Here is a 252,944-nt window from a genome sequence, read left to right on the forward strand (position 1 = left end):
GGAGATACACTGGGAAGAGAAAATGAGGCTAATTTAAATAGCTCACGTTACTGTATTGTGTGATCAGTTAACGACATTTAATATTGTATGTGGCATTTTCTTTTGCGGGGTGCAAATGTTCCACCAAAACAAGTTCCTTCCCCGAGACTATTTAGCAGAGCCACCGTCGCTGCGTCCGGAGCTCAGTGTTAGTTTCCTCATTTCCCACAATGTATGTGTGGTGTAGCCACAGCACTGTGAAGACAGGTCTGGCAATGCGAGACTACCTTATAACTAGGGCCAGTGTTGGGGAGTAACGGAATACATGTAACGGCGTTACGTATTCAGAATACAAATTATGAGTAACTGTATTCCGTTACAGTTACAATTTAAATAGTTGGTATTTAGAATACAGTTACATTGTTGAAATCAATGGATTACATGACGATACTGTTTCACGAGTTTATTCACTCTGACTAAATTAAGGCAACTCTATGCATTTTCCAGAAGCCCCGATATGAAATCGAAAAAAATAGCTATTTGCGTGATCAGTCACAATGGAGTCGGAACCGGCACGACAGAGCCAGGACAGGAATAAGTTTCTATCTTGGAAATTCAAACAGCATTTCACATTAAAGAACGAACAGGGAGAATGAAATATAACTGTGCATTGCAGCCTCTGCTTTCCAGCAACCAACCTCCTTTCAGCGTCCAAATTACTCCACCTCCAACCTGAAGAAGCATCTTAAAGTAAGCTATTTTTTTAATTAGCCAAGGGTCGTCTGCTGTAGTTTTACTGGTCACCTTGCTATTTTAACATTGACGTGCGACTTTACATTCTCCTACGTGCTGATTTACTACCTGCAGAGCCGTTTAAAGACTGACTAGCCCCGTTTGACATGCTAGCTAACGTTAGCTAAAATTAGCTCGTGGTAGCAAGACTGCGGTTAGATTTTTGTAGTATGCAGTTCGGGACTACCAATACAATAATCTATCTGCTTCTTCAGGTATACATTCAGCTATTTGGAATAAAAAGAACACACCATTATAGGCCTGTTTAGTAAGCTGGATGTGATAGCTGCATTCCTACACTTATAAAACGCAATTCAATGTGGAAGTAATCCTGAAGTAATCAAAGTATTCAGAATACGTTACTCAGATTGAGTAACGTAACGGAATACAAATTACATTTGTGGGCATGTATTCTGTATTCTGTAACGAAATACGTTTTGAAAGTATCCTTCCCAACACTGACTAGGGCTGGGCGATATGGAGAAAATCAAACATCACGATATTTTTGATCAAATACCTCGATATCGATACCGCAACGATATTGTAGTGTTGACTAATGGTGCATTCACAAAATATTTACACAATGAGATTTTTGATAAATAATCATCAGTAATGTGGATATAATGATTAAGTGGTTAAAGGCAAACAATAGAACAGTTACAACAGTCTGGTAAGTTCAGAAAATGACATCACTTTACTGTAATACAGCCTTTAAAACCAGGAAAAGACAACACTTATGCCATGTTACGATATTACGATATCTAAAATGTAAGATAATATCTAGTCTCATATCACGATATCGATATAATCAATATATTTCCCAGCTCTACTTATAACTAAATTCAATAACTTCAGCATTCAAAAAGATACAAAACAGCATCAGTTGAAGAAAAAAACAACAACAAAAGAGTGACATAAAACCTTAACATTGCAATGTGGTTTTCATTTTTGCATTTGAATTGGAAGCTCACAGTCGTTTATGCGTCCGGTTTTACTGTAATGGATAAGCATTTTCACTTTAGGCTTTTAGCTGGTGCTCTTATCCCGATCAACTTACAAGGAGCAGCAGGATTTTGTGACTTTGTTCAAAAAGGTACTTCAGAGATGGATCCATTAGCTGCTGCATAGATCCAACCTGTGACCTTTCCTTTATGGGTTCTTTGTTAACCGCTAGGCCACCCTGGCTGCCGAAAAAAAAAAAAAAAAACTCCCTTTTAGAGACATGAGGTTGTTGTTCAACAGCGATGAGCATGTCATACTTTAGGCATGTGGGCATGCTGCACGTTTAGAGCATGTAGGTCATCAGGGGATACTCTCAGTTCAATAGGGCGTCTCACTAGTGCAAATATCTTTAAATGATTCCCTTGAAAAAAAATATGAAAAGCTTTTGCCGAGTTCATAAAAACATTATGAAGAGATTTGTGTAAAAGAGACGTCTGGGGTCCTTCTTCCGCTGCTACCCAAAGCTTCCTCAAAGCTGTTTTCCCTTTTCAGACTGTACGAAAACGTTTTTCTCCAGTACGTAAAACTGCATCTTTGATCCGGTAATGAAGAGTGCAGTGAGTCAGTCAGTAAATCAGTTTTTAGTTTAGGAGAAAATAAGTCTTAATAAAGACATGACATCGCACATTAAAGTGGTTCGGAATAAAAGGGAATGGAGAGAAAGGGCAAACAGCGGAGGATAACACGCAACTAAGTGTGTGAGTCAAAGTCAAAGCCACAACACTGCGACCACATGGTGGCCGCTTTTGGCCTTTTGAGCTAATACACTGAAATATATATTATGTATGTATTAAAATATGAGTGTTTTATTTATCTTGCGTTTCATGCAACTTGATGAATGATCTGGTTAGATTGTTTAATTTATTTATTGTATTTTTAGTTGAAAGAGAGTCCTACAATTGCTATTGATGTTTTAGATGCAGTAGTTAAATGTGTATGTCGGGAATAGCTGGTAAAAGAAAACAAATACTGCAAATCATTTTCATAATGAGAATGCTTGCTTTCAAGTGATATAATTTACCCGACATAATGCTCCCACGAACAAATACTGCGACATGTACGTTCATGGGAGCATCATCTAGTGGGCGGACTCGATTTTTCCGTCTTTTACATGTTGTTCTTGTCCAGCACCTAGTATTTAATATAGCATCTATCACAGACAAAGTCACAAAGTGCTAAACGAGGAAAAAAATATTTATATGATTACGATATTCATCATCTGGATGTGCGTGCTTTTGTAAACTTTTTTATATATTTTAACCAACCCTGCCTCCTTGAAAATTATGATTATATACCACTAATTTGCAACAGCAAAAACATTTTGAAAGACACATAATGCCGCCTGGATTGTTTTTTTAAGTGGAAGAGGATGTATGTAATGTATGCATTTGCCAAGTCGCAAATTAGCAAAATGTTCACTATCAGTATATTTCATTTGCAATATCTGCTTTTGGAATACATTATCCACTCGTAGCAACTAAAGCACGCTACAACTTTTCTTATGGTTAAGTTTCGGCACTCGCAGCTCTCAAAGTGTAGTCTCGCATTGCCAGACCTTCCTCCACAGCGCTGCGGAGGAGGGTCTGGCTAGTCCACACAGCATTCCCGGATGGGAGAAAAACGTGCTCTGGTTTATTGGCATTTCTTTAAACCAGTCACAATCGTCTTGGGCGGTGCTAGGCGCCGTACGGAACAACGGTGCCGCTTCAAAATAGCAGCAACAGGAAACTCAGATTGGACAGATAGTCTAGCTAGCTGTCTGGATTTACCCTGCAGAGATCTGAGGAGCAGTTAACCATAGTCCTCAGAAATCCACCAGAGTTTAGAACGCTAACACAAAGAAAGAGGAAGGTGACGGACAGTGGAATTTCCGGCAGCAACGGAGCAATCCCAGAAGTGTAACGTCGTGGATATAGACTAGGGAAAGTGAAATAAGGCTGACAGGTAGCTATAAAATAAACCTACCAGAATCCTCAAGGGGAGAGGAACCATAGATTATCAGGCAGAACTAACATATGCGGAGAGTTTGGAGAAAGTAGATTCAGCCAATGTACTTCCTTTACAGTTACTGGCCTTACAGGAAGGTTTATGATCAACCAAAGAGGCTGAGTTGTCTCGTACTTTACGCACGTACTACACAACTGAGTCTGCCTTTAACACAACCTCTTCATCTCAGACTCGTAAATCGCAGACTTCCTACGTACCTGACTGCTTACCCACACAGGCACAACAAATCAATCGCAACAAACACGGCTAGCTTTAATCAAACTTTAAACTCTCAGCTATGCTGTTCTCCTGCTGCTTTTCTTCCACTCAGCGTGCTTGAATTAAGTTTACTGACTGCCCACATTTAATAGGGTTGCCACAGAAAACCACTTTGCCCAGCATACAGGCAAAGGAAACAAACAAGGATAATAAAAAGAAGAGACTGAACAACAATAGATAGAGCCAGGAGGAGGGGGCTAAAGATCAAGCTGGAAATATGGAACCACTTAGGCCCTGAGAGCGCACCCTATAAAGGGTTAAAGATGGCTACGGGATAAGTGGAGCTCGTTTATCGCAAATTTGACAGTGGTAGTTAAATGGTGAGTTTTCCCTCCGAGCTGCCAGTCTGGGAAAGCAGACAAGGCTCTCTGCTCTCCTCACCTCCGGTCTTTCCCCACTCTCCCGTGCTCTCCTTTTCTTGTTTATGGGCGCCTGTCTCCTCATCTTAGCCCTTAAATCCTCCTCGTGAAGCAGGACAAAAAGGAGAAGAGGATTTTCTCATCTCTGCTCTCTTCTCGCACCATTACACTCTTATTTTTCATCGCCGCTTTGGGCCTGCGAGACTATCCTCTCCACTTCATCTCCATCCATCCCATCCTCTTTTAAACCCCCCACCCTGTCTTTGCCCCTTTCCCCCCTCTTCTTGTCTCTTTCTGTCCCTCGCTGTGGAACTAAAATCTTCAACCTGCCACCCCTGGAGTGCTCGCAGATGTCCACAGCCTGGCGCTGAAGCGGGCGCTTGCCAGCAGCCCAGATGCATTTGCGACTCGTTGCCATTGTGATGTCCTTCCTATGCGAGGTGATCAAAATGGGGTCCGGCGTGGTGCAGAAGCAAAGCGGTGAGTACACTGGGGAAAACAAGCTCAAAGAGGAGTGTGGGCTTGAACCTATAAAATGAGAATTTCTGCCGTCACTTCAGATATATTTCACATGACAGAACTGACTGGATTCTGTACATAATACAAAATGTAAACCTGCAGAAATGGTCATTGTAAAATGGATATACTAAAATTCTTTAACAAGTGATATGTTTACAAAAAACTAAATAAGTGTAACTTTAACATGAGGGTACAGTATATGTTTCCTATTAAATAAAGTTTAAACTAGAATTATAAAATGTGTTACTATCATTTAAGATATTTGTACACTCGACAGCAGGTGTCGTTAAAAAAAAAAAAAAGCTGTTGAAGTTGATGTTCTTTGCCGTTTATTCAACTATTATTTGTATTTAATATTGGATTAAAGAAACAGTACAGGATGTCTCCTCACTATCATTAGGAGATGTAAAAATTAAAATAACAGGCTATCAAGGTTTTATTTCTCGGATATAATACAGGATATATGACGTTAAATGAAGGGGTTGATGCCTTGCTCAGTAGTCCTTTAACAAGAGACATTTGTCATTTTATAACAGCTTTTCCATCCAATTGCTCCAATTTCAGAAATCAAACCCTTTTATATTACTCTGTAGGACAAATTCAGTCTGGATTATTTAGAAATCTTTATCACAAATTTAGTCCCCCACTGTCTATCTATCTATCTATCTATCTATCTATCTATCTATAGCATGACTCAGTTATCAGAGGCTGAATTGTCACTCCTTGTTAGGTTCTGCACCAGCCGACACTCCACAGTGGTTGGAAATTATCCTGGAAACCAGATTTGTGGCTAATGAGTCCTTATACACCCCCCACACAGACACACAGACACTGAAAACAGTCACACAGGTATGTGGTAACCCGCACGCTCACCAGTGTCTGGCATTTCAATTCAACTCTAGTCTATTCATAGTATTAAATCATAACAAGGGTTATCTCAAGCCACTTTGCAGATAGAGTAGGTCTAGACCACACTATAATTTATAAAGACCTAACAATTCCAATAATTCCCCCAAGAGCAAGCATTTAGTGCGACAGTGGTGAGAAAAAAAAACTCCCTTTTAGGGAGAAACCTCAGACAGACCCAAGCTCTTGGTAGTCGGTGTCTGATGGTGCCGGTTGGGGGTGTGATGAACCAAGGCAATTATAGTCACAATAAAAGATAATGGAACTATGACTAGAAATAGCAGTTGTAGTAGATCATGGCGTAGCAGGGCACTGCAGGGCGTTACAGGGTGTCCTCAGGAATTTGGGACTAATAGAGGGGGATCCGGTCTCAATTACACCGTCATTTTGGCTTCTGATGTTTCCACACGGAAATAAAGAGACATCAATCAATTATTTCATATAATAGGAATAACCCATCGTAAAAATCTGAAAAAAAAAAAAAAAAAAAAGATATGACAATTGGTGAAAATTTGAGCAGTCGTAAAAAAATTACTGGTTTTAAAACTACAGAACTTTATGGAAATTCTATAACGAGACCTTTAATGTGCAATAAGTGATCGCACAAAAAACACTCCTTGAAAGATCTTGTATTTTTAGCATGGCAGTGTGCAAAGTTGAAATTAAAAATCATATTACTGTGGTCTAAAATTATACAAAATGACTTGTGAGTCTTGGGTGAAGGCATTTGATGCTAATGGATCAGAACAGCTTGAATCTAGAAATCATTTTTAGGTCTGAGGGGGTCAAATGCTTGTTGTGGGCACGACAGGTTGACCCGCTGTCAGAAACCATCACTTCACACTGGAGGGCTTTCCGTTGTCATTTTAACCTTCCCTCCCCCCTTTCTTCCGCCCCCAGTACCCCTTTTTCCCCCTCCTCACACCCCCTCTTCCCCAACTCTCCCTGCCGTTCGCCCTCTGTCACATCTGGACCTGGTTCCCTTAGCTGTTAAAACACACACACACACACACACACACACACACACACACACACACACACACACACACACACACACACACACACACACACACACACACACACACACACACACACACACAGGTTTGAAGTGTTTCAGAGCAGAACATTGAACTGTAGAGGTCAGGAGGCTGGACCCATTATTTTGCCCATTAATGTTTCTGTGAGGTTACTGTAGGCAATTGTGAGCACCTGTGAGAATTCAGAGGGAGTGAGACTTTACATTGTGGTCTAATACCTATATTGCACCACAATTAACCCAACCTAACATTCTGAAAAGTGAAGCCAGTGCTGAAGCTCCTTAAACCTGCATTCTATCTCATTTCCAGCATGGGGCGACTCCACTGGCTCCAAAAAGAAGTCTTTTTAACTATAGAAGTCTATGGGGAAATGAGCCTACTTCTCACTTGATTTATTACCTCAGTAAACATTTTAGTGTATGCTCTCAATCGCTAGTTTCTAGTAGTATTCTTCAATACAGTAGGATGTTCATTTAGTAAATTATGGTCCCATTTATTTTAAAATAGAAGATAAAACAGGACATGCTTTAGGGGCGTGGCTACACGCCGACCTGTCAATCAGGACAGAGGCTTAGCGATGCTAACCATGGCACGATGGGCATTAACATAGACCTGAACTTGTTTTTGGTGTTGTCACATTTAACTTTGACCCTCTCACTGTGTGTTTTCACTTCAAAGTTAGTAGTTAACCCTTTGTTCCCCCCAAAAAAGCGTTATGACAACCAAGCTTGCTAGCTACCGCTACCTGGTAACTTAAGGGAAAGTCTGCAGATTTTCTCTTCTGCCGTACATGCAGATGAACGGCGCCAGTACCCTGAGGTCCGTGTTTACCCGCCGGTAAATCTCCACTTGGATGACTCGCGTCTGAAGGGTTGAATATCGGCAACTTTCCCCCTTTAGCCATTTAGCTTAGCACAGCGCCATGAAACCATAAACAACACTGGCTTGGCCGCGTCTTCCACCCCAGCCCCACCCCCCGCGTCAAAAATCGCCACATCCAGTTACAAAAAAACAAAATGGTGACAAACTTGAGGCTTCAATACAGCAGTCCACAAACCAATAGGTGACCTAACTGATGCCCTGCCCACTCTTTTTACAGTCTAGGCTTTGTACCAACAATTACAAAACAGAATCTTCTCCACATTATGCCACTTAATAATCAAAAGTTGATCGTTTTTACATTTTGGACTTGGAAATAATGATGTCTTCTAGTTTAAAAGGCACATCAAAAGTTATTGATCCAGTGTTTGCAGTCTGTATTTTCTACCCACAAACAACAAAAGGACACGTTGTGTGAAGTGTGCGTTTGTGCAACAGCTCCGACCGATCGATGTCAAAACATCTGTAACTCTTATTCTTTTCCTCCAGGCCCTGTCCTGTTTGCCACCCTCTCTGCAAATATATGTAATAAGTTAAGATAAGGTAAAATCCCAAATAAACGGACTGGTTCACACAGCAACTAAAGTGATAGGGAAGGAGCATCCCTCCCTCCAAACGCTCTTTGAGAAGAGTAGTTAGTAGGCTAGGAAAATGATCGCGGACCCCTCCCATGTCCTGTATTCAGAATATGAACTGCTCCCATCAGGAAGACACTACAGGGTTCCAATTAAATACAGGAGAAGATGCCTGAATAGGTATAAAAACTCTATCATCCCTCTGTCAGTGAATCTCCTAACCTCATGGACATAGAATTGCACGTATTTGAATGCACTTTTAGGTCTGTTACTGCACTTTAAAAATTGGATGCATTTGTATGTGGCAGCCTGTATGTCCAAGACAAATGTCCCTAGGGACAAATAAAGTAATCTTGAATAGAGCTGCCCGATATGAGGAAAATATCAAATTGCGATTATTTTGACTGATATTGCGATATTATTCACGATGCTGTAGGCAATGATACATTTTGTATCATTAATTCTAATTTTCATTAAAAAAAAATTTAATTTAATTAAAATGATTATAGTGTGATTTTTGCGAGGTTCTGTACCAAACCGAGAGGTTTTCTTTACTCTGTAGGATAGGATTTGTAGACTAGGACGTCTCTGCAGCAACACAATACTTGTTTGTACTTGAACAGTTTGACACATATTTTTCCTTTAACAAATATTGCCCCCCTCCCCCCCCTGCAATTTGGATATTGCAGTAGTCTATAATGTGATTTTGATAAAATTGCGATTAATTGTACAGCCCTAATCTTGAGTACAATTCTTGATAATTGACCTAACTTGAAAAATTTGAAACTTAAAAACATAGCCCAACCGTGTGCATTTCCCAAAAGCAGAAGAATCACCTCGTGTGTTTTCTGAGGTTTTAGGTGAATTCTATTTCCAGTCAATAAGCTGACAAATCTGCTAAATGGTTTTGACATGAAGCCTTCATCAGTGCATGTGTGACAGCACTGAGCTCTCGCTTTTAAAAAAGGACACATCACCGATCTGCTGCTGTAAGAGACCTAACCTCATACCAGCCAAGCTGCATCGTAGTAGACGCGCAAGAATGAACGCTCATTATAGGCTCATCAATTCAGTTCAGTCACTTTATTATCCCAAATGGGAAACTAGATCTACAGTCGGGAGTGTGCAAGATAATAAAAAATAAATAAAAAAATAACACAAACAACGTACAAATAAACAAAAAGACAACAATACGAAGACATGAAATACAACGTTTCCTATACGCAATATATACAACACAATTTTACACAACACCACAGGAGCAATGCGCACTCAGCACATTGGAGAGACCCATCATTCAAAGTCTGGGGTGAGAATATAAAGATGCAACACAACTCCCCCGTTATTACGTGGTGAAAAATGTGTTAAATATCTTTAACCCAACTGCTATTAATTGTCCGGACATCCACACGTGTGTCATAAAGGACTGCACATCTTGTGTTATTTTAACACGTCACCCCACCTGGCACGTTTTTCTTGTTAATGTACACATTGTAGAGCATTGTGGGTATTTTGGCACCATCTACAGAAGCAGCGGCTGCTGTATGTTACTGGGAAATCGCACCCTAAAAACGGAATTCTTGCCATTTCTATAAGTGAGGCAACGTGGAGTTTAACCTTCACAAGTTGATATCCAATATAACAGCAAATCATGATGCATTACCATACAGATCCATGTACAAAATCTGAAGATTGGAATAAAAAAGGAATAAAAAAGAGAAGTAATAAATGGCCTTTTGGTCTGTTTATGTGAAAAATATTTTGTGATAAATAGGTCATTGATTTAGAAACAAGCAACATTTACAGCTGACATAAAAGGACACTCAATTCCATGAAATGCATATTTGAATAAACATTTTTAAAAATCTTATGATCATGAACATGAACAAGCCCGGTTTATCACTGGAGTACACACAAGATTAGTATTTTTTTTTTAAAGTTTTTTTTTTAAATGCTACATTACTAAAGCTCAAGATATTCACATACGACTTTCTGTCACGAGAGTACAACTGCTTTGGAGAAGCTGTAATGTGATTTGGTTATTTGTTTTGATTGTCTTTTGTTTTGCCCAAAAGGATTCTAACAGCACTTTGTCTTGGGAAAAAAAAAAACAATCTCACATTACGTATTTGGCTTTGTTTTGTTTTTTTTGCTGATGTTTCCCTGTCACAACTTGGTGGCGCGTCCATCAAACCATTAGAAAATATCATGAGACTTTATTGTTTCTATTCAAAACCATCTAAACGTTTCTCACCCTCACCACATCATGTGAATTCACTTTTAGGGTGGAATGCCCCGTTTTTTTAAATACTAGCATATTTCCCTGAAACCCCAGTGGAGCTTGTTACACCTGGTGCTTGTTAAAAACACAGTGCAATCCCATGCAAGGTCAAAGGTCACCATTTTACGCTACCTAAACCTGCCGCGCCTCTAAAAGTCCCTTAAGCCTGCAGATCGATAGCACATGTGTAGAGAAATGTTTTTCAGACAATGAGCCGAGACCGCAAAGTCAAGCCCCAAATCAGGGAAATGTGCTCCGTTCTTCTTCTCTTTACTTAGTCGTCATCTTCCCATCTCTGTTCTTAAAACTATTAATAACTCTGCCCAACTCTTCTAAACTGAGATTACTTGAAAACTTATCCTTAACATGTGTAGGGTCAAAGGTCAATGTTAAGTGCTACCTAAACCAGCACAAAACAATGACAGATTGACAAGAGAATCGCTAAAAGTTTAGGGTCTGGAGGCCCAGCAAGAGTCAAATGTCAAAGTGTGACAAAATGGGTCACTGAGTAATTGTGAAACAAAGTCTCCTTGACTTCTTATTACGTATTGTTTGTCGTTTTCTTTGGTGTTTTGGTGTTTCTGCTGTGCATCATTTCCCAGGTATCGCCTGTCATTCTAAAAACCAGTGGTGGAAGAAGTATTCAGATCCTTTACTTCAGTAAAAGTACTAATACCACACTGTAAAAATACAAGTAAAAGTCCTCCATTGAAAATGTTACTTGAGTAAAAGTATGTGAGTATCATCAGGAGAATGTACTTAAAGTATTAAAAGTAAAGAAAAATCCTCACATTTTACAAACTGGAAACGATCCAACCAGTTGTGTGATTAATGGTCTAATCATTTCAGCTGGACCTGTAGGCCGTTATATTGTTGGCTAGTTCCATTTATAATAAAACATCAAATTTTATAAACTACATGTGTTTTGTGTGCAAACATCTTAATATGTAAAGTAAGTAAAGCTGTCAGATTAATGTAGTGGAGTTAAAAGTACAATATTTCTCTCTGAAATGTAGCGCAGTAGAAGTAGAAAGTGGCATGAAAAGAAAAGACTCAAGTAAAGCACCTCAACATTTGTACTCAAGTACAGTACTGGAGTAAATGTACTTAGTTACATTCCACCACTGCTAATAGTGTAGTAGAATATACTGCTATGTCCTTTTCCATGTTTTTTTTTTTTTCTGTCAATTACATTTCTGAAAAGTTTCTGAAGGTGTGTCTGAAATCACAGGTCAGCTCCTTCATAGTTTACATTTCTTGACCGAATATGTCATAACTGGCCAACAGTGTCGGTCCAAGCTCAAAAGACTCCTCCAAATGTAGCGAGAGGTGCAGCTTGTTGTTGCCAGAAATTAGAAAATTCTTTGTTGCCCTCAGTTTCCTATGCATACTGGTCAGTGTTTAAGGTGTGTTCACGTCAACTCAACTGAAGTCCCTTTCCTACTGAACAAAAAAATATATATAAAAACTAACATCTGGCTTTTGTGTGCAGTGGGAAAGGTTACAATCGGCATTCATTCCTGGGACAAATGGCTGCGGAAGTCACGTGTTATTCATCGGCAGTAATGGAACCATGACACCCAGGTAGACGCGTTCATAACGGCGTTAAAGGCTCGTCGACGCCGTCGGTACCTTCTGAGACTCATCTCAGCCACTCCCGTCTGTCTTTGTGCAAGCAGTTCCAAATTAGTCGGCACCGAGTTTAAAAGAGAAACTAAATAGGTCACGGATGTAAAAAAGAAGCATCCACCGTAACATTTACACTGGCCTCCACGCTGCTTTCTACGGTTTACTAACCCTATATTCTAGAGTGTTTCTGGCACCAGAAAATAATGGCAATGGGAAAGGAGTCTATTTTTAGCGGGTTTTTACTGAATTTAAAAATATACACGCTAATTTTGGTGGGATTTAAAACAATGCTGTGTAGGCTACTAGTTGAACCAGATTTCTATCAGAACAAGCACATGTTCAACTAAACTTCAGCTTAAAGGAATACGCCACCGTTTGTTGAAATAGGGCTTATCACGGTCTACCCTGGCTGTAGATAGGTGGGCCGATGCATTTTTTGTCTCAGTGCAAGTAATTAGGTTGTTTTTTTTGTCTTTTGTTGGCTCACTTTTACTCACAACATGCTAACCGGCAACAGAGGATTCCATTCACTACGCTAAGCTAACTAGCGGTGGTGCTGCCGGTGTTACACCGGACTAAAACAATGCATGCACAAAAAATGCGTTGGCCCACCTATCTACAGCTAGGGGAGACTGTGATAAGCCCTATTTCAACAAACGGTGGCGTACCCTTTAACCATAGCCTTTACATTACTGGCAAACTGGCATGTCTTGCCTTCAGGGGAGGGGGGGGCAAGGGTGGCCAGCGCCCCCGTAATATTAAGCCTTGACCCCTCTTTGGCCCCCCTAACTGTGGCAAATATTTTTATACATTTTTAACCCCACCTTTATCCCCAAAGAGGGGACATTATTCATGTGGACTGATACATCAAATGTAGGTTAAGACTGATTGAGTATTCTTGTGTTTATTGTTATATGTGTATCGTTAGTCTTGTGTAGAACCAAACCTTTGGAGGGTTGGTGGTATGTAACGCTCATGCTTAACATATTTGGTACCCCTAAAATCGCATGTGGCCCCAGCCTGGCCCCTCCATTTGAAATGGTCTAGCTGTCTGACTGCTTCTACTGCTGCTTGTTGTGTTTGTCAGCTGTAGTCTCGCTTTGCCAGACCATCCACACGCTGCGGAGCGGAGGAGGGTCTGACTAGTCCACACAGCATTCTGGGATGGAAGAACAACTTGCTCTGGTTTATTGGCATTTCTTTAAACCAATCACAATGGTCCTGGGCGGTGCTAAGCTCCGCACGGAGCCGCTGCAAAATAGTTGTGCAACAGAAACCTCAGATTGGACAGATAGTCTAGCTAGCTGTCTGGATTTACCCTGCAGAGACCTGAGGAGCAGTCAAACATAGTCCTCGTGAATCCGCCGGAGTTTAAAATGAAAAAGGAAGGAGGAAGGAAATGGACATCAGCGAAAATACATGCATCCGGCGGAATTTCCTGCAGCGCCTGAGCAATCCCGGAAGTGGAACGTCAAGGATATAGACTAGATAATTAGTAACCCTGTCTCTGGCATCAAAAATGAATCGAGAAATAAGTGACATCTTCCCTCGCAATGACACAATGATATCATTTTGATTATAGTGTTGCCTTTAAAAGAACATACATGGTAAAATATATATAAGAAATGACCCTAAACCTCAGTTAAACCAGGTCTGCAGCAGGTTTAAGTTAAACCTCAGATACATTGAGCTCTACAGGAGTCTAGGTGATTTCAATAGGACACAGCAGATGGGTTCAGACTAAACCAGAGGTGCAGTTTAGCTGAAGAGTTAATCCACAATGTCAATAATGCCAGGAATAAACAGTCACATTCATTGTTTGACATTATGTAGAGTAGTTAGCTAATGCTGGAGGTACATGTAGGGAATTTAGTTCTCTTTCCCAGGGAAAATTTGACAGGACTCAAACTGCTGATGGACAAATTGGCTGTTAAGGATTTTTATCTTTCAATCAGACCTGGACAGTCTCTGTAACACCCGACTGCTCAATACTCAGTGGGAAAACCTGCAAAGATTTCTTGGAAATGAAGGAAAGCCCTACCCTTGTAGTCCATTATTTTCTGACCTAGCACGTAAAAATATGAAGCCTAAGCGATACTCAGAGCGTTGAAAAATGACACCAAGGGGTCACGACCAACTGTCAGCATTTGACGAGTTGGGAGTGACAATGTGTTGAATCTACAGCCCCGTTACGGACTTTTACTTCAACTCTTATTTCGCTCCAAATATTACTACAGTACATATTCTATATCTGCCTACATATTTCCCAAATTGTCAAAAAAAAAAAAACAGGGATAGAAATAGTACTTCTAGAATATTGTTCTCAAGTAAAATTATTTTACTCAAAAGTAAAATCATGGTAAAAAATGTAGTTTAGTAAAGTGAAAAGTAGGTCAGTTAAAATGTACTCCGAGTTAGAAATTTTTTTCATGATGATATGTAATACAACTGTTAAAGTGCTCCTATTATGCGGTTTGGCTTTTTCCCTTTCCTTTATTGTGTCATATGTTTTTTGTACATGTTATAGGTTTACAAAGTGAAAAAGCCCAAAGTCCCCCCCCAAAGGGACTTACCATCTCCGACAGAAAACACTGTTCACAAACTGCTCCAAACAGCTCTATTGTAGTCCAGCCTTTACTTCAGAGACAAACGTGCGTCACTTTGTAACACACGTTATAATGCTCGCCTAGCTGCTAGCATGGCGCGCCCTCAAACTCTGCATCTGACAAGCTAGCAGTACTTACTGCGCATGTGCGACTCCCAACAAAGATGGTACAGAAGTGAGATGTCTCACTCTGTAGCTAAAACAGAGAGCTCAACACACAGGGTGAAAAGAGGAGCTGCAGTTCAGTACAACAAATATATGGTGTTTTCTGAAAATTAAACCACATAAACCTATTCTTGTACAACATCTAAATACAATTATGAACCTGAAAATGAGCATAATATGAGCACTTTAAATTAAAGAACACCTTTAGGCTACGAAATAAATTGCATAAAATGTCGATGTACACACAAGTGGAACAACATGAGAACTTATGTCCAAACCAACCACACATTCCATTTCTATAGACGACTTTCTTCAGCCTGTTCATACAACTAACTGATCATCAGTTATAAATACACAGCCTCCTTCCTCAGTTCAGCCTCACTCGATTTAACCAGAAGGAGGCAAAACTCCTTCCTAAAAAAAGGGCTGTGGACAACGCAGCGGGTGCAACAAGCAATATTAAGCCACATAAAATAAATAGCTGGAAACTACCTCATATAGAATCAACAGCAGAATAAAACACAGAGATGTGTAACACTCCACAGCAGCTGCAGCCACAAACACACATATTACAGCAAAGGTGAGACAGCAGAGTTTTTATATTGCATAGCACGCACGCGCACACAAAAACACACACACACACCCACACACACACACACACGTTGATGTAGTCACCATGAGAGGGAGTTTAATGAGTTTGTTGTTGTACTCACCTGTCTAGACGTCATTCTGCAGGTCTTAAGCCACAAAGTCCTCCACAATCCACCCAGTCCACTCAGCCTCTCTGTCCCAGTATAACCAGCCCACTCAGCCTCTCTCTGTCCCAGTATAACCAGTCCACTCAGCCTCTCTGTCCCAGTATAACCAGTCCACTCAGCCTTCTCTGTCCCAGTATAACCAGTCCACTCAGCCTCTCTGTCCCAGTATAACCAGTCCACTCAGCCTCTCTGTCCCAGTATAACCAGTCCACTCAGCCTCTCTGTCCCAGTGCGCTCCTTAAAGCTTTCACAAACAGCAGAACGTCCTCACACTCCTGAAGGTAAAAGTGTAAGCAGGAGTCACTACTGGAGGATCCACCATGAGCATGTTAGCATTTAGCATGTTAGCCACACCCATCATGCACCTGTTGGTCAGGCACAGCCAGGTGTGTTTGATTTGGGTCAGTTAGCATGCTTGCTAGATGGTGCATTAAATCAGTGATTAATTAAGGTAAAACGCAATCTTTTTTCTTTTCTTTTTTTTTTTACTTTGCTACAGTAATGGCATAATTTCCATTGGGATAAAGGAAGTTTTATCTTTTAGCTTAAGACAGACAGGTGGAGAGACTCACCAGCAGCTTCTTCTCTGCTGCTGATGTATCACCTTTCATCCAACTACCTGAAGTAAAAGTAAAATTACTGATATTTCTTTTTAAATACTCAAAGTACAAGGACTACACAAAAAAACAACATTGTTACAGTGATGAGAGTAGATGTAATTCGTAATTCTACCCCAGTCAAAAGTGCAGGTTGGGAGGTAGTGATTACTTCAAGTTTGAATAAAACAATAATGTGGACTTCTCAATGGACAACATCTTGTGTTGTGGCTGCATTGTATTCTGGTCTATCAAGGCTTCTGTTGGTAGAGAAACTGCTATTGCTGCCTCTTCTATGATGGATTTCTCCCTGTATGAATGAATGAAGCAGTTACTCTTTGTTGACGCTCATATTTTCATTTGATGAATTATATTCACACCCAGGAGCTGCTGAGAAAAAAACATCTCTGTGCCAATGAGCTGCTAAACTGAAGTCACAGGGGTTAAAGGGCTCTTCAGCACCTGTTGTTGATAAAGTGCAGAGTATATTTTCGTCACGGTTCCCCTTGAGGAATCCTTTAAAATAGTTTTGATCCCTAAAAAACTAAAATGTCTACAATCAGACCCATGATGCATAAGATTCTTCCAAAGCCTGCAGTGGCAACACAGATACAATAAAGGATCAGTCTGTGTGTTGCTCTGTACCTATTTCATTTACACACAGCAGAACAGAATGGCAACAGATTCATGGTGTCCACATGGCGTTTTTTTGAGGGCAGGGACTGCCCCGCTTTTCCAGCATTGGACGCTTGATGGGCTCGCCACTAGCAGTTATCAGTTTCTCTTCACTGACCACTGAAAAGCAAAAAGAACAGAAAGAACCTCCTACAGCCGCGATGGCTGCACCTGATTGGACAAACGCTTCATTCGTGGGCTGTTTGCTCCCAGATTTTAAAACGTACCAACATGGTAGCTCGTTTGGAAACATTTGCTTATTTTACGAAAATAGTCCACCAAAACGTGTTTCTGAAGGCATTTTATGAGATCGTTTTAGACCGGCAACGGTCAGTTTAAAAGGACAATTCCAACGAACCTAGGGGTTAATAACAGATGTGTACCCACTCGATCGCTCTCTGGGACATGTTTTCATGCTAATCGAATGTGTTTGTAGCTTGAAACAAGCTAGCGCGGACCGCTGATTAGCTTACAACGCTAGTATTCGGGGCACAGGGAAAGTAAAAACAAATTGCTATTTATACCACTAAAAAGGCTCAAAATATCACCACAATTCAACGGTAGCATAATGAGGGTCCCTAAATGTTAACCGAAGCATTGAGAACTTTGTAGGTGTACAGACAGTTTATTTAAAAAGATAGTTTAGAAAGACAGTAGCTCTCAAGACGGCGGCCGCCTGTATACGAGAACACGACTGTCTATCTTTTGACTATGAGTTTCAGAGAGGCGGCGGGTCGAACTGGACCCCCCCTGATTTCTATGAAGTAGCCTGGATTCAACTTAATCCAAATGAATAGAAAGTTGCTGCGACGCTACCAGAATGCATTGCGCGGCTGCTTACTATGAATGGGAAGTGTGGAAATGACGCTCGGCAGTGGACACGTACCTTCAGGCTGCACACTGTCTAGTAAAGTGTAAACCTTTTCAGTGGCTCATGCACACACGCATGCACACGTACACACACACACACACACACACAGTGAACCAGATGGAATGTAGCTGGTATGTCATGAGTGTGAACCATCCCTCAGCCATCTTTACTGAATCAAGCGCTGAACGCGGAAAACAACTGCCCTGCTCATCGCATAACAACCTAACCACAGGCAGGCTACACACACACACACACACACACACACCAAGTACCCACAGACACAAGGACGCTGGCGCCGGCCACAGGTATTTAGTAAGGATCAGACTATGCGATTGTTCAGACTCATGCAGACCCACCGCCTGCCCTTCACCTCCTCAGATTCCGCCCATCTTTCCATCCCTCTTTACTTCGTTCCATCCATCTTTCCATCCCACCTTGCCTGTCTTTCTGTTCCCCCTATATCCCCGTCACATTGGAAGCATTCCTACTTAGTCTGTTGAGTCCTGTGTGAATCTGGGAGCAGACATTGACGCTTGCTGTTATAATATAATATAATAAGACTTACTTTGGCTTAGACGTAAGCCTAACTGTCATGCTACCAAGATGTGAAATCTAACGTCAGTGAGCTGCACAAATCAGTACTGTACTCACTTTGTGTGCCAGAGGACAAGAGTGTACTTTTAATTTTTTCTCAGTATGTTTGATGGGTTTGTATTCCATGAATTTGTTTAGAAACATGCAGCTGCATACTGTGCATATGCCTTCCTATATAATTTATACTTGGCAGCAGATTTTTTTTTCTCCAAATTATTGTGAAATTAAGCATTTGATCAAAAGAATTTTTTTCTCTCACAATGCGGCTAAACTGTCAATATTACTCTCTGTGACTGGGGCTTTTTTACATGAAGATGTCAACAGGATAGCTAAAATGTGTCAGTCAACATTAATGGTTCTGTAGTAATACCAGACTAATTTTGTAAGCGAGAATCTGGACATGAATCCAACTTTAAAAAGTCTCTCATATTTGAATTAATCATTATTTCAGTCATTATCATTTATTGCCAGACCTATCTCCACAGCGCTGTGGAGTAAGGTCTGGCTACACCACACATACATTCTGGGATAGGAGAAAAACAACACTCTGGGTTGTTTGCATTTCTTTAAACCAATCACAATCGTCTTGGGCGGCGCTAAACTCCGGACGCAGTGACGGACTCGGGGAAGGAACTTGTTTTGGTGGAACATTTTCACCCCGCAAGAGAAAATGCCACATACAATAAATTAAGTTAACTGTTCACACAACACAGTAACGTGAGCTATTTAAATTAGCTGGATACATGGTTACACCTCATTAGCTCTTACCAGTGTATCACCGTGTGTACTTCGTCCACAGCAATCCCACCAATCGGTCCCAAAACGTCCCAGTTAGAGAGGAAATGTTGTAAACATATTTTTCGTAAGTCTTTACAATCATTGCCTAAAAGAACCAAGCAGGTCTGCCTTGTTGCACCGTCCAAATTCTCTTCAAAATTTGCCATTTTCAGCGTGTAGCTTGCTAGCTCGAAGGTTGTTGACGTTTCCAGTGAGAGAGGAAGGTGAGGGGCAAAGCCTGACATTCGGAGCGTGTCAGGCTTCGTCCTGGAAATGTACTTCTGTTGATTCAGACTGTTATTTCAGTGACCTGATTTTTCCTTTACAACGCAGGAAATACTGTGGCTGACGGTCCTCAAATAAATAGATGTGTGCACACGGAGAACAAAGGTCTGAAAATAAACAGCAGATTCAACAGGGAGAAAAAAGTGGCACTTATTTGACAAAGAAAGAAGAAATGTATGTGCATTGCTTATATTTTGTTAGGATAGAAAAGGAACTCTATTCTTTCCGAAATATTAAAAATGAATGAAGATTCAAGTTGTTGTGTGGTCAGCATGTTTGAAGTGGTATCCATCTCATTTTGGAGAAAAAAATTATCACTTACCACCTACCAATCCTACCTTTCAGAACAGCCAATAAACTTCAAGAAAATGCATTAAATAAAATATTTACTGCATTAACATTTTGTTTTTCAAAAGCAACTATAGTTCCACGTTACACATTTTTAAAAGGTCCCATGGCATGAACATTTAACTTTATAAAGAAAATGAAAAGTGAAAAATGAAAGCTCAGATGGGCCGATCTGGAATCTTCTCCTTATGAGGTCATAAGGAGCAAGGTTACCTCCCCTTTCTCTGCTTTGCCCACCCAGAGAATATTACAGACACAGAAATGGCACATACTAAGGAAAGCTCAATGTGGGACTGGATCTAGTGGCTGTAATTCTGCACCAAGGCTGATTTTCGGGAAAGAGACTTCAGATACAGTATTAGGGGACCACTAAGGTCTATATAAAAGAGACTTCAGATACAGTATTAGGGGACCACTAAGGTCTATATAAAAGACACTTCAGATACAGTATTAGGGGACCACTAAGGACTATTTAAAAGAGACTTCAGATACAGTATTAGGGGGCCACTAAGGTCTATATAAAAGAGACTTCAGATACAGTATTAGGGGACCACTAACGCCTATATAAAAGCATCCAAAAAGCAGCATGTCATAGCACCTTTAAATAACGTGACACCGACTCCAACACTCCAAGACAGTTCTGAATACATCTTTTTAAATAATCACTTTTTTCTAGGAGTACAGAATAATTCATTTGTAATTTCAGATTTGCCTTTGATTTTCTTGTCCAGAGAAAGACTACTGTACAGTATTAGTAGTGTTAAAAGTGGGATAGATTGTGGCTACATGTGAATGTCTTCCTACCTGCACTATCTACTCATCAGTATTTTAAGGAGCCTAGTGGTGGATATTTTGATGGAGTCCAGAAATTCTCTCTATATCTTTGAGGATTTGTGTTGTCTCCTTTCCTTCCCCATCCTCTCCTCCTCCTCACCCTGTTTCTCTTTCCGTCTTTCCCTCATCTACTTTTCTTTTCATTTCTCCTCCTTTCTTTCTGCAATCCACTCTCCTGCAGCTCACAGAGAGACATCGGAGGAATGTCGGAGCTGCCTGGAGTGTTCCCGTGACAACGGCTGTGTGCGTTGCCCCGAGCGACTCTTCCTGTTCCTGCAGAGGGAGGGGATGTCTCACCATGGAACTTGTCTCCACGCCTGCCCCGCTGGACACTACGGACAGAGAGGGAAGGACATCAGCCGCTGCATGAGTACGTTTCTCTTTCCCCTGCACACATCTCTCCGACTAAAGAGTAGGGCTGCAACTAACCACTACTTTCATTATCGATTCATCTTCCAATTATTTTCTCCATTAATCGGCCTACAAAATGTCAGAAAAATAGTGCAAACATGTTCATCCAGGTTTCTCAAAGTCCAAGGTGATGTCTTTAAATGTCTTGTTTTGTCCAAAACCCAAAGATATTCAGTTTAATATGATATATAAAACAGAAAAGAGCTGAAAACTGCCATTTTTGCATGAAAAGTTACGTCAACGATTAATTGATCATCAAAACAGCTGCCAATTCTTTTTCTATGGATCGAATACTCAATTAGTCAACTAATCGTTGCTGATATTAACTCACATCAGCACACATGACTCCTCTGACCTGAGGCACTGAATAGTGAAGGAACTCATTGTTTTTTAAGTTCACTAACAACAGACAGTTTACACATTTGGACTAGCTCCGTTATTGAGATGCACCTCTCTTAATTCATTCCAGAAAAACACTGTGCCAATAAAAAGGAAAAAGAAACTTAAGTTCTTACCTAAGAAATGCATGGTTTTTGTCTCATTCACTCAGAAATGTATTTGACCCAAGAGATGCCTCAGAAAGAGCTTACCACGTTTCTTTATCCCAGACTGCAGCTGCAAACTAAACTCATCAATACTGCTACCTGAAAACAACATTTACAGTTAAAATAATAATAATGATAATAATAATGTATACTTTATTAATCCCACAAGGGGAAATTCCAATGTTTTCACTCTGTTGTTATTACACACAGGCCTGAATTGCACACTATGTGCTCAGTACCTATACATACACTAATGGAGAGATGTCAGAGTGAGGGGGCTGCCCATGGAAAGGTGCCCCGAGCGGTAGGATGCCTTGCTCAAGGGCACCTTGACAGTGACCAGGAGGTGAACTGGCACCTCTCCAGCTACCAGTCCAGCACCATAGTTTGGTCCGTATGGGGACTTGACCCAGCTGCCCAACCCAGCTACCCAACCCAACCCCCTACTGACTGAGCTACTGCCACCCTAAAATATGTTATGATCTGACCTGGTCTTTGAAATACACACTAACAGCATGAAGATTTTAAGACTTTGACACTAATATCAAATCATACTGCCTCCCATGAACCTGAAACTTATCTTTCACTCATTCTTTTTGACTCGTGGTTTTCTGCAGAATTTAACCATAACTTGTTTAAACAGCGCCATCCCTTCTTTCCATCCTGCCCACCTGGGTGTGGAGTGTGACATAGGTGAAAAAGAGACCGTAGTTTCCTCCTGAATTTACCCAAATTGTTTATTCTCCTATGTGTGATGGTCTCCCTCCTCTCAGAGTGTCGCTCTTCGGACTGTGAGCACTGTTTCAGCCGGGACTTCTGCACCAAGTGTAAGCCCAACTTCCAGCTGTACAAAGGCAAGTGTCTGACCCGCTGCCCAGGAGGAACCTTCGCCCACCAGACAGACTGCGTCGGTAAGTAAAGACGCGCTGCAATTACAGCACTAATATTTAAAAGGAACTTACATCAAACGAATAGAAGTAATCTGGGAGCTTTTTCAGCCTTGTCAGATAGCAACAGAAGGATGCATCTGAAGATATTCTATTTTTTTTTTTATCCTCAGTCAACATGAAATTGATCCTCCTAAGTATTATATGTATTATATATATTATGTAATATCAATGCCTGATATTATTCCTCTGTGCCATAGAGCTCCACTATTAAAAACACATCACTGAGCCACACTGTTGCACTAGGCGACATGTTCCTTCATCACCACGAACACACAGACTGTAGTTTATTTTGAATCAATGCTACACACAGCATCCTGCTGCCACAAATACTCAGTAGAGCACCAGATGTGGATTAATCCACCGCTGAAAATAGTCCCCAACAAATGCATGCTTTCCTCCTGTTTCTGTTTTAGTAATGTTTGCTAAAAACTACAGTGGCCAGCTGTTTTAGGAAATTACTGAGTCTTTAAAAAAAAAAAATGCAACAATATATTTGTGAGCGGTTGTTGAGCTGTAAAAATTTATTTCTTAAGTGGGAACCAATGGGCTTGAGGCTTGAGTGATTTGTTGACAATAGTAAAAATACATACAATACCATCTTTATCCATTAAACTGTATCTTACTCTGCGACTACAGGCACACTAGTGGCCAGTTTACAATAATTTTTTCAGCATCCTCATTTCAGACACCTGCATACGCCTTTATAGCAGTTTTGAGAAAGCTGAACATGCTAGTAAATGCAACAAAAACTGAAATACTACAGCATGTTAACGCCTTATCCGAGTTTCTGATCACTGTCTGCCATGTGTGTGTAGCCTAGATGCTTGCTAAATGTATGTCTCAGTTAGTCAAATTGAAATGATGCTGATAAATGATGTAATAGTGCTGAAAAAAGGTGAAAGTCTGACACGACTGATCACACGTAGAAGCTACAGTACAGACTCAAAACCAGAAGCACAGTGTGAATGCAAATAATATACTTATTGTTGAGAACGCTGAAACCCAAATAACCTACTTGCAGTACACCGTTTAACACCTGTGTGACCTTCAGTGACTTGTATCCTGTTATAAAGTGTGTGAACTAAAAGCGCATTGACCCCCAGCCAGCTATAAAATGCAGGTCCGCTCTGCAATGGACACACCAATGATACTAACCTGAGAGATTTATTGAACAGCAGACACTTTCTCGCAAAGTGCTTTTCCTTTTATCCATGGTCTGCCTCTCTGGCAACTTTTCTGCAGTATTTCATGTGTGAGCCTTTTATCAGTTTGTGGGTTTTCCAATCTTGCACGAAGCCAATTTTAGTCTAAAATCTGCAACTTTTAATATATTGCACCTGTTTCGGTGAACTACACTATGTGTCAGTGGTGACCATTAAACAAGAAAACAAAGAGAAACAAAGAAATCATTTTTAAAACATGTTCGCATAGATGAAATCACTGTTCACAAAGAAGTGCCATAATCAAAGTTAGCTAACTTCTAATCACATTGAATGCTGCCGACAGCTTAATGACGCATTCAAGCTACAAGTTCTGCCTTTGGGACATTTTGTCTGAAATATTTTTCTTCTTTTCTTCGTCTGGTTCTGTGGACACGCATGTACTCCATTTCTTTCTCATCTATTTCTGATACGTTTTTTTTTTTTTCCTTTTCTCATATGGAGCCAAGCTTTCAATGTAACACATGATTCACCTTAAAAGTCTTCAGAGAACTTTCAGAGTTTATCTTCATATCTCGTTGTGTCATCATCCATCCCTTCTAAGTGTGATAGATTGTTGAACTCACTCATCATTCGGTGCTGTTCGGGACTCCAGATTCCCCCTCTGCTGTCCACGTGCACCATCTGCAGCTACTGTTGTTCCTTGGCATTGTGACCACATCTGGTTTTCATGGCGATATTAAGGTTTCATGTCTCACTGTTGGTACACACCTCAAGCAACTCCAAAAAAAAAAAAAAAAAAGTCACTGGAAATCTATTTATTTTATACCCCAAATCTGACAACGATAATGAAAATTACCAAGAAATGTTGGCCCGTCTTGGCCGAGTCTGCTGCTTTTTCCGTTGTGGACCGCGTGGAAAAACTTGCGGCGACTGATTTTGTGGGTGACATCACTCATCAGCAACCAGTCACTCTGAGTTTAATGTCCCGTGATTAATGCTTCAGCTGGCATTCATCTATTTTAAATAATAGCAATGTGGTTGCCAGGGGTCTGAAGAAAATATTAGTCTGAATAAGTTGTTACTACTCAATGGGTTATGGTTGTAATTGATTTATCTTAATTATCTAAGTCCTTGCATTTCTCTAATCTATGTATTGAAAAGCACAATAAGACATTTTTTTTTTCAATTAAAAGTTAAGATCTTCTGGCACTCTTAGACCGAGAATGAAAAATGCATGTTAAAAGTCTTTATTTAGTCAGGCGTAAAAAGGCTGACCACTTTCAAACTCTCGAGGTCTTCACCTGTCAGAAACCTATGGGGGACATCACGGAGACTATGTCCATGTTTTATACAGTCTATGGTCCTCACCTAAAAGTGCCTGAAGAACTTTTCTTTTCTGTTACCATTTTCTTCATCTTTGAGAGCACCTTAAAAGGGTAACTTTGGGGTTTTTTCCAACCTATTTTCCTATGTTGTTGTGTCTAAGTAGACTGGGGTAAACCCAGCCCGATCTGCCGGCGATTTGATTTCGCCCCGCAGCTCAGGCTGGAAACCTGTACGTTTATCTATCCTGCTTCCGTTACAAATTTGCGGGAACCAATCCCAAACTGGCTTATCCACCTGGCGATCTATTGGCTGGTTTAACACGATGACGATAGAGAAGCGACCAAGCAGCTTCTTGTTTACATTCGACAAGCCGGCCACCGAAGCGCAGCAACCCGTTGATGCCGCTGCTACGTCACCCGGATCGTTGGTCTGATTGGTTGAAGGTCTATCCAATTGTGTACAGAGTCATTAGAACTATATGCCTGTTGATCACGCCTCTTGTGCAGAGAAAATTCACAGCAGACTCCCCAGACTAATGTTCAATCTTAAAAGATTGAGCTTGGTATGGTGATAGCCACACTAGTGTCTAAGTCAGTGGTTCCCAACCTGGGGTCCGGGCACCCCTCAGGGGGGCGGCAAAGATCACAGGGGGTGCGCAAGTCTTTATCTGGTTTGAGGTTGAGGTTAAAAAACAATATTTGCACATGTTAAACAAATTATGATAATACACTAGAATATATAATTTATACAAAAGTCAGTATAAAAACTATATATTTTTGTTCTCGCTTAAAATTGGAGGCAGGCCACTTAGTAGGCCAAACCTCCGGGACCTCTTAACCTGGGACCCTTGCTGTCATCAGGTCATCTGCTAGCTACTCTCATTCTCATCTTTCTCACTATTTTATGAATGAAACATGGCGGAGAAACGTAAAAGTCTTGATAACTGCTCTGTATCAAAAAAGAAAGTAAGGCTCTATCTCGAAAGTTACCTCAACTTCGGTTTCGGGGGGAGGGGGGGGCTCAGCTTTTCTTAGACATGAGTAGGGGGTGCGCCAAGGAAAAAAGGTTGGGAACCACTGGTCTAAGTGACTGATGGGAACAGTGGGCCACATTCACCAATATCTTCCTAAGTTTTTTCTTACATTTGCTCTTAAGAAAGTTCCTGAGAAAAGTCTACGTCTGATTCGTGACGTGTTCTCAAACAGCAGAATTGTTTGCAGGTGTGTTCTTAGAATGATGAATCCCAATGTCTTCGTAATCTGAAAGCTTGTGCCCGTTGCTCCTACTTAGCACAGGTAAACGCCCCGTTAATTCCCATAACAGGGCATGAGATGGCAGGGCCGTGTGCACACTTGGTAAAGACTGTGGAGGCCTCGACTCCAAAAGAAAGAAAAACTTTAATAATTCTGAAGTGGAGGTACTGCTGCAAGAAGTTAGCGAAAAACGAGACATCATACTGTATTTAGAAGTGTCAGCAGTGCATACAAAGCAGCAAATAAAACCGATGCATGAAATGCAATTACCATAGACCGTTATGGTATTTACTCATGCAGTGAAAGCTGTATCTGGAGAATTTTTCAATTTCAATTCAATTTTATTTATAGTATCAAATCATAACAAAAGTTATCTCGAGACACTTTACAGATAGAGTAGGTCTAGACCACACTCTATAATTTCCAAAACCCCAACAATTACAGTAATTCCATCAAGAGCAAGCATTAGCAGTGGCTATCGCGACAGTGGCAAGGAAAAACTCCCTTTTAGGAAGAAACCTCGGCAGACCCAGACTCTTGGTAGGCGGTGTCTGACGGGCCGGTTGGGGGTGTGATGAACAGTGCCAATAATAGTCACATTAAAGGTCACAGTGACTTCGAAGGTCATCGTGGAAGTTCATGTCATAGCAGGGCACATAGTGTCATACTGAGTAGTGCAGTCCCCTATACCGGATCCAGACTACTCTGTGCATAGGAACATCACAGCAGGACGTTGCGGGATGTAGCGTGGCGCTGCAGAGCATGGGTGGATGCGGCGGATGCAGCAGGACGCAGCAGGATGCAGCAGGACGCAGCAGGACGCAGCAGGATGCGGCCGGGAATTGCAGAGAATCGCAGAGCATAGCTCTGCGAAGAAGAAACATAAGGACTCCGGGGAGTAAACTCCCCAGAGCTAGATTAGTAACAAGCAATTCTGGGACAGGATGCATACAAAAGTAACAAGTAGAGATGAGAGAGCAGCTCAGTGTGTCATAGGAAGGAAACAGCCTCCCCTGCAGTCTAGAATTGTAATAGCATAACTAAGAGAGGCAGGTTAGAGAGAGGTGCCTGGTCGAAGCGGAGCCTGATAGCTGAAGGCCCTGGCCCCCAGTCTACTTCCAGAGACTCTAGGAACCACAAGTAGCCCCGCATTCCGGGAGCGCAGTGCTCTAGTGGGACAATAAGGTACTAAGAGCTCTTCTAGGTATGATGGTGCTTGACCATTTAGAGCTTTGTAAGTCAGGAGGAGGATTTTAAATTCGATCCTAGAATTCACAGGAAGCCAATGCAGAGAAGCTAATACAGGAGAAATATGATCTCTTCTCTTAGTTCTCGTCAGAACACGTGCTGCAGCATTCTGGATCAGCTGGAGCGTCTTAAGGGACTTATTTGGGCAACCTGATAATAAGGAATTGCAGTAATCTAGTCTAGAAGTAACGAATGCATGGACTAGTTTTTCAGCATCGTTTTGAGACAGGATATTCCTAATTTTGGCAATGTTACGGAGATGGAAAAAGGCTATTCTTGAGGTTTGTTTTAAGTGAGCGTTGAAGGATAAATCCTGATAAAAAATAACTCCCAAATTTCTGACAGCAGTGCTGGAGGCCGGGGCAATACCATCCAGACAATATGCTATATCTTTGAAAACGGTTCGTCGGTGCGTTGGTCCTATCACAATAACTTCCGTTTTGTCTGAGTTTAACATCAGGAAGTTGTGGGTCATCCAGGATTTTATATCCCTCAATACACGTTTGAAGTCTTGCTAACTGACCACTTTCATCTGGCTTAATTGACAGATATAATTGGGTATCGTCTGCGTAACAGTGATAGTTAATTGAGGTGTTTCCTAATAATATAGCCTAGAGGAAGCATATATAAGGAAAATAGAATTGGTCCAAGCACTGAGCCTTGAGGCACGCCATGGCTAACTTTGGCGTGCTTGGAGGGTTTATCGTTAATGTTAACAAATTTCTTCTTTCCATTTCCCCTTTCCACTCCACTTCCTTCCCACTTTCCATTCCTCCACCTTTCCATCCACTTTCCATCCATCCATCTACACTATTCTTTCCCATTATTTCCATCTATACTCCTCCCCTATTCCATCCTCATCACTATTTACCATCCACCTACTGTCTCTGCTTCTCCCATTCCTCCATCCATTTTTCCACTTCTTCTTTCCTTCTTTATATTCCACTGTCTTCCTTCTAACTATCCGTCCTTTCCATTCTTCACTAAGACTCTTCTTCTGTGTGTGGCGGCTCCACTTCCATATACTCCCCTTTATCCACCAGTCCCTATATTTCATTCCTTCCTGTCCTTCTCCTATTCTCCTTTTTTTTACCCTCCACTCCATTCTCATTCCTCCATGCATGTCTTCTACTCCATCCTTCTCCCTACCATTACTTAATTTATTCTCTATTTCTTCTTGTGTCTCTCTCTGTTCCAATTCTTTTTCCAACATCTTCATTCCATCCACGTTCTTTTTCATTCAAAGTTGTTTTTATTTCTATTTCCACCTTTCATCTTCTTTGTCCATCCATCCTTTCTTTTCTCCTCTCCTTTCCTCTATTTATTCTATTCATCTGTCTTCCTCCTCTTCCTTCTTTCTCCTGCGTGTCGTGTGCTCTGTCCTTCACTGTTTTGTCTTTTTCCAATGTATGTTGTGTCTCTTGTTCTCCTGTTGTGCTGTGTCTATTTGTCTCTGGTTTTTATTCTTGGTCTTCGGGTCTTCTCCGTGTGTTTCTCTGTCTCTTGTTCTCATGTGTGATGTGTGTCCATTTCCTCCTTTCTATTTCTGGTGGGGTTTTTTGTGTGGTCTTGTCTCTCCTGTATCTCCATGTGTCCATTTCTTCATCCACTTGTCTCTGTGTTTCACATTCTTCTTCTTTCTGGTCTGTGTGTCTCTCTATTCATCCTTCTCTTCTTTTTTTCTTTGTCTTTTTCTTCTTTCTCCATTTTATTGTCTTTGTTATCTCGTGATTGATGCCAACTTCCTGTGTGTTTTTCTTATTCCCGTTTTCCCTTGTTATTTTCCTCTTTTATTTCTTTTATTCGTGTGTGTGTCCACAATATCTTTCTGTATCTGTTCTTTTTCCTTATTCTCTCTCTCTCTCTCTTTCTCTTCTCTCTTCTCTCTCTCTCTCTCTCTCTCTCTCTCTTTCTCTCTTCTTCTCTCTCTCTTCTTCTTTCTTCTTGTGTTGTGTGTCTTTGTCTCTGTGTATGTGTATATGTATGTATATGTGTATGTATGTATGTGTGTATGTATTGGATCTATGGCTAGTTATTGTTTATTCATAAGGAGTCTGGTGAGTTTGGCGATGGCGATTTTGGGGCTGTTTCATGTTAAACTAAAAGGATCTTACTCTTTAACGAAAAGGTCGACCTCTGTAGGGATCCTTTCCATAATGTTGTCAGACACTTAGAACAATGATCTGAGCCTGTCAGAGGCAAAAACAGAACTTTTAGTGGATGCAACCTGATGATGCACATTTGTCCTATATGATTAAAATTCAAATTTTTCAGTCAAGGTTTTTGTTCACATTAGTCACTTACACATCAATGCATTGAAAAATAGGGTCCAGGTTGAAAATAACGAAATTACCCTTTAAGGGTCCATGGATTCATCACATGTGAAACTGGTTGAGTACTTGGCTTCTGCAATCCTGTTGTTTTCCACAATATTGTCTTCTTTTCAGATATGTGGTTTTGTAAAATGATATCTTTTGAGTAGGACCTTAAAAACGTCTTAATTCTCTCGTCTCTTAGAGGACTGTCTCCTGGCTCCGTTGGGAGAGTGGAGCGACTGGAGCGTCTGTCTCCGTGACGGCGTCCCCTGCGGCTTCAGGTGGGGCAAGCAGACCAGGACCCGGGGGAGCGGGCAGTCCGGGAGAGCGCTGGAAGAGAAAGCGGCATCATTTTGCCCATCCCACAGCGAGACACAGAGGTGCAGGATGAAGAAAAAGTGTCCTACAGGTGAGAAGGGAAGGAAGGAGGCAGATTACAGATGCAAACAGTTGCTGCAATAAATGGCTGCAATATTTTATTGTCATCATATATACATTTTAAATCTACCACAAACTAACTGCAGCAGAGACTGGCTGCTTCTTCTTTATTACGTTGGTTGCCAACATCTGTGAAATCCCTGCATTGTTTGGTCATGTACTGTATTATTTGATGTGTTGACACACTTGTGCAATTTATAATGCCAAGTGGGAGAGATTTTACCTTATATAAAAATTCCAACGTGTGCTACTTCAAATTAACACTTGCAGGCTGACGTTAACGGTTTTCCTTTCGGCAGCAGTGGCTTAGTGGTGTAGAAGGGGAGGGACGCTTCCTTAGATAATTTTAGGTGTTATGATGCATACAACATTTCAAAGTATCAGGGTTCTTTATTGGTGATGGAGGCCTAACGTAGCTGCAGAGCCAGAATACTCCGTATGGATAACGTCATGTTGTAATGTTGGCACTGCGAATGGTCTTTGTTGAAAGCTGATGTTACTGACATTTTGTAACTTTAGTGGCAACTTATGGACATGTTGTACTCAGCAACCATGAGCAAGCAACATTATGTTGTGGTTTCCAAGGGGTGTTTCATAAACTTCTGCCAGTTATGCCAGACTTGCTATTTTCAGGAAATTCTGTTTCATAAAGCAAGTTCTGGCCAACAGTAATTTGCTATGTCACTTAGTCACTATATAGTTAGTTTTCACAGTTAGCCTCTCTCTCTCTCTCTCTCCCTTTGTTATTGCTGTATTGTGAATATCACATTTAAACTGCAGCACCATTACTACTTCGTTAAGGTTGGGGGACGATCGTGGTCATGGTTAAAATTAGTCTCGCATTGCCAGCTCTATCTCCACAGCACTGCAGTGTATGGTCTACCTACACTACAGATACATTCTGGGATAGGAGGAAAAAATTCTGTGGGTTGTTGCATTTCTTTAAACCAATCAAAATCGTTTTGGGCGGCGCTAAGCTCCGGACGCAGCGACGGTGCCTCTGCAAAAGTCTCGGGAAGGAACTTGTTTTGATGGAACATTTGCACCCCGCAAAAGAAAACGCCACATACAATATTAAATGACGTTAACTGTTCACACAATACAGTAACGTGAGCTATTTAAATTAGCTGGATACATGGTTACACCCATTAGCTCTTTCCAGTGTATCTCTGTGTGTTCTTCGTCCACAGTAATCCCACCAATCGGTCCCAAAACGTCCCAGTCAGAGAGGAAATGCCGTTAACATATTCTTTGTAAATCTTTACAATCATTCCCCGAAAGAACCAAGCAGGCCTGCCTTGTTGCACCATCCAATTGTTTTTTCAAAATTCGCCATTTTCAGCGTGTAGCTTGCTAGCTCGAAGTTTCCCGAAGTGAAGGGATTTTGAGAACGACAACTTACAGAGAGAGGAAGCCCTGACCAAAACTGATTTGGGGTAGGAAACGGGAAAAAAACGCGGTCTCCCGTGTTGAAGTCTGTCTTTTTGCTGACTCATCCACCCGACATCACCCCTATGCAGACTTTGTCACACAAGAACAACATCCCCTGACTTCTTCCTTTGCTCTTGTCATAGTTACTACAGCTGCTAGAGGGCGTTGTCACAGGTATGTCATTTTGGGGCACTTGCTGAAACGACCAATTGTGTCCTTTTTCTCGGGTGGACAGTCTCGAGTCATCGCGTGGATCTTGTTGCAAGTGCTGTTAACAGACTCAGGGCAGTTCATCTGTTATGGTCAGTGGTTCACCAGTTTTTTTTGTGATTTTGTGAATCAAAACAACACAGTTTGGGAGATTTTGTTTATGGCAAATGAAATACGACACAAACATGGTACAAACCAAAGTTTCTGATGACAGAATGCGGTGGAACGAGTGGAAGGCTGTAGGGAGGAAAACACTTTCAAAATGTTTATCTATTTAAAAAATTGGAGAGATGTTTGTGACAGAATGTTATGGAAAAAGTGATAACTAGAAGGGCACTCAGAGAGTGCAGACCTCCGCCAAGGACATGCCCGACCTCGCTCTGTTAACGAAAGCAAAAAATTATTTGTATATCCACCACGTGAAATTGATTGGGTTCTTCCTTGGTCTATGCTACACCCTTCCACCAAGTTTCATGAAAATTGGGCCAGTTGTTTTTCTGTAACCCTGCTGACTAACGGACCAAACTGAAAACATAACCTCCTTGGCGGAGGCAACAATTTTGAAAAGTTGCGTCACTAATGAGAAGCTTTGTGAGTTCCGGAGGACACCACTATTTTCTTATTCCTTTAAAACCAAACCAGGAAACCTACTGCTATTGCTGTTTAATTGCATTGTTGGAGTGAGTTTAATCTAGCCTGACATCGTCATACTCAGATTCTAGTCAGAATATGAGTCTGATACTGCTAAATTGGGCTGTGATTATGGGGCGTTTCAACCGAACCAGGAAAGAAAATGCCTCTGCACTCAATTGGATAGACCTACAACCAATCAGAGCCAGCCCAGTCTCGTGGCAGTTTGTGAAATGGTCATGTTATTGAATCTATTGATTTGAGTACAGGACACGACAATGTCGTTATTTTCATGTGGTAATCACGAATTTTAAAGTAATGTATTTCAATGGGAAGCATATTTCGTAATCACAGAACGATGACGGTAGCGAGTAGTGTTGATAAGGCGAAAATCCGCGCAGGGAGGTTGGTCGGGGTGGTGGATGGGTCAAACAACACAGGACTTTCACCCCGGAGACCGGGGGTCACGTCCCGCGTGTTGCAGTTCTTTTCCGCGTTATTCTCTTCCTAACCACAACCGTCCCGTTGTTGTGGCCGGCGTGTGGCGTTTCATTTCCCGTTGTTGCGTGCCACAGAGACGGCGTGTGGCGGTCCGTCCCGTTGTTGTGGCCGTCGTGTGGCATTTCATTTCTCCGTTGTGGCATTTCATTTCCCTATTGTTGCGTCCCCCAGAGCAGCCCAGTGTCATGGCAGTTCGTGAAGTTCACGTTCACGTTCGAAAATCGTGACCTGTACACGTAATAAACGAGAAAATCGTGACCTGTAGACAAATCAATAAATTTAAATAACGTGACCATTTCACGAACTGGCGTGAGACCGGGTTGTCAGAGCAAAGGAGACAGACGTCACAGAAGCTGCAAGTCAAAGGCAGGCTTCAACAGAGCAAAGGGTTAGGGTTAGGTGCCTTGAAGGCAGCGGTCGCAGCACTGCCTGGAAGGAGCAGTTGGGGGCAAAAAACACCATTGAGCTGCTCATCATGTGTTCTGTGTTTGTGAGGGTCGGTGCCTGTGTGTTTTCCACTTCTTCCACAATGGAAGGCATGTCATTTGAGGTAATTATCATTATCATTGTCAGATCGTATGTCCAGTGGCATTAGCAGAGGAAGAAATCCGATCCAGCAGAGTCTGGCGCAGGGATCGGGCCCGTGGACCTACTGTAATAGCACACATATGGGATAAAAGGATGCTGTGGCATCTCCCCGACATTCCTCTGTTGTTCCAGATTAGACGGCTCTAGTCTTTTAATTCCCGTTCCCTTGTTGTCTTATTGTTTTCAGATGATGAGGAAGGACATGGGTCTCGTCTCCCATCCACTCTCTCTCCTCTGTTTTTCTCCCTTTGTCTCTTTACCGATGGTAGCAAACAGTCACGGGCAAACAGAGAGCTTTGTTGTTGTTCTCCTGGCAATTTAGCAACATCTGACTGTTGCGTTGTCTGGGAATGTCTTTTGGATTATGGCTGGACAATTAATAGAATATGAATTGCGATCAAGATTTTGGCTTGCCACAGTTAAATGAAAATGATAAACAGCAATACCGATGTTTAAAATGCATGCTCCGCTCATAGAAAACTTTGTTGCATATCAAATCAAGCGCTTCCAACAAACAGCAAACACTAATTTAAAGCTACTCCAAATAATTGGCTGATGCAGACATTCACAACTCTTGTCAAAGTAAATAAATTCAACAGTAATATACCTGGCCTTCCTTTGTTTTAAATGCATTGAGGATAAAGGAACATGTATGCACCGTGTCTGGGAGTGTGACAAAATTAAAAAATTCTAGAGGGAGGTGATCATTAAAACTATGTTCATCGTCTGTGAACATTCCACTTGACCCCAAGATGATATTGCTGCAGCTGTATCCAAAGAAATCTAAATCTGAAAGCCCAAGCAAATAAATGTATTGATTTCACTATACTACAGGCAAAAAGGACTATAGCTCTCATCTGGATGAAAATTGAGGCACCTACAATTGGTACTTGGATCAAGAATATGGGGCGATGTATGTCCATTGAGAGATTAACGTTTATATTAAAAAACAAATTGGGTGTGTATGAGAAAATCTGGAAACCATTTGACCAATATATTACAAAAAAGGAGACATAGGGGAGCTTCTACAGAGGGAAAATGCGGGACAAGATACCCATTATAAAGTAAATAAGTGGTGAACCCCAGTAGAGGAAAGGACAGAGGCATGTCTTGGAGGTGATAGCAGAGGTGCAATGTTAATAATAATGTTTTTGTATTTGTGCGTATCGTAGCTTTGCTGTAGGTGCCATTGTTCTGTGCATGTGATACTGTCATATAGTTTGCTTTTTGGCTCTTCTGGTGATGCAGATGTTGGGAGAGAGATTTTAAACTAACAGTATGACTCAAGTAGGACTCAGCCAGCCAGTCCCGCGCCAGTAGTGGCATTTTGCACGGCCGTTCAGTGTTAAAGAGGCGTAATGCAGCTTTGGCCATTTCTTCTTCATTTCTCGCATTCTCGCTTTTGTCGCAGGTTTCATTTTAGTTAGCAATAATTAGCCTGTGCCCATGTTATCTCCTAACATATACGTACGCTCTCCGTCTCTGTAAGATTGGGAATGATTGAGATTCAAGATCAGTTGGAGGCTGCACAGTAGAAGAAGAAGATTTATTTATTTATATTAGGACAATGCACATTAATCAACATTTCTGTAAATGCGCCAGTATTAGCCAGTCGGCTAATTTTCAACTGTAGTCCAGCAAGATGTCATTTTGTCTGAGGACATCTCACATTACTCAAAGTTGGCCAGGATGACATTTAATCATTCAATCAATTTTATTTGTCACATGAAATCATACAAAAAGGACATATACTTCCAGTGAAATGTTATCCCATCAGCTCCTTGAACTCGTGCATGATTCATCAAAAAGCAGAATGTGGCTGTCAGATCGGCACACAGAGAAAGAGTCACCCGATTGAATGTCACCGGCACTCCAGGATCCAGCTAAATCTCGGCGAAAGGACACCACAGCTTCCGACATCCTGCTGGACGCAGGCACATTTTAAAACTTAACCGTCCAGCTGGCTAGCTACCCAAGGCTAGCAGAGTCGGGAGGTTAGCAGAGTCGGCTGGACACTGGTGTTGATTTCCCGATCCTGATGAAAGACTCATAGCCACATGAAATCACCGTCCAACGTCAACCACAAAAAGCACAAGTAATGTTTGTAAAATAGACAATTCAGCGTATATTTTACAGAGCTGACGGAGAGGCGACTGGTAGGGATGGGCGATATGGCCTAAAATCCATATTGCGATATACACTGCAGCCTCTTGCGATAACGATATATATCACGATATATAAATTATAATAGAACCAGAAAGCCAAACTGCTAAATGTATTTTTTTAAAGATAAAGAAACATATGTAGTTTTGAGAACATTTATTGTGCAAACCTGTAATTATACAACATCCATCCATCCATCTTCGTCTGCTTATCCAGGGTTGGGTCGCGGGGGCAGCAGCTCCAGCAGGGGACCCCAAACTTCCCTTTCCTGAGCCACATTAACCAGCTCCGACTGGGGGATGGCGAGGCGTTCCCAGGCCAGGTTGGAGATATAATCCCTCCACCTAGTCCTGGGTCTTGCCCGAGGCCTCCTCCCAGCTGGACGTGCCTGTAACACCTCCCTAGGGAGGCGCCCAGGGGGCATTCTTACCAGAGGCCCAAACCACCTTAACTGGCTCCTTTCGACACAAAGGAGTAGCGGCTCAACTTCGAGCTCCTCACGGATGACTGAGCTTCTCACCCTATCTCTAAGGGACACGCCAGCCACCCTCCTGAGGAAACCCATTTCCCATTATCAACCCATTATGTGTATAGGACTTTCGGTCGGCACCAAGGTGCTTCTGGAAAACCGTTCGCCACCTCAGGAGGGGGAAGCGGGGAACCATCCAAGCTGTGTACAGTAAGGATGAGACTCTGTTGACCTCAACTGAGGAGGTAATAGGGTGGTGAAAGGAGCACTTTGAGGAACTCCTAAATCCAACTAATACGTGTCTATGTCAGAGGCAGAGCTGGAGGATGATGGGGGATTGTCGTCAATTTCCCTGGTGGAAGTCACTGAGGTATTCAAACAATTCCACAGTGGCAAAGCCCCAGGGATTGATGAGATCCGTCCAGAAATGCTGAAAGCTCTGGGTGTGGAGGGGCTGTCTTGGTTGACACGCCTCGTCAACATTGCGTGGAAGTTTGGGACAGTACCTAAGGAGTGACAGACAGGGGTGGTGGTTCCCCTGTTCAAAAAGGGGGACCAGAGGGTGTGTACCAATTACAGGGGTATCACACTTCTCAGCCTCCCTGGTAAAGTCTACTCCAAGGTGCTGGAAAGGAGGGTTCGGCCGATAGTCGGGTTGAAGAAGAACAATGCGGATTCCGTCCTGGTCGTGGAACAACGGACCAGCTCTTCACTCTCGCAAGGATCCTGGAGGGAGCCTGTGAGTATGCCCAACCGGTCTACATGTGTTTTGTGGATCTGGAAAAGGCATATGACCGGGTCCCCCAGGAGATACTGTGGGAGGTGCTGCGGGAATATGGGATGAGGGGGTCCCTTCTCAGGGCCATCCAATCTCTGTATGACCAAAGCAAGAGCTGTGTCCGGGTTCTCGGCAGTAAGTCGAGGGTTGGCCTCCACCAGGGCTGCGCTTTGTCACCAATCCTGTTTGTAATATTTATGGACAGGATATCAAGGCGTAGTCGGGGTGGGGAGGGGTTGCAGTTCGGTGGGCTGGGGATCTCATTGCTGCTCTTTGCAGATGATGTGGTCCTGATGGCATCATCGGCCTGTGACCTTCAGCACTCACTGGATCGGTTCGCAGCCGAGTGCGAAGCGGCTGGGATGAGGATCAGCGCCTCTAAATCTGAGGCCATGGTTCTCAGCAGGAAACCGATGGAATGCCTCCTCCAGGTAGGGGATGAGTCCATACCGCAAGTGAAGGAGTTCAAGTACCTTTGGGTCTTGTTCGTGAGTGAGGGGACAATGGAGCGGGAGATTGGTCGGAGAATCGGCACAGCAGGTGCGGTATTACATTCAATTTATCGCACCGTTGTGACAAAAAGATAGTTGAGCCAGAAGGCAAAGCTCTCAATCTACCGGACAATTTTCGTTCCTACCCTCACCTATGGTCATGAAGGCTGGGTCATGACCGAAAGAACGAGATCCAGGGTATAAGCGGCCAAAATTACAACATAATGTTGCAGATAAATAAAATTTGAGTAGACTAGTTGCAGAGACTTCAACAAAGAAAAGGCTTGAAGTATATATTCTTTCCTTTAGTGCAAACCATTCTAAAAGGCACTACACTTAGTTTAAGTCCTTGGTTCTTAAATGCCACCAGATGCAGAGAACAGGTGTCTTTTTAGTTAAGGAACAGACGCTGTACTGAAAATACTTTCAGTATTAGGCAAAGATGCACAGATACTTAAATAAAAACATATTTCAAACAAAGTTTCTTACCTGCAGCCTAATGTAACACATTTGGTTTTAAACATTTTGTTCTCTAAATGAAATTAAAACTGGTGTCTTGTTAATAAAGGAACGAATACTGTGAATTCAGGCTGATGAAAGGCTCCACGGTACGGCTTGACCACAGGTCCGTTGTAGCAGCTTAAATCCGAACCAAGTCCAAATAATGGATGTTGCACCGGTCTTTTTCACCAGCTCCTCTGTTTTGCTTTCAGCCATGTTTACTCAAGATGATGATCCGGCTGCAGCCCAGCTCATGGCTCTAAATTTCGCGGGTAGATTGCATCATCAACATGCATTATCGCGATAGGCCAATTTTGTATCATTTGTATTGCATATCGTTTCTATCGCCCATTACTAGCGACTGGAGAGGTCTGCACCTTCGAGAACAGTCCATGACCATTTCATTGCTCACACTAGAAGATTGCTGCTGACATACCAAGTATGTTTGATAATAGGAATGTTGCAGACAAGGCCACGGGTACAGGATGGTAATTAAACAGTGACATATTCACCCTCTCACAGTGGGGTATAAAGGCTCCGTACCTTGCAACGTGTGGATTCTGTGAGCTTTCAATCAACCAGGATTTAAAAGATTTAGAAGTCAAAAGAAGGCAGTTTTACGACTCTCTGTGGTAAGTATTCAGCTCATAAACAAAGCAACCAAAACACATGATGAGAGCCCAAAGTATTTTTTACCATTGGGGTTTAAAACACCACAAATCTATTGGAAGTACTGTAAATTTAGGCAGCATAACTGGGAAGGAAAAGCAAATCAGAAGCTGTGTAATTATATGTACTTGGTCCACATGTTGATAACTCAAACAGCCTTTTCTTAGGTTCTTTCTGCATATATATTTGTAAAATGACTTTTGCGGGTACAGACACATGTTTGGTGTTAGTGTGAAAGGTTAGAAGTTGTATTTATGGTGGTGATAGTCTCCCATAATCTGACGGATTTACTCGTTTCCCTTTTAAAGAAAGAGCGGCAGTGCAGTGCTTATTTAGGACATAATGCATTCCCCCTGCTTTAAAATTGAAAGAAGATGCAGCTAGTGTTTTATGATACAGTGCAACACAAATGTAAACTGGAGAAAAACTGTGGTAACCATGGTCAAAGTCCTTTGCATCCATATTACAACAGGCTAGAACAACTGTGGCTGAACTCTACTGTCAAACATCCATCCTTCATTATTAGTCCATTAGTGCTGAGGCATATTGTTTTTTAAATCCTGTAAAGTCAAAATGAATGGATATGTCATAATACAAAACTGAAGTCCCTCGTGGCTTGTTGCCTGGTCATTACTTATTTACTTTGAATGCTTAAAAAGAGAGCAAAGCTTAATTTGTACAAGTGGTTCCTCTTGGGAAGAGAATACTGCAGATGTACTTCAGTGTTTAATGTACTAAATGCAATAAAAAGCACATCAAGCACAGGCCTGGTACAGTCACACAGCACACTCATAGTTATGCACGCTACAGCTAGCTAGCCAAAAACATGTTTAAAACACAATGTGTAGACACGGAACAGGGCTGTCTACTGGGGTCATTAAGTCTTTGAGTGTGTGCTAAGTCCATACTAATATTCTATAATATTAACAGGAAATGAGTGCACTGACTTTTGACAAGTAAAAACAAACTCTATATTTATGAAATATAAATTCACATGGAGACTTATTTTTTTGTGAGGGCATCAATCAAACAGATGTATCAATTTGAAAAGCAACACATAAATCAATCCACCATCCACAATACTTCTGTGAGTAGCTGAGATGTTTAATGTCTGGAGTCCACTGGGCTAAAAAGGCCTTCTTCTGAAGCCTGACAGCTTCCATTACAGCTGGCATCCACCAACAGATGACCTAATGGCCACAAGTCTGAGCAACATTTTAGTTTTTTGTCCTGTGGGCCTGCGAGTGTGTGAACATTATGCACTGAGGGCGCACTCAAACTTGGCCAAGTTAAACCGTGTGTAGGAGCCAAGGTGTATTGTTTAGCGTTTTGGGTCATTTATTTTCATTGCAAAGGTAACTTGTTTAATGACATTTAAAATATATAGCCTAATATGCATAAGAATTTAGGTAATGTTGTAGAATGTGCTTTGATGTGTGTGTTTTGGCCTATTAAAACTCATTCTCCAGTAGTCTGTCCTAGGGCTGGGCAATATATCGTAATATCGTGATATGACATAAGTGTTGTCTTTTCCTGGTTTTAAAGGCTGCATTTCAGTAAAGTGATGTACTTTTCTTTCTTACCAGACTCTTCTAGCTGTTTTTTGCCTTTTCCCCACTTAGACATTATGTCCACATTACTGATGAGTATTTATCTAAAATCTAAGTGTGAAGATATTTTGTTAGAGCACCAATTGTCAACCCTAGAATATCGATATCGAGGTATTTGGTCAAAAATATTGTGATATCGGATTTTCTCCCTATTGCCCAGCCCTAGTCTGTCCTGCTATTGGACAATTTGGAGTTGGTTTCTGTAAGTTGAGTTAGTGTAAATTAGGCTTCAACAAAGCAACAATTTTTTGTCTGCTGATTGTAGATCACTGATTGTGTATTTTAGGAAAGTCAATTTCAGCACAAGGTCATTTTTTTGGTTAGCTTTGCTTGGTGAAGTTGGACATGGTGGTCTTCATGAGTCAGAACCCTTTACATCCTGCAATTAGTGGCGAGGAAGGTTTTTAACAAGTTGCCACTACACCGTGCCCAAGCACGTTCAACCCCAAAGTCTGGTATGTTTGACTAGTGTGCCCGGGCACGGTACGCCTAACCGTGCCATGGTCGGCTTGAAAGAGGTGGTCAGTGCATGGTTCATTTGGACTCGGGCATGGTACGCATCAGTGTGATCGCTTAACATGCCTGATGAAGGAACCGACGTGCGCTGCATAAGCAATAAACCTGTTAGGCATGCGAGAGGGCCATATGTCGTTGCGCCACGTTGCGAACAACTCCAAATAAGCTACAAACTCACAAAGTAAGTGATGGACTCCATTGTGCTGTACGAGAGCGCTTCACTTCCTGTTTTCTTCAAACAATAAAATTGGATCGTAATGATGTAAGCGTGCTCTGGCCCTGAACGTTTTATTGCAGTGTGAGTGCAGGTCAGCGGGGGAGTGGGGATGGGGGACAATCGTGTTCGTGCACAGTTCAAGGCAACTGGGCCAAGTTTGAATACGCCCTGAGACAATAACACTACAGAAGTACACTCCCAAAAATGACTATAGAATGGTATAAACTCTCCAATGGTTTTAAAAATGCCTAAACATGTTTGATTTATAAACATAGAATTCACTACAGGACAGTTGTACTATATTACATTGCATGGGATGTTCTATCTGCAGTATGTTATCTCTGTCATCATGCATACATTTAGTAAAATTTGTTTACAAGAGTTTCCCCCACAGCTAGAAACATGAGAACCATTTTTACGGTCTGTGATGTTAACAAGCGACACTTTCTGGAGCAGCATTACTGATGAAGAGAGACCATGCGTGACTTTAACAGGTTTACATTTGGAGGGACACTAATATTATACAGATAAAAAAAAAAAGCTACTTTTATTGTCACATACACATACATGTAGCGAAATTCATTCCCTGCATTTAACCCATCCCTCAAGGGAGCAGTGGGCATCCAATCACAGCGCCCGGGGACCAACTCCAGATCTGAGCCAGTGCCTTGATCAAGGGCACTGACTGGAGAACCTAGTACATGTTTTTGATGGTGGAGGAAACCGGAGCACCCGGAGGAAACCCACGCAAACATGGGGAGAACATGCAAACTCCACACAAAAAGGCCCTGGAACGACCTGGATTCGAACCCAGAACCTTCTTGCTGTGAAGCCACAGTGCTAACCATTGGGCCACCATGCTGCAAATGGGGATATGAACTAATTTTCTGGTCTGGCATTCTTACGAAAACATTGAGCTAATTTAGGTGTAAAGGCACAAACACAATTATAGCTTGGGGCGTCCTGGTGGCACAGCAAGGCAAGCATCTTGAACTGCGGTGACCGTGATGTTGAGTTCCAATCGGACTCTTATCATCACCCAGTGGTGGAAGAAGTATTCAGAGCCTTAACTTAAGTAATACTACTAATACCACACTGTAAAAAATATTCTGTTACAAGTAAAAGTCCTGAATTGAAAATGTTACTTAAAGATGCTCTAAGCGATGTTGGGTGACGTTCGAAGTATTTTCAAACAAAACGAGGCTAGCTCGCCCCTCCCTCCTCCTTATCCCATCCCCTCTCCCTCCCTTCCGTGCTTCTGTGCACTAACCCCCCAACCCCAACCCCCAAATCTTTCTTGTCGGTTATTGGCTGGAACGCTGGAAGACTGTTTGTTATGTTTGGTGGTGCAGGATGGCCAGTTTGTTTTTGTTGCCGTGTGTGGAGCCTGAGCTGTCTACAGAGACCGCGTTTTTTTACGGCGTGTTCAGGGGACAGGCAGATCGCGGATAGTGAGGAGATGTTTGCTGTATGTGACAAAAAATGTTGTAGCCTAAAAAACGTGTGACATCGCTTAGAGCACCTTTGTATCATCATGAAAATGAACTTAAAGTATTAAAAGTACTCACAGCAGAAAAATCCTCACATTTTAGAAATTGGAAATGATCCAAACAGTAGTCAATCAACTAAGTGTTTAATGGTCTGATCATTTCAGCCTGATTTTTAGGCGTATGTATTGTTGGGTAGTTTAATTTATTATAAAACATCAGATTTTAGAAACTACATGTGTTTTGTGTGCAGAAATCTTTGTAAAGTAACTAGTAACTAAAGCTGTCAGATTAATGTAGTGGAGTAAAAAGTAAAATATTTCCCTCTGAAATGTAGCAGAGTAGAAGTAGAAAGTGGCATGAAAAGACTCAAGTGAAGTACAAGTACTTAAAAGTAAATGCACTTAGTTACATTCGACCACTGTCATTACCCCATGTTTCCCTCCACTCTGTACGCTCAAATAAAGGCAAAATGTGATAATAACTACATTGAAGATAAGGTTGATCAATCATGGCTTTCAGTCTATGTGTGAGGATCATGGACATGATTTCAAAGACATTTTTCCGTTCTCTTACCCTGAAATACTGAAGCATCCATCTGTTTGATCTACACGGACTCTAAACGGTAATGGCGTTACTGTCTTCAGAACCAGCTGTACGGTCAGCTGCTGAAAGGACAAAATGTCTTTACCAGGCTGAGTAACTTCAGAACTCAATCGACAAAAAGTAGGCTCATGAGGATTATGCTAAAACAAAAAAATATGGACATTGTGGCAGTGGGCAGCTCAAAGTGAAACTGAGGGCCTTGATCAGTCATTATAGAAATATGATCACAACATAAAGACCAGAGATACAGTCAGAGATTTGTGTAATTTCAACAGCTGGCTGTGGAGATTAGGGTTGGGTATCATTTGTTTTTTTTCCGATACTGGTGTTAAAACAGAGCCGGTGCCTAAATGGTGCCTTAACTGTCGTTAAACGACAAAAAGAAGAACCCCTAGATGGCAGAAGGGTACTTTACAAGGTTGAATGCACAATGAGCTTAAAAAGTACAATTGAACGCACCATTAAGTCATGTCTGTGTTGTTTCTCCGGCAGTGTCCACGGTGTCTCAAAGTGCAGGTAGTCTCCTGTGTCTATATTATTTATTTTTGTTCAAATTGAAAATTGACATGTTTTTCGAGCATGAAAAAAATCCTGATGAAATTCCCTAAAAATCCTGCTGGTGTGGTTTGCACGCTATGATGTGTCGGTGGATACTGGACAGAGACAAATGTATTTCTTTGACTGCTAAACAGACAGGAATGGTGGGAATTGTTCTCGCTGAGCTGCAGGCCTTTGGATGATTCCAACATGAATGTATACACTTAAGCATGCTGTGCTGCCTATTCCTGCATTAGTCTGTCTGGCCAACACCACACAGGGGTGCTTGTGGCTCAGTTAGAAAGTCAAATGTTCATCGACAGAAAGCCTAGAAGTAACTGATGGCAACAATTGAGATGTATTTTACAGATGAATGTGATTAATGTAAAATGTACGTACACTGTATATAAAATCGGAACTTAAAAAAAAGGTTGTATACTGTTGTAAGTAAGCCATTCTGGCTTAAATTTCCACGGCCATTTTTTTTCTTTGAACGCAGTCCACCACTGAGAACATATGTGCATCAGACAAAGTGGGTACTTCTGGCAGCAAGCGAACTATCTAAACTATCCCTCAGTGAATTCAGACATGTGGAGCTAAATATTCAACAGTCAGTCCACAAAACATCTGGGGCCCGTTTCAAGAAGGAGGTTTAACAAACTCTGAGTCTAACCCTGAACTCTGAGTTGAAGGAACTTGTTTTGGTGGAACACGTGTACGTTCAAAGGTTGTTTTAGTCGTGCAACAGAAACCTCAGATTGGACAGATAGTCTAGCTAGCTGTCTGGATTTACCCTGCAGAGATCTGAGGAACAGTTAACCATAGTCCTCAGAAATCCACCGGAGGTTAGAACGGCAAGACAAAGAAACTGCAAGGTAACGGACATCCGGCCAAAATGAAAAGAAATCTGGCGGAATTTCCGGCGGCAACGAAGCAATCCCAGAAGTGGAACATGGTTGATATAGACAATGTAATTTTAAGCAAACTTTTGAAATGTGGCAAAAAAAGATCAAGTGGGTTGGAGCAAATAAACTAGGCTACAGTGTAGTTTGGTCAGAAGTTGGCGGTTTAATATAAGCTACGCATGGCTGTAATCCACCAATAAACAGAGTAGAAAAAGGACAGGCTGCTAACCGGAAACTAAACAAGTTGCCTTGGCCATCTAACCTGATTTCTCTAGTTCTCTCTCTCACACTCTCTCGCTATGAGAAAAATGGAGAGACGTCTTCAGGAAATTGGTTCAATTGGGTAATTTGTACTTGTTCTTTTCATGCTAGCTCGTATTGGCCATTGTTCCATGCTGTCTGGAGACAAAGACACGTTATGGGACTATTTGGGAAGATGCTGACAGGGGAAGCAGCTGATCAGTCCTCAGTCCTGTGAGTTAAATGTTACGCTACTTAGAACTTATTCTTAAAGGCGTTTCCATATCCATATCTACTTTGTTCTTTTTCTACAAAGGAAAAAAAAAATCACCTCAAGTAAGCGTAAAAAACTTTTTTGCTAAATTTGAGGACTTTTTTTTTTTATTCTGGAAACACGGCTTATGTAGTCTACAAACAAAAGATGAGAGCAGATCTTTGCAGCTAGGATTATATAAAGGAGACAAAATGGTGGGCCGATGTATTTACTTTGAAGTCTTGATTGTGTTGGTTCATTTCCCAAATTGTGCAAATAACATTACTATTTGTTTTACTATGTTTTGTCTTTTTAATACCCATTTAACCTTTTCAGGTTACAAACTGCTGAAGATGATCAGTTCATGTTACTGTCAGAACTGATCAAATCATGATGTCTTTATCATGTAATTGTAACATTCAATGTGTCCATGCTCGGGCACTTTTTGGTTAAGGTTCTATCAGAATACTCGTTTAAATACAAATATAAATAAATGATAATGTTTACAGTTAATTTAACGGTGTCAAACTACTACTTTGTAACGGAATATCATTTTAACCATTTTTTTTAGGTTAATTGAGCCGGCAAAAGGAAGCTGATACCGATGAATTAGCTGTGCGCTACCCTTGGCCATACTCAGACACCCTGCTGTAAAAACTCACTGGGCGCTTCTGTTTTTTTCGGGGGTATTAACCGTATTTACAAGTTGCCCAAATTAACATCAATACTGTCAACACATCCAGGACCTTACTTCTGTTCTTCACAATAAAACAGGATGCTTAAACAACTCCAAATGATGCAGTAAAAGCTCCTTAATTGACTTTGAATGAAACGATATACCACCACCTTTGGTGGTAGAGTTCAAGAGTTCTTACAGCTTTCTCTTATCAAAGTCACTTTTGTATACTAATTTGACATGTAGATGTCCATGTACATTTATAAAAAAATTCACACATAGATTCTTAGATGTGTAAAAATGACTTCTATTTGCACTTTGGGCTCGATCGCCCAGATAAAAGTGCCACGAAAGTCAGGGAACAGCATCAGACCGGATGTGTCCGGCTATGGCCAACAGCCGCAAACGGTGTCCGAAAATGGACACAGTTGCAATAAGCATCAGTACACATTTCCAAAAATGCAGTGAGATGGTTTTGTAGGTTACAAACAAATATAACCTTGTTAGAGACTCATTTCAAAGAAGTGTTTCTGAGGAATACTTGCTTTGATACCAGTTATCCAAATGCCATTGCAAATACAGCTTGAAGGCTTCGGGAGCTATTAGCCATGTAAATTTTACAACTTGATGTTTCTAAGTCATATTTGTTGAGGGCAGAGGGGGAAAAAATCATTGTTTTAATAAAAAGGGACTGGATTACATTGCAAAGAACAAGCTTTTATAAAATCCTGCCCGACAGAAAAGGATTTACTTAACATTTGACTGTTTGGGGCACTGCTACTTCAATATGCAGTCTGTACAGTGCATAACTCAGTGGCCATGTCGTCCTGCAACACATGGATCTGGGTAGAGCTTACAGTGTACTCTAACACAACACAGACAGAGAGCTAAAGTACATTTTCCCAAGTATCATATGCGAGTTAGTGCATAGCGGTGCAGACAGCCTCGGGGGGAACTAAAAACTCTGGACAACAGGTATTCATTAGAGAACAAGGAGATTGCTGCACACTAACTCTTTTCTCTCTCACTTTTACGCCTTGAATGTCCTTAATGTGCTTTGGAGGCAGGCCTGAGTGAAAGCCAGTAATGAGATTTTCTTTTTTTTCCCTTCTTCCTTTCCCAGTTGTGGGCAGAGATGAGAAAAGTATGTTTCTAGGTTGATTCCAGACATCTTTCATTTTTCATTTCATCGTTTCGTGTTAGTGTGACTGATTCAATTTGGCTGGATTCAGTCCATTTCAATGTACTTTAATACACTTTTTATCAGACCATAAAGATTTTAGAGATTCAGTATGCTCCATGGGCGGTCATGTATACACTGTTTGGAAGTACTGAATGTATCAAAGATGCCCCGTCGGTCTGCTTTCTGTGATTATTTAACCGCTCACAGGCATCCCTTTCCCCAGCTGTTATCTGTTGAAGCTGCCCAGTGATCCCTGAGAAGACCTCATTAAGGCTTATTTGACTTGCTCGTTAAATTAAATGAGTTTGGATGTACTTCTTAATGTAATAACAGAGACGTGCTCCTACTGCACCTGCTGTGGTACGTTTACACAAGCCTTTGGTATCTATTGGTACACCGTATGAGAGAACGTCTGAGTCGGTAAACATATGCATCACTGGATGTTGACATTCCTGTCAGTGCGTGATCATATTTGTTTTTTAGACCTTAATTCGACAGGACAGCTGAAGACATGAAAAGGGGAGAGAGGGGGGGGGAGGGGCACGCAGCAAAGGGCCGCAGGCCGGAGTCGAACCCACGGCCGCTGCGCCGAGGAGCAAATCCCCATACACGGGCGCCCGCTCCACCAACTGAGCTATCCGGGCACCCACGTGACCATATTTGTGTTATATACACAGCACGTTATCTTTATGAAATATTCCCATCTCTGGGATTAAAGGGAGGTTAGGTCCAGAGGATGGAGATCCAGAGCAATGTTTCCTCTAGAATTATGGGGGGGGGATTGGACGTCAGTGTACGGGCTTATCTGCTAATGTTAGCTGCCGACCGTTACCTTGAAACCATCCAGCAAATAGACGGTACCGTAGAGTGATTTAACGTTGGCACTCATTTTACACACAGTTTAACAACAAAACTAAACGCTAGCTACGTTTTTCATGTTGGTTTGGAGCGGTACGCACCCCCACTAACCTGGAAAACGCTTTTAAAACAGTAACGTTAATACAGCGTGTCGGAGGAATACAGCGTTCTCCTGCAACGGGAGTCAGAGGCAGAGGGCCCGTCACCGCAACATTAGCTAACATTAGCTAACATTAGCTTCTTGTCTCATCTGGGGTCTGATAAACAGTAAATTCATCAAAGTCAGTGTGCCCAACACTATTTTCCAATAAACTGTAGCTGTCAAATTTCACGGGACCCGCGTGAGTGCGGATATCATGTCGTAGAGCAGACGGCTCTACGAATTTATCACTTTTCATAAACAGCCGAAGGAACGGTGGTGCGTGGTGTACATAGCGGAAACCCTGTTGTGCGTCTGCCCTATTTCTGATACCGTGGCGCTGGAAATTTTACCGTGGCGCAGCACCACTATGCTATCAACATAGAGGAGACACTGCAGAGGACATACTACTGTTGGCTGCCCAGTACGACCACCACTGTTGTACACGGAGCAGGCCCAGTGGAGCATCTGAAGACAAATGTTGTGTACAACCTACTGTAGATAATTCCAGTCTGCATTCAGAGCTGCAAAAGTTAAATGTTGAAGGTGTTTGTGTAATCTTTCCGCCTCCTCTTGCTCTGCTGTCCCGTGTATTTGCTTGTGTATATGTGAGGGCGCATATTTGTATCTGACCCCGCAGTTGGTTTTACTGTTCTCAGTGTGAGCTGGCACCACAAGGCTCCATGCCGCTTATATCTTCATGTGGATTTATCGCCCGTTATACCGGTGTACAGCACATCCCCCCCCCCCACCGCAACATGTGGTTCTGAGTGTAACTCTGAGTCAGTACAAGCTCAAGAGGATAATACCAGCATTTTTGAAAAATCCTCTTGCTTTTCGTCTTTGTCTAGTCAATTTTAGCCCTCTGAGGCGTAGCCACATCTCAGTCAGATATTATCTTGATTTAAAGATTCATTCATATCACGAAAATACATGTTTCTCACTTAGCCCTGATGATATTGAGCCATACAGAATACAAGTGAAATAACCAGAATTGTGTTTGTGTTGCTCAAAGCACTGAAAAATGATTGAACCTTTTATACCTATTTCATACCTCATACCACTAGTGGCGCCAGGATTTTGATTGTAGGTGGGCCTCCAGAAAACTGGATGGGCCAGTTAAAATAAGCCAAAAAAACCCGTGTTCCCCCTGCATACAGACAGCCAGACACTAACGATAACGTTAGCCTAACTGTTAGCCTAACTGTTAGCCTACTTGCCTTGCTGGTGTGAGGGGGGGTGGCTACGGGAGGACTTGATGGGGAGAGGGCGGCCGAGCAGGATGGTAACTCGTCACTTGTAATCGCGTTACTTAAAATGTCCTCCTCCTGCTCCTCGGAGCGTTTCTTGCTGAATTTAAATGAAAACAAGCTGCTTTGCGTTTCATATTAGCTAATAGATACGGTCTGTGTCTGTCTCATTGAGCTAGCTTGAAAAGCTTGCGCGCAAACGTCATTCATTTCAATGGATCACATGCTGGTGACGATGCAGCCTGTGGGCGGGCTTAAGAGTCCATACGTGGGGTAGAAGCTGCTGATTGGCTGAGAAGTTTTCACTCACGGTACTACTATTATAACACGACCTCTGTTTTTGGCAAAATATGCGAAATTTTTACTTGACAATTTACAGACATGGCAGATCGGACAGGATAAAGATCACAGACGGCCTCCGCAGTTATTACAAATTACTAGATGTCCCTGGGTAACACTAGTCCTGTGAAAGTTTTTTTTTTTTTTTTTAAATAAGCTTGTCTGGCTCTAGTCACTTGAGGAAAGTGAAAACATGTTGTCTTACGTGTTTGACCATGTTACTGATGCCGCGGTTTATCTGTGGACAATAATATCAAAGATCTAAGCAGGAATGTTTCCAGAAACAATGTCCTGGATAGTGTATGTAGATAATCCACAGCACAGTTTTCCTCGTCTCCTAACACAGAAGTAGTCCCAACACAAAAGTTGCATTTACCTCCATTACTTTTGGTTGGTGATATCTTAAAACCATGACACATAAAGTATCTGCATGGCTAAACACCATTAGGTATCCTGACAAGCCAGACCCACATCAAGATGTTGGGTCTGGGAAATCACCATTGACAGGGCTCAATCCAAGGTGCGGGATAAACGCTTGTCTTTCAAATTCTCTCTGCACGCAATAGGATTGCGCTACAACCAGGCAGAGCAACGAAGAAGGTAGCGCAGCTAGTTGATAGATAAAAATTTTGCCGTATCCGGTCGGCAAAACTCCGAACACATCTTCCTTTTTTAAGAATGACTTCAGTGCCGTTCTTTGTTCTTTTCTCAAAGAAAAGCTTATCTCCAAGTCTTCCAGAGTCGTGGCCAAAACCGCTTCGAAAGACCGCTGTTCGCCAGCAGCGGCAGCCATAAGCCCGCCCACCGACTTCCAGCTCGCAAGAGAGAGAGTTGCTAGACCCCCTGGCTGCAAATTACATTTAAAAACTGACCATTTACATAACTGTGATTTAAAAAAAAGTCTAAATGAATTATTTGCTTTTACCGGGGCTTTTGAGAGTGTCCCATGGCCTTCTTCTTCTAAACAGGTGTTAACTCTTTAAAGAGTTATCTCAGTGGCCCATTCCTTCCTTCAAAGTTTCTCTGTTCTCATCTTCACTAACACATGCAATGTTCCCTTTCTCTCAGGAAATTCCATTCATTACAAAAACAACCAAACCTGCCCGCAAATTAGAATTTACTAAATTTATACGAAAATAAAAATACGAAATTCAACGGCAGTATTTAAAACAAGCATTAAGTTTTGCCGTTGGCGTATTCAGATCAATAGTATACTGGCAACACATAAGAGAAGAGTTTGCTGTCTCATTGTTTAACAGAAAAGCTGACCATCGGGACAATCCTCCAAAAACTGAGTGTATCCACTGAAGAGCTTGTGATGTGGTCGCACGGTTAGTGTTATGGTTTCAGATAATATATATGGAATTTCTGTGTGTGTGTGTGTGTGTGTGTGTGTGTGTGTGTGTGTGTGTGTGTGTGTGCGTAGCCTGCCTGTGGTTAGGTTGTTATGCGATGAGCAGGGCAGTTTTTTTTTTCCGCGTTCAGCGCTTGATTCAGTAAAGATGGCTGAGGGATGGTTCACTCTCATGACATACCAGCTACATCCCATCTGGTTCACTGTCTCCGTGTGTGTGTGTGTGTGTGTGTGTGTGTGTGTGTGTGTGTGTGTGTGTGTGTGTGTGTGTGTGTGTGTGTGTGTGTGTGTGTGTGTGTGTGTGTTAAAAGGTGAGCAGCTGCATGTAAAGATCTTCTGTTGGTTGGTTTAACAACAGGTTTGGACTCGTGTGGTCAGTGTGTATTTGGATGCACACATCAGAGGTGGGAAGTGGCCACAATTGTACTTCACTGCAGTACAACTTTACCTAAAATCAAGCAAGTATTCAGACTTTTTCGGAGGGAAAACATGTATTTTCTGTTACTTTTATCTAGCTTAGCTGACTAGGACTTTATATTCAGTATGTCAGCATAAGCAAAAAAGTGTTATTCTGTAAAAATGGTGTCAGTCATTGCCAAAAACTCACCCAAAACAGTCTTGTTTCAATGCATTTTCTAACAATGTGAAGATTTTTTAGAGCCTCTTTGAACTTGTAGAGAGGCATGTTATCATGCAACTGATATGAAAATAGACACCAACACCAATTTTTAACAATAACTTAATACTCTAACAGCAAAAGAACCAAACGCCAAGAGGCAGAAATGCGTTGTGAGTCGATAGTGGAGGTAAACCACTACACAGCACGAGAGGCTTTAAAATCTAGCAGCTAACAGCTTCCACTTTCAGCCCAGACTGTTTAATAGCCAACCACCTCAGACAACCTAAGAGATGTGAGGGAGACTTAAAAGGGTTAAGGGAGCTGAGATATACGGAGCGTCTAGCCGCTGCGGAGCCTTAAAAACAAAGCATAAGACCCTAAAATCAGCTCTGTGGACAGGAGGCCAGTGAGGAGAGGCCAGCACAGGGGTGATGTGCTCTCTCTTCTTGTGCCAGCAGGAGACCGCGCAGCAGCATGTTGGACCAATTGGACCAGATGCAGACGGTAAAGACCGGCTATAACCTTACAGGAGCTACAGTAGTCAAGATGGCAGGAAATTAGTCCGATCATCAGACTGAATTGCTGTTATGTCACGACTGCAAATGCACCGATTGCAATTGTCTTGGCCGATTCCGATTTCTGAAAAGTTTGACCTGCCAATTCAGAGTTATTAGCATGTAGTGTCGATGTGAACCGAGTTACCAACCGGAGTATGTCCAGTCTCTCTCTACTATATATATATATATTATATATATATATATATATATATATATATATATATATATATATATATATATATATATATATATAGAGTCCTAGCTCTATATTACCCTCCCCACTGTTACATGCACAGTGTATTTATTGTTTGTTTTAATTCATTTTTTCTATCACCCTGTTCTGATATCACTAAGTAGAAGGGGACGTTTTTGTGAGCCCTTATTTTCCTACATGAGGTTAAACGCAATGACATTGTTACATTACATTGTTACATTTAGCGTACTGGTAAAATGTGTCTGTTGCTGTAATGCACGAGCTCCATAGTTTTGTGTTGAGCTGCTGTTCAGTTTCACCTTTCCAATTGTAAAGTGGAACACTACATTGTGTTGGTGTTACCAAGTAATGTTCCATTCATGTGTGAATGCAGTGTTTCCTTTAGGATTTTTTTTTTAGCAGTGGGGGCAGGTCTGTCCGAACAACCCCCCCGCCGCCACCAAATGTTTTCGGTATGAAACGGAACTGACACTTCGCTGCAACACAAACAGATATATATTATTCACCTCTATTCACACACAATGAGGCATATTTTCAGTTGTGATTGAACTGTATTTTTTGAGGAACTATAGGGCACTTAACATCTACAACAGGTCTACACTTAGAACGGACCCACCGTGGTGACGTTTTTCGTGGAGCTGTTCGTTTAATTATCGACTCGGAAGAAAGCGAAAGTTTTGACAATAAACTACATCAAAAACTTAAACTAGAGGTTAAACTAACCTCTGAATAGTTCTACTTGTTGTTAAATTGCAATGTGAGCAGCAGCCAATTATGCATTATGTCGGCGGGATCATTTAAAAGGCAACCGCGACTACATTTTTTGTACAGCCCTATTTCTGATACCGTGGTGGCAGAAATTTTGCCATGGTGGGCCGCCACTACAAAATCAACATAGGGGAAAAACACTGGTGAATGTGCCCACCTGTTGTTGCTTGATGGACTTGATTTATATTATGCTTTCAGCAGATTCTTTGAGCATACAGTACAGTATTGGATTGTTGCAATAATAATAAACATTTGCATAAAGCAAGCATATCTGTGGGGGAAGGATTTTTGAACTAACCAGACATTTGTGACATATCCAGCTTCTTTCACCGGAATTGCAGTCAACGATGAGGTAGTGCTTTCCCCAACAATTTATACAACTTTTTACCCAGCAGCCCTTTATTTTTTGTTTATACCTGGAATCTTGGAGGAATTTTAAAACCTATAATAACTAGAAGGGGCACTCATAGAGCGCAGACCTCCGCCAAGGCCAATCCGTTCCAACATTTAATGGGTTCATCCTTGGCCCACGCTACACCCTTTCACTTAGCTTCATGAAAATTGGGCCAGTAGTTTTTCCATCATCCTGCTGACAAAAAGACAAAGAAACAAAACTGAAAACATAACCTCCTTGGCGGAGTTAATAATATCCTCCAATGACATTTTTCCACAACACAAAGTTAAAATGTTCCTTTTGTTGTGCCTCTGGGCAGTCCTGAGGCCAGGGACGGACTGGGGCTAAAAAAAACAGCCCTGGACTTTCTCCCAAATAGGCCCATCATCCGGCCATTCGCACCTAGCCGTGCGCGACAGACACTAGCCAGGATGTCCTGATACTATGCCACAATACTGTAGCCTATCAGACAAAGTATTCACAGCAAGTAACATCTCAAAACCAATGATAAGAATTGGGGTTGTTTTTATTAATGTACAATGCCATTAGATCTGCATTGAAAATAAAATATAAATAATGAAAAGTCACTGGCTACAGAAACCCCAAATTACACAAACATACTACAGAGTATTACTATTACTATAACACTTTCAGATATAAAGTAGGCTACTTGCTGTACCTGAACATGGCGATTAGATATTCTGTAGGCCTATACCAAAACTACACTGAGAGAGTTAGTTACTACCCTGTCATCTTTTGTGCTGCAACTATCTTCAACCTGAATAAACAAATTGTTTTAAAGATGGGTTATTAGCTATTATTGACATAATATGTGTTGCTTTGTGTTAATGAATTAGCATTGAATAACCTATTTAATATTTGCCAATGTCATATTACACTTTTGATTCATATTAAGGCTGTGAAATGCCCTATCACTTTTGTCTGTGAAACAACCACCAGGTCTTTGCCAGTTCCACAATAGTAAATGCAAATATGAAAGACAAGGAAAAACTGCACTCTGATGGAAGACAGACAGAAAGTGCAAGCTAGGATTTTTCCACGACGTTCCACATCCGTGATTGCTCTGGTGCAGATGTCCGCAACCTTCCGCTTCCTTTGTGTTGGCATTTTAAACTCCGGTGGATTTCTGAGGACTATGGTTAACTGCTCCTCAGATCTCTGCAGGGTAAATCCAGACAGCTAGCTAGACTATCTGTCCAATCTGAGTTTTCTGTTGCGACTAAAACAACTTTTGAATGTACACACGTTCCACCAAAACAAGTTCCTTCCCGAGACTATTTTGCAGCGGCACCGAGGCTCCATTCTGCGCTTAGCGCCGCCCCAAGACGATTGCGATTGGTTTAAAGAAATGCCAATAAACCAGAGCACGTTTTTCTCCCATCCTGGAATGCTGTGTGGACTAGCCAGACCCTCCTCCGCAGCGCTGTGGAGGAAGGTCTGACAATGCGAGACTACATACAGTAACTGTGACTTGACTTGTCCAAAAAAATTATAATTCGAGACTTGCTTGAGCCTTGGACCAAACGATTTGAGACTTACTTGGGACTTGAGCAAAGATGACTTGGTCACAACATTGCTGTACACCCATATATAGTCAGTTACGCAATAAGTATGAACTGCCTATACTGTATCTATGCATGTGCTAAGAGGAGCATATGTACGATCATGCTCATGTTTACAAGTTAACTGCTAACTCCTACAGTTCAGCGCTGAATGCAAATGTACCGACACAGAGAGAACATAGAGTCACTTCAGGACAGCCTTAATTCCCAATCATCAGCTCAGTGTCCAAAAACCATTGTGACAGCATCTCTAATGAAGGACAGATTACAGGAAGGAAGGGATGGCAGAGGAGGAAAGGAAGGGCGGAGTGCATCGAGAAAGATTTGGAAAAGGAGAGGAGGAGCTGATTGGTTTAAGGAAGAGGATGAGGAGAGGAGACAGGAGGGGATTTAAAAACCCAATCTGAAGATGGGCTCTCATTACTAATGGAGGGCAGATGGCTGGCGGGGCGTTACGGCGTGGCACTTCCTATAAATGAGGGGCAAAAAAAGAGACGCTCTGATGTAAACACACACAACTGAACTCTCTTCTCATCACTTTGGCCTCTGAGGCAAGAGATAAACAACAAAATATAATTCAAAGCGACTTGTGAGAAGTAATCTGCGGCCGACCTCCAGCGTGGAATTAAGTTTTCACTGCTCCCCCCCCCCCCAAGCGACTACCATGTCATGTGAGCAGCTGGCTCGGAATTAACATGTCAGTTTGAGACTTTTCTGGTAGGTTTGCGGGTGGAAAGCGGGAACTCCAGGCAAGTGATGGGCCCTCTTAGCACAGCAGTTACAACACCACAGCTCTACTGTGGAGCTGCCCAAAGGCAACCAGTAGTTCAGAGTGATGGATGTCAGCTAAAGTGCACGACATAGTGAAAGCACCATCTGTATTTTCTTTATGTAATCGTTTGTGTACAGCGCCCGTCCACATGTTTTGGATAGAACGAGAGAGGAAGAAAGCCAAAAGAGGGAAGGAAACCATAATTCTTTCTGAATCATTTGTGTTTGTCCCAACATTACTTTTGAAATTCCAGTTAGTCTTTATTTTTCAACCCAGCAGGAAACCTGTCATGCGGAGGTACACGCAGCAAAATACAGCCAAGTTGAGAATGAAGAAACAAGAAGAGAAGTCTTAGAGAAAAGCCAAAGGCTACGTTTACGGGATGAAGCGCTCTGGTGACTGTTGTCTCTCAGAGGCAGAAGCAGAATGACTGACGTTCTGATGGGAGGAGGTCGGGGGGAAGGGGGGGTCAAAAGGTTTGTGACTTTGACTTAGATAGATAAGCACCATTTACCTATGGTGTCTAGGAGCAGAGGACACCAACAATTAAATAAACCCGGGGGGGGGGGGTGAAACCAAGGGAAAGGAGCAAACAGTTCAAGGATAAATCAAATAATTTATTGTTAAAATAACAAAAAAGGGGAAACAGAGACAAATATTTCACAAAAAGTTGTTTAAAAATGTTTAACAGACAAAACAGCTGCGGCTCACAGAACCACAACCACTATGTTTCACAATGCACTTAGTCTATATCAACGACGTTTCCACTTCCGGGATTTGCCTCCGGTGCCGCGGGAAATTCCCTCATTTAGGCTGGATTTCATTTACCTTTCACTTCCTTTGTGTTGGCATTCTAAACTGCAGTGGCTTTCTGAGGACTATGGTTAACTGCTCCTCAGATCTCTGCAGGGTCAATCCATACAGCTAGCTAGACTATCTGTCCAATCTGAGTTTTCTGTTGCACAACTAAAACAACTTTTGAACGTACAGAACATTGGTTATATTATATTTTTCAGCGGCACTGTTACTCCGTCCGGCGATTAGCGCCGCCCAAGACGAATGTGATTGGTTGAAAGAAATGCCAATATACCAGAGCAACTTTTTCTCCCATGCCAGAAATGTGTGGACTCGAGGAAGCGAGACTGAAACGCACTAAATAGCAATAACACGCGGCTTCCACACAACCGTTAGGAACACGTTGGATCGCTGGCCCACTGGCTCTCACATTCATTAGGTGGACATTCGAATTCTACATCAATATTTGAATGTTGAGTTAGGGTTGGAAGTATATATCGTAATCAGTTGGTTTTGGGGGGCAATTTTTGTCAATTTATTTAGCTATCTCTTTGGTCTGCCTTCGAAGAACCAGTTGCGCTGAGCAGCGGCTCTCACAAAGAGGCCAACATCGGCAGAGAGAGAAACAGCGGGGAAAAACTGCGTGTAGAGCCAGCATATTTCCTTTCTTAACATTCTGTGAGTTTATTTAGTTTGTTTATTAAACTAAAAAAGCTAAGCGCGCTGCACATAATGAACTCACCGGTCAAACATATCTCCCTACTGAAACTATGGGGCGGGGGGTGTCAATAGAAGCTTTGAATAAAAAAAGATGGCACTGACAAACGATGCTGTTGGGCCGATATGGACCCCAGATCAGAAAACGTTGTTGAGGACCTAACTGGCTGCCTGTTACCGGTTACTGACGTTTGGATCGGATTCTCTGCTGTCTGCTGATAGTTGATATAGGAGATGTCAAAAAAGTTGAAAGAAGTGAGTTTTTACATTTCTAAATACTCTCTTGCAACTTGATGAGTCACAAACTCCACTGATATTATAAATGAGTGAGCACGTTTTAAATGAACACAGGAGAACTGAGTTATTCTTTTTCCTTCTTTTTTTTTAATCAAACTGTTTCGATATCCTGTTGTTTTAACAAGTTTTAAAAAGCGAAAAGTTTAAAGTGATGGTTCGGAGTAATTTCACCCTAGGGTCCTTTGCACCATGACCTCGAGCCAAACACTCCCCCAGAAGCTTTTTTCACCTGGGTCGAACATTGGGAGAGTTAGCGTAGAGTAGCGTTATCAGCTGAATAGCTTAGCACAGAGGCTAATGGATCCGAAGTGTCTCTTAACATTACCCCACTAATAATGCCCAAAATGATACCAAACGTCTACAGTAGTACAAATAGGTTATGCACTCATAAAACGATGGATTGTAAAGTTTGTAAGTACACCAGAAGTGTATGTAAATAACACTTGCCTGCTGGCTTCTGCTCTCTGCTGCTGCTGCTGTTACTACCGGGCAGTAAGAGTGCTTAGGGCCGTCTACAAATTACAACACCGAAAAGAGATGCAACAAAAATATTTATTAATTTAATGATTAAATAAGGTAATGTCTCCAAACTTACCTCAATTATATCTTGTCTCCTGCTAGTTATTCTACAGCACTTACTTTAAAAATTAAGTTAAATTAATAAATATTTTTGTTGCATCTCTTTTTTGTGTTGTAATTTGTAGATGTCCCTAAGCACTCGTCTCACAGCAGCAACAACAACAGCAGAGAGCAGAAGCCAGCAGGCAAGTGTTATTTACATAAACGTCTGGTGTACTTACAAACTTTACAATCCATCGTTTATGAGTGCATAACCTATTTGTACTACTACGTACTTTTTTGTATCATTCGGGCAATATTAGTGGGGTAATGTTAAGAGACACTCAGATCCATAGCGCTAAGCTATTCAACTGATACGCTACTCGCCGACAGGCTCTGGTAACTTCTGAATAGTACAATCTGAACCATCACTTTAACCGGCTGAAACTAACAACTAATATAGCTGAAGCAGTTTAGAGCTGTCAATACAACAGGATCCATTAGTGGTCACCAGTTAGATCTCATTAGGCCGAGTTCAGATAGACAACAACACAGCATGAAAACAATCAGGCTAAATTTACACTTCTACGTTTTGGTTTGAAAATGAATATCTTTTACATTTGGAAACACTGCTGTCCCCGTTTTGGTTTGAAAACAGCAGGGTTGTTTTGTAGTCTGGACGGACACAGACGGAGACCTTTGGAAACAACGGTGGTGACGCCACTTGATTGGGTCTTATGACTCATGACGGGTCCTTCACTGATTCGTCATCTATTCGCCATCTATCATGTGACCCTTTCCTAGAAAGAAAAAAAAAAAGAAGAAGAAAAGCTACAACATCCTGGACTGACTGTCGGCAGTTATTTCAACATGAAGAAGAAATTACGGGCATTTCTGACCTTGTAGTCATGTTTGCCTTTCAGGAACAGTTCCAGATCATCGTCTCTGCACACGCATGCCCTGTATACGTGAATGGTCATGTGATTTAGGCGTGTTAGAAAGGCTGAGGCAGAGATTGTTTTTGTCTCAAAACGCCACTTAAAAACTATTATGTACTAGTGTAGATGTAGCCTCAGTTGACAAAGCAAAAGGTACTGTAAATATTAAATATATATAGGGCAGATGAACCAAAAAGGTCATTTCTGGACTCTAATTTGAAGAGTTAGAGGTGAAGTTTTAGGTTGGCTTCTTTTATTCCTTCTTTCTTTCCTGCCTGCATTTGTTTTTACTCTGATGTCCAACCAACCTCTAAATCAATCTCAGTGCTGTATATTACAGAACATTATTCCACGTTTAAACCAGAGCCAAAAACACTGAAGCCCTCTTCTCCATCGCTGAACATCAAAACCACATTTCTATGTGGGCTAAACCCTGCTTTAATAACACGAGACAGCTAGATTAGACATCCAGATAAGTTTTAACCCGATATGTCATGATGAATTGTGAAAAGATATTTATTCGTCAAGTTCAAACACACTAAAGTAAAATCCTCTGGCTTTTAAAAACGACATTCAATATGATCTATTAGTGTGTTCACAGCAGAGAACACGCCAGATCTATTATTTTTTTATTTTTTATTTTTTTTTTTTTTTACCCTTTCTGTACACTTGTGGCCAAAATTCCACTTTGAAAAGCAGCGATACATCCCCGAGAATATTTCACTGTCAGATCTGGACTCCGCACTGACCATCAACTGGCAGGATTCTGCGCATCAGTTTGCATAATACTTCACAGTAATTATCCTGGATCAACATCTGAGGCTACCGAACACCTGAACAACATTTACACTGCGTGAAAAAAAATTATTTAGCCACCGTTAGCTTCTCTGCAGTTTTGCACATTTTCCCACAATCTTTTTGATCAAATATGAACACGCAGAGGAACCGACACCAGCGTTTGCCGGTCTTTCATTCTCGTCGTTACGTTTTGTTTTTCACGTGCCGTGCAGGCGGACACGAAATCTTGTGAAGTGAAAGGTAAGGTGCAGACCAGCTGTTTGAATCCTCAGCTCTGCTGTTGCACAGTGGAAGTCTGAAAGCCTCTGGTGCTTGAAGAACACACACACACACACACACACACACACACACACACACACACACACACACACACACACACACACACACACACACACACACACACACACACACACACACACACACACACACACACACACACACACACGTGTTTCTGTTCGACACAATTCAAGACAGTTTTATGGGGTTTTAAGGTGGACTCTGATCTAGTACAGCACAGTGTGAGATACCCCGTTTACTGAATGGATGGCTTTTCATTCTGGTTTGCAGGATTTTCATAACATAAAGGTTTATTCTCCCTATGAAAACTATATAAAATATAAAAGATACACCTACCGTGTCGTGTTATAAACCAGGGGTCTTCAACGTGTTTTTAAGCCCAGGACCCCTTAAGGGATAAGGGAGCCCCTACTACATATATTGTATAAAATGAAGTTGCATATTAATAAGGGCCTACAATAATTTGTAGGGCAGCGTAAGCCTTTATACACCTTATATACCTTTTTAGTGCAAATAATACTAAGCTATTGAAATCCTAATTGTTGGCATGATTTTATGAATCTTCTTTTAATGGTAAACATTTCCAGTGTAGGTTTCAGTTTGTGTCTGAATAAATGCTGCAGCTCCTCAAAACCCAAGTGAAGTTCCCGTGTCTTGTTTCTCAACAACGCGACAAAACAAAAGGAGCCGCGGTAGCAGAAGTCAGTTGGAAAAAAACTCGGGGAAGCCCGTCTACAAACCAATCAAATACAACTATCGGGAGATGCAGCTCACGTATGTGAAGACGACAGAACATAGTTGTGTCATGTAGAGTTCTTTAGTGCGCCTGCATAACTGCAGTTTAAAACAAAAACTGACCGGATCAAATACATTTCCATACAATGAAAAAAAGAAAAAAACAAAACATGAACCTTGGTACGGACCTTGGTTCGGACTTTCAGGTGTGAAAAGGCCCTTTAACTCTCTGGTAAAGGATAGATTCAGATTTTTTCAATTCTATCTGCAGGCCCTTTCACACCTACCTCATTTGGTCCGGACTTTCAGACTATTCCGTTTGATCCAAACCAAAATTACAGAGGGGAAAAAAATCTCCCCTGGACCATTGTCTAGAACAAACAGCTAAACCTCGGTCTCGGTCTGGATCAAACTGAACCATGGTTTGGTTAGTTTCTAGTTTGAAAGCATTTTTGGGATGGTACGCACTTTCGGACCAATTACAGGACGTTCTGGCAGGTTATCAACGTGTTTTAGTTTAGCTCCTTTAAGGAATATCTCAGTATGTAGTTTGTAAACCATTCTCAATTGGTTTGCCTACTAAAGGGCCCAAAGTGTGCCAAGAAAATATCCCCCCCCCACACCATCACTACACCAACAGCAGCCTGAACCGCTTCTGAAATACTCACACCCGCACATCTGGCACCAACAACCATGCCACATTCAAAGTCACTTAGCCAAGGCAGCTTCATTTCTATAGCACATTTCAGCAACAAGGCGATTCAAAGTGCTTTACATAAAACATTTAAGAGCAGTTTACAACATTAAAAATATAAAAGCAGCTAAAATACAATAAGACAGATGTGAAAATAGAGCTGGACGATGGGAGTAAGTCAAATATCCCAATATTTTTGACCAAATACATTCGATATTGCGGCGATATTGTAGGGTTGACTATTGGTTTCACAAAATATTAAAGTGCCTATATTATGCTCATTTTTCGGTTCATAATTGTATTTAGAGGTTGTACCAGAATAGGTTTACGTGGTTTAATTTTCAAAAAACACCATATTTTTGTTGTACTGCACATTGCTGCAGCTCCTCTTTTCACCCTGTGTGTTGAGCTCTCTGTTTTAGCTACAGAGTGAGACATCTCACTTCTGTTCCATCTTTGTTGGGAGTCGCACATGCGCAGTAGCTAGGTAAGGACTACTAGCCAGTCAGAAGCAGAGTATGAGGGCATGCCACGCTAGCAGTTAGGCAAGCATTAGCATTAGCGAGCATTTGCCAACTGTAGCAGGGACATTTCCTTCAAAAATTAACTCAACCCATGCCGCTCTTCTGTCCTCTGCGGCTGGGACACGATGGAGTGTTTTGTGCTCGTCTTTACAGCCAACAACAGAACACTTTCCGTAGTGCTTCGACATGGTGTCTCCTAAACCGGTGTTTGTACCTGGCGGGTGGAGACATAGACACTGTACACAAGCTCTGATGGGAGGGGGTAGTGGGTGGGAATATTTACGTTTCGGCCGATGACGTAGATGGTTGTGCCGATTTTGACCAGCTCACCCAGAGACTGAAGGCAGGATACATTCAGAAACCTGTATCTCACTCAAAACAGCATGGATGTTTTTTTTTCCAAGTTTATATGCGTGTGGAAGCACCAGAGACACAAAATAATCAATAATCAATCCTAGAAAAAGTGATTTTTTTCATAATATGGGCACTTAAACACAATGAGATTTTTGATAAATAATCACCAGTAATGTGGATACATTGACTAAGTGGGTAAAGGCAAATAATAGAACAGCTAAAACAGTCTGGTAAGTTCAGAGAGTTACATCACTTTACTGTAAGGCGGCCTCTAAAACCAGGAAAAGACAACACTTAAATGATATTGCAATATCCAAAATCTAAGACGATATCTAGCCTCATATTGATGTAGATCTGATATCGTTATATTGCCCAGCCCGTATATTAAATACAATAAAGTTACAGTGCAGTGTAAAAATTGAATTTAAAGAAAGGCAGTATCAAAACAGAAAAAGTGTTCAGCCTTGATTTAAAAGAACTGAGAGTTTCTGGCAGTTTGTTCCAGATATGGGGTGACAGAAAACAGAATCACCTTTCTGAGTGTACAGCTTAAGTCCACTGTGTGCAATATGTCCGCAGTGCTTTATAATTATTAATAAAACACGGCTGGGTCAAAGTGTCTCACTCAGTCAGGCTTAACCATTTGGGAATGATGTTAAAAGAGGGCGAGAGCAGCATCACTGGGCTTATTCAGCAGGAGCACTTTTTATAAATGATACAACAAAGTGCAGCTGTAACCAAATACAGATGTGCGACAGGCAAAAGCATAACAAAATAAACGGCAGACTGAAACAAAAACATTTGTACTATTCACTCTTTTAACCAGTGGTGGAATGTAACTAAGTACATTTACTCAAGTACTGTACTTAAGTACAAATGTTGAGGTACTTTCTACTTCTACTACGCTACATTTCAGAGAGAAATATTGGACTTTTTACTCCACTACATTCATCTGACAGCTTTAGTTACTTACACATTAAGATTTTTGCACACAAAACGCATGTAGTTTATAAAATACAATGTTTTATTAAAAATGTAACTACCCAACAATATAAAGGCCTACAGGTCCAGCTGAAATGATTAGCTGATAACACACAGTTGGTTAACAGAACTGTTTGGATCGTTTCCAGTTTCTAAAATGGGAGGATTTTTCTGCATTGACTACTTTTAGTTGTAATACTTAAAAGTAAATTTTCCTGCTGATACTTACATTACATACAACCATTTTCAATGCAGGACTTTTACTTGTACGTATTTTTACATTGTGGTATTGGTACTTTTACTTAAGTAAAGGATCTGAATATACCTTCCACTAGTGGTTTTAATGTTTGCTTTTCATCCGTCAGAAAGAAGAACGAATAAAAAAGGAGGATTTGGAAGGAAGGAGAGAAAACAACAGCCGCTCGCCAACGACAACGTCGGCAACTCGCCGAACGGAACCGCAGACGGCGCCGGCGAGCACGAGGGTCAATGGAGGGACGAGACGGACGCACAGCTCAACGCCACAGCTCAACGCCACACCTGACGCGTGTCGGCCGACGTCAGCGGGAGCTTTGTAACCTGAGGGCGCGTCAGTGTTTCTGTTCAGCCTGTACAATCTTTGTTAACACACACACTGCCACTCACCACAATCTTGTTGAGAACAAATAAGTCGATAATATGACTAAGAAATACTTAGGCTATGTTCACACTTGGCGTCTTTTTTGACACGAAAAAGTTGACTAGGGCGCTTTTGTAGTAAAAAAAAGCAGAGAGCATCTTTTGTTGCTATAACAACAGCTACTGTTACAGTATCCTAGAGTGCTATGTGGAGCGGTGCTACTAACATTAGATAAAACAAAGTGGTGGAGCGAGCTAGAGAAAGAAGAGAGAGAGAGAGAGGTGCTAACGTTAGATAAAACAAAGTGGTGGAGCGAGCTAGAGAAAGAACAGAGAGAGAGAGAGAGGTGCTAACGTTAGATAAAACAAAGTGGTGGAGCGAGCTAGAGAAAGGAGAGAGAGAGAGAGGTGCTAACGTTAGATAAAACAAAGTGGTGGAGCGAGCTAGAGAAAGAACAGAGAGAGAGAGAGAGAGCGGTGCTAACGTTAGAAAAAACAAAGTGGTGGAGCGAGCTAGAGAAAGAACAGAGAGCGAGCGAGCGAGAGAGACAGAGAGAGAGAGAGAGAGGGGGTGCTAACGTTAGAGAACAGAGAGAGAGAGCGGTGCTAACGTTAGATATAACAAAGTGGTGGAGCGAGCTAGAGAAAGAACAGAGAGAGAGAGAGAGAGAGAGGGGGGGGTGCTAACGTTAGATATAACAAAGCGCAGGAGCAAGCTAGAGAAAGAACACCGTTTTTTTCAGAAGTTAAACTTTTTTCAACTTCAAAAAAAGACGCTCTGAGCTGCAGAAAAAAAGTCGGCGGTGGCGTTTAAAAAAGCGCTCAGGACTTTTTTTAAAACACGGTGTACTCCATAGGATTATAATGTAAAACAGACGCTGGCAGCTTAAAAAAAGACGCCATGTGTGACCATAGCCTTACGTTGGGATGCATGTGACCAATAAGTCTAATTTCCCTTCCCAAGAAATGTTGCAACTTGGCGGTAGCCAATGAAATATCTGTCCCTTTGTGGATAAATCCAGCATTTGTATGGAATAACACAGTTTTATTCAATTAGCAAATGTCTCTCTGACAGAAATTGAACATTTCTTGTGAATACCAAAGGTCAGACTCGCAAAGTGAAATTTTTGCATTTGCTAAAAACTAAAACAAGGGACCAAAAACAATCCTCCAAATAGTCCCAGAAATTCCAGCAACTAGGAGATTAAAGGTGCCCTGTGGAATTTTCTTGTAAACAAAGTTTCTGTTTGCATTCAGTGTTTCTCACTTAGACACATCTGTGTGTCCTTAAGTCTAGGTCTAACAACAAGTCATTTCCCCTCTAGTGAAGACTTTGCAAAGCGGATATTTCTTAAAAGTTTGAAACCAGGGGCACGTTCAATCTCAAAACTGCGCGCACCTTTTTGCCATGGTTTCCGGGTTTAAGGTCATGTTTCCTCGGAACGGTGTGAAACGGTGCTTTTAGGAACGGTTTTCTCTCGTTTGGCGGGTGTGTCGGAGACGTTACCCAATCATCAGCGACGTGCAGTGGTTGGAATGTAACGGAGTACAAATTTAAAAGGATGGTTGGGAGTAATTTCACCCTAGGGTCCTTTGCACCATGACATCGAGCCAAATACCCCCCCATAAGCTTTTTTCCCTTGGTCTAACATTGGGCGAGTTACCGCTATCAGCCGAATGGCTTAGTGCAGGCGCTAATGGAACCAAAAGGTGTATATCGTAAATTACCCCACTAATAATGCCCGGAATGGTACCAAACTTTTACAGTAGTACAAATAGGTTCTATACTCATAAAACGAGGGATTGCAAAGTTTGTAAGTACACCAGGAGTTTATTTAAATAACACTTGCCTGCTGGCTTCTACTCTCTGCTGCTAGCGCTATCGCTACCGCTGCTAGCTAGCGCTCTGATTCTCCTCCATTAGTTGTAGCTCCTTGTCCGTGTATTCAGGCTCGAATAGGTACGGGCGACCTAAGAAACTGAACCACTCATCGTCGCGTTCGATGCTAATCTCAAACTCTGCCTCTGGTGTGGTGTCACCTGCAGATGACTATTAGGTGCAGCAAACGCAGGAAATATATATCCAATTCAAAAATAATGATTCAATAAAGAGGATAGGCTTCTGATTTGCAGTTAGTGAACCGTTTGTGTGTCCCTTTTGTTATATGTTACCTGTTGTGTCCTGGGAGTCTTTTCCAAATCAGAGAGGGGCCCGGGTAGAAAAGTAAACTCTGAGAAAAGAAAAAGAAAAAAAGGTGAAGAAAATAAGGAAAAATCACAACTTCATCACTCAGTAACTCTAAATACAGAGAAGCAGAGGCCTGTACTACGCATCAAGATCAACATGCCCTGGATTTATTTCAGTTACCCGGCTTCACCTAACCCTAACAACCGCGGTCCCGCATAACCTAAAATTGTCACGACGGTGGTTATCAACTATTTCAAATCAACCCAGGGCTTCTCAATCCAGGGACGAGCACGTTCACATAAAAGAGGCGGTGTTTGCACAGCACGACCAATCGCAAACATCTACCAGAGCCGCATATTTTACATAAGAAGAGCAAAGTCTATATGAATATGGAGAACACAGACACGGTTTTACAGGCAAAACGCAATACAGCTTCCTAAAACAGGAGGAAAGATAGCAAAGAAATACAACCCTGGCAGTGGATAGTGATCGTGAGAGAAAATCAAAAATATAAAAACATAATTCAAACAGATGTGCGCATTGAAAATATTGAAAAAATAGCCTATACGTAATTCTCTCCGCTAACATCTGGGACTGTTAACGGGGTTGTCGGTCTCTAAATGTTTTAACTTTTCTGAGCGCACCTCTCTCTCTCTCTCTGCGCACCGAGCTCCAACGGGTCTTCTAAGAACGGTGACGCCGTTATCAACCGAGTATTGATTGGTCGGTAGGCGGTGCTTTTACACCGGTTGGTCTCTAATCTCCAACACATAACCTGCTTGGGAGCAGGTTATGTGTCCATCGTAAATTACCACGGCGATTTAACCCGGTAACAAGTGATCCACCGTCGTGATACACAAAACCCTGGGTTGAACCTGAAGCTACCCCGGTAACCCCAAATCTTGCTTCGTAGAACAGGCCTCAGGTCAGTAAACTTTAAAAGTCATGTTTTTAAATCTGGTCTCTGATTCATCTCAATAAAATGTCACTTTTTTTCTGGATGCCTGTTTTTGAGGTAAAAATGCTGTAAATGCATTGTAAAAACATTGTTGCATATTGTTTTTCACAAACGTGTTGTATTTGTGAAAAGAAAGAAGAAAAAAAATTTTTTTAAAGAAAAGAAAAAGAAGGAATTCTCCCACAGTTAAACTTTTTTAGCAGGAAGTTCATCTTCACACTTTGCCTTTCAAATCACATTTCAAGTATTTAGTTGACATGTTTTTGACAATATAGACGGAGAAAATATATGCATTAAATGTTGTATTCACTAACTCGCCAGCCTTATATTCAGCCTGTCTTATCCGATATTGCACAAGTAAAGCACAAGTACAGCTCCAGGAAAGAGTAGCATGACTGAAGATGTGGGGATTCATTGGCTAGCTTCTGTCGGTTGTATGTATTTATCAATATTTCTATGACTAAATGGGATTTTATTCCATAACATGAATGTACTGTTCCAATAAATGTATATATTTTGATGCTGCAGACATGGGGCAGAGTTTAATTTGCATATTTCCACCGACTGCACTCTTCTATTTGCAGGCTTGTGTTCAGTACAGAAATTCTGCTTTCTGTAAATGTGTTGCATACATGAGACTACACTGCAGGTAAACAGGGAAGGCATTTTAACTAACAGATATCACCATTAAACTTCCCCCAGTTCATTACTTACATTAGGAAAAATTATTCTTCGTATTACAAGTTTTTTTTAAATTCTATGTTTAAATATGCAAACGATGCATTATCTTATTAAATATGCACTCGTTTCCAGAACAGAAACGTGAACATGGGATAAAAGCCAGGTTCAACATGCTCCGGTTGTTTCATTTTGTTGACATATTAGCGTCAAAAGGTTTTTACAGAGGGGATTTTGGTTATCGCTTTCCATCACTCCATAAATCAGAAAAAACTGTAAACAGCAAATCAATAGTCGCCTCGTTTGTAGGACAGAAATGTTGTATGAATCAGGCTATGAATGATATATGAACAAAGCCCTCGGTAAAAACCTTCAGAATATAGATTCTGGCAACACAACTCATCTTGAGAAAACGGCCTTTAAACATTTGCATTGTAAAATTCTACAATTCTTTATTGAAAACCACTATTTACAGACAGTATTTAATCAAATCCTTAGCATCCTGTACCTTGTATGTATGTATGTATGTATGTATGTATGTATGTATGTCTCTATGAGAATATACAGATAGGTTACATACACTAACTGTTGTTTCAACCACATTTAAATAAGTATATTATAATGTAAAGCAGGTCAAGTACACATTTAAATATCATAGAAAGGCTGTTTTACAACGGTTACACTCAACCTAAACGTCCTATCAAACGCAACCTAGAAACTATCAAAGAAACCCAGTTCCAAATGAATGCTTCTCCAGCAGATTCAGTCACTGCTGTTTTAACTTTCAAGACCGTAGAATATTTACAGGTTGTAACTTCAAATCCCTTTTTAAATGTTTAGAAACCAGAGCGGCAGCAGCATCCGAGCACAAGAGATCTGACAAAAATCAGATGTGGAAGATCATTCTGTGAAGAATGTGTGACCGGGCGTGTGGACATAAAGCTTCTAATAAATCTTTCATAGTAAATATTTATCTCATTGAGATCAAGGAAAACATTTCTGATGTATTATTATAGATTAAGACACCATACAGTATATAACTTAGTTCAAATTAGCCCCACCTGCTGTAACATTAAAGAGGAACTTCCTTTTTTTATTTTATTTTCTTTCTTTTTTTTTTTTAAACCGACCTGGACACTACTTTCTCATGTCTTTGTGTCTAAATTGGTCTAAGAAGATCGCTGCAGTTGGCAGTGGCAGAACAAGTTGTAATGTAAGTTAAAGGGCAATTGCGCATTTTTAATTTACATCCACTAAAAGTGCTGTTTTTGCCATTGAAAGGCTCACATTGTCACAAGTGTCTGACAATATTATGGAAAGGATCCCTACAGAGACGGACCTTTTAAAGTATTCAGAGTCCCCCCCCATTATAAGGTTTAGGTGTAGCACCCGAGCTGTTTGAGGCAGCACCTAAACCAAATTAATGTAACGAAAAGACTTTCCCCAGATCTAATGATTGTAGTTGGACTTCTTTAGATTTAAGTTGTGTCTTTAAGCCTTTTCAATGTTATTTATTGATTATCTGCTCTAGCTTTTCCAACGTTTTAGACACATATGGTGATAATAATGTTCCAAAATGATGTGACAAAGAGACGCAAAACTCCAACAAAGAGATGCCACATGACCACAGAGACCCCAAAACAACCCCAAAGAAAACACAAATGACCAAATAGAGACACAACACGACTACAAAGAGACACAAAAACCCACAAAGAGATACAAAAGGTACGGGGAAACGGTTTGTTTTTTCCAAATGAAAAACATTACATTTTCTTGAGGAAGGACGACTAAACCCTCCCGCCAAATGTCTTCCACAAACCCAGGGAAAACACTGGTATTATTTAAATGTCACGTTATTTAGTCTGGTGAGTTTGGCGATGATGATTTCGGGGACGTTTCTGGTTAGACAAAAAGGATCTTACTCTTTAACAAAAAACCTCTGAAGTGATCCTTTCCATAATGTTGTCGGACACTTACAATAATAATCTGAGCCCGTCGGAGGCAAAAACAGAACTTTTAGAGGACGATGCACATTTGCTCAATAAGGTTACATTGCAGCCCGGTTCACAGCTGCCGGTTACAGCGTTCTCACTCAATACTGGACCAGTTTCAAAGAGTTTTGATCACATTAGTCACTTAGACACCAATGCATGGGGGAGGTTGAAACCCCACCCGCCCCCTGAAATCATCCTTTAAAGTGATGCTTACACATGAATTAATTAATAATTATAATCCAATAATATTATTCTGAAATGGGCCTGCACTTTGACTTTTTCGATGCTCATACTTTTGTACTTTTGCTCAAGTAAAATGTTGAATGGAGAACTTTGAAGGAGAATTTCTACACGGGTGTAGTGGTAGATTATAGTTCAATTAGTCTCGCTTTGTCAGACCTTCCTCCACAGCGCTGCGGAGGAAGGTCTGGCTAGTCCACACAGCATTCCGGGATGGGAGAAAAACGTGCTCTGGTTTATTTCTTTAAACCAATCACAATCGTCTTGGGCGGGTGGTGGTAAGCTCCAGACTCAGAGACAGTGCCTCTACAAAATAGCCTCGGGAAGGAACTTGTTTTTTTGGTGGAACACGTGTACATTCAAAGGTTGTTTTAGTCGTGCAACAGACTGGATTGGACAGATAGTCTAGCTAGCTGTCTGGATTTACCCTGCAGAGATCTGAGGAGCAGTTAACCATAGTCCTCAGAAATCCACCGCAGTTTAGAATGCCAACACAAAGAAAGAGGAAGGTGATGGACATCCGGACGAAAATTAGGGTCATCCGGCGGAATTTCCGGCAGCACCAGAGCAATCCCGGAAGTGGAACGTCTTGGATATAGATTAGTTCAATAGCTGCACACACGATCAGTACAAGACATTGCAAATGTGGTTATGAAATGTCTTCATATGGTACTTTCCCCTAACTGGGAGACATGAAACAGGTTATGTGTTCACCGGTTGTGTAGGACAGTTTTCATTGCATCTTGGTTCTCTACCTGCTCAATCCTTCTCAGCGTTACAGGGCCACTGCAGTCTTTCCCAGCATGCAATGTGCAGAGAACAACACAGTGAACGGGCTGCCAGACCACACCAGGGTCACCACAGTCGACAAACCTGAAATTCGACACAAAATTAAGAAATTACAGCGACAGCGATTCATCAAAATGAAAAAAATAAAAAATAAATAAAAAATCTCCACAGAATGAAGGAATTACTCACCGGGGACAAAGGAAAGTTGAAAGTCATCTTTTATTGCACAATAAAAGATCACACATACCATGTCTCGACTCATGAGATTGGTCCACATGGGAATACAGAGAGCTATAGTTACAAATAAGAAAATAAAAACCCCACCGTATCACTTACGCAGTAATGACCAGGTTTCTGATGTCAGGAGCAGCCAGTTATTGTCTTTTCTCCGCTTTTTAGAACAACTTCCCTGTGGATTACATTGCACTTTGTTCAGTGATGCTAGTACTGTCAAATATGATTTACCTTGCCCTCTTTGTCATAGTAAGCCGGCTGGTTTCACAGACATAAATAAAGGAGGAAGATGTGAAGTTCCCATTCCTTGATCAACTGTCCAAACCCTGCAATCATCTGATTCAAATCTTTGCTTTCCAGCTCTCTTACACAGTGGGTCAAACATCGATTTTTTGAATGTTTTGGTATTATTTTAGGTTGCATGTTCGTGCTGCTGTTCTATAACAAATCAAGTGTTGAGAATGCTAGTTTCTCTTCTGCGTGCCTCTTAAAAACAAAATGGTTACAACAAGCTAAAAGCTAACTCAGGAAGAATTTATGAATGAAACAAGTGTTGCTATGGCATGACATGGTTTGATTGCATTTTAAGAAGCTAATTCTTGTTCATTTATCCAGGCAGCCACGCTCTCACGCTGCAGAAACGGAAGATAAAATGTTTGTCAGCTTAAGCGGGAAATACAAGAATTATTTCAGAATTGGAAAGCCTTTGAAGTGTGTTTGGATTTTCTCTGCGGTTACGAGAGTTCCAGACCCGGCTACATTCCCCTTTTTAGTTCTTTCAAATGATCTTCGTCCTATCACAAACCACAATTGGCCTCCTTCTACAGGGAAGTCAAAAGTCACAGTCTGCTACAAACAGGGTTCCAAATTAGCACCATTTACCAGCTAAATGCTGGTCAAATATGCAAGTGGCTGGTAGATTTGCTTCACTCACCGAAAAAGTTCATTTTTATCCTTGGCTACAAATCAGCGGACATGGATTCATGGATCCAAATAAATGGTCAGTCTTCAAATCGGAGACAACAGCAGCAGCATTAAAATGCAATCAAGAAGAGTGGGATGGCCGTGACGCAGGCGGCTGAAACCAAACGGCAGAACCAGCATGTGATAGTTTGGTTACCCACTAACTTGGAACCAGTCAGGCCAACAGCCAGCGAAAAGATGGTAATAAACATTAATTAGGCATGGTCATTTTAAAAGACCAAACTGTTTAGAACTGATTGAAAGGGAGAAAAAAAATATTCAACAGGCCACGAAATCCAGCACCTGTTCTCTCATTTAGTTTTTATGGATGTAAATATTTGAAATCTAACGGAGGATTCTCCACCTGGATCTGAAGGACTTACAATCCAGTATTAATGATTTGAAAAAGAATACAGAAAAAAGGAAAAGAAATAAATAAAGCACCTGGAGCTAAAATTGTGTAAATCTGGGCCTGCTTTCTTATTCAGATATTCAGTTTCTGAAGCGAGCAGATTAACTGCCATGTCTGCTGGAGACTCTGATAGTTTTCAGTCATCTCTGGAAATGTAGTCAGAAAATACGCAAATGTACATTTTATCATTTGGATCAGCTGCATCCTGGGTCCAGGGATTCAGCCCAATAACCCCAGAGAGGGATTTTAGATTATATTATTGGATTATTATCATATGGAAAATAAACAGGAGGTATTCTGGGGACCTTTTACCATGTCATTACATTTCAAACGCAGATTAGCAGGTTGACGAGTGCTGCAAAAAGAAAAGCAGAGGGTAAAGCCTCCATGTGAACCAAAATGCTTTCGTCTTTCAGGAGACGTTCAGGAGTAACAAAAAAACCCAGCCATTAATCAGTCATGAGACTACGATGTAAAGACGAGAACTATACAATAAATACATCATTTATGATAGGAGAGAAAAACGTTTACAACATTTTGAGGTGACCGTTTTGGAGAACATTTCAGTTTAGCAAAAAAAGGATTTCAATGAAAAGAAAGAACACTGTTAAAGAAGGCATGGTGTGACACGAACGGACAATACAACCTCCGACTGCTGTCACACACCACACCTACCAGTTTGTTTCAAGCTTTTACACAGGAACAAGCCAGTAACAGGAAATGGTGTGCATACATGGGCTGTGGAATTAAAAGTTGTTTTTTCAGATGCTCTAGCTGTGGTACGCGACAACTGGTTTCCGCTTCTGATTTTTTCCAAGGAATCTTAGCAAACACACAAGAACAATCAAAATACTTGAGTTGGACACATACTGTGTGTGCATTACCGTCCTAGATGGGCTGGATACCAAACAGAAGGCCTCGTTCATTGAGACAATGGTATGGGATTAAACAGCCATCCTTCAAGGGAAATTCCGGTATTGCACAAACTGCATCTCATTCCCAAAACATTTTTACTCTACAACTTTGTTGTAGAGATTTGAGAAACTGCAACCCATTCTCACTCCCAACTAGGGGTGTAACATACATCTAGATCGATATATCGATTCAATCCTCAGCGATCCAATACTATCGATACAAAGCGAAAATATTGATTTTCCAAATCTCTACAACAGAGTTGTTGAGTAAAATGTTATCATGACTCATAATGCTGGGAAATAATCCAGAATTCCCCTTCAACAAGCAGCACAGCATCATCTGCGTATAGTGAAATCAAACAAAGAGTTACATTTTCACTATCTTGAGGATGATGTCACTACGGAAATGTGATGTCAACATCGTATCCAAGTGAAGCCCACAAAAAGAGAAAGTATTTAAAGTCATGTTAGAGGCACTGGTAAGAAAACATGTCCCTTTTTTGTTAACTCTCCATTTGTGCTTTGAGGGATGACTGATTGACTTTTCGGGAATTAACGTAGTGATTTGGACAGCGGTACCTTTGCATTACTGTTGGCTTTTGAAGATAATGCACATCACCAATGGCCGTGTATGCATACAAGGCAAAGGACAAACTGAACACAAACACGATAACATGTCCCTATATGGAGATGTAACAGAAACATCTATACAAAACATACTTGCTAAATAAGGCATTTTTACTTTGAATAATACATAATGAAACTAAAAGAGAAAAGAATGTCATATTTGGTGAAAGTTTGGCAAAGCAAAATAAAAGTATAATAAATTATATGTAGCCACAAAGGTGTGACAAGGCAACAACTATGTTTTTGTTCCCCCCCCAGCCCCCCCAACAAGAAATGTGACCTGTAAGCACGAGACAGAAGTCGAAACACAGCTCCACGACAAAACGTGTGCGCATGCATGCACACAGACACGCGCTCTCTCCTGCCATCACGCACACTCCCAGACACACATGAAGGAAATACAAGACGGTACAGAAACAGGTTAACATTCACAAAAAGACATTGTGCAAAAATTATGTTTTCATGTATGAAAACAAAACAAAAGTGAAGTCCAACATCATTAACGGAAACATTTGACTTATAACCCCTCAAAATACAGACCCTGTTCTGAAAAGACTGAATAAAAACCAGCAACTTGCATCCATTTAATGTACAGTACAGTCTGTTTAATACCGAAAACACGGGGACTAAACTCAATGCAAAAATCCCCCTTGCATCTGTCAAGTATTTTTTTTTTTTCCAAATGGAGAACAAACGAAAGCCGGAAGAAATAAATGGTGCATTTAAAGAAAGAAAGAAAGAAAGAAAGAAAGAAAAAAAAAACAGCAATATACAGTGATAGATTTACATATTTAGAAACTCTTAGTATGAACTGCTATTAAAACTAATCCGAGGAAAAGAAATGAGACGAAGAGCAACGACGAGGCACTCAACCCTCCCCTTCCCGTTTTATCTGTAAGAACAGACTATTCCCTTTCGCTGGACAGATGATCAACGATGTGCGGATAATACCTCTCTGAACACAGAATAAAAACGTGAGGAGAAGACAGTAGGGCCACACAGAAAGGGCCATGATGCTACAAGGTACATGATTGGATCCATTTTGCAGCAGTCATTTAACACTACTCCTGATGAGCCACTGTATTGATTTGCTTTAAGTTAAATTCATCTGGGACTCCGATTTAAAAAACTAAAAAACAGCCTCTTCTCCTCTTTTCTCCCACAATCCCTCCACCCTTGTGTTTGCAGTACAGGATACAATCAAATCTGCCTCCTACCGCCCCCTGGTGGCCCCGAAAGAGCTCTTGAATTTCTGTCTTTCATTTCCTCTGATTAGGGCTGAACACTTGAGGGGCAATCTCTCAAAGTGACTTTGCTTCTGAGTTTAAACAAAACATCTTTAACATGATCTAAAAAGTAATGAAACAAATCAATCTCATGATTGTTCTCTGCTTTTATCAATAAAAGCAAAATGTGGAGTTCTTCTGGTTGTGAGTATCTGTTGCACTCAACGTTTTCCTGTTCTTGAAATCTGGACTGTTACTATAGTGTGAAGAGTAAAGGACCTTTTAACTCTCGGAACTTCTTTCAAAAAAGAAGTTATAGCAGCAATGGCATAGTATTGACATTAATAGTTTGTAATAGTAGAAAAAAAAACATGAATGACAGGATTTAAAATGTGGGGGGCTGGCAGACAATGCTATCTTACAATTAAGATACAACATTCATGCCTTGGATTTATTCACCTCACTTGTATTGTGACTTTTTGGACCTTCTAGTCAATATAACAGTCACAATTTTCTCAATTTTAGTAAAAAACGAACCAACAAATGTATTTATTTTTTCTGATTTGGCAGCTTTCTTAAATGTACTTTTATTCTCTGAGTCACATCAAGACGACTTAAGAGATATTCAAAAGGGCTACCCTTTGAAATAAATTTGGGCTGCTGTGCGTTTTTGTATAGCTCTCGCATGTTAGGTTTATGTGTATCAGTGTTTTCCCTTAGTATTGAGGAGAAAGAGGTGTTGTAGTGTCACATGTATCTGGAAATGTTGGTTACCAACATACACTTTCCCGGTTCATCTAGCCTGCAAGGTTTTTGAACATTGCACAGAGATAATCCCCCCCCCACCCCAAAAAAAAAAAAAAATATCACTCAGTTTAGTGGAGCGTGGCAAAAGTCAAACATAACAAGACAGTACTCTGGCTCGGGTTTGGACCTCAAACATAAACGTATATAAACTGGGGTGAGAAATTTGACCGACTTTAGAGAACCAAACTCGTGACAGCTGAGCTACACATCCTCTAGTCCGCGCAAAAACACACCAGTCCAGAACTTTGCAAACACACCACCTCGGATCACTTTTAGCTTATGACCGAATCATTACCGCCAACGCTGCTCCTTGGTTAGCAAAGCTTGCCTGCAGTGTGTGTGTGTGTGTGTGTGTGCGTGTGTGTCTGTGTGTGTTCCTATTGAGTGTCCCTCCCGACTCAGTCTCGATGCAGAATGAAGGGGGAGAATACACAGAAGATCATTTCTTACACTGGTTGTTTTTTTTTGTTTTTTTTTGTATACAAGGAGGGAGTGGACAGGGTGGGTGGGGTCTTGGTATAGAAACAGAACTAAGTTGAATATAATCATCATCATCGTTATCGTTAGTCATCATCATAATAAAAGTCTTTACATGGACATTGACTGACAGACACGGCACAAACTTTACACTGTTGCTCAGTCGAGAGAGGAGCGGCGAGGGAGGCCGGAGGAGGGGAGCGGGAAGTGGTCGTCTCTCCGCAGTTTTCTCCTCCTCTACGCATCCTCTCCCTCCGCCTGTCTCTGCTCCTCAGCGTCCCGCTTCTCCTCCTCTGTTGCCCCTCCCCCGTTGTCCTTCAATCTCTCCTCCCTCTCCTCCGCCGCCGCCGCTCCCTCGGGAGGGTTACGGGAGTCCGGTTCCTGGGGCTCCGCGGGACCGTCCTCTTCGGTCGCGCACGGGCCTGGGTCTGGAGCCGAGGTAGAGGGAGGGACGGAGGGAGACGAGGAGCTGGCGTTAGCCTTGACTGTACTTTCTCGCTCCTCTCCCTTTCCCGCCGCCGCCTTCTCCCTCTCCTCCTCTTTCTCCCTCTTCTTCCTCCTCTTGGGGCTGCCCGGGGAGCCGTCGCCTGGGCCGGGAGGCATGGCGGGCAGCGCCATGATGCCGCCGTGGGGCAGGAACATGTGCGGGTACAGCAGGCCGTGGGACATGCCCGGGATCAGGAAGGGGTTGAAGGTGAGATGGCTGCCGGTGCCGGCTCCGAGGTGCGCGGCGCCGACGTGGGCTCTGCTGGTGGAGGTAATGACGGCCGCCGCCTCCGCCGCTCTTTTGTTGGCTTCTGCTGCTCCTTTCTCCTCCAGGGCCTGCTCCTTTTCTCCTCTGCCAGAGCCGGAAAAGGCGGCGCTCTCTCTCTCAGCGGGCGTGGTGGACGAGGGGCTGGCTGCGTCGGATGTCGACGGCGCCGTCGTCGTGGTGACCTTTGCGGCGGACAATGATGAAGAAGAAGAGGAGGAGGAGCTGGGGTGAGGAGGAGGGGGCGGCGTGTGCGCCATCATTGCGCCAACGCTGAACAAGGCGTGTTGTGGGATCCCAGCCCCATGGGGGTGCGGGATGCCGTGCAGCATCATGGGTAACATACTCAACCCGTTCTTGGCGTCGTCCCCGGCGGCTCCGCCCGCTTGGACGGCTGCGGAGAAACCGTGTGGGAATCCAGCAGCCATGATGCCGGAGATGGGAATCCCAGGAATAGCACCCCGGAGGTTCTGCATGGCCACCATGGAGTCCATGCTGCCAATTAATCCGCCGTTCATGAAGAGCGGGGGGCCGAGGCCGGATGAGGCCGAGTCGGAGACGGACAGCAGGGGCTTAGGCATCTCGCTGCGAGGCCGGCGTCCGCGGCGGCGAGAGCCCGGGTCTCTGTTGACGGGTTCCGTCAGGATCCGAGAGAACTTCCCCTCGGGGAGGAAACCCTGCAGGGGGAGGAGAGGAAGAGGTTAACGCTCATGGAGCTAGTAGATTACAGTGACTCAAGAGTACAGAAAAGGGATGGACCTAACGTGAGTTTGAGGACATTTGAAGAAACATACGACAGTAGTAAAAATGGGAAGAAGAAAGTTAGAAATGGAGTCCAAAAATGCAATCATTTTTCAAAAAGGACGATTAAAACCACCATTTATTGTTCATGTTCACAATTCTGCATGTTATTAATGCCCGCAGCAGGAAGTACATTTGTTATACTCACAGAGTGTTTGACCACATCAGCCCAGTCTGGAGCTACATAGTACTCCGAGTTGGCATCCAGCCACCGGGATAGCTCCTTTATGGCCGGAGCCATAGCACCACCAAGCTGCAAGGCAGAAAAACCCGCACAATATTAGAACAATAACACTGATTCAGATTTTTCCTGCTTTCTCAACTCCATGGCAGCCTGTATTACTAGTGTTTACTTTTTCCCATAACTGAACTGTGTGTGTGTGTGTGGTGTGTGTTTTTTTTTTCTCTACCCTGCGTCCGGTGCCTCGGTGCACAACAGGAACCCTCTCCTCCCCCGTCAGAGAGTTGATATCCAGCTTGGTCGGGTCTTTACAGCGATGTCTCCTCTGCTTGGGACGCTCCACAAAACCATGTAACAGACCTGCTCCAGACTGCAGACAGGAAGGCAAGGGACAGGACGGAGGATGTAAGAGAGAAACAATCACATGCATGTCCCCAAAAAAGCAGCTCAAAACAAGTAATGTAGGAAATGGTAAACAGACACTATAAAAATAATAATAATAAAATAAAAAAATAAACATGGATTCTATTAAATCATACTCCGTAGCCAGGGCCTGGAGTTTACTTTTTTGGCCACCAGTCCAATAGCCACACAGGCTTTTTACCAGCTAATGTTTTCTTTTCACCTTATTAAAATGAAATACAGGAAATGCATGAGAATTGTTCATGAACTTGTTAAGAATACACATGCAAGTGCTGTCAAGTTATTAACGAAATCAACCTAATTAATGACAGTAAATATATATATATATATATATATATATATATATATATATATATATATATATATATATATATATATATATATATATATATTTTTTTTTTTTATTGATTGATTTGTTTAGCTCAAATCCAAGGAAATGGCAGACTTGGTTGAAATGTGAAAGACCAACAGTGTCAAAAAAAACAACAAACACATGGTGAAAGGCTGCGACATATCTCAAAAGACACTATCAGTAGAAAACTGCACTCTAAAATGTAACTGTCACTTTTTTTAAAGTGGTGCTTTTTTATATTCAATTCAATGTTTAATTTGTTTAAAAAAAATGAATGTCGGAAATGATTTGTTTTAAATTCAACAAGCAATTTGCGGTTTCTAAGCAGAATACTGAAAGTAGCAGAAATGCAGAACTGAGTACACTTTAATATGTTTATTTATCGCAAGCAGTACAGATATTCAACAACGTTATCACATATGGCACGCTTTCGTCATATCGTGCGGCACTACATCGGACTCACGTGGGCGAACGTGGGGAGATCCATGCTGTAGCCCGGATTCTGTCTCAGCCACTCGATCAGACCTTTGCTGGCCGCCTCTCGGTCGATGGCCACGATCTCTGGCTGAGGAGGCGTCTGGGTGGGGGTGGGGGTGGAGGAGGAGGACGGCGTGGGGGGGCCAGCGGGGCGCTCGGAGGGAGACGGGGACGGCGAGGAGGTGGAGGAGGAGACGGAGGAGTGGCTGATCACTTCCAATCGGCCCTGCATTTGGAAAGACACACACAGACACAGACACAGACACACACACACACACACACACGTACGTTTTAAAGTTTGGAAAACCCGATTAGGGCAAAGGACTTTCCTCTCTGATCCAATCTCTTTTATTTAACCTTTTCCCCCAAAATGCCCGAGCTGCGGATTCTACCTTTCACAGTGCAGCACACACAACAATCAGAACTTGCGCTACGCCTTTACTCCTCCCTACACCCACCTGTGTCTCTGGGAGGTGCAGTCCTCTGCTCTTGGTGAACTCAGAGTACAGTGCTTCCACGTTTCTCCTCCTCCCTCTCCTCCTCCTCAGTGAGTCATCTCCCCTCAGGCTTCCGTTAACTATTTGGCCCGTAACAGGATGGATGAGCCCTGCCTGCAGTATCCCCGCCATGTCCATTCCCACAGAGCCTTGCAGCGGCGCGGTGATGGGGGGCGGCGGCGGAGGCGGCAGCTTGTGACAGCTGCCGGCGCCGTGGTGGCCGACTGCTTCTCCCGTCCCGGCGCCACTGGTGGTGCTTATTTCTCCGGACGCCTTGGTCAGATCTATGGCCGTTTCTTGCCAGCCGTTGATCAACATGGCAGCTCCCGTGCGGTGAGAGGGCGGCGCCACCACCGGAGTAGCGCCGCCGGAGCTCGTGGTGGCGGCGGCATGGCATGCCGATTTCCCGGCTAAAACCTTGGCGGCGGCTGCAGCGGCAGCGGCTTCGTAGTCAAATGACCGCCGACCCCCCGCTCGTTTGAGCTCGGGGAGGTACGGAGGAGCCACGAGCCTCTCCTGTAAGAGAGGCAAGGAGTTGAGGCGCCAAGCTCCGCGCCCACATGCGCCGCCCCGCGACATGTACTGCCAAAGTGGACAGAGTGGGTGAGGGGTAGACAAGAATGGGGAGAGAGACGATGGCTTTGTTAAACATACATATGGACTGAGACACGACACAGTGGTGGCTGTCAACCAGACCTGGGTGTTAAAAAAAAATTAAACACACGAGCCCTACACTTCGACAGATGTTTCAAAATGTGTTTACGCTCTCCTCTCGGGAAAGCTGCTTCAGGCTTTCAAAGCTGATCTTGCCTGGTTTGTTTACCTCTGAGAGCATGAGATATGGAGTGAAAATAAATCGCTCTCAACCCATCTGTTCCCTGGTATCTACGGAGGGCAACATTTTGGGAACGATGCCCTACAGGTAATTAGTCAGACTACAAATTGGGTCAATTGATCCCCTTAATATTGGTACATGTGTCTTGTACATATATGCCTGTTAAACAAATTGTTTACAATATGACTACCTGCCCAAGTCTGATTTCAACATGTATAATATCAACAGTACACATTACAGCGACAGGGAACTGTACAAAGAAGCAACAAAGTAATGGTGTGGACTAGAGGTGCCCAGTGCTCCCTGAAAAACCTGCTCTACATTTGACACTAAAGTATTTTGTATTCGGACTGGGGATAGACCCGATTATCGGCCCTGGCGGATTATCTGCATCGGCATTTTATTTGCCTGATAACAGATAAAGTTAATGAATTAAAAAGTGCTCTACTTTGGCTCCTCTGCAGCTCTGTGTCTGTCCCCCTGAGTCTGACTTAATGTCCCGCCCACAACACCGTCACCGACTATCTGTTACTGGGTATTGATGTTCAAAGTTTTTACATTTATTAAATAATTGCTTAAAGCATTAAAACAAAGTTGTGTTGTTGAGTTTGTAACAATCCAATCTTAATTTGACAAATATCGGTTATCGGTTTTATGAACTACTAATAATCGGCATCGGCCTTGAAAAACCAGCATCAATCGATCCCTTATTCTGACTAAACAGAGATAGATAGTTCATGTGTTGAGCTATGAATCTTTTTTGACTTAAAAAAAACAATACTCTTTGGGAGCACAGAAAGGACAATTCAAAGCGATGATGCACTTTTTGCAGAGTCCTTGTAAGTCCGTTAGCTATCAGGAGTCTGTTAGCACTATTAGCATCGGTAGCCGAGCAAACTGGACACCACCTGAATGAACCATGGCATGAGATAGTGGAGATACATGTGGACGGATGATAGATGCAAAGATATGTACAACAAAAGGGAGTTTTTCATTCATACATTCGTTGGGTCATAGAGATGTTCTCACCTTAGGTAGTCTTGTGAGAGGGGGAGGGATGGAGAAGCCCAGGCCGAGGTTGGTCTGCTGAGCCCTGGCCTGGCCTGGGACCGAGCTGGAGGCCGTGGTGGGGAGAAAGCTGGCCCGGTGGTGCTGCTGCTGCTGCTGCTGCTGCTGGGCTAAACTGTTGGCCAGGCAAGAGTTGGCCACCAGGGAGCCGGGCGAGTCGTACTGCTCACTTGACGAAGGCCACTTCCCCTTCAGGATGGCGTGACAGATGCTGTCCAGGCGGTTGATGATAACCCGGTCCTACAGGGAGCCAGACAACAGCACAGGACTCAATTTATGGCAGGAAGATAAGGGAAATCAGTGTTTCCAATATATATGTACTGTATAGACATAAAAAAAAAATACTCCGTTACAAGTCAAAGTCCTGCAGTGAAAATGTTACTTAGTATGTTAGTATCATCAGGAAAATGTACTTAAAGTATTACAAGAAAAATCCTCCCATTTTAGAAACTGGAAACGATCCAACCAGTTGTGTGTTTAATGGTCTAATCATTTCAGCTGGACCTGTAGGCCATTATATTTTTGGGTAGTTTAATTTATAATAAAACATCAGAATGTATAAACTACATGTGTTTTGTGTGCAAAAGTCCTAATCTGTAAAGTAACTAGTAACTAGTAACTAATTATAATAATCTGATTAATGTATTGGAGTAAAAAAATCCAATATTTCTATATATATCTGGTCCAAAGACTGAAATAGAACTCTTTCTGTGAGAAAAAGGGCATAATATCCTGGAATGTAATTGTAAGAGATATGATGCGTTTGAGGCAACATTGCAAATAAAGCAAACTGTTGCTACAAAAAGGAACAACACGCTGCATTCACTAACGAAACGTTACTGTTGACAACTGTTTTCCAGCTGTTCCAGCATTGTCTGTTCATATGGGACCACGCTCACGACCCACAACACCTACTCTATATTTCATCACTGTTGCCGGCCGGCAGCGTAGCTACTAGTGCACCCCCAATAATGTTACACCCCCCTCCCCCCCAAACCCTTCTTTTTAACTCTGACACAATGAGAGCAAGTGTTCCACAAAAACACAAGCAAAGCATTTATATTGTTTTCTTTTATTTGAAAATGTTTATCTTTTTAGATACTTAAGGAATTAGTGAACATTAGATTAAAAGATAATAGTGATAATAGCACAAACATGCACTTAGGCTATGTTTAGACGGAAACGATCCGAAGAGAAAACGCAAAAGTGGCGTTGGGTTCTCACTTTTTATTCCGCGTTTAGACGAGCATTTGGGGGGGAGGAAATCTGCGTGCATATGGTGACGCAGAGTGTGTGAAATTCTATGTAGTATGCACATCAGCGGCTAGGTGGTAGTGTGAAGCACTGCCACACATCACCACCAAGTCTGCCTGCGTAGAGGTGGAGTTATTACTCCAAACAATGCACACACACACACACACGCACACACAGCACACACACGCACACACGCACACACACGCACGCACACACGCACACAGTGCGTTTTTTTCCCCGACGGTGGTGCGTTTTTAAGATTTCCACTCTGGAGGGTGGTTTCACTTTTTTGCGTTTTTAAGCCCCAAAAACGCCGTCGCCGTCTAAACGAAAGGCACATCTGATCAAATATTTTTACGTTTTCACCCGTGAGCGTATACGTGTAAACAGGGCCTTAGATGAAAGTAAAAAATTAATAATCAGCACCTCACTTGCATTTTCTACCCATTTTTATCGTACTATAGCAGGAGGACGTTCTGAACATTGCTCACTGTAAACGACAGTGGTCGTTGTCTTCTTACAGCAGAAAATACAACAACTTCTGGCTGCATGGTGACATGATATCAGGGGGGGAAATAATAGAACGTGACTATTTTTGGCTGAAAATCATTAAGAGCTGAAAGGAAAAAGAAGGACATTTAAAAAAAGAAAAAAAAAGAATTGCCTGTAGCTCATGGTATAGTACGTTTTGTTGCTGAAAAAAAAAAGGTTTTGTTGCATAGATTGGAGGATTACATTTAGTAGTTAACATCTGCAGCAAAAGACACATAATGACACATTTAGACACATAATGACATCACAGTACCTTGGGCCACTCAGAAAACGAGTACAGTGCTTTCTCCTGCAGCAACTGGGCGATGGTGGGCTCCCGGGTGTCATGGAGGCTGTCGGGGATCTCACACATGGAAATAGGAGCTGCAAACCTGGGGCTGCCCGCGTAACCTTCCACCACGGCCACTGGAGGGGAGGGGGACAGGTTGGAGCTCAACAATATGCCTTGTTTTTTTTTTTTAAATACCATTGCATTTTAATTCAATCCTAACAATCACAACAACATTGTGACAACAAGAATGCAAACGTCAGTACACTACGCTTCATGTGGTTTGCAAATAATGGTAGGGCTGCACGATATGAGGAAAATATCTAATTACGATTATTTTGATTGATATAATTTGCGATATTGGAGGGAATGCAAATTTTTTTATCATTATTCTCATTTTCATTGAAAAATATTAAAGTACTTTTTTTTTGCGAGGATCAGTCCCAAACAAAAGACTTTTTTTTTCTTCAGTCTGTAGGATAGGATTTGTAGGCTGCAACATGTAGCACCACAATATTAAATTCAGAATGGTTTGACACATATTTTGCCTTTAACAAATATTGAACGGTTCTAAAAAAAACGGTCTTTCGCCAGGTCTGAGTGTTCTCACCTGGTGTAGATGGCCTCTCCTCCTTCACGGGGCCTTTCCCCCCCAGACTCTCCGAGGCGTCCAGCAGCCCGTCTGCCTGCTCCAGCTTTGGGGTCAGGACGGTGCTGTCTGCCTCCAGCAGCTCTCGCTTGGCCTCGGCTTTGATCTGGGGTAGCGCTGTCAGCTCCAGGTGCTCCGGCTTGGCCTGGGGTTTGATCTCCGAGCTGTCTGGGTAGGTCGGGAACTCCAGAGCCTCTGGCTTGGCTTCGGGCTTGATGGCAGAGGTGTCAGGGAAGGCCGTTAACCTTAAATCCTCTGGCTCGGGCTCAGTCTTCAGCTTAGCTCCGTCTGTATACACAGCGAACTGGAGGGCTACTGGTTTCGCTTCAGATTTGATTTGGGCGCCCTCTGAGTAGGCGGCGAACTGCAGGATTTCGGGTTTACGGTCCAAGCTCTCAGGCTTCACGGGAAAGCTTAGATCTTCGGCTTTAGTCTCCGGCGTTTCTGGTTTGACAGGATAGTCTAACTGCTCAGCTTTGGTCACCACGTTTTCCGACTTCACGCAGTAGGAAAGGAATTTTCCATGTTTGAGTTCGGAGCTGTCGGGGTAGACATCGACAGCCGTCTTGGTCTCCTCTACCTTGACTGGCAGCTCCAGTTGCTGTGGTTTCTTCTCAACACCTCGGTCTGATAACAGAGAAAATTTAAGATCGGGCGGCTTCGTGTCAATACTGTTTGCAGGTAGAGTCGGGGCAATTCTGATTTCATTTTGCTCGAGCAGATCGTCTTTGCTCTCTGGATGAAGGGAGAATGTCAGGACTCGATTCTTACAGTCCCTGCTGTGGTCTGGCGAGTTCAGATCTTCAACTGTACCCTCGTAGTTCGCCTGATCCATGGAGACTTCCTTTTTGACTCCGGCGCCGCCGCTCGTTGCGGTGCTTTCATCAGACTTTGATGCGACTGTGGGGGATGAGACAGACGCAGTAGGGCAGGAGGGTTGGGCGTATTCCGAGTAAACGCTCTGCAGCACCATCTCGTCGGGTTTGACGTCGAATTGGCTCGCTGCCGTTTCATCGCCGGGTCCAACCACTGCGACATCCATAAGAGAAACGTGATCCATCTGCCCTTCAGAGATCTCGTCCACTTGATCTGCCAGATCTGCGCACTCCGCTGGTCCGTCCTCTCCAGCTGCGCTGCCCATCAACGTTTCGGTGTCAAGAGAGTTTTCCTCCACCGTCTGATACAGGATCAACCCGCCCACTTCCTCTCCAGGCTCTTCAATAGACTCAGGACACGCGAGGCTACCCTCCTGTCCCAGCTTCCCGAGATACGGATGCACGTCTCGCGGCAACTCCACTTCATGCTCGGCCTGGTCGAAGCTCTCCTGAAGGTCTTGTTCGTCCTGTTCTCCAAGGCCCGGCTCTGGCACGATCCCGTCCATGGGTGGATCCATGACTCCCAAACCTTGGTCTGCGCCTGTGAGGATAAGATTATGGAAATGTATTGATTTACATTCAATTTACATTATGTACAACAAAACGAAAATGATACAAACAAATTTGAAATCACACTAATTTTACAAAAGAAAATATGGAATTGCAATTATTTATTTTTTTTAAAGATTATTTTCTGGGGCTTTTTCATGGCCTTTAATCAACAGGAAAGCTTGAAGAGAGGAAAGGGGAGAGAGAGGGGGGACGACATGCAGCAAAGGGCCACGGACTCAGCCTACATGGGGCGCACACTCTACTGGGTGAGCCCGACCCTACCTGAGCCTGTGCACGTTGTGTCCGAGCCCGGCCCGACATATTAACTGTAATTATGAGCCCGAGCCCGATTTAAACCAGACTTTTTTTTAAATACGTGGGCTGTTATAACTGACGTTCTCAACTACAATTCAGAGTTGTTTGAAGTAGGGAAATCTGTTTAGAATTATCTTAATAAATACCGGTAATGCAACAAGGACGAAGCAAGTAAATTGCGCGGTTTGTTTATTCCGAATGGAATGGATCGCATATAGATGCAAATGAAGGAACATAAAAAAAAAAATTTTAAAACTCGCCCGTCGCTCTTAGCCGAATAGTGTGGGTAACAGATCAAGGCAGCAACCTAATCAAAGCCCTGGAACCATATAGGAGACTTTCTTGTCTCGATCACCTAATTAATACTGTCCTTCGCCACGGTCTGCATGCTGACGCACTGGCCGACAACAGCGCTGCAGAGGAGGGAGACACAATATCAGCACAGTTTACCTCACACTCAAGTCAGTGAAGGACATACACCCACAGCTACGCGAGAAGCTGGAGAAGCATAGCTTTCTCCCCACCGAATAAGGCTAATAAAGTAATGATTAAAAAAACACAAATGCTTGATCAAGGGCCCGGCCCGGCCCGATTATAGCGGTGTAAAACATTGGCCCGGCCCGTGGGTCGGGTCAGGTCCGGTTCAGGCTCGGGCAGAGAATCTAAACTCTACTAGAGGTCGCCCCTAATTGCGATTATTTTGACTGATACTGCGATATGATTCACGATATTGGAGAGAATGATCATTTTTGTATCATTACTCTCATTTTCATTGAAAATTAAAAGAAATTTAAAAAGATTATGGTGTGATTTGTGCGAGGATCTGTAACAAACAAATATTTTTTTTGACACGACTGTGATTAATTGTGCAGCCCTACTATCTGCCACCCCTTACAGCCACTTAAGGAAAAGGAACTAGTTTTGGGATCCATTGTAAAAACTAGCAGTATTTTTGACATACCTTGGTCTGCATCACACTCCTCTCCTCCCAGACAGTGATCGCTCTGTTTTTCCAAGTTGTGCTCCATGGCGGCCCTGGACAAGTCTTCCACTTCTTCCTCCTTGTCATCAAACTCGAACCCTACGCCTACTTCCTGGCCTTCTCCTCCTTCCACGGCATTGGCCAGGCTCTCGGCGACGTCAGAGTGGCCCAGCCTATCCTGCGGCTCGTGGCCAGTGATGCCAGACAGAGAGAGGGGAGGAGGGGGGACGTAGGGAGGAGGGGGGCTCGCTGACAGGTCCGTTTGATCTGCGCTGGGTTCCTCGCTCACGCCAATGTCCTGAATACAGAAAACAAAAGGGTCTTGAGTTATGGTTTTTAAAAAAATGCTAGTTACAAAGGTTTAACACATTGTAATAAAAAAAAAAAAAAATACATGTTTTCCTTTGTATGTACGAAGACTTTAGTTTGATGTAAATGATACCAGTGGAACGTGACTTATTGATCGTCAGTGTGATTATTTTACTTGTGATTTTGCATAAATTAAAAATATATACAGTATATCAGAAAAAATATTAGTCTTAAAATAACAGACTTGCTCAGTTCACCGTGGTCTTCTTTTAACAGCTGGTGTTTTCTCTCATTAGTTAAACATTTCCATAATGTTAACAGCCAGAGAGAGCCAAAGGCCTCAGTGTTCGGCACAAAGCCATTCAAATATGTTTATCACAGTTCTCTTCAAGCAGTCCTGGCCCAGACACACGTTAGTCTCAGTTGAAGTACGACCCATTCATTTCATTTCTTCACCGAAAGAATAGTTTGATCTGTTTTGAAAAGCTGCCTGAATATCCTGATACATTAGCTACCTTTGAAGACGAACCCGTTTTCTCAGTACACCCACTTTACTTTTTTATTATCAATTCAACACTTAAATAATGAATTTCATAGAACCACTGGCTTGTTTGTCCATTGCCTGTCCCACTGAAAACACCACTATACGGACGTTTATTTCAGATCTGATATGATTAACTCTGCAAGTTGCTAATGTTACCCTGATGGCACATGATACAAAAACCAACCTTAAAGTAGAGCTGTAACAATTCAAAATTTTACTGTACAATTTATTGTCTCAGAAATAATTGCGATTGACAATATAATTGTCTCTTTCAGTCAAAAAAAAAAAAAATGCATTAATGTATTTATTTTTCAAACAAATGATGTTTTGAATGACTCCCAGGATACATCTTTTGCTTATATCCCTGTTATGTGACCCAGATAATGTAAAAATTGGTTAATCAAAGAAACGGCGATTATGTAAACATATTGCGATTAGACAATTATGTAATAATTGTTACAGGCCTACCTTGAAGAGCATATAACTTGAGGACAGCGGCTCCACAGAATCTCCTGCAGACGGGTGGGAGGGGGAGGATGAGGGTGGAAGGCCCAGACACTCCTCCAGAGTTCCCCCTTCCTCCCCTCCCCGGTCTCCCCCCTGGGCCTCCTCGTCCTCCAGGAAGCCGGTCTCCAGAGTGGGAGGACCCAGGATGGGATCCGATTCATTGAACATGTGGTGAGCTGGACTGGAGTGGTCCGTGCCGTCCCAGGGAGCCTGCAGGGGCAAAGGGGATGGATGTATAAAAGATGATGATGACGCACACAAACGTGGATCTGTCATCATTTCCTCACATATCACAGACTAAACCAGGGGCAGGCCACCTGCAGCTCCACAGTTTACAGACTAAACCAGTGACTCCCTGTGGCTTTGACAACTTAAATGGAAATGTATAATGTTTATTTTAAATTTAAGGTTGCCCTGCCACACAAAACCGTTTTTACTTGTATTTTTTGGAAATATGTTAGGTCCATATGTGTTTGTGTTATGTGGTGAATGTGAAAATGAACTGCTCCCTCCTCTGTCAGCTCTAGCCAATGAAAAGAAAGAAACGGAGAAATAAGGCCAATTACAAAAGCTGGTCAGTCTGACGTGGTGTTGCCTGAGCTCCTTACTAGTCATAAGCATGCCCAGTCGCACTGGGTAAAGGATGCTGATAGCCAGGCGATCATTGGCCAGCTGTTAGCCAATCAGAGTCAAGCAGCTTAGCTTGTTGAATAGCAATGAGAACTGGCACAAATCTTCCTGCAGGCTTTCTATACCACGCTAGAATGGCTTGAAACAAGGTAATCAAGGCATTTTTTTCCACAAAAAGATGTTACAGAGTCCATGGTAGAACTTCAGACATTACCACAAAGTAATGAAATACATGTGGCAGGGTACCTTTAATTTATTATTGTTGACGGCCAGGCACCTTAACCTCTAAAAAATGTAGTTTCCATAGACTAGTTATGGGTAAACCCCCCCCCCCAAAAAAGAAAAGTCTTGAGAGAAAATGAAGAAATGAATAGTGCATTGACAGATTAATTTGCTTTAACCGCCAAAGCTGATGGCTTACCGCTCTGCATGATCTGCAGCAAAGAACTGGCAAACATCAAAAAAATGTGTTATAAAAGACATTTCCAGAACAAGCAGATCAAACACTGCATCTGCTGAAAGTACTCAGCTGGGTATGAGAGAAAGAGAGAATTTCAGAAGCGGACCAGAGCGAATGTACTTTTAAGAATTGGATCAAATCTCCAAACCCCACTACTGCTGCTGCTAGTTTGTAAATTGTGATTGTTCAGAGAATTAAAGAGATGCCTCTCATCAAAGACCGTCAAAGAACAAACATCACCATATTAATAAATGCTCATTTAGAACCATTAGTAATGTTGATAGGCTAATTGAAACTTACATCAGGACCAAAACTTCACGCCACAAAAACATCTTCCCCTCTGCAGTCAGCCTCACAAACAAGGCCCCAGACCCCCTCCCGACACTGTCACTGACCCACCCATCCCTAGTCACTACACATCTGCACTAACCTTCATCCTGGAATATACATCTGCCCATGCACCCATTCAGTCTCTTTTTTCCTTATGAAACAGTTATTTTGTATGTATATACTGTATTTATGTATGCATATTTGTGTCTGTATTTATTGTTTATTTCATATTCATGTTTAATACGTTTGTTTGTTTATGGATGCACCATTCACCAAGGCAAATTCCACATAAGTGTAACTTATTGTGGCAATAAAACCTTTTCTGATTCTGATTCTAAATTAACTGTGTTACCATTATTATAAGAATTGAATAGGTTTGCGGCTCCAGACAAATTTCTTTGGGTCAAAAAATGGCTCTTTTGACCGTAAAGGTGGCTGAGCCCTGGACTATACGAATAAGGAGAACACAGATTTTAAGCACAGTGTGTACCTGTAACTGATCCAGCTCCACTGATGGCGCCATCAGGCCCGTTTCCTCTGAGGAGCCCTGCTCACCTACAAGCACGTCACTCCTTAGTTTCAAATCGAGGTCCGTTCCCCCCACGCCGTACGAGTTGAGCATGCTCTGGCCCCCCGCCGCCGAATTGAACGGGAAACCGTTGAGGGCGTCTTTGGACGCCTTCCCTCCGTGTAAAGCATCTGCAGACAGGGGGTCATGCTGCAGCACACCCAGCTCCAGGGTTTCATCCAGAGGGGGACAGTCGAGGAAATCTCCCCGGGAGCCAGGAACTATTCCCAGACTTGGGGAGGCAGAATTTTGGGCGTCCAACGGCAGAGGTTGGAGGTGAGGGTGAGAGGAGGAGGAAGAGGAAGGAGAAGGAGCCGATGGAGGCACGGAGTGATGCTGGTGGTGGGCGTGGTGGTGGTGGTGAGAGGACTGGTGGGGATACTCGGGGGGCTGAGGGGAGTGGCGACCCAGACCCGAATCATACAGGCAGCAGTGAGGCAGAGGCAGCTGCGGATTAGACGAGGACGACGAAGAAGTGATGCTAGAGTGAGTCACCAAGCCCGGGTGGTGGTGGCTCTGGGGGTGAAGATGAGCTGGGTGCCCCCTGACGTAGTTCCTGTGAGCTTCCAGGAAGCTCAGCTGGGGGTCGTTCAGGATGTAGAAGTCGGTGCGGCTCAGGCCGTGGCGCGCCGCCCCGATCAGGAGGTCGCGGTCGTGTTTGCCAGACTCCCACCAGACTGGAAGGTAGAGGGAGGGGCGGCACAGCTGGAGGCGGGCCGAGAGCAACGGGTGACGGAGAACCTGAGGGAAGGAAGAAGTTCGGAGAGCGGAAAGGCACAAGGTGTGAGTGTAAAATATTAGAGATTTAAAGAATAAATGTAAAGTTCCATGACATCTATCAGCACAACACAGCCCGTAGAAGCTTCTTTCTGTTCGCTTTAACCCCTTGAACCTATTGAAGGAGGAGAGGGGAGTAGCGGTGTGGCCTTGACCAACTGCCACTTTGCTCGTTTGAAAGCCATGATGGCTCTTTCTCATGGGGGGCCAAATTCTCTGGGCGGGCAAAGCAGAGAAAGGGGAGGTAACCTTTCTCCTTATGACCTCATAAGGAGCAAAATTCCAGATCGGCCCATCTGAGCTTTCATTTTCTCAAAGGCAGAGCAGGATACCCAGGGCTCGGTTTACACCTATCACCATTTCTAGCCACTGGGGGAACATAGGCAGGCTGGGGGAACTCATATTAATGTTAAAAAAAACTCATAAAGTGAAATTTCCATGCCATGGGAACCCCCACCCCTACTCTACACAGTTGCTAGTAGCCAAGGAGGACAGGGAGGATTAAAAAAACATGATGGACTCTTTAGAAGAGGTAATTATCTTCACTCGAACTACACCATTTTGTAAACATAGCCATGCTGAGAAATCCAGAGAGAGTTGTGTGGAGCTGATAATCTTAATTAGCTTTGTAGCAACTCATTTGGCAATGGCTTGAACGTAACGGACGTTAATATCAAAAAGTTAGGCACTAAAGCTTTAAGACCTAGAACACTTCAGAACTTCAGCGACTTTATGACTTTTTAAGGCCCACAATTTAGATTTCGTAATTTAAGACTTTTTAGGACCCCACTGAAAACCAGCCTTGGTAAATGTCATGGCTAGGTTAGGCTATGCGAGTGGTATGTTCTAGTATAGGGGCAGTTTTATGACAAAGTGTTATGGACACTGAAAGTTTTGGTCTTTTTTTGCATGAATGTTCACAGGTTTCCAAGACACAGCAAATATCTGAATAAGAATAGATAAAGTGTCCATTAATATAGGAACCATGTTGATGGGATCCTAAATTAACCTACCCCCCCCCCACAAAAAATAAATCACAGATGGGGCACCCCGGTGGCCTCAAAGTTTAAGATGTCGACCATGAACCGTGTCCCTAGTTCCCCTCATTTCCTGGCATCTCTCTAGTGAAGACTGATAATAAAGGCATAACATAACATCTTATTGTTTTACTTACTCATTTGCTTTTAGGATGAATACATTTTGAGCACTGCCAGCACAGTTCCTATCATGCTTTGGGTGATGCAAACAGGATGCAACGAGTTAGCTGCACCTGAGCGCCAACTTTTAGCCTGACGCTGTTTACATTTTGGAGAATCTGAGGCATTGCACTGTACCTACGAATGTACAAACAACTGGATCACTGTTGTAGAAAACTAATCTTAAAAGATTATTATGAGGCAAAATATTAGGGTGTAGGAAGTTTTTTTTTTTTTTTTATATGAATTCTAGATAGATTTATGGATGTCTATCTTCACCAGACTTTGTAGTTTTATTTATGACACTAGAAGAAAGGAGCTACTTCTGACACAACACGCATCGGTCAGAAGCTACAGATAAAAAGCCGAGAGATAAATAAGGTCCATGTGCATCCATCAATGCACTCTGCTCTCTTGTGTTGAAGATGAACTTTGAAGTCAATTTTTCTGAGTCGCAACAGTGAAAAGTAGTATTAATGATGAAGCTTTGTTCCTGCAAAGAGCCCACCTGCTCTCTGATCTTCCGGAGCAGCTCGATGCGGTATAAAGTCCGGGCAGCTCTCTCTTCGGTCAGAGGCTCCACCAGCACAGCGGGATCCACCAGCCCTGGAGGAAACCAGAGGGAAGGCCAGAGGGGGAGAGAGAGAGAGAGAGAGAGAGAGAGAGAGAGTGTCAACATTGAGCAGCGGCAGTGAGATGCATGGAGAAGGTAGGTGAGATGCAGAGATGAAGGTAGTGAGAGAAAAAAAATTAAAATAACTTCAAGTGTGTTTGTATGTGCAGGAGTCAGCCCTGTCTTTGAGTGTGATGTACATCCTCCTGTCACCAATCAGAAAAATAGTTTCCAGATCCTGATGGGTTTTTTTAACATTAAAATGTGCAATTTGTGGCAAATAAAAACTCAGTTTAAAGTCATTTGACAGGTCACATTTATGATGATACACATTTCACATGTTGTAATATGTCCTTACACTCACACATTTTTCTAATTTGTTTATTGAGTTTGGGACTCAACTGAATGTACTGAACTGTAAATGAACTGTCAATAAAGATCACCTGAATCCTCCCACCAGCATGGGGCAGTAATGTTCCCCAGGAACGAGGTCCCCAGGAGGGACATGAGGGCTGCAGCTACACCCCAATGACAACATTAACTTGTAAATAATAATGCAGTGTTTGACTTGTATTTATTAAAAAAGACAGCTAAATGTGGCTATTAAAACAAAGCAGGAACCCTGAACTTCCTGTTTTAATAACCACATTAACAAGGTAAATTAAATTAGCAAAGTTTCTTCAAGTTCAGGCCATGCCGGTCATGTTTAAATAGCACATGTGACCACACACACACACACACACACACACACACACTTCTTGAGTCCTCAAAAGATACAAACATCTGTACTTTCCAACACACACACAACGCTGCAGAAACACTTCGATGTTCACGTTCATCTTCTTCTACTAAAGAAGCGCGTGCTGAAGGATTAATCGTTTTCAAATCGAAAGCGATTTGAAAGAATACGACTAGCTAATCGTAAAGACTGCGATTCGTCGAATGTGAATATTTAGGTGAATGTTTGGTGTAACATTTGGTTTAACATTATTTATTCCTCTTTTCATTATTATATTTACTGTTTTTTTAATGTTACATATCCCTTATTGCTGGAAATTCATTTCTATACGTATGTTCTTCGCATAACAATATAGAGCAGTTTTGATGGCGTCTCATGTTCTAATGTTCCATGACATGTTTTTATCGGTTACACAGACAATATTGAACTTAAATCAGTTACTTAAAATAAAAATCGCAAATCTAATCGTAATCGCAATATCTAATCGTAATTTCGCAATTAGATTGTTTCTTAAATCGTTCAGCCCTAACACTCAGACTCAATACCTTCTTCCTTCCTCGGAGGCAGTTTGCAGGCCGTCCTACACATGTTGACGAAGGAGTTGAAGTATTTCTCCAGACTCTCGTCCGTCTTCCTCTCCAGTCGGGCCAGCGCTCTGAACTGGGACCAGTCGAAGGACTTCCTCTCTGGGTCGTACACCACCCCGAATGATGACACGGTGCGGTAAAAATCTGCTTGCTCTCGACGAGTCCACCTAAAACATATCATATTGCAATCGCAATATCAGTCAAAAATAATCGCAGTTAGATATTAACCTCATATCGTGCAGCCCTAACACTGATACAATATTGATCTTCAAACAGCCGACACTGATAGTATGGAGTATGTCCAACATGGTTACCTTCTCTGCCACTCCAGGAACAAGGGGTCGGGTTCCGTGGCGACCACCGAGCACCGCCTGAGCTCCTCGCCCAGCTGCCACGCCAGCGGCCCGGCGGCGTGATGGCTGTGAGCGGCTCCGGCTGCGGCCCCTCCCATCCCCATGCCGACGAGGCCGTCGTGGAGCAGGAAGTCGTGCCGGAGCAGCGGCTCGCGGCGCAGCGTGAAGCGCTGGTAGGCGGTGATCAGGCGGCGTAAACGGGCCGTCAGGGCGGGGCCGGTGGGCCAGAGGGGCCGGGCTTGGACCACATGGAGAGACGCCACCCCAGTCCCTGTTCCCGTTGTCGTGGTGGTGGTGACCAATGTCGCATCCTGGGCGCACAAGTCACCTGACATCTGGGAGTCTGGGTGGGGAGAAATTATGTTTTCCATAAAAAATCCATTCTACAGAAGAGCTGGGTATTGTTCGAAATCCTTTAATACTGCTACCTATAAAATAATAGTTTTGGTACCTAAACAATACTTTTTCGGATGCCTTACATAAAAAAAAAAAAAAAAGACATGTTTTCCTCTCCTTTTATATATTTAACACAATAAGCCACAACCTTTGTCTTAACACAAAGCAGCCATACAAGGGCTTTTTACTCCTACATTTTGCAAACTAATCATTTAAATAAGGAAATATCTCGTCAAAAGTAGCGTAAGTAAACAGGACTAAGAATTTAGGTTTCTCTTTGTGAGACGTTTAACTCTAAAACATAGAATCCAGAATGTATTAAATATAAGATTTAATTCAGCTTGGATATGAACAGATCCTGAAATTCGCACTATAAACTACAGAACTAACGAGCTAGAAATTGCCAATAACAGATCAATCAAATAAGTAGATTGGGCTCTATAACCTACAGCTGGCCTGAGGTTTTAAAATGTGTAATGTGTCCATCTTTGAAAATATAAACGCATACTCAAAGTACGTTTGGTATGCTTTGAATACGAAAGAAAAGGTTGAAATAACACAGGTGACTTTTACAATATTACTGTATCGGTCATGTCGCCTCAATTACACCAGAACAATGGGTAATAAGGTATTTGTATCCAAGTGTTGATGTCTTTCCGTGTCATTCTCCAGAGTGCCATTTAGCAATTACAGTAGATGGCCATTAAATGTACCCACTGAGACAGGGAAACTCATTTCAACCGGCGAGCAACGGTGAAAAGAAGACTTCAGCTGAAAGGCGAAATGGGTTTAGATATGAACCGTCGTGGGGAAGCACCTCTTGGACTTAATGGAGGCGGAGATGGAGCCCAGTGGAGAGAAATCATATTATTTTCTAAAGGGATGTCGGACTCATTAGAGAAAAATAATGAGTTGAAATGATCGCTTCAAATTACTTTTAAGACCTGCAAATGCCAAGACATTATACAGTTATCGAGTGGGCATGTATTCATGTGTAGGGCTGGGTATCGTTCAAAAATATTCATTACCAATACCGTGAGGTCTATACCGGTTCCTAAACAATACTTTTTTTCGATACCAAATGTATATAAAAGGAAAAGAAATTACAACATTACGGCACAAATCTTTTTATTAATTTTTCAGCTCCTACTGTGTGAGCCCCGTCTCTGTGTAACGTAACAAGTTTTTCCCGCGTGTCTCTACGGCGTGTAACGTTAGACAGCCAATCAGCAGCTTTATTAGATCTCGGAAGAAGCATGCTGTATGCTAGAATGGAAATGTACTAATCTGCTATACTGATGCTTAGTCTTTCTTCTGAATCTGCCGTTTCTACTACTTTACTACTATACAAATGTTTCAGACAAAATGTGTAGACAGGATGTTCCGATGTATGTATGCACTTTTGACCTATGTATTACAATTTCTACCACAATGCTTACTGGCTCACTGTCTCTGATGAGATTTACTCCTCAGGTATTGAAATTGGGTATTGAATGATGAGGCACTTTTCGATAATCGATACTAAGGAGGATATTCGGTCTGTGCCTAAAAAGTATTGAATCCGGTACACAGCCCTATACATGTGTGTTTAGAGATCTGAAAGTGTTCATATTATGCTTTTTTCCCTTTTTGTATTGTGCTACATATCTTTTTTGTGCATGTATCGGTTTACAAAGTGAAAAAGCCCAAAGTCCGCCCCAAAGGGACTCACCATCTCCAACAGAAAACACTGTTCACAAACTGCTCCAAACAGCTCTATTGTAGTCCAGCCTTTACTTCAGAGACAGACGTGCGTCATTTTGTAACACACGTTAAAATGCTCGCCTAGCTGCTAGCGTGGCACGCCCTCATCCTCATGCTTCTGACTGGCTAGTAGTCCTTACCTAGCTACTGCGCATGTGCGACTCCCAACAAAGATGGAACAGAAGTTCTGTAGCTAAAACAGAGAGCTCAACACACAGGGTGAAAAGAGGAGCTGCAGCAATGTGCAGTACAACAAAAATATGGTGTTTTTTGAAAATCAAACCATGTAAACCTATTCTGGTACAATCTCTACATACAACTATGAACCTGAAAATGAGCATAATATGAGCACTTTAAGTGTTAAGGATGCTTCTCTGCGCTTGTGGAGGACGCATACTGTGTACTGACTTGACATTCTTGGTATTACCAAATGTGTTTATGTAAGAGCAGTAAGTGGGCGGTGTCTCTCACCTGGACCGGTGCTGTCAGGCTTGTCGGAGGTATCCGTGCTGGAGCAGGTTTCCTCTCCCTGGGAATTCAAAACGCACACAAATATTACCAAAGAGAAAACATCCATACTATAATAATACAATATCATGAGACGAAAAACAATGACATCAAAGTTATGGCCCAGCTCTAACATTTCCTGTCGAAAACAAAATCACATTCACATATTCTAAGTTATGGTGTCAAAACGAGAGGAAACGTAAAACCCATTATTATCTTAACATCAAACAACTTAAATCTGCAAATTACATATTGTTATTTCATTGTTTTCAACAATTTAAACGGTGATCAACTACAAAACATTTGTAAAAGTCATGATTAATATTACTTTTATATTTACAAGTTAAAGAAGAATGTTTGGTATTTGATATAAAGCAAAAGGATCATTAAGATATATGTGAAGCCATGTGGTTAACTGACAACAACAACAAAATTCTCACAAATGTATGACTTTATAATCTTTTTTTTTTTTCTCTCTAGTAAATTTACAACTTTAACCTCAGAAATTCTAGCCTGACGTCGTCATACTCAGATTCTAGTCAGAATATGAGTCTGATAATGCTCCATTGGGCTGTCATTATGGGGCGTGTTTCAACCGAACCAGGAAAGAAAATGCCTCTGCACTCAATTGGATAGACCTACAACCAATCAGAGCAACGGAGACCGACGTCACAGAAGCTGCAAGTCAAAGGCAGCCTTCGACAGAGCAAAGGCAGAGGCGGCAGTTTCCGTGTCGTGCGGACGGGTGTGGTAAAATTCATGCGCTGTCGATATCTTCTGTAACAGACGCGATGGCAGCCATCTTTGTTGTAAACGAATTCAACCAAAGCGCTCTTTGGTGACGTGGTTGATCACGTTACTGTTGATCATCTGTTCATCATTGTATAAAGCCCGTCCTGACAATTTGATTGGTTCGAGCATAGTTGCTCCACAACGGATCAACGGATCATCACCCGAACTTCACGACCTCAAATGCTGTGGGCGGGGCTAAGTTCGGCTGGCATCCAGGCTACAGAAATTCAGAGTTTTTTCCCCAAAAAACGTAAACCCCCTCCCCTTGCTTTGTCATTACATTGTTTTAACCTACGCCCTAATATGACGTCCTACATCAGTTACCTGAAACTAATTTTGTTTAGAGTTCTAACAGCGTTTACTGCAGCTTAAGAATACTTTGTTGCAGACAACCTGTAGTGCTCGGAAGTTTGAAAACCAGAAGAAAAGCAAAGATAAATGTAACCTAATTAAAAAAAAAAAAAAAAAGCAATAAAAAGATTCACAAAATCACCACATCATCATGTAATACAATCTGTTCTGGTATTAAAAGTGTTGTTTTGTATTAAAATGCATCATTAACTCTACACAATTGTTTTTACAGTACCCAGAGGCCACACGGGTCTGTTGCCCATCAACACGGAAAGATCCAAAACATTCGAAGGCAATTTGAACTATACAAGCACAAAAAAAAAATTGGACTTTTTATCTCAAGGGACTACGATTAGGTAAATATTGAACCCATAAAGGAATGAACAGAATCTTAGGTTGAGATAGAGAATAAAAGAAAGAGAGATAATGCTGCTCTTCACCTTGCTGCTCTCGTCTCTGTCCTCCCCTCCGTCAGCTTTGCTTTCACTCTCGTCCTTCGCCTCCTCCGTTTTGCACACGCTGACAGAAGAAACAAAAAAAGCTTTAATAGCTCAGACAATGTCCTACGGAGCAATGTCTTGTTTGACTGACGCCAACAAATGTAAGGACAAAATTAAATGGGATAGAAAACAGGAAGAGTCAACACACACACACACACACACACACACACACACACACACACACACACACACACACACTAGCAGTGTTCGAAAACTGTTCCCTATCACGGAAATAGTGCACTGTAACTTCATTAGTTTATAATGTCGTGGACAGTCCCCTTTAATTCACTGTACAGTAAAAGGAGCAGCTTTAGCCTCTACAGCTAATGTCCAGCTGTAGTCCACTGCCAGCTGACAATAGGCATCCTAAAATACAATGGTTAAAAAATAAAAAAAAATAAAAGATAAATAAATTACGTTACATCTTTAATGACAGCAGACCTAGGCAAATGGGATTAAGACAGACAAACAAGTGGCACACAAACAAGTAGGTACAGATGATGACAAAGGCATCAAAGCAGTCCATGCCGTAAAAACAATACAAAAAGGAGACAACAGAAAGGTGCGTTCGCCATTATGTAGCGGTGCTCGAATTTTCCGGGGTTCATTTCATTCACTATGTAGTCCACTATAAAAATTCCCCACAATGCACAGCTAATTTGAGCGTTCATACGATGTACCCTACATTTAGCTCCCGTGTACCACAATGCAACGCGGCCGTGTTTTCCTGGAGGAGAAGAAGAAGCAGAAGCAACCGCGGAAACGGAAAAACGGAGCGGGCTTTTGTGGTCGTTCTTAACAGTGGAAATGTAAAATGTATATAAGTGTGTGTATATATATTTTACACACACACATATATATATATACACACATATATATACATATATATATATATATACACACATATATATACATATATATATATATATACATATATACATATATATATATATATATATATATATATATATATATATATATATATATATATATATATATGTGATATCCATATATATATATATATACTCTATATATATATATATACAAAATATATATATACTATATATATATATATATATATATATATATATATATATATATATATATATATATATATATATATATATATATATATATATATATATATATATATATATATATATATATACACACACACACACACACACACACACACCCTTTTACTTTTACTCCTCCTGGGTGCTCGGTTTGTTTCAGGGACGTATTCAAAGTATTTTTGTTTCAGGGACGTATTCAAAGTATTTTTGTTTCAGTTTGTCTACATGATGCTGGCCGCGCCCGCCTCTGTCACACAAATGACCGCCGCATCTCCTGACGCAAGTCACACAACGATGCGTTTTCAGTGAGTGTCCGAAATCTAGTTTGGTCGTTCCCTATATAGTTCTCTATTTAATTAGTCTCGCTTTGCCACACCATCCACACTAGAGTCCGGATCGGGCCGAATTTTTCTGTCCGAGCCTGGCCCGCGTCCGACAAAGCCGTGTCCGAACCCGGCCCGAGCCCGACAGGCATTAAGAAATTTATGTCCGAGCCCGACACAGTTAAAATCTCATCTTTTTTCTTTTTTTGGTTGTGTGGAAGCCGCGTTATTGCTATTTAGTGCGTTTCAGTCTCGCTTCCTCGAGTCCACACATCTTTTCTGGGATGGGAGAAAAAGTTGCTCTGGTGTATTGCCATTTCTTTCAACCAATCACAATCGTCTTGGGCGGCGCTAAGCGCCAGACGGAGTAACAGTGCCGCTGAAAAATATAATATAACCAATGTTGTGTACGTTCAAAAGTTGTTTTAGTCGTGCAAGAGAAAACTCAGATAGGACAGATAGTCTAGCTAGCTGTCTGGATTTACCCTGCAGAGATCTGAGGAGCAGTTAACCATAGTCCTCAGAAAGCCACCGGAGGTTAGAATGACAACACAAAGAAAGAGGAAGGTGACGGACATCTGGCGAAAACACACGCATCCGGCGGAATTTCCTGCGGCACCGGAGCAATCCCAGATATAGACTATTTAATAAACACTATATAGGGAATAGTGAGTGATTGAATGAAGGAACTGTTTCCAACACAAGACAAACTGAGTTTTCTTGATGTCTGACTAAAGAAAAAAACGGAACAAGTCATGACTGTAGAACAAGAAAAAGCTGTTATGATGCAGAGATGCAACAAACGAGGCCCGTCAAAACACGACCCGTCAAAACGCGATAAGAGGTAAAGAAAACTGATGCAATTTGAGACAAGAGAGTGCACGGCGCAACTGCTGGGAGGAAGAATTTTCTGAGGCACCAAAAAAAAATGTGAAGAGGAAAAGTTTTCAAGCCAATGACGGAGCAGCTGAACGTGACAGCACATCTACATTTGGCTGATGGCAATGTATGAATGACAGGGCCAAAACGAAACAAACTGTTTTTCTGCCTCAATAACGGAACACAATATTAACTGAACAGGAGAAGAGAGGAGTTCAAACAATAACCACAAAGAAAATAATGCTACGTCAACGTATTAGTGAGGTATACAGGAAGCCCAATAAGACATTTCAGTCTCAGTTAAAGGTGCTCTAAGCTATGTCACGCGTTTTTTAGGCTACAACATCTCCTCACTATCCGCCAGCTGCCTGTCCCCTGAACACACTGTAAAAAATGCGGTCTCTGTAGACAGCCCAGGCTCCACACACGGCAACCTGCACCACCAAACATAACAAACAGTGTTGCAGCAAATAACCGACAAGAAGGATGTGGGGGTTGGGTTTAGTGCGCGGAAGGGAGGGGGAGGGGACGGGATGAGGAGGAGGGAGAGGCGAGCTTGTTTGACCATACTTCGAACGTCAACAAGAAGTGACGTCACCCAACATCGCTTAGAGCACCTTTAATGTCAAAATACAAAGATATTAATAAGATTAGAAGTTGAATTTGGATCACTTTCTGAAAATGCTTCTTTTATAAAATCGGTCATTGCTTTCCGAGCTGGACTCAAAGAATTCTTCAAACCACTTTCTTATGTACAGAGCAAATCTTCACATTTCACAAAGCCAAATTTAAGGTAATAAAAAGCTTGGATGTTCCTGGAACTGAACATATACAAAAATTTAATTGGCTAAAGCAGCTGATTTCTAAATAAACGTAGCAAATAAAAATTACATATATATATATATAATTGTTGTGCAATACTAAATCACTGGAGTGCCCCTTTAAAAGGCAAATATATTATAAAGCAGGCGGGAAGCATTGTGTACAACTACTTATTTTAACCTTGTTGTGGATATTTACATTTGACTTTTAGACCATTAAAAACAACTTCCAACCACCCTGTACCCAAACAACATTACCCAAAGAGGAATGAAAGTCACTCTACAACCCGAGTGTGCACACTTCTTTAAAGACTGACAGTTCTTTTGCATGGCTCCAGGTCCAAATTCTAAAACTTTTAAGCTACCAAATGTGTTCCCCACACCAATGCAATGAGGAAAAGTCTTAACACTGCTTGTGAACATTTTATTGCAGGTTTTGAGCAGCCACATTTACTGCACCGCGTCCTCTGTGTGCACAAATTCATCCGTCTGCCTATTCATTTATTTATTTATTTTCCCTTGTCCTGTTTCAAACCTGCGTTGGAAGCCTGCAGAGTTCAAATTTGGGTACTATAAGATCTTCCTGCCTCGGCGTCGCTGTGCTCGGCTGGGAACCGCTTCAGGTTGAACAGGTAATAAAGCCAAACGACAACTTCCCTTTCCTTCAGCGAGATGATCAAAGCTTCGCGTGCGTCTCATCTTCGCAGCTCCGCCGTCAGCCGGAGCAGCAGCAGCACCCGGAAAATACATTTACCGCACTATGCCGACGCTTTCCTCTTTTTTTTTTTTTGCTCGCTCTCTCTGCCAATTACTCCTCTCTGGCTTTTGTCAGTACACCGTAGGTTTCTTCTCGCAAGACTTCTAAGTACAGTGAAACGAGCCGGGAAAAAAATGACTTGTGAGGATGGAAAATGGGCCTTTTAGAGTTCAGTGGTAGCTTATGGCAAAAATCAAACACTTTACAGGAAAAACACCTGCGTGTACCTGTGTGTCAGTCTGTCATCTATATAAATGTACCTCTTTCCCCATTCATAGCTATCATTAAAACACAATCTAGTTGCCATCGACATAGCTAGCACTATGATGTCACCCTTTTTTCTAATAATATTGTTCCTCGCACTCAGTATGTCGAGCAGGCGTGTGGGCGGAGAAGTGGCAGCGCTGGTAAAAACAAACAGTTTACTGAAAGGTATGTAAAAAATGTTTTTAAATTAAAGCGGTTATTTAAGATGTTCAAATTTTACGGTCATGATTCATTTACTTTTACCATTATCTTTGATAGTCAACTATATGTTTCCACTGTAAAACATACTGCCTCACTACAACTCGCAACTTTGCATTGACAAACATTTTTATAATTATTTATGTAAAAAAAGGGAATATCATCTGATATTCTATATATATTTTTTTTTTTCCTGAAATATCACTTTTATTATCATCCTCAAAAATCTACGATAGAGGTGCTGAAGTCAAACCCTTTTGCTGTTCTTACTCTTATTCATTTTTTCTGTTATGGAGAAAACGTTATGTACGCATGTCTGTATACATAGGAGCAGTCTTTTAACACGTGTCAGTAAACAGTCCTACGTGGGCAGGTTTGTCCAACTTTAGGTTTATAAACCCGAATGCGTGTGTGTGTGTGTGTGTGTGTGTGTGTGTGTGTGTGTGTGTGTGCGTACTATACCTGTCGGCCATGTCGGGGGCCCCCTCCCCTCCTCCCTGCTCAGCAGACAGCGCGGTGACGTCTGGCATCCCCACTCTCTCCAGGAAACACAGGTCTGGATCTGCACGCATGGCGTTGTACCGCTCGTAGCCTGTCCAAGGAAACACACAGCCCATTAACACACAGAAGAAAAAAAACTACACACAGACACACACACACACACACAGACACACACAGACTCGAGTACCCACTTGCAAAGGATGGTGATGGATCATCCACTTCCTAATGAGCCGACAATAATTTGGGTTTTAGTGTCCCATGATGGTCTGGGGCACAACACACCACACACACATGAACTGCAGATGCCACATTAATGAATTAAATTAATATTTCCGGTTATTAACAAATGTATAAACTTAAATAAATAGTAAGGCTGCTGTCCCGAATACCAGTTTTTGTGCTTGGAAGCTTCGGTACTAATCAACAGCGAATATTCAAAGCGTCACTCAAATGGCTCATTTGTGCTTTGTGTGTCTGTGTACATAGGGGCAGTATTTTTCTAAACAGAAACATGTTCCCAGGATCAGGGTTGGGTACTGAAACGTGGTGCCAATAGGGCGTTAATGCCGACGTAAACGGTATTAACGAGACCGAATAAGAACGAAAATGTCGGTGCCTCATTTCGGTGCCTGACTTTACATTACACTCGACAGTAGGTAACGTTATCCTACCTTTAGCTAGCAGCTGGATTAAACTAAAAATGCTGACGGCTAACGTTAAACAGTGTAAAGTGTGAACGTATTTCACTGAGGATTCCAAAACCGGGACGTAACAGTCTTCTCTGCAGCTGCAACACAGACGGTGCGTTCACTGGAAACAGGTATCCTCGTGGGGCATTCAAAGTTATTGTAAAATACCCTTTTCCCATCTGTTTTTGTCGTTCAACAGCAATTTACTGGTGAAATAAATTATTGTTATAAGTTATAGTTATTACATTATTATTAAATCTTTAATTTTGACCATATGGCCTTAGCAATAAAAAAGCCATTTTTTTATGTCGCCGACTGTTGTTTAGTACCCTTCTTTTTTTTTTTACTTTATTAAAAAGTATCGGTTCAGGCACCGGCACAGTTTTAAAAGTCTCGCTTTAGCACCGGTATCAGGGGAAAAAAACAAACGATACCCAACCCTACCCAGGATAGATCTTTTGGTAATATCACTGTCATGTGACCCAGATAAGGTAGTAACACAAGTAAACAAAGCCTCGGTTATCATAAAACATTGTATTTCTTAGGATTATTTTTTGGGTATTTTTAGGCCTTTATTGACAGGACAGATGAAGACATGACAGGGGAGAGAGAAGGGGAACGACATGCAGCAAAGGGCCACAGGTCGGAGTCGAACCCGGGCCCGCTGCGTTGAGGAGTAAACCTCTAAATATGGGCGCCTGCTCTACCAACTGAGCTATCCGGGCGCCTGTATTTCTTTCTTAAATGAACATTAAATTGACTATTACCATCAACAGTTATATCCCTAAGGACTAACGTTAGCAATTAATAGCTGTTAAACAAAGAAACGGCGATTATGTAACAATTGTTACAGGCCTACGAACGAATATCCGAATAGTCGAATATTGGGATCCAGCCCTAGTGAACAGATGTGAAAACATGATCTAAGAGTAAGTTGAAACCAGTCCTCACCGTGTTTGTGGACTCCTATGAGGAGAGATTTGTCAGCTTCGGCATCCCACCACGTAGCTGGAATCTCTATGTAGTCGATGTCGGGTAGCGACACCTCCAGTTTACTGTCAACAAAAACAAAACGCGCACGCAAAACAATCAATCTGTGACACTGACACTCTGGCTTACTGAAAACACAAGCAAGCAAGCAAACACTCAGTGGCTCAATCAGAAATCTGTCCAACGCCATGTTGTCATGCCTGAGCACTGTGGGTGTCATCCCTGCGTTTTCATTTCACTGCTAAAACGAAGAAGCAGGAAGACAAAAGCATTCAAGGGATCAATACATATTCACGTCAGACTCCTGCCAGATTTTGCATCAACTGTCAGGACAGTTTATCAACAGATCGATCAAACGGTCTAAAGCCCCATTCGCATGGCATTAGTATTACCAGGAGACTTCATGTTATTTAGAAATGACCCCATCACGTCTCTGTTTCGTGCGGCGCCGCAGGATAAGTAAAGTCTGTATTTGACTAGAATGTACTGATACTATCCCACAGGTTAATCTATATTCTTGTAATTTATGTTATGCCTTTTGTTGTTTTATTTGGCCAACCTTATGATTGTTGTTTTTTTTTATTATTTTTTTTATTCAGTGCTTACTTGTGTTCAATTTGTAGATTTTAGGACTCTTCTAATTGTAATTGCTCATTATATATATATAATTGTTTTTCTCTTCCTTAGGTGAGATTCCTTCTATAAGCCCCTAGGGGTTTTCTTGTTTTCACCTGCACAATCATTTTTTTTTTACATTATTTTATTTTATTGTGTAAACTTGATTTTATTGTGCAAAATGAACAAATTCCCAAAAAATTCAGATATGATGTCAACACTTTCATTTATAATTGCCAACGCAGCCAATATGACCATAAATCACAGAGATGCAGATTCGCAATGGACTACTATTATCACACGACCTCTGCGTTTGGCAAAATATGGTAGGTCATTTGCGATGGAATTTTTACCATGACAAATTACAGACAAGGCAGAGAATTGCACGGGATTAAGATCACAACAACCTTCGCAGTTATTAATAATAACTAGAGGTCCCTGTGTAATACTAGTCCTGTGCGAATATTGCTTAATAAAGTTTAATTATACCTGGCTGGTATCCCCTCCTGGGCTTGATTGGTAGCGTCACCCAACACCTCCACCTTTAGGTAGTACAACATCCGCACCCTCAGTAGCACCCTGTGGAGAGAAAGGGGGGGGGGGGAGGGAGAGAGAGAGAGAGAGAGAGAGAGAGAGAGAGAGAGAGAGAGAGAGAGAGAGAGAGAGACGGAGGGGGGGGTTGGATTTTGCATCATTACTGTAATCAGATTACATTTGTCTGAAATGCATGTTGATAACTCAGTAATCACATTACAGTTACTTATCAAAAAAATGATCGTGTTACTGTTTCTTCAACTATCTGCATAACGGGAGGAGAGAAAAACAAATCAAATGTTTTCTTTTCATGTGTGTTTTCGTCTGAGGAGACGAAACAGAAATGTCAGAGCCACAGTTTAAGGCTTCAGTGCGTAACTTTTTGATATTAATGAACGTCAGTTACATTCAAGCCATTGCCAAATGAGTTGCTACAAAGCTAGTTAAGACAACTCTCTCTGGATTTCGCAGTATGGCTGTGTTCAGAAGATTGGTGTCGTCCGGTGACTTTCCCCGCGCAGAAGCTCAAGTGACGATAATAACCTCTTCTGAAGAGTCCATCATGTTTTTTTAATCCTCTGTGTCCTCCTTGGCTACTAGCAAATGCGTGAAGGAGGGGTAGGGTGGTGGAGGGGTGGGGTGTCATATATGTAACACTGTTGTTTTTTTTACATGTGCTAAATAAATCAAATCAAAGCATTACTTTAAAAAAGTGACTAATGTGTAATCCTTTACTTTTTTTGAGTAACTAACCCCAACACTGATCATGAATGCACCACAGTAAAGGATTACTCTCCCATACAAGCTGTATTCTTTCAAGTAGCTGTTGTTCTGCAGCTCTTACTTTACCAAACTAGTTCAGTTTGTACTTTAAGACTTTAAGAAAAGATCCAGCTGTGACATCGTCAGGGTTACACAATAGTAGACTTCATTCATTAGAGTTAGTACAGGTGTGTGCAAACTGACTTGTTGCAGTGTTGTTTGAGGTGCTTCTTGTAGCTCTCGTCCTGCAGCACCACCTCAGGGTTACAGTGGACCAGCCAGTCAGCGTTCTTCACCTCCGAAACATTCAGCTGGTTCTTCAGCTTCTTCCCCTTCCGACCGCGAGGAACCGGAGCCGATAAACCTGGGACAAACAGGGCATATCCACTTAGTTACTTGCTAGTCTCGCTTTGCCAGACCATCCACACGCTGCGGAGCGGAGGAGGGTCTGGCTAGTCCACACAGCATTCTGGGATGGGAGAAAAACATGCTCTGGTTTATTGGCATTTCTTTAAACCAATCACAATCATCATGGGCGGTGCTAAGCTCAGCACGGAGCCGCTGTAAATTAGTCGTGCGAGAGAAAACTCCGATTGGACAGATAGTCTAGCTAGCTGTCTGGATTTACCCTGCAGAGATCTGAGGAGCAGTTAACCATAGTCCTCAGAAATCCACCGGAGGTTAGAACGCCAACATAAAGAAAGAGGAAGGTAATGGACATTCGGCAGAAAATTAGGGACATCCGGCGGAATTTCCGGAGCAATCACGGAAGTGGAACGTCTTGATATAGACTACATTGTGGGTAATGTGGATGTGAATCACGGATGTATAAGAAAACCTGGATACAGCGTTGGAGGCGTGGCCCGTTCATTCCTATGAGAGTTGCTTTCGGGTTAGTGCTCCGCTAACTTGAATGGGGATTAAATATTTGAATTGTGCGTCTCTTCTAGACTTTCTAAATATTATCAAAACAAATGGATCAAATTCTCATAGTGAAACGAGTCATTCCTTGGGATATGACCTGAACAAATCGGGTTACGTTACCTTGCGCAAACATGGACGCCTGGCCAATAGTAGGTATGTGAATGCTATTAAAGCCTAGAAGTTGCGTGTGTTCCATAATAATGGCAATAAATATTATTATTATTATGGCATGTTGCAGTTTTTACCGTAAACAGCAATATTGCCATTATTATCTATAGTACAGGAAAAAAAAGAAACTGCATGGATAATCCATATACATTTTACTAGTATAACACGTAAACGGAACAACAAAAAAAGCTGCATGCACCACGATAGTGACATGACATGAGAATGATAATATTAGTGCAAAAATAAACCGTACACACTGTTATCTCTGGTTCTGCCCTATCGATTTGGATCCTTTTTTGTGTTTAATGTGTTATAGGAGATCAATGCTACATGTGTGGAGTACTCTTCCAATGCTAACTGAAAGGGGTGGAGTATGACATCATAGTTATGGGTGAAATGCTAACCGGAGTGATTGAGCAGCGCCTGGTCCTGGCCCTCCTTGGTGGGTGTGATCAGATCCCAGATGAAGCTCTTGATCTTGTCGTCGCCTTTGTAGTGTCTCAGGCAGTAGACCAGCAGAGCCCTGCATCACAAAAAAAAAAAATATATATTTATGTTTACATGTTTTTTTTTTTCACACTACTCTCATGAAACGATGGCTATGTTTGCAGGCGTAGTGTCCAGAGTTTCTGCAGGTTTCACCAAGTCAAATCTAAGACGTTTTTTAACCATTGTGAATCAAATTTTTATCACCACATCAACTAAGCCCTAAATTCTGTTTTTTCAAGCCAAGTAACACTAAACTTGCACTTCTGTCTCCACTGCGATTAGCGCATAAAACTCACCTAAACCGGCCACTGAATTGGACCACACACAACACACTCGCTGTAGGTCTCGGTTGGGTAAACGTATACAGAAAGTCTTGTGTTCCTTACCTACAGATCACCTCCATGTCTCTCTCTGCCAGGTGCCATTTAAACCGCCCGTGGTTCAGGATGTCCTTCCACCGACCCCATCTAAAAAGACAGTAAAGAATGGAGAGGGAGGTACAATGTAGAGTAGGGAACAAAGGAGAAAGAGAGAGAGCGAGAGAGAGAGAGAGGAATTATAGTAGCAATACATTTATATCTTTTCATCCGAAACATAAAACAACAAGTGTGTGATCACAAATTTATTTTCTTCACTTCAAGCCACGCTGAAGTTTGCTCTCTTGTATTCTGGCTCATTTATTGTTCACTGTTGAGGTTGTAACAGGCCAACCTTGTAAACTGAAAGACACACAAGCTCACAAGCAGCTGTTTAATGGACTGAGAATTAGCAAGCTGTCATCAGGCGATATGTAAGGCTCTGGCTGCAAGGTGTGAGGGATGTGCGTGTTCATGCTGAAAAAGAGTCACTTATAATGTGGTTTGTCATTTTTTTTTATGATGTTATTTTCTTATTATATTGTATGTTGTATTTTGTTATGCTAGACTGGTGTTATGCTCTCCGGGTTACTTTGAAAAATAGCTTGTTGGTCTGAGGTGTAAATGTGCAGCCATATGTGAATGGTTTCTGAACCGTCTCAGGTCGTACCCGAAGATAAGCAGGTTCTTTTCAACCCGGAAGCACTCGGCACGGAGGTACCGCCGGCTGCGCTCGCCCAGGCGGCGAGTCCTGCACGGCCGCTCCTCCGAGTCGCTGTCCAGCTCCGAGAACTCCATCAGCTCGTCGTCCTCGAAGGAGTTGTAGTGACGGGTCTGTTTCCTCACCCGAGGTGTGTCGATCACCAGGGACTCCTGGAGGAGAGACACAAGCAGAATGGTAGTGGAGTGTCAGGTTGTATTGATAACACAACTTCTGTTCACCAGGGGTGTCAATTAGTAGGCACACGCACACACACACACACACACACACACACACACACACACACACACACACACACACACACACACACACACACACACACACACAGAGAAGACCGTAGCAGTGCTTGGTGTGCAATCTGCTTCATTCATTAAGGCAGTCCATCTGTTACAAGGAAGAGGAGAGGAGACAATGAAAGGATAGAAGAAAGGGAGACAAAGAGAGGAGAGAAGAAAAGGAGAGGAGACAAGGATAGAAGAGAGAAGAAAAGGAGACAAGGATAGAAGAAAAGGAGATAAGGAGAGGAGACAAGGAGAGGAAACGAGGACAGAGACGAGAGGAGGAGAGGAGATGAGAGGAGATGAGAGGAGACAAGGAGAGGAAACGAGGACAGAGACGAGAGGATGAGAGTGGAGGAGACAGAGAGAGTAGAGAAGAAAAGGAGACAAGGATAGGAAATGAGGACAGAGACAAGATGATACAAGGAGAGGAGAGGAGAGGAGAAAGGAAAGGAGACAAGGTGAGAAGAAAGCGAGGAGAGGAGAGGAGAGGAGAGGAGAGGAGAGGAGAGGAGAGGGAGAGGAGAGGAGAGGAGAGGAGAAAGACCATGATTCCTTTACTCTCATTTCCATCCTGCCCTTGTTTACTCTTGTTTACTCTTTACCCAGTCTGGGAGATCAGCTTAACTTCCTCTTCCTCCCTCTAGCTTTGTGTTGACTAACTTGGATCAGAACCATTTTTCTTGAAAAGGCCTTATGTTGCTCTCACAGCCCATCCATTCCCCAGGTACTCCTCTTCTCACCTTTACCTTTGTTCAGCAGTTACAGTTCACTCTTTTTCCTGTTTACCCTTCAGCGTCCACCTTTCCTTGCTCGTTTCTCTGTCACTTTCTCCACTTTTGTCCATTTCCTTCACACAGTCTTTATTTTCTCTCCTTTCTCCTAGTGCAATCCTCTCATTTGCTGTCCCTTTTCTTGGAGACTCCTTTACTTCTTTTTGTTCCCTTCCTTCCTCTCCTGATTTCATTCCTAAATCCGGTCTTCCCTCCATCTCTCTGTACCTTCTCCGATTTGGAGTCGATCTCCACCTCAGCGATCTTGGCCCATTTCTGCCAGAAGTTGGGGTCGTCCAGAGAAATGTCCGTTCTGTTACCAGATGAGATGAAACTGGCCTGAGGGGAAAAAAACAAAACAAAAAAGTGTCAGCTTCTGGTTGATGTTATCCGGGTATTTGACAGATGCCATTCAACCAAATGTTTGGACTGAAGCTGAATTGTTCTCGACAAATATTAAGTATCTTCACATCTGATATTCATGCCAAAAATATTTCAAGTATTCCGTGTTTCCTACTAAAAGACTGAAAAAGCATACAGACAACATAAAACACCATTTAAAGCCAAGACAAAAACTACCCATCCAAATAAAGCCTTCACTACAACAACTGGTTCATATTGAACATGAGATATACGTCTACCATCTCATTCATAGATTCACCTTATTTAATTAGAATGTGATTAGCTAATCGTGAAGACGGCGATTAAAGGAAGACGCCGACTTATTGGGACTTTAGCTCATTCACCGTATCCCCCAGAGTTAGATAAGTCCATACATACCCTTCTCATCTCCGTGCGTTTCGTAACTGTCTGACGCACCCACCGCTAACCTAGCCTAGCTTAGCACAGATCCTGGAGGTAACCGGCTCCAACTAGCCTACTTCTCCCAATAAATGACAAAATAACGCCAACATGTTCCTATTTACATGTTGTGATTTGCATAGTCACAGTGTGTACAAATAACAAGGTCACATGAGACACAGCCATCTTCTAACTATATATAAACTGAGAACTATATTCTCAGAAAGGCGTAGCACTGCTACTTCTGCCCCTCACCATGGGCATTCTCAGGTGCTGTGAGCAAATCATTCCGCCCAAGTAGGACAAGTAGCTTAAACTGGGCAGCTTCCAGGTATGAATGTGGAACTGCGTGAATGTGAGAGGTCGTCGTCGTCAATGAAAATTTGTTCTTAATCGACTTAAATAAAGGTTAAATAAAAAATGTAAAAAAAATAAATAAAATGAAAATTGTGAGGTGCCTAGAGATTTCCTCCCCTACTCATAACACTACACGGTTACCTTGGATGGTTGGTTCCTTAACTGGATGGTATAGGTCATGAGACATTCTCGTCCATCAGTGCTCCGTATGCTCCTTTTTTCAACAGATCCTCCACCTCCAGCTTCGAAAGCTGCTGAACCTGCAGCAACAAGCAGCCACACGGGTTTAGAACGCACGCTCTTGTTTTATTCCCAATCTACACGACGGCTTGTTAATTGTGACAGCTGACCATGCCTGGAGAAAACATACAAAGACACACAGTGCTTCACATTCGGTCAGTATACAGACATGGCTTCTTAACTTCGTAGACATAGCAAATATGGAATACTGGGTTGCCAACCAGCATCAATGCGAAAATTGTAAACATATCACACTGGAAACAAGCCGTCACCACAATTAAATCCTTAATGTAATTGCTTTTAATGTTCCCCGGGTCCATGGTGGGAGGGTGGGTGGGAAGGGATTAGGGGTTTCCAAAGGGAGGGGTTCGAGGGATGGTGGAAGGGTGAGGCAGAAATTATTACTTTTATATTATTTATCTATTTTTATTTTTTTATTTGCTCAAATTTGTTTTGTTATTTGTTTTTTAAGTAGTTTTTTTTTCATTTAGTAGATTGCTAGTTTTATATTGATCAATGCATGTACATTTGTGGATATACTTTATTGGCGATCCATCAACTTGTAACCTCACCTTATATATTATGTACTAAATACCATTAGAAAATTGATCACATAAAAAAAAAAGACACACAGAGCGACATCCTAACAATCCTCCAATATGTAAGAATAGTGTCTCACCCCGTTGAGGCTTCCCTTGCGGTTGATGTCCTGGAGGACGGCTTTGTCCAATCCCAGCTTCAGACTGGCCTTGTCAAACATTTCCCTCTCGTACGAGTTCCTCGTGATCAGTCTGTATACTTTCACCGCTTTGCTCTGGCCAATCCGGTGGCAGCGTGCCTGGGCCTGACATGGAGCGGGTCCGAAAAAAAAGATATGGAATATAACAATAGTATAAGGCATTATTCTTATACATTATTACTGTGCTTGCAGTCAGACCTAAGATGAATTAAGGGTTTTGTGCACAAACTCATTACAATATACCTTATATTTACTAGGCTAGTAAGTAGAGCTGGGCAATATATCAATATTATATAGATATCGTGATAGGAGACTAGATATTGTCCTAGATTTTAGATATCATAAAAGTGTTGTCTTTTCCTGGTTTTAAAGGCTGCATGACAGTAAAGTGATGTCATTTTCTTACCAGACTGTTGTAACTGTTCTATTATTTGCCTTTACCCACTTAGTCATTATATCCAAATTACTGAGGATTATTTATCAAACATTTTGTGAAAGCGATCCAATAGTACAATATCGTTGCGGTATCGATATCGAGGTATTTGGTAAAGAATATTGTGATATTTGATTTTCTCCATATCGCCCAGCCCTACTAGTAAGTAGAACAAAAACCATACTTGTCTCTTACCTGAAATGTTCAAGTGTCAACAAAGAGCAGTGCCAACCATTAAATAGGAACAATTTTAATAAATGCCATTCAATTAACGAAATGGAAACATCAATTGCATCAAAACTGTGGCAAAGATTCACACCCACAGTGTGCGTGCTCACTTTAATCATTCGAGGCAGAGTCGTCCTTTGGAGCCACATTGTGTCAAATATTGCAGTCCCAAAAGGAATGATGAATGCCACCACATATTAAACGGCTAACAGAGCAGCAGCTTCACACAGTCAATAGAACGTGTGATTTAGATATCTCTCTAAATAACCCTCTTGGTATCCTGGTCTCTTCGGTAGAACTAGAGTAACATCCACCTATACGTAAACCTTTTCGGCCACGGCTCCCAGCTCTCCGCCCACCTGCAAGTCGTTCTGGGGGTTCCAGTCGGAGTCGAAGATGATGCAGGTGTCTGCAGCCGTCAGGTTGATTCCCAGCCCTCCGGCTCGGGTGCACAGCAGGAAAACAAAGCGGTCCGAGTCGGGCTTGCAGAACCTGTCGATGGCCGCCTGCCGCAGGTTCCCTCGCACGCGGCCGTCAATGCGTTCGTACGTGTAGCTGGAGAAAACATGCAAAAATGTTTTTTAATATTAGGCCTTTATTTGACAGGACAGTTTACGACTAGAAAGGGGAGAGCGAAGGGAAATGACACTGTTCAAAGGGCGGCAGGTCGGAACCGAACCCGCGGCCGATGCTCAACCAGGTGAAATGCTTTAAATTATTAAAAGTCCCATATTATGCGGATTTTCAGGTTCATACTTGTATTTTTGGGGTTTCTACTAGAGCATGTTTACTTGCTTCAATGTTCAAAGAACACATTTATTATTTTTCACATACTGTGTCTGAATTTACCTGTATTCACCCTCTGTCAGAAACACTCTGTTTTAGCGCCCGTCTCTTTAAGCCCCCCTCCTAAAAAAGTCCAGTCTGCTTTGATTGGCTAGTGTTTCCGGGTCTTTAGCATCTGCACTCTCTGGGTTTGTCATTGCAGCCAGGGAATGACTGTAACGGCACTTTCTAACTATATATAGTATAGTTGTTGTACTGACAGCTCGTTTAAAAGGCACAGTTTCTGAATACGGGTTGTGTGCATTTCTCTGTGGATTGAGAATATGGATACTTTTACAGTATTTATATAGCACCTAGACTACTTTATAATCAAAAAAGTAGTTAAAATCTCACTTTTTACAATACGGGACCCTGTCAAGGGTGATATCTCTCCTTTCTGCTAAATGTGGCTTCACATTCTTCGTTCATTTCTCCCAAATCTCCATTCTGCTTTTTCCAACCGCTCTCTGCTCTCTGCTCTCTCTCTCTCTCTCTCTCTCTCTCTCTCTCTCTCTCTCTCTGCTCTCTCACTCTCCTCACCGTCTCTGTATGAGGTAGTCCTCCATGATGTCCAGACAGCGGACCATCTGGGAGAAGACCAGGACTTTGTGTCCCCCGGCCAGCAGTTTGGGCAGCAGCTTGTCGATCAGCACCAGTTTACCAGCGGCCTGGATCATGGCCTGCAGCTGGAAGTCCAGCGCGTCCGGACTGTGGTACTTCCTGAAGCTTTCCAGAATCTTCTCCTCCGCTCCTGAAAGAAAGGAAGAGAAGGGCAGGAGAGAGAGGGAGAAGACTGTTGAGATGGAGGACTGCAGAATTTAGTTTTGACTGGCTCTTATCTTGAACACCATTTTCTTTGTTTATCCATTCCCTCCCATCAACATCAGTGGCTTACTTTCTTTGTTTTGACCTCCTGTTGGTTGAACATATGTTACCGCTGCAAAGTGCTGTGTAATTGTACAGCGTTAATGATTGCTCATTATAACTGCTGTGTCATTAAAGAGGCGCGCCTACCAGGGAAGAACAAGGTCAACGATTGTTGTTTGTGTGCATCACAGTAGGGCTGGATATCATTCAAAGACTTTGATACTGGTTCCTGAACCAATTTTTTTAAATCCAATTTAAGAAAAAAATATTACCACATCACACATTATTGCACAACTCTTTTTATGTATTTTTCAGCTCCTACTACCTGAGAATTGTCTCTGTGTAACGTAGAGCTTTTTCTCTGCGTGTCTCTACAACGTGTAGCGTTAGACAGCCAATCAGCAGCTTTATTAGATCTTGGTAGAAGCATGCTGCATGCTTATTGGCTCACTCGCTTTCAATTTCATGACTTTCTGCAGGTTCATCAACAAATTTTTTCCAAGGGCCAGAATTTTTCTAAGCAGACATTCCGGGGGCCGGACTTTCAAATAAAGAAAATAAAATGTATTTATACCTAATACGCCTATTCTTGTTACATATTTTCACCTTCTTACCGAATTATTGCTATATTTTTTACATGTATTAGTGTGAGCAAACCCCTAAAAAACATGGAAACTCCATAATGATAACTGGCTTTTTTTTACTAGAAAATGATCTGATCTGATGGTTGAAGTGTGTGATTATGGAAACGTAGCTGTAGTATGCAGTGTCCTGATTGGTGGAAAACGCTTGCAGAAAGAAACGGCTGTTGTCAGGTAAAAATGTCACTGTCAAAGAGCCTGAAGCCAAAAGTTGAAAAAGCTTTAATGATGAATGGACTGATAAGCAGGCTACGCACTCGTCCTGTATGCCTCTGCAATGAAACGATGCTGTTGCAAAATAATACAACCGTCATCATCGTCAAGAATGAAGAACGCAAACATAACGATTGCGTCATTCATGTTCGTATTTAAGTAGTCACATGCATATGTTTTGGTCTTATAATGCATCCATAGATTTAACGCTCCAGCAGAGAGGATTGTTCGTTTAGACAGCAGCTAAGTTTACAAGAATTCGTCCAAATTTCAACATTCGTGGCGAACTCAGATAAACAATTAGACTACAAACCGCCAGCTTTTGTTTTAGCTTGTTTGTAAAAAAATTCTATTTGCAGAGTAGAGCTGTGTTCGCGTAAAACAGCGGGCATCGCTGTACAGAATCCCGGCATGTGAATAGAGATGCAAATACAGGGGGCTGGGTTTGTGCTCTACCGGTGTAACGTTACCTGCTGTAAATGCTTGAAACTGAAAAATTCATGATTTGATTCTGCGGGCCGGACTGAAAGCTTTGGCGGGCCGGATGTGGCCCACGGGCCGCCAGTTGAGAATGGCTGGACTACTGCGTCAAATCAGAGCATTGCATACAGTTTTTGCCTGCGTGCGTGCATCACCTGTGATAAGGTAGGGGTGGTTGCAGCACTTGCGGAGCTCCATCATGGTGTTAATGAGGTTGGGCATGTTGTGCTGGTTTGCTCCTTTGGACAGGAAGGAGAAGTTCTTCTCTAAGATGGCTCGGTAATATTTCTTTTGAATGTTGGTCAGCTCCACCTGCAGGAACACCGGGAGGAAAAAAAGTTGTTTTTAGTATACAGGCTGGTAATACAGTACTTCTGTTGTGCGTTTTCTCCACTTAGTGTCTAGTAACTTAGCCAGCACAGTCAATCATACTGTGAATTACGTGTGATTTTAGTTTCCAAAGTAGAATATTGAACAATACTAAAACCATCTAATCACTCATCTATTGTATTTATATGTACCAACACAATCATATTTTGCGATATTTTGCGATTTTAAGAGACTCTTATTCACCTAAGCTGCATCGGTTTTAACTACAGCTGGGCAAAAATCTTCTAGCCCAATATATCATATCATGATCTAGCATGTTTTCTGCTAATAAATAGTCTATCAAAATAATCACATGATGAAGCCTATTTTTGTAATCTCCTGTTTGAATTAACCTTCAGACAAATGAAAAGTCTATATCGGAAGATTTATTTCTCATTTTATTAAGAGCTTTAGTGCAAAATGAACATAACGTGCAAGGACCACAGCGTTAAGTGTCGTCCAAATGATGTAAATATTGCCGTAACGTAGTTTGGCCGCTGGCTTTCTTGACATTGCGAATGGAAACGATATAGAAAAAAACTAAATTACGATACATTTATACCGTTTTGAGGACATATATCGTCATAGCTGTAGTTTGAACCGAGCATCCTCCTGCTCTGAGGTAACAGTGGAAACCACTGAGCTTGGTTTTATATTTTCATGTTAATTAATTAACCATTTCATTTCATCTAGATTTTAGGTGTGATTAAAAAAACATGTTAGATGAAAAAAAGATTCCCCAGTATTGAATGAAGACTAGTTATTCTGATTTCGATCGGTGGCTGGATCTTTTGTTTCACTTGTTGACCTTTTTTTTTTTTGTAATTTTGTCCTGAAATTACTGTGAATTACTTACTCATGAACACATGACACTGTCATGACACATGCACCCCCCCCCCCACTCTAACCCTAACTTGTCATGACAAAAACGTTTATGACTTGTTTATAATGTTTGTGACACGTTCATGACAGTGTCACGTCACTCTTATGTAGATACCTTCAAGTAAACCATAGTGTAAACATTTAAACATCGAAAACGTACCTCTATGATGGTCTCTTGTTTAGGCGCCAGGTTTTTTTCTACATCGTCCTTCAGTCTCCTCAACATCATGGGCTTCAGAATGGCCTGGAGCTTCTTCACCTGTCGCAGAGAACACAGGAGGGGGTGTGAATGTGATAGAAATGCAAGTGTTATGTACAGATTTTTTTTCTTGTCTGGAAAAAAAAAGCCACTTCATGTCCAAACTAAGGGTTTGTTTTGAGAAAAGAAAAAAAATGAGAGCTGATCCCAAGCAACAACAACACCACAGGGACAGTGAAAAAGGAAGCAAATGTCAGGATGTATTTTATACAACACATCTTCCTGTAGCTGCTTTTCACTTTGGCCCTTGCTGAAAAAAATAATAATGATGTACTGTAACTACCTGTATGTACATGAAAACACTTATCTTACCTGTTCATCGGTTTTGAGGTCTCCGAATTCTTCCAGGAAGGTGCTTTCGGAAGGAAACTGCAGCGGCTCCAGGAAATTCAACAGGCTGAACAACTCCTCCACTGAGTTCTGCAAAGGGGTCCCTGTCAGCAGAACCTTGTGTTCCTGTCAGAAACATGGGACACGGTTGGCTTTAGAAAACACCACACATCACATACAACCTGCTGATTATAATAACATTTATTCAAAAATGATTGAAAAACAATCCCATGGGGTTAATTAAAACAATGCTTCCTATGAGAAAAGAGAGGAAACAAGATTACATACAAAGATTGGCTACTTCCTACAGCTGCAATGCCAAAACATAAAAGGTACTGTGTACACACAAACACACACACACAGTCTGGGGCCTGCAGTATGTGGGTGTTTACTATATTATGGCTAAAAGCTAATGAAAAGACAGAGGAAGGCATACAGTTAACAATTTCTGAAAACTTACTAAAACTCAGACTTCTCTGACACAATGTGCTTGGTTACACTGGGACTAAATGAGTTTTCAAGCGTTAAATCTATATGAGGTTGAAGGTAGACGTATAGAGTGACTCACACAGATCTTGACATTTCAAACACACACAGGCAGGCTCGCGCACACGCACACACACACACACACACACACACACACACACACACACACACACACACACCAGGTTCATGAGCTTGAGTCCCTCCAGTAGTTTGCAGTTCCTGTTTTTCAGGCGGTGGGCTTCGTCGATCACCACGCAGCGCCAGTGGAGCTTCTTCAGCTCCGGAGAGTCAGCCATGATCATCTCGAAGGTGGTGATCACCCCGTGGAACTTCAGCACACCTGGGATAGTGTTACCCTAAGGAAGGAACATATAAATGATCAGGGTCTAGGGATGGATATCATGCAGCTGCGTTGCATGTCCCGCCTCACTCTGATATTCTTCACTGTCCCCTTTCCACTTCTAACTTCCTGCTGAATGGGTGAATTCATCAGGCATGACCAAAATTAATATCAATTCCCCTAGGATATCTGCAGAAGGCCAACGTCAGAACAAGTAGTTGCATACAGTAGTGGTTTGCAACCTTTTTTTAGTCTGAGGTACCCCCACAGCCCTGTGAGATGAACTTGTGTATAACACTATTTATTATTTAAAGTTGATATTGTTTATTTTTTGTATACAACAGAACTGGAGATATTTAGGTTGGTTTTAAATATCTGAACTGTTCATTTAGTAGTTTTAGCTAACTATTTGAACTGTTGGTCAGTAGTTTTAGCCAACTATTTAAACTGTTTAGCCAGTAGTTTGAGCTAACTATTTGAACAATTGGTCAGTAGTTTTAGCTAACTATTTAAACGGTTTGGTCAATAGTTTTAGCTAACTATTTAAACGGTTTGGTCAGTAGTTTTAGCTAACTATTTAAACTGTTTAGCCAGTAGTTTTAGCTAACTATTTAAACTGTTTAGCCAGTAGTTTGAGCTAACTATTTGAACAATTGGTCAGTAGTTTTAGCTAACTATTTAAACGGTTTGGTCAATAGTTTTAGCTAACTATTTAAACGGTTTGGTCAGTAGTTTTAGCTAACTATTTAAACTGTTTAGCCAGTAGTTTTAGCTAACTATTTAAACTGTTTAGCCAGTAGTTATATCTAACTATTTAAACTGTTTGGTCAGTAGTTTTAGCTAACTATTTCAACTGTCAATTCATGTATTCATTACTTTTAGCTACCTGTTTAAAATACCTGTGTCCAGGTGTTACAGCTGATAAATTCTTGTAATCAAATCATAATTTCTGTTTTTTCAAAATTAGTTGAGCTGCACTACAATCTTTCCAAGTACCCCCTGGCACTGGAAGAAGTACCCCCTGGGGAACTAGTACACCTGATTGGGAATCACTGGCATACAGTATTGTAATAAGGACTTCATCTGACACGGAACACGTGCAGCAATAAGAAACCTGTTACACTAGTGCATATGTATATGGGTTACATGCAAGGGGGTAAGCTTCGCTTCAGAACTCGAATCTCCTATGGCGCCATTTTGATGCTACAAAGGTATCACCTCCCGTTAGCATTCCACTGACTAGCATTCATTTTGCGCGAATAACTTTACATCTGAAGCGTTTAAAGACTCTATTTGTCCAGTTGTTTAGTTCTAAAGAAACACGACAATGTATAAAAGGATCCATTACCTTGTACCTCACGTTATGGCTCCGTAGCACATGTTTTTTAAAAATAGGCTAACGATTGTGTCACATAGTAGAGGAATTACCGTATAGTACAGGAGAAGCTCGCAGGCAGTTTCGATTTACATGAGCTGTTTAGGTTTAATTACTAATGTTAACTAGCATTTTAGTTAGCAATAATTAGCCTGTGCCTATGTTATCTCCTTACATATACCTACGCTCTCTGTCTCTGCAAGATTGGGAATGATTGAGATTTCTCTCGGCACAGCTACCAGAAGACTTACAACTTTCAGACACGTTGCTCATGTCACATTTACGTTGTCTCTCTCAGTTGGAGGCTGCGCAGTAAAGCTGGCCATCACCAGAAAAGTGCTTCTAATAGCCTTCACTGGTCTCCGTCCAGAGCAACGGGGTCCGTTGGTCCATTATATACTGTCTTGCTTCTATTCAGACATGCCGCTATTCTGACATGCTGCTATTCCCTAACCCCTAACGGGAAAAAATTGTCGGAGTAGTGGGACGTTTGAAAACAATGGAAGTGCCGCCACTCCAACAATTAGACGTAAATGTCGGAGTGGGGGTATGTCGGAATGAATGGCGGAACCCAGGTATATGTTAAAGATGATGATCCAGCATGGCCAGAGATGGAGCCACACTGCAATCCAAATGTTGTCAGGGTTTTCCCTACCATTTTAAGGCTTAGTCGCAGCACCTAAGCTGAATGAATGTAAAATCAATGTGAGCATTAAAACTAACTAAATGACTTGATTAAATGACTCAGTCCTAATGATTGTAGTTGGTCTTCAGTGGATGGTCTTGTCTTTAATTATCTGCTCTAGCTTTTCCAACAATCAGACACAGCTATGGCAAAAATACTAGTCCAAAATCATATGAAATTGCATATTTTTTTATTATTGAAAAATGTAATATTTTCTTGAGGAAGTATCCCTAAGCCCACCACTAAATATGTGCACCTATGTATACAGGAAATAAGAAAAAAAAAAAAAAAAAATCACACTAAAATAACATTCAGTGTGATCGCAAATTATCTAGTGTTTGAGCCATAATGGGAGACTAAGTTTGAAAGACAACTTCATTTAAAAGTGGTTACTAGCTATACATCATAGTGGCCATGTTAGCTTCATGTTAACATCTATTTCTACCAGAGGTAGGGTTTTCTTTTTTCTTGTACTTCTGTTTTTATGAATTCATGCAGAATTGGTGAGGCACAAATCTTACAAATTCAATCTACGCTCAGAATTAGTTTTCAGCTTTCTCAAATCTTTTGTCGTCGATATAATTTCATAACCTATACCTACAACATCCTCCCTGCACTCTGCAGACACAGACCTTCATCTATCTCTATTCTATCTTAATCAATAATCAGAAGACAAAAAATAAACCAATATGCAATGCAAGCCACAAAACATTTCAAGCTGAAGTCGCTTTTCAGCAAATAAAACCTTCTCTACTACGAATATATATTGCTCTCTTGACCGACCTGAACAACTCTACACTGAAGAGCAAAGAGTTTGCACTTGTTTCCCCTGAGTTTTGCTGGAAGGAATTTTCTCACTGTTACTCATAACAGAAACAGACAAGGCACGTTTGCGTGACAGAGAACAATTAAATCAGCTTAGGGGATGAGATTATTTTCACAATTGATTTATCTGTCAATTAATTTTCTGATAAGGTAATGAACTGCTTTCTCTATAAAATGAAAAATGTCCATCACCAACACTCTGAGTCGAAGGTAATCATATTCATATTGCATGTTCTGTCCTCCCAACAATACAAAGCTCTTCAATGGGCAGATATAAAAACAGACAAGCAACGAATCCTCCTATTTGAAAATGTCAAACAAATTACTTCAAGGATGTATCGATTTAAAAAAAATATAGTGCTGAATTAATTTCCAGAGATAAATTTTGACTAATATATGTAATGACTAACTGATAACACTTAATCAAAAATAACAGCTGGAACAACTTAAGACAGATGTTTCACAACAGAGTAACCGGATATGTGGGAAAGACTTCAACAGCAGTTAAACATCGGCGCTTTCAAGTTTCTCTTTTATATCCTTGTTTATCCTTGAGGGTCTGTGGTTCACGCCCGTACAGAAATAAAAAAAAACACCCATCCACACCTTCTACCTTTATCGATTTATTAACTCATTCCCCTGGTGATGAATGAGAGGCAATTACTACTATGGTATGCACAGAATTGTGAAAATCCATACATTGAAAGATTAGGGGTTGACGCAAACAGTTTTTTTTAGGGCCAATAATTATTAGTAGTTAATCGAAACGATAACCGATATTTGGAACCGATGCATTTACAGTGAAAATGAAAACCTTTTAAGTCAAAATTAAAAATTAACATTTTGGAAGTTTGTTTAAATGCTTTAAGCAATTTCTTTTCTTTTTTTACTGCATAATACACAGTCAAAAAAAATGAATAATTAAAAACAAAAATAGCTTCCCAACAGTTTGTTGGCAGGTTTTGCAGACTGCTTACCCCTACTCTCCACTAGGCGCGTCTGTGCTGCGTTCCAGAGGCGCCACGACCCCCGTGGAGCGTCTCTCGCTCCACTAACCAAAGGCTCCAGGTCTATTTTCACGTGAGCCGCAGGCCGTTCAGACAGCCAGGCAGGAAGTTAAACAGCGAGAGCATCCAGTCAATTTACCCCCCCCCCCAATATGGTATATGTCTCCTCTACAACACCATGGACAACGAGAGATTCATCTTGGAGGTTGAAAAAACATAATATGACATCACAGATTTTTTTTTGAGGAGAAAACCAGAAAAGAGAAGGGTTGGATTTTAACTGTAGGAGTGCTTGAAGTAGAGCTGTCAGTCTTCCTCTATAATACCAATCAAATTTATTTTGTTATTTTTTTAAATATTCGAATGTTTAATGCTCATATGCAGCCTGATATTAATATGTACTACACTACTCAGGCTTATGTATTGTCAATGCCACTTTAAGCATGTGGTTGTTGTTACACGTTCTGTCCACTAGAGGGACTTATAACATCAGCATGGATTTGTCGTAAACTAAGTAACAATAGTGGTAGCCACAATGCTAATGGCATTGATAACTAGCTAAGCCAAACGATGCTGTCACTACTATTTAAGTGATTTATAAGCAACATGTTTCTTGCAGATTGTCTCTGTACTGAGAATACAGCTGTAAGAAGGTAATATATGAAGTCGAAGCTAACTCTGACAGCTACAGGGCAGCTAACATTAACCTTAGCTGTCTCCATGAAGCTAAGCTCCTATAACTCCCCGACGCAGTTAGCAAACCAGAACGAGCTAACTAATGACAACATAAGCATTTTGGCTTGGTTACTCGGTACGTAACGGTACAATGCCTTGTGTTTCTCACTCCCGTATCTTTTTATTCATCAGACGTGACATGAGAAGAGGGAGATTAGCTAACGTTAGCCAACCTATTTATAAAAAAATAAATCACATTTGAATGGTAATTTCAGCATTCGAATAGTATGGAAGGTAGATACTAGCTTAATAAACGCTGATTGTTCTGGAAAGTACAGTACTGCGAGACGGGCAGCAAGATGCTCGGCTTCTGAGACGCTCCCGGCGCGGTATGGCGCGTGGCGGAGGATGCAGCCGGAACGCAGCACAGTTGTGCCCAGTGGAGAATCAGTGTTACAGAGCTGTAGCGGAGCCAAAGTGCCACACGTTTTTAATTGATTAACTTTATCGGTTAAAAAAAACACCAATACACATAATCTGCTAATTGCCAAACACCGGCCCCGTTAATTGGCCCGGCCGACAATTGGCCAATCCTTGTCAAAGATTACCTGTGGGTCCCTGTAAAACATCTCGTACTGCAGGATCATCTGCCGGCTGATCTGCGAGCCGTGGTACACGATGACGTTCATGTGCGTCCACGTGCGAAACTCCCTCTCCCAGTTGGTGATGGTGGACAGGGGGGCGATGATGAGGAAGGGCCCGCGGATCCCCATGCTGAAGATCTCGTACAGAAAGGTGATGGACTGGATGGTCTTTCCCAGCCCCATCTCATCGGCCAGTATGCAGTTTTTTCTAGGGAGACGAGCAAAGACAGTGTGAGAGAGCAAGAGAGGTCAGAGGGAGCACTATGTACTGCCATAATCCTAAAATACATCCATTGATTACAATCAAATCAATACAGAATTAACAATCAAACTAATTAATGCATTACTATTTCTGTAAACATACTTGTCTCCTCATAACACACTGGCTATATTCATATTAACCCTGTGTCTTCAGGCATGAATAAGTTGTAGAGGTTTCAAGAAAAACAGCAACATTTTATAAAATCCCTGATATACCAAGCATCCACCTTTCAAGAGAATTACCACTAGATATTTAATAGTGTTAAACACATCAATTAAACATTTAAATGTGTCAAATATACAACCTCAGATATATAAGCAACCTGTTATATTCATAATTCTTCATTTATTCCAGCACCATTTGCACTTTTGCATTGTCTTATTGTATTACTGTTACTGTTCTGCAGATATCTACATTGAATAAGAATGTGGCGTCAGGATGTTCTATGATGTGTTCACTCTGACACGCGTATAGTCAAGGATAATAATAATAATAATTTATACTGTTTATTGATTCCCAGTGGGGAAATTACAATTTACACGTTTTTTTTATTGTTAGAAATCACTACACACAGGCCTGAAATACACACAAACATGCTCAGGACCTATTCATGCACAAATGGAGAGATGTCAGAGTGAGTGGGCTGCCAGTGCTAGACCGGCGCCCTGAGCGGTTGGGGGTACAGTGCCTTGCTCAAGAGCACCTGGCAGTGCCCAGGAAGTGAACTGGCATCTCTCCAGCTACCAATCCACACTCTGTACTTTGGTCCGTACTGTGACTTGACCGACCCTACGGACTGAGCTACTGCCACCCCAAGGATGAGGGGAATAAAAACACACACAGTACATACATACAAATCTGATGGTATTTCTACTTTAATGGCCACAAAGACCCCATCTAATGCAGTTTCATTCTAAGTGATGAAGGAAAAAAAAAAAAATCCACAATCATCATTCTTTGCTAAATTACATTCCAAAAGTTAAATTGAAGCTAATATTCTGCTTCAGCAGTCCAAATTGGATAGAAATTACAGTAACAAAATATCATCTTTGTGTTACCATCCCTCAATATCCTTTGGGGCACTAGGAGAGAATTTCTTACTAACTTTGGAAGATACTTACAGTATATGACTAACTCAGACTCTACTTTAAAATGCATCTTTACACAGAACAACCACTGTAGATTTTTGAAACTGCTTTAAGAAGGGATCTCTTTGTGGCAAATATGGATAAGGGGGGGGGGGGGGGGGAATTACAGCAAGCAAGAATTCTAAGATACACCTAAAGGCAGAAGGAGGAGGATTTGTCGGTTGCGGTTTGTAAACACAACATTTACGGGGCTCGACAGCTGGAGAAAGCCAACCCAAGATTCAATCTGGTTTCGGAACAAGCTTTGTCCGCCTGGCGTTTTTGTGGCGCTATGTATGCGGTTTTTTCAGCGCTGTATCTTCCGTTTTCGCAGCTTCCTCTCGGATCGGTGCTTGTGATCTGGCACCTGGTAGCTACTTTTTTTTTTTTTTTTTTATGTAGGAGGTCGACGCCCAGAAACGTCCCAAACACAGCGAAATAAGAAAACACGGGCAGAGGGCGGGGCTTTGCACACAAGAGACACCACCACACACTTCTAGTGGGTCATACGTGATGATTGAGAGGGATTCCTTTGGTATGAGTCTACGAGACATGAGTCTTTGTGGGCCTGGTGTTGTTTTATTCAACCCCAACTTTTCATTTTCAATTTGATTTAACATAATAACTTTGGTCAGTGAATGTATACAAATGTGTTTGTTTCTTTGTTTAAAGCTACATTGTGTAAGAATTACTCCCATCTAGCGTTGAGATCATATATCGCAATCAACTCTCTTTCGCCACGCAGTATTGCAGCTACGGGGAGCCTGTGCAAAAGGCCGTCTATCAGCTGTCATTGTTGGAGTTCATGCGTTCTCTTAATACATTCATGAGTTCATGTCGGAGAGTGGCGCGGACAATACAAGTGGGCTCACGCGCCATCCGACGGAAAGGAGAGAGAAAGAAAAGGAGACCGCAGCGGTCCGGAGGATAATTAACTAGTTGGGATTTGCTGTGTGCCTCCAAAGCAGCTCCAATGTTCTCACTCTTTTTCCGGTCTCTTGCTCTTTTCAATATCCGTTTTCTTTTTCTGGGTGAAGAAGAAGACTCCTGTTCCTGAAATTTGGATTTTGAATACGTTTCCTTCTTCAAACTTGCCGGGGGCCGGGAAGCGGCGATATCCATTAGCAGCAGCTGTGAGTCGAAAACGCAACAGGCGGAGCAGTATGTCCTGTATGTCCCTTACCGGCTAACGTATTTCAAGATGGCGCATCATTATGGAGCGTCTACCCCCCAGTTCATGCAAGCGCAAATGTAAAATTCCAAGCTAATGGGAATACTTGAAATTGATGGTGGTGGTCAATATTCATGAACAAGGACAAGTTTGTGAAGGGCAATACAGATTTTGATAATGAACAACTAAACATGTTACACACACAGGGGCTTTAACCACTATTAATAAACCAGAGCACGTTTTTCTCCCATCCCAGATTGCTGTGTGGACATTTGTGTGTTACAGCTCTAGTGTGCAGTACTCACCTGTTGTACCAGTTGAACAGTAACCAGTTCATCCCCTCTAACTGGTATTCTCTGAGCATGTTTCCATTCCGGTAATCTCTGGAGTGGTCCAACTTCTGCCATTTCTCCGGAGGAGGACGCTCCTGCAATATGAACACACATTAGTCCGTATTAATATTATTATTCCATTGACAAGTGATTTCACAACTTACTTTCAGTTTCAATTTCAGTGATAATTATCAAACAAAATGTGCCGCACAACTTTTGCTGGTTTAAGCGGAATTATTTTAACACTATGATAACCAATATTAAAGATAGGTTTCCTCCACACAACACAACTTTTATCCAACATAAGAGCTAAGAGAATATCAGATATGAAAACTATTTGGTTCCCCAGATGAATCCGAAAGGAGATAAATGAAATGACATTTTTTTAAAGATGAGAAAGGACTCTGTTTGTAATTTCGGAGATGGAATGGACAAATAATAAAATAAGTAGTGCAACAGATTGTTGCTTGCCAGGGACTTTAATAAGACTATTATGGACTCATGGTCCCGTAAAATGACAGCACAATACATACAACACTTAATAAATAAATAAACCCAGAGGCATAATACAATTTCATAATATAAAATATTCATATGATAACACTAGTTTTGAAATGAATAACCGCTAAAGAGCAAGAATCATTTGCTTAGGCTTCTTTCTGGAGTGGAGAGAGACTCCAGAAAATTGCAATTATGTAAGCAGTCGTTAAGTATTCAACATCCAGCAAAGTAAATGTACTGTGAGCCTGGTCAGGAGACAGGGGACTCCTCTTTCACAAACCTCTCTGTTCTGCTTACACCAAAGCGAGGTTTATGGTAGCCGCGGTGTTCCCAGCGCAAGGTGCGCGCGACCATAAAATGACGTCATCACGGCTGTCGTTTCCAGCGCGAAGGCTCTTCAAAGTGATGGTTCGGAGTAATTCACCCTAGGGTCCTTTGCACCATGACCTCGAGCCAAAAACCCCCCCAGAAGCTTTTTTCACCTGGGTCGAACATTGGGAGAGTTAGCTAGAGTAGCGTTATCAGCTGAATAGCTTAGCGCAGGGCTAATGGACCCACGTTTGTATCTTGTAAGTTACCCCACTAATAATGCCCGAAATGACACCAAACGTCTACAAGTAGTACAAATAAGTTATGCTCTCATAAAACGATGGATTGGAAAGTTTGTAAGTACACCAGAAGTTTATGAACACTTGCCTGCTCTCCTCAGCTCTCTGTTGCTGCTGCTGCTACATGCAGTTAGATGAGTGCTTAGGGCTGTCTACAAATTACTACACCAAAAAGTATTTATTAATTCAATGATTAAATAAGGTAATGTCTCCAAACTTACCTCAATTATTACTTGTCTCCTGCTAGTTATACTACAGCACTTTAAAAAAAAAAGTTAAATTAATAAATATTTTTGTTGCATCTCTTTTCGGTGTTGTAATTTGTAGACGGCCCTAAGCACTACGATCTTGCTAGCGCAGCAACAACAGCAGAGAGCAGATGCCAGCAGGCAAGTGTTATTTACATAAACTTCGTTGTACGCACAAACTTTCCAATCCATCGTTTATGAGTGCATAACCTATTTGACACTACTTGTAGACGTTCGGTATCATTTCGGGCATTATTAGTGGGTAATTCTGAGATACAAACATGGGTCCGTTAGCAACCGGCATAAGCTAAGCTATTCAGCTGATAACGCTCCTTAACTTTCCCAATGTTAGACCCCGCTGAACAAAGCTTCTGGAAGATGTTTGGCGTCGAGGTCGTAATAGTGCAAATTAACTGAATTACTCGAACGCCAACACTTTAACTGCTATACGTGTGCCCTCCACAATTATTGGCACCCCTGTTTAAGATGGGCTCATGGACTTCTAAAAATTCTCCTTTTTGTTTAAACAACATAGAACTCAAATGCAAAAAAGAGAAAAATCCAACCTTTTATTTAAGTACATTACTTTGGTGGTAAAAAAAAAAAAATCACACATTTAGAAAAAAAACTTGAAATCATGTGTCCCACAATTATTGGCACCCCTGATGTTAATACTTTGTACAACCCCTCTTTGCCAACAAGACAGCACTTAATCTCCTTCTATAACATTTCACGAGTTGGAGACCACAGAGAGAGGGATCTTTGACCATTCTTCTTTGCACAATCTTTCTAGATCATCCAGAGTCCTGGGTCCTCTCATGCACGCTCTCTCCTCTTTAGCTCACCCCACAGGTTTTCGTTTGGGTTGAGGTCTGGGGACTGAGATGGCCATGGGAGGACCTTGAGTTGGTGACTGCTGAACCATTTTTGGTGTGTAGTTTTTGCCACACGTTTAGGATCATTATCCTGCTGAAAGACCCAGTGACGACCCATCTTCAGCTTTCTGGCAGAGGCCATCAGGTTTTTATTTAAAATGTCTTGGTAGTTCAAAGCATTCATAATGACATGCACCCTAACAAGGTTCCCAGGGCCTTTGGAAGAGAAACAGCCCCAAAGCATCACAGATCCTCCACCATACTTCACGGTGGTGAAGGTGCTTTTCGGCATACTCATCTTTTGTTTTACGCCAGACCCACTTAAAGTGTTTGTTGCCAAAAAGCTCAATCTTAGTCTCATCTGACCAAAGCACACAATCCCAGTTGAAGTCCCAGTGCCTCTTAGCAAACTCGAGACGTTTACGTTTGTGAGTGTTAGTGAGAAAAGGCTTTTCCTTGCATGCCTCCCAAACAGCTTGTTGGCATGTAGAGAGCGTCTGATGGGTTTTTTTGAGACTTCGTGACCCCAAGATGCCACTCTTTGATGCAATTCTGTGACAGTGAGCTTAGGACTTTTTTACTTCTCTTACCCCCTCCTCACTGTGCGTTGTGGCAAGATAAACTTGGGACCTCTTCCAGCCTTGTTTGTCACTGTTCCAGTTGTTTTAAACTTCTTAATGATTCCTCTGACTGTAGATACGGGCAAGTTAAGGCGAGTGGCTATTTTCTTGTAGCCATTGCCTGACTTACGAAGGTCGACACACATCTGCCTTACTTGAATTGTGTGTTCTCTTGTCTTTGCCATGTTGACAAATGGGTAAGAGAAATAGGACTCTGTGTCACGTCATATTTATACCCCAGGGAAACAGGAAGTCATGAATTACTATTTAAAAGTTCCTAGATACCCTGACCAACTTTAGCAACTACAGAAAAATATATTTAAAAAAAAAATCTATTAAATTTTTCAGCGGAATTGTTAGGGGTGCCAATAATTGTGGGACACATGATTTCAAGTTTTCTTTTTCTAAATGCGATTTTTTTTTTTTACCACCAAAGTAATGTACTTAAATAAAAGGTTGGATTTTTCTCTTTTTTTGCATTTGAGTTCTATGTTGTTTAAAAAAAAAAGGAGAATTTTTAGAAGTCCATGACCCCATCTTAAACAGGGGTGCCAATAATTGTGGAGGGCACTGTATAATGGACAATCAGTACGGACTTTTTGCCGGAGAAAAGAACTATTTACTATGTAGCGTTACCAAAATTTAATAAAACATTTTTGTGAAGTGAGTTTGTACTCAACAAAAAATGTAGAAAATATCTTGTGGCATTTAGAGCTCTTATGCTATGAAACTAAAAATACAAAGTTAAGTAAATTTAAATGTTACCCACACAACCTATTTATTTATGACGGCACTTTATTTAATCCTATGAAAGAGAAGAATTCTAAAACAACATTCGAATGCTGCGCAGCTTCTTTTTTTGTCTATACGTTCTGTTTAAACCCAGTATTTCTGCACAGCTGCAGATAAAGCTCATGGTACACTAATATTATCAGTATTATACTATTTGTAGCGTTAAGATTCCAGTGGTGGCTGCGTAGGATTGTTTCCGATTTGTGTGATCCAAACATTTCCAATTAATCCAGAGCGTTGTAAAGTCCGAAAGTCAAAATATATTGAAAACAAATACACTATACATGTAATAAATTTCCAAAATTCACAACATGTTTTTTATCTTACTAAATATTCTGCTTTAATCCATATTTGTTGGCGTTTAGACCTTTCAAAAATAACTTCTTTTACTGTGGTAAAATTGCTTCCCGCACACAAAGGGAGGTACATACCTTTTTATTAACGGGGCGGTCTCTAGCAGCACCATGAATTACATATATAGAACAACAATAACAAGAACAAAATCTATTTCCTCACCAAAAAAAGCTACATATTTAACCTTTAAGTCGTAAATACAACAAAAAATATGAAAAAAATAGACTAACTCATTCAATCCGAAGAATCACTTTATTTCATTTTTTTGTTTTAGGGTAATGACGTCACAAATGTGACAACAGACATTGAAAGCTTTATTCTAAAACCTCAACAGAAGCTTTAAATGTAAAAAAATAAATAAATTAAGATTTGAAACCGATCACACGCGCAAGTTTTGGTTTCCGTAGCAGCCGCTGTACTTCCAGGGGGTTGTTGCGTTGCAGCCACAGTAAGCAGTGCTCTAAAGTGTGGCTTTACTTTACGTTGAAAAAAGTAAAATCAATAAACGGTAAAACTGTGAATCACCATTGAATCAAAACAAAATGTTCCTCTTATCTGTGAAATAAGCATGTGACCAGTTTCAACTCCACCCCTCAAAGGATCGAAATCCAGAATCGAAAGTAGGAATCAGAATTGTTCAAATCAAAACAATGGCCAACCCATAGAAATAAAATGGATAGGAAGGCCACTGAACTGTTTCCCGTGGTCATTTGATCGGCACACAACAAAATGGCGATTGTTGTTAGTTATCATAGTGACAAAACGCATCAGTGGGGCCGTAAACGGTTCTCGCAGCTCGCTGGGAGGAGAGCCGCCCGATGCAGCCCGGTCAGCGGGCCGCTAACGTTAGACCCAACCCCACTGTTCAGCTCATTCTCTGTAACCGATGCAGCATTAAGCAAGGCAGAACCAACCAACCAACCAGCCAGCCAATGTTAGTTGGCTAACGTTAGCTTGCTAACTACGCCTTAACGTTACCCCCTCGCCACATCGTTCACAAAAAAAAGAGCTGAATAAAGCTGTCGCTCGTGGCGATAGCAACGTTCAAGTTAATTTGACTCATTTAGCGGCCATCTCTGCCTCCTAACGTTACTACTCCACTGCTCGTTTGTCATTTACTGCAAAACCTCGGCTCCGCGACTTGCCGGAAGTCGGCTTATTATCCGAAGTTTATACGTTGCCATGGCAATGGTACACATAAAAATGGCTGCTGCTCTGACCATTCTGCTACATTGATTTGAATGGAAATTGGCCTTTCTATCCGTTTTATTTCTACGGCCCAACCCAGTAAACAGCGAAGCCCAGGCGTGTAGAGGATTGTGGGTCACAGAACTGAAACTGAGGTTTGACATGGATTTGATTGTTGAGGGTTTTTCCAAAAAACCCCAAAACCAGATGGGATGCTGCAGAGCTGGAGAAGAAAGAAAACCTCAAAGCACTGATTGTGTTTGCACTCATTAGCAGCGGAAAAGAAAACGAGGCCAAGATGGTGAATTTGAGGGCGCGTGGTTGTAGAGATGTGGGCAGAAAAGGTCTGTTCTGCAGGGAGGGTTGGAGATGAAATAGAAAAGCCATAACGTTGTTGTGGTGTTGGGCAGTTTCTCTTTTTCTTACATCTGCCCACAAACACGCAGAATGTGAATGTTTTTGTGCTCACTAATTATCTAAGATAGTCTGGTTCCAGACATCTCAATCCCCGCCCACATCTCCGTATCTTTTCAGCAATTTCAAATGGGCGATGTGCTTTTTGACAGCTGTTCCCCTGGTTGGAACAGCAACCGAGCCAATCAGAACTTTGTGGGTGGTATTAAGAATAAAAGACGTCATCTTCCAGCAACAGAGCCACAAAAAAAATGGCAATAAGCGTTGATGAATGTTAGGTTAGCTGCTCCAAGCAAATGGTACTGCAGCTTCCCCACTGACTGAAAATGACGAAAAGAAAAAAGGGAAAAACAACCCCTTCTCCTGAACAGAAATCAGCTAACGGGTATGTAACAAAATGTCAGAGTGAATAACTGAGAGACACAAAATTGGCAATGTATACTAGTTATCAAGTTATATCTGAGGTGGAGTGCTACAGTAACCATGCATTGTTAATAGGGATGGGCATTTCAAGAACAAATTCGACCATACTATGAAGATTCTCTCCCCCCCCCCCCAATGTGAAGAAATACTTCCCCTGCTAACAACACTTTGCCACTTTATGGATGAAGATTTTCTTTCTACTTATTACTCTTTGCAATGTAAAGTGTGCTGATTGATTATGATCACAATTTTATTTATATTGCAATTTTTAAAAACAAGAATCATAATGTGGCACAAAAGCTTTTTTCAAGCTTTTTCAAGAATCTGAAATTTGCCTGTCTCTGAAACTGAACCGGATTTTACTCAATACTGGATCAACCTACAGTTTTGATTCTCTTCTCCTTTGTTCTCGACTAATACTGTATTTGTCCTCACCATGTGTCGGAGGTCTGGTGGCAGTTTCTGGATCCCCTCAAACTCTTTGATCTTCTCCGGGTCCAGGTCCTCCTGCAGCTCCCACGTGGCCTCCTCGTAGGACAGACTGCACCACTTAACCAGGTAATGGGTCACCTCCTGCAACGGCACGCACAAAAACATGGTGGCTGGGTGGGTGTGTGCCACAGGACATTTATGGTTCTGCGTTAAATCTACGCCGTGGCTACGTACGTAGGTAATGTGGCGATACCGACCCTACGGCGTAGCGTGACGTGCACTGCTTGAAAAATCAAAAAGACGGGCCAAAAGTTGAGACCGACTCAACTTTTGGTGAAACGCAACCCCACGTCACGCTGCGGTGGCCAATCATGTAACGGAGATCAGACTTGCCGGTGTGTTTTGAGCTATGGTTTGAGGCGGTGTGAGAATCCCGTACAGGAAACATCACTGCCTCTACCGCTGCCACAAGACACTATGAGGGTAAAAAACAAAAGAAACACAAGCACTGAACTGCCCAGGAGTTTAGTTCAGGGAATAGCTGAATGTTTCCTGCAACAACAAATCTCTCTCTCTCTCTCTCTCTCTCTCTCTCTCTCTCTCTCTCTCTCTCTCTCTCTCTCTCTCTCCCTCCCTCCCTCTGTGTGTGAGTGAAATAAGCTGCCTTCAAGTGCGGTCAGCCACGTCTGACGGAAAACTGTAGTTGTAAAATATAAAGTCTACGTGTTCTTTGTTGGGGGTGGGAGGGTTTAAGAACACAACAGGAAGTCACACAAAGCCCCCCCCCCACGCTGCACAACCCGGCAGAAAATCACTGGAACCCTTTTCTTAGTGTGAACGCCCACTGAGAGTGCACCACGACGCTGAGGCCCTTCAGTAAGAGCCGTTTCCAGAGCAGACAAACCCTGCTGTGAGAGAGCGTCTGTGTTTATGTGTTGCCTACCTCTCCGGTCTCAGTATCCGTGGTAACGGCCACCTCCAGCACTCTGTCCACCTCTATATAGTCTGGGTTAAATAAGTCCTCATCGGGCTAGAAAAAGGGACAAAGAGAGATGGAGAGCGAAAGAGGTTACTGATTATTAATCAGGGCAGGGATGCCTTTGATAAAGCAAATAGTCTGTGCAGAGAATGTAAAATAAGCAAAAAGCTGGAAAATTACCAAGAAACATAAAAGGAAACATGGTTGGTTATTAAAGGTCCTATGACATGGTGCTGTTTGGATGCTTTTATATAGGCCTTAGTGGTCCCCTAATACTGTATCTGAAGTCTCTTTCCCGAAATTCAGCCTTGGTGCAAAATTACAGCCATTAGAGCCAGTCCCACAATGAGCTTTCCTTAGTATGTGCCATTTCTGTGTCTGTAGCTATTGAGGAGGAGAAAGGGGGGCAAGGTGGACCAATTGCCACTTTGGTCGCTTGAAAGCCATGATGTCTCTCTCTCTCATGGGTGGGCCAAATTCTTTGGGTGGGCAAAGCAGAAAAAGGGGAGGTAACTGTTCTCCTTATGACCTCATAAGGAGAAGATTCCAGATCGGCCCATCTGAGCTTTCATTTTCTCAAAGGCAGAGCAGGATACCCAGGGCTCGGTTTACACCTATCGCCATTTCTAGCCACTGGAGGAACATAGGCAGGCAAAACCTCATAAAGTAAAATTTCCATACCATGGGACCTTTAATGTAATTATTTGTCATTGGTTATTACACTTTGGATTTACTTAACATTATAATTGATTATTTGTTAATTATTTAAAGTCGCAAGATCTATGTTTCGTTCTCTTTGGCGACAAGCGCTAACAGCAGGTGCGTTTTTGGATCACACCTCCCAGAGGTCCAATCAATGTCGCCCGTTTGCCTTCTTCTACATGACGAATGTGTGTCCGTTCCTTTGGATTTGCACTCACTTTCGATGTTGTCAAGTTGCAGCTTTAAACCCGTTTATCTGTTAAAGGTTCTGAAAGAAAGGAATGTTGGTTTTTTTGTGACTGTTTTTCATTAAAGAGCAAGTGGGAGTTTATGTGTTATGTGACCCACTGTGCATGTGTCGATGATGCACGCTCTACTGTTGTGAAGAAATGCCGCTGTTGATGTCAAGCAGAAGTTTCAGTAAAGGCTTCGGATGTACAGTTGTTGGAGTGACTGGACTAAAAGTAATGGCTCTTTTCTCTGTTTGTTCGGTCAAAGTAAGCGTTTACACTAACAGAGATAAGGAAAAAAAAAAAACATGCTCTGCTTTATTCGCATTTCTTTAAACCAATCACAACTGTCTTGGGCGGTGCTAAGCGCTGGACACAATGCTGGTGCCTCTGCAAAATAGCCTCGGGAAGGAACTTGTTTTGGTGGAACATGTGTACGTTAAAAAGTTGTTTTAGTCGTGCAACAGAAAACTCAGATTGGACAGATAGTCTAGCTAGCTGTCTGGATTTACCCTGCAGAGATCTGAGGAGCAGTTAACCATAGTCCTCAGAAATCCAACCGAGTTTAGAACGCCAACACAAAGAAAGCGGAAGGTGACGGATATCCGGCCGAAAATGAAAAGACATCTTGCGGAATTTCCAGCGGCACCTGAACAATCCCGGAAGAGGAACGTGGTGGATATGGACTACTTAAATACTAATACAAATGCGAGACGTTTCATCAGTGGGCCATGGGCTCAATAACCATTGTGTTAACTCAGTCGGCGATAGATAGTGACTTAACAGACATTTATTTAAATGAAAATCTTCTAAATTATTACTTAAACAGTGTAGTTCTGTTTCTCCACATGTGATTCTACCACTGGGATCTCTGTATGTATGGCACCTATTGTACAGCAAGTCTGTCTCAAAGACAGGACGCCCCCTCTGTTGTTTTATTCCCCCCCCCCACCACCACGTTGTACCAACTGTAAAGCAATCTGATGATTTTAATCTATATGAATGAAACTTGACTTGACCTAACCTTTGATAGAGGCAAACGATGCACTCTGACAAGGTACCCTTCCATAACGTTGAAATGATGCAGTAAAGGCCACATTATGCTTCAATGTCAACATGTTGCCTTGGTTACAGCATGTTAAGAGTTAACCCTTTGACCCTTTATAGCACTTTAAACACTTTGCAGCAGCACTGGATGACACTGTTGTGAATTATTAGCCAGTGTGTCCCATCTATTAGGCATTTTCCTAACAGCTTAATAGCTCTGCTAGATTATTAAATACAAATCTGTCCGGCATGGACTCAAAATGAGGAGATTAGGCTTCCATCCCGACCTGAACAGTGGATGAGGGCAGTAAGCAGCTGAAGATGTTAGCCGTTACCTCGGTGAACAGGTGCTTCATCTGGGCCTGTTTGGTCCTGAAGCGTTTAATCTTCTGGTGGATTCTGGGATCTTTCTCCAGCTCTTCCAGAGTGGCCCACTTGCAGTGTAGGTAGGAACTTAAAAAGAAACAAACACACAAAACATAAGAATCGACACAGCTTTCATTTAGTGAAACATATGTATTTTCTTTGTCTGTGTGTATGTTATAAAAGTGGATAAAAAGTAATTATTACAAGATTAAATACCCATAAAAAAACTCAGGACTAATCCCATCAGCGAATTCCAGTGTTGGAATGTAACGAAGTCCAAATACTTTGCTACTGTACTTAAATAAGTTTATGTATCTGTACTTTACTTTGTCATTTATATTTCTGTAAACTTTGATTTACTCCACTACATTTCCTAAATAAAATGTCTACTTTCACTCCGATACATTTCCCCCCAAGCATCTTCGTTACTCGCTACTACAAAGTAACATCAGGAGAAATTTGTTTGACTGCAAAGAAGCAGGTTTGGCCAATCATTGCTCCTAGATTGCGAGTTAATGCACGCTCCATTCCAGTTGGTGACGTAATGCCCGTTTGTTGCCAAGCGCCAAAACCACAGTAGTAGTATTTAGTAGTAGTATTTATTAGTAGGATGACCACTTGAGAAGAATCATCTCATTTTCGAGGGGGTCCTTAAAACAATTAAACAGTAAATACAAAACACAAAATACATTCACACATACATACACCACTCCCAAACCTGACTGCTCCAACAACAACTGATCCCCCGCCCCCTCCCCCATATACACACACAAGAAAAAACAGTAAATTGCATACATCCCAAATATGCTGCTATTTTAGTAGATGCACAAACAGGAGCCGACTCATAAAATAAATAAATAAAATCAACAAAAATCGTAATATGTCAAGTTAGAAACAAGAGCAGGTTAATTGTAAATAATTGAAGACAGATGCCTTAAACAAAACAAACAAAGTAATTGATCTAAGTGAGGTGGGCAAGGTATTCCAATCAGATGGAGCTTAAAATTTAAAGGCATGTTGTCCAATTTCTTTGGAGATTCTGGGAACAAAGAAAAAGGGGTACTGAGTATGTCTCGGACTATATGTTGATCTATAAGGGATTAAATGTTGTTTCAAATAAGTAGGATAGTTAGGCCAAAACTAAAGAAGAAGAGGAAGAAGCATAATAACTGCAGGCTCTGCTGCCAACGTAACAGACATCGATGACGATGATGATGATGATGATGATGATGATGATGAAAGTGGTGAAGACAACGTTACAGACCTGTGGCCGTATCTGCAAGAAATGTTTTCGTACGTTGGCGTGAAAGATTTTTCCTCACAAAAGTTTTTCTCTTTGCTGATGTCCGACTTTGAATTTAATGTTTAAGAAGGTGTGGAAACCCTGAATATTATGCTTCACTATGAGGAAGCAACAATAAAGTTAATAATCAATCAATTTATTTTGACTTCTGATAATTAAGTAGATTTAATATCAGAAAATTACTTTTGATACTGAAGTACAGTAAATATTAGATACAATTATATATACTGTACAATATAAGACCTGTACTTAAAGGTCCTATGACACGGTGCTCTTTGGATGCTTTTATATAGGCCTTAGCGGTCCCCTAATACTGTATCTGAAGTCTCTTTTATATAGACCTTAGTGGTCCCCTAATACTGTATCTGAAGTCTCTTTTATATAGGCCTTAGCGGTCCCCTAATACTGTATCTGAAGTCTCTTTTATATAGACCTTAGTGGTCCCCTAATACTGTATCTGAAGTCTCTTTTATATAGACCTTAGTGGTCCCCTAATACTGTATCTGAAGACTCTTTCCCGAAATTCAGCCTTGGTGCAGAATTACAGCCACTAGAGCCAGTCCCACAATGAGCTTTCCTTAGGATGTGCCATTTCTGTGTATGTAGCTATTGAGGAGGAGAGAGTGGGGGGGCAAGGTGGAGGGTGGGGGTGTGGCCTTGACCAACTGCCACTTTGCTCGTTTGAAAGCCATGATGTCTCTTTCTCATGGGCGGGCAAAGCAGAGAAAGGGGAGGTAACCTTTATGACCTCATAAGGAGAAGATTCCAGATCGGCCCATGTGAGCTTTCATTTTCTCAAAGGCAGAGCAAGATACCCAGGGCTCGGTTTACATCTATCGCCATTTGTAGCCACTGGGGGACCATAGGCAGGCTGGGGGAACTCACATTAATGTTGAAAAAACCTCAAAGGGACATTTTCATGCCATTGGACCTTTAAGAACATTATGAATGAAATTTAAGTTCTATACAATGACAGTCGGCACATCCACATGACGCAAGCCTTCCGTGATCGCGCACCACCCCCACCCCTACTCTACACATATACATTTTCATGCCATGGGACCTTTAAGTATTATTCTAAAAGGTGACTCTTTAACTTCTACCAAAGTCATTTTCTGTTAAGATAAGTATCTTATCAGATACTCAAGTATTGCTTTCAAGTACTTTATACAAGACAGATGACTGCTCTCAACAATCCCCTCAATATAAAGCCCTGTGTGCATGTAGGGAGAGGAACCGTTACGTAAAGGGATGCAAACAAATCAGTGTCCCGTCATTTCTGCATCGAACACAGAACAGCAGCACAATTGATTTGTAAAAAGGACTGATATCTACGTTTTCACGTCAATCTTGGCACCGTTTTTTTCTAGTACAGTCGGCGTTCAACTTGCATTACTCTCACCTTGGCCAACAAACCAACGAATTAGCTCCAATCATGCTTATTGTCAACGTGGATCAAATATCCTTGATCCCTTATTTAGCCCAGGTTCTGCATGATTTAATCATCAGGTCACAGAACAGGGGTCAGCCAAACGTTACCATCCACATGGCAACAGACCTCTTTCACAGCCACTGGCAGGAGCACAGGCTTTTTACGGTGGCTAGTACTCCTTGCCTTCTTCACAGATTAAATAGTGCTCTACTTTGGCTTCTCTAGAGCTCTGTGTCAGTGTCCACTGAGTCTGACTTAATGTCCCGCCCACAACACTATCTGACTATCTGTTGCTGGGTATTAATGTTCAAAGTTTCTCATTTATTAAATAATTGCTTAAAGCATTTGAAGTAGTTTTGTGTTGGAGTTTGTAACATTCAAAATTCTTAATTTTGACTTAAAGGTCCCACGGCATGAAAATTTCACTTTATGAGGTTTTTTAACATTAATATGAGTTCCCCCAGCCTGCCCATGGTCCCCCAGTGGCTAGAAATGGTGATAGGTGTAAACCGAGCCCTGGGTATCCTGCTTTGCCTTTGAGAAAATGAAAGCTCAGATGGGCCAATCAGGAATCTCCTCCTTATGAGGTCATAAGGAGCAACGTTACCTCCTCTTTCTCTGCTTTGCCCGCCCAGAGAATTTGGCCTGCCCATGAGATAGAGACATCATGGCTTTCAAACGAGCAAAGTGGCAGTTGGTCAAAGCCACACCCCCACCCTCCACCTTGCCCCCCCTTTCTCCTCCTCAATAGCTACAGATACAGAAATGGCACATCCTAAGGAAAGCTCATTGTGGGACTGGCTCTAGTGGCTGTAATTCTAAATATCGGTTATCAGTTTCATTAACTACTAATAATTGATATCAGTTATGAATATCCAGTATCGGTCGATCCCTACAAAAAAGCAAAACGGATACACGTGATCCTTCTGACGGACAAGAGATTTGGGGTCAGTGAACACACCCAAATGTCCTCCACCGTATCACACAGACTGATTTTTATCTTCATGCACCACACACACCACTGAACCTTACAGAACAGGAAAGAATGAGGATGTCTAGCTCGCTCATATAGAGTATGCACTGACAGAGAATTCCCCTAATCATTAGTCGATGGGAAAGAAAGCCGAACAAATGTTGTTACTATGGCTACAGTTGAACATGCATGATTTAATCCATAAACCCCAATCTATAAATGGACAAATATAAATGGCAGTGCAGTGTTCAGTGTACAGTACGTGCACCATGCAGTTACTTAACTGCCAATGCAATGCAACGACTTCTCCATTTGATAATGCATTACATACAATAATGATTTTTACAGTACAAATATTACACTTAGGGCACTTTTCTGTAACTTTATAACTGGTAAATGAATACATTATTCTAAATAAAGTCATGGCACATTAAAGCGTTGGCATCCATTCAATGTGATTCAACTCATCATGTTTTATTCATCGCCCCTGAGAGTGAATTGCGATCATATTAATGATGGTATACCGTATCTGTGTAGGACCTTTCTTAAAAGATACAGAGCCCTGGAACGAAGAGGAGTGTCTCCAGAGACCCCGGACATGCTGGGAGAGCTGAGCCTCGCCGAGAGGAGAGAAAAGTCTCTGCTCTCCCTCAACAGCTACTGCTGAGCACCACTTCACTCCCTCTGGGGAACAGACCACTGCTAAAACACACAGCCCACTGTGTGCAAAGTCAACTTCTCTGGGAGAAAATAAAGTCATAAAAAACTAGTTATTAAGTAGCTCTAACAAAGTCGAGACTAGCCCTGGGTTAAGACAATCGATTCTCCAATTAAAAATGATCTTTGTTTGAGTGATCTGATATGGATAAATAAAATCCAGGAATCAATCTTTTAATAACTGCCTTTTCACCATGGATGTATAAGGAAAAAGTTCAAAGTACAAACTATCTGGGGGTCAATTCTTAATGTAAGCATTAACCTGGTGCTTCATAAAAAAAATATATATATTTGCCGGTTGCTTCTTGCTTGTACAATTTACAGCAGAAGTTCTCTGAGAAGTGATTTTATATCCAAACTAAACTGGTATTGGAACTGAAATGTCCTTAACCGAAATGATTTTGAATCGCAATTGTAACCGAATCAGGACCTTGTCGATCAGAATCGAATCGATTCAGGAAATCATTGGGCGATACCCGGCCCTAGTCACGAACACACTCCTTAAATGCCTTCATCAATCATGAAGGCGACTTTTAACCACCTCTGAGGCTGCACATGGGCATGGGGGCAGCCAGGGATTATTTTTAGGACATTGCTTTGATTGCGTAAGCGTCCGTAATCAGGTGGCTCAGTGATCAGACTAAAGAAGCAGCTCATTGGCTAACGGTACAGATCCACTTTTGCGACACAACTGACACGTGGTGTCGCGACGTCATACAGCCATGGTTGATGCTCCACGCCCCTAACCAGCAGCTGATTGGACGAATGCGTGACGTGGGTGTGGCTACTCGAGAATTTCAACAGAGTGTCATGGCGGCTCGTTGAGAATACGATCTCGGATTTTACCAAAATGGTTCACCGAAATGTGTTTCTGAAAACATTTTAAGCGAGAAATAGGCCATGCAGTTGCTGAAACTGTCTTCGTTTCAGATCGACAGATTTTGACAGATTTTCGTCTACCAGGATAGTCGCGTCGCGTTCAACGGATTCATTTGCATAAAGCTGGGCATCGGCCAGCTTTTTGACGCGCAGCATTTTTTCCAATGTAGCGTCGCCTTCCCGTTATGCTTTGCAGGGGCGTTGAAGTCACCCACAGGAATAGAGTGGAGCGCGCCCGACTGCATGCCGACTGCACTCCCAATTAAGCAGGTGTTCCCTTCACTGCGCAATTTTTTAAACGATACGCAGCCCTGGCGGTAAAGCCATCCGACCGCTGTCGATACATTTCACTCTGAACCACAAATGTCAAGCTGCTGGTGGCGCTACAGGAAAAATCGGAATCACCAAAGTCAGTAGAGTTCATCCTCTGGGTAACATAAATGACTGTACAAAACGTAACGGCAATCCATCCAACAGCTTTTGGGATATTTCAGTCCGAACCAAAGTGGTTGACCGACCAACTCTGCCATCCCTTGAGCCACAGTATGAACAGTACATTAGGTACAGCTTCACTGCGTAATACAATCCAATAGCCTGCTCACATCATAGACTGTAAAAATAATGGACGTAGCAGCAGTGATGTCACCCGTTGGTTTGTGGACTGCCGTTTTGAAGTTTGGCTAAACGGGCGTCACCATCTTTTTTGGACGAGAGGGTGGAGCTGGGGATGATGACGAAGCTAAACGGCTAAAGGGGGAAAGTTGCCGATTTTCAAATCTTCTGACGCGAGTCATCCAGTGGAGTTTTACCGGCGGCTAAACGCAGACATCCAGGTACTGGAGCTGTTCATCTGCATATACGGCAGTACAGAAAATCGGCACACTTTCCCTTAAGTTTTCAGCTAGTGGTAGCTAGGTAGCTTGGTTGGCATAATGCTGAACAAGACATTTTTACGGGAACCGCATGTCGCAATTAACTATGAACATGAAGTTGTAGACACTAGGGATGTCCCAACCAGAGTCCTTTGATACTAAGCATCGGTCAATGCCGAGCTTGATCTGATCCTCAGATTTACCGTAACGCTGATTAAAGATGTATCCGACGCATTGAATAAACACCAGTAGCTTACCTCATATAGCACACCTCATTGTTTGAGCTAATTGAGCCAAATACTGAAGGCCCTGACTCAAAACATTAATGGAAGTTTAACTAAAGAATGTGACTCCTGACCATAGACTGTAAATATTAATAAAAAATAATAATATTAAGAGTCTATGCTCCTGACATGGATGTGAAGCGATCTGCTGGAGAGAAGACTGGGTATGGTTCAAACATATTCAATGCCGGTACCGGTACCAATACCGTGACATTGATACTGGTTACTGAACTTTACTTTTTTTTTTTATAAAAATCCATTTTGACAAAAAGAAATTACAACATCCCGGAACAAATCTTTTTATTTATTTTTCAGGTCCTACTACAGTGAGCCCTGTCTCTGTGTAACGTAGAGTTTTTCCTGCCTGCCTCTGCGACATGAAAGGTTAGACAGCCAATCAGCAGCATTTTTAGATCTTGGTAGAAGCATGCTGCATGTTTATTGGCTCACTGATGCTGATGAGATATACTCTTTAGGTATAGAAATAGGGTATTGAATGGTATTTTTCTATACTCGATACTTTAGAGGCAATTCGGTCAGTGCCTTAAAAGTACTGAATTCTGTATCCAGCCCTAGATGGAGTTGTTGGGACTTTACTCCCTCTCCCTGCGCCTCTTCCCAAAAAGAGCACAAAACAAAAGGATAGACATGACAAAGTCCTCACACACATTCTGCCAACATAAAGCTGCACTCGTACACAATGTAACTGTACAAAATAAAAAGCCTCTAGGGAGTAGGCTGAATATCGAAAATACAAAATATATGTACTGAATATGTATGAATAAGACATTATGAACAGAGACTCACAAATTTCTGTACTTGACATAAAACGTCTCTGTCTCCTCGGCTTGGTCCTCTGATGATAAAGTCTAGGGGAGGGAGAGATGGAGAGAGAGAGGGGGGGGATTAAGAGAAGGAGAAATATATATATGAAGAGCATGAAAAGCAGCAGGAGAGTAGATTTTAAAATAAGGGGGAAAAAACAACATAATACACATAATACACGTCTGTGTGTGTGTGTGTGTGTGTGTGTGTGTGTGTGTGTGTGTGTGTGTGTGTGTGTGTGTGTGTGTGTGTGTATCTATCTATCTATCTATCTATATATATATATATATATATATATATATATCTCTATCTATCTATCTTTCTTCTTTACCTCTTTCTTCACTGTTTTGACAGACAGAATTTTCTCAATGATGTTGGCCTCATCTTCAGGTGGTTCCTGAGGGGGGGAGGGAGGGAGAGAGAGAGAGAGAGAGAGAGAGAGAGAGAGAGAGAGAGAGAGAGAGAGAGAGAGAGAGAGAAGATTAGCTGAGGATGAGGGCCGGTTCACAGAGTTTGCGATCACACAGCAGCAGTGTGTAAAAAAAGACGACGGAAATGACCATCGAATTGACTCAAAACCTTTCTACGGTTGCTTTCACACCGGAGCGGTTTGGTCGGTTTTAATTGAACCCTGGAGCGTTTGGTGGGATAGTCCGGTCTGTTTGGGGCGGGGGGGTGTGAAAGCTCATTTGAACGTTCATGCGGACCAAACAACTGAACTCTGCTCCGCTGGGAAACGGGGGGTCTTGGTTCAGTTCCAAGCGCTCTAGAGTTGGGTTCACTTTAGGTGAGAACGCGCTCCGACCCAAATATAGGAAGCAAACCAAAACCAAAAACCCGAAATCCTAAGATGTAAATTAATAAATTTGGTGTTCTTGCTCCATTATGTCTGAAACCAGAGGTGTCGGAGAGATCCACTCCGATATTCTGTCCAGTAGACAGCGACCGTTTCCACCGTGGGACATTTCTTTACAATGTGTGGTAGGGCTGGGCGATATGGAGAAAATCAAATATCACGATATTTTTGACCAAATGCCTCGATATCTATACCGCAACGAGATTGTAGTGTTGACCATCGGCGCTTTCACAAAATATTTACACAATGAGATTTTTTATAAATAATCATCAGTAATGTGGATATAATGACTAAGTGGGTAAAGGCAAATAATAGAACAGTTACAACAGTCTGGTAAATTCAGAAAATGACATCACTTTACTGTAATGCAGCCTTTAAAACCAGGAAAAGACAACACTTGTTGTGTGTCATATCACGATATTACGATATCCAAAATCTAAGACGATATCTAGTCTCGATATCGATATAATATCGATATATTGCCCAGCTCCAATGTGTGGTGCCCTATACAACGTGCAGTGTGAACGCTAAGCGAACCAAATGAAAAACGGGTAACACTTTACTTAACGGTATCTACATAAGAGTGACATGACACTGTCATGAACACATGAACTCTAACCCTAACTTGTTATGAGAAAAAACAAATGACAATTACTGACAGAAGCGTTATGTCATAAAGGTTTATGACTTGGGTTATAATGTTTATGACACGTTCATGGCAGTGTCATGTCACACCTTCAAGTAAAGTGTAACCGAAAAATGAGTCCACAGAGCTGTAGGTGTGAAAGCTCCCTTAGGCTCTGCTTTAGCTAGGTGGAGCTACCACTAGCAGCCGAGTGTCTCCGGCTGCTGTTTTGCGGTTTAAAAATCAGCCAAAATTCAGACCGTGACACTATTTAAATAAAACAAAGATTTTCTGCTGTCAAACAGAAATTGAGAATTTGGGCCGGCAGTTTTTCCAGACATGCTAAAAAAAGGTTTTGGTGAAGATCTGACAGACCGAGGAACTATTTCATTTTACAAACACCCTCGCCTCTGAAATATCAGTAGCAGACTACTCCATATCTGGATATCATTATTAAATCAATATATTACTTGTGCATCTTAAAAGTAAGATGACGTGACACGAGACAAGAGGAGAAACTGAAAGAAAGAGAGAAATCAAAGAGAGGAGAGAAGAAACGGCAACAGTGTGTGTCCTTCCTTACCTCAGTCTGCCATGCCAGAGCGGTGGCGTTAAGCGCCGAGATGCGCCCGGCTCCCAGGACTGCGATCGTCTCTCCGTCATCGTCTACCACCTTGAAGTCCAAATCCTCGTTATACTTCCTCCTCTTGACCTGGCGCCCCGAACGCCGCTTCTAAAGAACAGCAGGAGAAGATGATGTATGAATGGAGAGAAAAAGATGGAAAAGGGATAAAAGACCGATAGGAAGAAGACGTAACACAATGAGATATTGGGGTTAAATGAGGGGAAGACGAAAGGGAAAGGAGAGCAGAAGGAAACAAGTTGAAGTAATGAAGGGAAGGATGAAGAAATTAGACGCATATGATGGGAAATGTAACCATTTGTTGCTACTTTAGCCATTTCATTTCATTATTTTATACAACATTTTCTTCACTCCATTAGAACACACTACACACAGGCCTGAAATACACAGACATGCTTAGGGGCCTGCCTCGAGCAGTTGGAGGTTCTGTGCCTTGCTCAAGGGCACCCTGGCAGTGCACAGGAGGTCCACTGGCATCTTTCCAGCTACCAGTCCGTACTTCGGTCAGTATGGGGACTTGAACCAGCGACCCTCCGCTTCCCAACCCAACTCTCAACTCTGAGCTACTGCCACCCCAAAAAGTAGAGCTGCAAAGATTAATCTATAAGTTGTCAACTATTCAAATTAATTTTGATAATGCATTAATCACTTTGAGTCTTTTTTATGAATATTTCACTCCTCTGTGACAGTAAACTGAATGTTTTTTCGAGGACTTTGTCATCTTGGGCTTTAGGAAACCACATTTTTCATCTTTTTTTCTGACATTTTATAGACCAACCAACTAATCGATTAAACGAGAACCTAATCAACATATTAATCATTATTATATTAGAAAAGGTACATTAGTTGTCAAATTAATTTAGGATAGCCTGATATCTGTGTGCCATGAACAACTTTTCCGCTTCTGGTTTATGCGTACAAGAGTGTCTCTCCAATTTCAAAGACTGCAGTTCCCAAAACCCCATCTGCTTCCTGTCGCAAAGAGGATGTTTCTACTTGTCACAACATGCCAGAAGAGATCCTTCCCTTCAACATTTCATGTTTTCAAGGCGCCCAATTTGGGGCCTGCAGGCCAAGCCCGTGCTCCCTTAGCTTTGGGCCGCCATGGAATCGGACTTGCTCATGCTTACTTTCCTCTTAATTTAAAAGCGCTGGAACATCCTAACCGTAATGACTATGAAACGTAAATTTTTTGTGCAGCTACTGAATCGGGTTGTACGGGAACGTAAAACGTAGCGCTGGTTAAAACTTTCACTCTTCATTACAAAAAGGTGGACAATACAGCTGTTTCAATTTCATTTTTCAGTCACAAAGGTGACTTTCCTTTTAAATAGGTTTACACTCCCAAAAAGAAGCATATGGATCTCTCTGCAAATTAATAAAATGACTGTACGGCTGATTAAAGAGAAGTGTTATTATTTCAATATTTTATTTTAGATTAAGAATGTTAATTTGTTTTATAAAAAAAAATTAAATAAAAAAAAAGACCGGCGTTTTCCTGCACAGAGGAATTTTTGGCACATAAACTTGAATACGAGAGCTAATCTCAGTTTTATCTCCAGAGTCAGGCTGTAACGGAGATTTATTTAAATAGTAATATTATTGGTTTAACAAGTTTTGTTAATTTGGGTTTTATTTACTCAGGCATTATATGCATTTTTGTTTATTAAATTGTCAGAAATAACAGGCAAAAGCATAGATTTCTGTCAAATAAGGTAACAGATTCCTGCCTTTACTGTAAGTGGACCTTTCATGCTCTGATAGTTTTCATGTAAAGTCTCTATCTAGTTAAAAAGTCCTCATACCATCTTTAACTACAAATCATACATCTAAACTATATATATATATATATATATATATATATATATATATATATATATATATATATATATATATACATACACACATATATACACATATACATACACACATATATACACATATACATACACACATATATATATGTGTATACATACACAAATATATATATATATATATATATATATATATATATATGTGTGTATATATCACATATATATATATATATATGTGTATATATACACATATATATATATATATATGTATATATATATATATACATACATATATACATATATATATACATATACACATATATATACACACACACACACACACACACACACACACACACACACACACACACACACACACACACACACACACACACACACACACACACACACACACACACACACACACACACACACACACACACACACACACACACACACACACTCTTTCCGTGCACTCACCGCGTTATCCAGGGGGTCTTGGCTGTCCTCTCCGCCCATGTTGAGGGCTGACATTGAGGTAGTGTCGTCACTCTCCGCCCCCTCCTGGACAGCCAGCTCCTGGTTTCTCCTCTTTCCCTTCTTCTTCTTCTCCACGGGCGCTGCGCCAGGATCTCTGGGAGGAGACGGAGAAAGGTTCGGATGAGTAATTAGCAGCTCGGGCAGCCCGCAGCAGCCGTTTCTCTCGGAGCCTCAGGCTGGAAACTCTACGGATCCCCGAGGATTTCAGGTTTGAGACGGTACAAATGTTTTCATCCTCGCTTCTTATCTCTCTCTAGGTACCGTTATTTCCCCCAATAATGAAGACAAAGGACAACCACTGGCCAATCCTAGAGACCGCCCAGCTGGCAAAACGCTGGCCACAAGATTGGAGCAGAAGGAATCAGAGCAGAGGAGCTGAATGAAAAAAAAAAGCAGAGTGTTTCTGGGGCTTACAACAGGTCTATGGAGGTGGTGAACTAATGACTCATTTGCTTATTTGTGGCAAAATCAACCGGAAGATTCTTTTCTTCACGACGGTGAAACGGCACTATGTTATGTAACATATTTCCCGAATGAAACGAGTATCATTTTTGGGCATTTGTATCATTTGATCAAATCATTCAGGGACTTAATTTGACTGCATGGAGCCTCTGAAAAGTACCAGGGATTTGAAGACAGACAGCTCCAATTAATTGTGAGGAAATGATTAAGGGGTGGAGGATTCCAGCCACTTAAACCATAACTGCACACTGAACTGAAAACACAGACAAGGTTTGGCCAGCTTATATCCAAACACACAGCTCTGACCTAAGATATCATCCACAGGCTTATACACCAAGAGAAATCAATCAGGAAAAGGAACCTTTTTTTATGTTATTTAAATCTGCCCCTAAGATTTGACAGATTGTGCACGTGTGTGTGTACGTTTGAGTGCAGCCCAAACACAGGGAGCCTGAGCCGTCCGCTGAATGGAAAGCGGCCCACGCATCACATGCACCTTGTCGCTTCTCTCCGACTATTTTGTGTCAATTCAAACTTCTTTTACCCATGTATGAGACCCACGTATGACCCACTCTGCTGAACATGCATTCGACCCACGTGTGACCCCCCCCCCCCCATTGATGAGACTCCTGTCACAGATTTATCTCACAGCGAGAGAAACACGGTGTCTGCAACTGTAGTTCCACTCACATCACTGCTGAGACACAGTATTACATTACAAGGAAAGATATCACACCTAGAACTAGCAAGATTCCTTACTTACTAAAGAATGTCTTTTTAGCAAGAATAAAAGCATTTCTTTCTAATGTCTTCGCAGGTCTTAAGTGAAAAAAAAATTCCTAACGAACACCAACAAAGTGGAGCACATTACACCGGTCCTTGAATCACTGCACTGGCTTCCTGTGTGACAAAAGGATATTTTCAAATCCTATTACTTGTCTATGGAGCACTAAATGGTTTCAGGCCTAAATCCATCTCTGATTTACTTGTAGTGCTAAGCTAATAGTGCGTTCAGTTTGTACTCGAAAGTCAGATGTTCCTAGGTGAAAGTCGGAAACGCTCCCGCTGACCTCGGATTTCCGAGCTCGGAACTCGGACAACCTCCGCGGTACCCCGACCTCAAAATCCGACAAGGCTGCGCCGTGCATCAACAGTAGTGAAAGCTGTAGTAACACACGTACAGTTTATTAGCACTTCTGTCTTATTAGTGTCTCACTAAATCAGTCGTACACACAGTCCTGTCCAACTCCTATCTGTGGGCATTGGACGTTGTTACGCTGTTTGTACGCACAAAACACAGCGGAATGTGTTGTTAGCATCTAGTGATGCTAACAATGGCCAACCTGTCTAGAGCTAACCCCACAATTGTAAATGGAATGCATTCAACTCGGGTGTGACGTCATTCCCAGCTCCTGCTTCCGAGTCCCAATGGTAAATGGAACGCAGTATAAGTTAGTAGTAGTAGCTAACTTTTTCACCGCCATTGTTTTTTCGCTTAGAACTTAACAGATGTCAAGCAGAGGTCCGCTGTAACAAGCGCTAACATTAGCCAACGCAAGCTATTGTAGCTAACATCAGACTCTATGTACAGCCGCAGGGCGTTACACAGAATTGGTTTGTAAGAGTCTCACAAACACAGGTTGAGGGCGTAGAATTGAATAGCTCTACAATTAAATAGGTTTTTACCCGTTTTGAATATTAAAAACATATAAATCAATATGTGCCGGTCAATCTCAACGTTGATTTTGTGGCGGGCCGCCACAAATAAATCCACGTATGGGTGCTGTGAATCTGGCCCATTCTATTCTGTCAAAACTCTGAACAAAGCCTCCTCATCGGTCTGAATTGGTTTCAGAAATGTGTAACCAGTGTTCAGAGTGTTTTAAATAAACAAGTATTCCCCCAGAATGAATTTGGATTACTGGAATATACACTGGTGAAACTTAAGCAATCATGTTTTATTAACCAAAATGATTTCTTCAAAGCTTTCAGGATTTTTATTTATATTTTTTTTTACACAGAGAAGCAGAAGTGCAAAGCACAACACAGTGATCGTCCCAGCTGAACTCTTTCATGCGTTTATCATGCTTAAGAACTGCAAACCGCAGTTCTTTTTTTATTGATAGTTACGCACATGTCTCTTATAAGGTCATCTCTTTTTTTCTCCATGACACATGAATACATTATATGGTAGGTTTGGGAAATTAACACTAGGAAATCGCTTATTAGACCGAGCTGATTGATTAGTTCCCTCTACCACTGACTTCAGGCTGCAACCATCGATCCCTTAGAACTACACATTTTTTTCTAAATGAAGCTGGTATGTGCACTGCAGAGAGCGACTGGTGAATTAAGGACTGTACTGGCAACTGGGGCTGAAAAGAGAAAGCTCCTGTCCCAGCTAATGAGTGAGCAGGAAGAAAAGACAAGGCAACAGATTAAGATGGATTTAAAAACTGCACCACATGAGGGCTTTCTAATCTTCTTGTGACTGGTGTTATCTGAACAAAACATGACTGGATTGCCGGAGCCCGGCCTGGAAATGACCCTGAGTCAGTAAAGTTCACAAGTCCTCCTCTTCTTCCTCCTCCTCCCTGAAAAATTAATGGACTCCTTTGCTCCATTTCTATCCGCTTTCCTCCTCTCCTTCCGTCTTATCTGTACTCCCTTCTTTTATAGCAACACCTCCTCTTTTCATCTTTTCTCCATTTCTGTCACTCTGTCTCTCCGTCTCTCACTCAAAGAGGCTTTATTAGCGTGACCATATTGACACGTAGTAGGGCTGCACGATAGGACCTAAAATCTAAATCATGAGCAATTGCACATTTTACCTCGATAACGATAAATGAACGATAATCAATCACGTTCTAAATCATCATTCTTATATTAATTGTGCTGCAAATAGTTTGGGCAACTTTGTATAACAGCTGAACTGGACAATCGGCCCACAGTCCCATCCTCAAGGCTATAAGGGTGCAGGGGCAGTTACAGCACACAATGTAATCTTTCAACAACATTTATTTTTTTTTTTTTAAACACATAAATTTGCTCTTTGACAAAACAAAAGATACCACAAGTTGGAATTCTGTTTAACTGCCAGATGCTGTACCTCCGAGCCAGCTGGTACAGGGGGTGGACATCTCTCTCTCTCTCTCTCTCTCACCTCCGCAGTGATTGTCATCTCTCTTCTCTCCATTACCTTCATCCCTTTTTATTCTAGTCAGTTCTTCTTCTCTCCCTCTGCAACTTTCTCCTCTCTCCGTCTCTCATCAGTCTGCTGTCCTCCGAAACTTCACATCAGTGACTCATCAGTGGCTCATCACCTGTCTCTTCCTCTGCGCATTCACACTTTATCTCTAATGTCTTTCCCTTTCTCCTCTTTCCACTGTTTCAATCCTAAAACTCTACTTATACCTCTCCATCTGTCCATCAGAGGACATTTACTTTCTTTCTCTCTTCCACATTATATCATAACCTTGCTCACCTGAACGCACACACACCTCAGCTTTCTTTTCTTTTCTTAATGTCTTAATGTCTGTTCTCTCTTAATGCACGCTTTATGTACCAAGAAATAATGAGCTATTTTACTTTGGAGCACAGCAACAACCCAGAGACACACACCGAGTGGAATTAGTAACAATCTACTGACTGAAACGGATTAACCTCGGAGAAAGGCACCCACCATAAGCCGCTGTGGCCGGTGAACATTAATTCGTGTTTAATATACGTTAAACTAAGCAGGAAAAAGGTATAAAGATGAACTATTGTTTATCGGTCAAAGGCTTGAAAGGAAATAATTCCAATTGTTTAACAATTTTTTCTCGAGTAAAACAAAGTGTCTCCTCTATCTCTGCTCCTACATCACAGCCAGATAGATAGATACTTTATTCATCCCGAGACAAATTTTAGGAAAAAAGAGAAAGAGCACTCAGCTGTTCTGAAGGGGATTGAAAAAAAAAAGAATAAAGAAAAATGAAAGGGATAAAGACAGAAAAAAAGTGAAAGGGAGCAATTTGGGGAATACAGACGGGAGAGGGGGGAAAAAAAAGGAGAAAAAATAAATGAATAAAAAAAAAAGGTACAGAAAAAGACAGATGGGGTCATGAGAGTGAGAGAGAGAAATCCTGCCATCCAAAGACTTCTTTCGGTTTTTCTCTCCGATTTATGTATTCAGTGTGTCTGCATTGTTGAACTTCTGGATCCCATCGTTTTGTGTCGAGCTGCTTAACAAACACGGGATGTTTAGTTCACCTTTCCAAGTGTAAAGTGGGATACTACATTGTGTAAGTATTAAGCCATGTTCCATTCAGGTCAATATGGCCATCTGTTGTTGCTTGATGGGCTTGAATTTGCCATGTTATGCTTTCAGCAGATTTATTTTTTTTGAGCATGCAGTACTTTTGAGGTCATTCTGGAGAATTTTCTAGACAGAACTGTTCATTGTTTTTGGATTGTTGCAATAAAAATAAACATTTGCATAAAGCCAGCCTATTTGTCCACTCCCATGCTGATAAGAGCATTACAACTTGAAAAATATCCCTTTTAAAGTACATTTGCGATTAATCGCGAGTTAACTACAGACAACAGACTACACGTCTACAGGAGACTCAAATTCCAAAAAATATTGGGGAGCCAATTCATTCCTGCACATTTCCAAAAATTACAAAAAACCAAGCTTCTCAATTGTGTGGGTCCATGTTGTTCTCTCCTTCCCATCTTTTCGGACTCTCCGATAAGGCAAAACTAGCAACAACAACAAAACGATGCCCTTTAAGTGAAATATCAGATTTCAGAGTTTCCCAGAGAAGAACGGCCTCATTTTTTGGGGATGTTGGTTTACTGCCGCCATGCTCCATCAGTGTCACCTTCTAGGGCTTTTCTAGCACAGCCTCTTTCTAAAGCGTTCCCATTCTGTCCTCTTCTCATCTATAGTTCTCCGTCTCTTGCTAGGCAGCGAGGATGTCTTACCTGGGTTTGCGGCCCCTCTGTTTTGGCGCTGAGGGGACTGGGGTCTTGCTGTCGGCCTGTCTATGGTTCTTGCCATGGCTCTGGGCGCTGTGCGCCAGCCCCTTAGCGTGGACCCCTTGGATAGGGGGAGGTGCTGTTGGACGACACGGGAAGTGAAAAACATGAAGAGACATTGACACGAGTCAAAGCAAGAGCCTCTTTAGGGCTTGGTGACACCTTCAACATGACTAACTTTTCTATTACACTGACTAATGCAAAAGCTCCTCTAGGGTTAGGGTTCCCAGCAGAGGTACCCCCAGACGGGAAGCGATTACAATTTACACTGGGGTGGACATGAATGCTGCCAATCGAATTTCAGCTCGATGGTGTTTTAAGCCCCCAACGTCTCCTTCAAGGCAGCGCTGCGACCTTTGACTTCAAGGCACCTAACCCTAACCATAACCATTGCCTAATCCTAGTGCCTTCAAGGCAGCGCTGCCTGGAAGGAGACGTTGGGGGCTTAAAACACCGATAAACCAAATGCTCATGGCTATCAATCCAATAATCAGTGTTGCTCGATTACAGAAAAAAAGAAATCATAATCACGATTATTTTGGTCAATATTGAAATCGCGATTATTTAACACGATAACTCAATGACTTTTGGAAAGGTGTTGCAATTATTGAAGTTAAAAAACAGTGAAACAAATCAACAGTGAAAACACTTATTTTTTTTTTTATTCATTCATTTCATTCACTTTTTCAACACAAGACAAAATAAGAGTTTACTTGCAAAACGTAATGTGCAAAATAATTCGTAAATAAATATTTTTTCCCCGATTAATCTGTTTTTGTAATTGTTAGGAGCTTGTCTCGCATCGCCAGACCATCCACACGCTGCGGAGCGGAGGACGGTCTGGCTAGTCCACACAGCATTCCGGGATGGGAGAAAAACGTGCTCTGGTTTATTGGCATTTCTTTAAACCAATCACAATCGTCATGGGCGGTGCTAAGCTCCGCACGGTGCCGCTGTAGATTAGTCGTGCGAGAGAAAACTCAGATTGGACAGATAGTCTAGCTAGCTGTCTGGATTTACCCTGCAGAGATCTGAGGAGCAGTTAACCATAGTCCTCACAAATCCACCGCAGTTTAACTGACATCGGCGAAAAAAAAGACACGCATCCGGCGGAATTTCCTGCGGCACCGGAGCAATCCCAGAAGTGGAAAGTCAAGGACATAGACTAGTTAGGAGCCAAAATTGAATAGCGATGACATTTGGATTCATTGCACAGCCCTACCAATAATTGTTGAGAGCTTTGACACCAAACCTCAAGGCAATCATGAGCTTCATCCTCTGGAAACCATGGAAACCAGTCTGTACCAAATGTCACTGCAATCAATCTGGTGGATGTACAGATATTGCTGCTGGCGCTAGAGAAAAAGTCAGTGGATGACCTAAGTAATTAAGATTCATAATGGCATCCAGATAGCCGATTTAGAATTGCTGTTGCTCTGGCTAACAGGCGCCAGGTGGCCAATTCTGCTAGCAGTTGTTGAGCTTGCTGGCTTAAAGGGATACGCCACCGTTTGTTGAAATAGGGCTTATCACGGTCTCCCCTAGCTGTAGATAGGTGGGCCAACGCATTTTTTGTGCATGCATTGTTTTATTCCGGTGCAACACCGGCAGCGCCGCCGCTAGTTAGCTTAGCGTAGTGAATGGAATCCTATGTTGCCGTTTAGCATGTTCTGAGTAAAAGTGAGCCAACAAAAGACAAAAAAACAACCTAATTACATGCACTGAGACAAAAAATGCGTTGGCCCACTTATCTACAGCCAGGGTAGACCGTGATAAGCCCTATTTCAACAAACGGTGGCGTATTCCTTTAAGAGACAGGGGACATGAGACCGGCTGAAAGGTGGAAAGTGACATTATGAATGAAAACATTTTCAAAAGTCCTATAAAACTCCATTGTGGAAATAAGAATGAGGGAGAGTTGAGTTTCAGTCATTTCTTAAATAGTCTCACTAATTGTTTTCCACAATATATTCCTGTGATAAAGTTTCATTTCATTTTCAGTTTCAATTTCATAATTATTTATCTAATATTGAACACTCTGGGGAAGATGAAAAAATGTTGCTTACTATGCAAACCTGATCCTTCCCTCGCTATCGCGTATGAAAGAGAACTTTGACCATGTATTTTCACCTTGGCATACTTATCAGCACTTCATTAAAGCTTTTGGATGACGCATTGCATCCATAATTCATATATTCATTCAATAATGTTACATGTTTTAAAGACATTCAGTATCATCTCGGCTCAAGATGAGGAGTGGTGTCTTCGAGCATGCCTTGCTGCAATTTTTGATTGAAAAAAAAAATCTATTTTTCAGCTTTAAAAGAATGCTAATACATTCACACACACACACACACACACACACACACACACACACACACACACACACACACACACACACACACACACACACACACACACACACACACACACACACACACACACAGCCTTAATTAAATCCAACAATCACATTATAATAAGAATCATTTGTACCAACATGTCTGATCATGATTTAGGGATGTTTAAGAATAGAATAGTTATCATCTGTGCCTTCCAATTAGTGTTGAAATGTGAACACACACACACACACACACACACACACACACACACACACACACACACATACACACACAAACACACACACACACACCATTGACATAATGCATGCCCTAGCCCCTTACCCTAACCTTAACCATCACAACTAAATACCTAACCTTAACCCTTAACCTCACCCTAACCATAACCTAATTCTAACCCTAATCCTAAAACCAAGTCTTAACCCTCAAACAGCCCTTTAATGTTGTGGGGTCCAGCTTTTTGGCCGCACAAGTATACTGTATTCCCTGTTTTTGGACCCCACTAACGTAGTTAAACGAGAACACACACACACACACACACACACACACACACACACACACACACACACACACACACACACACACACACACACACACACACACACACACACACACTAAGTCAGTTTGAATTAGATGTACCAAAGATCCAAATGTAGCAGAGGTTCTTCCTGAGGCCTGTACTACGGCACAAGATTTGGGGTTACCGGGGTAACTTCAGGTTCAACCCAGGGTTTTTTGTATCACGACGGTGGGTCACTTGTTACCGGGTTAAATCGCCGTGGTAATTTATGATGAACACATAACCTGGTCGAGGGCAGGTTATGTTGGAAATCAGAGATCAACCGGTGTTAAAGCACCGCCTACTGACCAATCAATACTCCATTGATATTGCGTCACCGTTCTTAGAAAATCAGGTGGAGCTCAGTGCGGAGAGAGAGAGAGAGAGAGAGAGAGAGAGAGAGAGAGAGAGAGAGAGAGCGAGAGAGAGAGAGAGAGAAAGAGAGAGAGAGAAAGAGAGAGAGATGCGCTCATAAAAGTTAAACCATTTACAGAGAGACAAAGCCGTTGACATTCCCTGATGGGTATCTTTATGAAAGATACAGATTTTAAGCGGAGGGAATAACGTATCTTTGTCAGCTTCTTGAGCCGTATGTTGCCGAATGCGACACATCGGTTAGAATTATGTTTTTATTTTTATTTATTTGCTCCCACAGTCACTTAACTGCCAGGGTTGCAACTGAAAGAATACAGGCTAGAGCACAACAGTTTATGGAATGCCTAGGTGTAATTATGCTCAGATCTTGTTGTGCCTGACTGATGAGGAAGTGATATTGATATTGAAGTCTTTGAAATTACACATTTACAGCATCAGCAATTATTTGCCAGCTTTCCTTTCTTGGATAGGAAGCAATGAAATGATTTTTGCCTGTATTACGTGTCTGTTCTTCATATTTCAGTAGGATTATCGTTTGTTCTTCTTGTGTAAAATATGCGGCTCTGGTAGACTTGTCCATGTTTGCGATTGGTCGTGCTGTGCAAACACGGCCTCTTTTATGTGGACGTGCTCCTCGCTGGATTGGGAAACCCTGAGTTGATTGGACTAGTTGTTAACCACCGTCGTGTCACAGGTTATGCGGGACCGCGGCTGTTCGGTTTGGTGAAGCCGGGTAACGGAAATAAATCCAGGGCATGTTGATCTGGATTTGTATTACAGGCCTCTGGTTTCGGGGCATTTGAGGCGACAACAAACATTGTTAGTGTCATATGACAGAAGTAATCTGGCTGTATTTAAAAAATAATTTAATAACCATTTTCAGTCATTCAGATTTTTCCTCTAACAGGACATTTCAACTGCTTTTTTCTCAAGTTAGAGGGAGAAATAGAATGGATAAATATATCCAGGATATCACAACAGAGCTTTAAAAAGGTGCAGTAGGTAAGACTTATACAACTAACTTTCTGTCATATTTGCCCTATGTTCCAGTAGAACTACATGAAGCAGGTCATTTAAATCAAATTTTTTGGCTAAGTCCTGGATCTTCACAATCCTACCTACAGCACCTTTAACTTTAAAAAACTGTTGATCATTATTTTCATCATTGTTGGTTTGTTTTTTTTATTAATGGATTAATTGCGTATTCTACAAAATGTCAGTGAAAAATGTCCATCACAGTACCCCAGACCAAGAGCCCAGGACCCAGAGATATGCAATATACAAGGTTACAAAACAGAGAAAAGCAGGAAGTCCTCACATCTCAGAATAGTGAGCCGGTGAATATTTGTCATTTTGTGCTTCATAAAGGACAAACAATTTATACATTCAGATTGCTGTCAATGTTTCTACTGTACCAATCGACTAATCGATTCATCGGCTACTTGTCTAAACACAGCCCCAAATATATAAACTCTGTGTTCAAATGACAGTGGTGGAAGAAGTATTCAGATCCTTTACTGAAGTAATAAATACCGCACTGGAAAGTAAAAGCCCTGCATTGAAAATGTTATGGAAAAGCATGTATGTATCATCAGGAATATGTACTTAAAGTATCAAAAGTAAAAAGTACTCAATGCAGAAAAATTTTAGAAACTGGAAACGATCCAAACAGTTCTATTAATTAACTAAGTGTTAAATCAGCTAATCATTTCAGCTGGACCTGTAGGCCTAGATATTGTTGGGTGGTTTAATTGATATTAAAACATTGTATTTTATAAACTACATGTGTTTAGTAACTAAAGCTGTCAGATGAATGTAGTGGTGTAAAAAGTCCAATATTTCTCTCTGAAATGTAGCGGAGTAGAGGTAGAAAGTGGCATGAAAAGAAAAGACTCAAGTAAAGTAAAAGTACCTCAACATTTGCACTTAAGTACAGTACTGGAGTAAATGTACTTAGTTACATTCCACCACTATTAAATAAACAGAACATCCTGCCTCCTTCCACTCCACACAAACACAGACTTCACTCTGGGGCTGCACAGCATGAGGAAAATACCTAATTGTAGGGCTGCTCGATTATGGAAAAAAAATATAATCACGATTATTTCAGTCAATATTGAAATCACGATAATTTAACACGATAACTCGTTGACTTGTGGAAAGATGTTGTCATTATTGAACTTAAAAAACAGTAAAAAAAACTGTGAAATTTGCCTCAATACTTGTCCTATTTAAACTGTATTTATTTCCCATTCAGAACACAAGAGAAAATAACAAAACGTAATGAGCTAAATAATTGTTTTTCTCGATTTTTCTGTTTTTGTTATCATTGGGAGCCAAAATCATAATCACGATTAAATTTCGATTAATTGCACAGCCCTAGCTAATTGCGATAGGATTCACGGTATTGGAAGGAATGATCATTTTTGTATCATTATTCGGATTTTCATTTCTTTTTTGAACTATAATGATTATAGTGCTGATTTTTGCAAAGATGTTATTCTTTAGTCTGTAGGACAGGATTTGTAGACTAGGACGTCTCGGCAGCACCACGATACTTCACTCATGGACACATATTTTGTGCGAGTCAGATATTGCACTAGTCCATATTGTGATTTCAATAAAACTGCGATTAATTATGCAGCCCTACTCCACTCTCACTGCGTACCTTGATTGGGGGGAACAGGAGGTAGGACTTTGATCTTGGGTTTCCTTCCTCTTTTGCCGGGCACTTTAACAGGCAGCTGAGCTGGTCCGGGGGCCACTGTGGCCCCGGGTGCTTTCCCCACCGCCACGTTCTTCAGCTCCGCCCCCTTGGTCCTGCCCTTCTTTCGCTCCCTGGGCTCCTTCCTCAGCGTGACCACCGTCGTCGTCGCCACCTTCTCCTCCTTTCGTTTCTTTGGTTTGCTGCTTTCCCTTTCCTCCGCCTCCACTCCTCCTTTCTCCCGTTCTCTCTTGTCCTTTTTCTTCCGTTTCTTCTTAACCCTGCCTCCTCCTCCTCCTCCTCCTCCTCCATCGTCCTCCTCGCTCAGAGAGGAAGGAGGTCTCGCGGCTCCTCCGGAGTGCTTAGTGGCGGGGGCCCCAGCCGCCCCGGCGCAGTGATTGGGCGCCGCCGTGCTGCCCACGGGGGTGAGGAGGCGGAGCTTGTCCTTGGGGCCCAGGACCAGGTGGCCCCGCGGGATCGTGGGAACTGTGGTTTGTGCGTGACTCTTTTGGTCCGAGGCAGAGAGGAGGAGGAGGCGGAGGCTGCAGCGGCGGAGGCCGGAGGTGGCGTATGCTTCAGGACACCAGTGAACATCTGAAAAACAGAAATGCGTTGTAAATTAAAAGAGCCCCTATTACGCTCCTTTTCAGCGTCATATTTGTACTCATGGGGTCTACCAGAATAGGTTTGATGTTCAAAAAGATATAATGCTTCTCATACTGCCCATTGCTGCAGTGCGCTCGATACTCGATTGAATCATAGCTCACTTTAAAGTGGACGAGGAGGCAACAGGGCGCCAAAAAAGAGCCGGATGGGTGGAAGCTGTTAGCTAACAGGAAGTCACAGAAACGCTCACATACTGTTAGGTCCGATTCTGATTTAATAAAAATGTTATCAGACCCATATATCAGCTTGTACACAGTCTCCTGTTTTTATTATGACAGAGTAGCTGTCAGAATGCTCTCCATGTGATCTGGTGCTGATGTTAACAAAACAACAGACTGTAGATCACATGTGTCAAACTCAAGGCCCGCGGGCCACGTTCTGATCCGGCCCGCTGATCAATCTAGGTTCACAATATATTTTGGGCCACCTAGTTGTGCGCCAAAACCAAAAACATGGGAAACTGTTTTTCAACTTGCAGTTACGTGACACTCAAAGCAGAATTTGGCAAATTTGCCGACTTTGAAAGTCAGAAATTCCCCCCCCAGAAGAAGCAGAGAGTTTGCATATTCAGACTGTGAAAGAGCTTGTTGCGAGTCAGCTGTGTGGTAGCCTACTTAGAAAATGTAATCATCGTTTTTGCTGGATTTGGTAAATTCTATGATGATTTTGGAACTTTTTTGCTAATTTTTTCAGGGCTTTATGTGGACCAAACTGTAAGTGAGAAGACTATATGAGGCATGCAATAATTAAGTCAAAGATATTTTACTTTTTCGATGAAAAAAAAGCATGTAAAACTATACATGATTCTCGCTTTCCAGTGTGGCCCTTAGTGACATTGAGTTTGACACCCCTGCTGTAGATGATCCGTAATCTGAACGGACTTAGTCTCTCTGACTTCTAAACGTCACTATCAGACACACACACACATTTTAAAATCAGACAAATAGCAATTCAAATCCCTCCAATTCAAAAACAATACAGAATTCATATAAAACCTCATCGTGTTGAGTCGATTCTGAACCAATCAGCTGTTAGGATCAGCTGAGAGCCAGGCGTCTCCCAGCATGCACTGGGTCTTGCAGTCGTTGGAAAACAACCGCGTCGGCTGGCTCTAAAACCCGCGGACGCCTTGATCTCGTCAGGTTGTCGCTGCCCGCGTGACGTCAGAGCAAGTCGGGATCGAGTCAGGACACAAATCTAACCGGCGTGCATTGGGCGGCGATCGCCACTGTGATCCATTCTGCGCAGGCCTGGCTCATCTCGAACGAGCCTACTCTATTCGAGCTCTCGGCCCGCCTTCCTGAAAAGCCCAGTCTGCACTGATTGGTCAGCTGGCCCACTCTGTTGTGAATGGTCAACCAAATTCAAATAAGCCACTGGGCGGGCTGTGCTTGCTCAGGCAGCAAGCCCAGTGGCTTATTTGAATTTGGTTGACCATATGAGAAGGCAAATATGGTCACTTTTCTGTAAAACAGCTGCTAAAGTTTGAAGCTGGTTGGCATACCAACTCAACATTTATTTTGTTGTTACTTGTTAATAGCGTAACTGTTATTTGTTAAATTATTGTAGTTGTGCGTTAGGTGACTTAGGTTTACTTATTATATAGTTAAGTACTTTAAAACGTTAATATATTGTTAATTTAAATCATTTTCAATAAAAAAAAAAAAAACTCCATAAAAAGCCTTTCTTTTATGTCATTTTTCAGTTTTTCAAGAATCGGTTTAGGAATCGGAATCGTTTTAAAAGTACCGGTTTGGCATCGGAATTGTAAAAATCCAAACGGTGCCCAACCCTAGTGGCATCACTGACTGAGGAATTTCAAACAGGAATATGGGGGAGGCGTTTTCAGGAATTTAACAAAAAGTGCTGTCTGTGGGAGAGAAAGCTCCATTTGGAGTGCAATCTGTTTTATATTTTTGTACTTTATACATCTATTACATACACAAGAAATTATATAACCCACTAAAAGACAGGAAAAATCCCAAAAAGCATAATAGGGGTTCTTTAAATTTACCATTATCATACTGCCGTCATTCACTAATTCATTCTCGCTAGCTCTACTTTCCCATTTCTTTTTCCGATAGATGTTAAGCTACTGCCAATGAACACTTCCTGCACAGAAGTTTCACAATAAAAGCTTTCCAGCAGCTAAAAAAAGGGCAAAACCCCTCTCTTCCCTGGACGCCGAAACATCTGCAGAAAGTGATGAGTTTCGCTGAGAGTGGTTTAACACGGATCAAAAAGAAATAAAGGCGGCAAAGCACAAGTGAATATAATTAGCAAATTAAAACAGCATGTCTGTTAAAGAGAGAAACTCAAAAGCAACAGAGTGCCGAGTAGAACATGACTCTATTGTTGGACTAATGGAATCAATGCTGTGGAAATGTATGATATACAAGCAATTCCCACCCCTTTGATTAACTACAGGCTTTCATTTGCTTGTACTGTCTATTATTTCAATACTAGATTTTATTTGAGAATTAACAGTACTATTATGATTATTATTTGTATTCAACAATGGATTCAATCTCCATGTGTTATATGAAAAAGGGTCGCTCAAAGTGACAAACACAGAAAATTATAACCCAACTCTTCGGTTCCCTTCAGCTTTATTATGGAGCTTATAGCATCTTTCAGTTAATTGTTTTTAGTTTTTTTTTCTGTTTTAATTCGCTCTCATCTCTCTCCTCAACCTTGTTTTCAGCAGCAGCAAGCAAGGCCTGAAATTAACACCCAGCCACGCACCAAATGCAGGTGAAAACTGTCTGTCTACCTGCCACACTGGCGGGTAGCCAATGAGAATTGAGCAATTCATTAGTTGTGTCCCTAGTTTTTTTGCCAATGTTGTTCTTTCACATTTCAACCAAGTCGGCCATTTCCTTGGATTTAAGCTAAAAAAAAAAAAAAAAGTGCCAGCACATTACTGGGGTTGAAGAGGCCGGCTGAAACAAGCAACCGACAAAAAGATGAGGACGATTCAAAGAAAAGTCAAAGAAGAGGTTTTGATACCAAGAGGACAGTTGGCGACAACGGCAAGGTTCTATGTGGCTGATCTACGACAGCAGTACGGAGCAAATGTACTGCAGCGACGGTTGTGTGTACCGCTCAGACAAAACAAAGTTAAAGTATTTTGTAATCGGGACTAAAAGCTTAATTAGAACTAGGAGTCATTGAAGAAAACATTGGCTGATAAAAAGCCTGTGTGGCTAGTGGATTTTAAAAAGTTAACTTCAGGCCATGCTCGAGATCAGTAAATTTAGTGAGAAAATGGACAGAAATTGGAAGAGAAGGATAAAGAGGAGAAGGAAAGGGGTGAAAAAGGAAGAATTGATGATTTTTTTTTTTTTTTTTTTTTTTAAAAAGGTCCCATGGCATGAACATTTGACTTTATGAGGTTTTTTAACATTAATGTGAGTTCCCCCAGCCTGCCTATGGTCCCCAACAGTGGAAATGGTGATAGGTGTAAACCGAGCCCTGGGTATCCTGCTCTGCCTTTGAGAAAATGAAAGCTCAGATGGGCCGATCTGGAATCTTTTAAGATTACCTCCCCTTTCTCTGCTTTGCCCGCCCAGAGAATTTGGCCCACCCATGAAATAGAGACATCATGGCTTTCAAACAAGCAAAGCGGCAGTTGGTCAAGGCCACACCCCCACCCTCCACCTTGCCCCCCCCTTCTCCTCCTCAATAGCTACAGACACAGAAATGGCACATACTAAGGAAAGCTCATTGTGGGACTGGCTCTAGTGGCTGTAATTCTGCACCAAGGCTGAATTTCGGTAAAGAGACTTCAGATACAGTATTAGGGGTAGGGGTGGGGGGAAAAATCGATACAGCATAGTATCGCGATATTTTTCGTGGCAATACTGTATCGATACACAGATGCCAAGTATCGATCTTTTATGATATATGTGTTGGTCAGTCTGTCTGCTTGACAATCCCATTTTGCAGCAATAAAATTGAAGTGAGATGAACAAACAGAGAAATGTATCTTTTTAGATAAAACAGATGTTGACAAAATTGTACTTTGGGGACATAATTTGAAATTGGGAAAAATTTGAAGTTGGAAAAAAGGTAGTACATTGCAATATATCGCAGAATATTGCAATATGTTTAAAATCGCAATAATATCGTATCGTGACATAGGTATCGTGATGATATCGTAACGTGAGGCCTCTGGTGATTCCCACCCCTAATTAGGGGACCACTAAAGCCTATATAAAAGAGACTTCAGATACAGTATTAGGGGACCACTAAGGTCTATATAAAAGAGACTTCAGATACAGTATTAGGGGACCACTAAGGCCTATATAAAGAGACTTCAGATACAGTATTAGGGGACCACTGAAGTTAGCTAAAGAGACTACAGTATTAGGGGACCACTGGGGTCTATATAAAAGAGACTTCAGATACAGTATTAGGGGACCACTAAGGCTATATAAAAGAGACTGCAGATACAGTATTAGGGGACCACTGAGGTCTATATAAAAGAGACTTCAGATACAGTATTAGGGGACCACTGAGGTCTATATAAAAGAGACTTCAGATACAGTATTAGGGGACCACTGAGGTCTATATAAAAGACTTCAGATACAGTATTAGGGGACCACTAAGGTCTATATAAAAGAGACTTCAGATACAGTATTAGAGGACCACTAAGGTCTATATAAAAGACACTTCAGATACAGTATTAGGGGACCACTAAGGCCTATATAAAAGAGACTTCAGATACAGTATTAGGGGACCGCTAAGGCCTATATAAAAGACACTTCAGATACAGTATTAGGGGACCACTAAGGTCTATATAAAAGACACTTCAGATACAGTATTAGGGGACCACTAAGGCCTATATAAAAGAGACTTCAGATACAGTATTAGGGGACCGCTAAGGCCTATATAAAAGACACTTCAGATACAGTATTAGGGGACCACTAAGGCCTATATAAAAGAGACTTCAGATACAGTATTAGGGGACCGCTAAGGCCTATATAAAAGCATCCAAGAGCACCATGTCATGGGACCTTTAAGGTTATTTTTTGGGCATTTCTAGGCCTGTATTTTTATAGGACAGCTGAAGACATGAAAGGGGAGAGAGAGGGGGAATGACATGCAGCAAAGGGCCGCAGGTCAGAGTCGAACGCTGTGTCGAGGAGTAAACCTCTATATATGGGCACGAGCTCTACCAGGTGAGCTACCCAGGCACCCAAGAATTGATGATTTAATGAATCACAGACCCCAAACAGTGAAACATGGTGAAGGGGTAGACTCACAGAAACCATGCGTGCCCATCACTCTGGGCACGTGCTGTTTGGTGTGTGAATCACGCTGTGACTAAAGATTTAGTATGCACAATATTCTCCCATCAACCCCAGGGTGTTACAGCTGTTAAAAACAGACTCAACTCTCAAAATCAAACTGCCAATAAGCTCATTCGCAGTCATTAAGTCGTTTCCTGTATATCCGTAGTTTATTTTGAAAGAAATATAGACTCTTTATGAGCCATTTCTGTGTAAAAAAAAAAAAAGGGGCCACACACATCTTGCGTAAAAAAATATAAATAGAAGACTGTCCTATTTTTACGCTTGTAGAGAGGCTCCGCAGTGCATACGCACCACTTGTGCTGTCATGCCTGGTGTCGCCAGTTTCATTCATTTTAGTGGGAGCGTAGCGTTGGAGCATCCGCTCTGCATACGTTACGCGTGCAATGTAGCCGGCCCGTAAGTGTGTGCTGGTTGTGGCTGATGATTCCACACCTCCTCCCCTCACAGCAGAGCAAACACCGCAGAAGGACTGGGGTTTTACATCCACGCTGCTACCCTGTGACTGGGCTCAAAGTGGTTTACATGGCAGTCCAGTAAAAGGAGAGGCCTCCAGCAGCTGCAAAATAAAGCCCTCAGGGGAGGTAAGAATAGAGATTACTGCCCCTGCTCAGTATGCTCTTGTTCTTTTATCTATTCCCAAAAAATAAAAATAAATAAATTAAAAAAAAACTGAAACATGAAACGTATCACTTCCTGTATACCAGAGACATTTTCCCAGAAAAAGCTCAGCGCTTAGAATACTAAATGTTGTTGTTGAAACCTTTAGACCGGAGCGCTTTCTTAGGTTTAATGTAAGGGGGGGCCCCCAAAGTTAACGTTTAAATTAATATATATATATATATATATATATATATATATATATATAAAAACACAAGTCCAACATATTATTAGCAAAGATAAATCATTTTTTATTGTGTGATTTGTTTTTAAATGTACACAACATTGATGACAGGCTTCTGGCCTGTAGTTAAGGTAAGCCATCCACAGATACAGTCACTGCTACGTGTATGTTTAACATTAAAACAGGATGTATTACTATATGAATGTCAATAAATATGATTTTAATAGTATTATATGCACCATAAAAAAGGTATGTGTAAAGGCTCCAGGCCACCCTACACTTTATTGTAGGCCCACAATCTTTTTCCTTTTTTTTTTTTACAATATACTGTATGCAGTAAAGAGTCCCTGCTCTGTCTCTCTTTCAGCTGAGGGGTCCTTGGCCTAAAAAAGGTTGAAGAGCCCTGCTTTAGACAGCAGTGAACACCATGAATGTCAACTGTGTCATACTGTTCTGAGGCCAGTCTTTACACATCAGCATTAATCACAGGACGACTGCCCCATGTTATATCACACTACAGCTGAGCATTACCCTTCACATGAGCACACATGACAAATGAAAAAGTGCACTCGCAACTTCATACGGTAGTCGTAGGCCTCTTCCTACATTTCTTCCTATTTTTCGTCCATGCGGGAACACCAGTAGCTCTAAGATGCTTCTGCCCGCTTTGATATAAAAGCCTAAAAAGTCCAAAAGGATCATCACACGATGGCATCCAAAGTCCTGGAGATGCTGCTTGTATATTTGAGATAAATATACTTATATATGATATTTTCTCAATTAATCGATAGGTCTATAAAATGTCAGAAAATGGTGAAAAAAATGTGGATCAGTGTTTCCCAAAGCCCAAAATGACATCCTCAAAGGTCTTTATTTGTCCACAACTCAAAGATATTCAGTTTACTGTCACAGAGGAGTGAAGACACTAGAAAGTTTTCACATTTAACAAGCTGCAATCAGAGAATTTTGACATTTTTTCATAAAAAAGGACTCAAACCGATTGATTATCAAAATAGCTGGCGATTAATTTAATAGCTGACAACTAATTGATTCATCTTTGCAGCTCGACTTTAAATGATCCATCATTTAAAGGATGAACGAACTCCATTTAAGCGTGTAGTTTTCCTCTATGATCCACAAAGGCCCCATGGTAGGCTGAGGTTCTGGGCAGTCGGTGACATCACTGTTTCCACCACCCTCCTCCTGAAACCACAGAATCCAAACCTCCATTCCCCTGAACTCATCATCAGCGGCACAGCGCTCTTCCACTCTCAAATGCTCAAACGCTTGCTCTACTGCTGCCTCACCATTGCGGAAAGTCCTGCAGTAGTACTCAGGGATTTCCCCTGCTATTACAAGGCTTAGGCGCAGCACCCAAGCTGTTTGGGGCAGCACCTAAGCCGAAAAAATGTAAATGTCAATGTGAGCATCAAAACTAACTAAATGACTTTCCTCAGATCTTATGATTGTAGTTGGTCCCCAGTGGACTTCTTTTGCAAGTTTTGTCTTTACGCTTTTTGAGTGTTATTTATGAATTGGCTGCTCTTGCTTTTCCAACGTTTTAGTGGTCCAAAATGATGTGAAATGGCATTTTTATTTAAAAAAAAAAAAAATTCCTGAGGGAGGACGCCTTGATCCCCTGCCAAATACGTGCACCTTAGTCTTCCACAAACCTATGACGTCCGGTGATGGATTTCCACCATGGCCACGTCTGTAACACTAATGGAGGACAGGGAATGCCAGTTTCTTCTTAGCCATCCTCAGATTTTTAGACCAGACTGTCAGCCCAAAGACATTTAGGTGAGAAGCAGAGCGTAAGTGCTAGATATTAGGTGCTAGATATTATAATAAGGCTCCTGTGTCTGCATAAACACTTGCAACCATGAATATTTATGACCAGTAGGTGGACCTCAGGGTCAGTGTAGCATGTGGGCAAATAGTACGATCCATTTAAATCCAAAATGCAGCAAAGCTTCAATATCCATTGGTGGCTTTTTGTCACAAAGACCAAAAATGTGATTCCACAAAGGTTAAATAAAGCTCGTTATGAATTCTGTAGCATAGCGTTTGAACCATTGCATTAACTGGTATACCGCGGCCTACATGGATACATACCTACAATAGATTGCAGTAGCACATTACTAAAATGCACTACTCCCGCACTGTCACAGGCACTTAGTCAGATCCAACGCCCCCTGTTGAGTCCTGACTCTACTCGATGTTTGTGATGCTTCACTAACAATTGGAGTCAGAAGTCTATACCAGGGGTCTTCAACAATTTTTAAGCCAAGGACCCCTTAACTGAAAGGGAGAGGGACCCCCCTACTACAGATTGTATAAAACTAAGTTGCATATTAAACTGGGCCTACAATAACATGTAGGGCGGCCTTAAAGCGTGTTTTACAGTAACCGCAGCCCAGCTGGTGCGCGCATATGTGACGTCATGAAATAGACGTAACAATCTATACCTGCGCTGGTGGTCGCGACACTAGTTGCAGTCTTCTCCTGAACAGAGGTGGCGCTAATGAGCAAAGGCTACCAACGTTGCTCTTTCTACGGACTAGAAGAAGAAGAAAAAGGTAAACAACGGCAGAACTGGCAGCAGCATTGCCGTCAATGCTTCGATTTGATTGGATGACCTATTTCGTTGGATCAAGCCTGTCATTCACCATAAAAGAGCTCATCTTAACCCAGTAAGTTTACAAGACAGACTTGCAGTCACTCTGAGAGTCTTTGTGTCCGGTTGTCGGCGAACTCGTTCAGGCCTTCTATTTCCGCTGTGTGGCGTGCCGCTGAAAAAAATAGAGCCGTGCGGTATACGACCTCTGCTCGCGCGCCATAAATCGGACGCACCAGCAGGATATTTAGTCATTTTGACATCACGATGGCGCGCGCCACCTTGGATGCGGCTAGTATAATTCACCTTTAAGCCTTTATACATTTTTTTTTTGCATAGAATACTAAACTATTGAAATAATAATTGTTGGCATCTTGTCGCACAGTGAATCTTTAGGATGAACTGTATCTGTGGATGGCCAACTTAGTGACTACCTTACCTATAGGCCAGTAAGCCTATCATCATAAAAACACTTATTATTGGCTAATAATATAATAATGAATATTGATTTGAATTTTTGAAAAAAACTTAATAATTTGGTGCAACTTAGCATCTTAAATGTCATAGCAGCAGGGGGTCTGTGGTGAGAGGTTTGTCCACATCCCTCATTGTTAACTTTATAGGTCATTAATGGGTTTAATTATTTATGTCACAAAGCCAGTTTTTCTCTCCAGTGGTTTTTGTAATCTAATTAATGCCTGTGCTTTGTAATTATTTCATCTCTCTGTTTGGGCACTGTTGAATTAGTTAGGCTGAATTAACTAAAGACTGCAGCACTGACCGTAACGACTCCATTAAACTGCATTATGGAATCAAACTCCAAGGTGAGAACATTCTGCGCACACTTTCCTCTACACATATGAATGAGAGTGTGTGTATAATGAACCCTGGTTTGATAATGAATAATAATGTGCTACCTGATTGATCCCTGCAGGGAAATTGTCTCAGCTTCGCTGCACCACGGGAAGGTCAGAGCACAGGGTCAGCTATTACACATCACGCAGGAAGTGGTGTGGAACCACTTGTGGTGTGGCGTGTACAACACTTCAGTATGGCATGGTTTGTTTGTCGACTGTCTGTCTGTTTGCCCAGACCAAAAAACTGGAAAGGCAATCATAATGTCGGAACAACCTCCCAACTAATCTAAAACATCCCAGGGTTTCCCAAGCAAAAATCGGCCTTGTTTTCAACGCCATTACCAAGCAAGTACAAGTACGAACAGGGCAGTAATTAGTCACCTCTGCTGGAGAAAGTATAAAAAAACCATGGATGTAACAAACAAAACCTGGGTACAGCGTTTGAGGCGGAGCCCCGTTTCTTCCTATGAGAGTTGCTCAGTGGCGCATGAAGCCAAAAAACTACAACTTCCTGGAATAAAATAAGCCGGATGACCGGCGCTGCTTCCTCACTATGGGGCCCGTAGACCTCTGCCAGCTACGTCCGGTTTAGCCCTCCGGTAACTTGAATGGGGATAAAAATGATTTAATCGTGCAGTTCTTCTAGACTTTCTAAATGTTATAGGACCGAATGGATGACATTCTGATAGTGAAACAAGTAATTTCTCGGGGGTGGGGGGTTGTGACAAGTATCCACTGATTGACAGACGTCTCTTTCGCCATCAAAGTGTATGGAAGTGTTTATGGGCCAGAGGGCATCACATGACGGACACAGGATTTGTAATTCCACCGTTTGGCCGCCACGTCAGATTGGCTTCAAAGCCCGGCGCACTTCCTGAGGGCCTGATAATAATAAAAAAAACCTGTGGCTATCTTTCCCGTAATAAAAAAATACTATCTGCATTTGTGATATCACATTATGAAACCTAAATTAAAATTAACTCCAGGACCACAGCATCTACCATGGGAAGAAAAGAAACTGCCACTGATAGAGTAACAATCAAACCATGAGCCAAACTATCAATATTTGAAGCCAATCAATGCTGGACGAGCACCGAGTTTCAGGAAGAACTGAGGGGAATGTGCCTTTCTCCCCCAGCTGAAGGTGGTATCGAGGACAGGGGGAGTCAATAAGCTGCGTGTGCCAGTGAATCCGACTGTCAGCTGCCGGCAGCTTCGCTCGATTTACATGCTGATGGTGATGGACACTTGGCTACCAAAGAGTGTCTTCTGGTGCGAGCTACTGAACACAAGCCCCACTAAATCCACTCGACATTAAAAAGGCCATGTTAATGTTTGCGTTGGTAATGTCAGGCTTACAGTGATCACTTGCTCATACTTGTTTGGTTATGTGTTTGTTTGTTTGCAGATTATGGGATGCATCTGCACAGTGCTCTGCAGGACTACCGACCTGTAACAGTTAGCTGCAGTTGTGTGGCTAGGATTTCTAAATGGACAGACAGAAGAGGAACTCACACAGCGGTGGGAAATGACAAGTGTTACATGAGGTTCATGATGCAAGACACCATATCTGAAGAATTTCTCGCGCTATCTTGCAGCTGCACATACCAATATCTTAGCACTTGATGTATCATACTCACGCTCTCTACTTGTGCATCAATACAGCAACGCGCATCACCATCGGAGGGGAAAACTGTAGCCGCCGCAATATGCAACTAAGGGTTAAATGCTGATGAAGTGCATGTAGCTAGCAAAAAAAAAAAAAAAAAACACGTCAGATTTGAGCACGTCAAATGATTATTTTAGCATCCTTTGTCTAAAGGTCTACCAGAGAGGATAAGTTAGCTGTTAGTAAGCTAATGTTAGCTATGTGTTAGCAAGCTAAGGCACTGAACATAAAACTGCACAGCTTTCTGATTGAGCCACATTCCACTGTAACACAAGTTGCAGTTGAGTAACTACTAGTCCCATGCGAATAGGGCTTTAGAGTTAGATTCATAAGAAAGTTAGAAAAAGGCGTCCAATGCAGTTGTAGGCATTGTATACTGACTATAGCCCTATTCGCACAGGATTAGTATCATCTGGGGACTTTGTATGATTTAGAACCCCCACACACACACACACACACACACACACACACACACACACACACACACACACACACACACACACACACACACACACACACACACACACACACACACACACACACACACACACACATTGGAGTTTCATGTGGGGCATTTGCACGGGATAAGCGTAGCCTGCTTTTACTTGAATTTACTGGCATACGTACCCCAGAGTTGGACGGCCATTGCGAGGCTGCCGCACCACACTTGGGTTGGGGTTCCGTATCTTTTTGGGCCAGGCCCGGTAGAGGTTACCAGAGGTGCATATCCTTTCATCCCATACCTGTCAAGTTTTGGATTTGAAAATAAGGGAAATTTTCCGGCGCCCACCGTGAGCAGTCCCACAACCCCAACCAAGCTCCAGTATGGCTCACATTTTAAGACAGGTGTACAAGAAAGCTAAAATCACCACTTGATGCAGAATGCTGAAAACATTTACAATTTATAACATTGCTTGTCTTTACATTTACATTTTATTTTCATTCCTGATGACTTTTCTTTACTCTTTTAGTGAGTTATTGTACAAATGTGTTGCCGACTTTGCATTCTTTAAGACTGTTTTGGAAGGAGTGTATTTGTGGGCGGGTCCAGAGTGGTTCATGTTACATAAGAGTAGAGCGCAGACAGTTCTGTTGTCTAACGTCATCCTATTCTCTGTAACAATCTTTCGTACCATGCTAAACACCCTTTCTCTACTTGCATTGCTATGGGGAATGCATAGTAAAGCCTTCATAAGTTTTGGCAGCGCACCGTCTCTGTCGTAGCGTCCATCATCTGTCTCTGTTTTTTTTCTTCTTTTTTTTCCCTGCGTTGTCACTGACCTCACACACTAACCTTGCGACAACTGCCACCTACAGTACCTGCAGTAGGCAGTAGCCCATATATCTATGGGCTACTGCCTACTGCAGGTTATCGCGAGGCTAGTGACAAAGCTCAGATTGGGAATGTTTTTTTGTTTTTTTTTACTCCACTCGGGCCCGGGCTATTATTATTTTTAATAACGCAGGTTAAAATACGGGAGATTTACGGGAAAATACTAATACGGGAGGACGGCGGGAAAGAAGGGTAAAATACGGGACTTTCCCGGCCAAAACGGGATACTTGACAAGTATGTATCATCCCCGCCACGGCGGCACCCACACAGCATCGCCGTCTGCCCTCGGACAATGCCGGGACTGTTTTGTCTGCTATTTCATCACTAAATTAACTTTTGAGACTTTTTTTTTTTTGCTGTTTATCTTGTAATGGCTAATTGTGTTTTGTTATTTAACCAAACGATTGAGGAAATAAACTTGTCCATGAGTCTATTAACGGACTTCCAGGTGACAGCGGGGTCTGTGAGCGATCGCGGCCGCCACCAGCTGGCTGTCACATCAGACTGGAGCTTCTCAAGTCCGACAACATCGGAGCAAATGTGCAATTCAATTAAATCAATTTCTGTAAAAATGCCCATATTCGAACTCTGCACAGTTGATTTCTCGCATAAAAAAAGTCTCAGAAGTGAATTTAGTGGTGAAATAGTAACAAAATAGTTCTTGGCTGCAGCTACTATGGCAAACTCCCGATCTAGATTCTAGAATCGATAGCTTTTCCTTGGGTTGCCGGATGGTAACACTGAATTTTAAACATTGTATTTTGCATCTGAATTTGGCATATTGCATTTTCTATGTTACATTTTTGGATTCTGAATTTATGAACTTAGAAAAATAAAAGATGAAAATTAGTTATTGAAAATTTGAAGAGAAAAATTCTGGAGGCAAAAAATTCAGATACATAATGTCAATGCATAAATATTCAGTGCTAGATATACAATGGCTTTTTAAATTTCAAAATCCGATGAAACATTTGGTAGGGCGGAGCGCCCATATATAGAAGTTTACTCCTCGACACAGCAGGCCTGGGATCGACTCCGACCTGCGGCCTTTTGCTGCATCTCATTCCTCCCTCTCTCTCCCCTTTCATTTCTTCAGCTGTCTGTCAATAAAGGCCTAAAAATGCCCAAAAAATAATATAAAAAAAAAAAAAATCTGATGAAACAGATTTACTTCCATAGGACCTCGTTGTTCGGCGAAATATGGGGGGTCATTTGCGGGGGAATTTTTACATGGCTGATTCGCACGAGATTAAGATCACTCCGTAATTATTACAAATGACTGGAGGTCACCAGGTAATACTAATCCCGTGGGAATAAGGCTTATGAAATAACCCTATTAGGCTAGCTGGAATATGACAATACAGCCCAGTATATTTGTATTGAACTCAAGCATGTTCTCCAGAGAGAGAAAGAGAGTCAAACATAAAAATAATGTTTCTAATAAATACAGACGGTGATAACATTTGACTCTCTGCATGCAAACAGGTAACTGACAAAAGACTGTTTGATTCAACGATTCAATGTCCTCATGCTTTTCACATGAGTAAAGCATCCTGTGACATGTGATATGAACTGTGGAGAAACCAGCCTGCAGCATCAAGCCTTTTTGTAGTGGATGACAAACCTACAGTACACAGTACAGCGCTTTACAACGGGGAAGTGAAGCCATTATATCCATCTATGCTCTCTTCAAAGCCACCAGACTCATTTGACCAAAAAAACTGTAATTTTACCCTGGACACTGGTCTACCGCTGCCCTGATTGGTTGGTTTGTTTGTGTTATTTTATTTTTTTTTATTTAGGCATTCAAGACAAGGTAAAGCAGTGAAAATATCCCAAATATAAGGTGGCATGGAAGTACAAACCACGACACCAATTCACACAACACAACCACAAATCACACAACACGACAGCAAATCGCCACAACACAACAGTAAATAACACAACACGATAGCAAATCGCCACAACACAACAGTAAATAACACAACACGATAGCAAATCACACAACACGACAGCAAATCGCCACAACACAACAGTAAATAACACAACACGATAGCAATTCACACAACAGGACAGCAAATCAAACAACACGACAGCAAATTACCACAACACGACGGTGGGCAGCTGTGGCTAAGTGGTAGAGAGGTCGCCTGCCAATCGGAAGGTTGGTGGTTCGATCCCCTGCAGTTCCATGCCGAAGTGTCCTTGGACACTGAACCCCGAGTTGCCCCCGATGCTGCGCCATCGGAGTGTAAATGTGTGTGAACGTTTATCTGATGAGCAGGTGGCACCTTGTACGGCAGCCTCGGCCACAGTGTATGAATGTGTGTGAATGGTGAATGTACTATGTTAACGCGCTTTGAGTAGTCGTTAAGACTAGAAAAGCACTATATAAAAACAGTCCATTTACATTTACGACAGCAAATCAAACAACACGACAGCAAATCACCACAACACTACAGCAAATTACCACAACAGTAAATAACACAACACGATAGCAATTCACACAACAGGACCGCAAATCAAACAACACGACAGCAAATCACCACAACACTACAGCAAATTACCACAACACGACAGTCAATAACACAACACGACAGTAAATAACACAACACGATAGCAATTCACACAACAGGACCGCAAATTGCACACGACAGAAAATCACAACACTAAACCAAATTGCCACAACACAACAGCATATTACCACAACACGTCAGCAAATCGCCACAACACGTCAGAAAATCGCCACAACACGTCAGAAAATTACCACAACACGTCAGCAAATCGCCACGACACGTGTGAATTGCTGTTGTGGTTTGCACTTCAGGGCCACCATACAATATAGTGTACACTTAAACCGATTAGATTTTTATTAGATACATTTAGCTGCTGCCCCCGACCAAAGCTGGACACTGCTTAGCTTCTGTGTCGGTACTCCTGCCTGCTTCCCCAAACTGGGGGGCGTGCCTACCTCCATCTACTTTAGGTTATAGGGGTGAGAATCACCAGAGGCCCCACGATACAATATTATCACGATATTTGTGTCACGACACGCTATTATTGCAATTTTATACACATTGCGATATTCTGCGATATATTGCAATTTATTACCTTTTTTGTATCGATTCCCCCCCAACCCATGGAGGTAATACACCGACTATGGATAAGTACCTCATACAACCCCACTTCAAAATATCCAAACAATCCCTTTAACATTACCTAATAAACAGAGGGGCTGAATAACCGATTACCACTGGTGTCTTTGAAGACAAAGAATCTTCAGATAATCTTCGACACAGCAGTAACAAATCAAATAGCTTAGCTATCATGAGCTATGAACTTCCTATCCACTACGGTACAAAATGTGCTGCAGCTTAAATTATAAAATACACATAAAATTTTATATACAAAAACAAAGCACTGCAAACCAATCAGGGCTGGAAGGCTGGCTGGAGATGCATAAACAGGTATCAACCACCAGCTGTCACAGCGTTTAATATACATACAGTTCTATGTACCGCATGGTCTACCGTCTGTTGTCTCTTTACAACTGCTGTTCGTGGGCTCTGTCCATCTGTATGTAATGTGAGAGACTTTATGCCGTCCGTATGTTTTCGTACCAATGTCACCGCCACAAACTGTAGCATATTTTGCACTTGTCAACGGAAGTGATTGCTTTTTGTGAAAAAGAGCCAGCGCCGGCACTTTACTGCGATTATGTGGAATTTCGTCACACCTACATACACACATGTATTTGATGGTTCCTATGACAGCGAAGCACAGAGAGAGTGATGAAGAGTCTAAATCTGGCTATGGCCCTTTTTTCTGATGCTCTTGACTTTATTTAGAAACCAGAGAACAGGGAGCGCACTCACTGTGGAGGGGACTAGCTCTCCAGGTCAGACTGACAGAGTGACGTCTGTGCATGTTTGTGTGCAAATCCTCATGTGGCGTGTGTATTTCTGTCTGCAAAAAAAATAATTTGTGCATATCATATTGATGTATGGCCGGCGTAGCGGGACGTGGAGCAGGTGCATGTGTGTTTTTCTAACTGCTGTTTTATGCAGCATGAAGGAGTACTGCCTTGTGTCGTGAGGCCAATGCAGATGTGCTCAACAGACTCTGCTACTCACACAGGTATGAGGAATCATCTCCATCATCATCATCACACACACACACGCTTTGGAATGGGGGCAATCAGAGCCGTTGCCATGGAAACTGGCTCTCAGTGCCAAAGCTGCGGGGAGGCGGACATAAACATGCGGTCACCATGGTAACCCTTTCATTGCCACTGGCTACCGACTGTCTGTCTATTCAGTCTGACGGATGGATCGACTCGTAACGCATCTGACGTCAGCCTGTATTCCCAAATGTTCACCTGTCTTTCCTCTTGTCCGTTTGAATATCTGTCTGTCCGTCCATCTGTGGGCATCCACGTGTCTAACCATCTGACGAAAAGACTGGATAACAAGCCGTTGTTTCCGAGGATGCAATTACATCGATCATATCCGAAATAAATGTGGATCAGGCATTACTTTCATTTGGTTTGATGGGCCAGGTGACATCGATATCCCTGAGTTCAACTCAGGTTAAATGCAACTCTGTCCGCTTTTGACCAAAATGCAGTGCAGTTTGTCAGAAATCAGAATACTACAGAATACAGAATAATCAGAATGAGATTTTAAAAAAGATTTAAAATTTAAATCACGTTTTTAAAATGGTAAGAAAATCACATCTGATTTGTCATGATTTTAAAGCAGGCTTACAATCAACGGAAATCCTAAAGGACATCCCACGAATATTTTCATTACGGATTAATCTGCACACTATTAGTCAGTATGGGGCATGAAATGTCAGAAAACATCACGAAAATCACAATTTTCCCAGAGCCCGAGGTGACGTCTTCAAATTGCTTCAACATTTTAGTGCGACTAACCGTCCGTAACAAAAGATAAGAAAAGACATTAATCAATTATCAAAATAGTTAATCCAATTCATTTTCTACCAATTAATTAATCCATCAATGAATGACTTAGCATTGATTTTTATTATTATTTTGATTTAATTTATGTTGCATGTTGAGTTGTTGGGCACAAACCCACTTGCCGTGGCCATTACCAGTGATGCGGGAAAGCCAGCATGCACAAGAAGTCACGCAGCAGTTAAGAGCCGGTCTTGGCAGTACGGATTTAGATTACAACCTGGGTGAGTTGATTATGTCGTTACTTCATGCACACAGTTCAGAGGGGATCAGGAGTAAAAATATACTCCACTTTGACCACCACAGAAGAAACCGCAGATAAGTTGTCATGCCTAGCTAAAACTACGGATACTTCTTTCAGCTGCGTTTTGACTCCCTGTAGACACGAAATGTCGAGCTTTGTTGGATGAAGGGGTTTTAAAACATCCAATAAACAATCTACTTGTGACTGAGTCCACATGACTTTTGATTACAATCTGTGATTTACTTGGAATCGCCAGGCCCCCAGGAAGTGCACCGCCTTTTGAAGACAATTGAACGTAGCGGCCAAACCGTAGAATTACAACTCCGGCCCCTGTCACGTGATGCCTCCTGGCCCAAAAAGACTTTATTCCCATAGACATTACATTAGGAAAAGGAAGTCTGTGAATCAGTGGATACAGTTTTTAAACAACACAACCCCCGTGAAATGACTCGTTTCACTATCATAATATGATCTATTCGGTCGGATAACATCTGGAAAGTCTAGAAGAGCTGCAAGATTAAAAGGCATACTATGTAACGTTTCCCTTTCCGGTCCCCACCTGTAAGGGGGGAAACGTTACATAGTATGCCTTTAAATCATTTAATCCCTATTCAAGTTAGCGGCGCGCTAAACAGGAAGTAGCCAGTTTGGCTGGTGGAGGTCTCTAGTGCGCCTGCTCTATGGGCCGCACAGTGAGGAAGCGGTGCTGATGATCCGGATAATTTTAGGCTCAATGGCGGCTTCAAGCACCACTGAGCAACTCTAAATCGGAGTGAACGCTGCATCCAGTTCTTATTATACATCCTTCGAAATCGTCAGGGCCTTCGCACAACAAAAACACACAAAAAACACAGAACTTTTCCCACTCTGGTTTAGAGAGGAAAAGTTAGGGTTGGGCATCGTTTGGATTTTAACAATTCTCATTCCAATTCTTCCTTTTGATTCAGATTATTTGAGGGGTGGAGTTGAAAGGGGTCACATGTAGGGCTGGGCGATATGGAGTAGGGATGGGCATTCGATTAAATTTTCTTCGTCGATTGTCGGGAGAATTAACGATCGACTATCGATTAATCATTCATATTTTTATATTAAAATTCATTATTTATTTAACTTTTAATAAATTAAAAATGCAATGAAAATACAAAAATACAGTGTTTTATTCCTCGATGAGATCTTAATTACAACAACAACAACTTGTGGCAGTTAAACTGGAGGTTATAGATATAGATTATAGATGCGCTGCGGTGCAGTGCTCTGAAGCAGCAGAACCTGCAGCTGCGAGCCAGCGTTCTTAAACAGAATGTAACTCAAAACTATCCAAGGCACGGGACAAAGCCTAATGAAAAATAACCAGTAGGCTAACTCATATACAACTCCTGCACCAGTCTACTGATGTGTGTTGAGAAAGATAAGCATGTTGACATGATCTGGGGTCAGATGCGACCGCTACCTGGTGACTGTCAGTCCAGCCGCCGAAAACAGCCGCGTTGGCGGGACGCACAGGTCGCCTACCTCCGCGCTAACTGGGCCAGCCCGGGGAACCTTATTCTGTTCTTCGTAGTGAGTTTCTACCAGTCTGGTGATGGTACGTCGTGACGAAATGTGATACGCTGGTTCCATTATCCATGTCAATGAACTTGCAGGTCCCTTGGGTAATTTTCTCTGCTCATTGTGCATCGCAGCTCCTCCATGCTAATGCCGAGTTTATGCTGGGTTGAGACTGAGAGCAGGATGCACCGCGGCCACCACCGACATAACCAGCCAGGTAACTGAGTATGGAGTCAAATATTGCCCCCGAGTGGTAAAATGTCAGTCAATCATCAGTCATGTGGATATAATGACTAAGTGGGTAAAGGCAAATAATAGAACAGTTACAACAGTCTGGTAAGTTCAGAAAATGACATCACTTTACTGTAAAACCAGGAAATGACAACACTTGTGTCATATTACGATATCCAAAATCTAAGACGATATCTAGCCTGATATCACGATTTTGATATAATATCGATTTATTGCCCAGCTCTAGTCACATGCTTATTTCATTTCCTATCCGGATAAATCGCGCCATCCGGATAGAGTGAATTTGATTGTGGTTGGATGAGAAGTAGGCCTATAAACCTATACCATTCCGACACGATCCATCGCCCCTGCACATGACACAAATCACGTCACACTCCAGCAAGGAAACAGCAGCCGTATGTAGCCTAGTACGAAGATGTCCGTGGCAGAGACTCAAGAGAACTCAAGCGAAATGTCCCGACCAAGCATCAGCGAGGAGTTTGGTAGCCAGGAAGACCGGCTAACCCTTCTACATCCTGCTGGCTGTACCTGGAAGAATTTTACGAAATGGTTGGGTGCAAAAACAAACTCCTTTCGAATGCGCTGCAAGCTCTGTGCACCCAAGTACCACGAGCTAATGGTTTCCAAAACTCGCCGTCTAATTTGGAAAAGCATTTTTTTTCCCCTTGCATTACTTTTATACTTTAAGTACTTTTGAAACCAGTACTTTGACCTGAGTAAAAAGCTTGAGTTGATACTTCAACTTCTACAGAAGTCTTTTTAAACCCTAGTATCTATACTTCTACCTGAATAATGAATGGGAATAATTTTGACACCTCTGGTATTTACACATGCAAAATGGCCTTTATGTGCAAAACCCATCGCACACGTCTACAGTGGTGCTAAAGTGTGAACGCACTCTGCACATTTGGGTTCGTGTTGTCGGATCACACTTTCAAGAAGACAGAATGAGTTTCCATCACTCAATTTTTTTTTAAATTCTTTATTAGGTACATCTGTACAATCTAATGCAACCCGATACAACTGAAAATGCCATAAAGTGGACTTCTATGGTGCGAATGTTTTTGACACTGTCATAAAGGTCTTACCTAAATTATATTTTTTTAAAGGGGTGATAGAATGATTATATAGGGTATTTCACACTGTTCCTTATGGTCTCCTAATGGGGTATGTAACATTGGTTGGGCTGAAAATGGCCTGGTTGATATTTTATTGGCCCTTATGCATCCCTGTGTTTTGGCCCTATTTGTAACAAGAGCTTTTCTTCCAAATATGGTATGGTCATGAATATTTAGATGAGCTGCGCGCTGCTTGGTTGAGCCTTAGCCCCGTACACACACATATAGACGCGCGCTGATTGGTTGAGCGACTCGCCATACACACGCATTAGAGGTCGTGTGCTGATTGGTTGAGCGAATCCCCAATACACAGACATTAGAAACGCGACAGAATCTCATATTCCAGACACTGCAATGTTTCCTTACCAAATTCACTTCTGAGACTTTTTTATGCGAGAAATCAACTATATAAAGCTCAAATATGGGCCGTTTTACGAAAATGGATGGCTAATTGCAAATTTGGTAAAACTGTGTGTCGGAGTTCAGCTGCCTGTGTTGCTGGCTCGCCGCCTGGCCTGCCTTCCTCCACAGACCCCGGCTTGCTGTGAGCTCGATTGAGCTCCGGCACGGCTGCTGCAGCCCACAGCACCTCATACCCGCGCAAAGTCACCGTTTGGGCTGGTGGACTACTACCAAACGCCGCTGCCCTGACAAAGCGCCAGGGCCTGCATCTCCTCTCTTCCTGCTAGCTAAATGGCCCCGTGTGTGAGAGCGCGGTCAGCGAGCTTGTTACACCAGCAATCTCTTACCACATAACACACATGTCACGCCACTTAGCTATACAACATCTAACTATATGTTTTATAAAGCTAACAATGGTGTCCGATTTCAAGTTAATGAATATTTGTGAGCTGTACGGGTTTCGTTAGCTGCGACTCACGACTGTCCCTGAAATCCTATGTGTACAGATTGCGGCTAGTTAGCTTCATTTTTGGTCGTTATTCGAGTATATTTACAGTTTGAATTTGAATCACGCCACTTATACAACATCTAACTATATGTTTTATAAAGCTAACAACGGTGTCCGATTTCAAGTTAATGAATATTTGTGAATTCCAGAGGAATTCTAAGAGGAGGCTAGCTAGCTCTCATTGATAGAGCTCCATCCAGCCGCAGGCTCTATCAATGAGACTCATGGACAAGCGGCGTTTATTTTCCCAATCGTTTGTTTAAATAACTCAACACATAATTACACACATTATAAGATTAACTAGAATCTGTGGTAAGAGAATGCTGGCGTAACAAGCTCGCTGACCGGCGCTTTCACTCACATACCCGCGGCATTTAGCTAGCTAGCAGGAAGAAGGGAGTTGCAGGCCCTGGAGCTCTGTCAGAGCAGCGGCGGTTGGTAGTAGTCCACCAGCCCAAACGGTGACTTTGGCGCGGTATGAGGTGCTGTGGGCTGCAGCAGCCGTGCCGAGCTCAATCGGGCTCACAGCAAGCGGGGTCTGTGGAGGAAAGCCAGGCCCGGCAAGCAGCAACACAGGCAGCACCAGCCTCTGAAGTCCGACACACAGTCGAACAAAATTTGCAATTAGACATCAATTTTCGTAAAACGGCCCATATTTGACCTCTAAGTAGTTAATTTCTCGCATAAAAAAGTCTCAGAAGTGAATTTAATGGTAAAATAGCATATGAACAATGTATACATTTTCTGAGATCTGCACGACCTAGATTCAGAAGACTAACTGATCTCAGGTCAGTTGTGTAGCCTAAGTAAATGTTGCGGCGTGACCGTTCTCTTAATACACCCATGGGCTGACAAAGGTTCCGGTTTTTGGGAGGTTGACGTCAACTTCCAGCTTTGTTGGGATTCGCCCGTTTTCAGCGGCAGTTTCAAAATATGAAATTTTCATAGTAAAAGGGTGTCAATGGGATTTTGAGCTTATATGTATGTCCTATTTACCCACCGAACTGTCGTTATTCAACTATGACAGGGTAAAATCGGTTTTGCATTCTATCACCCCTTTAACATTGGGGTCATAGTTGGTCTGCACTATATTTGGAGGTGTTTCTAATATTCTGCAACATCAAAAAATAGAAACAACTCTTGCTCTTATATGCTTTCTGGAACTTTACAAAAGAAACAGAACAGAGGTTTTTAATGAAGTGCAGATGCTCGTTAAACTGTTAATTTAAGGAAACATGCTCTAAAACGGGTTTCCTTGATCCCTCTCTCTTTGCATCTTTTTCTTGCATCTCTACCTCATGTCTGACCTGGGAGGGACGGAAACGTGAGGATAAGATGCAGGTGTGGGGAAACAATGAAACATTTAAGACCAATTTGACTTGCGTCTTGCTCAAGGACACTTTAGCGAAGCGCACGCTTCCTGTCAAAGAGGAGAGGTGCCAGGAAAGCTGAGTACTTGAAGATGTTGGACAGAACAGAAAAGATTTTATTTTAAACTAATTCTCCATAAGAAGTTTAGCAGAGCCACAAAGATTAATCGATTACTTGACAAAAGTCTCTGATTGCAGCTTCTTAAATGTGAATATTTTCTAGTTTCTTCACTCCTCTGTGACAATAAGCTGAATATCTTTGAATTTTGGACAATACACGACATTAGAGGATGTCATCCTGGGCTTCGGGAAACACTGATCCACATTTTTCAAAAAATGTTGGCATTTTATAGAGCTAACAACTAATCGAATAATTGAGAAAATAAATCGACAGTGAAAATAATAGTTAGTAGCAGCCTTAAAGACTAGACTTAGCATCTGCGGTGGACTGCAAGCCATTCCTCTGAAAGACTTTTGGTGACTACTTTAAATAGACTGTAATCTGGGAGTGGACATGCAAGCGCTAGAGATCAGAAGCTCTGTAAAAACATCAGCCTGGATCCTGCTGGGCCATAGAGGACCTAACCGGAGCTTACTGAGCATACTTTTCCCAACAGGGGTGAACTATTACTGACTTGCACCTGGGATACATGGTGTAAAAGAATGCATCCAATTGAAATTTACTGACTGATAGGCATAGGAAACCAGCAGTATTGATTCAGAGATCCAGGACTGAGAACCACTCAACTGAAAGACCAAACCGGTCCACATTTTAGCCCAGGTTCAACAAGGCCGCAAAAAAAGTCTGACTAGGGCCTGATTTACTTCGGGGGTAGTCTATATCCACGACCTTCCATTTTCGGGATTTCCCCGTTGCCGCCAGAAATTCCGACGAACGCCCCTCTTTTCGGCAGGATGTCCGTTACCTTACGCTTTCTTTGTGTTAGAATTTCTGAGGACTATGGTTAACTGCTCCTCAGATCTCTGCAGGGTAAATCCAGACAGCTAGCTAGACTATCTGTCCAATCTGAGTTTTCTGCTTCACGACTAAAACATATTTTGAACGCACACATGTTCCACCAAAACAAGTTCCTCTCGAGGCTATTTTGCAGAGGCAACTTAGCTCTGTCGGCGCTTAGCACCGCCCAAGACAACTGCGATTGGTTTCAACCTACAATATGTCATTTTCTGCTGCTAGGGGTCTCTCAATCAAAACAACAATCAAGGACTTTTGAGGACGTTGTGGAATTATGGGAGTTGTAATTGTTAAACACTATCGCGGATCAGAATGCATCTGTTCACGGACGAGTTCACCCATTCAAGTTTATTCACATCATGTTTAGTGGGGTCTGGGTCTGATAGGGTTTCCTGACGGTTCATTAAACTGCCGTTAGCGTCGTAAGCACCCGCCGCTGTAGTTAAGTGCTGGCCGGGTTAGGATTGCTGTAATGATAGTGGCTTGCTTCTAGCTGGCTGGGGGCTAACGGTAACTATATGTCCCGGGGTTGTTGTCAGCTCTCATCCCAGGCAAACACACCGGGGGGGGTGCTAGCTATCGTGCTAGTCGTCTATCTATACAGCTAACGTTACTGATGAACATGTTCGTATGTTAGCCTAGTGCTGTTAACCGTGGTCAAAACAATCATACTAAAAATAACTTTGAGTATGTTGAACGATGTCGTAACCTTATAACGTTACCCACCAAGCATTAGCGTTACGTTAAACGTTACTTGTCAACCAGCACATTGTAGTAGCCTAACATTAAGTTGGATCGATTGATATTGAAATCAATCAGTATCAATAAATAAGGTCTCAAACGTATCATCTGGGTGCCCGTGTTTTGAAGGATGTTAAGAGTAACCAGAGGGCTCAAAGGTTATATGATGCCACTGACAGGCGACTAAACGAAACGTCCCGTGTCAAAAATAAAATTACACATTTCTCTGGGTTTGAACATTTTTGGAAACATTTAGGAGAGTGTAAGTATACAACTCAACAAAATATATAACATAACATAGGTACAGTCATTTTTAGACCTTTCAATGCAGAAATTTTATATATTGTACCTTTAAAGAAATGCCAATAAACCAGAGCACGTTTTTTCTCCCATCCCAGAATGCTGTGTGGACAAGCCAGACCCTCTTCCGCAGCGCTGTGAAGGAGGGTCTGGCAATGCAAGACTACTTTAGGGGTTAATCATGATTTGTTTCCCATCCATAGTGTTTTCAATTTGAATAAGACAGAAAATGAATCAAAATCATTAAAAACGATGTGTGTCTAGTGTTTGAAAATGACGAAGGGCATGGGTGTAACTAGGCCACTCGCACCAGAATGAGTAACAGCAGAATCACTGCTGGCCAAGTAGGCCACATTTGCATGATGCCACAAGCTTTACCTGACACGAAAAAGCAAGCTGAAGCAAAGGCCGTATCGCAGAACAAGCCGCCTCCTGCACACCTTTCTGCTCACTCGACACATCCCATAAACAATTCTAACCGTGGATCAGAGAACTGAGGGGGTGCATGACATGTACTCCGTCCCACAAGTGAATCCATTGACAGCAACACAGCCGAGAATTCTTTTTGTTTACGAGATTTTAAATATTTCGCCGTTACAATTTTCACCTGCATTTTCTGCCTCGTAGCCGTAATGACCCAAATTCCCCACACATCCATGACATTCATCGTATGACCATTTAGTAAATGTCATCTCCCCATGCCCAATTTCAAAGGCTCCTTTCACTCTCCAGTACTATATAAACACTCTTCTCACCTAGAACAGCATTTTCTCTGAGGATCAACATACTAGAGGCTCCTTTATTACTGTACGTTAAATACTGTTATTTTTAATTTAACAGAAAATGAACTCATTTGGAAGCGGGGTGCAATGAGCGCTATACCTTTTATAAAGAAAACAGACACACAGGGCATAGTGTGGGGTTTAGACCAATAAGACATCCTCATCAGGTTTGAACCACGGTGCTCATAACCTTTGTTTACATCCCAACCAGCCTTTTCACTTCAGAAGATTTTTAATCCATAAAAATAAACTATCTCCACGCTCACCTCGCTCCATGTTCACTTGCTTTGCCTCCTTCGGCAGACACGGTAACCTAGAAGCTAAAATTAGCCGCTAAGCTAACTCAGGCTCAGTAACGACCCAAGCTGCTGCCATCCATCTCCACAACAACAAAACTGCAACACACACACACACACACACACACACACACACACACACACACAGTGGCATCACGTCACGGTTGAATGTGCTTACATGACTACACAAGCATGCACACACACATAAAGACTTTCTCCCTCACTCCCACTCGGTGTGCTTACATGACTGACTACATACACGGCTTAGCCCCTCTTAAAAACAAACTCTCTCACACACACACACACACACACACACACACACACACACACACACACACACACACACACACACACACACACACACACACACACACTCTCTCTGACACAAGCATCTTCACAAGTTTCACGGCTCAACGTGCTTACATGGATGACTACATGCGTAAAGATTTTTTTTTTAAAACAGACACACACACACACACACATGGTCCATCTCTCCTTTGTGCAAATACACACTAACACACTGTCTCTCACGTCACACAAAAACATAAAGTCTATCAGACACACACACAACACACAGCCTCCGGTGACGTACTGCAGTGTAACACGCTCTGCCAACCCAGTAAAGCCGAGCGAACACAGCTGAGGGAGGCTGCCTGCAATCACGCTGCCTATTAATCAATCACTCACACACACACACACACACACACACACACACACACACACACACACACACACACACACACACACACACACACACACACACACACACACACACACACACGAATATAGACCATGAGCACTGCAGTCTCATCAATGCTGCTGCTTCCTTTCACGGCTACAACAGCAAGCAGAATTCGAGTGTGTGGCTAACACTGTGTGTGTGGTTAACACTGCTAGGCTAACACACGTGCCACCCTGGTGCACGACGCTGCTCCCAACCTGGGTTTCACACAGATCTAACACCGCTCGGCTTCTGTAAGGAAGGATTAATGCAGAACACATTTTTTAAGTGGCTGAATAATAGAAGAAGTTCATCCAAGTTATGGAAAAACGGCTGCACTAACTGCCATGTTGAATATACAGCGTATCCATGCGGCAGTGACACTAAACACACACACCTTTTTCTCTCCCCTGATCCCGACTCTGATAACTAAACTCAAGGTTTTGGCCGATTAAGACTACTCGATACAAGTGCTCTATATAATTTTTTTTATTTAAAATGTGTATTATACATATTTTAAATAAGTATACTATACTCTACTTGTAGGTAACATGAGGCTATAATTGCTGTAGAAGAAGAAGAACGCCCACCAGCGCAGAAAAACAGAGCGCCTCGTGTCCGCTGCCGTGCACGATGGCTTGATCTGACCGCAGTCAGCCTCTTGGCTTTACCGTTACATTACATCAGCTGTGTCAAACTCAATTTCATTAAGGGCCACACTGGAAAATGAGAGTCACATCAAGGGGGCCAGACATGACATGCTTTTATGTCATCGAAAAAGTCAAATATTTTTGACTGTAGTATTGCATGTCTCAACAAAGCCTATTTGGTCCACATAAAGCCCTACAAACGTCAGCAAAAAAAACGTTCCTTGGGCATCATAGAAATTAGCAAATCAAGCACAATAAGCTACATACATAGCCGACTCACAACAACCTGTTTCACAGCCTGAATATGAAAACTTTCTGGGGGGGGGGATTTCTGAGTCTCAAAGTCGGCAAATCTGCCAAAATTCAGCTTGGAGTGGGGCGTAGTTGCAGTTTTTATTGTGAACCTAAATTGATATGCGGGCCGGATCAAAAAAAGGGGCAGTATTTGGCCCCCTGGCCCTTGAGTTAGACACGTGTGCGTTACATCTACAGCAACGGCGTTCCTGACTACACCTGGAGCTCCCATCCAGAGAGTACCGACTGGTAGATTTTTGGTATTGTGACATCCCTAATGAGAACAAATAAAAGCAGCAAATCTTCACATTTGAGGAGCTGCAACCGGTGAATGTTTGATAGTCACCAATGTATTGTTGTGGTGGGGCTCCGTGGTGGACTGAAGGGTCTGAGGCCCTGACCATGGAATCACAATGTCCCCGGGTTGCTTTCCTTCCCTTCATTTCTTGTCTGTCTCTACTATCTACTCTCTAATAAAGCCATTACAACAACTAACCTCTGAATTCATTTCAAAAGTAATGAGGACTCTATTAAATATTTGATTTCACTACTTTTATATTTCCCATCTGTGTGTTACTGCCTCGCTTTTGTTTACGTTATGTTGCTCTCAATTGTGTAAGGTTTTACCGCCCCTTTATCATCTCAGTCAAGCAACATGTAACATTGCAGTGATGGAGTACGCGAGTCCTAGCCTGGTCCTACCAGACACTAGTACATTTCATTTGTACACAGAGTCTGGCCACACTCCATTGACAAGTGTTAACTTCTTTGAAGGCGGGTACTCTGTTGAAGTTGAAAACTATTGGATCTGCCCAGAGTCACTCTGGTAGCCTGGCTCCGCCCTCCTACGTACTGTCTGGTAGGACCAGGCTAACAAGAGGGGAGACAACAACAACTATCAACTTAGCATCGCTAGCATTCGCCTTAGCCAACTCCTTAACTAAAATCTAACTTTTCCAGAACCCCATGTGGAGGAGGGCTACAACATCATGGCCACCAACACAACTCAGCAAAGATTGTTCTTGCTCGGGCTTTAACTTCTGGATATTTGGCGCCGTTGCCACAACAGACCGCATCTTTCTCCGCAGCCATTACGGAACTACAACTCAAACTAGCGCACGACCTCAACGTCATCGTTCTCAGTCACTGCCTCTGTTCAAATATTTGGCCGGAGAAAACCCAAGAATATGCCACAAACCCAGACGGAGTACCGAAGGAAAATGAAAATTGAGCGTAGGGCTGGGCGATAAGGAGAAAATCAAATATCACGATATTTTTGACCAAATACCTCGATATCGATACCGCAACGATATTGTAGTGTTGACTATAGGGTTGTGCCGATGGACAATGGACATCGTGATGGCTGCCCGACATCACACGATGGAGAGCCACCATCGTGATGTGTCCCCCCCCCCCCGGTCAAACACACTAATCCTAGTCGCGGGCGCTGGACGGAAATTGACAAGTGCGTCGGTCTTAAACTAGCAAAGACACAAAGACAAGATTGGCTGTAAGTGATACATTCTCTCTCTTTTCCTGTCAGCTGTAGCTCGCTCTACCTTCTAACGTTGGACGCAGCGGTCTCGAGTGAGAGAGAAAAAAGCGTTAAAAGTGGCGCTATCACACTTTCCTTTCTCCCCTCATTGGACTAAGTTTGTCGACACTACTCTGTGCGTGGATCAATAAGTAAGTCTGAGGTCCTGTAGGTACGGGACGATGTTACGCAGGATTTATGAATGTACGTTAGCAACAGGCTAATTCACGAGGGTGCTATTTTATGTGTGAGCTAATATTGCGTTATATCTGTTCATGTGCGCTGCAAGAGTTATGTTTCTGTTTATTTAGTTTAGTTTCTGTTTGCGCGTTATTCAGTGCAAACATAACCGTGAATGTAGTTTAAACTCAGTAATGATGGTATGTTAGGTTATTACTGTCGCTCTGTTGAAGGCAAACGTCCCACTGTACTGTCGTTACGCAGATCAGGACATCTGATTGACTTTACTGCACCGTACTTAAGTGAAAGTAGGTCACATTGTAAAACCTACCAGCAGGGCACCATTTACATAATCGTTTCTATGTTAACAGTTGGCCCATAATAGTAGAAAAAAATATCTATGTAAAGCTACCGCTACCCCCCCCCCCCATCACGATGTTTTACTGTAACCATCGTCAACTGCCAATTTAGGGGACATCGCCCAACCCTAGTTGACTAATGGTGCTTTCACAAAATATTTACACAATGAGATTTTAGATAAATAATCATCAGTAATGTGGATATAATGACTAAGTGGGTAAAGGCAAATAATAGAACAGTTACAACAGTCTGGTAAGTTCAAAAAATGACATCACTTTACTGTAATGCAGCCTTTAAAACCAGGAAAAGACAACACTTGTGTCATATCACGATATTACGATATCCAAAATCTAAGACGATATCTAGTCTCATATCACGATATATCGATATAATATCGATATATTGCCAGGCTACTCGAGTCCTGGACTCAGGGCGCTATTCTCTGGACGTGTGACTTGACCTGGACTCACGCACTGATGACTTGGACTTGGACTCAAGCATTCATAAAATAGGACTCGGAAGTTGGATGAAGTGTCTGACTATGTTTTAAGTGTAATAGGTCATGAAAATGTGATATAACATATTGATGTATATTTAGTCCGTTAACGGTTTCATGCGGGGGCCAGTGATGGAGGACTCGAGTTCCTATTCTCTGGACTCGTGACTCGACCTCAGGTTCTGGTGACTCGACTCAAGACTCTTCTTCAGTGACTGGGACTCGAACGCTGGGGACTCGAGACTTGACTTGGGACTCGACAGGTGGTGACTTGACTACAACACTGTAACTTTATATAAAGGATTCTCTTTCCCCCCCATTTAACATCATACTGGTCAAATCTGACACAAATCTCATCAGGATCCTACAATGTGAGCTGGGACCTGAAGAGAGTTTTTTGTCAATATTCAATCACAAGTTAATCTTGTGCTTTTCCATGCTGCGATCTGCTTTGAATGTCATTTTCAAAACAACGGAAGCCTGTGATGACATAGATTAGGAAAAAATGTGGGTGTTGCATGCAACTCAAGTTTTGATAGTTGGAGGGGAAATAAAATACCAATCCATCTTTTACTGAGCTTAGAATAAGAGCTGACTGAAATGAGCACGATGCATCTTCTATTTAAAAGTGTGCTTTTATGTATCCGTCTACCCATACGTGCAACGTTACTGAGAAACCACAAAACCGATGCAAAGCGAGAGTGAGCCTTCTTCAAACTCCACCGAAAGGCTTGAGAAAAGGAATTCCAGCTCAGAGGAGAGCTACATTCTTGCTATTCCCAATAAGAAAAAAGAAAAAAGAAAAAAAGAAACGTGAGGAGGGGGGAGGAGGAAAGGAAAAAAAAGAGCTGCAGACGGACGTTTCAGCTGTTTGGGTGAGTACGGAAACATGATCAAAGTGACTGAATCTAGGCCTCAGACAGGAAAGAATTCCGTCTTTTCTCTGCTTTACCTTGAAGTGCAGAAAACTCGGTTTCACATTGCTGAGTCATGGATTGTGGTGGGAAAAAAAATAAAAAATACTGGAGGAAACAAAATAAAAAACTGGAAAATAGCAGCTGAGGGCACTTTGCTGCGCCACTGATATGAATCATTGGGGATTTTATGTTTAATAGGTGCTGAAACAAAAAGTCGATCAAATCGATTAGTCCATCAAGATGAAATAAATTGGGATAATTAATTAAATGTTTAAGTCACTTATCAAGAAAATTGCCAAAAGAAAATGCAAAGTTCCCGGCTTCTACAATGTGAGCTTGTGCTGCTTTTCTCCGTTTTACAGCATTGTAAACGGTTGGACAGACCAAACAAGACATCTGAAAAAGTCACTTTTGGGTTCTGGGAAATGTTTCACTGTTTTGACTAAACGATTCTACCTAGACATAATACACAGATTATAATAAAAAAAATAAAAAGCTATCTGTTGCAGCCATTCAATTAATTGAAAAAACAGCTATGCACATAAAATTGCTAACATTTGTTTTGTTTTTTTAAGATTATTTTCAGGCATTTTATGCCTTTATTTGATAGGTATGAGAAAGTCAGGAAATGCGGGGAAAGAGTCGAGCAACGAGATGCAGCAAACGATCTGGCCAGCCGGGATGTACTGCTGAGGGGAATTTGCGCCCATGTATTATGTGGCCTAACCACGTGGCCGCCCTGTTATCAGGTCGCCCCAATAACAGTTTTTGACATTGAAAAAGGAAAAAAAAAGCACAAAAAGCTGTATTTAGATTATGCATATCAAACTGCATAAACAATATTTGGCATTACATGTGCAACACAAACTCGTATTAGTGCAACACATACTCTCACCTGCAATACAACTCTCATTCCTGCAATACAACTCTCATTCCTGCAATACAACTCTCATTCCTGCAATACAACTTTCATTCCTACAATACAACTCTCATTCCTGCAATACAACTTTCATTCCTACAATACAACTCTCATTCCTGCAATACAACTCTCGTTCCTGCAATACAACTCTCATTCCTGCAATACAACTTTCATTCCTGCAATACAACTTTCATTCCTACAATACAACTCTCATTCCTGCAATACAACTCTCATTCCTGCAATACAACTCTCATTCCTGCAATACAACTTTCATTCCTGCAATACAACTCTCATTCCTGCAATACAAACTCTCATTCCTGCAATACAAACTCTTATTCCTGCAATACAACTCTCATTCCTGCAATACAAACTCTTATTCCTGCAATACAAACTCTCATTCCTGCAATACAAACTCTCATTCCTGCAATACAACTCTCATTCCTACAATACAACTCTCATTCCTGCAATACAACTTTCATTCCTACAATACAACTCTCATTCCTGCAATACAACTTTCATTCCTGCAATACAAACTCTCATTCCTGCAATACAAACTCTTATTCCTGCAATACAAACTCTCATTCCTGCAATACAAACTCTCATTCCTGCAATACAAACTCTTATTCCTGCAATACAAACTCTTATTCCTGCAATACAACTCTCATTCCTGCAATACAACTCTCATTCCTGCAATACAACTTTCATTCCTGCAATACAACTCTCATTCCTGCAATACAACTCTCATTCCTGCAATACAACTCTCATTCCTGCAATACAACTTTCATTCCTGCAATACAACTCTCATTCCTGCAATACAAACTCTTATTCCTGCAATAAAAACTCTCATTCCTTCAGTACAACTCTCATTCCTTCAGTACAACTCTCATTCCTTCAGTACAACTCTCATTCCTTCAGTACAACTCTCATTCCTTCAGTACAACTCTCATTCCTTCAGTACAACTCTCATTCCTGCAATACAAACTCTTATTCCTGCAATACAACTTTCATTCCTGCAATACAACTCTCATTCCTGCAATACAACTCTTATTCCTGCAATACAACTCTCATTCCTGCAATAAAAACTCTTATTCTTGCAATTCCTGCAATACAAACTCTTATTCCTGCAATACAACTCTCTTTTTTTTTTTTTTAAAGATCTTATTTTAGTGCAAATTATACTGGATTTATTTACCTTACTTATTATGTTAATATGAACTTGCTTTGGTTGTGTTGGTTTGCTTCAGTTTTTTTTAGTCTTTGTAATATATTTTTTTGACTTTTATTGCACTGATCAGAAGGAGCGCTCCTAATTTTGTTGTATTCTGTACAATGACAAAAAAAAGCTTTCACCTGCAGATCACCATCCTCACCGTTTAACAAGACATTCCTACCATCTCCTTTTAAAAACACACCAACGCATTAATGTTCTCTTTATGCCAGGAGAGTATTTTAACACCACCACCACCCATTCCTTTGTACTGTTAGTTCTTCCAACGCGGTAATCACATTTCCAGACAGAGATCAGTTCCTCTACACATCCCTCCTCCGCGATGACGTTATCGCCAAGTTGTTTCAAGATGTGGCCGATAACGAGGAGATAACTTGAGGACCGCGTGAAATGTAGATCAGATACTAGGCACGCCATCAGCCAAAATCCCATCACCTCCCCTCCGAACACAAGCTGATACGAGCTGTAAACCAAACTGCACAGCCGAAATGTATGCATTTCACTGGTTCTGCCCCTGACATGCGTTGCTATAACTTCATCTTAAACATCATGTTTGGATGTGGCGCTGTAGGCTTCTAATTGTTTTAAACTGTGGTTGCTGTAACTAAACGTCCCTGCTGGGATAATAAAGCTGATTTAATGTGGGAAGGGATCAATACAACTGGTATTATAATGAAGTACAAGCTCATATAAACTCACTTTACCTAATATATTAAGCATTAAGGAGTTTGCCCTTTCAAGCCTCAAACAATGATTCAAATAAAAAAAATAAAATGATTAAATAGGCAGCCGCCAACAACATTAGGGGCCCTATTTTAACGATCTAGGTGCACGGCAAATCCCCTTTTGCTAGTTTAACGGCGATAAAAAGGGTCCGTGCGCCGGGCGCATGGTTCTAAAGGGTTGTACTTAGTGTCTTCATTCATTCATAGGTGTGTTTTGGGCGTAACATGTAATAAACCAATGAGAGTGTCATCTCCCATTCCCTTTAAAAGCCAGGCGTGTTCGGACCTTGGCGCATTGCTATTATGATGGCGGATTTGCTAAGCAGGAAGGAGAGATTTTCAGGAGAAGAAAGTGATCTGCTCGTGCGTGAAGTGAAAGCCCGCGAGCAGATCATATCCTAAGACTATTTCACATTGCAATATTTAAATTTTTAATCTTTTGCATGTTTGTGTGCTGCGGTGCGTCCCAGTGTTTGTAACAAGCATGGCTGTGCATGAGCCTAGGCGCATTTTACTAATGCGCTGTTAAAATAACAATGAAATGCTGCGCTATTGACCTTAGACCAGGTTTTTGTTTGTCAACGGTGCGATCACTTCCCGCTGCCTCAAGATAGCAATATGACGAGAATGCACCTGAACACACCTCCCTGTAAGACCAGCACGCCCATAGGCGCACAGATGGGTGCAAGGTGCATTTGCTATTTAAACGACATGGGCCCTTCCCGATTAATTGACAACTGCATCGGTCTTAAACTAGCAAAGACAATTGCGCCGGGTGCAAGATAGGGCCCTCCAAAAACAGAAGTCAACAGAGAAAAGGTCTAAATTTAGAGGATGGGATTACCTTAAAGGGGCTATATACGACATTGAGAGTCAGCCTGAACACGGCTCTCAGCACTGACGACACAAGCAAACGTGGAAGTGGCTGAGCTGAAACGGCGGCGGCCGGCAGACGTGCACAACAGCAGTGAATGAAAAAAAATATATATCCTGTGCTCTATTTGTACAAATGTGTTGTTTTTGAAGAGAGAATGTGCATTAGCTAAACCCGTCCTCCGGGAGCTTCTTTGTAGGGTTCAGTCTCACCTTCTTAAAGAAATGTATGAGGAAGGGTTTATGGAGACATTTAAATCTTCAAGGCAGTAAACGTTCTGAAGCAGAAATAAAACACACCCAGACCTCTGCGGGAAGGTGCCGCATTGCCGGATTTTGCGGGAATATTGAGCTTCATCGACAGGATGCAAAATCCTGTCGCTGCACGTGTGTGTCGGTTACACATTAGACACACTGACCAAGAGCTCACAGCAGAGGTCTCGTCTGGGTGCCTTGTGCGTCGGTGTCAGGCGCCGAGGGGCGTGACAAAGTGGCGGTACTGGGAAGGAGAAAGGGCTGTAATTGGCTAGGGGTTACACACCCACGTGAGGGCCCAAAGGCTCTTCGCTGACGCCCATAAAACGTCCCGCACTTGGCAAAATAAGAAGAGAAAACCCAGGCAGAGGGCAGCGTCTCTGCAGATACAGACAGCACCACACACTTCTAGTGGGTCATACGTGATGATTGAGACATTTACTATTAGTCTATATACATTGTTTTTTGTGGAAATCCTACGTATTATAGCTTTAAGTTCTCTTTATTTTCTGAATTCTAGTGCAGTGCCCATTTGGAGCGCGGGCCTGTTGGGAACGGGCCGATTGCTTGGTTCCCAGTAGTTTTTTCAGAACTTTATCAAACTGTAAGCGCAGCTCAATCAGTTCAATCCGTTGTTGAAATTAATCATTGCATCGCGATGCGGACCTAGACGATTCTGCGTCGATGCAGTGACAGACTAGCCTGGCTGACACCAGACCCTTCTCAGCTGTATCAGAGTAGATCTGGGAAAGGTTCATTGACAGCTCATTTCCAAAGGGGGCGTCACCAACGGACGTCGCTCAAATGCGCAATTGGGTAGTCCTTCAACCAATCAGACCAACGATCCGGGTGATGCTGCGCTTCGGTAGCCGTCACGTTGAATGTAAACAAAATGCTGCTCGCCGTCGCTGCGCTATCGTCGTCGCGTATAGCCCGCCTCAGCAGTTGTGATTGGTGTATAGCCCGCCTCAGCAGTTGTGATTGGTGTATAGCCCGCCTCAGCAGTTGTGATTGGTGCCTCGATTTTGGGGACATTGGAATGGAAATGGGCTTGAATGGGCTCTCTCCAATTTGCGGGAAGTTCGTCAGGGTTTACCCAGGCTAGTGACAGACCGAATATATATAGAAATAATGATAATCGATTATAGCCTACTGATGGCCGCTGTTTTTTTTTTATTGTTGCCTTTTGTCTGCTGTTTTCAGACTACGCTATATTCAATAAGTGTCTTTTTTAAGAGCGGATACAATAAAAATGGGAGTTCATATATATCCGACTGCTTGAATTTGTTGATGTGTAGCAATATATAATAAATTTGAGGAGGGGACTCCTCGTGATGCATCGCGATATCGAATCGGATCGAACCGTTATGGAATCATGAGACTAGTGAAGATTCACGCCCCTATTAAACGCAAACCAAATAATGTTGATGAAGGAGTGAATGATCATGTTTCCCTGTTATGACAGCCCGGGCACCCTGTCACTGCGGTATGGAGGCCTCGTGCTCAGCTGAGAGACTGCTGTGTCACCTCCAACTTAGAAAAACTCATGACTCATCACTGCTCAGCCTGACTCATAAATATTACAAACAGCAGGCCATCAGGGAAAAGAAATACTAAAATACCTTCGAGAGAACAATTCTACATCACTATGAGCGAGGCGGACACCTGGAAATCAGGTCCAATAATGCTAGGGCTGGGTACCGGATTCAATACTTTTTAGGCACCGACCAAATTGCCTTTAAAGTATCGAGTATCGAAAAAAGCCTCGTCATTCAATACCCAATTTCAATACCCAATTTCAATACCTATGGAGTAAATCTCATCAGCGTCAGCGAGCCAATAAGCACGCAGTGTGCTTCTACCAAGATCTAATAATGTCTGTGATTGGCTGTCTAACGTTACACTTCGTAGAGACACGCAGGAAAAACTCCACATTACACAGAGGCTTGCGTAGTAAGAGCTGAAAAATAAATGATAAGATTTTTGCCGTAATGTGTAATGTTGTAATTTCTTTTATAACACTAGTATTGAAAAAAGTATGATTTAGGAATCGGTATCGAAGTCACGGTATTGGTATCAAAAATGTTTTGAACGCTACCCAGCCGTACTGAATGCACCTTCTGTTTGCTGGAAGCCGAGACTGAGAAGAGGTGATTGAAAAGTGTGCGTATACTATGGACACATTTTTGTTCCATTGTTCGAGTTTTCAAGTATAAAAGTAAAAAAAAAAAAAAAACACACTTGGTAGCAGACAGAGTGACGTCAGACAATGAAAACAAGAAATGTTTCTCATGCCGCAAGAAGCTACATTTGGAAACAAATCACCAGATCATCCCCTCTTCTCAACATTCGATTTGTCCTTTCTCGATTCCTTTCCTCGCCACCCCCCCCTCTCCTCTCGTCTCAGTTCCCTCCCACCTGAGGTGCGAGTGGAGGAGGCGAGGAAGAGACACGAGGAGAGAGAGGAGTCAAAGCAACAGGCACATGTGTGCTTGGGAGCCGTCATTTTCAAGCGACTTCAATTAAATGTGACGTGTGGTACAGCTGCCATGGTTTGCTGTGTCAGGCCGCTTTTTTTTTATTTTACGTCACAGGTCCCAAAAAGACTTAGGATACGCTAAGGCTGGGCAGTATATCGGTATTCCATCGATATCGGTATTTGAGGCTAGATCATTTTGGATATCTTAATATCGCAATGTGACAAAACTGTTGTCTTTTCCTGGTTTCATAGGCTGCATTAGAGTAAAGTGATGTAATTTCTCTCGTGTAAATATTTTGTAAGCACCAATTATCAACCCTAAAATATCGCCGCAATATTGACATTGATGTATTTGGTCAAGAAGATCGTGATATTAGATTTTCTCCATGTCGCCCAGCTCCAGGATACAGCTGTGCATCCTGGTTCATAGCTCCTCCGGAAAGCCTCGTCTCCCCTCGAGATGCATTTTAGGAATTGAGACTTCCCATTAACATGGCACGCTGAGATGAGTTTTGGGGGTCACAGGCAGGAGGCCGGAGGAGCGAGGAGACGAAGAGGCACAAAATAGAGAAATGAAAAGAGCCCTTTTTTTTTTACTTTAGCATTACTGCCTGGATCTACAACAACACAATGTTCTGAGACCTCTCGTTTCCTAACGCAGGTTCTTTTATATAGGATATTTTAGGTGCTTAAAGGCAGGGTTGGTAACTATTTCCAACACTTGTTTGAAATGGTCTTTACACCCTGACAGCAATAAATAACTTATGGACTCTGAAAAATGAGCGAAAAAGAGCGGTGCTCATGCACGTCTGCGTGTGGGGCGAAGCCCCGAGGGCAGGGGGAGGGGTCAGACGGTGAGAAGCTACTTTCAAATCTTGCGAGCTTTTCAACATTACCAACCCTGCCTTTAAGTACTATAAAGTACAACATTTGTTTTAGTCTCGCATTGCCAGACCTTCCTCCACAGCGCTGCAAAGGAGGGTCTGGCTAGTCCACATTCTGGGATAGGAGAAAAACGTGCTCTGGTTTATTGGCATTTCTTAAAACCAATCACAATCGTCATGGGCGGCGCTAAGCGCCGGACGGAGCCACGGCGCCTCTGCAAAATAGCCTCAGGAAGGAACTTGTTTTGGTGGAACATGTGTACATTCAAAAGGTTGTTTTAGTCGTGCAACAGAAAACTCAGATTGGACAGATAGTCTAGCTAGCTGTCTTGATTTACCCTGCAGAGATCTGAGGAGCAGTTAACCATAGTCCTCAGAAATCCACCGGCATTTAGGACGCAAACACAAAGAAAGAGGAAGGTGACGGACATCCGGAAGAAAATTAGGGACATCCGGCGGCACCAGAGCAATCCCGGAAATGAAACATCGTTGATACAGACTAGGTGGCAGTGTTTCCTCTATGTTGATTGGCAAGTGGCGGTCCGCCACGGTTAGATTTCTCCCGCGACGGTACCAGAAATATATATACAAAAAGCCGTCTATCAGCAGTGATTGTAAAGAGCGCGTCGACGGAGAATAGCGCAGACACGCGCTTCACAACGCGAGTGGGCACGCACGCCACTCGGAGAAAAGGGAGAAAGAAAAAAGAGACCGTCTGTCCGGAGGACCCGGTTGAGATGGCATGTGTGCATTCTTGACAACTGTAAATCGTATAACTTATATTGTCAGTTCATTTAAGCCTGAATTAGTCTATAGTTCTCACACATTTTAGTTGTTGAATTTCGGGAAAGAGACTTCAGATACAGTATTAGGGGACCACTAAGGTCTATATAAAAGAGACTTCAGATACAGTATTAGAGGACCACTAAGGCCTATATAAAAGAGACTTCAGATACAGTATTAGGGGACCACTAAGGCCTATATAAAAGAGACTTCAGATACAGTATTAGAGGACCACTAAGGCCTATATAAAAGAGACTTCAGATACAGTATTAGAGGACCACTAAGGCCTATATAAAAGAGACTTCAGATACAGTATTAGAGGACCACTAAGGCCTATATAAAAGAGACTTCAGATACAGTATTAGGGGACCACTAAGGTCTATATAAAAGAGACTTCAGATACAGTATTAGGGGACCACTAAGGTCTATATAAAAGAGACTTCAGATACAGTATTAGGGGACCACTAAGGTCTATATAAAAGAGACTTCAGATACAGTATTAGGGGACCACTAAGTCTATATAAAAGAGACTTCAGATACAGTATTAGGGGACCACTAAGGTTTATATAAAAGCATCCAAAGAGCACCATGTCATAGGACCTTTAAGCAAAGTTATTACACATATAAATTTCAAAACGGTTCAAAATGACCGTCCTGGCCGTTCTAGTGTAACCCAGCCTTGGAGTTTTTTTTCCAAAAGCCAAGAAAAATCAAATGCACACTGTAAGGCTGCCAACTTTGCCACTGAGGCAAATATGCAATTAGTTTCATTATGAATGGTTTCATACTATAGCCTACTTTGGGTTTTGGTTTCCCTATGAAGAAGTTCTTGTAAAATTAAATTTTGTAGACCTACAGTTCCTCAAAAATACACTTCAATCAAAACGAAATCCGACAGATCTGCCCCCATTGCTAAAAAAAAAAATCCTAGAGGAAACACTGAGGTGGTTTCAGCCCAAATGTGCATGAGTGAGTAGTTTGCGCGAGGTAGTGCCCAGAACGAAGAGCAGCACTTTGTCCAACACAGCAGCTAACTACCACCCTACAGACTACATCAACGTGTAAGCAATTACAATATCAATGTTCTGACCCAGCGTCCTCATGCTCTGATATTTTCTGCCATGCTTGAGATTCTTTTGTAAAAAAAAAAAATAAAAATAAAACTTACAGAACTTTGTAAATCAGAGAAGCACAAATTACCCTTTCCTCCTCTCATCTGTCCTGTACAATTCTAACGCTCATTGCAAGTTGCTGTCAAAATGCCAGCCGCCCGGCCGAGAGCAGCCGCTCTCTCTCCACCGAAAATAATGGCCTTGCACTCGCACTTTCGGTGCTAGAGAGCCCCGTTAGCATTAGATCAGTATTCTGTTGCCAACAGAGCTGAAAGCATTTGTCTTACCACTGTCTTATATTACAGGAGCCTCCATTCATGCGTGAAAAACAGTAACACAGAACACACTCGCACCCGGATCTGATGTTGAGCTGGGTCACTGTATTAAAGGGCTCAGGGATATGTCCAGGATTGATTCGCTAAACACCCTCGAGATTGAAGCTAAAAAAATATCATGTATTATTTAGTATCAAAGCTGCTGTGTATAAAGGTTTTTATAATGACCTACTTTTCTAATGTGTGAGAGAGAGAGAGAGAGAGAGAGAGAGAGAGAGCGAGTGTGTGTGTGTGTGTGTGTGTGTGTGTGTGTGTGTGTGTGTGTGTGTGTGTGTGTGTGTGTGTGTGTGTGTGTGTGTGTGTGTGAAACAAACCTGCTGCTTGTCCTTCTTGTGTATTTTCATCTTCTATCCCTTCACTGCATCTGTTGACACAGAAGGACAGAATTCGGATGACTTCCCGAAATGAACACAAAAACAAAACAGGGACAACGTATTACTGTATGACGTCGCACAACGTAGCTGCGAGTAAAGTTTTGCAAAGTTGGAATGCTCAAAAGAAACGCAGATGATTCAACCAATTCAAAACACTCTACTACACAAAGCAATTGTGATAAACACCAACAAGTGGGAAAAACTAAAATACATATAAGGAGTTATGCTCCAGTTTTAAAATGGATTCACAACAGCTAACCTTTCCAACCCATATTAGGAAACCGTTTGCTTGGCCAAATGTTTTCGAGCAATAACTTTTCTTTCTCTCTTTTTTTATTACGGTTGCACACATTAACTCCTGGAAGCACCAAAGAACAATTACAGTGGTCTGCTGTTAATAGTGTAGACATGAAGGCGGGAACAACTTAACAACTGTTACAGGGAAATATGAGAGTTGTAAATGTACAATTCTGCTGTTCAACTGAAAGAGGAAATAAATGAGAAAGGGATTCCACCGTTTTTGTTTCAGTGTCAATGGAGAACTTTGAAGGTGTGTTTAGACAGACAGAAAAATTAATAATGTTTCAATTTAAGCTAAAAAAAAAAAAAAAAAAAAAAAGGGTGTTCTCTCTCTAAGGGTCTGTTTGGAAGTTGCATGCCATTTCTTGACATTTGTAGAAAGAAAATTGAAGCAAAAAGAAATGTGTATTCCTATGTTGTTATTGATTTCTCATTATTATTATTATTATTATTAGGTTTTTCAATTCTTTTTATCTCATTCTCCTTTCAAAGTAAATACATAAAGTGTCTTTAATACAGATTTTTGTTATAAAATCTTTAATAAAACAGACTATGACTAAAAAAAGTGCATTTATCCCAGAGCTGAATAACTCCGCTTCAATGACGTACAGAAACAAGACACACACACACACACACACACACACACACACACACACACACAACACACACACACACACACACACACACACACACACACACACACACACACACACACACACACACACACACACCTTTATGAGAAACTGTAAAAATAAAAAAAAATAAAAAAATGATAGGAAAATCCATTTGACACAGAAAGTGCATTTTCAAATGTGTTATTCTTGGTGTTGACAGGCCCTAATTGAAGATGTGACATTGTGTGAATTCTTTTCTTGCACTTAGCCTAATTCTGCACTTACAGTATTTGCATCTAGAAGGTCTAACAGACAAAGAATCACTCGCTCAAAGACGTGGCGCGTTTTAAATGTGCTTTATGCTCATAAAAAAAAACAAAAAAAAACAGCCAATAACCACTGACGCTTTATCAATATGGCCATGATCAGTCCGATATTGTTTATTGCTGTTTCTGATTCCCATCCTGAGTGGGGAAACAGAGAGGTGAGTGTGGTCCATTAACATCTTTCTACACAAAAGCAGCACAACAACCAGATCTACAAACACCAAAAGCAAGAACACACAGTACACGTCGCTGCCACAGGTAATCAGCATGCTGGAAACGTTCCACCATTAAGAAAGAAAAAAAAAAAACTGTTAAGTTAACCAGCTGGCAACAGAGCACAAGTTCCGCTTGTGATTCAACACTGAAATAGCACGTTTTCACTTATTTTGCATTGAATGCGCTCCCAAAACCTAAAATAGTTATCTGATGATTAGTCATTGGACAACCTTGATGCTCACAGCAGGGATCAGTACAGAAACAGATTCAGGAGTATTCATTTTTGTAGGAACAGTACTGTAGTAGCATCAGGAGTGCCAAGGTAGCATCTATTAGCTGTACTGTATGCTGCTGGAACACTACAGTGCAGTGTGTCTGCGTTTCTCAACCAAATACCCGGACAATTACAGCGAGAATGACATGTTCTACAAGTGGTTTTCCCCCATGACTAGGATTGGGCTGCGAGAACCGTTCCAACTTGGAGTAGTTTTTTTTGTTTTATTTATTTATTTGTTTTTATAAATTGGAATGGTTTGGAAAATTTGGTTTCGAATCCGATCAGCGGTTCCAAATTACCCGCGATTTTTTGTTTCCGTAAGCGGCCACCGTACTTCCAGGCGCTTCTTGTGTTGCAGCCACGGAGCACTGCAAGCGGCACTCTAATGAGGCTTTATTTTAAAAGGTGCCCTGCCACATGTATTTCATTACTTTGTGGTAATGTCTGAAGTTCTACCATGGACTTGGTTACCTTGTTTCAAGCCATTCTAGTTTGGTATAGAAAGCCTGCAGGAAGACTCAGCTCGATTTCTGCCAGTTCTCATTAATATTCAACAAGCTAAGCTGTTTGAATCTGATTGGCTAACAGCTAGCCAATGAGAGCCTGGCTGTCAGCATCCTTTACCCAGCACAACTGGGTGAGCTCATGAATAGTAATGAGGTCAGGGGTGGGCGATATAGATCGTTTACGATAATATCGTCATTGTTGTGTTAACGATGTGCAAATTGACATTATCGAGTATTTAAATTACACAAAAAACAAAAAACACTTCAAAACACGCATTGGAACCGATTGGAACGCTACACATTCACTCATGTCAACAAAGATGGCGGCGCGTGATTGTGCAGCAGCTGCTAGTTCTCCTGTCGGTGTATATTTATACAAATACAGCCAAACTGAAATAATCAATACAGGACTATGATACAGCACAGCCGTTACGAGAGCCTTCCAGGCGGCTCATAACATCCCGGAGGACATAGCCAGACCGGCCGCTCCAGGTTGTTGTCGGCTCTATCACGCCGAGCTAGCTAGCTACCGGCAGGATAAGAAAATAATTCCAGAGGCGGAGCGGAGGACTGCATTTTTGTGCACAATGAATGGAGTACCGACCGCAGGATCGTTGCCCAGCACATCTCACCTGACCTGGAGCCCTGTCGGTAATATACAGGCCATTTTATTTACTACGAAAACAAAACACTGCCGTCTACATAGCCCCCGATGCTAACGTTAGCACAAGTTTGGCTCACTGCTAACCATAGTGAACAAACTGCAGCGCGATCACCTGGAGGGGACTTTTATAAGGCGTTAAAAATTTTAAATTAAAGTTTGTACTCCCCAGCTTTTTTCCAGCATGTAGATTGTGCTACTAGGGGGAAGAACACACTAGACCATGTATACTCTAACATCAAGAAAGCACACAGAACTGCTCCTCTCCCTCACCTGGGCCAGTCAGATCACATAAACTAATCCTGATCCCAGCATAAATCCCGGTCAGAAGGACTATACAGCCAAGTAGAAGGACTATCAGAACCTGGCCTGACACTGCCCTTTCTCAGCTCCAGGACTGCTTCCAATAAGGACATGGTTGTGTGCAATGTTACAGTTTTCATCTTGCTTGTCTGCTGCACAATTTACATTACAGCAGAGGTGAACAACTGAATGTGTACTCAATTTCAATGTTCCTATACTAGTTCAATTAGTATAGTATTAGTATTTTGTCTTTGAATTTTTACTTGAATACTTCAATTTAAACAATTATTTTAAAGAAAATAAATAAGAACGGTTTTCATACAACATTGTGCCCATTATCATCATCAGTGATTAAGAAACTCTGACTTTTAAAAACACATTTTTAAAAAGGATATCGTCTAATTATCATTATCGTCAAAATCTGAAAAAATAGAGATATTATTTTTTGTCCATATCGCCCACCCCTAAAGGAGCTTTTGTAATTGGCCTGATTTCTCCGCTTATTTCTTTTCAGTGGCTAGAGCTGACAGAGGAGGGAGCAGTTCATTTTCACATTCACAACATAACACAAACACAAATGGACCTAACATATTTAAAAAAATACAAGGAAAAACGGTTTTGTGTGGCAGGGCACCTTTAAAGGTGCAATATGTAATATTGTATGTAATACTGGCAGCTAGCGGTTAAAATAGTTACTGCACTACCAATTCAAAATACTAGAGAGTCGTTTCCCCCGCCCCCTCCTGCCCAGACTCGAAGTTCACGGGGGTTGCCAGGCTGAGACCGCAGCATTCACAACAATGTTGCTAGACGCTTTTCTCACATAGCCAGATATTACTTCACAGCACAGCAGAGTAGCTAACGTTAGATGCTAGTCTCACATAGCCAGACATTACTTCACAGTACAGCAGAGTAGCTAACGTTAGATGCTAGTCTCACATAGCCAGACATTACTCCACAGCACAGCGGAGTAGCTAACGTTAGATGCTAGTCTCACATAGCCAGACATTACTTCACAGCACAGCGGAGTAGCTAACGTTAGATGCTAGTCTCACATAGCCAGACATTACTCCACAGCACAGCGGAGTAGCTAACGTTAGATGCTAGTCTCACATAGCCAGACATTACTCCACAGCACAGCGGAGTCTTTTATATATGTCAACGAGCGGAGTAGCTAACGTTAGATGCTGGCTATATTGACATATATTGTCATAAAAGCCCGTGCTCACGCGGAGGTCTGTAACCAACTGACAGACACACTTTTTCGGCTTAAAATTACAGTATGAACCGCTAAAAACACAACAGCCTCACCGTCCTCTCCACACGCCAGTCAGGCACACTTCCTCGGCTTAGAATTACAATAGGAACCGCTAAAAATACCACTACCTTGCCAACGGAACACACTTTATTGGCTTAGAATTACGGCAACAATCGCTAAACACACTGCAAACTCACAGTCCTCTCTTCCCGATTTACAGCCCCCCTCTCGTGGCTTAAAATAACTCACCGTTGTCGGCTCCAGCCGCTTAACTACACATTGTAAACAGCCATGGGCTGCTTGCCTGGTCCTCCCGGTAACGTTAGCAGTTAACAGGGTTAGCAGTTAACAGGGTTAGCATGGCGGCTATATAATTCAATGTGAGTACACAAATGTTGAAATGTCATAAAATGCCCGTCCCTAGTGGCTGTGATAAATTAGCCTGAAGCTAAGCTTACCTGTTCGGGAGGAAATAAGCCAATTCTGCGTCCTTTTGGGCTCTAAGCTGTCTCCATCTTTCAAATACATCTCCAATATTTACCAGGGGGTTGTTATGTCCCTGGTCACGCAACTGTTAGGAAAGCTTGTTTTTTTTTTTTTTTTGGTCGGGTAAAATCTATCTCCGTTGATCCTGTTAGTTTGTGTGTTGCTGCTTTCATGGCTGTACTAACGTTACAGCTGTAGCGCGCTGGGTTTACGTTTTTACAGGTATATCTGGCAACCCGGCCTGGCTGGCAAACTGGGCCGTTGATAACAACACACAGATCAAAACATAAACATAAATTCCGTCACGGAATGTAAATTTCAAAAAGAAAAAATACTGACATTAGCATTGTTGTCAGAAAAGATAGTATTTCAGTTTAACATGTTTCCTTAATATCTGATGAGGCATTGGTGTCATTTTTGGATTTATTACAGTACCTGATGAAGGTCTGAGACCGAAACGTGGTATTTTTCTACTAAATTATTGCTTGCGTAATGGTCAGTGTGCGGGATTTTCTCTCTACTATTTTTGATCTGTTGCCTTTGATCATATCCTACGCACCTGCCCGACAAAAGAGGTGTGCAAAAAAGTTTTTTTCACGTTGGATTTATTACAGTACAAATATTACATACCTTAAAAATAAAAGGTCCTTTCATCTGTGAAATACGCATGTGACCCATTTGAACTCCACACCTCAAAGAAACGGAATCAAGAATCAATTAGAAACAGAATCGAGAATCAATAAAACCAGAATCGAAACGAAGAAGCGGAATTGGAATCAGAATTGTTAAAATCAAGAAACGATGCCCAAACCAAACCCAAAAACCATCAAGACAGAATTCTTAGCAGCACTAATGCAGGACAGAAGAGGGATAAAAGATTCTACAATAGTTACAACTTGAGCTTTTACTGAGGTTTTAAGTGGAAATGTTGCTGTTGGTGTTGGTTTCGGGCTGCAACGTAAAAAAACAAAACAAACCGGTTGAAACAGATTAATTTCAAAATAACCAGAACATTCTCACACAGCTCCCCGCTACATCTAAGGCGCTTTTAGAAAACATACAGTAGCAGTACTGTATGATGACGGTGGGGTTGGTTTCATGCTGGAAGCCAAAGCCAATAGATTTCATTCAACTCCATGCCTCTCTAGAACATTACCGAAACTCATTCAAAACCTCCACTTCCAGGAAGTTTCTCTCCCGTTATGCAAATGAATGAGTTCCCATCATCTGATGACAAAAGAAAAATGTTGGGTATTGACTTTAGGATGCACTTTAATGATTATTTTCAATTCCAAGGACACACTGTTCCCAGTTAAGTTTGTTTTTTTTCGTGCAAGTTATAAAATTTTTGCTGAAAAAGACATGTTTTGGAAGAGATTTATGACCGTGAAAGCTCAAATTAGAGAAAGGAAAAAGACATGAGAAAAAGATTCATAGCTTTATAGTGCTTTTCTAGTCGAAACGACTAATCAAAGCACTTTTTACATAGAACAGGAACCACTCACCATTCACACACATTCTTACACTGTGGCAGAGGCTGTCGTACAAGCTGCCACCTGCTCATCAGATAAGCATTCACACATATTTGCACTCCGATGGCGCAGCATCAGGGGCAACTCGGGGTTCAGTGTCTTGCCCAAGGACACTTCGACATAGGACTGCAGGGCCAGGGATCAAACTACCAACCTTCTGATTGGTCTGCTCTACCACTGAGCCACAGCCGCCCCCTTGATCCAAACCCGGGAACTTTTATGTTACACATCCTCTGAAACACTAGGATGTTCGCCCACAGACATCAGGGGTCTCATCTATAAAACTGTGCGTAGGATCCTTCCTAAAAGTGTACGTACATGGCCGGATTAGCTCAGTTGCTAGAGCAACTGTGTAGAGATTTACTCCTTGGCGCAGCGGCCTCGGGGGGCCTTTGTTGCATGTTATTCCCCCTCTCTCTCACGCTTTTGTGTCTTCATCTGTCCTAAATCCCAAAAGGGCCAAAAAACAAAGTGTACGTACGTCCAAAAGCCAAAAATGGCATACGGCAAAAAAAAATGATTCATAAAACCGTGCGTACGCACATCTGTAAGCAATGTTCCCTTTATAAATCACAGATTACCCACAAGTGTGCGTATGTAAATCAGCCTCTTTTCCCGCCCTATTTTACCCATAAATAGTCAATGCAAAGCACCTTGTGAATGCTGATCAGTATGTTAATGACCCTGGCAGTTGTTCTATCGTTAGGTCGAATCATGACAACTGGCGGGGAAGAAGAAAAAACTTCTCAGACGCTCGGGAATTACTGCAAATTAAATTATAATTTTGGCCTGTTCTCGCACAGTGTACTAGGGAAACCTGATCTATAGACTACCTATATTAATAATACCTTCCAAAACGACAGGCATTACGGCACTCAGGGACAGTTTCGATATACCAGACCTAAGATTTAACAAAACTATATATTATATCCCAAAAAGCCTTAGTGATAAAGTTGAAGATTATATAGAATATTTCTATAAAACACTATAGAGTAGGGCTGAAACGATTCCTCGAATAACTCAAATAATTTGATTACAAAAAATCCTCTATGCAAAATGACTGCCTCGACGCTTCGTTAAATCAATGTTACCAACGTTGTATCGCTGACGGACGGTGTTTCCGCACGGAGCATTATTACTGTCGCACAGACGCGGCTCAGTCTGCTGCTGGCGACACCTTCTTATATACAGTCTATGGGCGACACATGCCAGAGCGTAAATAGCGAGGGGCTAAGAGAAGAGACAGGCTGGAGAAAACAGAAAGTGTCCAAAGTTTGGAATCAGTTCAAACGTAATTAAAACTAAAACTCTGTACAGTATGTCTACTGCAAAATCAAACTAGCTTACCACGATAATAGCAAGATGTCAGTGCTTCAGCGTCTCAACAGAAAACATTAAGTCTAACTTAATCCTCCATTCCACGAAGCGGACACGTAAATCACAGAGTCGTATGGACGATGAAACTACACCAAACACAACAACCACCAAAAACAAAGGCAAGAAAATAGGTAGTGGTGACCACGACCTGATCTAAAGAGCTGACGCGTTAACTATCCCTTCGGAAAAACAGCTGATTGTTGCGCATCTCTCTCTGAACAGCTGATCACCGATCTAATAGCATAAGTGTAACAGAGCTGTGTGACATTATAATCAAATATATAAATGAAAATAGGTTGAGTATAACTAATATTTACATATAGGCCTACTGTATATACAGATCAGTCTCAGGTTGAAACTTGTAGTTCTGAAAGTTAAGTTGCACAACTTAATGTAATGTTTGTGTATGTTTAATGTATGCCTTAGTTTGAGGTTGATATCATTTGAAAAAAAAAAATCTTTAAAAACAATGTAATATGGCACTTAAATGCACTTAATATGTTTAGTTTTTTGAGAGATGATATTGTAAGCAATGTAGGCAATACAAATGTTGCTTTTTCCCCTAGTTTGGGTTGTTTAAAAACGCAAAAAAAAAAAATTATCCGATTAATCGATCGATAAAGTGCTAGATTAATCGATTACAAAAAGAATCGATAGCTGCAGCCCTACTATAGAGTGGCGAGGACCTGTATTTGGACCAGGATGGACCAGGATGGACCAGGATGGACCGGGATGGACCGGGATGGACCGGGATGGCACGGTACCAGCGCGTTGCCCTCTCTACTGGACCCAATTCAGTACATAGATCCAAGAGCGCAGCCTCTTTTTCTCCCGTTTCTTCCATTGGCGTAGTCCTCCTGCAGGGCCAGCAGTGCCATCGCGCAGCATTACGCACAGGGGTCACCGCAGTATTAATAGGTTGACAACAATTTGTGATTGTTAACACCTTGCCAAAATCACAGCATCAACTAGTGGGATCCCCCACCCCGAGATAGAATTTTAAGACGAAAGTCTAATATGAAAACACACGTTTCTTCATGCAGGTTTTGTCACGAACAGAATTAAAGTTCAGACTGATAACGAGGACATTAAGTGTAACGATTGTGCAAGAGCTTAACGGCTGTATTTCCAGACTTTGACATTTGATGATACATGCACAGTATTAAAGACAGATATTTAGTTATTTACACTGTTTTCTGCCATTATCTATAATGACAGGGTATTTAATGCTATCCTGTATTCCATGCAGTCGGAAAATCTCCTCCTCCTGCGCTCCGTAGTGGACAATGAGACGCCGAGACATCGCCGATTAAACATTAATAACAAATTTTGATTTAAGATTTGAGTTGGAGGTGTTTATGGAACAGTTATCACTCAGTACAAGCGCAAACAACACTGCTGGATTTAATCTTCATGATAACGTGAATGATATGGAGTGAAGAAATGTGCGTGAGGCATCAATACTTGAAAATATTACGAGTAATTGTTGTTAACCTCATTTACTTTCTGCAGCGTGACTTCAGTTCACCACCTCATCATCTGCGTCGCCAATTCCGATTGTCTCCAAATGCACATTTTCAGCCCAGTTTTGTGCGTACGCCACGTTTATAAATGAGACCCCAGCACTGTAGGCCTTCAGGCTTTCCCCTGAGTGGTACTGATGAGATGTTGAAAATAACCTCTTAATGTCAAGTAAATTACAACATAACAAGAATGCAAATTAAATCCCAGCACACCGTCAGTTTTAACATCTTAAGTCAAGTCTCACTGAGACACAGAGTACCTATCAGTCTGTGTGTGCATACCTCCACCCTTCAAACATCCATTTTCCTCAGTGTATAAGCTTCTTTACACCAGAAATAATCCTGAGTGAGTCAGTCTTTAGCCCGTTTCAATCGGTTTGATCTGCCCTTTGCAATTCCATGAAAATAAAAGACACTTTTTATCATCACTGAAAACCGTAACCACCCCCCCCACCAAGTAGCTACACACTGAGGATTGCTGCACTGCATAAAGTATGTTATGAAAACTGAGCCATTCCAAACAACCAGTATTTACAGGTCCATACTTGTATTTTTAGGTTTCTACTAGAACATGTTTACATGTCTTAATGTTTAAAAAAGATTCTCATCCCTGTATTCACCCTTTGTCTGAAACGCTCCGTTTTAGCGCCCGTCTCTAAAAAACAATTCTCTGATTGGTCAGCATTTTTGGGTCTTCCGAATCTGCGCTCTCAGAGTCCCTGCACCGTCATTGCACCCGGGGAATGACTGTAACGGCACTTTCCATCTATATATACACATTGTAGAGGTGACATCACAATGTACAGAGGTCCTGACGGCTCATTTAAAAAGGCACAGTTTCTGAGTACGGGCTGTGTGCATTTCTCTGTGGATTTTGATACTTTCACAGTATTAAAATTGCGCCTCGCTCTGCTGGACATAGACATGGAAATCTCACTTTTTACTATATGGGACCTTTAAGTTGCTTTAAGTGTCATCATTTTCCTTTATATTCCTGCAGTTAATTATTTTCTGAGAATTATGTGTAAATGTTTTAAATAATTTTATTTTGGAGCCATTTAAAAAAAGTGTCTTCATTATTATTTTTTACATGTTTTAATCAGCTCCTGTAGCTTTAGAAATCTAAGCTAGGACAAACACAGTCATCATGACCCATGTGCAACAAGCGAAGCAGGAACGCTACAATCGAGTTAAACATTTAAACTTCATGTGCCAGCCTTATCTAGTCAGACAGGTTCCCATTTTTAGACCGCTACGCTCACACACCTGTATCCACCGGCCTGCACCACGTGCACACAACAGGTAATGCATCCGTCCAGGGAGGGGGTTCTCTCCTTATTTGCTCTTCCTGAGATTTCTTCCATTTTTGGAACAGGGTGTAACAGAGAGTGTTGTAATCTATACAGGTTGTAAAGCCTCTTGGTTAAAATGAAAACTCTCATGTGGAGACAGTCAACAAAAGGCACCAACCAAACTTAAACACAGAGTAAATGAAAGAGACGCTACGTTCAGATGGCAGGCAAATCCGATTTGTTTCTCAAATCAGATCTTTAAAGACAGACTGTCTGCACTGGTACTTGCAAGAGATCAGATCAAATTTGTGTGTCCAGACATCACCAACCTATCTGCATGGATTGCCCAGAACAGTTGGGAGGGGGGGGTGGACAATAAACATAACATTACTGAAGAGCAATTTTTGAAGGGGATACAAATAATACAGCCACAATTATACTTGTAGAGGGTATGTGTACAAGAGAAAAGCCTTAATGCTATCATTAGTGTAGCATGGAGACTTTACCTTCGTGCAGTCACTGAGATCTGAACTAAAAACGGTGCTCCTGTCCCCTGTGCTGGTGCTGGCAATATCATCTCCTTGCGCTGCTCTTTCTGGATCTGTCCCTGGTTCTGACCTTTCCTCTACTCTCACTGTCTCAGAACAGTCTGACTCCTGGAAAGGAAAAAAATATATATGGTTTTCCATACTTGTAACTACCTCATCCAACCAAATAGCAATTTTTAAATAACACTTGTTAAATTAGCTTATCATAATGTAAATTAGTGAGCCACTGGTAAAGCTCATCTGCTAACCCTGACAGCCACACACCTCCAAAAATATGAACTGAGCTCAACACACTTCCCTGAGACTCTCCACCTGACTGTCCCTGGTCTCCCTGTTCCTCAGTTCTTTCCGTCTCCTTTGCCTGTGACATAGTGACGTTAGTATTTCCATAAGCGCCCATTCTTATAAAGATGTTACCAAATTGTCTTATTTTACTTACTTGGCGTTTTGGTGCACTGAAAAAGGATCTTATGTCTGTTTGTCTTTTCTCTGTCATTTTATCTGGCCAACAACAACACAAATCTTTAATGTCAGATGTCTAAATATGAGTTAGGTTCATAGGTTCACCACGTGGTCATATTATATGTAATTATAAAATGATCTTGCGTCCTCCACATAGATATTAGGTTTCGTCTGGCCTCTTCAGCAAGTGAATTTAAGTTTGGCTTTTAACGTGAAAGGTAAAACTGGAGATAGTAAAGCTCGCAGCCGTTAACAAAGGCCATCTTGTTTCAGGCTGGTTCGGACTGCAGAGCTTCTGTTTTTTTTGTCATCATCATCATCATCATCATCATCATCATCATCATCATCAGCATAAGCATAGGCACAATCCATAACCCAAGGCTACACGAGTGACGCAAAAGACACTTTGAAATCCGATTAGAGCAGCCTCAACGGCCTGAGTGTAGAAACCTGATTGGAATCGGATTGTGAACCACCTCCAAATGTGGTTTGGATCCGATTTGCAAAAATCTACTTTCATGTAGTTTTTTTGCTGTCTAAAATCAATCTGGATTGCAATCTGGATATGCCAAAAAAAACGGATTTGGGCTGGCAGTCTGAATAAGTCCTAAATGTTTTCCTCCTAGGGGTTTAAGAAATCACTTTCCAACCTTTACTGGGTTTATTTACTTGTACCTCAAGGTGACAGGTGTCCCATCTAAACTCCAGCTTCATATTTTGGCTGCTTTGTGATTTTAATGTTAGGTGTAGTAAATGGGTGTAGTGCAGTGAATAAATGTCATACATTTCTTTCCTACCTCTCTGTAATACTGACACCTCGGTGCCTTGTTAGGGAGTAGAATGTCTCGGAATATATAGCGAGACACTCAAAAACAGGTCAGACAGCAACTGGTGATACAAGGCTACCCAACCATTGAAACTTCTTTTATGCACTCACCTTTCCACCTTAAAGGCAAATACCACTAACGTCACATCTGTCCAAAACATATGGAGTATAGCCCTACACACTAAAAGGCTTCAGTTCAGACTGTACTGAACACTGTATGCTTTTCTGCAAAGCCTCAATCGGCGTCACATGTAGGCCTGCAACTAAAAATGAGAAGAAGCTGGAACTAGGGAATGTTTGATATCATAGCTTGAACATCTACTTTAAATCAGCAACTATTTTGATGATTGTGTGAATGCTGATTCAGCAGCCTGTCATCCGATTCTTCAACTTTCTTTGGTCGCCTCTATCTTCTGCATACGTTCAGCTACAAAAAAACATTCAAATGTCTAAATGTTCAGCTCTTTAAGCACATGACGGGACTTCAACATTTGTTCTGCTATTTATGCTTTTTAAAATATGAAGCTTTTTAGAAACATTTTTTACAATTAAAGTGAATGACAGCAGGCTTCAAATCCTCTTCTACTTCAAAATGCTACTCCTACTACATACTTTCACCTACAGACACCAATCAAACTTTAAACCATTCACAAAAACATTATTGCTTAGCTATTAGGCTCCATCTCAGCAGTTTCATATCTTTAACGGTTTTTGTGAAAATTAAGTTTAAGTTTAGTGTTCCTTTCAGGAAGTTTATAATGGGTGTGTACTATATTGACTTATAGTGGGTGAGGTCATCGCTAGAGCACGGAGCCTTAAAAAAAAAAAATCTTAGTCTTATCTCTATAACTTACTCTCACGCCTACAATTTTTCCTTGTTATACAACATATATACACATCAAAACGTATGTATACTTGTCTAGTTTCAGCCAATGTGCTCATTTAAGCAATAGGACTTATACATTTTGCTCGGTGAGCTTCCAAATGACAACAGCTCCAAATCTTCATCCAATCGCTGCCCATGTTAAACATCCTTGACATTTCCACGCAAAGGCACAGCGAACCACTTTTTTTTGAATCGCTGATATGCCCACATTTTTTCTTTTTCCACATACATTTTATATCAGTACGTTTCCAAAGGACTTTGCGGCACTGAAGATGAGGTCATTTCACTTATGCCACCTATAGTTTAGGCTGTCTGAGCCTCTTTCACAGGTCGCTCGGTGTCCCTTCATGGCAGCAGTCTGAAACAGGTGACATGGTCGTTAGCGGATTACAAAGATCAAAGGGATCTCCTCTGTGTTTACAAACATGGCCAACGATTAGTAATCATGACGCAGCATTTTCGCCAGACAGTCAAATTGCAACTACAGACAGTAATATGTCGTTCACTTGCCACTGTTGTTAACACCTACAACTTTTATACAATATGGCTAATATTCAACTTTTAAAGATATATTAATTAAAACAATTATCACTTCTCCACATTTCTTAAAAACACCTTCTTCTTACACATTTTAATCAGCAATCCAGTTTAGCTTTAGCATTAGCTTTTCAAAAAACACTTTCATTATTTCACATCTTTTTTACATTAGTGGTGTTATTCAACTTGTCAATGAAATTCATACCAATTAAAACAATTCCCACTTTTGCATCTATTCTCCCTACTTATCTTAAGCTATTAACCAGTTGAGCTTTAGCAATTTAGCTATTCAGCATTCACACGCATTTTCTGCAGGAAATTCATTTTCTAGTTTATAACTTGTTATTGGTTTTTGTTGAGCAATTACTCCTTTTAGCTGTAGTCACATGACTTTTCTTATACAAAACATGACAGCAAATTTCAGCTACAACATTTTCTGGAATTACTCTTAAAATGAATAGGAATCATTGTAAGGTGCAACACACACTTAGGTGCCACCTATCAAATCAGTAATAAGCATATAGTTAAATTAATACCTCTATGATCAAAACTGATTATGTTTCTGGTTCGGTTTGTTTGTTTGCCCGTTTGTCAGCAGGATTACAGATAAACTACTTGGCCAATTTTTATGAAACTTGGTGGAAGGGTGTAGGATGGGCCAAGGAAGAACGGGGTACCCCCAGGGACCTCCAAGTTAAATCTAAGACTTTTTGAGACCTTCTTAATACCACCTAGGATGAAACTGAATGCCAACTTCACAGCCATATAATGGAAAACCAGTGTTGATTTTTAGCCCAAGAAAATATTTACCTAGTTACCTGAATTTAACAAAACATTTTAGTATAATATTACATTGGTATTACAGGCGATAAGGAGTTGGGCTCAGAGAAAAATTTAAGACATTTGTAAGCAATATTCAATGCTTTTAAGTCCTTATTTTTAGAATATTAAATGTAAGGCTTTTTAACTACTTTTAAGACCCCGTGGGTACCCTGAAGAACCCATTACCTTTTGGAGCGGATCCGAATCACAGGGCGGACACACAAATAGTTTTTCAGTTTAGTTGACATTGCGAGATAGGGAATTTGTGCTGCATTCATGTGGTGTCGGAATAATTGGAAATATTCACACTGCATTAACATTGTGAGTTGGGGCATTTGTGCTGCATGCATGTGGTTTCCTAATCAGTGAGCAGCAAAAACCTGCATTGAGTCACATGTTTTTCCAGTTCGCATCTTGACCACAAGGATGTGAGGTACAAAATCAGATCTCGAGGCCTGTGACCTACATCAGTGTTTCCCATACATAGGTTCTACTTGGGCGCACCGCCCAGGTAAATTGAGACCTGCCCAGGTAGATAAAATCCAAATTCAATTTTCTATGGATATTCTTGTATATACTGTGTTGACTATCTTGTACTTCACAACATCTTCCAGATATCTAAAACATAATGCAACCCCTTTTTGGTTGCAATCTCTTGTCAATTCTCAGGGATTTTGTGGAGAACATTCATCTCAACACATTTTAAGAGTGCCAACTCTTCCAGTCAGGACAACAAGGATAACCCAAGCCTCTTTGTTTCCGATGGATTGCGCGAGTTACGGTGAACATTCAACTAAGACAGACAGATGTTCATTTTTCAGCCGTTTTAACGAGCTCTGCAGTACACGCTGGCAGTAAGTCAAGTTTGTGAACACCACAACGGCACAAAAAGTGCTGCACAAGAGAACAGTCAGAAAGCAGGTGTGTGCACGTTTTGTATGCTTTTAATGCAAGCGCAGCATTTCAGTCGCCTGTGCTTAGGTTGACTTTTAATACAGGTAAGAATTTTATTTAGGAGGTTTTATTACTGGTTTTCTGGCAGCATATCAGATTTTTTTGGGCTTTTCCGCCTTTAATGGAAAGCTAGGTGAGAAAGGGGGGACATGCAGGAAATTGTCACAATGTATATGTGCGCCTGCTCTACCAACTGAGCACAGCATATCAGTTTTTACAGAAGTTAACTAGTAGTGGTGTAATGCCACTGATAACGATCGATCTGGATCGATATATTGATTCAATGAGCAACGATCCAATATCATCAATGCAAAGTAAAATTATCGTCAAGAAAAAAATATTACATCATGCAGATCGAAAGAAAAGAGGGGATGACGCGCAGCAAAGGGCCGCAGGTTCACATCATCTTTAAGATGTGCCTTTATTTTAAAAGTCTTGAACTCTATATGTATTCTTTTTATTAAAAAATATTTTTCTTTTTTCGTTTAAAAGGCTGGAATAGCTCAGTAATAAAATTGTTAAATCATATTTTAATTGCTTTTTGTGAGTCGATATAAATGGAAGTGAATGTGTTAAATGGGCACATGATATGGTCTCAAATCGATCACACTGTATCGTTGTCCAAAGAATTCATATAATATCGTATTGTGATCACATTTGTGATATACCGCCTATTAAGTCAGGTGAATATCTGCAGGTGTATATATGGAAGATTGGATAAACAAAAAGCTTAATGCCCACTCCCTCCATCATTCATTTAAAGCTTTAGTGTATAAACCTTTTGATATTAATGAACGTCCTTTACATTCAAGCCATTGCCAAATGAGTTGCTACAAAGCTAATTAAGACTATCAGCTCCACACAACTCTCTCTGGAAGATTGTGTTGTCCGGTGACTTTCCCGCGCAGAAGCTCAAGTGAAGATAGATTAGATTACTGTAACTCGCTGTACACTGGCCTAACCCAACATAATTTGAACAGACTCCAATTAGTCCAGAATGCTGCTGCTAGACTCCTCACTGGCACCAAAAAGTACGACCACCTAACTCCCGTTTTAGCCGAGCTTCATTGGTTGCCAGTGAAATTCAGAATTGATTTTAAAGTTTTACTTTTTGTTTTTAAAGCACTCCATGGTCAAGCCCCTCCGTACATTTCTGATCTCCTGTCTACTTACTCCGCCACCAGGGCACTCAGGTCCACAACTCAACGACTCCTCGTCATCCCCCGGACACGCCTAAAAACCAGAGGGGACCGAGCCTTCTCTGTAGTAGCCCCCAAACTCTGGAATTCCCTCCCACCCCATATCAAATCATGTAATACAATTGCTAGTTTTAAATCAAATCTGAAGACGCATTTTTTCTCTCTTGCTTTTAACTCTCCTTGATTCCAAGTTTTTTTTTTTTTTTTTTTTAACAAACATTGTTCCTTTGTTGTTTTATTCTATGTTACATTATTAATTCTTTCTTTGCCTATTTATATTCATGGTACCTCGCACATATGATTATGTATTTTTAAGGCATATTGTCTCTGCCTTCCCTGTTCTACCGGAGCATTGGTATGTTGTTGTCAAATGTGCTATAATAATCTTAACCTCTTCTGAAGAGTCCATCATCTTTTTTTAATCCTCCGTGTCCTCCTTGGCTACTAGCAATTCTGTGTGTGTGTGTGTGTGTGTGTGTATCACGGAAGGCTTGTATCATGTGGAAGCACCAACAGTTTTGTTGTCTTAGAATTCCTTGTGGGGGCGACAGAAACTACGCACTACGGGTTTGTCAAAGAGGCAGAGGAGGTTTAGGGGTCTTTCCTCAAGATTATGTGATGATTGTCAATAAAAAGATGATGCAGTGTGACATCATTTTGGACCATTATCACCATATCTGTGTCCAAAACTTATAATAGATAATAAATAAAGAACACAGAAAAGCTTAAAGACTTGTTAAAGAAGTCCACCTACGATCACTGTATCCAAGAAAAGTCTTTTAGTTAGTTTGATGCTTTTTTTAAAAACATTTTTGACGCTTTTTTTCCCCGCATTTCACATTTATTTAGCTTATGTGCTGCCAAAAAAAAATTATAAAAAGAAAAAGAAAAAAAAACAGCTCGGGTGCTGCACCTAATTGAAGAATGGTAGGAAAACCCTGAAAGCTACAGCGGCTTTAGAATATGTGAAATCAACAGCAGGTCCCCAGCTTCACTCTACTTCACGGAAGGAGCAGCTGCTCCGCATATTTACGCTCCATACATGACATCCAGCAGACTCGTCCTTACGCTGCTTAACACATGGATGATGCTCTGCAGCAGCAGCAGCAGTCAGGCACTCCCACCACCTGTCTCACTGTACCATCAAGGATGACTGCAGCATCTGCACAGAAGGGCCATCTTTAAAAGTGACACGTAATCCTCCTTACACTAGAGACACTGTATTTTCTATCAATAAAGTGGTTTAATTGCAAGTGAAGGAGACAGTCCGGTCGGAGAGACTATCAGCATCACTCCTGGCTTTTGTTAGAAACGTGAATGAATCCAAAACTTCTAATTGTTTGTACAGTCAACTTACATTTAGCTCTAACACACACACACACACACACACACACACACACACACACACACACACACACACACACACACACACACACACACACACACACACACACACACACACACACACACACACACACACACACACACACACACACACACACACACACACACACGCCACTAGAGGTCTTTTTAAAGTTCCTAGAGCCCGAACACAATGCAATGTACAGTATTGTATCGAGGGATGGTTGCATGGAACTCACTTCCAGCATTGCCAAAACACAGAATAAATCAAGCTTTAAAAAGGATCATCTAAGGGCCCCAAGACCGTAACCATATTTTGTACTTTATGTATAGGAATATTGATATGTAAACAAAGATGTTGTAAGATTTAACTTTTTCTATATTCTGTGCTAATGTATTTATTGTGATATTATATATTACTATTAGAATTCATGGAAAGGAATATGTACATCTATATATGCAAGGAAAAGAATACAAGCTATACTGCCCTACAAAGCAAAAAGGCAGTAACTGCATTTTTGGTCAAAAATGAGTTATCATTTTCATAACATTCAAGGCATCCTTTGTTATGTGACAAAACATCTTATCTCAAATGTGTGTCTTTTGGAGAAAAATGGTAGTCGTTTGTACAGTAACTGCAAAAAGCCCTAGTGAAACAAAGCAAGAGTACAGTAACATCCATTACTGTATTCTTGTTCTGTTTTACCTAACAAAAAATAACCGTGTTGCTGCGCAGTGAAGTTACGGTTTCCATGGTGAACACACACAGCTGATTTCGCGGCATCCTCACAAGACGGTTTTAACATTTGCGATTTCACCCTTCTAACTTCACACAAATGTATTTATTAAATTAAACATTTAGAGGCTAGGCTATCACAATATAAACACCTGTCAGCCGCCAGGGCGGGACTTTCTCTCAGAGGTCCATTCAGATAGCATTATGCTAACAGGCGATGTTTTAAATAGCTTTGCTTACCTGCCCCTGATCCTCCCTGCTCCTAGCTGTAACTTTATCCTCTGTAACTTCACATCATCGCCGATGCCATGTCATCATTTTGTTGTTCATGTCACAAAGTTATAATCCAACCAGCGGTGGAAAAATATTCAAATACTGTTTAGAGAAGTGAAGTTGTGAGCAAAACTGACATTCTATTTACTGTAAGCATCCTTTCAACAAAAACAAACTTCTGCATGCGAGCCGGCAGGTATTGCGCCTTAGCTCTCGGGGCTCAAACACATTGGTTCCTGTTCCTAAGCATTTATTTTTTGAACGGTTTCTTCTTCTGAATATAAAATTATATATTTAATTTGGATTCCCCTTAATTATATTAACCTAAAATGGTCAAATTAGTTTTGGTTTTGGTATATCCATGTTCAGGAAAACAAATGGTTCCAATTATTTCAAATACAGTGTATCTAACACACCCAGAGCCCAAGTTGTGGCAAAATAGTTTTTGGAGAATCTGTAGTTACTGCCTTTTTCCTTGGTATGGTGCCACGTTTTTGGTAAGTAATACAAAGCAAGAATACAGTAACTGCAAGATAGGGGTAAAATATCAAATTAAATATGAGGATTGATATGTACAAAGAATAAGCTAATATCAAGTAACAAAAACAGCCACATGTCCAATAATCTACCTACAACTACTTAGCTGGATGACAGGATAACTTTAAAGTCATTTTTCTCAGTTCTGCACTCTGCGTAGTTACTGCCTTTTTGCTTTGTAGGGCAGTACACTGCTCTTGTTTTTATATTATAGGACATGTTTTGTCTGAAAAGGTCTTTTTTCATGTTTTGTGTGGACCCCAGGAAGAGTAGCGGATGTTCTGCATCAGCTAATGGGGATCCTAATAAAATCAAATCAGTCCGTCTGGGACTGTGTCAATTATTATTTTTCCACAAACACACCGGTCATGAAGACGAGCAAACACACAGAAGTGGAGCACACATACTTAAAAATGCAGCTGTATTTTATTTATTGTATTTTATTTATTATTTATATACGGGGAAAGAAACCCTGTCATTGAATATTGTTTTAATAAAAGTGCCTGTTACATCTCACACGTGGCTTTGACTTACAAAAGAACTTTGTAGAAAATACCCAGATATTTATCGTGTTATCGCCATTCGGCAGAAAAATACAAAGATATGATTTTGGGTCCAGATCGCCCAGCCCTATAATCCACATGGAAAAGGTCCATTTTCATTCCAGCTCAAAAATTCACTATATCTGCCGTGTTTTATTCCCCTCTAAAAATCGCTACCGAAAATCCCACATCGGTCGGGCTCTACTAACAACACAAAACGCCAACCCTTATCATCCAAAGCCATCAGATCAGCCCTCATATTGACAGACTGCCAGGTGATCTGTGGGAAACGCAGGGCGGAAAACATCACTGCAACGAATGTGCATATGGTGACTAAAACGAGCTAGAACGTGTGCTCGGTTAATTGCTTTGGGGTATGTGGGACACTGTGCACCCCGAGGCCCACCGACGCCAGAGCTCTACTCTGTGAGGCGCCGCCTGTGCGATGCATTTCGTCTGTCATGTGGGAGGGCGCATCACGCGGAGGGCACGGAGTGAGACTGAACACTGAGGCAGAGTAAACCAGTATGGAAACAGGACAATACAGCATCATAGCCTCGTCCCTTCGTCTCCTGTTGCCATAGAGACGCTGATAGACTTTGTGCAATTTGTCAGTCAGGGCTGGGTACTGAATTCAATACTTTTTAGGCACCGATCGAATTGCCTCTAAAGTAACGAGAATCGAAAAATGCTTCTACCGAGATCTAACAATGCTGCTGATTGGCTGTCTAACATTACATGTCACGGGAAAAACTCTACGTTACACAGAGACGATGCTTACGTAGTAGGAGCTACAGTAAAAACATAAATAAAAAGTGGCCGGGGTTGGCTCAGTGGGTAGAGCAGGCGCACATACACTCACATATGCATATGTAATGTTGCAATATATTTTTGTTTAAATGGATTTTATAAAATTGGTATCGAAAAAAAGTATCGTTCAGGAACTGGTATTGGTATTGAAAATGTTTGACCGATACCCAACCCTGTGTGTGGGTTTGTAAGGAAACTGTCAAAAAAAATAAAAATAAATATAAAATAAAAATAGTATCCTGAATTACAATTTTTTTTCCTTTCTCCATTTCTGTATTGATGTTCCGTTAGCTTGTTGGCATAGCTTTAGCCCTTCTCTCCTCATGCCTTCGCTGTTAATTGCTTCCATGTCTGTGTTTGACTTCACTGTCAAGCTTTTCTCTTTTTTTTTTTCCTCCGGAAAGCTAATTAAGGTGCTAATATGATAACATCATGCAAGTAATACAAAGAGAACAAACTGCTTCAGTTGCGAGTACAGACAGAGTGCAACGGTATTTTAATTCTCGCTCTCTGTCAACACAGTGTTGTTGTCTCCTGCACATGTGGCTCTAGTCATTTTCAGGTGTGAAAGTTTCTCACGGTTTCTATAAATAGAGTGTGATTTGACATTAATAGAACATTTCTTGGGGAGGTGGAAAAAAAAAAACTGTACACCCTTTCTACAAACTAATATTCAAATGATATGTGATGTTCTGGCTCAAACACTGCATATTAATATGCCATTAATTAATCGGGAAATTAGGGGTGGATGATAATGGACTAAATTATGGTCACTATTATTTATAAAAAATATATAAATAGCGGGGCGGGGTGTGCACAGTGGGTAGAGCAGGCGCACATATACTTGGAGGTTTATGCCTCGACGCAGAGGTCGAATCCGACCTGTGACGATTTCCTGCATGTCTTCCCCCGCTTTCTCTTCCCTTTCTCACCTAGCTGTCCTGTCAAATAAAGGCCGAAAAGCCCAAAAAAATTATCTTTAAAACAATATACAGTGGTGCTCATAAGTTTATGAACCCATGCTAAAGTTGACTAAAAAGAGGAATAAAAAAAATCATCTTTTAGAAATTGATCTTAATGCCTTAATTAAAAAAATTTGAAAAAAATCTAACTTTAAGGACACCAATTTTCTTTGTGAATGAATAATGTATCGTAAATAAATACATGTTCTTCCTTAAAATACAGGGGGCATAAGTAAGTACACCCCTATGTTAAATTCCCATAGAGGCAGGCAGATTTTGATTTTTAAAGGCCAGTTATTTCATGGCTCCAGGATACTATGCATCCTGATAAAGTTCCCTTAGCCTTTAGAATTAAAAAAGCCCCACATCATCACATACCCTTCATCATACCTAGAGATTGCATGGGGTACTTTCCATAAAATCATCTCTCAATGCAAATCAAACCAGCTATTAGGCTAACCGACATAAAACAATGCTAATGTGCTTGTCATTTGGCAACTTTTTAAAAGTAAACTTTCCATTCAGAATCTTATTGGCATCCATTTCGGCGTCTCGCGCTCGCCATCCACTCAAAACGTTAGTCTACTACTCCTTGGCCGGCTCGCAAGCCCAAACAGGTGTGTGCGTACTGCATTTTAAACATTCAAATTCTCTATTCATCTACTTATTCAATCCTGTAGTTTCTGTAGCCTACATAAAAGTGTTTTTCATGTCAACATAAAGTATATGTTTAACTCATTTATTTGCAAATGTGTAATGTTCAATAAAGTTTTTTAAAAAGAGTCAGAGTGTGTTTATCTGTAGAGACAATAATCACAAATATTGAATTACTGCTTAGCCCTGCTGGAACCATTTAATAAAATGCTTCATTTTCTTCAAATCAGTTTTAATTGAAGAAAAACTAAATTTGGGTTTCGGCTTCAACTGTGCAGCCTTACTCGCTGCATGTCACCACCTCTTAGCCTCATCTTTACTGTCCTGCTCCATGTTAGAGGCCAGTAATCTAGCGTTGTTTAAAGGCCATAAAAATGACCTGTAAAAAATGACAAAGATATGGTCTCATGCCCATTTTAAAAAACGTACACACCCTCCCCATCAAGTCCCACCAAAAACTTTTCATCTTCTAAGACTGCCCTCGGGGGGGGTCCTCAGAGTCAATGCAGGGGGGTCTCCAAATTAATGTTAATTTTTGTTTTGTTAAATTTTTTTCAAAAATGTAAAAGTCTTAACATGAATCCATTAAAACATTAGCAAATATAAATCCCCACTGCTTACTGTCTTTAGGTAAGAAGATAGTCACATAGGTCATACACAGATAGTTAACCCTAAGGATTATGAAGGTTTAAAATTAAAACATGATTTATAAAATCATGCCAACAATTATTAGGCAACTGAATAGTTGAGTAAGCAAGATTATTTTTGGGGCATTTTAGACTTTTATTTGTATATGACAGCTTAGATTTGAAAGGGGAGAGAGAGGTGGAATAACATGCAGCAAAGGGCCGCAGGTTGGAGTCAAACTCGCGGCATCGAGGAGTACACCTCTATATATGGGCGCCCGTTCTACCAGGTGAGCTACCCAGGCACCCAATAGTTTAGTATTTTATGCAAAAAAAAGTATGTATAAAAGGTTTTAGGCCGCCCTACAGGTTAATGTAGTCCCAGTTTAATATGAAACTTCATTTTATACCATATATGTAGTAGGGAGTCCCTGCTCCGTCTCTCTTTCAGTTAAGGGGTCCTGGGCTGAAAAACTTTGAAGGCCCCTGGTCTAAGCCATTCAGACAGATATTTAGAAATAATGTTCGGGTTTGAGTCGTGCTCGGTCACATCAGCATGATAAGGCATTGAACATTTTAAATTTAAAAACAGCTTATAACGTGCACTTGTTGCCCCGTGTGCGCCGATGCGCTCATCTGTTGACATTTCCGAATGCCTTCCTACAGTTGCTTAATAAAAGCGTGCTTTTCCACACAAACAAACGTACATGTGTCATTAGTAGGAGAAAAGAAAAGAGATTTTAACTGTCGAGCTCGGACATAAATGTCTTAATGCCTGTCGGTTGCGGGCCGGGCTCGGACAGAAAAATGTACTCTACAGGAGAATAGGGATGTAACAAGAACCGGTATTTTGGTACCAACTCAGTACCAAAATTCTGAAAACGTGACTTCTACAGTACCGTAGGTACCGGGGAGATGCAATCCTTCCAGACTTGACGGGGGCAGTGCATACACCTAACGTTACAAATGTTCTAGACTGCCGCTCTCTTTCGCCTCATTCTTCTCCTCCTCAGCACCTGTTCATTAATGCTATGGCTGCCATTACACAAACATTTTGAAATAAAAGCAAAAATGCTGACTTCCTCCATTATCTCCCTAATTTTAGTGCAACAGCGTGCTGCGTCTGACATCATTGTTATTGTCCTTTTGCGCATGCGGGTCAGTTCGAAACCCGCAAACAGGTCACACTGGAATCTGATATAGGCCACATTTTAAAAAGGTAATGTGAACAGCCAAACAAAAACAATCGGATCTGAGCAACAAAAAAAATCCAAAATGAGCATTAAGACTTGCGGTGTGAACGTAGCCATAGATAAACTAAGAGAACATATGGACAATGTTTACAAAGAACACAAGTTTCTATTCTAACAAATAATTATATATTTTCATTCTGTTAGACTTCTTTTATTGAAGTGCCACAATTATGCGTTAAATTGCCTTTTGTGTAGGCTTTATTTAAGTTTACATTTGGGCCACCAAAAATGTACTTTTGCCACCAAATGTAGGGGGCTTGGCGGCCCGTGGGGCCAGTGTTTAAAATAACTTCCAAGTTGCAGATAAAACAAAATGTCATTTTTGGTTATTTCTACACTGCGTGTGTGTGTGTGTGTGTGTGTGTGTGTGTGTGTGTGTGTGTGTGTGTGTGTGTGTGTGTGTATATATATATATCCTATTGCAGTTTTAAATATTATCAGTGAAATCACTTCTAGAATAAACAACCTTCAGGATTTATTCTTATCACCTGAAAATTTGGGTGCCGTGCCAGGGCAGACTTTACTGTGCAGCCACAGGCAGAAATCCTCCTCGGACGTCTCGGCAGAGAGAGCCGTTCTCTTTTCCGTGACTTTATTCCCTTGGCTCACCCCCTTGCCCTTGCACAAAACAGCCCGACGTTTTGTGCGTCTGAGAATCATCAGGAGACTAATCACTTGAGGGACGAGGAGGGACGAGGAGGGACGGCCGGCTGTGCTAAATCAGAACCGAAATTCAGCCCCGTGTTTCCACGCACAAAGAGAGAGGGAGAGCGTCTTTAAAATGGAACACGGCTCCTCCTCGCTTCAACTCTTACAAGCTCGCACGAGGGACCAAACAAAAGGAGCGGACAGCATTGTCAGAGGCAGCCTTGGCCTGGGTTACAACACCGTGACACGCTCATATTAATTAGGCAAATCACTAATCGCGTCCAAATCTCAAAATCTGCAACATCTCCTGATGACACACAAACCCTTTTTTTCCCCCTCATGCCAAGCATCCAGCTGACCTAGTCCGCTGCTACTGTGGCATTGACATACATACACTACTGCAGGGGTCATCAACTACATTTTTCTGAAAGCAGACACTCTGGCTGCCAGACTTTCAATTAAGAAAGAAAGAAAATAAAAATGTATTTATACCTAATACGCCTATCCTTGTTTGATATTTTCACTTTCTTACATGAACAAGTGTGAACAGGCTCCTAAAAAACATGCAAACTCTATAATGATAACTAGGCTACTCAACTAGAAAATGATCTCAGATTTGGAGGCAGTTCACTGTGGAGCGATTATGGAAACGTCGTCGTAGTGGAAAACGCTTGCAGGAAGAAAGGCCTGTTGTCAGGTAAAAACGTCACTGTCAAAAGAGCCTGAAGCGCAAAGTTGACGGGGAAAACCGCAGCTTTAATGAAGGGTGGACTGATGGCCTGAGACAAAATCCCACCAAGGTGGACAATAAAGTCTAATCTAATCTCCAACACATCTAATAGGTAACCTACGCATCCGTTTTGCCGACTAAACGCTAAACCCGTATGCCTCATTTGCAATGAAACGATCTCTGCTGCAAAAGAATACGACCGGCATCACCATCAAAAATTATAATGTGTTGGGCGCCTGGGTAGCCTACCTGGTAGAGCAGGCGCCCATATATAGAGGTCTACTCCTTGACGCGGTGGCCGCAGGTTCAACTCCGCCCTGTGGCCCTTTACTGCATGTCATTCCCCCTCCAGCCTGATCTCCTGAATTGCGTATGTATCACACGCCAATTTGTATGCCATTATTGGCCTAAACCCAACCCCGTTCTTTTCCTAAACTCAACCGTCACTTTCTTGGTTTATTAAAGCCAACCCCGTTTTTATTTTCCTAAACTCAACCGTAGCTTTCTTCTCTGGATAACACGTTCTCGCGATAACACGGCAAGACGGCGATAACACGCCACTTGGCTTAAGAAAGTCGGCGTATGTTTATGCGAAGTCATGATACCACGTTGCCCCCTCTCTCTCTCTTTCCCACTTTCATGTCTTCAGATGTCCTATATGAAAAAAGGTCTAAAAATTAGGGCTGCTCCCTCTTAGTCAATTAGTCGACTAATCGGTCATTTTGGCCTTAGTCAACTTAGATTTCTTTAGTCGATTAGTCATGTTTTATGCTTTTTTCATGCTGAATGACTTATTTCCGAGCACATCTCTGGTAAACACAAGAATTAAAGTGGTGCTTTTGCATGACTCTTTGCGGAGAAACTCAGATTTACAGATCTGTCGATTAAATCAACTCATCGATTAGTCATTACAATTGAATGAGTGTTAGTCGACTAAGAATTTCTTCAATCAAGCGCAGCCCTACTAAAAATGCCCACAAAATAATCTTAATGTGGCCAACGTGGATATTAAGTAGCCAAAATTTAACGGACTCCTCCAATGATGAAGCTCAACCAAAGAAGACGCAACAAAGACTCGAGTCAAGGACCAACCTCCACTACTATTCAAAACTTTAGAACAGAGCTCTGTGTGGGCCATTTTGAGGAGTTTTACACTACATTATCACCATAATGTTAGTCGTACCTGTACTAGACTCATACTTTTATGTAGATGTACAGCTGCCTTCTCAGCCTAAAACACACACGTTTTAGTGAGGAATAAAAAGAGGAAAGCCTTCTATCCCAACTAATTCAGACGCTTAATCACACTAATTAAGACACTAAACTCAGATTCATCCAGTCTGTTTACAAAAATATTTCTTCCGCCTCCCATCCACAGAAGTGACAAATTGGAGATGAAAAAAAATAAAACACACAAAACATCTTAACAGCAGCAAGTGTGTGAAAAGTGTTCTGCTCTCTCATCCCACTGGATTGTTTTGATAGAAAACATCACAGTATGTCTGGGTGAAACATGCCGCGTCATCATTTTACAGTATTGCGTACGTATTAAAGTTGTCCACAGTCACCTGCAATAAAATGATGGCGCTTACAAGGGAATGCAAGATGCTGCCTTCATCAGGAAACAAACGTTTGCATAACTTCACCACACACGTGCACCCATTCATTCGTCTGCCAAGCCTTTGTTTATGAAGTGCTGTATAAATAAATTGTATTAATATTAGCTACTTTTGTAGCTTCAATCTGAAAGATTGTATGAGTACAGTGATTTTAGACAAACTAGAGCAGTTGTTCGATGTTCTGGTTGAACAATGCAGCCTTACAATTTGTAAAGATTTGGAATGGGTGTATCAAACTCAAGGCCCACGGGCCAAATCCGGCCCCTCGCAAATTTTGATCCGGCCCGCATATCAGTTTAGGTTCACATAGGGCTGGGCAATAAATTGATTTTATTGATTAACTCGAATGTCGATTTGTTTAAGTGAAAAATCGTTTTTCTCCTTAACATCCGCCGACGCTCCCCTCTGGGCTCCCGTAGTTCCAAACGGGCTCAGCTCCCACCACCCTCCTCGCCGCATGTTTGCCATAGAAATACACAAACGACATGGCAGCGACAGGTAGGGCTGCACAGTTAATCAAATTTTAATCACAAACCATTTTGGCTTACAAAATTGTAATAGTATTGAAGACGCTTATCAAATTTTTGCAAAGCCAATTAATAAAATTCCAATCAGAGTTGTTCCCTGCACCGCGCAGCTTAGTTTTTAGATGTAGACAGTCACGGAGGACAGAGTAACGCGAGGAAAATTCCACAACAGGTAGCAGTCTAACGTTACCTGCTGTGTAACGTGTTATTCGTGTTTACTAGCGTGACATGCAGCGATGTTTATGTTGCCTCTAAAGTGGGTTTCGGAGCATCAGAGCGCAACGGGGACATGCAAGTAGCAGTGAATGAGCCACCGAAATCCGCGTTGCTATTTCGTCAGGTAGATACCTTACGGCAAACGTGCATGTATGGAAAGCGGTCGCACAACAGCTGAAATGGCATACTCATTCACAGTATCCTTCAATAAAAGAAGGAATGTAGCACAATATGAATGTAAAAGCAGTTATAATTAGCCTATGTGACAATAAAATTTGTTTTGGTTAAAATCAACAAATAATCGTGATAATTAATCGTGATCTCAATATTGATCAAAATAATCGTGATTATAATTTTGGCCATAATCGTGCAGCCCTAGCGACAGGGACTAACATTAGTTCTTTTCTTAACCTCTCAAGCCCAAGCCCAGTGATGTAACTCAGAGCAAACATACATGGGCATGCTAAACACGTAGCAACATATTTATGTAGCATATCAGCTTAACGGGACGAAACTTATTTACACACTATAACCATTTCTATCTACACGAAATACAAATCCAACACCAAGCAACTAAATGAGCACATAGGAAAAACCCAAGTACGGTGCACGTGAGCATTATGTCACACTAGCGATTTTTTTTCTTCCTACTATCCGCACAAACGATATGTCATATGAAAGGGGAAACTCCGCTGATTCCAACGGTATAAGTCCAACGAAAAACCAACGAGATAGCAGCCAAAGAAGACCAAAAAAGTAACCTCACTTTATACAGCCATAACCATGAATGATGTCTTACCTTTGGTGTTTTGTGATGAAAACTTGTGTTCCAAGGCATATCGACGCTGCTAAGTGTTATTCCAATGTTTCTGTGTCCCTTTGAAACAGTTCCTGACAGTCTACCGGCATTTTCAGTACGGGGGGGGGAGAGGTTTCTAACATAAATCCGTAAATAGGAGGCATCTATTGGCCTACAGTGTGAAAGCCTCATTGTGGTTGGCCACTGGTGTTGTTGACATTGATCTTGTCATTCAATTCTATTGGCTCCGACGGTTAATAAATGGTATCAATCATCCAAATTGGCCAATGGATTCTCGAGACATCTCGCTGACGGTGTCTGACTTTTGTCTCAACTGCATTACGCAAAATACACACAGATACTAGAGCGCACATATTATATCCATTCTTCCCCTACGAAATCCACAACACAAAGAAATTTGTGAAATTTTCAAAGAAATAATGGCAGACAGGAAAAAGATGTTCACAACTGCAGAGGTACGGGATATGCTATTTGACGACAGCGGGGCAACTGTTTTTCCAATTGACTCTTCAATCGGAAGACGATGACCTTCGCCGGCCGGACCGAGAGGAACTAGATAACAGTCGTGATTCAGATTATGAAATTCCATCACCAGTAGGGTATGTAATCTCTGTTTTGTTATTGATTTAGTGTGAAATTGTCGGTCTATCATATTATTAGTGTTGGGAAAGTTCACTTTCTACTTGAACTAGTTCAAAGTTCAGTTCACAAATTTTAAAATGAACTAGTTCAGTTCATACTTCAAAATTTTGAACCAAGTTCACGGTTCCAAAAATGAACTAGTTCATAGTTCTGAAGCAACCTATGGAAAAAAAGAACTATGATCTTTTTTTTCCATAGGTTGCTTCAGTTCAATGTGCCGTTTCAGGTTTGCTGTGGATGTGACTGAAGTGCGGGTTTTCTTTTTGAAAGCCGGCGGGCAAAGTTTGCACAGAAATTTAAGATTATTATTTATTTTTTTCCATCCTCACGACCTTGATCATACGACGCCTCCATGCTGCTTCGTTGCCTCCATGTTGCGTTTTGGTGACGCATGCGGCGGTGCGACACTGGTGGCTGGTGTTGCCAGATTGTTTTTTTCCGCTACATATCAAGGCCCGTTTACGGTGTGTTTTAGCCGGGTTTTCGCCTGGAAGGCTCTATAGAAATCTGACACCCTATTTAGCGAAGTTAAACAGAGAGCGTGCCGTTCACAGACACCAGACTGAACGAGTTCACAGTAACGTTCATCAGGCAGTAATACAGTACGTTCAGTTTACGTTCACCCAAAATATGAACGAGTTCATGAACTATCGTTCAATGAACGCGTTCAGGCGCAACACTGCGTGTTATCCAGCAATGAGTTAGTTGGTGAAACTAAATCCACGATGAAACTAAACGTGGGCGGGAATCCAGCGGTGTTATGAGGAAGTCTGTTAGAACTAGAATTGAAAAACAGCAATGCCAACGCTGCCAGGAGAATACAGGCTGGAAAGAAGTTTATTTGGAGAGCGCTGACGGCGAGCAATATTTATGTTTTCATGGCCATTTTAATTTTCTCGGGCCTTGTAAATGTGCATCACAGAGCGGACCTACTGAAGAAAGCAATGGCCATATAACTTTACCTTCCCCAGTGGGAAAAAAAAAATGACACGGGATCGCTTTGAAGCCATCTTGTGGTCGCTGCACCTGACAACCCAAAAGATGACGAGGACAACGAGCCCAAGAGAAACGCTGCAGAATATGACAGTTTTCTCAAAATCAAGCCCCTGTACACCGAGATGGTGACCGCCTGCAAAGCACATTTCCAGCCATATCAAAACCTCTCCATAGGAGAAAGGATGGTGGCATCCAAGGCCAGCATTAATATGAAGCAGTATATGAAGGACAAGCCCACAAAGTTGCCTTAACTGCTTACACATGGAACTTTTTGTGTACACAAGGAAGAGTGTGTTCACCACAGGCCAGGGTCTGAGCTACTCGTCAGTGATGGAGCTTCTACCATTCCCTCTACTTGGTGGAGGTTACACACTGTAGACCACTTTTACACCGGCCCTGCCCTCTTTCAGCATTTGCTCAGTAAAAACATTGGTTGTTGTGGGACGATTAGGAAGAATCAAATTGGTTTTCCAAAAACCGAGCAGAACAGCTTTCCCAAAAAGGCCGTGAGGGGCGATTTGCGGTGGCTGAGGGGAAGACAAACATTTGTTTGTCAAGTGGATGGGACACCCAGTGAAGTGACTATGTGCTCTACAGTACACGAAGCGTTCAGACCGTGAAACGGAAAGTAAAAAGCGCTGGTGTGTGGCAGACTAAGGCTGTACCCTGTTCCGGACGCTGTAGCTGACTACAATCGGTACATGGGTAGTGTGGATTTGCCCGATGCGTTGATCGGCTATTACAGTGTTTACCATAAAACAATGAAATGGTATAGGACTTTCTTTTTTTATCATTTTGTGGACATTGCAATGGTGAACAGTAGCTGCACATGAGAGGTAAATACCCCACCATGACATAGCCACACAGCCAGAAGACTTTCAGGGAGCAGCTTGCTGCAGAGATGTTAAAAGTTGGCTGAAGGCTCAGCAGCACCACAACCATCACCATCACTACCACCTGCATGCCTATGTATTATGGAAGTGATGCTACCCAGTTTAGGAGGTACTGCAGGAAGTGCCAGGATACTGGGAACCCAAGGGTGAAAACGCCCATTTACTGCAGAAAGTGCCAGGTCCCTCTGTGCCTCAACTCCAAAAAGAACTTCTTCCAGCAGTGGGACGATGGAAATATGTAGTGTATAGAAAAGTAATTGTGTATTACCTGTGTTCTTACCTGTATTAAAAAAAAAGAACTTCTTCCAGCAGTGGCAGGATGGAAATGTGTTAAGATTTTATATACTGTACAATTAATTGTTGTAACTGTGTTCTGTTTTATTGCTTGTTTTATAGTAAATAAATGTGCTCAAGTAGCCTAAGCGTCAAACTTAAATTTCCCTTGTATGGTTTTACTTAGGAATATAGATTTGATTACAGCTCAAAGCCAGAAACATTATATTTAGATGGAATAAATACCTACAGGGACATATAAGTGAAAGTTCTGGCATAAAATGGCACAGATGGTACCTGCCTAAACATGCTTCTACTAAAACCTTCTAACTTTGCTCTGCTTCACTTTATGAGCCTAAATGTTTTCACAGGTAATGTTTTATGATGTTGTGCTATGGGTTTCTAGAGGTTTTGGGGCTGCAACTTCATTATTCCAGAGGGATAGTCCCTCTAACAATTGACAGTTTTGTTAGGTGGAAATTAAATCTTTAAATTTATGCTGTGCTTCATCTTCATTTACTCTGACCCAGTAACATATATATTGATGCTTACACCTCTACATGAATCTCACAAGTGTTACCTTTATTATGAAACCAAGATCATTAAAATAGACCTTCTAATTGCAGAGATATACTCCATTCCTTTTGGATAAATAATTTTCGAGTAGGGGCCTGGGCCTGAGCCAAAGGCCTAGGGCTTAAGAGGTTAACTAGTCGTTTCATTACTTACTTAATAACCGTAATCTCCGCTGAAATGACCGGCAGCTCGCGGTGCTCTGTACCCGGCTGACAGTCACCTATTCTCGGATAACTGAACCACCAACTACAGCTGACCTGACGGAGCACCACGCGGAGCACCAGAGGCGGTGTTGAGGAGCTCTGTTGCGGCTCAACACTTCTACTAAACGCTGATACGACCGAGCTGTGACAGAGGTCTGTAGCGGCTTAAACAACTGGCAATCGCTGCTCTGTAGCACGGAGCTCCTCTTCCACGTTTTTTTTTTACCGCTAGTTACTAGGGAGCTTGCTACGGGTATGCTACATTCATGAGACCATGGCAACACAACTTCCTCAAACTCAACAGCGATAAAACAGAATTCCTCCTTATAGGCTCCAAATCCAAACTCCGCAAAATCACTCTCACCATCGACGGCACCATTGTCTCCCCATTTCCCCAGGCCTGTAATCTTGGTGTGGTCTTTGAATCCACCCTCTCCCTTGAGACCCACATCAGTCATGTCATTAAAACCTCCTTCTTTCACCTCCGCAACATCGCCAAAGTCAGACCCCTCTCTCACACCCCCCACTGCTGAAAGACTCATTCACGCCTTCATCTCCTCCCGACTGGACTACTGAAACTCACTTCTCCTCAGCATCAGCTCTACCACCATCAACCGGCTCCAACTGGTCCAGAACTCAGCCGCCCGACCCATCACCCGCTCCACATCACTCCAGTCCTAAAAACAACTCCACTGGCTTCCTATCTCCCACCGGATCACCTACAAAATGTCTGGTCCTCCCCTACAAACCACTCCGCCATCTGGCCCCCTCATACCTCACTGATCTCCTCTCCCCGTACCAACCCTCACGGTCCCTCAGAGCCACCTCAGCTGGTCTCCTCTGTATCCAGAAGTCCAACCTCCGCAGTTTTGGGGACAGAGCATTCTCCAGGGCAGCTCCCAGGCTCTGGAACTCCCTCCCCCAAGAGATCCGCACCTCTGAGTCCCTCACCATATTCCAGTCTCTCCTCAAGACCCACCTCTTCACCTCTGCCTATCCCTAGCCCCACGCCCCTCCCCTTTTCAGCTGTGCCTGAATCTTATCTTGTTTTGTTTGTCATTATTATCTATACCTACACTGTAAAGCGACTTTGAGTTCGTGAAAAGCGCTATATAAATTAAATGTATTATGTTAATGTACGTTACTCAGCAACAGGCAAAAATAGGGGCAAGGTTGCGCAACTAAAGTCAAAAATGATTTGAACTTTTAGCGAGGAACGAGAAGTGAATTGCCCGTTATGTGTGAAAACAGCTTTATCTCGCGCATCTGTTTTGTTGTTGTTGAATACATAGCATAATTATATAATTTTGGCATTCTTTCAGGGGGTATACTTGAAACAGTCAATATGCATGTTGTTGATGCGATGCACAAAGGAAACAAAAAGGAGCTAATCACAGCTGCAGAAAAGTAGAACTGTGGATGGCGGCGAAGCAACTCAATGAACACCTCCGAAACCAAAAAAAATTACTTTTAAAAAACAATGTTGTCATCTCTTTGAGAAGTTGAATTGGCAGTGACATTCTTAAGTTGCAGTTTGATTGACGTCAGATTGTGTGGAATTGGGGCACAGCTAGAGCGTCTGCTTTTCTCTTATATCAAAAACTACCAAGTCTGCTCTAAGCATGATTGTGATTGTCATTCACTGTGAAACCTGCAACCAAAAATGTAATTAATATTAAGTTGTATGGGGCGCCTGGGTCACGTGGCTCACCTGGTGGGGTGTGCACCCCAAGAGCAGAGGCTCAGTCCTTGCCGCAGCGGCCGGGGGTTCAATTCCAACCTTTGTCCCTTTGATTTGTGTCACTCCCCCTTGCTCTCTCCCCCTTTCCTGTTTTCAGCGGTCCGGTCTAATAAAAGGCCAAAAATGCCCAATAAATATTTTAAAATACATATGTTTATTAAGTTGTACTAAATTATTTATTAGAGAGATGAAAAAGTTTGCCGTTAGGATTACTCATGAAAAAGCTAACTTTGCTAGTTATTGTTTTTTATAAAGCGGTATTGTGCCACTATATTGTTCAATTGCAATTTGCAGTGTTCCTGTTGCTCTCACAGACATCGCAATGTAAAAAAAAATAATACTGCTCAGGCATATTACATAATCAATGTGTCACGTTAGTAGGGCTTTGACTTTTGTCCAAAAATCATATTCGAAGTTCGTTTGTATATTAATAATTTATATTTGAATATATTTAAATATTTATTCATAATATTTTGACCATTAAATGCCTGCAGTTTAAAAAAAAAAATTAAGTCAGACCCTGGATTAAACACAAACAGTGCGCTTTCGACAGGAAGTTCGGAGCTTTCACCGTAGCCTACGTAAGTGGTCTGATGTTTATTCTTGTGCTGCGGTGTGTGCGTCGAGCCAGTGTGTGTTGGCGTGCTGCCAAGCCTTTTTTCACAAAAGCGACTAGCGACAAATCTGGCAACTTTCTGTAGAAAAGACAGCGACTTTCTGTAAAATAAAAGAGTCGCCAGTATTGTCGGAACCAGCACGTAATGTATTTCTCTCCTGTGGCCGCCGAAACGTCCCTTTCTCTTCTGCTGTGTGACTGAGGAGCAGCCCCGCCCCCCCCCCTCTGTGCTCTCTCCTCATGTGCAGCAGCACTGAGCAGGCAGGTAGGAAGGGAGAAGGGACGAAGTGCGGCGCCCGGTGTAGGTAGGAGAGACAGCGCACGCGGAGAAAGACGCCGCTGAGCTGGCCTGGCCCTGGGCCCGCCTGCCTTCTTTGAGAATTCGGGAGGAAATGCACCGCTACGCGACCGACGGCGAGAACGTCGTCGCCCCGCTGTAGTTACATTTTGAAATGCGTGAAAAAGCCTCGGAATCTGAACTGAAAACGTTTACAAGGAAACGCATTTACAAAAAATAATGGCCATAACAGGTTTGAATATTAAGGGCTGGCTAATATTCGTTCGAATATCATTTTTTTTTATATTCTAATGATATTCGAATAACGAAGTTCAGAGTCAAAGCCCTACACGTTAGTCTGGCTTCTCCAGCCGATAGTAATGGCGGCTTGTCCGAAATACAATCTGGTATTTTACAAAAATAGTTCACTGAAACGTGTTCCTGAAAACATTTTAAGCGAGAAATAGGCCATGCAGTTGCTGAATCTGTCTTCATTCCAGATCGACAAAAGGTGTTTAAAAGATTTGTCAGATTTTGAGAAGCGTTCGTCACTCATCCCGCTCGTTATTTCCAGATTAGCACTCCACCAATCAGATTGGTCATTGAGTCCGACTGCCCGCGATCCGACCCAGCAAGTCAGGTCAGCCAAAATGAAGGCGACGGTTGTAGCTCTATTTCCTCATGGGCGGGCCAAATTCTCTGGGCAGCTGTGGGCAGCGGGCAAAGCAGAGAAAGGGGAGGTAACCTTTCCCCTTATGACGTCATAAAGGGAAGATTCTAGATCGGCCCATCTGAGCTTTCATTTTCTCAAAGGCAGAGCAGGATACCCAGGGCTCGGTTTACACCTATCACCATTTCTAGCCACTTGGGGGACCATAGGCAGGCTGGGGGAAGATATTAATGTTAAAAAATTAAAAGAAATATATAAAAAAACTCTAAATTATATTTTCATGTCACGGCACCTTTAAAACAATGCTACTTGAGGCTTTAGATATTGTGCAATAGTTTCATGGTAAGGGAAATATGTGTGCAATACTCAATGTGCAATCTATTTTTGTGACTGCTACAATTGGTGCTGTATTGTTTTGCTTAAAACTTCCAAAACATTATTTGTGTGTTCAGCTTGGAGTCCAAAACAAATTTCCCTAAAAAGGGACGATAAAGTATAATGTATCGTAACGTTGGTTGGCAATCGGTCAGAAAAACTAATCTAATTAGCATCCCTAGTTTCTAGCTCCACCTTTACTAAAATCGGATCAATATGCTAGGTACCTCAACAGAGGAGTAACGAAAAAACGGGATGGAATGGAGCGATTCTATTGGTACCATCCACAACCTTTGATAATGGAACCCAAAAAATAACCAATTCTAATGTGGTACAGACTAAACCTGACTGCTTGGTGGAAATGCAGCTTTTGATACTGAAACAGGTAGTTTTCATTTCACTGCAGTGCTACTACATGAATAGTTTCAACCAGTGGAGCTTCTCTTTACTAAAATGCACCTGTAATACTTGCTGCAGATAAACTCAGTGGTCACTTTATTAGGTACACCTTAGTCTATAGCCACGACGTTCCCACTTCCGTGACTGCTCCGTTGCGCCGGAAATTCCTGCCAGATGTCCCTCATTTGGGCCGGATGTCCGTTAACTTCCGCTTTCTTTGTGTTGTTCTCAGATCTCTGCAGGGTAAATCCAGACAGCTAGCTAGACTATCTGTCCAATCTGAGTTTTCTGTCGCACAACTAAAACAACTTTTGAACGTACACGTTACCCCCAAAACCAGTTCCTTCCCGAAGCTATTTTGCAGCGGCACCGAGGCTCAGTCAGGCACTGGCAATGTGATACCTTATTTGACCTTATGAGACTTCATTAAGTACACCTCTAAAATCTAATGCAATCCAATACAACAGGTTAGGCATAAACTCTACTTTTACAAAGATAATAATGTTTTGATTGGCACTGTCAGAGAGGTATAATTTAACTAGGCCCTACATGTTTATTATTGAGATTGTAGTTTGCACTGGTGTTGTACTGGACTGCCGTATATTGTGAGGTGTTTCGGATGTTTTGCCCACCCTATTTAAAAACATGAGGGGAGAAGAACATTACAAACACATGTCGGTACAATGGAGTCCAGTTCAACACCACCCCTAACTACAACCCCAATAATTAACATAGAGGCTTGTTGAAAAACTCAAGACATTGTCAACAAAAACTGAACATTATAATCTTCCTCAATGTAGAACTTGTGACAGATCAGTTGTATTGAATTTAATTAAATTGTATAGGTGTTCCTAGAAAAACTGGCCAGGGAGAGTAGATGTAATTGCTTATCTATCCAGATTAATTGTTAAACACTGATTACACTGATTCAAATTTTTGGCAATCAGTGCAGGAGATGAGCACACGTTACTTCACTTCAAAATGTAGGAAAAAAAAACAACAAAAAAAAAGGTAACGTAATGTTTTTGCTCGAACAGGTGGATCCTTGAAATCTTCCCCTTTATGACTGGAAGATTTTAAGTGCCACACTCTTGCCTCAAGTTAAAACATTAAGTAATTCAGTTTTTGCTAAATGCCAGGAAGGGGTCATTTGCACCCTACAATATAATTATTACAAAAGGCTGTAAAGAAATGCACAGAGAGTTGGCGTGGTACTTTAGCTGTTTAAAACTGGGTATTTGTCAAATATTTAAACAAAAATGACCAAGTACTGAAAACACACGTATGATTGCAAAAATAAATTATCAGCAGAGGAAAGGTGTGCATTAATGGAAATGCCACATAATACTGCAGATGATTCTTAATTATTTTTTAAATAAATTAAATAAATGGTCCACATGCAACAACATAACAAGACCAAAGCAGAGCTGGACACCACATCCCCCTGTGAGGGGTTTAACCACTGGGTCACGTTGATGAGACGCTGTCATCCTGAGCAGAATCGAACCAGCAACCCTTTTGAGGTCATTACAAACCAAAAGCACCAGATGAGAGGAAATTCAACACATTCCCCATCTACAGATTGCTGTGCCAAATATAGAAGATTTGAGGGAGAGAAAAAATATGCGGAGGACAAAGTCTGAGTATATTGAGGGAAACTGTTCAACTTGAACTTATTTTTCACATTCACAATTCATACAATTTCCCATCAAGACAGACTGGGGTTAGCTCTTAGCACACCCTTTTGTCTGTTGCCCAGGGACTGTCACACCTGGCCAGATGAAAGCCCATGTATAGACGGACAAACGCCACCACTTCATGACTCAATGTGCATGACTCATTGTATGCCCACACACATGCTTGGCTGCTACAGCTACACATGTTTAGAGAGGCTAACTGGCTAACAACCTAGCTTACACCTCTCTGAGGCTATATAATCAATGCTAGCAGACGCAGGGGCTAACACACAGCTAGCTTGAACGTTGCAAGCCACCGGATTGCCACAAGTTGGGAAGAGCTAGCTAGGAAAGGGGGGGGGGGGGAAGAAGTTCCGGGCGAGCACAACGGGATGAAAAACACAAAACACACACGGGCAGAGAAAAGGAGACACTGTGTCCTATTTCACGTTAGCACCCGTTGCTACCGAGCTAGCCTTCTCCGCTAGCTCAGTAATGTCACTGCATCGCTGTTGTAAATACATAACAGCCCTCTACTTTAACGTTACACGTGTGGGCAGCCTCATAAACTCCTTCTCGGGGACATCTCCGCACCGAAAAACCCTCCCCGGCGGACTGCTCACCTGCTCCAGACACCGGACACACGCTCTCACCGGCGAGACATCATCCCGGTTAGCCCGAAAAAACCACTGGCGCTTTTTATTTCCAAGGACACAAAATCGCCATGACAGTTTAGAAAAATGCATAAAAAATTAGCAGGCAGGGGAGGGAGGGGAGAGAGGAGAGAGCGAGAGCGCGAGAGAGAGAGAGAGAGATGGGGAGTTGAAGGGGAGGGGAGAGGAAAGAGGAGGAGGAGGGATGAAAAGAGGAGGAGGAGTGGAACTGTGTGCAATATCTATTTAATCCACATAAAGCTAGCAGCTCCGCGGAGTTTATTCAGTCTGGATGCCGGGAGTTCTGTACTGTATTGCCACCACAGTCCAGTCTAGACACCAAACACACACTATTCCCTACACACACACACGTCTCCACAAAGACAAGCCGCATCCAAAAGTTAAAAGGGCGCTTCTTAACTAAAATGGCCACTGCAGCAGCCAAAACACAAATAGCTTCTTCTTTTTATTTATTTATTTTTTTTGGTGGAAGTTAAGCAGCAGCAGCAGCAGCAGCGGCGGCGGCGGTGTGGCTGCTGCAGCCACCCTAACCTATTACCATTCGGACCCAGTAGCAGCTCAGCATTTCACATTTTTCCATTGGCTGCAGCCTAGCGCAGCTGGCTCCATGCATATTTCCATTGGCCCTGCAGCTGTCAAGCAAGCAGCAAAACCCGAGCGAGTCTCTCCCGGGTTTGTCTGAGAGCTATCGCGGCAGCCCCGGGCAACACCATTGTGTATTGTGTGCAATTTTTTTCTTCTTGGTAAATCGCTTTGATTTGAGCCCCCACGCACATTGCCTGTTGTTTAATCTAGGTGGTGGTGTTGTTCTGTTTGTTGTCCTTACCGCAGACTTGCCGGGAAATCCTTCTCGTACCGGTGGAAGCTTTCCCACCGCACAGCACCGCACCGCGCCGCTCCGCACCGCCCGGCTGGCTGGCTGGCTGGCTGGCTCCTGCTGTCATTGAAGAAAGGAAGAAAAAAAACAAGAGGGGAGCGTTCAGTTTTCAACCCCCCCGATGCAACAAAACCAAGCGGTTTACATTTCTCCTTTGCTGGCTGCATCCACCAATCCTGTCGCTTTTTACTCCTCCATCATTACCGGGTTTGAAGGGCGGAAGAAAAGAAATAAGACATTCCACGTCTTTTGCAGATCAGGTTTCGTTTCCCGGATGTTCAGTTTGTTTGTTTGGTGGATTTAAAATGTGTGAGCTGCTGTGTTTTGTTTTTAGGTGTGGTGTGGGCTATAATGCTGATGAGGAGTTGTTCTTTTTTTGTGGACATACAACATGGCCTCCTTACAGAACTTTACCTGAAGTCCGTGGGCTTTCTTCTTGACCCACTGTCTCTCTTGAAGAGTTAAAGGCACTTTTTTTTTTTTTTTTAATAATACCCACTTTTTGGGCCCAACATAAAAACAAAATGGCTATATCAGCGTCATATCTTACCAGTTGTGACACTATATGTCACAAAATTAACTTGAAAAATGCATTGAACGAATGCATCAGCAGGCTTACATCCATCCTGCGTGATGTCTATGTCTATCATACGTTACATATTGCTGTACAATTAAATAAATAAATGTGATTAAAAAATCCAAACACAAACTACAAAAGCAACAGTTCTTCGCAACCCAGTCTCACGGCAGTTTGTGAAATGGTCACGTTATTTAATCTATTGATACGTGTTCACTGGGACGTTTTTTTCGTGGTGGCCAACAAAAAAAATGTAAACTAATGTATTTAAATGGGAAGCATATGTCGTGGTCACAGCACGACTACAGTAGCCATCCCGTTATTGTCGCGCGTGTCCCGGCGTGTGAGGCGTCCTCCCCCGGGGTGTGACATTTGCTTTCCCCGTTAATCTCCGTATAGACCATTTCGTGCTGGCCACCACGGGAAAAAAACCCAAGAAAAACGTCCCTGTGAACACGAATCAATAGATTAAAAATAACGTGACCATTTGACGAACTGCTGTGAGACCGTGTTGTTCTTCGTCAGTAATATGACGTCCCCTGTTCTCAAGTCAGATAAACCAGCCCCTCTAACCAGCCTGTAATTCTGAAACTGCACAACCAATCAGTTTTCAAAAGTTGAAACTTGTCAAAAGTTGAAACTTGTCGTCGACACATCCCGAGCTGTCTTCAAACTCCCATTTGTCTAGACCGACTAATCTCATCTCTTTGGTTTAAAGTATGACAGACGTGAGTTGATACCGTGCGTTCACAGACATCGGAAAAAAACAATTTCCCTGTGAAAAAATTTTGCTAACAGAGTTTCCCAGTTGTTGACAACTGACGTTTGGTGTAGGCGACTTTGGTTCACTGAACATATTTCAATGACAATAAAGTGTTTATTGTGGACAAACGCCTCTGCCAAGAAACATACACAGACATAACAGGTTTCAAATTATTCATAAATAGGCCCACGTATAAAAAAACCACCTTATCCGTGTCCTTTCCCGTTCGATAACACAAACAAACACCTGTTCATGTGCTGTTTAATATGCTCGCATAAGAAAATAGCAGCAAATCTTTTGTTATTGTGACCTCCATGTTTTCACACACCTGTTGCTCTAGGATACGGCCAACGGTTGGTCATGCAACAAGTTGTTATGACAAACGCAATATAACAGAAGAAGAAGAACATGCATCCCGACCATGTGAACGCAGGTAGTCGGAAAAACAACGTAATCACGGTCAGGCGGTCCCTGATATTCCCAGGTGGCATGAACGCAGCAATAACCCTGAGCATGCTTTCAATTGCTATACTGTAAAATGAAATCACTGAGACCTGAGCTTTACGGAATACAAGGTTTAACATGAAAGTTATTTGTGGTGATAGGTAGTTGGGTAAGTCATATACAGTACCTTCTTAGTAATCGGTGGGTGTACTTTGTAGATGTGAGGAAACTGCAGTGGTGGAAGAAGTATTCAGATCCTTTACTTCAGTAAAAGTACTAATACCACACTGTAAAAATACTCTGTTAGAAGTAGAAATCCTGCATTGCAAACGTTACTCAAGTAAAAGTGTGTAAGTAACTAACTCGTGGCCGGTTAGCTCAATTGGTAGAGCAGGCACACGTCTGTAGGTTTATTCCTGGACGCAGAAGGTCCAGGGTTTCGAGTCCGTCCTGTGACGGTTTCCTGCATGTCTTCCTCCCATCTCTCTCTGAGCTGTCCTATCATTAAAAAGACGGAAATGCCCATAAAAATAATCTAAAAAATAAAATAACTCAATGCAGAAAAATCCTCAAAGTTTAGAAAATGGGTGGCCGGGTTAGCTCGGTTGGTAGAGCAGGCGCACATATATAGAGGTTTACTCCTCGCCGCGGGTTCGACTCTGACCTACGGCCTTTTGCTGCGTGTCATCCCCCCCTCTCTCCGCCCTTTCATGTCTTCATCTGTCCTGTGGAAATAAAGGCCTAAAATGCCCGAAAAAATTATCTTAAAAAAACCCCAAAACAGTTCTGTTAATTAACTAAGTGTTTAATGAGCTAATCATTTCAGATGGACCTGTAGGCCATTATATTGTTGGGTAGTTTAATTTATAATAAAACATTGCATTTTAGAAACTACCTGTGTTTTGTGTGCAAAAATCTTAATGTGTAAAGTAACTAGCAACTAAAGCTGTCAGACGAATGTAGTGGAGTAAAAAGTCCAATATTTCTCTCTGAAATGTAGCGGAGTAGAAGAAGAAAGTGGCATGAAAAGAAAAGACTCAAGTAAAGTACAAGTACCTCAACATTTGTACTTAGGTACAGTACTTGAGTAAGTGTACTAAGTTACATTCCACCGCTAACCCTCACAACCTCTATATGTTACAGTGAGTATGGAAGAATACTCTCACAGTGGTGGATGTGCTCTACCGAAGACAGAATATGAACAGAAACCTTTTCTGCATCATTAATGTCTGCTACTAAATTAGACATACATCATCATCCACCAGGCAACACTTTGGCTTAAAGGACAATTCCGGCGCAAAATGAACCTGGGGGTTAATATCATATGTGTACCGAGTCGACCGTTCTCTGGGATCTGTTTTCAAGCTAATCGAATGTATCTCTAGCTTGAAACAAGCTAGCGCAAACCGGTGATTAGCTTCTAACACTAGCTTTCGGGGCAGAGGGTAAATCGCTATTTTTTACATCTTACAAAGTTCTCAATGCTTCGGTTTACATGTAGGGACCCTCATTATGCTACCGTTGAAGTGTGGTGCTATTTTGAGCCTTGTTAGTGGTATAAAATAGCGATTTACTCTCTGCCCCGAAGCTAGCGTTAGAAGCTAATCACCGGTTTGCGCCTATCGCTAGCTTCAAGTGCGATTCGATTAGCATGAATCCAGCGTATGACATCGTTAACTCGCACCCCTAGGTTCATTTTGTGCCGGAATTAAATAAACCGCCCAGGAAACTCATTGCAATTGCCTGTTGTGGTGGAAGAGCAGGAATGAATACTGGGAAAACCAGTTGGTAGAGATGAGCAGTTATTGAATTATGTGTCCCTGGGCGATGTCGACATCAAAACACGGTCTGGCTTGAAAAGAATTTTTTTTGTGGGGGGGGTTCTCCTGCACATTTAACATGTTTACTTTTTGGAATACTTATTTATTTTTTAACCTTAATTGTATTGTGTTTTATTTTTTTCTTATGTCGAACTATCTGTAAATGTATGAGAATGTCCATGTTTTTGATTTTATTCCAGAAGCAGCAGTCTTAGCTGTAGAAATATTTTGATAGTTACATTTTAATTTTTTTAACCCCTCAACCCAAACCCTTTTCAATGCAGTCCCGGGTCTTCTAAAATCAAACTACAACTGACACTGTCGCATTAGCCACTGCTAATGCTTGCTCTTGGGGGAATCACTGGAATTTTTGGGGCTTTGTAAATTATAGAGTGTGGTCTAGACCTACTCTATCTGTAAAGTGTCTTGAGAGAACTCTTGTTATGATTTGATACTATAAATAAAATTGAATTGAATTGAAAAATGAGGTCTACTTCTACTGCACTAGTGCTATACAGTTTATTATATACAATACATAGGCAAATACACAGTGCTGGAATAAACTTTGTATCGTATTATGAGGAAGATAAAGTGGTAGATAAAGTGGTATTAAAGACAGATGGATGCACTTTTGGTATTTCTAAATGGTTAATTAATGTAATGTAATCAATCAGCAGGATTTTGCTTGGCAGAAATGTAATGGTTTATCATTTGAAAAGAAAGTCATGTTCTACAAGGTATTAATGTTTGTTAATAAGCATGGCAACATTTCACTGTTAACTATGATAAGACATCAGTAAGAGAACTGGGTAGCTAACCTGGTTGAGCGCCCCACATACAAAGGCTCAGTCCTTACCGTAGCAGCCGCTGGTTCGATTCCAACCTGTGACCCTTTGCTGGATGTCGTTCCCCCTTCTTTAGCCCCTTTCCTGTCGTCAGCTGTCCTGTCAAATAAATGCCTAAAAATAATCTTAAAAAAAAAAAAATACAGTTGTTCAAGTGACCTCTAGCTCACCTGGTATAGCGCACGCGCCACGTAGGCTCAGTCCTTCCCGGCGGCCGTGTTCGAATCCGACCCGAGGCCCTTTGTTGCATGTCATCCCCCTCTCTCTCCCCCCCCATTTCCTGTCTCTCTTCAGCTGTTCTAAATAAAAGAAAAAAGCCCTAAAATATCTCTTTTAAAAAAATAAATCAGTTAATTGTCCACTATTAAATTAATCGGCAACTATGATGATCATCGGTTTAAGTAATTTTTTTAAGAAGAAAAATGGAAAAATTCTCTGATTGCAGCTTGTTAAATGTGAATATGTTGTAATATTTACAGTAAACTGAATATCTTTGAGTTTTGGAAAAAACAAGACATTTGAGGAAGTCATCCTGGGCTTTGGGAAACACTGGTTGACATTTTTCACCATTTTCTGACATTTCATAGACCAACCAACTAATCGAGATTCATGGGTAATGACAATAATGGTTGGTTGCAGCCCTAGTAACATGTAAGACATGTAGCTGCTGCACGTATCCAGAGCGACAATGAGGCAGCTAGGAGCTCAGTGCATTTCTTTAGGACAGACTGCTGCGACAGGAATCAAATGTGCACAATACACATTGTTTGTAAAAGTATGTTGTACCACCATGTTGTACTGTCGTACTGTCCCTTTGTATTTACAGAATTGCAGGAACTGTGTTTACCCTCAGTTGCATTGACAATGTTTATTGAGGTTTATTAGACTAAAGGTTATGGTTTGAAATACTTAATTTCCCTTTAGACAGTTACGAAAATCATCCAACAAAGCAAAACTAATCTGAATGGCATGAGGTAGGTATTATAGTTTAGATGTTGAGGTCTATAGCCTGGTGGTATTAGGGGTTGAGGTGCTGAACCTGAACCATAACGTCCCTGGGGACCTTTGTCGTTTCCCATCATCTCTCTACTGTCGGCTATCCCAGAAAGGCATAAATGTCCCCAAAAATGATGAATAAAAAAAAGTTCATTAAATAAAAAAAGTCTATAGCTTATATAATGCATATTTCCATTACATGGTATGGCTGTGCTCGAGCCGACTCACTTTTCTGGTACCGGTACTTTTCTCTTTGTTTTCCACTGGGGATAGTACCCTCTCTGTGTGGTCAAAAACGTCAAACTGTATTTAGAAATGTCACACATCTCCACTGGCTGGCTTGTAGTTTCAGGGCTCACTCGTTTATCCCGCCGTTTTCAGTATTCTGCCATGATTTCATGTTTATATGCACTTCGTTAACTCTCCTTTTTCCTAAGCACTACATAAACACGATTATACTCTAATTGATGTTATTACAATAACATGATAAAGCTCAGTTTTTCAAAGACTTGCATTAGCTTTTTGATTTACAGACTGTTTGCATTATTTGTATGGTTTGCACTAAGATCTGTGTTTATAAGCTTTTTCAGAGCTGAGAGGACTCATTTCAAAGAATAACATCATCATAATCAAGTGCCTATTAATGATGGAAATTAGTTTTACTTTTTGATGAAACACAGACAAAAAGAAAACTGATTCCAACACCAAGATAACGTTGTCATGATCTGCAGCTTTGCCCTGCATTGCATCACGAGCCCAATTCTTTAGTCCATAGCACTCAACCTGAAATGAAAGAAGGGATCGATAAATTCTCAGGCATGGTTGACTTGCCAGTTTCCTTTACTATTTCTTTAACATCTCTTATTTCTGCGTGTTTTCTCATTTGACTTCAGTCTCATCTGGGGGTTCTTTCTTCATTTTGCTTCCACCCACTGAAGTTTCACTCACCCAGTGAGACTAAGATATATTTGGTTAGACCTACAATAATTACCACTGTTTAACTCTCACTGTCTTATCAGTGTAATCCAGCACTTCCTCTGTTCTGCATCTTGATTCAGTAGAAACTCTGCTTCTCGTTTTTGTGTCAGGTGTAAAACACTGTAGCACTCCATTTTCTGTTGAATCTGTGAGGTTATGCAGTTTAATGAACTCAAGTCAAGTATGTAATTACTCATTGTAATCATCATTGAAAGACCGCACTACACTTAAATTTTCTTTGTGCAGTGCATTAATAAACAATGTAAGCGCAGTGCTGTCCTACTATAACAATGTCATAATGGTTTTTGTTGTCTTTATGGTATTATTTGAATTGCAGAGTAACACATTATATGTAAAGTATTTTTTTCTGTGCATGCAAATATAATAAACAACCTATGCAGGAACTGGTGATTGCAATCGATACAAGCTGTGGTGCAACAAACTGTATCTGGTGCTCACTATGTGTCATACCAGTATAAATAAACCATACCACACCAAAATAAACCCCACATCTCTGACCAGAGAGTGCAGCAGGGAGATTCAGCAGGCACTGATGTTCAAACTAATTTCCTCCATCATGTTGGATGATGTACTGTCTGTCAGCAACTTCCTCTTACGCACACATAAACACAAAACACACAACAAAGGACATAACTGTAAGTACAACCCATAAATAGAATAGATTTAAAGATTTCCATTTGTGAAAGGATTTTGTTGATTGATTCAGTTGGGAAAACTGAGTCATCATGCTGTGTGCATCCTGCAGAAACAGTTATGGATTAAAGAAAAACTGCTGTTCAATGAAAATATGGCTTCTTACCACAGCTAATTATACACTCAACTCAAGTTAAATGCACAGAAACTGTCCTCTATATTCCAGTGATTCCCATCCAGGTGTACACCAGGAGGTACTTCTGCTGTACGTGGAAAGATTGTAGAGTAAGATAAGCTAAGATAAAATAAACCTTTATTGTAATTGCACAGAGACCCATACAAGGAGTGCCACAACTGAAGGTGCATTAGAGTAGCTCAACTATTTTGAAAAACTAGAAATTATGATTTGATTGGAAGAATGGACACATTAAAATAAAGTCAACTGTAAACGATGTGTTGCAGTCAGAGTGAAAACTAGTTAGCAAGCACACACATGCATTTGGCTAAATGACTAGATGGTAGAAATAACTAGGTAAAAGTAATAACTAAACAGTTTGAAATTATTAGCTAAGAGCAATAGAGAAACAGTTAAAATAGCTAAACGTTGTAATAGTTAGCTAAGGGTTGAAATGGTTAGCTAATGTTTAGTTGGAATAGTTAGCTTACGGTTGAAATAGTTTGCTAAGGGTTGAAATAGTTAGCTAGGGTTAGAATAGTTAGCTAACGGTTGAAATAGGTAGGGTTAGAATAGTTAGTTAACGGTTGAAATAGGTAGGGTTAGAATAGTTAGCTAATGGTTGAAATAGATAGGTAGGGTTAGAATAGTTAGCTAATGGTTGAAATAGTTAGGTAGGGTTAGAATAGTTAGCTAATGGTTGAAATAGTTAGGTAGGGCTAGAATAGTTAGCTAACGGTTGAAATAGTTAGCTAAAAGTAATGGATACATTGTTGAAACATTCGCTTCACTCCAAGTAGAAGTAGCCTGGTAAGCTAGTAGTAGTACCATTGCTGACCAAACCAACCTTTATATTAAAAGTTCAGTTTTATGAAGTAATTATCAATATCGACTTCTATATAAGGAATAGTGTTATACATTGTGAATTGATAAAGAGGTACTGTACATGAGTTCATCTGACAGTACTGTAGGGGTACCTCACACCAAAAAGGTTGGGAACCACTGCTGTATGTCATACATTGCTGCATTTTTGCACAGCAATTAAGGATACGTTCATTTTAAATCACTGTGCTAAATGCTGTGATGTGCAGTCACAGTGCAGCAAATGTTTCAGGCAGACAAGCATCCATGCATACATAATTAGTGAGCCAGCCATTGTAGATGTTTACCTGACTCTGTCTATTCTGCGTTTTCTAAATGATGTCTCTTCTGGGGGCAGTGAGCAGAGAGCAGCACTGCCTCACGCATGTAAAAACTAGGATTTCTGCTATACCTGAATGTGGATGTGAATATCAACCACTGTGATGCTGCCTTTATGCCTTTTGTGTTGTATTTGGTAAAAGCAAACGAAAGCATCAGAAAAGCTCCACATCCTGTCTGTCACTCACACTGAAGCAACAACTGCAGCCTATCATTCATTAAAGGATTTAGATTTGAAAACACCTACAGTATTGTAATTATTAAAATGCTACTTTCTAGAGTGTGAAAATTTGAATTTTACAGATGCAGTTTGGAGTTTAATGCCAGGCACACAATAACCTGATCATAAGAAAGTAATATATTAATATTGATATAAAGAGAGTTATTGCCCTTCAGTTGTCAATATGATCATTTGTTCAGTTAAAGCTGAGGTAGGCAGGTTTTTCTTGGCATCATTGTGCAAAAATTCCACAATAACTTAACAATCACAGGTCATTTCAGAGAGAGGGCATTCCTATTGGCTGTTCTACAATTGCAGATGCACATTCACATCACTTCAGAGGGTGAAAGCCTGATTCAATGGTGGAAAATCCTGCAGAAAAAGTTGCAATTCCAGCCATGGCAACAACTGCCTACACCAGGTGTCAACGTTTTTTAAGCCAATAAGGAACCTTAACTGAAAGAGAGACGGAGCAGGGACCCCCTAATGAAGTTGCATATTAATCTGGGCCTACAATAACCTGTAGGACGGCCTAAAGTCTTTATACATACCTTTTTTGCATAGAATACTAAGCTATTCAAATAGCCTAATTGTTGGCATGATTTCAATAAATCATGTTTTAATGTTAAACATACATGTGGCACAGTGAATAGTTAGGATTAACTATCTGCAATGGCCTTAGTGGCTACCTTACCTATAGGCCAGAAAGCAGGGGGGATTTATATTTGCTAATATGTTGGATTCACGGTTAAGACTTTTAAATTTTTGAAAAAACTTCAAAAATTAACAAGAATTTGGAGGCCCCCCTGCACTGACTCTGAGGACCCCCTAGGGGTCCTGGAACCCTGTTGAAGATCACTGGCCTAAGCAACCCGAAAAAAGGAAGACGGACTTTCAAACAGAGGGTCTAAAAGAGAGTCTGACAAAAAAACACAACAATACACAATATCGGCGAAGCGTTCAGCGTCAAAGATTGAGAGAAGATGCTGCTAACAGTTTAACCTTCTGCTAACCTAGTCTAACAGCTATGGCTAAATTTAAGTTCAAGTTTATGT

General features: G+C 41.7%; 2 protein-coding genes and 1 long non-coding RNA gene across 3 annotated transcripts; 1 reads left to right on the plus strand and 2 right to left on the minus strand.

Annotated features, from left to right (window-relative positions):
- The first annotated feature begins 693 nt into the window (after nucleotides 1–693).
- On the plus strand, nucleotides 694–64,336 carry rspo4 (R-spondin 4). Its single transcript, XM_039796522.1, has 6 exons — nucleotides 694–729; nucleotides 4,739–4,877; nucleotides 20,913–21,101; nucleotides 22,461–22,598; nucleotides 30,145–30,351; nucleotides 63,942–64,336. The coding sequence occupies exons 2-6, from the start codon at nucleotides 4,793–4,795 to the stop codon at nucleotides 64,118–64,120; spliced, it is 798 nt and encodes a 265-aa protein (XP_039652456.1). The 5' UTR covers nucleotides 694–729; nucleotides 4,739–4,792; the 3' UTR covers nucleotides 64,121–64,336.
- Nucleotides 30,254–76,255, minus strand: LOC120556794. Its single transcript, XR_005638892.1, has 3 exons — nucleotides 71,008–76,255; nucleotides 66,367–66,425; nucleotides 30,254–30,345 (listed from the first exon to the last, which is right to left on the minus strand). It is a non-coding gene; the product is annotated as an uncharacterized LOC120556794 (long non-coding RNA).
- A 23-nt stretch (nucleotides 76,256–76,278) lies between these two features.
- Nucleotides 76,279–243,537, minus strand: chd6 (chromodomain helicase DNA binding protein 6). Its single transcript, XM_039797126.1, has 46 exons — nucleotides 243,167–243,537; nucleotides 203,050–203,099; nucleotides 161,135–161,764; nucleotides 155,122–155,254; nucleotides 149,632–149,785; nucleotides 147,278–147,427; nucleotides 145,545–145,610; nucleotides 145,196–145,257; nucleotides 137,898–138,015; nucleotides 135,548–135,634; nucleotides 134,608–134,745; nucleotides 128,123–128,244; nucleotides 125,222–125,465; nucleotides 119,886–120,062; nucleotides 119,203–119,346; nucleotides 118,792–118,890; nucleotides 117,536–117,692; nucleotides 115,720–115,930; nucleotides 114,714–114,909; nucleotides 113,634–113,798; nucleotides 112,900–112,974; nucleotides 111,785–111,895; nucleotides 110,455–110,657; nucleotides 109,815–109,895; nucleotides 109,344–109,462; nucleotides 108,052–108,211; nucleotides 107,041–107,130; nucleotides 105,898–106,001; nucleotides 104,219–104,348; nucleotides 99,376–99,454; nucleotides 97,757–97,814; nucleotides 95,108–95,489; nucleotides 94,752–94,960; nucleotides 93,911–93,985; nucleotides 93,363–93,460; nucleotides 90,804–91,622; nucleotides 88,855–89,103; nucleotides 87,513–87,831; nucleotides 84,771–86,225; nucleotides 84,146–84,297; nucleotides 82,048–82,326; nucleotides 80,145–80,765; nucleotides 79,673–79,912; nucleotides 78,664–78,804; nucleotides 78,402–78,506; nucleotides 76,279–78,129 (listed from the first exon to the last, which is right to left on the minus strand). Exons 1-46 carry the CDS (start codon nucleotides 243,382–243,384, stop codon nucleotides 76,939–76,941), a joined length of 10,866 nt encoding a protein of 3,621 aa, XP_039653060.1. The 5' UTR covers nucleotides 243,385–243,537; the 3' UTR covers nucleotides 76,279–76,938.
- Nucleotides 243,538–252,944: the final 9,407 nt, after the last annotated feature.

The sequence above is a fragment of the Perca fluviatilis genome, chromosome 4 (assembly GCF_010015445.1).
Source record: "Perca fluviatilis chromosome 4, GENO_Pfluv_1.0, whole genome shotgun sequence".
Taxonomy (NCBI): Eukaryota; Metazoa; Chordata; class Actinopteri; order Perciformes; family Percidae; genus Perca; species Perca fluviatilis.

Excerpts from the sequence above, each read along its gene's own strand:
- chd6 (XM_039797126.1), bottom strand. The coding sequence starts at position 243,384 with ATGCAGCCAGCAAAGGAGAAATGTAAACCGCTTGGTTTTGTTGCATCG. Across the intron at positions 119,347-119,885 it reads GACTCAAGCTCATGAACCTG|GAACACAAGGTTCTGCTGAC; the intron begins GTGTGTGTGTGT and ends TGTTTCTGACAG. Across the intron at positions 106,002-107,040 it reads CAGGAGGGGATACCAGCCAG|TAAACTGGAGGTGTCGCTAC; the intron begins GTATAATTAAAC and ends TTTTGTTGACAG.
- rspo4 (XM_039796522.1), top strand. The coding sequence starts at position 4,793 with ATGCATTTGCGACTCGTTGCCATTGTGATGTCCTTCCTATGCGAGGTG. Across the intron at positions 22,599-30,144 it reads CCACCAGACAGACTGCGTCG|AGGACTGTCTCCTGGCTCCG; the intron begins GTAAGTAAAGAC and ends CTCGTCTCTTAG. Across the intron at positions 30,352-63,941 it reads GAAGAAAAAGTGTCCTACAG|AAAGAAGAACGAATAAAAAA; the intron begins GTGAGAAGGGAA and ends TTCATCCGTCAG.